The 254931-nt window shown below is 44.5% G+C and overlaps 1 protein-coding gene and 1 non-coding gene across 3 annotated transcripts; both read right to left on the bottom strand.

The window, feature by feature from the left end:
* Positions 1–29004: 29004 nt before the first annotated feature.
* DOCK11 (dedicator of cytokinesis 11) lies at positions 29005–219911 on the bottom strand. Of its 2 annotated transcripts, XM_045995226.1 has the most exons (54): positions 219613–219911; positions 172445–172561; positions 172270–172359; positions 171567–171649; positions 170221–170290; positions 169519–169614; positions 155715–155849; positions 152814–152991; positions 152293–152372; positions 150806–150889; positions 147255–147395; positions 145584–145796; positions 138882–139004; positions 136980–137062; positions 133919–134041; positions 133430–133506; positions 130712–130896; positions 130554–130619; positions 128495–128587; positions 126363–126486; positions 122907–123028; positions 122188–122274; positions 120260–120349; positions 114736–114854; positions 113150–113219; positions 112943–113068; positions 111977–112048; positions 111040–111186; positions 107462–107545; positions 106531–106642; positions 105990–106028; positions 104131–104309; positions 98516–98632; positions 96820–96895; positions 95651–95760; positions 93398–93509; positions 87560–87626; positions 85988–86035; positions 84299–84441; positions 82880–82995; positions 81641–81778; positions 76947–77129; positions 73563–73676; positions 71007–71222; positions 70861–70918; positions 60263–60369; positions 52187–52309; positions 48997–49110; positions 48217–48363; positions 40038–40248; positions 39533–39723; positions 38740–38840; positions 37025–37163; positions 29005–33105 (listed from the first exon to the last, which is right to left on the bottom strand). In XM_045995226.1, exons 1-54 carry the CDS (start codon positions 219712–219714, stop codon positions 32983–32985), a joined length of 6264 nt encoding a protein of 2087 aa, XP_045851182.1. In that variant the 5' UTR covers positions 219715–219911; the 3' UTR covers positions 29005–32982. The 2 variants fall into 2 exon arrangements, with proteins under 2 accessions (XP_045851182.1, XP_045851183.1); XM_045995227.1 differs by lacking the exon at positions 105990–106028.
* A 16791-nt stretch (positions 219912–236702) lies between these two features.
* On the bottom strand, positions 236703–236806 carry LOC123935683. Its single transcript, XR_006816967.1, has one exon. It is a non-coding gene; the product is annotated as a U6 spliceosomal RNA (small nuclear RNA).
* Between the last annotated feature and the right edge of the window lie 18125 nt (positions 236807–254931).

The raw sequence follows: 254931 nt of genomic DNA, 5'->3' as shown, positions 1-254931 counted from the left end.
TGCAATAAACACCTCTTATTTGGGCTTTGTGTAATCTGAGTCATGATGAGTCCACATCAAGTTTAGCTTTAATTCGTAATTCATTGAACCCCTGATGATTTGCGTGTGAGATTACCCATGTCTTTCTTTCCCCTTTGGCCCCGAGGTGGCTGGAATTCTGGACTCCCCCCTAGGTACCTCAGCCACTCCAGCTGGCTTTTTGGATCTTTACCCTTTTCACTAAGGCTTCCTCCTTTTTGTGAGTGGAGTTAGAAAAGGGTACAAGCAAGGAAATAGCTAGCGGATGGGGGTGGGGAAGAATGATGTTCCTCTTTCCAAAGTCAGGTCTCCTTCCAGGCAGTTAGAAACACTCTCCTGAATTGATAAAGGACAGACGCCAGCATATATACCAAGGGCTTAACTAAGACTTCTGGCCCCTTAAATAAAAATCTCACGAAGAGTCTTCTGCCTTTTATCAGGCCCAAACCGAATAGATACTCACCGCCACCACGGTGTGAAGAAAAAAAGGGAAACAGCAAATAGGGAATTTCCCTTCTTCTGACACTAAGCTATGGCTCCCTGCGAGGGTTGATTTGTCCTCCTCAGGGGACATTTGGCAATGTCTGGAGATATTTTTGGCTGTCCCCACTTGGGGTGGGGGTGGTGCTACTGGTATCTAGTGGGTAAAGGTCAAGGATACTGCTGAACTGGACAGCCCCCACCACCACCCCAGCAAAGAATTATCCAGCTCAAAATGACCATGGTGCCAAAGTCAAGAAACCCTGAGCTCGTGTACTCTGTTATATTTGTACTTGGCCCCTAACCATCCATTGTCCTCGTGCCCACCGAGAATTAGTGAGAGGTTGACGCTCTGAGTGTTTAACCTTGACACGTTCCTTTCCTGCATCTGGTGTGCGCGTGGCTTCCCCGCCCAACCACCCAGCCGCGCTGTCGCTTCTATCACAAAACACCTCTCAGGTCAATTCTCTGACCCTTCCTCGCCTCCACGGGTCTCTTCAGGTCCTTATGGCTTTGTCCTTATGGCTTTGCCCTTATAGTCGCAAGGGTCTGCACATCTCCCCTCCATGAGACGAATCTTCCCGATGTACAGATCTGATCGTTTCTGATCATTTCACTCCCTGCTTCTTAAGGGACACCCCCCCCCCCCAGAGGCCACAGGCGGTAGTCTTGCCATGTTTGCCTGCAGGCTTGCTTCTTCAGGGCGGCTTCCTCACATTTTTCACTGTCTCTTCATCAGCCGGGCTTACCCAGTCCCTCGGCAGCCCAGCACTCTCAGCCAACAGGCCAGCTTTAGGCTCCAAGTCCCTTGCAGGTGTGGAGGCCAAGAAAAACAAGGCTGTACCCATCTCGAGTCTAGCCCTGACGTAAGTGCAGCCATCTTGATGTTCCAGATTATCACAAAATACTTCTTGGATTCTGACCTACTCAGGTTAGCACTTTAAACAGTCCCTCTCTCCTTTAATGATTGATTTAAACCCCCGGACTCCGCTGCCTCTGTCTTTCATAACTCCCCTATACATTCCCCAACTGATCAATGTTGACCCGAGTAGGTAGGGACAACTCTACGCCCCTACTCAGCAGGAAGAAATTACAGAAGATGAGACCTTCCACCTTCAACAACCTTAAAGATTTAAGGGTCAAAATTGTTCAGGGGAAAATGTGGAGGCCGAGAAAATTAAGGCCATCCCACCTCAGGTTTAGCCTTAGCATAAGTACAGCCATCTTAGCTCCAGCAGCCATCTCAGACCCCTGTGCCCAAGGGCTGAACTTTCCCCCACCCTGCTTTAGTAACCCCCACCCTGCTTTGGTTCCAGGAATCCCCACCCTGCTTTAGTAACAGGAACCTATAAATACCCCTGCCTTAACTAAGCTCGGGGTCCAAGTCCCTACTCCACTGTGTCGGGTATACTTGGGCCCAAGCTTAAGCTTGTCAAATAAACCCTCGTGCAATTGCATCGGTGCTTGGCTCCTTGGTGGTCTCTCGGACGCGAAAACTCAGGCATAATAGCAGGCACTTTTGTTTGGCCCACATCGTGTTTAAATATATTTGGATTTAGATTCTAAACATGAAGGAAAAAATCAGGAGATTTTACATGACACCCCAGATTTTCAGCTTCTCTTAAGAAATCAGAAGCTCTGGGGATGCCTGGGTGGTGCCATCAGTTAAGCGTCTGCCTTCAGCTCAGCTCATGATCCCGGGGTCCTGGGATCGAGTCCCGCATCGGGTTCCTTGCTCAGTGGGGAGTCTGCTTCTCCCTCTGCCTGCCGCTCCCCCTGCTTGTGTGTACCCTCTCTCGCGCTCTCTTCCTCTGACAAATAAATAAATAGTATCTTAAAAGAAATAAAGATACCAGGAGTTCTGGTAACGTTGGACCTGTGTTCCATTGCACCAGCCGTCAGGAGGTGCCAATGAGGAGATGCTACCTTATCAACGGGACATGTGCTGTCTGTCAGCACAGGCCTTATGCTCCTTGGTCTGGCCTGCTTCCTTCCCTCACTACTTGCCTGACCCCGTTTGTCACCTCTGACGTTTTCTCTCTACAAACCTTCCCTCTTGCTGTTCTTTTTGCCCGGAAACCTCTTCCGTTCCTCAGCCTTGCATTTTGTAAGGTTCTTTAACCCCCCAATACAAAATTCTTTACGCTCGCTTCTCCGTGGTGCCCATAGCACTCGACAGAGTCCTCTACTGTAGCAATTAACAGAGAGGTTTGCGCATATGTCTAGAGCCACCGCTGGATTCTAGCTCCTGGAAGGCGGAGACACTGCCCAGGGTAACTCTAGGATTCTCACCTAGGAGGAGCTTTGGGGCAGTCATCTGATTGGAAGGGACAACTACCAGGGGGCTTGTCCTGAAACCGTGGGCGTACAGCGAGTGTGGACACACCTCTCTTCCTTAGATTCTGAGTTTGTTCGGGTGGCTTGAGCAAGCACGCTTCTGGCACCAGGGAGAACGCATAGTGGAATGTGACCCGGTCAATGTCAGTGACATATCGTGCTCTCGGGTCTGGGCTTCATTGTCTTGGAGGTTCTTGCTCTGCTGTAAGTGGTTTTCCTCTACAGGTTTAGTGATGCCAAGAGAGTGTTGTTTGCACAAGGGGCTCGTGACCGGATCCTCTGGGTTTCTCCTGAGGCCGAGAAGCGAGGTGCTGGGGTATCTGTCTGGGTCAATGTCCTGAAGCCAACTGACCTCTAGGTCTGCAAACTTCACAGTGGTTATTAAATTGAGTCTTGGATTCAACAAGACACTCGTGTGCCCGGAACTCTCCACCATCCTCCAAGGCCCGACCCTCACCCACCTTTCCAACCTCTTCTCCCGCTGCTCTGCCCAAGGCACATTCCTCCAGCCACACTGACCTTCTGGCCATTCCTCACAGGAGTCAAGTGCACTCCAGCCTCAAGGTCTTTGCCCTGCCCTGTTTCCTCTGCGAGTTGCTCCAGCCTCCCAGGATAGCCACACATCTTACTCTGTCGCGTCGTTTAGATGGCTCATCGAAGCCCGCTCTGACCACCATTTGAAAATGTTAAGCCCCACCTGTACTTGTCTGCTAGCCCCCTTCCTGGGTCATTCTGCCCCACTACCCCAGAATGTAAGCTTGGTGAGGGCAGGGAATGTTTTCTGGTTTGTTCCCAGCTCCATCCCCAGCACTCAGAACTGTACCAAACACACAGTTCATCCTCAATAAATGTATGAATGCTTACATCACACTGTGCCAGGTGCTGCGAGGGATACCAACCGACCAACGAAAGGCAGCAGTTCATGTGCTTGCCCTTGAGAAATTTCCAGTGGAAGCTGCGGGAAGGTATAGAAAACAACAGGGGAAATGCAGCAAACAAATAAACAAACAGAAATGCTCAGAGAAAGGCAAGAAGGACCAGTGTGGTCGGAACTGCTTTGGAAGACTTCTTAGAATAGATGGGAACTGAGCTAGACCTTGAAGGCTGATCAGAACTTGGGAGAGGCAGACATACAATGAAACAGAAAGAGAAAGAGAAATAAGTGAACAGCAGTCACTTTTATGGCTGGCTCTCCGAAGCAATAAGGAGCCACGGAAGATTCTACGAGCAAGGTGGTGACATAAAAGTGAGGCTGGGGAGATCTGGTTTTCTGAGATCGATGATCAAAACGTCCTTAATTCTTTCCTGGAGGCCGGAAGGCTGGGGGAAGACTAGTCCAGGTGTTGGCAGTCAGGGACAACGTCGACCTCCACCCAGCTTCCGGCTCCACCATCAGATCCCAAGGGCTTCGAGGCTGGTTCTTCCCTGGGCCCAGCTATTGGGGGGGGGGTTGCCACTCTATGAAAAGAGGGTGCCCTCGGGGCCTGGCACCCCTATTCTTTCCTGCACCTCTTGAAAGCAGTCTATACCCTGCCCAGTCGCTCCATGGCCTCACTCCCTTTGGGCTGCAAACTCTTCCGCTCTGGAATTGGCTCTGTTCCCCTTTCCAGCACTTGGGTCTCTGAAAGAGGAAGGGCTGCCATTTGCCCGCATCCAGGGCTCCTCCTTTGGCTTTTGGTTTGGTCTGGGGTGCTTTCGTTGACGCCACCTCCCCAGCATCTTAGCGGGGATCTCCCACAACCTTTTCACTGCACTCTCTCCCCACCGTGCCTGACCCCATGTAGGTCCTGTCCCCTCCCCTGGTCTAGTCTTCGCTCACTGTTGGCAGCGTTTCATGGCATTGTTACTGCCTCTTAGCCTCTTGGCTAGCATCAGTGTCTGACTGTCTGTCTGTCTGTCTGTCCGTGTCTCATCTGCTCAGCCTCCAGACTCCTCAGTTTAAAGATTCAAATGCCTCATTTGCATGTTAGTGCCCCACACCTTCTTGCGCTGAAAAGTCTCCATTGTTTGTTCACTTAAGCAGGTAGAGTAATTCACATTCAGCCTCGCCCTCATTCACGCAGCCTCTTTGAGGAGGAGGAGGCCATTTGCATAGCCGTGACTCCCACGGGAAATCCACACTCTAATTTGCACACACACCCCCACCCTGGGGTCGCTTTGCCTACCTGCCTGTTGGACAGTTCCCTAAACAAGCAAGGGATTGAGAGCCTCAGTCTGGAAAACACTGGGCTGGCAGGGGGGGGTGGGGGGAGGGGATACATGGGAGCAGCCAAACTCATTGCACCCTCGCCCCAAATTGTCCTATCTCTCCCAGATCCCCTCACCAGGATCGCCTTTTCTGACTGTACTAGTTAGAACCAGGCAACTACAGGACCGCAATCCGGCTTCGTCGCTGGCATCCCCAGGGCTGAGTGGGGGGCTGCGTGCGCTCTGTGCTCAGAACGGAAGGCCAGCCTCCCCATTTCTCAGTCACAGTAGCGAAGGCCAGTCATTTCACCTCTCTGCAGCCTCCGTTTCCAGGATGGCAACCCCCCCCCTTGCAAATTTGATGAGGTTCGCTTTGTGACACAATGTAGAGTTTATTTTTGTCAGTGTTCCACGAGTGTTCTAGGAAAATGGATATCGTTGGCTCTGGAACAATGTGGGGGTTAGGGACGCCATCCCTGTGTGCTGTTGGAAATCTGCAAAGAGCTTTTGACACCTCCGATGCTTAGCCTACTCTCCCCAAATAGTGTACTGTTGATGTGAGGCCTTACTGATAACATCAACAATCAATTAATACATGTTTTTATATGTTCTCTGTATTATATACCATCTTCTCACTATAAAGTAAGCTAGAGAAAAGAAAGTCTTATTGGGTGGGGGTGCTTGGGTGGCTCAGTCGGTTGGGTATCCGACTCTTGGGCTCAGCTCAGGTTTTGATCTCCCGGTAGTGAGTTCAAGTCCTTCGTTGGGTTCCACACTTGGTGTGGAAACTACTTTTAAAAAAAGAGATAGAAAGAAAGAAAGGAAGGAAGGAAGGGAGGAAGGAAGAAAAGAAAACCTTATTAGGAAAATCTTCAGGAAGAGAAAATGTATTTACAGTACTCTGCAGTATTAGTTGAAAAAAATCCATGTACAAATGGGTCTGCACAGGTCAAACCCATGTTGTTCAAGGGACCCCTACTCTCAAGTTATGAGCCCTCAATGCTGACTGTGGTGTGTTCTGTGTTCTGTGGTGTGGATCAAGTTTGTGGATCATGTTGGTCAAATTAATATTCTTGCTAATTTTATGGGGTGCCTGGGTGGCTCAGTGGGTTAAGCTTCTGCCTTCAGCTCAGGTCATGATCCCAGGGTCCTGGGATGGAGGCCTGCATTGGACTCTCTGCTCAGTGGGGTGCCTGCTTCCCCCTCCACCCCCCCGCCTACTTCTCTGCCTACTTGTGATTTCTCTCTGTCAAATAAATAAATAAAATCTTTAAAAAAATTTTTTCTTGCTAATTTTTTTTGTCTGTTGGACCTATCAATTACTGTAAGACATGTTAAAAATCTCCCGTCATGATACTGGATGGTAGATTTGTCAAATTTTTTTTTAAGATTTTATTTATGTATTTTAGAGAGAGATGGAGGGGGAGTGCAAGCAGACAGAGGGACAGAGGGAAAGGGAGAGAAAGAATCTCAAGCAGACTCCGCACTAGCCTGGAGCCCAGTGTGGGACTCGATGCCATGACCCTGAGACCGTAACCTGAGTGGAAATGAAGAGTCGGACACTCAACCTACTGAGCCACCCAGGCGCCCTGGATTTGTCAAATTCTGTGTAGACTTTAGTTGTAATACATTTGTGCTGGTTTTTACCATCTGATTTTGTGCCATTTATCCCATTTTTTTGTTTCTTTTTGTCCTTTCCTCTTCGACTTCTTTTCAATGTTGGGATCCTGGGATTCTTTTTCTCATTATAAGGAGGTGTTTTATCTTTTGTAAAATAGGCATAATAGTAGTGCCTACCACAGGGTTTATTGTAAGGATTAAACGATATGAAGAAACTCATGCTGAAGGTTAATCCAGTGCCTAACATATAGTAAGCACTAATAAATGGGAACTATTATTAGAAGTCCTAGTACTCTATCATCTTTAGGGTTCCCTTGTGTCTTACGGTTCCCCTTCTATTGTTCTCCTTTCTACTGACATGGTCCCATTTGTTCTCAGTCCTTTTTCTTTCATTTCTCCCTTACTGCCATTCAGTTTCCTGTTTCCTCTTACTCCTTCATCCCCAGGCGAGCTCCATGTGTAAGTGGCAATAGCAATGGTAAAGCCCCTTAAGGAAGAGAGTCAGCATGGAGGGGCTTGGTGGCCCAGCGAGGGCAGGGGCAAGACAGCAATGCCTTGTCTACTGAGTACCATTCCTCAAGGTGACAAAGATACCACCTAACATGAAGCCAGCCCTATGCGTCACTCTAGGTTGGCTCTGATGAAATCAGATCTGCTGTGATCATCGGTTTCTGTGAAGTGGGTACAAAGCCATCGAACTCGCCGCCTAGGGTCCAGCTGCATTCCTCAGTACAGCTGGAAACAGCTGGGTCCTCACGGTCCACTCTCAAGAAGGAGTCCTGCCGTGGGAGAGTGGGTGTCACCTCACTAGGAATTTGTATATGTACAAACCAGAACCTGGAAAGAGGAACCATTTCTGCTCAAACACATTGTGGTCGGAGGAAAATTTTGTCTTCATTGTTGTGACAGAGCTGCAACTAAATTTAGCAAACTGTGTATTTTTGTGTGTGTGTGTGTGCATACACGATGCTTGGAGAAAGCGACACACGATGTTTCCGAAAAGCAAAAACTCCCCAGACCAAAAATGAATTCCTCTTCTGATTTGGTATCTGATTGTCATGGCGATCCCTTAGTCCATTTACTTCAGAGTTTGCCTTTTTTTTTTTTCAGTGTCCTTTGGAGCATGACATTCTTTCAAGAGAGACTGTGTCACTGGAGGAACCTTGGCACTTGGTGGAGTTTTGGGTGTTTTTCTGTTCTCTGGTGGTTTCCACACTTGGATTGACATACACAGAGGTGTTGAACTTCCATATTACGAATGGGTCTCACTCAAAAATCTTTTTTTTTTTAAAGATTTTTATTTATTCATTTGAGACAGAGAGAGAGCAGGGGGAGGAGCAGAGGGAGACGGAGAAGCAGACTTCCTGCTGAGCGCAGAGCCCAATGGACGACGCTGGGCTGGATCCCAGGACGCTGAGATCATGAGCAGAGTCAAAGTCAGATGCTCAACTGGCTGAGCCACCCAGGTGCCCCTGAAGCTTCTTTAATACAAAAGTGCAATTGCAACTTTTGGTGTAGAGAAAATGCAATATATTTCTGGCTGTTAGTGTTGATAATCACAACATGCCTCTCTGTGATTCAGAAGTTCTGAAAAAACAAACGATGTGTTGGATCTGTCTTCCTGGAAACAGGAAACAGGAACAATTTAGTTTCTTGCAAGCCACAGAAAGGATATGGAGTAGCGGATGAGCTAAACATGCCGCAGATAGGGGTGCAAAGTGGGAAACGGAATGGAGATGAGAGGGAGACAGAGCTTTCCAATTTTAGTAGTCAGATAAATATTTGATTGAAGTGACTCTGAGTGGGTTTTACTTCCCTTAGCATGTTCCAGACCAGTGGAGCTCCAAATGTTTCATCTCAGGACCCCTTTAAACTCTTACAAATGATCCAGGACCCTAGGCTCTGTCTCAGACTTTACTTCCTGGGGAACAGAACCTGTACCAAGTGTCCAGCCCAAGTTCTACCACACTGTTGCTTAAAGTATTGAAGCAACTAGTTTCCTCAGTTACAGGTACAGTTGACCTTAAACAAACTACATTTAATAGCTTCTAGACACACGTGGGGGTTATTTCATGCTGGGAACTAGTTCTTTAAATCTCTTAAGGCATTTTTTGATCATAGGATTTTTTTTAAAGATTTTATTTATTTTTATTTATTTGATAGACAGAGATCACAAGTAGGCAGAGAAGCAGGCAGAGAGAGAGGAGCAAGCAGGCTCCCTGCCGAGCAGGGAGCCCGACGCGGGGCTTGATCCCAGGACCCTGGGACCATGACCTGAGCCGAAGGCAGAGGCTTTAACCCACTGAGCCACCCAGGCGCCCCTCGATCATAGGATTTATTAAAAAGAAGGTGTAATTGTGAGGGAAATGCAAATCAAAACTGCAACGAGATGTGGAGGGTTATTATTTTTAAAAACAACAGGAAATAAGTGTGGGTGAGGACGTGGAGAAGTTGGAACGCTCATGCATTGCCGGTGGAACGTGCAATGGGATGGCCGCTGCAGAACACAGTTTGGTGATGCCTCAAAAACTTAAACGTGGACTTACCGTATTGATGTTGTTTTGCAATGTTGGTGTGGTCTGGAGTCAATGGCTAAGAAAGAATTCTTGAGATGTCTTTGGTGCCGAAAAGTGATTTTATGAAAGCACGAGGACAGGACCCGTGGGCAGATGGGGCAGCTGCTGTGGGGTAGTGAGGGGTGGCAGATTCTATACTGGGGAGCTGGGGGAGGCGAGGAAAAAGGGGGTGTCCAAAAGGACTTTTGTATGCTAAAGAAGACTCACGGGATCCTGGAGGCCTGGCTGTTGTCAAGCTAGGGTTGTTTTTCCTTCCAGTAAAGCATTAACATTAGGACAGTTGGGAGTTACCGGGAGGACTATTAAACTCTGCCTTTCTCAGGTCCTCGTCAATGGACTGCAGGTGGTAAAGAAATTTAATTTTGTTTCCCTTCTGACTCGGTCTCCCACATCACTCATGGAGGGGAGAGTGATGTGAGGGCTCTGGGAAATTGAGTTATGGGTCTCTGGAAGTTAGGTTATGGATAAGAATGCTTTTTCTTTGTAAGTCGCTAAGTCATTGGTAAACAGATGGAGACGCAGGTCTTGCAAGACTGTGATCTGTGTCCGTTCCCCGTCTGTTTTTCCTTCCTTTAGCTTTAGGGAAGCCACGAGCCCTGGGGGAGTGTCACAGGCGACCCACCTGGGGGAGGCGGTGGGGAGGTGGGGGGTTTGCGGGGTGTCAGCCTGCGCTTTGTCCTCAGCTTGCCTTCTGCTCCCTCATCATGTGATCCAGCAAGTCCACTTCTAGGTATATATCCAAAAAAAATTCAAAGCAGTGACTTAAAACAAATATTTGTACACCCAGGTGCTGAACAGCATTATTCACAGTGGCTGAAACACGGAAGCAACCCAAGGGTCCATTGACGGATGAATGAATAAGCAAATTGCGGTATATATGTGGGATGGAATGGACTGGAATGTCCAGCAGTCTTAAAAAGAAAGGCAACTCCAGCACATGCTACGACAGCAGCGAACATGGAAGATACTGTGCTAACTGGAAGGAGCCAATAACAAAAGGACAGATACAGTATTATGTTACTCTTCTTCGATCAAGTATCTAGAAGACTCAGATTCACAGAGACAAAACATAGAATGGTGGCTGCCAGAGACTGGGGGAAGGGGGAACTGGGGAGTTATTGCTTCATATGCACAGTTTCAGTTTGCGATGATGAGATAGTTCTGTTGTTGGACAGTGGTGATGATTACACAACAGTGTAAATCTATTTAATGCCACTGACTTGTACACTTAAAATGGTTAAAATGGAAAGAAAAGGGAATGAAATGGTTAAAAAGGAAAATGTCATGTGTATTCTACCACAGTAAAAAATGTAAACAAGTTTTCTTTAAAAAGATTTTATTCAGGGGCGCACCTGGGTGGCTCAGTCGGTTAGGCATCTGCCGGGGTCCTGGGATGGAGGCTGGCATCGGGCTCCCTGCTCAGCAGGAAGTCTGTTGCGCCCTCTAATCCTCCCCCAACTCATGTGCTCTCTCTCTCTCTCTTTCTCAAATAAATAAATCTTTTTTTAAAGATGTTATTCATTTATTTGAGAGAGCTAGTGAGAGAGAGAGCATGAGCAGGGGAGATAGGAAGAAGCAGGCTTCTCGAGCAGTGTGCCTGATGTGGGGCTCAATCCCAGGACCCTGGGATCATGACCAGAGCAGAAGGCTGATGCTTAACTGACTGAGCCACCTGGATGCCCCCTAAACAAGTTTTAAAGTACAAATATGTCTGAAGTTTTGCAATACATGAGTAAAGGGGTTGCATTAAATAGTTAATGAATCATTCCTTTTTATTGCCAAATGATGGTTCTTTGTATGGATTCACCACCTGGAAAACATGAGGCTAAGTGAAAGAAGCCAAAGATCACATGTTGTCCAATTCTACTTACATGAGATGTCCAGAGGAGAAACGTCTAGAGAGAGAAAAACTAGTTGAATGGTTGCCTAGGGCTAGGCAGAGACATGGGAGGGAAAGAGACATGACAGCTAATGGTGTTAATGGGCCCAAGGGTTTGGGGGGCAGGTGATGACAATGTTTTAAATTGATCACGGTGATGATCATGTACAACAGATGTACTGAAAATCACTGAATTCAATTTAAATGAGTGAATTATATCTCAATAATACTGTTGTTAACAAAAAGGGTAGCGAAAACCAAAATAACAGAATGACTCTCTAGAGGAATGGCTTTGTTAATTGACGTCAGAAATTAAACCTCAGAAATTAAACGTTGATACCTCAGTGTGGGAAAGTTGATGGGTTTTCTTGTATTTCCCTTCCATCATTCAGTAAATATTTATTGAAAACTTTCTGTAGGCAGATAACACTATTGAAGGTACAGAGCAATCTACAAAAAAAAAATGTTGTTTTAAAATATGGTGTCTTGGAGTGCCTGGGTGGCTCAGTGGGTTGGGCCTCTGCCTTCGGCTCAGGTCATGATCTCAGGGTCCTGGGATCGAGTCCCATATTGGGCTCTCTGCTCAGCAGGGAGCCTGCTTCCCCCCTTCTCTCTCTCTGCCTGCCTCTCTGCCTACTTGTGATCTCTGTCAAATAAATAAATAAAATCTTAAAAGAAATAAAAATAAAAATAAAAAAAAATATGGTGTCTTCTGGGGGCGCCTAGACGGCTCAGTTGGTTAAGCATCTACCTTCTACTCGGGTCATGATCCCAGAATCCCGGAATTGAGCCCCATATTGGGCTCCCTGCTCAGTGCAGAGTCTGCTTCTCCCTCTCCCTCTAACACTCCCCCTGCTTGTGTGCTCTCTCTCTCTCTCTAATAAAGAAATAAAATTTTTAAAAAATATAGTGTCTGCATAGATCAATGGAACAAAGAGCCCAGTGGATTAATCTTTGACAAAGGAGGCAATAATAAACAATAGAAAAAGACAATCTTTTCAATAAATGGTGCAGGGAAAACTGGACAGCTACGTGGAAAACAATGAAACTGAACCACCATCTCACGCCATATACAAAACAAACTCAAAATGGATTTAAGACTTAAATATAAGACCTGAAACTATAAAACTCTTTTTTTTAAGATCTTATTTATTCATTTGAGAGAGAGAGAGAGAGAGTGAGTGAGGGAGAGCACAGCCTGGGAGAGAGCCAGAGGGAGAGGGAGAAGCTGAGTCCCCACTGAGCAGGGAACTCAATTCTGGGCGCAATGCCAGGACCTTAGGACTATGACCCAAGCTGAAGGCAGACCTCTAACCAACTGAGCCACCCAGGTGCCCAGAAACCATAAAACTAAAAGGAAACCTAGTCAGTAATCTCTTGGACATGAGCCTTAGCAGTATTTTTCTGGATTTGTCTCCTGAGGCAAGGAAAACAAAAGCAAAAATAAACTACTGGGACTCTATCAAGCTAAAAAGCTTCTACACAGCAAAAGAAACCATCAACAAAGTGAAAAGGCAACCTACTGAACGGGAGAAGATATTTGCAAATTATATATATACCTGATAAGGGATTAATATCTAAAATATTATAAAGAACTCAGGTAACTGAACACCAAAAAAAAAAAAAAAAAAAGCCCAAATAATCTGACTAAAAATGGGCGGAGAACCTGAACAGGCATTTTGCCAAAGAAGACAGCAGATGGGCAACAGACACATGAAAACATTCTCAACGTCACTGATCATCAGGGAAATACAAATCAAAACCACAATGAGATACTACTTCACACCTGTTGGGATGGTTAGTATTGGGTGCCTGGGAGGCTCAGTCGGTTGGCCATCTATCTGATTCTTCATTCCACTCAGGTCATGATCACAGGGTCATGGAATTGAGCTCCACACTGGGATCCATGCTGAGCTTAGAGCCTGCTTAAGCTTCTCTCTCTCCCTCTCCCTCTGGCTCTTCCTCCCTCTCCCTCTCTAAAAAACGAACAAACAAGAGTGGTTGGTATTGAGAAAGCAAGAAATAAGTGTTGACAAGGATGTGGAGAAAAGGAAACCCCTGTGCACTGTAGCTAGGAAATCAAATTGGTGCAACCACTGTGGAGAACGGTACGGAGGCTCCTCAAAAATTAAAAATAGAAATGCAACTATGACCCCATGATTCCATTAGCGGGTATTTGTCCAAAGGAAACAAAAATACTACTTTGGAAAGATACGTGCACCCCTATGTTTATTGCAGTGCTATTTACAATAGCCAAGATATAGAAGCAACCTAAGGGATAAAGAAGGGATAAAGAAGATGTGGTGTGTGTAGGTACACATACACACACACACACACACACACACACACACACACACACACATTGCAGTATTACACAGCCATAAAAAAAAGCATCGAGTCTCTCCATTTGCGACAACATGCCTGGACCTAGTGTACTATGGGAAATAAGTCAGACAGAAAAACACAAATACCGTATGATTTCACTTACATGTGGATTCTAAAAACCCAAACATGTGAGCAAAGAAACAAAAAGCAGAAATAGAGTCATAAATACAAACTGGGGGTTGTCAAAAGGGAGGGAGGTGAGGGGATGGGCGAAATAGGCCAAGGGGATTAAGACGTGCAGACTTCCGGTAATAAATAAATCTGTCATGGGGATGAAAAGTACAGCATAAGGAACACAGTCCATACAATAATAACTTTGTATGGTGACTACACTTACAGTGGCGAGCATTTTGTAATACATAGAACTGTCAAATCACTACGTTGGACACGGAAACGAATATAACATTGTATGTCAACTGTATTTCAATTAAAAAAATATGGCGTCTGCCTTTCAAAAGCTTGCTCCCTGAGTAAGGGGACAAGCAAGACATACATGAAATCTGATTAATCAAGGCAATGCCATGCTGGGGTTCTTTATTTTATTTATTTATTTATTTTAAAAGATTTTATTTATTTATTTGTCAGGAAGAGAGAGAGAAAGCACGCACAAGCCGGGGAGGGGCGGGCAGCAGGTAGAGGGAGAGGCAGGCTCCCTGCCAAGCAGGGAGCCAGATGCCGGACTCAATCCCAGGACCTTGGGATCATGATCTGAGTGGAAGGCAGACGTTTAACTGAGTGAGCCACCCAGGCGCCCCTATAATGTGGGTTCAATTATCAATTCATGTTCATGATTCCACTTGTCCCATACAACCAACCAAAGGTATTGTTGTCATACAATTAGTGATACTGAAAATAAGAGTATAGAGTGGTTAAGACCAAGGGCTCCGAAGCCAGAGCGTTTGGTGGAATTGTGGCTCTACCGCTTCCTAACTGGGTGACCCTGTGAGAGTTCCTGAAGTTCGCTGTGCCTCAGTTTTCTCTTTTGGAAAATGGGGATGATTATGAGAGTAACAGCACCTAGGTCAGATGGTTTTTGGGAGGATGAGATGTGTTCATGCATGTCAAGTGCTTAGAACAGGTCCTGGCATACAGTAATGCTACAGAAAAGTAGTCGTTTCTGCTGTTTCTGGAAAATGATGGGTAATCCCTTTGATGAGTATTTGTCATGAAAAACCTTAAACATACATTAAAAGATACTTAACACAGCTGTTGCTATCTTGCCTGAGATTTCAACAGCACCTATGGCAGGGTGTGATTCGGAAATGTCACAGTATTATTGGCTTGGGGTATCTAGAATGTTCAGTATCCTGATGAGCTTGGGTGGCTCAGCTGGTTAAGAATCCGTCTGACTCTTGATTTCGGCTCAGGTCATGATCTCAGGGTGATGAGATCGAGCCCCTCATTGGGCTCCCTGCTCAGAGTGGAGTCTGCCAGACATTCTCTCTCTCTCCCTGTCTCTGTGCCTCTCCCCCGACTCAAGCACTCTGTAAATAAATAAAATTTTTTAAAAAAATAAGAGACATTGGGGAGGGCACGTTTTGCATGGAGCACTGGGTGTTGTGCAAAAAGAATGAATACTGTTACGCAAAAAAAAAAAAAAAAAAAAGAGACATCAAAAAAATAGAATGTTCAGTATCCTGATTGGGCACAAATTAGGGATTCAGTAAGTACTAGATGGTAATGAAAAAATTTAGATTAAAATGTTAACAATTTTAGGTGATGAGGTTATATTATTTTAGCTCCTTTTCAATTTTTTTCCCAAACTGACTACTTTTGTTTTTATACTTTTATTCTTCATATTTCCTGCATACGGACAGGTATAGAGACAACGTGAGGAACACACACACACTCATTACTTAAGTTTAGTAAACTGTAACCCTAGGCCATGTTTGTCTGAGTTTCCTCTCTTTAAGAATTAAAACATTAAAAAGAAACAAAACATTATAAACACACCCCATGTGAACCCTTACCTTGAGTCTGTCCCACACCATGTCTCCCTAGAGGTACCATGTTCTTGAATATTTTTATACTACTACTACAGTGAGGATATTCATAAATATATAGAACTGTTCTGCATATTTTTTGAAGATTTTATTTATTTATTTGACAGAGAGAGATCACAAGTAGCCAGAGAAGTAGGCAGATGGGGGGAGGGGGAAGCAGGCACCCCGCGGAGCAGAGAGCCCAATGCAGACCTCGATCCCAGGACCCTGGGATCATGACCTGAGCTGAAGGCAGAGGCTTAACCCACTGAGCCCACCCAGGCGCCCCTGTTTGCATATTTTAAAACTATATAGAAATGGTAAGCTGTATCTAGATCATTCAAAAACTTGCCTTCTTCATTTAGCATGTTGTCTATGAGACTCATTTATGTTGAGATGTATAGCCTACTCTGCCTCATTCATTTCCCTTGTGTATGTGTGTTTCCACAGCTATTCTCCTGATGGAGGATGTATATATTGTTTCCATTTTTTTTTTTTTTTTGCTATTACAAATAAAATATCTGCTGTGAAAATTCTTGGGTATAAGGGCAGATTTCTCGAGGTGTCCGTCAAGAGGTAATACTTGCCTCTTACCAGCAGTGCCTGGAAATTTCCATTGCTTCACATCCTTGCCAAAGCTTCTTTGTTATGCTTTTGAAAGTTCTGCCAATTTGATAGGTGTGAAATGGCGTCTTACGTAAAGCATTTTAGAACGTCGTCTGACACCTAGTAGGGTCTCAGTAAGGTTGAGTTATTATTTTAATTAACATTTCCGTAATCAATGTGGACATTGGGCACCTTTCCATGCACTTGCTGGTCATTGAAGTTTCCTCTTTTGTGGAGTGCCTCTTTGTCTCCTTCCTCCATTGTTGTTGTTGTTGTTTTTTAACGAGGTTATTTGTCTTTTTCTTATTAATTTATAGGGTTTTTTAAAAAATATTTTCTAGCACTGATCCTTGCTTCTGTAGTCTGTGGAGTGTCTTTGCTTTCATTTACGGGGCCTTTTGTCATTCAGAGCTTTACTTTTTATTTTAATGTACTCCTATTTATCATATCCCTCTTTGGGTTATGCTTTTTATAGTTTATCTAGAAAATCCTTCCCAGTTAGCGGTTATGAATTCTCAAGGGAGCTCTATTTCTCTGCCCAGAGTCCAGGCCGGGGTAGGCAACCTTTCAGTAAGTCTCCTCTGCCAGTGGACTGCTGTTTTCCTAATTGCCAGTTCAGGGAGGGACAGCTAATTGAGGGTCTGGGATTTAGATAAGGTTCTTGGATCCAAGGCCTTGGCTTCCCTCTGTGTGTACATTCTACTGATTAGTGTTAGGTTCAGCTGAGAGCAACAGAGCTCCAAAATAATAGTGACATAAACAAGAGAAAAATGTGTCTCGTGGAACAGTCCAGAACAGTTAGGCTGTTGTGGAGTGTTTGTCCTTACCATGCTCTCGAGGCTCTTTATGCCCCCCCACCTTTTTTAAGATTTTATTTTTAAGTAATCTCTACACCCAACCTGGGGCTGGAACTCACAACCCTGAGATCAAGAGTGGCACGCTCCACCAACTGAACCATCCGGGCACCCCTTGTATCTTAGTTTTCCATTCTATGTGGCCTCTGTTTCTCAGGTCATCTCATGGTCCAAAATGGCTGCTCCATCTTTAGCCTTCACTTTCATATTCCAGCCAGCAGGAAAGAGTAAGAGGTTAATAAGGGACATTAGGGCGCCTGGGTGGTTCAGTCAGTTACATGTTGGACTCTGGATTTCGGCTCAGGTCATGGTCTCAGGGTCGTGGAATTGAGGTTCACAGTGGGCTCCATGCTGGGTGTGGAGCCTGCTTACGATTCTCTCTCTGCCTCTCCCCTCCCCTCTCCCTCGGAGAAGAAGAGGAAGAAGAAGAAGAAGAAGAAGAAGAGGAGGAGGAGGACGACGACAACGACGACAACGACGACGACGTCAAGGAGGAGGAGGAAGGGACATGGCAGGTGTCTTTTTTTTTTAATATATATTTTTAAAGATTTTATTTATTTATTTGACATACAGAGAAATCACAAGTAGGTAGAGAGGCAGCCAGAGAGAGTGAGAGGGAAGCAGGCTCCCTTCAGAGCAGAGAGCCAGACATGGGACTCGATCCCAGGACCCTGAGATCATGACCTGAGCCGAAGGCAGCGGCTTAAACCACTGAGCCACCCAGGCGCCCCTGGCAGGTGTCTTTTAAGGAAGATTCTCAGTAGCGTCCATATGACATTTGTCTTTATACCTCATTTGTCAGAACTTAGTCACAGTAGTGTTTATTCTGGGCAGCCATGTATCCAGCTGAATATTAGGAGTTCTGTTACTACGGATATGCAGGAAACTGGCTGTTGGGGGATAGCATTCTTGGCCACAGTGTTCAAATCTCAAGTCAGTAGATCACAGGTGACGTGTATGCCACTCTAGTTTTTGGTTCTCTTGTTCTTTCCGGCATCTTATTTTCTTGTATGCTCGCCTGTGCCTTTCAGCCATTTATCCAATGAATATTTACTAAGCACCTACTGCAGGCCAGAAACTGTTTTCAGACCTGGGGTTACAGCAGTGAACAAGACAAAGGCCCTGCCCTCACGAAGCTTGTGTTGAGGGAGACAGATTGTAAAAGAACCAGGAAATGCAATACTGTAATGTGGGAGAGGGTGGATTGGTATGGAGGAAAATGAAGCAGGTTATGGGGGAATGGAGAGGTCTGGGAGTGGGGTGAGCAGTTATTTCAGGGAAGGCCTCTGTGGTGAGGTGACATTTGAGTGAACCCTGCATGAAATGAGGAAGAAAGCTATGGGGTTATTTTGGCCAAGAGCATAGGTAAGAGCAAGTGCAAAGGCCCTGGGATGGAAGTGGACATGGAGTGCTCAAGAACCAACAAGGTGGCCTGTGTGATTGAAGCAAGTGCGACAGTGGAGATGGATAGCAGTGGTGTGCCAGGGGTAGCCAAGGACCAGATCAGCTAAGACTCTGTAGGTTTTTGTTTTTCCTGGAGGGAGAAGAGAAACCACTGGACCATTTAAACAGAAGCATGACATGATCTGCCTCATTTTTTAAAAAAACTTATTTATTTATTTTAGAGAGACACAGAAGGAGAGTAGAAGGAGGAAAAAGCAGGGGGAGAGGGAGAGAGGGAATCCCCAAGCAGACTCCCCACTGATCGCAGAGCCCAATGCGGGGCTGGATCCCACCACCCATGAGATCATGACCTGACCCAAAACTGAGAGTCGGATGCTCAAGAGACTGAGCCAGGCAGGTGCCTCTTCCTTATATTTTAAAGGGATCATTTTAGCTGTTGAGTTGAGAATAGACCCTAAGGTAGTAAATGGATGCATGGAGATAAGTTCGAAGACCACTGTGGATGGCCCGGCAGGGGAAGCACGTTATTTGAACTAGGATGGTAAGTAATGGATGGTGACGAGAAAAGGTGAGGTTATATTTTGAAGGCACATCAGGAATATTCACGGAAGGATTCCAAGCAAGGTGTGAGGGAAGGAGAGAGGCGGTAGCCCTGACTCCTGGGTTTCTGGCCTGAGCAACCGATTGAGGGGCGGTGCCATTTACTGAGATGGGAAACTGGGGTAAGAGCAGGTTTGGGGGATGGAAATCGAGGCTCGTTTCCACCAGGTTAAATAGGACATATGCCAGGGGAGAGGGCATTATATCACTGTGCACAGGACTTTTGAGTCTAGGGCAATCTGGGTTGAAGATACAAAATTGGGAGCCATCGGCACATACATGACCATGAGCCTGGATGAGATCACCGGGCAAGGCAGCAGGGAGATTGGTAGATTTGGCAACACGGAGGACAAGAACATTCTTTTCTGATTCTTCCTGGGTTTTTTTTTTCAGTGAAAGATTGTTTGCCAGTGGTGAGATGGTGAAGAGGACACTGGAGGTTTGAGGACAGGGGAGATGGTATAATGTCCATCTGTGATCTGATGTATATTTTTAATTAATTGATTGATTGATTTTTTGAGTCGGCTCCATGCCCAATGTGGGACTCCAACTCACGACCCCGAGATCAAGAGTCACATGTTCTATTGACTGAACCAGCCTAGTGTGCCTGTGATGTTGTATTTTATTTTATTGTGATGTTATTATTTTTTTAGGTTTCATTTATTGAGAGAGAGAGAGCGAGAGAGAGCATGAGCACGGGGCAGGAAGAGGGACAAGGAGGCTCCCCGCTGAGCAGGGGCTCGATCCCAGGACCCCAGGATCATGACCTGAGCCAAAGGCAGACGCTTAACCCACTGAGCCACCCAGGCGCCCCTGTGATGTTGTATTTTATAAAACATTTATAGGTGTTTATTGTGGGGAGGGGTTTTGCTTTATCCAATGGGCAGTTTGATGTCATAGCTCACTCTTGTGAGGAAAAATATCTTTTTTTTGAAAAGATTTTATTTATTTTTAGAGACAGAGATAGTGAAAGTGAGAGAGCTCGTTCATGAGCAGAGAAGGGGCAGAGATAGAGTGAGAGAGAATTTCTAACAGACTCTGCCCTGAGTGTGGAGCCCAATACAGGGTGCGATCCCAGGACCCTGAGATCATGACCTGAGCTCAAACTATGAGTTGGGTGCTTAACCGACTGAGCCACCCAGTCGACCCGAGGGCCATTTAAATTAAAAGACATGTAGCTACTTACAATCATCCTATCCAAAAGAAGCCAAAAAATGCTTTATCAAGAAACTAACTTACTAGGCAATGTAGGGGAAAAAAAAGAAAGGATTGAAAATCTGAAAATATTTCTTAAATTCCAACAAATGAATCAAACAAAATAACAAATTAGAATAAAGCCTTTCCCCTTATTGACAGAGGAGAAGTGACACCGAAGACTGATTTACTGAATGTTTCTTGCTCCCACCAAGACTTGGGGACCGTCACGCAGGCCGGGTGAACTCCCAGGATGTTGGGGCTCTGGTTGTGTTGCTGGAGGAGAACGTTGCTGCCCAATGCCACACCAAGACAGGGCAGAGGACTCGAAATGGAGGAACAAATGTTCAGAGGTCCTTAGCAGATTACCTGTGTCCTGGGCACGTGGAGATGGGTGGCTCCAAGCTAAAGCAGGTCTGAAGGTCCAGCCTGGAGACCACTAGAGAAAGAGGCCAGACGAGTCCAGCCAGCCCCTGAGGTTAGACAGAGCCAGCAGGCACCCAAGTTGTCTTTCCCTTTCCTTCCATAGTCCTTCACTGGGACTAGATTATAGAGGGCCATTTACTTCTCCTTTCCCAGGCCGTTGCAGGAGATGGGGGCATACATTAACATATCAAGTCTCCAGTGCCAGATGAAGGCAGAGGCAAACTAATCTGTAGCTTATGCTTCACACTGTGAGGAACTTAGAAAATATGAGGAGCATATGCGTTTCCATGTACCATAGCTGTTGAGGATCTTTCCTTGCAGACTTCAATTTTGCTGACTGTCCACGCCAGGAAGTAATATGGGCGGGTACCCAAACTAAAATGATGTAAACTTGGATGTTTATCAGCTGTTTGCCTTTCTTCCTCTGCAAACGGCCTATTCACATCCTTTACCCATTTTCCCGTTCGAAAATTCATTTTATTGATTTGTAAGAGCTCTTTTCATATTAAGGATATTTATCCTTAATGTAGCATATGTGTTACAAATATTTTACTCAGTCATTTTTTTTTCCTTTGACTTTACTTATGTTTGTAATTTAACTTTGATGTGATCGAATGTATTAGTTGCTTTTCCTTTTTGACTTCTGGGTTCTGAGTCTTCCCCAGCAAGATCTTCTCAACCTCAAGATGGTGTGCATGGTAATACAAGTTCAATTCTATTTATTTAAGAGTCTTGTTTTTCACATTTAAGTCTCTGATCAACTTGGAATTTATTTTTGAGTAAATGAAGGAATCCCTTAAATTTTGTGCAAATACTTGGCCAATTATTCCAACATTATTTATTGAATAAATAGAATCACCTGGTCCCTATTCTGTTCCTTTGATCTGTCCCTTCTTTTTTTTTTTTTTTTTTTTTACTTATTTGACAGAGAGAGACAGAGAGAGGGGACACAAGCAGAGGGAGTGGGAGAGGGAGAAGCAGACTCCTCGTCGAGCAGGGAGCCCCATGTGGGGCTCGATCTCAGGACCCCAGGGATCATGACCTGAGCTGAAGGCAGATGCTTAACAACTGAGCCGCCCAGGCGCCCCAATACCACCCTGTCTTGATTACTGTCACTTCATAGTAAGTCTGGAGGTCGGGTCATGTCAGTCCTCCAACTTTGTTCTGGAAATGCCCAGTTTTCGTTAGCTATATTATTCCTTTTGATGTCGGAGAGACCTTCCTCTTTTTTAGGGGGCATTCTCTTAGCTATTCTTACATCTTTATTCTTTCTGATCAACTTTAGGATGGTTTTGTCAAGATGAAAACAATCCTTTTGCAATTTTGATGAGGGGGTAGCATTGACTGAATTTACAGATATTTAGGGAAGAAGTCCCATCTTTATAATCGTAACAAGGTATGTTTCTCTATTGATTGAGGACTTGACCTTTTTTTTTCAGACTTCATTTATTTGTTTGACAGAGAGAGCACAGGCAGGGGGAGCTGGAGGCAGAGGGAGAAGCAGGATCCCTGCACCACGCAGGTGCCCCCAAGGACTTGATTTTTATATCCTTCGGGAGAGTGTCCTCTCGACCTACTGCTTTTCCTTCAGGGCTAATATCTTAAGAGGTCTTGGATGTTGTTTTATTAAGGGAATTAAACTGCTTGCTCGGTGGCAGCCACAGGAGAACTGGAACTGTTGGGAGGGTTGCTGGTAGCAAGAAAGGCTTCACTAGAAAGGGGAAGGAGTAGCTACAGAGAGTGGGAGGCAGACCTCAAGCGCAGCCAACCTGCAGACTGAGAGCAGGGTTACACCTGCAGGTCAGGTGCATGGCCATTGCTTGTGGCCTGGCAACTGAGAATAAGAACGGTCACTAGTAGGAAAGGGATCTCCCAGCAGATTGTCCCCATCCATTGTGCCCATCTTGGTGGGATGACCAGCTAGAGGGGCTTTGAGGACAAGCCATCTGGTGGCGCGGCCATCAAGGAGTCCAGTGAGACAGGGAAGTCTTTCTCAGACGGCGTTTCTCAACTCCTGCGCTACTGACATTAGGGGTTGGGGAGACTTTTGTTGTCTGCTGGGGCAGGGGGGCTGCCTGTGCAAAGCAGGCTTGCCCACTTCCTACTGTGAAAACTAAAAATGTCCCTAGACATTGCCAAATGTCCCCAGGGGAGCACAATGGCTCCCCATGAAGAACTCCTGCTCTAAGAGCTAAGCGACCGTGAAGCAAACTCATAGCCAAAGTGAGCACGTGAGGTCAGCCAGCAGGGGGCCAGTGGAGAAGGGGCCACAGGCCTCCTGGAAAGGGGAAGTGTGAGATACCCCACCCCCACTCCGCCACATCCTGGCAGAGGGGGTGGGATGGCGAGGTAGCCGACTTCCTAAGGATGGCCCAGCATCCACGCAGGAGGAAGAAGCAGAGACAGACTTGCTCACGGCCATGTGAAGGAAGAAATCCTCGCTGGGGAACACATGGCAGGGAGGAAACCCGAGGGCAGAAAGGTATCATCTCTGACAACTGTTTTGGATTCTGGGGTGGAGGAAGGGAAATTATGGTCATTTCCACTGCAAGAAGTGTACCTTGTGTAGACTTGGCTAAATGTCAGCGGATGGCGGGAGCCTGACGTGAGGAGAGTACCCAGCATCGGAGTAACGAGGTGCCCTCGAAGCAATAAAAGAACTGAGTGTGGGAGGACAGAGTCGAGGAGGGGATTGGGAGGCAGGGGCCAGCATGGGACTAAAATGCAAGGAAGGACCCCTGGCTGGCTCGGTAGTGTGGAGCCTGAGGCTCTTGATCTCAGCGTGAGTTCAAGCCCCACGCTGGGGTAGAGATGACTTTAAAAAATAAGTAAAATGCAGCAAGGAACCAGGAGAACTCAGCTCCAAGTCCCATCACCCAAAATGAGAATACAATAAGAATACAATAATTCTAATAAGGTTGGTTGGGTAAAGTTTCCCCTATAGGGTTTCTATGTTTCTATAGCTATAGAGAAATGAGTAGGAGATGCGGAAGGGGAATTCTAAGAACCTTTCTGATCTATTTCAAGAGAGCTGCAGAATAGGTTTTTTTTTTTTTTAAGATTTCATTTATTTATTAATTTAGAGAGCATGTGGTGGGGAGGGGCAGAGGGAAAGGGGGAAAGAACTCCAAGCAGACCCAACATGGGACTTGATGGCAAACCCGGAGATTGTGACCTGAGCCAAAATCAAGAGTTGGGACACTCAACTGACTTGAGTCCCTCCAGGTGCCCTGAGAACTGCCAAATAGTTATGTGTGAGTGCTGACAGCAGAAATCCAAATGAGAGCTATAAATTAAACTCAGTTGAAGGAGGCTGTGTGTTAGAGACCCGAGAGAGGGAACACGGAGGGAGCACATCGCACGAGTTCAATTTCAAGTCCAAAATCACTTTGGCATAGTTCTCATAGTGGAAGGTTGGAGGAGGTGTCCCGAAGCAGAGAGGCCCAATAGTTGTGGGGGCGTAAGGGACCACTACTCAGTGCTCGGATGTGTTTGGGACCTCTAAATAACCGGATTCTGTTCAGAAAGACAGATACGGGGCAAGGGTGATATTCCGCTAAGAGGTACCAATATGGCAGCCCTTGTTAACAGCCAGCACCTGTGTATTTTTGTCAGCGCTGTACCACAAAGGACATAAGGCCCCTGCATGAGGGCACAGATCTGCATCATATGGCAAGGTCTAGTGAGGCCGGAGGTGGTCTGTGGAATGTCAAGCGGTAAAAATGGCCTGACCTTGACCCATCCATTGTCCCTAGCCCACTTCCACTTAGAATGGAAGGATGGGTCTAGAGATATGGAAGGTGTGGTGGCTGGCAAAATTGTGCTATGCTTCGGGGTAGGTATAGTTCTGGCCAACGTGTACACGGGTATAACAATTACATAGATGTGCCAGACATCATTCTCTATGCTTTACGTGCTTCGTTGAATTTTCACGTGAGGAGGCGGGTGTAACTCGTCCCTCCATTTTAGAGATGAGAAAAGGAAGGCATAGAGGGGTTGAGGTGTCCAAGGTCCCACAGCTCAGAGAGCTGGGATTCTCACTCAGCCTCACTCATCCCTGGGGGCCATCATGGCGGTGGCAGCTCAAAGGGAAATGAGACAAACCACAAGAGAGTTAAACCAATGAGGAGAGCATTGGCATTTTCTCTCCTGAAGATTCTCCTTGGAGGGCTGGAGCTTGGATTGAGTTCTGTTCCCATAATAAAGGAAGAGGAGGTGGTGGTACTGGGGAGGGGGTCCTCATTTTCAGAAACAAAACGTTCTGTGTAAATATCCAAAATGATTCCCGTGATAAGCCAACTCTCACACGGGACTCGAACTGTATTCATCACTCCTGTAACTACTTGGGGCTGGTGGGGAAACGAAGTACAGCAAGGTTTCTCTCTGGAAGTTATTTGTTGTCATCGTACTGGTTCTGATGGGGATGACTTTGTCAACTCAGCCCTTCTTCCTCTTATCCTCCTTTTTCTTTTGTGCGTGTGTCTACATTTAGTTCAAGACAGGGAGGGAGGACATAGTGCTATTATCTGCCTCTAGAGGCGTCGTGGATCCTCACTATGCTATGGGAAAATCCTGAAATAATGCACTGCACCAGGACCATAGGACCTGGCCAGCTTTGCATAGAACGTAACTCCACATTTATGTTGGCTTTGTTTTTGTTTTGCCATATTAAATGCTCAAATCTGTCAGAGCCAGGCACTGTATTTCACGTTCCTCCAAAAGACACAGGACGTTTTCCCTTCGAGAACTGAGAGGACTCAGTCCAGGTATCGACAGGAAAAGACAACCCTTGGATTATCTGCTAGATCGTCCTATCCCATCTGCCTATCCACCCCCAGATTCCTGCCTTGATCATTCATATGCCTGGCTCCCAGTGGCTTACCAAACACACGTGTGATGAAATTCGGCTGATCTACCGTTCCCAGACTGCAGTGCAGCCCTGAGCTGCTCATATGATAACTTCCATCGGTTTTCTATCAAAGGTACATGCAGTCAGTGGGCAGAAGGAGTCCAGAGTCTTTAAGACTTGACCGTATGAGATTTACTGAAGTGGTAGTTATTCCAAAGACTACAGTACATAAAGAATGAGACTTAGAGATGAGAAATCAACTGAGGTTGGCTGAAACAGTTCTCTCCGGGGAATGAGGCAAATAGAGCATCCCTTTTCTGAACAATAACAAAAGGCTGATCAATTCTATTTCAGTCTCAGACCGAAGGATAAAGGAATCTAGGGAAAATGAGACGAAGAATGTTGCTTGATTTTATATGCACTATTTGCATGTTCCTTGTAGTAGCAATTGGTGTTAGTGGTCAGAGTTCATATAACAATTAAAATGAAGAAGTTAGTTTCTTAGCTTCCTGTTAAACACTCTCTTTTCTCCACACACACACACACACACACACACACATGCTAATTCCTACTCATCCTTCAAGGCCACGTTCATGCCCTGTCTCCTCCACAAAGTCTTTAAAAAATTTTTTTTTAATTCTATGCCCAACCTAGGGGCTTGAACTCACCACCCACTCAAGACTATGAGTCACGTGATCATGAGCCAGCAGCAAAGCTTTTTTTGTTCTACCTCTAGAAAGTGTTGACCTATTCAGGCACTTGTCCTTACCACTGATTTGCTATTATCTGATGTCTTCATATAATCTTTTTATCTGAGTCTTATCTCCCTCAACCACAATTCCTCGGAGGTCCGAGATATCTGCCCACATTGCCTTGCATATAAGGAAGGCTTCAGAAGTATCTGCTTATCTAAACTGGCTTTATTTATTCGAGATTCATCAAGCACTTGCTCCATGCCAGGAACTTTTTTGGTTCTGGGGCATCAGGTGAAAAAAATCAGACATAGGCTTCACCCTTCTGGAGCTTAACATTTTCAGTAAACAAGTGGGAGAGAGAAACGTTTTGGTGTCTCTCTGGAAAGTTGCAGGAAATTGGAGCAGATCAAATAGTTGAAAACAGCAGTTGAAAACACTGTGGACTGTGAGTCATGATCTACCTTGGCCTCATCCCTAATTTGATGGATATCTTAAGTACATTTCTTAATCATTTGTCATCGATTTCCTTGTATGTCGGAGGCCTCATATAGTTACTGGGAGAACTGGATCAGAAAGGATGCAAATCACGTTGGAGGGAACTTCCTCAATCTGATAAAAAGCATCTATGAAAAACCCATAGCAAACACCATACTTAAAAGTGAGAGACTGGGGGGGGCACCTGGCTGGCTGGCTCAGTCAGAAGAGCACGTGACTCTTGATCTCAGGGTCATGAGTTTGAGCCCCAAGTTTGGTGTATAAATTCTTTAAAAAGTAAACTAAAAAAAATGTCAAAGACTGAAAACTTTCAACCAAAGTTAGTGTGTGAACCAGACTAATGCCATCTTGAACAAATCTGCTTCAGTGACCTCTCTGTGACCTAAAGCCTGCTTGAGCAGTCCCTTTCTCCCACATTCTTTGTTTAACCATACCCTTAAGTACACCCTTGGGGAATGAGGTCCTTGCTAGGGCTCCTCCTGGGTGCTCCCCTAACATGGACTCCTTAGCCTACTCTAGGGAACTAGAGGTTATAAAAGGAGGTCTTATATGGGAAGGTAGGATTGCAGAGATCGAACCATAAGTCCTCTTAATATACCATTTCCTATCAGGCTGGATTTGTCAGCCTTTTTCTTCAGTCTTACGGCTCCTTTGGCATTTGGAAGTCACTTTGCATATACCTCCCCCCTTTCATGGAACAATCAGTAATAAGAAAAAGATGTCTGCTCTCCCCACTGCTATTCAGTATTTTACTAGAAGTTCTAGTCAGGTTGTAGGTAAGAAAATGAAATGAAAAGAATCAAGATTGGAAAGAAAGAAATAAAACTCTCTATTTTTAGATGACATGATGTTATATAGAAAGCCCGAAAGAATTCACACACACACAAAAAATATTAAAGCTAATAAATGAGTTCAGCAAGGTTTCAGAATACAAGGTCAAATTAAAAAAATCAGTTGTATTTCTATAAATTAGCAATGAACAATCTGAAAATGAAATAAAAAACAACTCCTTTTATAACATTGAAAAGAATAAAACTTAAGGAACAAAATTAACGAAATGTAAGACTTGTATACTGAAAACTTCAAAACATCATTGAAAGAAATGAAAGGCTTAATATTATTAAAATGGCAATACTGCCCAATTTCCCAAATTGTATTATAGATTCTCAGCAAATCCTACCAGAATCCCAGCTCCTCCTGCCCCCTTTTAAAAAAGATTTATTTATTTATTTATTTATTTGACAGAGAAATCACAAGTAGGCAGAGACGCAGGCAGAGAGAGACGGGGAAGCAGACTCCCTGCTGAGCAGAGAGCCAGATGCGGACCCCGATCCCAGGACCCTGAGACCATGACCTGAGCCAAAGGCAGCCTTTTTTTTTTTCCCCAAAAGAAATTGACAAGCTGCTCTGATCTTAAACTTCTTATGGAAATTCAAGGGCCCAGCATAACCAAAAATTCTTGAAAATGAACACAACTGGAAGACTCACACTCCCCAACTTAAAATCTTACTACAAAGCTATAGAAACCAAGACTGTGGTGCTGGAATAAGGATAGACCTATAATCGATGGAATAGAACTGAGGGCCCAGAGCAAATCCATGCATTTAGGGCCAATTGATTTTTTTTTAAATATTTTATTTATTTGACAGAGAGAAATCACAACTAGGGCCAATTGATTTTTGATAAGGCTGCCAAGACAGTTCAGTGGGGGAACAGAAGAGTCTTTTTAACAAACGGTGCAAGGACAACTAGGTAAACATACACAAAGGAATGAATTTGGGTCCCTATCTCGTACCATATACAAAAATTATCTTGAAATGGATCAAAGACCTGAAACTGAGTTAAAACTGTAAAACTTGAAGAAAACACAGGTGTACATCTCTAGGACCTTGAATCTCTATGACCTTCTTAGACAACATTGAAGCACAAGCAACCAAAGAAAACAGGTAAATTGGACTTTATCAAAATTAAAAACTTTAGTGCTTCAAAGAACACCATCACAAAAGTGGGAAGGCAGCCCCAAGAATTGGAGCTAACTGGAAATCCTAGATCTGATAAGGGACTTGCATCTAGAACATATATAAAGAGCTCTTATGACTCTACAATAAAAAGACAACCCAATTTAAAAAAATCAGTAAAGGATCTGAATAGACATATCTCCAGAGAAGACATCAAAACGGCTCATCAGCACACGAAAGAATGCTCATCATCATCAGCCATCAGAGAACTGCAAATGAAAACCAGAATGAGAGACCATTCACACCCATCAGGAAGGTGATAATCAAAGAAGCAGGTAATAGTAAGTGTTGTCGGCTCAGGTCATGATCTCAGGGTCCTGGGATCGAGTCCCGCATCGGGCTCTCTGCTCAGCAGGGGTCCTGCTTCCCTCTCTCTCTCTGCCTGCCTCTCTGCCTACTTGTGATCTCTTTCTGTCAAGTAAATAAATAAAATCTTAAAAAAAAAAAGAGAGAATAAGGTTAAACAGAGAGTTGCCATCTGGCCCAGTGATTCTCCTCTTTGGTATATGCCCAAGAAAACTGAAAGCCTGTCTCCCCAAAAACTTGTACCCAAGTGTTCACAGCATTCATCATAGCCCCCGAATGAAAATAATCCAGATGTCCATCAACTGATGAAAAGAAAAAATGTGGTGAATCCATACAGAGGAGTATTATACAGCTGTAAAAAAGGAACAAGAGACTGATCCGTGCTACAAAACAAAGGGACCTTGAAGACATGACAATGAAAGAAGCCAGTCACAAAAGGCCACATATTGTAGGATTCCATTTATATGAAATGTCCAGAATAGGCAAAGCCAGATACAGAAAGTAGATTCGTGGTTGTCAGGGGCTGGGGTGGGGGTGATTCATAGGCAATGGGGAGTGGCTGCTCAGATGTATGGGGTTTCTTTCTGGGGTGATAAAATATTCCAAAATTAATTGTGGTGATGGTTGCACAACTCTGAATATTCCAAAAACCACTGACTCATGCATTTTCAGTGAGTGACTTGTATGGCATGTGCATTAGAGCTCGGTAAAGAGGAATAATGGCCGGGGGAGAGGGGGTGGTGCGGAAAGCATCAGGTAGGTCTCCAAATGCCATACACAGAAGCAAAACACTTTGTTGAATTTAGTCACAACTTCAACCAGGAGTTGGATGAACATACATAAGCTTAGAGTGCAACCATTACGTGGTTGGGGAGTAGAAAAAAAGCCTTTATTGTAACTGGAACCAGATAAAAAAGTGCTCTTATTGGCCAACTCTGAGGATAGGGGAAGAGCCTTGTTACACAAACCCCTTCCCCATTCCCAACGAACTTTTATTCTATTCTTTTCCCTTTGTGTTTTGATAGCTGAAGTTGTGTACTTTTTGTGCAAGACCGAGACTGAAGATAGTCCGCCATTTTGTGGGTTGGAAACCTGAAATACTTATCTGATTATTAATATTTTGAAGAGTTGAGAAATTCCTATTTTTCCAGTACGTTGCTCGGATTCTCCATCTCAGATGCAATTAGTACTTATACAGAAAAAGCCTGGGTTGTTACACTGACCTATTTAGTTTTTCATTAACCAATGAGTCACCTCCAGTTCTATGATATGATGGTCAAGGTTCCAAGACGGTTGCTACCACTGCTGCTTTCTATTTCGTTTTTAAAAAGATGTTTACAATGTTTATATAGGCAGGCCGATCACATAAATATGATAATAATAAGAGTCCCGTCCATAGACATGATGCCACTGGCAACAGCTGGTTACTAGGAAAAGTTGCATCGATTTTTTTTGTCCCTCTGGGTTGTCACCGTAGGGATAAACATTAGCGATGGTGACTTGTTCCTGTTTTACAATATGGCCAAAGACTACCAAAACAGAAGCTTCCAGAGGGAATTGGATTCAGGCAGAACTGTGAAATGGTCGGTACAGCAGAAGTGCATTTTTGGATATGAATTAATTTGTGGAGGCTAAATCACTTCATGAAATCACTCAGTTCTATAAAGAGTGATACTTAACACATGCTGTGTTTCCAAACACGAGTTTCTGGCTTCCTCCAGTCTAGCCCGCCTCGTCCTCTACAGCTTGCTGCCCTTAGTCTAAAAGTTGGAGGCAGAAACCCAGGGAAATTGTGTCACGACCTGGAGATCCGAATGGCCACGGGTCACACAATTATCCTTAACATTCCCTTGTTTTCTCCTTAGTCATCAATAACTCAGGTCCAGTCTTTCCCCAGGATGGCTCCTGTACTGGTCGTTTCTTCTTCATGCTTGTTCTTATCTAGGGGTTTAGAGTCTCCTAGCTAGATTACTGCAAACTGGTTTCCGTATTTCCATCTCTCTCTGCCTCCAAAACATCCAACAGCAACGCAAAGGATTAAACACCTAAAAGTAACATTTAATCAAGTGGTCTGTCTAAAAACCTTTGCCTGCGTCCCCCGTGTTTACTGAGTAAAGTCCAAACATGATTAGTCTGGCATTCAAGGCCTTCCACAACCCAGGGCAAAGTTTGCATTCTATACTTCCATCGTCTACCACTCCCTTGGACAAAACTCATCTCCTCGCCATCCCCTGAGCTTCTGCTAATTCGTTTCATGTCTTTGCATGCCATCTTCCTCCTGCCTAGGCTACCTGCTCGTTTTTGAAAGCCTATTCAGAACTCCTTTTCATCCCCAAAACCATCCCTGAACACTACCCTCCAGTAACCTCTCAGTCCTTGGAGGTGATACGGCTTCTGGCCAGTGGCCTTCACCCGGCGATGCTCCCAGACAACTGTTCTTGACTCCTGTTGTTGATTCTCGTATTACATTTAATTCTGTGTCTATCATGCCTCCACTACGTGGCAAGCTCCTTGAGCGCAGTGGTCACTTACTAAACTTGAACAAAAATTACCCATGGTACGTAATGCTGTGCTGGGGGCCCTGGAGGGACTAGTTACTGACTAGGGAGCACTCCCGTTCTCCTGAGATGCTTCATTCTCAGGTGTGAGCATTCGCTCTAGGTGACGGCTCCTTCCCCGTACAAACCAAATCCAATCACTTTGAAGGTGAAAGGAACGCTACAGCCTTACTCCAAGGTATTAAGGAATTATAAACTGCTTCTGTGATACTTCGGAATCCCCTGTGAAAATACGAAATTAAAACTTCAATAAATAATGGCATGCTCCCCTAAAAAGCTTAAAGATGACATGTAAAGAAAAATGGCCAGCCAGGGGCATTATCTTTAAAGACTTCCTTGATCACAAAGCAGGAGAAAAGCCAAGGCTCCTTGCAATTCATTTAGATTTCACCGTCTTTTATTTATTTTTTTTTTTTTGATCCCTACGTGAAACTGGCTAAACTCTATAAGGAAATTATGTCTGGAACTTAGAGTTTACATCAAAGGTGGCCAAAATTATAGGGATAATTCAAGCTAAAAAAAAAAAAAAAAAAGCTCTTTACAGCTCGGTGGGTCCTGAATGATGCAGGGAGTCTGAGAGGTCTACATAGTTAGAAATGGAATCCCTAGCTGGCAAGTTGCCAGATCGGCGGTGGGTACGTATCTTGACCCCCCCCCCCAAAATGCTGCAACTGTCCAGTTCTATCAAAATACTTGCTAATCTTGTACACAGACAAAAAAAAAATAGTCCTTACAAAATGCCTCCCTGACTCTTCTACTTTGAAAGCTTTGAACTTGCATAGGATGTTCTGACTGTAAATTCTCAGCTTTGTGGATAGTCCTAGACGATGAAGCACTGGGGGCAAAGGCCACTTCCTAGGGCCAGCGAGGCCACACACAAATCCCTTGTCCTGGAAGGCACAGAGAGACCAACTTGGTCACCCAGCGTCACTGCATCAAAACTTGAAGGAACAGTAAATTTGGTATTTTCACGTGTAGCCATCCTGGTTCCTTGAGCCTCGTCTTGACTCTTGGCAGGCGGGAGTTCCAATTACCTCCCCAATTTGAAATGTCCATGTTTTACAGCAATTTTATCAATTTTTTTCTAAGGATCAGTGGGATCGTGAATTGAGCTTCCTGTCATGGAAAATGCTAAGTTCAAAGTATTATTTCCTTCACTTCTAATTACAAATAAGTTTAACCTTTTATTGTGTTCCATTATACAATTTTACACAGTACCATTATGATCTGAAGCAATAATTAAGCAAATTGAATTAATGGTTTTGAGCTCTACTTCTCCGTATATAGATTTACCTAAAAAAGTACAAACCAAGCACAGTGGTGCAATTTTCCAGGCACTTTCAAGTTGCTTAACTATTTACAAATACGTAAGCACCCTGTTTGAAAGCATGAAAATTTTGGTGTCAGGAAGAAACACTCCATGTCTATCAAATCTTTCCATTTTTAACATTTGCACAGCTCCGATTTTTCCTGAGAAAGGTCAGTCTCATTGTCACTTGGGATCTACATGTCCTCAGATTTCAGCAGTGTATCTTGGGGAACCATAACCTCGGTCGCTCGATGTACCGCTAATTGCACAAAATACATGGAACGTGTTGCTCATCCAGGGGGAATGGATCGTGTCTTCTTGTAATATCTAAAACAAAAGAGAAAAAAGTCTGCGTGTTTATCACAAAGCAAAACAGCCATGGTCAAAAAAGTATATGTATATGAAATTACAGGCAAATTTCAATTTGTCACTGACATGGAGCTATTTGAAATGACATAAAACAGAAGGAGCAAAGAATAACATTACCGACTTCAGTCTTCAAAGCTGTGTTACAAAGGCAGCGTAGCAAAAAAGCAGAGAAGATCTAGTTACTCATTAAGAAAAACAGAAGATTGTAAAATGCAAAATTCAAGAAAAAATGAGAGGCAATGCAATCTTTTGAATATATGTATTTTTAAAACCAATGATCATAACAAGAGCTCTAAACCGTGGCTCTCAGAATCACTGGTGGGGCTTTCCCAACACACAGATACCCATGCTGCTTCCCTGGAGACTTGGAAAATATTCTTAAATAAAGTCACAAGTGCCTATTTCTATTCTAATGGCACACGAGAACTATGTGAGCTGATTGACACAGAAGGCTTTTCACGGAAATGAAGAACTTCACACATATGAGATGTAAATTTTATATCCCATAAGCATATAAACATATATTCATATTGGTATAGATGTTTTTAAAACTTTCCATTTTCTGTGATCAAATATGCTTGATTAGATGGAAGGAAAGAAGAGGTGCCTGGCTGGCTCAGTCGGTAGAGTATGTGACTCTTGGTCTCGGGGTCGTGAGTTCAAGCCCCACGTTGGGTGTGGAGCCTACTTAAAAAAAAAAAGAAAGAAAGATGGAAGAAAAGAATACCATGCACATCACATCGCATCTCTTTACTGTATGATTCCAACTTAGGTCTCAAGCTTTCACTAGCTGGTTTTGAAGTTAGCTTTGAAACTTCAGTATTAAGCCCACAAACTGGTCTATGGTGACAGTAATGAGTCATATCATTTGTGTTGCTACAAAGTAGGTCTTAGAGAAAGGCTGTAATAGAGAAATTTCCTCTTAAAAAATCGTAACTCATGACACTAATCTGGAAGCGGAGCAGAGGTTTAAGAGATGACTAATTGTTTATCCACACCTGTCAGATATGACAAGAAAATATGGGACTCACTGTGTAGAAAACAAAACATACCAGCTCCTCCAGTGGCCACCACTAACTCTAATTAAGACATCTGCAATTCATAATTTGAAGATAATATAAATTCCCTTTTAATTTTTAAAGTCCCCTTCTTTTTTTTTTTTAAAGATTTTATTTATTTATTTGACAGAGAGAGAAGGATCACAAGTAGGCAGAGAGGCAGGCAGAGAGAGGGCGGGAAGCACGCTTCCCACTGAGCAGAGAGCCCAATGTGGGGCTTGATCCCAGGACCCTGAGATCCTGACCAGAGCCGAAGGCAGAGGCTTAACCCACTGAGCCACCCAGGTGCCCCTTTAAGTCCCCTTCTTAAAGTCAAAAGCTTGAAGAAGTTTTACAAAGGACTGTATCTTTCGATATACTATAACAGATTACACTGAAAAGGGTGAAGAATAAATTATATATATATATATATACACACACACACACACACACACATACAATAAACATATATATATACACACACACATAAGATATATCTTTTGTCAAGTAATCATTTATGGGGCACAACAGAATAATTTATATTACACTATCCAGTATATTTTATTTTGTATTATTTTATTTTCCTTTGGGAAAATAACGTATCTCCAAGTGTAGGATTGAAAAAAGGCTCTGTTTTGTGAAAATCTAATAGAAAACGCTGAATTATAAAAATTCACTATAAAGTCAATGGTTAGGGCACACCTAAACACAATGCATTATGACGGGACAGCTTACATAAACATAAACCAATAGAAACTTCAGATTTTTTCAGTAAAACAAGACGAAATCAGACAGGGAGACAAACCAAAAGAGACCCTTAACCATGGGAAACCAACAGAGGGTTGCTGGAGCGGGGGGGTGGGGAGCTGGGGTAAGTGGGTGACGGGCATTAAGGAGGGCCCATGATGGAATGAGCCCTGGGTGTGATAGAGCACTGAATCACTGACCTCTGCCTCTGAAACAAATCATGCACTCTGTGTTAATTAACTGAATGTAAATAAAATTGAATTTAAAAAAGAAACTAAGATTTTTTTAACAACATATAAGTTCAAGGGTCTACAACAGTAGACCCAATTCAACAGAAGAGCCACGGTTTAGGGAATCAAATGAGACAGACAGAAAATGGGACAGCAGATCTGCAAAACCCAGGCTTCGCAGGGGAAAGAACTGTATAAAATGGCTGCTCTACATATCCTGATCACTGTCACAACAGTAAATTAAACAAATTGTTCAGAGTTTAAGGCTAAGTCATGCAGTTGCCTGGAAACTAGGATAATTGCAACGTACTACACATTGGCTTAAAACATGTGTCCCTGTTGTATCTTTTGTGAAGGATTTTTTGCTGATTTTCTATAGAATATGAAGAGCGGAAATCCCCAACACTAGACAGCTCCTCGGAATTACGTCGTCCATTTGCCTCAGAGCAGTGATGGCACAGAAAGGTATATGCCCCCCTGCTACCCACGGGCTGAGCTTGAGACGCAGGGAATAAAGGAAGTGGCATGACTTCCTGCCTTCCCCGTCCTGACCACCTGGTTGCTTTGAGACCCAAAAAGATCTCTGAACACTGAACCACAGAGGGGCACCTTGGAACGGTTTTTACTCCCTCCTAAATGGGCTAATAGAAGTAAAGATGGCCAAAAGAAGAAATGGAACACTGATTCCAGACTCCTCGGGCCAACAAGATTCCCAGACATGGAGAACGGGCAGGAGGGGAGTGGGGGGTAAGCAGTCTCACTGAACAGATGGTATGGTGAAGGTCTGGCTGGCTAACTTCTTCATGCTGAGAAGATGACAATGGCTGGAAAATGAGACTCCTGGTCATTCAGCACAACCTTGTGCTAACTGTAACTCAATTTCCCACAGCGAGCAATCGCTGAAAGGCAGCTACCAAGACAGAGAAGGTTCTGGAACGAGATTTAACATGTGTTCTCTAAAGGGTTGTAATCATCCTTGTTTCTTTGAAGAAGACTTGCTTTCTTCAAAATTCAGAGTTTGAAGAGTTTCTGAAACAAATATTTATCTTGGTGGCTATTTCCATGAGTAAGGAAATGAAACTTCACAGGCTCAGTTGCTGAGGGACTAGATCATCGTGCTGGGACTTGTACAAACATGTTGAAGACACTAAAATACTTGAGTGACAACCCATGTACACAGTGGTCAGGACTCCAGCATCAAAATGAAGTTTCCCAGGATAACCCAGGAGTGCTCGCGTTTAAGACAAGCAGGGGTATAGAAGTCCTGGGTGGCGCGGGGGACGGAGGGCTGGCAGGCTCAGGTGTATGAAAGTTCTCACTGCTTCACTGTGACATAATGTGGCTGTAAGTGGTGAACAGGTCTTGGCTTCCGAATTTTTAGGTTGCAGTTAGCTGCATGGCCATGAACACTCCGTCACAGACGAAAACGCTAAGACATTTCTCAAATTTTGGAAGCCTCAGAGTATGTCACCTAAATGACAGTATCCGTAGTTTCTTTACGGCCAAGACGGAGATACTCCTAGGGGTTTGGCTCCCGTGCCAATCATCTCACTCCTTAGGGCCCTTCTTGAGAGACTCTTACCCCTGTTTCCAGTAGATCAATTCAGCGAGTTAACTTCTAACAGCACCGCGGCCCAAAGAACAAAATGGCTTATTACTGATAATTGCTTTAGCAATTGCTTCAGATAATCATTTTAAATTCGATTTGCATTATATCATTTAAATGACCGAAGATAATAGGAGTAAATCTGAAAACACAGACGGACTAATTTCAAGGTGATGCATCTCGAACGACTAGACTTTGCTAAGTACACCTGAGGGGCTCCAGGTCATGTTTTCGTTTTCAACTATGTTAATACTTGCCTGCTCGTGGATAATGTCAGACAATTCTTTCACCATGTCTCTGAAATTTGACTTGAGCCCTTCATGGTACTCAATTTGATCTTCTTTAATTAGCCGCTCATTTAGTTCAAGGGCAATGCTGCAAGCCTGTATGAATTTCCTGTGGACAAAGAGCAAAGATAAGGGTTTCATCGTTTATTCCTAGAAAGTCTCATTGACCATCAATTTGATATTCACTTTAACTGTGGCTTGCCTAGAGGGAAGACTGGAATCCTGTATTTTCTTACTGTGTCTTTGCTAATGCCATTTCCTAAGTCCGAAATTCCTTTCTCCTTTCTTTCCCACCTTTCCCCTCAGGTTTCTTGTCTCCTTTAAAACCTGGCTCGAAACAGTGACCTTCCAGAAAGACTATTTGCTCAGATGATATTAAATCATGATATTAAATCAGCTGATATTAAATCAGCTAAAATTGTACAAACATTGACTCACATCTGTAGGTAATGAGTCATGCATTCAAAAATAGTTTATTTGGGGACTACTATGTCTCCCGTACAGTGCTGGCTGTTATAGGTAGGAATTATCTGTCCTGGGCGGGGAGTAGGGACAAAGATGGGGGGCGGGGTGGAATGAGTGAAACTGGTGAAGGGGATTAAGAGGTACAGACTTCTTTTTATAAAATAAGTAAGTCCCAGGGATGAAAAATACAGCATCGGGAATATAGCCAATAATACTGTAATAACGTTGTATGGTGACAGATGGAGTGATCACACAGCGTGGCGTGCACTGCGTGATACGGGAATTGTCAGATCGGTCTGTTTAATGCCTGAAACTCACCACACTGTCAACTATACTTCAATATTATTTTAAAGTAATTTAAAGAATAATTTAAAAAAGCGAAAAGCCTTTGTCTGTCATTCACGCGTTTGTGTGTCATATCCATGATGAGAGCAAAGGTCTTAGGGGACAAAGTACCTCACTGCCCATTTGGTTTGTATCCCTGTCATAGCAACAAGTAGAATCTCTCTGCACGTGCCAGGCATTCATAAATACTGGTGAATGAGTGACTACTGGTCACTCTGTAATCCAGAATGGTTGATGACACGCAGACAGGAAAAGTAAATGAAATAAGTCGGGAGCAAACGAGTGGCTGAGTTATCATCTTTCCTCTTGGCCCATTTTACTCAATTGTCTCTCTTATTCCAAATGTAAGCTTTTCAAATATATTAAACAGACTGTTTTCTAATGCAAGACCATTCAGACATGCCCTAGCTTACTGGGATGCTCACTTGAGCCGCAGTACCATGTGGCCTTGGACCGGCAGAATCCCAGGAGGAAGTAAGAACACAGGACACGTACAAGCCTCTCCAACCCTGCCAGTTCAACTTTTGTTCCTGCCCTAAACGGTCTGAAATGCTGTAAGATGAAGTCAATCAGGCGGAGGAGGAAAGCACAGAATGAATGCAGGCTTGCTTTTGTGCCACAATATCTAAAGGGATAGAGGAAACTGGCAAGTTTCATCTCTCGGGACGCTGGGATGTCGTTAATGACCCGTAGTGAGAAAGACAGCGTGCGTTTCCTCGCTGCTTAAAGTACTATTAGGTCACCTAAATATTATAAAAGAGAATGGAGAATGTCCTTTTTTTGGGAGGGATGTTACTAGGTGAATATTTTGGTTTCTGTGAAGAACATAAGAATAAAAGGATAGAGGTCTAACGGGAAAAGGACACAGCACTTACCGAAACATGTCTTTCAACTCATTTACTTTCTTAGGTGGATACTTGGTAGCTTGACTATCATTTAAGAAAGCCCTTGCATATGCTAATGGACCAGCATTTACCTAAAACACGAAGGGAGAAAAATGAGAGAGTGGTTAGAATGTAATCAGAATGTAATTTCTGTCTTTCTCTCTCTTTTTTTTTTTCCATTTTATTTATTTTTTCAGCGTAACAGTATTCATTCTTTTTGCACAACACCCAGTGCTCCATGCAAAACGTGCCCTCCCCATTACCCACGTGTCTTTCTCTCTTAATTTATTTTTTTCAGATTTCATTTTTTTAAAATACTCTCTACTCCCAATAAGGGGCTCGAACTCACAACACTGAGATCAAAGAGATGCACGTTCCCCCGACTGAGCCAGCCAGGCACCCCTGCATTTCTCTTAAAAAAAACAAAACCCTAAATACATTAAAAACCTGAGGACCATATTTACTCTTCTTACTGGAAGTTTATTTGAAAAAAATGACTAAAGCCAGTTATCTGCAAAGACGCTATTCGAACAAGTTACTTAATGGCTTCAGTTCCGGAAACACAGAGCTTGGCTACCGTTGCAGGGCTTTACGCTAAAGTCTTCTGCCATAACATGAAACTGATGGACACTGAGCCTCCTTTCCTTCTGTTCACCGAGAACAATGCATGGGTTTTTGCACTAGCTAAAAGCAGAACAAACAATTGCAAGTCATGCTTGCTCAGTGCCCTCAGGAAAGCGAGAACATCGGGAACCACTTAGGACGCGTTCAGCAACGGACCTACCTGCACCGAGACACAGCCTTGCAATTTCAGCTGGAGCTGAATCATGTCGACGTCAGCAGAGGAGCAAAGTTTGTTCAGCTCTGCCGTTTTATCCTTGATTTCATCAGTAGCAACATCGATGGGCTTTAAATTGATCTGCTGTTCATAGCTGATAGGGATCCTCTTCTTCACATACGGGAAGGAGTTGGAAGCTGTTAAAAGGTTCACGCTGATTTGTTATCTCGGAAACAAATCCTCTGTTCCAACAGCCAAGTCAAAGGAAAAACTCCATTATGCTGAATTGTCCCCACTGTGCGCTCTCTAAGCACCCCAGAGCAATCAGTCACCCATTACATGAGGTGACAATGGTCTATAACATCGCCACTTTTGTGCAAGCTAGTGGGTGAGCAGCAGAACAGTGAAGGGTCACAACTACACTTCCCGCCCTCCTACTCGCCACCTGCTACTGGTGTGCATCACAAAGAACCAAGTCAAGCAAAATGTTATCACGCGAAGTCCTACTTACTGGTCAAGATTGTGCGGCGTTTGCACTGTTCTTCTATGCAACCTTGCTTTTTGCCGGATAACGTGTAAGGGGCTTCAAAAACAAATCTGCTGATATTATGGTTTCTTTCAAACTCGGTCTTTCTTTCCGTGAGTTCTTTGTCATCAAAGTAGGGCTTCACGTACGTGACTTGGATATGAGCATATTTTGGATCGAGCTCTTTGGCGTTTACCTGTAAAGTGAGAAAGTTCTGGCTTTTACTCGGTGGGAGGGAAAAGTGGGGACAGGTAAGCCACTAACTCCTTTGGTATCCACTGAGGAACATGGTCATGATTACAACTGAATACACCCCCGGAGGAGAGCTCTCTACTTTTTTCAAGGATCATTTCCTTCTGGTTATAAGAAATTACAGAAACCTATTTGGAAGTTATAGGAATGGGAGAAGAAAATAAAAATCGCAATCCTACCACTTGGCGAGTGCCATTAATCACATTTTCATATATTTCCTTCCAATCTTTTCTCCAGGCACCTATTATTTACAAAGCTGAGGTCACGCTAAACACTGTTTTGTAACCTGATTCTTTAAAAATATATTACAAAGTTAACTGTACATTTGAATTCTACCTTGATAAAAACAGATAATGGAGAGGATTCTGAGAAGGGGGTAGAGCACCAGAAATCTAGCTAAAGCTTGCAAGTTGTAGGGGAAGGCGTGGACAGAAAATTGCAGTCAATTTTAATTTCGGTCAATTTCAGCTCTTGGTCCATTTCAGCCTCTCCTTTCCTACTCCTCAGCCCCACGGCAGGCAGCTGGCACATGTTCCTGGAACAGCTTGCGTGAGCCAGAATGGGCAAGAAGAACCCCATCTCCTAAATCTTGGGGCCTGTGCTCCAACCACTGTTTCTCATCATAGAGGTAAAAGAGGTTGTGGCCATTTTTTTTTTAAATTAAAAAAAATTTATTTATTTATTAGACAGAGGGAGAAAGAGAGAGAGAGAGAACACAAGCAGCAGAGCAGCAGGCAGAGGGGGATGGAGAAGCAGGCTCCCTGCTGAGCAGAGAGCCCCACGTGGGGCTCCATCCCAGGACCCTGAGATCGTGCTGAGCCAAAGGCAGACACTTAACGGACTGGGCCACCAGGCGCTGCCCCTGTTGTGGCCATTTTTGTTATACTTGCCTGCCCTGGCTGAAGTGACTTCCAGGGTATTTAAAAGATCTCTCCACTTTATTTTTCTTTCTCCCCTCTTGGGAGCCAGACACTGAAGACAAGGACACTCAAAAGCAACAGCATATTGGAACAGCAAATTGGAAACTCACCACACACACCCGGGTAAGGTGCAGGTTCAGAAAAGACCTGAGAAGACCCTAAATTTACACCTCAGGCTGATCCATGGCACAGAGACAGTCTAGAATAATTAAAAACAAACCCAGAAAATCCTGGGAAAGGGGGAGATTCTGATTTCCAGAATGACCACCACATCAGACCCAAATGTCCAGTTTTCAACAACAACAACAAAAAAATCACAAGGCATGTGAAGAAACGGGAAAGCTTGGTACATTCAAAGGAGAAAAATAACCCAATGGAAATTTGCCCCCAAAAAAGACTAGATAGTAGACCTACTAGAAAAAGATTTAAAAACAACTGTCTTGATGATCAAAGAACTAAAGGGAGATGTGGAGAAAGTCAAGAAAGCGATGTACGGACAAATTCAGTATCAGTGAAGAGGGAAAAACCTAAAAAGAAACCAAACAAATTTTTGGAGCTGAAAAATATAAGTTAAATGAAAATTCACTAGAAGGATTCAAAGGTGGATTTGAGCAGACAGAGGTAATCGAGAACTGGAAGATACTACAATCATGGTGGGGACCCCTGGGTGGCTCAGTGGGTTAAGCCTCTGCCTTAGGCTCAGGTCATGATCCCAGGGTCCTGGGATCAAGTCACACATCGGGCTCCCCCTGCTCTGTGGGGAGCCTGCTTCTCTTTCTCCCTCTGCCTGCTATTCCCCCTGCTTGTGCTCTCTCTCTCTCTCTCTGTGGCAAATAAATACATAAAATCTTTTTTAAAAATCATGTGGAACATCACTCAGTGGACCAACACACACACTGTAGGATTCCCTGAAAGGAAAAGAGATGGAAAGGGGCAGAGGTAATATCTGAAGAAATACTGTGTGGAAACTTCCCAATGATTCCAAACATCCAAGAAGATCAAAAGATTCCAAGCAAGTAAGCTGAGGACACCCATACTGAACCACACTAAAATCAAAGTGTCAAAAGCCAAAGACAGAGAGAGAATTGTGAAAGCATCAAGAGAGAAGTGACTCATCACACGTAATAATTTTATTTTCTATATCATTTAAGGGACTAAATGTGTTAAAAATTATGAGCTTATTTTTTTGGACACACAATGTGCAAAGATGTAATTCTACGACATCAACAACTGAAATTGGTAGGGATGGGATTATTAAAGCAGCAGATTTTTTGTATGGAATTGAAGTTAAACGGGTATAAATTCAAATTAGAGTGTTATAACTTCAGGATGTTAAATATAATCCCCATGAAAGCCACAAATATAGAGTTGAGGAATACAGTCAAAAGGAAATGGGCAACAAATTTAACTATTTCACCACAAAAATTAAACAGGAGACAGTGATGCAAAAAATGAGAGACCAAATAGCTCTAAGGCACATAAGAAAACAAATAACAGAATGAGTGAAGTCTCTCCTTATCCGTAATTACTTGAAATGTAAGTGGATTAAAATGTAATCAAAAGAGATTTGTAGAATGGATTAAAAAATTATGATCCAACTATATGCAGTCTACAAGAGATTTATTTTAGATCCAAAGACACACAGGGGCTGAAAATGAAAAAGAGAAAAAGGGATTCCATGGACATAGTAACCAAAACAGAGCAGGGGTGAATATATTAATATTGAATGAAACAGACTTAAAGTTTTAAGAGTTCACAAGAGACAAAATGACATTGTATATTGATAAAAGGTCCAGTATAGCAAGAAGACAAAACAATCATAAACATTTATACACCTAGTAACAGACCATTAAAATAAACAAAGCAAAAATGGACAGAACTCAAAGAAGAAATAGTTTTGCAGTAACACTTGGAGACTTTAATAACCCACTCTCAAAACTAGATACTGCAAGCAGACAGAAGTAAGGAAGAAAATAGAGGACTTGGAGAACACAATATACCAATTACATCTCAAAAACATATACAGACTACTCTACCCAACAACAATATGCTTTCTTCTCGAGTGCACATGGGACATTTTCCAGGATAGATGGCATGTTAGGCCATAAATTAAGTCTCAAAAGATTTAAAAAGACAGATATCATACAAAGTATCTTCTCTAACCACAATGAGATAAAGTTAAAAATTAATAACAGAAGTAAAAATGGAGAATTATAAATCTGTGGAGACTAAACACTTAAACAATCAAAGATTCAAAGAAAAAAAATCAAAAAGGAAATTAGAACATCCTTAGAGATAAAGGAAAACTTATAGGACACAGCAAAAGCAGTGTTAAGTAGGAGATTTATAGTAATAAGCACAACATTAAAAAACGGGAAAGATCTCAATTCAACAACATAATTTTACAACTTAAGGAACTAGAAAGAGAGGAACTAAACCCAAAGCTAGCAGAAGGAAGGAAATAAAGATTAAGCAGAGGTAAATGAAATAGAGAATAGAAAAATAGAGAAAAGCAATGAAACCAAAGTTTGGTTCTTTGAGAAGTCAATGAAATTGACAACCTTTAACTAGAAAGACTAATAAAAAAAAAAGAACACTCAAAACTACTAAAATCAGAAATGAAAATTACATTACTACCAATTCTATAGAAATAAAAAGGATTACAGGAGAGTACTATGAGGACTGAATGCCAACAAATTAAATAGCCCAGATGAAATGAACAAATCCCTAGAAACACAAAGCCCACAAAGACTAAACCATGAAAAAAAAATAGAAAAATCTGAATAGCTCTATAGCTAGTAAGCAGACTGAATCAGTAATCAAAAATTTTCTGATGGGAGCCCCTGGGTGGGTTGGGCAACTGACTCTTGATTTCAGCTCAGGTCTTGATCTCAGGGTTGTGAGTTTGAGCCCCATGTCAGCTCCGTGCTGGGTATGGAGGCTACCTAAAAAAAATAAATTCTGGGGCACCTGCATAGCTCAGTCAGTTGAGTGTCTGACTCTTGATTTTGGCTCAGGTCATGATCTTGGGGTCATGGGACTGAGCCCCATGTCAGACTCCACGTTCAGTGTAGAGTGTGCTTGAGATTCTCTCCCTCTGTCCCGTCCCCTGTCTGCTCCCTTTCTCTCTCCAATAAATAAACAAACCAACAAACAAACAAATAAAATCTTAAAAAAAAATTTCTGATGAAGAAAAATCTCTGGACCTGATGTCTTCACTGGTGAAGTCTACACACACTTAAAGAAGAACTAACCTCAACCCTTCTCAAACTCTTCTGAAAAAACTGAAGAGGAGGGATCACACCCTGACTCATTCTATAATGTCAGCATTACTCTGAAATCAAAGCCAAAGATAGTACCAAAAAACCCCTATACCAATACCCTTTATGATGTAAAATCCTCAACGGAATACTGGCAAAGAGAATTCAGCAGCATGTTAAAAGAATTATATGCCATGACCAAGTAGGATTTATTCCTGGAATGCAAGGACGGTTCAACATATGCACATCAATCAAGGTAATACACCACATAAACAGAATAAAGGGGAAAAAAGCCCTACATAATCATCTCAATTGATGCAGCAAAAGCATTTGACAGAACTCAACATCTCTCATAATAAAAATACTCAATAAAGCAGAACAGAGGGAATTTCCACAGTCTAATCAAGGCCCCTAGGAGAAACCCACAGTGAACATTATACTCAATGCTGAAAGGCTGAAAACTTTTCCTCTAAGATCAGGAACAAAGCAAGGATGTCCACTTTTGCTGCTTCTTTCCAACACGGTGCTGTAAGCACCACTGAACTCTGCACATAAAAATGGTCAAATGAAGAAATGTTATGTGTATGTGTAACAAAAAACATATTTTAGTTATTATAGTTCTATATGGTCATTAGCATGACTTTTAAAAAAAAGACTTTATTTGAGAGAGAGTGTGAGTGAAGCACAAGCTGAAGGGGAGGCAGAGGGAGAGGGAGAAGCAGGCTCCCCGCTGAGCAGGGAGCCCGATGTGGGGCTTGATCCCAGGACTCTGGGATCACAACCCAAGCCGAAGGCAGACACTTAACTGACTGCGCCACCCAGGCGCCCCGCTCATTAACGTTACTTTAATGGATATATGGATAGACACAATTTATGGATCAGTCCCTTATCAACAAAGTCTTAGGTTGTTTCTCAACATTTTGCGATTGCAAACAATGCTCCAAGGGACATCCTTGCATCTAAAACTACGAGCATTATTTTCGGATATATTCCGCAGCATCAATTCCTAGAAGCAGCTTCCTTAAAAGATTTACATGGTAGCAAGGATTTTGATATACACGACACAACTATCCTACAGGAAAGCTTACCCATTTGTACAACCACAAGCAGTGACTGACATTGTAAGCGTGGGCACGCTTGATGACATTAGTCCTATCTTGGGTCCTCTGATCCTCCAAAGGGACCACAGGAAAGCAGAATGGTTCTCTTCCAGAGGCATAAACTACAGTGGTTATGGACCATTTCGTGAAAAGCTTAAATCCCATGTTAAGAAGCTACGCTGCCAGAGGCAAATCTCAGAGCTGTCCCTGCTGGACAGTCGTCTGTGGCCCCTAGATACCCTCCCCTCCATCAGTCTCCCCATTCACCTGACGCTATGCCCAGGCCCTTCTTTCAGTGTTTTCCCAGTTCGATGTCACTTGGGCCTTCACTGTTGGTGACTTTGTCAATGTTATTGCAACTGATGATAGCCCTTTTTCGTGTTTGGTGTGAAAAAAAAATGGAAACAAATGAAAAGACAACAAAAACCTCTCGGGGAGCAGTCTCTGTATCCTTTTTTTTTTTTTTTTCCCTCAGCAGATACAGGAGGACAGCCAGGGGACAGAAAGTTGCTTAGCATCTTTTAACTTCTCCAAACCCATTCTATTTGATCTTATGTGAAAATCTAAAAGCCTAGCTCCAGAAACCTCAACCTTCTTTTCTCTCCCAGTCACTAGCTAGATTTCTCTACAGAGAATAAACTGGGGACGCCTGGGTGGCTCAGTCAGTTAAGTGTCTGCCTTTGGCTCAGGTCATGATCCTGAGTCCTGAGATGGAGCCCCGGGTCCGGCTCCTTGTTCCGTGGGGAGTCTGTCTTTCCCACTCCCTCTGTGTGCTCCCATTCTCTCCAATCAATCGATCAATCTTAAAAAGAAAAAAAGAACAAACTGGTGGTTGCCAGAGGGGAGGGGAAGGGGGGGGATGCGCAAAATGGGTGAAGGAGAGGGGGAGTTACAGGCTTCCAGTTACGGAATGAATAGGTCACGGGAATAAAAGGCACAGCATGGGGAATACAGTTAATGACACTGTAATAGTGGTGACAGGCGGGAGTTGCGCTTAAGCATGGCATTTAGGCATAAACTTGTTGAATCACTATGTTGTGCACCTGAAACAAAAGTAACATTGCATGTCAACTAGACTCGGGGGAAAAAAGCTAAATCTTTCCTCAGGAGATGGTTGAGGTAATTATCCAGGCTAAGACAAAATACAGAAGGGAAATTAAAAATAGAGGTCAAGCCTTATTTTAACCTTATAGAAGTAAAACATGTATATGGTAAATCGTTCAAACCATACACAAGGGTATCCATGAAAAGTCACCAATTTCTTGCTGTGTAAGACCCTAGTCCCTATCCTCAGGGGTAGGCACAGTTAACAATTTTGTGTGTCTCATTCCAGAAATTTCCTAAGCATACACAAGTTATTGTGAACATCATTTTTTACACCAATGTGATCAGCCTAGCCATGATTTCCTGCACCTCACTTTTTTCCCTGCTCAAGAATATACCTTGACAGGTTTAAATCGACACTTCTAAATAAATCTATGTGAATTTTTTTTTAATGCACAGGTCACTATATCCATTTTGTGGGTAATACCATTTCTTTAGCCATATGGACATTTAGATTGCTTTCAGCTTGCTCTATAAACTTTGCAGCCGTGAACACCTTCAATCATACATCTTTCTGGTAGTGTATGCCTACAGGATAAAATTTTAAACACTCAGGGGCTCCTGGGTGCGTTAAGCACCTGACTCTTGATTTTGGTTCAGGTCATGATCTCAGGGTTGTGAGATCAAGGCCCGGGTTGGGCTCCATGCTGGGGGCGTGGAGCTGGCTTCAGAGTCTCTCTCCCTCTCCCTTTGTCCTCCTCCCTACCTTTAAAAAAAAAAAAACCTTTAAATGTGAAATTGTTGGGTCCAAAGAAACGTGTGTTTAAAATATTGGAAAATATTGCCAAACAGCTCTTCGAACTGTCTGTGCTCTTAAGCAGATTTTGTTCTTTGGCAAGGTACAAGAGTGTTTTTAATCTTCACTTGCACACATCAAGACAGAAATAAGGACTTTCAAAGTAGCAACTGCTTATGATGTCTGTCGTCAATGGAGAATGACTCACATATTGTGCGTAACATGTCAGCAGTCCAGCTGCCTGAGAGTGGTTTGTCCCTAGGGCAGGCTCACCGGGTTTTCAGAGGCAAAGTCAGGCAGAAAAACTGCGTGTTGTTCAGGAAGCCTGGCTTTCCATTAACTTCCCATTTATAGTAACAGTTGTGCGGCAATGAGCCCGAGACTATCTGGATACAGGAAGATAAAATCTTCCGTTGTCTTAACTGAACAAAACACCACAAAATAGTGACACTGATGAAGAAGGAAGTAGAGGGGCGGTGTCAAATGTTAATGAACGGGGGCGCCTGGGTGGCTCAGTGGGTTAAGCCTCTGCCTTCGGCTCCGGTCATGATCTCAGGATCCGGGGATCGAGCCCCGCATCGGGCTCTCTGCTCAGTGGGGAGCCTGCTTCTCTCTCTCTCTGCCTGCCTCTCTGCCTACCTGTGATCTCTGTCTGTCAAATAAATAAATAAAATCTTTAAAAAAAATGTTAATGAACGTGGAACCTACTGGCAGCTATAAAAGGAAAAAGCCAGCAACGTACCACGTTTGGAACTCACAAATAATGATTTCGAAATGCAGGGTATACGTTACCTTGTCAGAATCCTGAATTATTTTAACGTTCTCTGTGCCAAATTTTTCACCATAAAGTTTCACGAGTCTCAGGGAAATCTCCGAGAGGCCGGTGAGTTTTGGTTCTTTATAGATGTACTCCTTCCCATCTTCTTCTTCAAAGAAAGACTATTGTAGAGTAAAACACACAATCACTGATAGCCGGACCAAGCAGAGCAGTTAAAGACAGCGCACAACGTAACTGGCGATAATATATTTGAAATACGTTTTCAATAGCACTGAGAGCCACGTGGCATGTATTCATTCTTTTAATTTCGAATAACTAAGAGTGATCAAATTCGCCATCGCAGGGACATATTCTTGGCCTAAAGATTTCCCCACTAGGGTTTTTCTCATTCCCTGTCACACTTCCATGTTTATTTGAAAGCTTGCAGATATTAAATATAACAGATATTAATATAATTAATATATTTATATATAAATATATTATTTAATATTTAATATTATTATATTTACATATAATATACAATTAATATAATAGATATTAAATATAAACTTTGAGAAGTTCAACAGAAAATGAAACTGAGGGAAAAATTCAAATTTTCCATGTTGTACTCTGAACTAATGGATTCAGACATGGCAGCCAAAGTGAACTTTACACTCCCAGAGGCTTCTGGCTTCTGTGATCCACCCTCTACCTAGACAGACTCCAAGAACCAGTACCCGCTGCTGTAGCAATCCAGTAATTCAAAGGTGAATGTTTAAAAAGAAAAACAACTTCATGAGCGGAAGTATACTTACTTGGCCATAAAAGGCAACCCTGAAGAAAGTCCCTAAAAGTCTCTTTTTTGTATGCATAACCTCTAGAACTTTTGTGTAAGCTCCATGAAGAGTTCTATAAACTTGAGTAAGTTTCTGAAAAAGGAAAATATACAAATCAGCTTTGTCTTTTGGTTTATTACTAAATGGTTAAGACACATGCATGGGGTGGAGGGGGAGTTTTGGGGAAACAACACTATTTCCTGTTCAAAACGGTTTTGTTGGGGTCCCTGCCCCTTTGTCACAATTAGACAAAACTCTCCAACCATGTTAAGTCTAAGGACAGAGGGGCGTCTGGGTGGCTCAGTCATTTAAGCATCTGCCTTAGGCTCAGGTCATGATCTCAGGGTCATGGGATTGAGTCCTGCGTTGGGTTCCCTGCTCAGCGGGGAGTCTGCTTCTCCTTCTGCCCTCTGCCCCTCCCCCATCACTCATGGTCTCTCTCTCAAATAAATAAAAAAATCTTAAAATTTTTAAATTAAAATAAAAAATGCAGATATAAAAATAAGAGTATATGCCTCATTGAGGACTGGGTTTACACAAGCTTACAGAAGTTTTCAAAGAACATTTTCATCTGTACACCCAGAAAAAGGGAGCATGTTGTGCAAAGAACATTAAGAATGTGGCTCAGTGGGTTGGGCCGCTGCCTTCGGCTCGGGTTGTAATCTCAGGGTCCTGGGATCGAGTCCCGCATCGGGCTCTCTGCTCAGCGGGGGGCCTGCTTCCCTCTCTCTCTCTCTCTCTGCCTACTTGTGATCTCTTTCTGTCAAGTAAATAAAAAAAAAAGATTATTAAGAATGTAAAAAGACACCTATAGAATGGGGAAAAAATATTTGCCAATTACAGATCTGATAAGGGTTTACTATCAGAAAATATAAGAACTCTCAGGGGCACCTGGGTGGCTCAGTCGGTTGGGCATCCAACTCTTGATTTCCACTCGGGTCATGATCTCAGGGTCATGAGACTGAGCCCCCTGTCAGGCTCTGAGCTCAGAGGGGAATCTGCTTCTCCCTCTCCCTCTGCCCCTCCCTCCACTCGAACTCTTGCTCTCTCTCTCTCTCAATAAAAATCTTTTAAAAAAATCTTAACCAAAAATAACCCTCACAACTCAACAACAAAAAGGCCAACAACCCAATATAAAAGTAGGCGAAGGTCTTAAATAGACATTTCTCCAGAGAAGACATGCAAATTGTTAATAAGCACATAAAAAGATGCTCAAAATCATTGGTCGTAAGGAAATCCAAACCAAACACCACAATGGGATAACACTTCACATCCACTTCACAGCTCTAATGAAAAACCCGAAGTAACAAGTGTTGTTCAGAATGCGGAATATATGCGTCGCTGGCGGGAAGGTAAAAGGGAAAGCAGTTTGTTGGTTACTCAAAAGGTTAAACAAAGAATTATCCCACGAAACCTGGCAATTCCATTCCTAGGTATATACTCAAGATTAAGGAAAACATATGGCCACACAGAAACGAATGTCTGTAACAGCAACTATTTATTATAGCCAAAAGGCAAAAACAACGCAAATGTCTGCCACAGAATACACAGATAAACAAATTGTGGCATAGCCATGCGATGGAAAATCATTCTGCCATAAAAAGGAATGAAGTCCTGATCCACACTATGACTTGGATGACCTTTTAAGTATCATGGCAAATGAAAGAAGCCAGACACAAAAGGTCACATCTTCATTAATCCCTTTTGATGACACATCCAGAATAGGCAAATCCAAGAGAGACAGAAAGCAGATCAGTGATTACCAGGGAATGGCGGTGGGGTGGAGAGTGATTACTTAGTGGGTAGGGGGTGTTTTTCTGGGACCATGAGAATGTTTGGAAATTAGAGAGAGGTGGTGGGTTCTGAGCATCACAGATGCACTCGATGATCCTGAACTGTAAACTTTCAAATGGTTAAATGCATGTTCTGTGAATTTCACCTCAACAGAAAAGGGGAGCACAGAAACAGTTGAGCTCAACTGGAGGGAAATTTTCCTTATCTTTATGGCTACTATCTCTGACACTTTTCAGCCCATCCCATAAATATACAGAGAAAAATTACATACCGGTGTCCTAGAAACAATGTCTACATCTCATGTAGAATGTCAGGGGTTCTGCACAGACCTTTACAAGCCTCTAAGGAAATGGGAGTAGTGTCCCTACAGAAAATATCATTTCCTTCCATGTGTAGAGAAGATATATTTTTCTTTCTTCCCTATTAGTTGACCAAGCAGCAGAATGCTCCCTGGGTTTCTAGTAGCCTTATCTTCAAGCTAGTATGAAAGTAGGTACTATGGACATTTTACAAAGGTTCTTAGGATGTAATGCTTTGATGAAAGGAGCAATGTCATTTCTTTTCTTCTTTTTTAAAAGATTTTATTTCTTTATTTGAGAGAAAGAGAGAGAAAAGGAGAGCACAGAGGGAGAGTAAGAGGGGGAAGAAGGCTCCCCACCAAGCAGAGAGCCTGACATGGGGCTCGATCCCAGGACCCTGAGATCACGACCCGAGCCAAAGTCAGATGCTCAACTGACTGAGCCACCCAGGTGCCCCACTACTAGTCTTTATTAATTACCCTTTATCAACAGCTTTGGCGGGCAGACTAAACTGGAAAAACTCCTCATGGTAGGACTATTCCTAGTGTCTTAATTACATCCCCCAGGTCAGCTGTCAGAACCTTTAGTCTCCCCATCGAACTGAAAAGAACAGGCTAGGCTTATGCCTCTTCTCAGGGCAACAGGGAAATTCAGAAGCTTTTTTGAGTGAAGGTTTGGTGAAGACAACACTGAATTTTTTACGTCCTGAGGGGGAAGGGGGGGGGGACTGCTAGATTAAAATGTTTTAAGAACCACTTATATAATCGAAATTTAAACTTATATTCTGTATGTTTTACCCTTAATTTCCTTTGGCAAATCTCTATGAATGTAAAGTAGAATTCTCATTTTAGGATTTCACAGGATCTTGAAGGATAGGAACTTTCAAATTAGACAAATATTTCAAAACGACACAGTTAAGTATCTATATTCTATAATAAAATACAAATGCCGTAATATAATGAACCTTCTAGTTTTCAGAGGATGCATAGTAGAGGGATAGTGACATGACTACATGACTGTTTTTTTTCCCCCAAAACATAGTTGAGGCCAATGATTCACATGTTTAAATAACCTACCTCAAATTCACGACGTTTCTCATAGAGTGGAATGATCAACTTGGAAATCTCAGAAATTACTTCATAACGTTCTGCTTTCCATAAGCCATCCACGCACTGTTCCAGCAATTCCAGCAACACTTCCTGCATTAAGAGCAAAGCGCAATCAGAATTAGAGATGGTTTGAGGGCTCCGGGCCGATAAATTCCGAGCCATTTCAAGTACACACAGAACAAACAGAACATGCACCGAGGAGCAGGGCTTATGCAACTCTCCTTTTTAAATCAAATACTTGAAATACCTGAAATGGAAACCCTTCTCAAGAATCTGGAAAGTAATCCCTGACGATAGTGAAGCGTACCTATTTATTTCATTTACTCACACGGTGAAGATGTTAACTGGACTTAAAAGTGTCACCCATTAAGAAAGAGTATCTTTAAAAGGAGATGCATCATTTGTTCCAACTGGAGAATGAAGGAAGGTCTGATGGGATAAATCCCACTAAGCCTCTGAATGTTGTTTCTTTTTTATACTGAAGCTGTATTTACGCATAATATAACAGAGTCTTGAGAAGATCTGAGAGACTGTGGACTCTGAGAAACAAACTGAGGGTTTTTTTTGGGGGTGGGGGGTTGGTGAGCCTGGTGGTGGGTATTAACGGGGGCACGTATTGCATGGAGCACTGGGTGTGGTATATAAACAACGAATTTTGGAACACTGGGAAAAAATTAAATTAAATTAAATTTTTAAAAAAAGATTTGACAACTTTCAAGCTCTTGTGGGAGTGATATGAGTGTTTATGAAAATGAAGTGATTTTGGTAAAGAATGCTTGCTTCCTGACTGTTGGCCCTAAAATTGGGGGAGGATGAGATAGCTCAAGATAGAGATATCTGACCTTGCCAGAAAATAACAGTTGCAATAAATTATTTTATGACCATCTCATGTTCTCAACAATGAGAAGATGAAGCCCGTTACCCCGGCGAGCCAGAAGTCTTAACAAGTTTGTTTCTCTCTTGAAGAGATGAGACGCTCTTGAGATTTACAGAACTGAATGCTAAAATGGCTTTTTTTTTTAAGATTTTAATTTTATTTATTTGACAGACAGATCATAAGCAGGCAGAGAGGCAGGCAGAGAGAGGGGGGGAAGCAGGCTCCCTGCTGAGCAGAGAGCCCGATTTGGGCTCGATCTCCCAGGATCCTGAGATCATGACCTGAGCTGAAGGCAGAGGCTTAACCCACTGAGCCACCCAGGCGCCCCTAAAACGGCTCTTCTTGTATACCCTTTAGGCAATTCCGAACTCAGCTTCTTCCTAAACTGGTTCTTTCACTTGTGTTTTTCCTATTCAGCCAAGGGCAACACCCTGTGAACTCTTAGCTAGAAGACTTAAGATTCGTTTTGACTCCACCCCTGGAATGGGTTCAAGGGTGTCCTTAGAAAAGAGATGCTGTCGGGCTCTCTGCTCCGCGGGGAGCCTGCTTCCTCCTCTCTCTCTGCCTGCCTCTCTGCCTACTTGTGACCTCTCTCTCTGTCAACTAAATAAATAAAAATATATAAAAAAAAAAAAAGAAAAGAAAAGAGATGCTGAAGTCCTAACCCCCAGTTACCTCAGAATGTGACCTTATTTGGAAATAGGGTCACCGAGGATATAATTAATTATGGCACAATCACACTGGAGTAGGGTGGGCCTTTAATCCAATATGGCTGAGATCCTCCCAAGAAGACAGAGACTCAGGGGAGGACCCCATGTGACTACAGAGGCAGAGTCTGGAGTCGAAGAGCGCCAGAGACCAGGTAGGAAGAGGTGAGGAAAGACTGTCCCCAGAGTGTCAGAGGGGAACATGGCCCTGCTGACACCCTGATTTCAGACTTCTAGATGCTAGAGCTGTGAGACGATACATGTGGGTCCGTTATGGCAACCCTGGAGACCCAGCATGCTCTCTCTCCACTCATCCTCTCGTCAGCTCGTTGCCAACTTCTGCCAGTCTGACTTCTTTTTTTTTTTTTAAGATTTTATTTATTCATTTGACAGACAGAAATCACAAGTAGGCAGAGAGAGAGGAGGAAGCAGGCTCCCTGCTGAGCAGAGAACCCAATGTGGGGCTCGATCCCAGGACCCTGGGATCATGACCTGAGCCGAAGGCAGAGGCTTAACCCACTGAGCCACACAGGCGCCCTGCCAGTCTGACTTCTTAAATGCTTAAATCTGACCCTTCCTCTCTACTTCCACACACACTGCTCAGGTTTAGGACTGAATTATTTTTTTTGCTCACTGATCTTCCTGCCTCCAGCCTGCCACTTATAAATCTATCTGCTGTAGAGTTCTGATTCCAAAGGCAAACCAGACCACGTCCCTCTCCCCTTCTTAGAATTTCAAGATGGCTGCCACTTCATTCACACAGCAAAGGACACGATCTTTCATCTGGCACATGAGGCTTGCAATAGTCCAGCCGACGCTTCTATAATCTCATCATTCATGGTGCCCAGCCTTGTATTTTATGCTCCAAAAGCAAAGAGCTACCAGAAGTTTGGGGTACCACAGTGTGGCCCTCACTCTGTGCCTTTGTCCATGCTGGGCCTTACACCCTTTACTCCCCTTCTTAACCCCTTTAAGACGGCCTAGATATCACCTCTTCTGGGATCCTTCTCCTAATCAACACTAGATACCTTTTATCCTGCTCTGAGAATTCACTGGGTGGATATATATCCCTCTACTTGCCCATTATCTTTGTCTCTGAGTTTCCAAATGGGCTGTGACTTTTCAAGAGTAGTAACAATATCTTATTTATATTGCTTTCCTCAGTCATTAGTATAGTGGCATTGAATGCTGCTACTTGAAAAAATGTATATTAAGATTTACTAGCCAAATTAGAATTCCTAACAACAGCGAGAAGGAAGGACTTTGGGGGAATTAAAAATCTGTTACAAGGGCGCCTGGGTGGCTCAGTGGGTTAAGGCCTCTGCCTTCGGCTCAGGTCATGATCCCAGGGTCCTGGGATCGAGCCCCACATTGGGCTCTCTGCTCCGTGGGGAGCCTGCTTCCTCCTCTCTCTCTGCCTGCCTCTCTGCCTAGTTGTGATTTCCCTCTGTCAAATAAATAAAATATTAAAAAAAATCTGTTACAAACTAGTGAGTCACAGAAATGTAAAGCTGGCTTATAATAGGAAATAAAAATTCACTGTAATAGACAGAACAAAGCGGGAGATAAGAGAAAACTGTACCTCAGGCAATAGATACATAAAAAGCATTGGAGAAAACTCAACATCCCTTCATGATATTAAAAAAGAACTCTCAGCAAACAAGAGCTAGAAGGAACCTTCCTCAGTCTGATAAAGGGCACAAGGGAGAAGCCTACAGGCTGAACACTCTTCTCAGTTAAGTTTGAGAACGGGTCAAGATGTCCGTTCTCACCACTTGAATTCGACACGATGAAGACACTAACCAGTGCAACCAGGCAACCCAAAGAGAGAAAGGCATCTAGACTGGCGAATGTAAAAACGCCTGTGTGTGCAGAGGACATGAGTGCATATGCAGAAAAGCCTCAGGAATACACAAACCCCTAAAACAAATACCTGGATTTAGCAAGGCGGCAGATCAGAAGATGAACATACAAAAATCAACCGAATGGATATAGACTAGCAACAACAAACTGTGAAAGAAATCAAGCAATACTATTTACGGTGGCAGCAAAACATCAATCATCTACCAATAAATCCAGCAAAAGACTTCTGTCCTGAAAAATCACGAAACATCACTCTCCGTGGACTGATATATAATTGTAACAAAATGCCCCCAAAACTTCCAGCTGGCTATTTTGAGGAAATTAGAAAAGAGGATTCTGAATTTTATATGGAAATTCAAAGAATGCAGACTAGCCAAAATGACTTGGGGGAAAAAAAGCTGGAGGGCTAACACTATCAGATTTCAAGACTTATCAACTTAGAGCAATCAAGATGGTTGTGATATTCATATCAAGATGAACAAACAGGTCAGTGCTACAGAACGGAGTCCAGAAATAGGCTGCGCATACCTAAAGAACTGAAATTTGACCAAAGTGCCAAAGTAATTCAATCAGGCGAAAGGAAATTTTTTCATTTTCCCCCATATGGTGTGAACCATCTAAATATCTGCCTTTGACCTTGACCTCTATCTGCTTCCAGGCTCAAAAATGAATTCTAGATTACAGACCTAAATATAACATGTATAGAAAAAATTTATAGAAGAAAAGGTAAGGGAGTGCCTGGTTGGCTCCGTCTGAGGAGCATGTGACTCTTGATCTCGGGGCTATGGGTTTGAACCCCACGTTGAGTGTAGAGATGACTTAAAAATAAAATCTGAAAAAAAAAAAAAAAAAAAAAAAAAAAAAAAAAAAGGTAGGACAATACCTTTGCAGTCTTGAGGTAAGCAAAGATTTCTCAGACCAGACATAAAAAGAACAAACCACTAAAATGGTAAGTTGCACTTCATCAAAACCAAAACTTCTGGCACAATAAAAGACTCAATTAAGAAATGAATAAACAAATCAAAGATAAATCTGCAGCACATGTATCTGACAAAGAACTTAAAACCAGAACACATTTTTGGTTCACAATGGGGTGCCCAGGTGGCTCAGGAGGTTAAGGGTCCAACTCTTGACTTTAGCTCAGGTCTTAAATCTCAGGATCATGAGTTCAAGCCCTGCGTTGGGCTCCATGCCCAGCATGGAGACTACTTTAAAACAAAAAAAGGAAAATATAAATTAAAAATTCAATGAGATACCAACTTGAATGGCAATAATAAAAGAAAGATTAGCCACATCAGATGTTGGGGAAGATGGGGAGCAAATGAAACTCTCATCCTTTCCTGGTAAAAGTATAAAATGGTCCAACCACTTTCAGAAACTCTTGGCAATTTCTTATAAGATCAAATACACAATTTCCCTAGGATCCAGCAATTTTACTCCTAGGTATTTACCCAAGAATAATGAAAGTATAAGTCCATGAAAGGTCATAGATTAAGAATGCTGAGAGCAGACTTATACATAACATCCCTGAAATAGAAACAATCCAAAATTCATCAACAGGAGAATGGGTTCAGGAAAAAAAAAAATCAGTGATCAATACAATGGAATATTATGTAGTAAAGAAAAAGAACAAACTTTTGATATACTTAGCAACATCGATGTATCTCAAAAACGTCAGATTAAGCAAAAGAAGCCAGATGCAAAAGGGTATTTATTGAGTGGAATGAATGATTCCATTTTTATGACACTGATACGGGCAAAACTAATCTATGGTGATAGAAATTAGGTGGTAGAGAGGGGAGACTGACTGGAGATGGGCGTGAGAGAACTTTATGCAAGAATGGATATGTTCTATTTTTTGTTTCTCCTGATAAGTCACATGGATATATACAACTATCAAAATTCATCAAACTGTTTGCTTAGGAATGTGCCAATTACATCCTTAAAAACTACTGCAAATCACGGGATGCCTGGGTGGCTCAGTTGGTTAAGCATCTGCCTTCAGCTCAAGTCAAGATCCCAGAGCCCGGGGATCAAGTCCCACATTGGGCTCCTTGCTGAGCAAGGAGCCTGCTTCTCTTTCTCCCTCTGCCACTCTTGTGCTCTCTCTCTCTTCCTGACAAATAATAAAATCTTAAAAAAAAAAAAACTATTCCAAATCAAAGGTCAGATATGCAGTTTTAGAAACAAATTAAATTTCATTATTATTCGTTTAGTTCACATATGTAAATACAGGCACTAAATAGATAAGCATTTGTACTTTTCATTTCAATAAAGCTCGTAAATCAGTGTCAGTTATTTTTCCTTTGGCTCGAGCATGAGGAGGAAGCTTTCTTCCATAAGCTGAAACATACAAAGGCTTTTCTGAACACGATTCTATCTGTATACATCAAATAAAATGTATAAATTATTACTCAGAACACATGAGAGTTCCAGCAAATGTGTTTACATAGAAAACAGATTATAGTTCTTGACTAATAGGAAATATTGCTGTTCTCCTTGAAGGTAATTGACTCAGGCTCAAGGCTATTTCTATGAATAAGCTGAAGCTGTTATTTGGAAGACAAGAATGTAACTTCAGTTGGGCTCAACCATTTATCGTCCATAACTCCCCTGAGTTCTCCTACTGTCAGCCCATAAGAACTGGAGGGCTCTGGGAAATCATTTAAGTCTAAGACCCCCTACCCCGCAAAAAAGTGAATTAACTTCCCCAAGGCTTCACAGTCAAGCATTGAGCTGGAATTAAAACGCGAGTTTCTAGAGTATCTGTTACAATTGACTTAGCAAACATGTTGTAAATATCTACCCTTCTAGGTTATGGAGTAAAGTGTAACGTCACTGTCAAGTACGTCAGCCATGAAGCCTGACATTTCTGTAGTGCCTAATGAGCTATAGAGAGCTTTACATTTATTTTGAATTGACCAGGATGGTATTGTCCTTAGGTTACTGATGAGGCAAGAGACCCATATAGAAATAGTTAAAGCTTCTGAACATGTCATTTTAGCTACCTGAACTACAGCTAACTTGAGATCGTCTTGTATTTAAAAAAAAAAAAACAACCCAAAAACAATTCATTCAGTTTAATAAAGTATGTCTCTGTCACTTCAATCTGATTGCTTATGTTTCTTAATACAACTCTCAAAAATGTATTTCTATGGGACTATAACCCCTTAAATTTCTGGTTTTGTTCATTTTTTCATCTTCCCACTCTTTGCAAACTTCTTTGTGTTTCAGTCCTTGGTTCTCCAGTTTTCACTGGCTATGTTACGTCCCATCCTCACTCTGCTTCGGTTCTCAACAGATGACTTCCAGATGTGGCTGTCTGACCCTGATCTCTCTCCTCAGGTTTGGTTCTAAACTCCTAGAAGCCTGATGGTTACTTCCATCTTGATAACACTCCGACTCCAAATTCAACATACATCAAAGATGGAATTCATCATCTTCCCTGGAAAATCATCCACCTGTAGTTCTTCTGGAATATCCAAACCCAAAAGCTCAGAGCTACCTTTGACTCTTCCCCTTCCTGTTCTCCTCCCAGCAGGCCTTCCTCCTTTCTTCACGGAGCTTCCTGACTCAGTCAGCAGGTGGGTTTCAGCCCTGACTGCCTCACATCTAGACTCCTGGGCAGCCCTCTCTCTAGCCTCTATCTTCAATACGTCTCCCACATTACTGCCAAATTACCCTCTCCTCTTCCTTGTTTTCATCCCGCCATTGTTCTGTCCCCAAACCTTTGAGAGCAATTCAACGTTCTCCTGAATAAAGCCCAAACACCCAGTTTCTCAAAAATCTGACCTCAACTACTTCTCTTCTCTATGTGAACCCAACAGGGTTTAGCCAAAAGGATCCATTCTACTGCCCCAAAGCCTTATACCTTCCCACCTTGTAGCTTTTGTCCCTGCTAGTCTCCTCTCTGTTAGGCCACGTTCGTGGTGTCCTCTTTCTTCACCCCTCTCGAAGCATAGCTCACTGTTCTACATCAGCTCAAAGGCACTCTCTCACCTTTGACTTTACGTGGAACGCACTGTGTATATCATTCAAATGGCACGGTCCTGCTCCACCCCACCCCCCCCCATTCTGTGTAGGTGGATTAGCCATTCAGGTAGGCACTGAAGGTCAGTGAGGGTTTGGCCCTGGCTGATTATTTTATAGCACCTACATCACCAAGTCCAGGGCCTTGCTCATAAGCCAATAAATGTTTGTTGACCGACAACCAAAGCCGTTTGGTAGCCAAATGAAATTTACAGCCGAAATTTTCCATGTTTAAACAGACTCTTAGGCATACTCTGCTGAGCGGCTACATTGTGAGCTATATTTTTTTAAAGGAGGTTTTTCCAAAGTATGTTGACCCTGATCTGGTTACTGGGATGGCAGTTTGAAGATGATAAATATCGCCTCTCTAAAGCCAGACGATAGGATCCGTTCCAGAGTCACGGCTCCATCTTCCAAATAGGGACATCTTGGCCCCGGGAAGGTTTCATGTTTATAGTTCATCAGTACTTAGTTCCCTTCCAAATTAAGTTAGCTGTAATAATTTTTTAATATAAATTTCAAGAAGTTAAATTCCTATAACTGGCATTGCAGGCCCTGGGATCTTACTTCACTATAATGGACATCCATCATTCCAGCATCTTCTTTCATGGCTCCTTCTTCATCTATATTGGGAGTAATTTTCTTGAAGGCTGAACATCCATTAAGGAATAATTCTGTATGAAAAGAAAGCAGTGAAAGGAATTTATTTTTTTAAAAAGTGGTTTTTTTAAAATTTTATTTTTTTCAGTGTTCCAAGATTCATTGCTTATGTACCAATACCAGTGCTCCATGCAATCCGTGCCCTCCTTAATACCCACCACCAGGCTCACCCATACCCCTAGCCCCCTCCCTTCCAAAACCTTCAGTTTGTTTCTCACAGTCCACAGTCTCTTGTGGTTCGTCTCCCCCTCCAGTTTCCCCCAATTCACTTTTCCTTTCCTTCTCCCAATGTCCTCTGTGTTATTCCTTATGCTTCACAAGTCAGTGAAACCATATGATAATTGACTTTCTCTGCTTGACTTATTTCATTCAGCATAATCTCCTCCAGTCCCATCCATGGGAAAAAAAAAAAAGCATTTTGTAAATAACAGCCTTACAGGGACTGGTTACCTTTAAAAATGAACGTGGGGATTTTCGTACCGATGAAAGTCCTAAGTGCGATTTTCAGTCTGTAAAGAATTTTACAAATGGTTCCCATCTACTACACATGTTACCGGTCTTTCCCCCCAAAAAGCGAGCTCAGATTACCAACAAGTAAGAATCCTTTTGGGACTTGCCTCATCTTCAAGGCTAGTAGAGTCCATTTCCCAAGTGTCATCTAACACTTTGATCCTGTATATTTCTGGCTTGTCACCTAATCAAGGAGGCCATGTACTTTTCAGGTAACCAGAGAATGAATTTTCATAACCATTTCTAGCTCCTAATCTCACTGTAGAATTGGGAAAGGAAGTGGGTCGTTGGGGGAAGCCTAGCCCAGGACTTGTAAGAGAGGCAGAAAGAGAAAACATATAACAGGGCTAAAGCATCATCCTTGGAGAAAAGGGGCAGACCCTGGGAGAATCAGAGCTTTCAGAGTCCGATAGCTTCAGGTCTAGCACTAATTGTGCGACTCGAGCCCTGCTCATCTCCCGAGAACTGTAAAAAGTTTCATCAGCTGTAAAACAGAGATAACAGCGACTTTGTGAGAATTAAAGGAAATGCAAAGGGTTTAGAACAGAACCTAGCATGTAAGGAGTGCTGAATGCAAAGCTACCAATAAATAAATGGGGTTTTCCAAGATAGGACAATTGTTGCCAGCTGGTACAGTGAGTGAAGCTACAGCTGGACCCTAGAGAAGCAGCAAGTGAGCTCAGGCTGAGGACAGCTGCTGTAGGACTGTGGACCAAGTGGTTCCTGTCAAGTGAAGAGTGTAGGTACAGAGGGCAGGCCACATGGGTGCCTGCCACATTCTGGACAGGGTAACGTGTCCCAACAACTCCTGTCGTGGCTGCCTTTATTTACCCTTCCGTAGGTGGGCTGGAATTTAAGAGTTACAGAAAATCCAGCCTCCTTATAAAAGAATCTGCTAGTGGGTGAAAATTGGCTGGTCGCGAGGGAATAAAAATTGTTGGCAATCCATTGTTCTAAAACCTCTGGAACAGTGATGCTTAGAAGGCATGATCTACTCATGGCGGAAGCTCGGGAAAGCTCCCCAAGGTTAGAGGCTGGGGAAAAAAGAAGGAAGATTTAAGAGAGTCAGACTTCATATTTAGGAGATTTCTCAGAATTTTGGTTAAAAAAAAAATCATGTATCGGGGCTTCGATTTTGCCAACTCCTCTTGTCTACATGAAAGCTAACTAGACATACGCTGTCTGGTAAGATGCTTGCTGGAGCATGAGTTATCAAGGAAGCACCACGCATCTGAGAGAGAGAGAGAGAGAGACAGACAGACAGACAGACAGACAGATGGGGTTGGGGTGAGGAAAGATGGGGTTATTCTGAAGTCCTTTTTCAAGAATGAAGAAACACACTGGGGGCAATCAGTGGATTTCTGAGAGGGAAGGAAATGAAAATGAGATTTACTTGGACCCAACGGACTTTAGAGCCATTTTTTTTTCTTTTTCTTTTTTTTTTTATTTAAAGATTTTATTTATTTATTTAATTGACAGACACAGATCACAAGCCGGCAGAGAGACGGGAGGGGGAAAGCAGGCTCCCTGCCAAGCAGAGAGCCCGATGCGGGGCTTGATCCCAGGACCCTGGGATCATGACCCGAGCCGAAGGCAGAGGCTTTAACCCACTGAGCCACCCAGGCGCCCAAGGGCCATTTTTCTTTTTCAAAGAAATGAGGTAATAAAAGACACTTAAGATAGGGCATGACACATTCCGTTTCTACAGATAAGCGTGCCGAAAATGGTCTGTCATAGACTTCTAGAGTGTTCTATTCAAAGCGCTGGACCACAACAAGATAAGGAACCTGCACCAGAACATGAATCAATACATCATCTCCTTCTTCGACAAAGTCTACGGGGGGAAAATGTCCCCTGAATTAACTATGCTAAGTCACACAGCTGATTTACATTCAGGATAATACCCCTTATCTTGCTGAGGACCTGTAACTGGTCTGATTCAACCATTCTTCGGGTAGTGCATCAGGAGAACGTTTTGAAATTGAGAAAATGTCCCGTTTGAGCACCTCGGTGAAGTCAAGAGCCAGGCGGGATGGAAGAGGGCCCCCAAAACTGAGCAAAGCAATGGAGTGTAGTCCTTGACAGAGAAAAAAGCATCAATCCCTGAAGGCCTCTGGCCGCTAGGTCCGTAGGCAGGGAAAAAACTCCTGTCTGAGCTAAGTTTATTAAGGGATTCCCGAATCTAGGATTCTTCTAGAATGCTGCGATTTAGGGGAGGACAAAAGGAGGCACGTTCCTATACTGGAGATCTGATGAGGCTAAAGCATCGTGGGAGAGAGTCTCCCGGTATAAGTTGTAAGTAGGAGGAGGGCAAATTATGGGTTGGTTTTTTTTTTCCCTCAGAAACTGACAGGTCAACACTCACTTCGGAGCTTGTGGTCTGCTGCATCTGGTGACAAGACGGCTGTTACGGATTGCTAGCCTCCAAGTTCACTATCCTCGCTAAGTGTGTTTAGCTTGACTCCTATGCCTGACGTAACTCTACCCAGAGGAGACAATATCCCCTTGTTTCCTTAAGTTATTGGCACCCACCAAACTGTCCAGTGATCAGAGGACCCTTTTGGTTGTGAGGGTCTTTAAAATGTTGGAAAGATTTTCAGATGAAGCGAGTTGCTGAATCTAGAAGGGACCCGTGTCTACACCCCAACAGAGGGAGGCGCGTACTTCAGGAACATCACACAGCCCCGTATAGCATTGCAGAAGGTGATTTTCCAGAGTCTGCTATGGATCTTCCAGGGCATACGACCTGGGCTCCTGACCTTGCCCTTCACAGCTATCGCTGCTCTATTCCTGACTGTTGTCCCAGGGAAAGCAAGATGCAAACTGCCCAGGGACAGACCACTACCCTGAGCCCAAGTGATCCGGGGGGGGGGGGGGTGGTGGTAAAAAAAAGTGGGGAGGAGTTTGGAGGATGGGGAAGCAGTCGAACCCTTGATAAAGGAAGACTGCTGGTCAGAAGAAGGATAAGAGGTTGAAAGTCCTGAAAGGAGGGCAAAAGAGGGGAAAGGCTGTGATTGGCAAGGAATCAGTAAATAAAAAGCCTACAGGACTTAAGCTACCAGATTCAGGGTAGGAAGACTTAAGAAAGGCAACATTACCCTATAAGGAATGAAAAGAACAGATTCTATGGGAAAGGAAATTCCTTTTTCTGGGTTGTTGGGGGAGCCCTCTAGGATGGCAGCTTTGTTGAACCTTGGATGCCAAGTGGTGGTGGAAGAATGCAGAGACTTGACTCTTGTCCCCCCCCCCCCCGCCTCCCCGCACACACGGTGGCGGGGAGAACAGTTGTGCCTGCCCTCAGGAAGAGAAGAGGGAGAGGTACATGAGGTCTAGCTTAAAAGAAGGAGATCTAGGGGCACCTGGGTAGCTCAGTGGGTTAAGCCTCTGCCTTCAGCTCGGGTCATGATCTCAGGGTCCTGGGATCGAGTCCCACATCAGGCTCTCTGCTCAGCGGGGAGCCTGCTTCCCCCCCCTCTCTTTGCCTGCCTCTCTGCCTACTTGTGATCTCTGTCTGTCAAATAGATAAATCTTTGGGAAAAAAAAGAAGGAGGTTTAGAATAGTTGGGGGTTCTCATATAAAATAGAAGTAGGAACATTTAGACCTGGTTTTCTTTTATATCCGTGGGGGTCAGAGTAACCGACACCCAGTAATCATCACCACTTAGAGGTAGTTTAGGTAAAAGGAAGAGAATAATAATCCTTAAGGTCTCTCTGGTAGGAACAGCAAGAGCTTGGCTGACTGAGAGAAGTGGGGTGGGTGTGACAGGGAGAAAGGCACATCTCCTTCCCCTTTCCCTTCGGGTTCAGTGCTTGAAACACACACCAAAAAAGGATCTAGAAATGGCCGTTGCTGGTCTTCTGGTGGCAGCCCCAGGGGGGAAGGGGCCCAAGCCTTTGCTTGCTTAGGAAACCACCGAATGGGACAAATTAGGTTTTGTGTTTTTTTCCTTAAAAACTCTAAACAGGAGAACATCTGTCACCAATATGTGAGCTGGTCAGTAGTATTTCATTTCATCTAGATTAGAAGTGCTTTATAATGACTTCAAGAGAAATGGCATAGGAGAAAACAAAATTTTTGCAATCAATATTTCAAAGATTTGTTATTTTAAAAAAGACTTTATTTATTTGGCAGAGAGAGAGAGCGCAAGCAGGGGGAGCAGGGGAAGGAGAAGCAGATTCGTCACCGAGCAGGGACCTGATGCTGGACTCCATCCCAGAACCCTGAGATCAGGACCCAAGCCAAAGGCAGATGATTAACCAACTGAGCCACCCAGGCACCCGGCTATGTCAAAGATTTAAAATACATTCTAACTCTCCTTCCCTTTTGTTTTCATTATCAAAGGACACGTAACAGTAGAAAACAAAAGGCTGTAGAATTGCTCAATTATATTTTTGAACTAAGTCTGTCTTTAAGTGTTAATAAAACTTTTTTTTCTTTAGTTCTGCACTCAACTGTGCTTTTATTTGCCCAGTAAATACCCAGTTCTTACCTAGATCCTGAAGTTCTCAGACCGGATAACAGGTTAACGGATTAAGCTTCTAAGTTGTGTTTTCAATTAGCAGTCCACATTGCTATAAGTAGCATAGTTCAATCAGCTAAGCACCGAAAGAGGGTGTTCTGGATCATCGGAATGACCAGAGCCAAGGGTAGTGGGGAGCCCTGAGGATTTTACTACTCTGTCCCCATTTTGGAATAAGCTTTGCTAGTTTAACAAGTAGGATTTTCCAAGTTTAAAAATAGATAGCAGCTATAAATAAATAAGAATGTAAACTCTTCAATTTAACATTATGTTTTCTTTAAAATGCTAAATATTTTCCCCTACTTGAAGAGGGGCCCCTTGAGTTCTAGGAAGGGTAAACTAAAAAACCTCGAAGGGATTATGAAGTAAATATTTAAATGGGGGATGGGCAAAAATGGGTGAAGGGGCATGGGAGATACAGGCTCCCAGTTATGGAATGAGTAAGTCACAGGAATAAAAGGCACAGCGTGGGGAATATAGCCAAGGGTACTGTAATGTGGCGTTGTATGGGGACAGATGGGATCGTGGTGACCATAGCATAATGCAGAGGGTTAAATCACTATGCTGTACACCTGAAATTAGTTTGACATTGTGTGTCAACTATACTCCAATAAAAAAAAATGTTTTTAAGCACCATTTACACTTACTGAAACACGCCACACTGTTCGGTGTTCAGGCTAGCTGCCGCAAGCCAATGTCCAAAAAACCACAGCAATATTTCTATTTTTTGTTACTTACTATTTTGTCCAGTCTTATAGTTTTAAAGATTAAGGACTGATAATAGAGAGGAATAATCCTTGATTTCTGCTTGATTGTAGCATCTTTGGACTTGTGGAAACAAATTCTAGGGAAATATTTTAATATTTCTAACCATTTTCAGTAGACATAAAACTCTTATTGCGGATTTCTCTAATTAAAAAGAGGAGGTAATATTAACCTTACTTATCTGAAAAACACACCTAAGAGTGTATTAGTGTGTTTAGAGTTCTCCTACCAGTTTATTTGGAATTACAGGTGTACAATTTCAGTATTTATTTTGGCTGTAATTTCATGGGCAGACCAGAGATGTGGGAGAAAAAAAAAAACCCTCAAACAGGGCCTTCTTTCGATAAGTAAGATTTTTCCATTTTAAAACCACCTATGTACTAAAAAAGGAGAAAACCAGAGTATGCCAATTTCAAACACATGGACTGTTAAAAAAAATATTTTGGTATCAAACACAAAGTGTTCATTTAAAATATAAGTAAAATGAATTTCCATTTTAGTTATGACACCGTGCTTGGGAAGACTCAATTTAGAGAGAGGTTCTTCCGGGATGTCTGAGTGGCTTAGTCGGGTAAGCGTCGGCCTTTGGCTCAGGTCATGATCCCAGAGTCCTGGGATCGAGCCCCACATCGGGCTCCCTGCTCAGCGGGGAATCTGCTTCTCTCTCTGCTCATGCTCTCTGTCTCTCCCTGACAAATAAATAAAATCTTAAAAAGAAAGAAAGAGGGGTGCCTGGGTGGCTCAGTGGTTTAGGCCACTGCCTTCAGCTCGGGTCATGATCTCGGGGTCCTGGGATCGAGCCCCGCATCGGGCTCTCTGCTCGGCAGGGAGCCTGCTTCCTCCTCTCTCTCTCTGCCTGCCTCTCTGCCTGCTTGAAATCTCTATCTGTCAAATATATAAATAAAATCTTTAAAAAAAAAAAAAAAAGAAAGAAAGAAAGAGGTTCTCCCCACATGGGTGGTATTATATGAGGCAATCGAACTCTGAGCCTTAGATGTAAAATGAAAGCCATATAGTTAACTGTATGGATTCTGGAGTTAAAAAACAAAATAAAACACGACTGTGTTCTCACAGACCAAGGCAGAGTGATAGGACTCCCACAAGATGGTTTCATTTTACCCTCATGTAAAACCTAGCTCGAGCAGTTTCTACAGTAGTAGCCAGCAATATCGTTTCTGGAAAGGGAAGCTTTCAGGCAGAGTCTTGAATTAGACCTGCTAGATCCTGAAGCCCTTTAAGACCACTGACCCCCTTTCTGTTTCGCTCGCCCTGCTCCCGACCTCCCCTCCAGCTCTACTGACATAATTGATACATAACACTGTGTAAGTTTAAGGCGTGTGTGTTGATTTCACACGTGTATATTGCGAAACAATTACCACAGCAGTGTTAACACCACAGGTACTTACCATTTGGGGGGAGATGAGAATATTTAAGATCTACTCTCCCAGCAACTATCAAGTATATAAAACAGTTTCTTTAACTACGATCACTGTGCTGTGCATTAGATCTCCAGAACGTATTCATCTTATACCTGAAAGTTTCTACCCTCTGACCAATATCTTCCTATTTTCCCCACCCGCTCCCCTAGCCCCTGGCAACTACCATTTCACTCTCTGCTTCTATGAATTTAACTTTTTAGATGCTACGTGAAAGTAAGATCATACGGTGTTTGTCCTTCTCTTTCTGACTCATTCCACTTAGCAGAGCACCTTCAAGGTCCATTCATATTACCCAAATTGGCAGGACTTCCTTCTTCTTGTGGCTGAATAACATTCTATTGTGTGTATGTGCCACGTCTTTACCCATTCATATGGACCCATTTCATATGTTTTCATGTCACTAATTAGCATTTTTTCATTTCAGCACTTCTTGCAAGGCAGGTCTAGCAGCGATGAACTTGTTCAGCTTTTGTTTGCCTGGGAGTATCTTTATCCGTCCTTCATTTGTGAAGGACAACTTTGCTGGAAAGAGTACTCTTGATTGGCGGTTTTATTCTTTCAGTGCTCTGAGTAGATCACCCCACTCTCTCCTTGCCTGTAAGGTTCTGCTGCAAAATCCACTGATAGACTTATGGGGGATCCCTTGTAAGTTATAAACTTAGTTTCTCTTGCTGCGTTAGGATTCCTTGTCTTTTTTTTTTTAATATTTATTTATTTATTTGACAGGGAGAGAGAGAGACAGACAGACAATGAGGGAACACAAGCAGGGGAGTAGGAGAGGGAGAAACAGGCTTCCCACCAAGCAGGCAGCCCAATGCGGGGCTCGATCCCAGGACCCCGGGATCGTGACCTGAGCCGAAGGCAGAGGCTTAACCAACTGAGCCACCTAGGTGCCCTATGGATTCCTTGTCTTTTGACAGTTTTACTATAAACACGTCTTTAGAGAAGCTCTCTTTACGTAGAGTTTTTTGGGGATCTATAAACCTCGCCAACATGGGTGTCCAAATCTCTCCCTAGACTTGGGACATTCTCGGCCAATATTTCTTGAAATAAAAGCTTTCTGTCTCCTTCTTGGACTCTAAATTCACAGATGTTTCCTCTGATGCTGTCCCGAAGACCACCCACATAAGCTTCTTCACTCTTTCTCATTCTTTTGTCCTTTGTTCTTCTCTGATGAGATCGTTTTAAAGGTCCTGGCTTCTTCTTCTCTCTCTCTCTCTTTTTTTTTTAAAAGATCTATTTATTTTAGGGTGGAGGGGCAGAGAGAGAAGGAGAGAGAATCTCAAGCAAACAACCTACTGAGCACGGCGCCTGAGATCATGACCAGAGCCTACACCAAGAGTCGGATGCTTAACTAGCTGAGCCACCCGTGCACCCCATCGAAGGTCCTAGTTTCTATAAAACAGATTCGTTCTTCTGCTTGATCCATTCTGCCGGCAATGCTCTCTGTTGCATTTTTCACTTCATTCGTTGTATTCTTCAATGCCAGAATTTGTGTTTCCTTCGAAATTTCTGTTTAACTTCTTGTTTTGTTCTCGTATGGTTTTCCTGACATCATTGAGATGTCTTCCGGTTTTATTGTAGCTCATTAAGCTTCCTTAACACGGACGGCTGTTCTGAATTCTTGAGGAGGTAAACTGCAGAGCTGCAAGTCTTTGGCACGGGTTACTGGAAGATTGTTGGGATCCTTTGTTGGTGTCATGTTTCCTTTGTTTTTCCTGTTCTCTCGAGTCTTGCATCTGAAGTAGCAGTCATCTCCGACCACCTTTACTGGCTGACTCTGGGGGAGAAATAACTTCCATGGGGCTTTCCCCGACTTCCTGTGGATAGCCTTGCTTCATACTCCTTGCTCCCCTTTGTGGCAGATTTCTGAAGCTTGCATGCCTTCTCTCCCTTATGCAACACACCAGGCCGGGTGCTAACAGCTCCCTTTTGCTCTCTCAAGGCTGGTGCTGAGGCTCAAGTCCATGGTCCCCAAGGGGCCCACAGATTCTGGATGGCTTTCTGGTCATCTGTGAAAGCTGGCTCTTACCACCTATCAGGAGAATGCCCAGGGAGCCAGCTAGAGGATAAAGGAGCGTGTGGTTTAGATGTGCAGGGCGTGGAAAGTAACTGTGGGCTAGATGGGGCGATGGCGGGGGGAGAATCCATGAGCTAAGTGTCCCTCGTGCCTTGCTGGAGGGCTCTGGATGGAGCCTGCAATGCAGCCAGTAGGATTCCTGTCTTTTAAAAGCCATCTAGGAATCCTACCTGCACACTCCTTCCCTCTCCCCACCCCCAGTCATGTGGCTCATGAGCCAGGACTCCGGCGGGGCAAGAGAGAAATGGGCCTCTTTGGCGGGTCCTGTACTGCTGGGGAAGCCAGGTGCCCACTCATAGGCTCTCACTTTTTCCCACCGAAGAAATCATGGCTCTCTTGGCACTGAGCCGAGCCACATTGAGGAAGGTGGGACATGAGTCAAGTCAAACTGTTCCTCTTACCCTCCCCAAGGCATCTGAACTTGTATCTGTTTAGCTCCAAAGGCGTGCCAGAACTTCTCAACTGGACCCCTGGACATGCACCAAGGACCATCCTCTCTCATCTGTGGATGACTGTCTAAGGCAGCGTTCTCCAGGGGCTCTCAGACCGCAGCTGGGAGGGGCTAGGGCCCCTAGGGACCAAGGTTCGTCTGCCTGTTGCCTAAAGCTCAGGTGGGTGAGATTCCTCCCCAGGTCCCTTGGCACACACTGCTGGATCCCGCAGCTCCCAGAGGCACTTTTGTCCATGGACAGATGCCACATTGTTGGGGGAGGGGGGGTGTATACAAACAAGGGACATCTTATTTGGCCATCTTGCTGATGTGCTGACCCCATTCTAATACCAAAGTACTGGTACACTAAGGTAGCTACAGAGACATCATCTGTGGCAGGTTTTGGTGAATCTGAGACAGATGAGCGGAAAACATATGATCTCTATTAACCAGAGCTTCTCATGAGCCCTGAGAAGAATTTAATCAGTGGCAGTCTTCCAGGGAGACAATCTTGGAAAAATAAACATGGGGAATCAGGCCTGGCCCTGTACTATTTAACTTATTCTTGTGCTCTTAATGGAAGGCAAAATGAACAGTCTAGTTTTCTTTTGTAACAACCTCTGTTTAACACGGAATGGGGCTAACGGTGAACACAGTTTTGGGAGCTCAGTGACATCACATTCCTAGTCACAAGCTACGAGCATAAAAACTTGCGCACTAGTGGAAATCCTCCACTGTGTCTGAGAACAGAAATATCTTACTTTTTCTATGAAGAAACTCTGCAACCAAAGCTGCCACATGGACATAACACATTGCTGCCTGAAAGAGGAGAACAAAAAAAAAACGGTCAGCCTGCATTCCAGGGTTTTTGCAGGACTGTGCTCAGGACAAAGTCTTAGGTCCTCACCTCTGAAAAATCTCCATTTTTTATGTGGATCTTGGCCATGCTATCAAGCCAGGTTTTCCTGAGCTCCGGGGTGCTTGCATAGGACTTGGCTAAGCTATACTGGAGATCGATGAGCATTTCTGGATCTTTCTCGTGCTCCTTCATTTGAGCAGTGGCCATAAGAACGGTACGGATTCTCTTGGTCAAGTCTTTGACTTCTGCAGGAAAAGCAGTTGCCTGATTTCAAAACAAACAAAAAAGACATGTTCATTAACATTATTAATGTGCTCTAAGCCTTGGCATCCAATCCTGGGCATAACATGATTTATATTCCTTGGGACAGTTCTTGGTATTTGGTTCTTGGTATATTACATGTCTAAAGAGTATTTTATTTTACTTTACATTTTATTTTATTTTATTTTAAAGTAGGCTCCAAGCACAGGATGGAGCCCAACACAGGGCTTTACCCTGAGATCAAGACCTGGGCTGAGATCAAGAGCCAGACACTTAACCAACTGAGCCACCTAGGGGCCTCTGAAGAGCTTTAAATTAATTCTTTTTAAAGGCTCTACCCTTGATGGTAATATACTCACAATACATAAAAGCACGGCTTCTGGAGCCAGACTACCTGACTCTGAACTTTAGCTAGTCCTCTGTAAATCCCACGGCCATGAGAATTATTGGCCGTTATCGTGGAATTTTAGTTACAAGAGTAACTAAAAACGGACAGCTTACTATGGATCAGCCAACGGTCTAAGTGCCTTACATCTTTTATTTTTCCAGCAACCCTCTGAAGTAAGTACTGCTGTAATTCATTTAACCAATAGGAAAACAGAGGAACACCGCAGTTAAATAGTTCGGCCAAAGTGTCACAGCTGGTTAAGTGGCAGGGACAGGACTGACACCCAGACATTCTGGCCCCAGAGCTAATGATCTCAGCCACTCTTCCTTATGGACAAGCATACCTATCCCGTCCGCCGATTACCACATACACTCAGGTAGAATCCATGCTGCAAACATTTCCACTTCTCCAACTAAAAGGCTGTGAATCACAAGACATTCTCTAAAGAATTTACTAGCTTCTCTCGGGAGTGTTGTTTTGTTCTCCAAACCTACTAAGTTAGTTTCCTCTTTATCCTGGCCACTATTAAGAAAGTACTATCACTTCCTCTTAACCCCAGTGGACTGATCACAATTATCAGTAGGATTCAGCGAAGATGAGTGAGGGATAAGTGCAGGGGTTAGGGAGCTTTCCAAGGTGAATATAACCAAATGTGGAGGAAATAGTTCTTTTTTAAAAGTGCTTTCTTAATACCTTTAAAAATAATAATTATGGCTAATAAGGTTCCTTCTTTCTTTTTTCTTAACTTTTATTTAAGTTCAATTGGCCAACATACAGTACATCCTTAGTTTCACATTAACGCTCCTTCTTAAAGCCCAGTAGCCATTTCATTTACTGGGGTAAAGGCGAACCTTGATGACTTTATTGGTGATGACGGCCCTACGAAAATAAAACTAAGAAATGAGTCATGGCAAAGAGTTCTTATCAGGGTCAGCCACAGTGGACCTTGTTTACTTTGAAAAAGATGCTAATCCAATTTTTATATAACATAGAATGAAGAATGGTAATGACCAACAAAAATAAATTTCAGGGTGGAAGATCCTCAATGACAAAAATTGTTTCCACACTCGTGGGATTAGTTGGAGCGTACTCAGGGAACCAGTCAAACTGGCTGAAAAGCAAACTTTCCCAGCCTGAGAAGCACTGGAACTTTTTTTTTTCAGTCTAAGCAACATTCTTATGGGAATAATTTTTTTTTCTTTGGTACATAGATTCTACATGTCCCAAACATCAAGTATGCTGTGACTGGGAGCTTTTAAAATTTTTTTTCCTTCCCTTTTTTTTTTTTTTTACACAATCTTGTTAAATTATCCTGGAGGATGACCTTTCCCAAGAATGGGGATGATCCCTCTGGGAGGGAAAGCCTTCTACTGGCAAAAGATTCTTCTTCCTTTGAACACACGCATCACTGAAGATCAGGACCTGTTCTCCGTGCGACAAGACAAATGCATTTTTAACAATGTTGGAGGTTGTGCGTATATGGGTAAGAAAGAGGGATGGTGGTCAGGGTCTTGGGCTTGGCCTCAGCCACCTGGTATGTAAGAAGAACAGGGTTAGGCTAGGGTTTGCCTGTGTACCTAGGGCAAGCCGTAATCAGTAAACAGAGGATTCCTGAAACCCAGTGCACCGGTCCAAAATCTTAGATGATAATAAGTCTTTAAAAAAGAAGCGAGTTTAGAAATCAAGCTCAGAAAATAATTCTAATCCTACTAGCTATAATAACTATGTGTACACAGTATAGCCATTTCTCCAGCCAGCCAGATGATTTTGAAGATGCGCTATGTACCAGGCCGTGTTCTGGGTGCTGGAGAGACGGGGCCATACAAGGCAAAGCCCACGTCTTATACACTCGGCACTATCAAGAGTTGTGAATCCCATGAGAGCGTAACTAGAGCAGTATTAACTTTTCTGACTCGAAAGGTGGTTCTAGTTTACTCCTTGGAGTGAGAACATACCTTCATGGGTCTGTCACTGTTGGCAAAATTATTGATAATGAATAGAGACTCCTGAAATCGCGACCCTCCGCTTAGCGCCACATCGGCTATCAGCTGGCTCACGGCAATTATGATCTGTGGGAAGAAGCACACATGGTTTTTCGAATGTCTTTTGAAAAAATGCTGATTTCCATCATTGTGGAAGGCCATGAGCACACGTTTGAAATGTTCCTTTTTAAAACTGCCTCACTGGGCGCCCTGGTGGCTCAGTCAGTTAAGCATCTGCCTTCGGCTCAAGTCAGGATCCCAGGTTCCTGGGATTGAGCCCCACATCAGGCTCCTGCTTCCCCCTCCCCCTCCCCCACTTGTATTCTCGCTCTCTCTTAGTCAAATAAAATCTTTTAAATAAAATAAAATCTTTTAAAAAGAAAAAGAAAAGGGGCACTTGGGTGGCTCAGTCGGATAAGTGTCTGCCTTAGGCTCGGGTCATGATCCCGGAGTCCTGGGATTGAGACCCGCATCAGGCTCCCTGCTCTTCGGAGAGCCTGCTTCTCCCTCTCCCTCTCTCTCTCCCCCAGCTTGTGTTCCCTCTCTCGCTATCTCTCTCTCTGTCAAATAAATAAAGTCTTTTAAAAAAAGAAAAAGAAATAAAAATCCTACACCATTCCATCGTAATCTGTTTTCTTCATACACGAGGGGGTTGAATTCTAGAAGAAGAGCAACTTGTCCCAATGGCAAAGTTTATTCAGCCTTTTCTTGGTTAGATGCTAAGGACTGTTCACAACTCTTAGCACAGCTAGATCTAAAACGGTCTGCAAGATCATGAACTGAGACAACGGTGGTTAGGTCTCTGCTTCGACTCTGCCGGCTAGGTCGTTGCCATGGCAAAGCTGGGAAGAGATGACATTTTTCTTGGGTGGTTTCTCAGTGCCTTTCGCTAGTTGATTTCAGGGTGCTGGACTCCCAGTGGTGGCCCCTCAGCTCCCTTCCTGGTTTCTGACTCTGCTCTCTCCAGTTCTGATGGCAGGACACGTAAAGGCCTTAGGGGGTGGTCTGAAACTCGGGCTCCCCCTACATGATTCACATTCTGGTGCTGATGGCCGGGGGCTTTATCCCCGCTCGCGGGAAGCAGGGTTTGGTGGGAGCTGTGAGCACAGGCTCTAGAGTCCAACTGCCTTAGACTCAGCTTTTGGCTTTATCGATTATTCGCTGTGTGGCTTAGGGACAGTTATTTCACCCTCCCGTGCCTCACTGTTCTCATTCGTCATATGGGGAGGATAATAATACCTGCCTGATAGCACGGTTATGAGAATGAAAGAGAGCCTAATCACAAGACCAGTTAGCCCTTTTTTGAGCACTTAGTATGGGCCGGAGATGGTTTGAAGTCTTCACATTTGTTAATGTGTTTATATTTCAATAAATGACTTGAGAGAACGGATGCTCTGAGCCCGAAGAACAGACCTTACTGGGGAATTTCAGGCATACGGGCGTGTTTACCGCACAAGTGTTTTTTGGGGAAGGCGGTCTTTAAATGGCGCCTCATAAAAGCAAATAGCAAAAGTCCCAACAGGTAATGTTGGCTCTCATATCCCAAAGTAACTATGTGGCAGATTTTATAGAAAGCGTCTACCCCTATCAGATTTTCCCACTCCCGATGATTTTTCTAGAAAGCCGCTGATGGTTGCTTCCCCATTTCTTTTTTTTTTTTTTTTTAAGATTTTATTTATTTGACAGAGAGAGAGACATCGAGAGAGGGAACACAAGCAGGGGGAGTGAGAGAGGGAGAAGCAGGCTTCCTACTGAGCAGGGAGCCTGACGTGGGGGCCCGATCCCAGGACCCCGGGATCATGACCTGAGCCGAAGGCAGACGTTTAATGACTAAGCCACCCAGGTGCCCCTGCTTTCCCATTTCTAACCCAGTCTCCAACAAACAACTCCAATGGAACAGACTGTGGCAGGGAAGAAGTTGGAAATACGGCCAAGGATCTCCCAGAGGGCAAAGATGCCTAGTGAGTCAAGAAGGCCCACCTGTGGTTTGGCTCAGAGCAGTTTCATCCAACAAGCAAAAGAAACGTAGACAATGACAACTACCACGCGCTTAGTGTCCCTTACACACATGCTAGGCACGGTGCCCGGCACTACACACACTTTCTGTTGGACCCTCATGGTAACCTTGCAGGGTGGACCATGCCTGCCTCGTTTTACAGATGAGGCAGAGAGTTGAAGACACATTGAGTCCCTTGCCTAGGGCCACACAGTAAGTACGCAGCTGAACTGGGATTTAAACACAGGTGTGAGGGGTTGCGGGTGGCGGTGCCCAGGTGGCTCAGTCGGTGAGCGTCTGCCTTTGGCTCAGGTCATGCTCCTGGGGTCCTGGGACTGAGGCTCAGCGGGGAGCCTGCTTCTCCCTCTGCCCCTTCCCCTGCTCGGGCTTTCTCTCTCCACCACCCAATCAATAAATAAAATCTTTAAAAAAACTAAACCCAGGTAGGTCTGATTCCAAAGTTTAGGCTTGCCACAAACCTGGAGCTGTTTTTCAGTTTTCGCTAACTGGGCATGCTGGAACATGAAAAAACAAGCTAAATTACTTGTTACGGTAACAGCCAGTTGTCTAAGCAGCTGTGCCATCTAACAAAGATTTTGTCTGGTACTTAATCATTTCTTTTAATCCTCACAAAACCCCGATGACGTAGGCACAGATATTTGCCCCTAGTCTGCATGTGAGGAAGCTGAGGCGTTGACCATGGAAGCTGCTCAAAGTCACATGGTACGTGGTACTCCTGGAGCCTGAACTAGAGCCTGTGCTCTTGACCTCTACGCTCTAGAGCAGGGCTGTCCAACAGAAATAGGATGGGAGCCCCATAGGCAATTTTAAACTGTCCCATAGCCACATCAAAAAGTAAAAAGTCACGGGTGAAATTAACAAATTTCACTTAACCCAACTGTCCAAAATATCACTTCAACGTACAGTCAATATAAAATAATTGAGATAGTTTACTTTTTTTGTACTTGGTCTTCAAAAGCCAACGTGTGTTGTGTATTTACAACCCATCTCAATTTGACCCAGCCGAGTTTCAAGCGCTAACTGGCCCTATGTGGCTAAGGGCTATTGTATTGGACCGAGTATCTGAAGGTCTTGATACTTGATACTTTTTTAGAGGCTAAAGACTGAACAGAGGAAAGAATAGGAGTGGGCTGCCTGGGTGGCATCTGCCTTCGGCTCTGGTCATGATCCCAGGGTCCTGGATCAAGCCCACGTCGGGCTCCCTGCTCCTCCTTCTCCCTCTGCCCCTTACTCCCCACCCCCCAACTCAAGCTCCAACTTTCTTTCTCTCTCAAATAAACGAAGTCTTAAAAAAAAAAAAGAAAGAAAAAGAAAGAACAGGAGATTTGATTTTCACAGACCTGCAGATGTGTCCTCAAAAAGGTTTTCCTTTTGGTATACTCAAAGTTATTTCTCATCAGAAGGTACAAAAGTGCAGATGCTTCGTTCCTGGTTGAGCTGATCTTCGAGGTGCAGCACTTTAAAACCTCGTAGCAAAACGCAGCACACATGTTCACCCTTCCTTTGAAAAAGGCTGAAGGGAACTAAAGAACAGGAAAAACATAAGTATCTGAAAACCCAATCACAAAAATCAATCCATTATCACATGCCCATTATAGTCTCACTCAAAACTGTATTTTGACTGGGTGGCTCAGTCAGTTAAGCATCTGCCTTTGGCTCGGGTCATGATCCCGGGGTCATGGGATCAAGCCCCGCATCGGGCTTGTGCTTCTCCCTCTCCCTCTGCCTCCCCTCCCCAACCCCCGCTCATGCTCTCTCTCTCTCTCTCAAGCAAATAAATAAAATCTTTAAAAAAAAATAACAGGAGAATTCAAGTCCATACACAGGTCACTACAAAAATGTGTGATACTGATTATAAACGCAACAGATCCAAGAAGAGCTCACGATGCTCTGGAAAAGATGAGTAGGTTCTTGATAACAGATATTAAATTAATGAACGGCTGAGATGATGAATGATTGATGGGTGCCAGTTTGGGCTTTGAAAACAGGAAGGACCATCTGCATTGCTTACACTTTCGCATTATGTTTAAACTGTATTTGAACAGTTGCTTATAGTCTGAACTCCCAAACGCTGAGAAAATTATAGTGGGAATCTATCCATCAAATAAAGTTGATCTTTTAACAAGCAGACGCGCATGCATCTTCTACTCATAAATAGTGTTGAATAAACTGTATTTTGGCATTAGAAAGAGAGTGCAAAAGTGACACAAATCTTCCAAATTGCCAAGTAGCTGTTATTCTGAAAATGTATTCATTCTGCTTTGTGGAAGATCAACTGTCCATATAACAGGCGCGTTACAATCTCCCACGCCTCCATGGCAAGGCAAGCAAGTGGTAAGTTCCTTCAAGGGTACACAATGGAGTTTTTCAGGAAGTGTGAAGCTAGAGGGCCACCCTTTCAAAATCATTCCTTGGGAATCTTAAGTTTAAACCCATGTTACAGGAACTGCGCCCCCCTTCTTTAAAGTAATCTCTACACCCAGTGTGGGGCTCAAACTCATGACCTCAAGATCAAGAGTCACATGCTCCACTGAGCAAGCCAGCCAAGAGCCCCAGGAATCTACTCCTTTTATCATCTCAACACCAAATACAAATGCCATGCAGATAATGAATGTTTAATGAATGCTTTCTGATTGGCATCTGGGAAATCTCATCAACGGTCCTACCAGATGAGACTAAATCTTGCTGGGCAAGATACTCTAGTATGAAAATAAAGGTGTGAGGAAGGGCATGGGAATAGTGTGGTTAATCCGCCACACTTAACCTCTACCTCCACCATACTTCTCTGAGTGGACAATGGCCAAAATCATCAATGACCTCATTGTCAATCCCAATGGACTCCCTTCCCCCCATTCTTATTACACCACTCCATACCTCATAATACTGCTAAACTTTTTTCTCCGTTGGCTTCCATGATATCCCTCTTTTTTCCCTTTCTTCCCACTTCTGTGACTGCTCCCCTCTCATCTCCACAGATTTCTTTTCCAGCCCTTTCTAGGTTGTTTTTCTCTACTGTATTGCTCTTGACCTTTTTGTTGTTGTTGTTCTTCCTCTACATACTCTCCAGGGAAACTAAAACCACTCACAGCCTTCAGTTACCACTCATATGCTGATGATCTCCCTAGTTCACTATGCTCCAGTTAAACTGGGCCTTTCAGTTCCCAGAATTTTCAGTTCTTTCCCAACTCTGGGCCTTTGCATATGCATGCCCTTCTCCCTAGAGTGTTCTTCCTTGGGCTTTTCAAACAGTTGACCCCTTTTCATATTTCAGGTCTCATTTTAAAAGGGACAAACCTATTTAAGTAAGATATCTGTGGAGCACCTAGGTAGCTCAGTTGGTCAAACTCTTGATTTGGGCTCAGGTCATGATCTCAGGGTTGTGAGATCGAGGCTCATGTCTGGCTCCACACTGGGCATATAGTCTGCTTAAGATTCTCTCTCTCCCTCTTCCTCTGTCCTCCCCACCCCCGTACATGCATGTGCACTCTATAAAAAAATAAAATAAAGTAAGGTATCTCTTACAAATCCTTTTTCTCTATCTTAGCAACTTGGTTCCTTCCCAGGACTTATAATTACTATTTCATTTACTCGTTTATTTTCTTTCCCCCAACCCCACTAGACTAGAAGCTTAGCGAGGACAGAGACTATGTTTCTTTTGTATCCCCAGCACTGTATCTCTAGTACCTAGTATAGTGCCAGAGAGAGAAATGGAGTTCAATAAATACAGGATGGATGGATGGATGGATGGATGGATGGATGGGTGGATGGATGGATGGATGATGGATGGGTGGGTGGATGGATGGATGGATGATGGATGGATGGATGGATGGATAGGTGGGTAGATGGATAGATTGTGGGTGGGTGGGTGCACGGATGGGTGGGTGGATGGATGGATGGATGGTTGGATGGATGGATGGTGGATGGATGGATGATGGATGATGTGTGGATGGCTGGCTGGCTGGATGGGTGGATGGATAGATGGATGGGTGGCTGGGTAGATGGATGGATAGACAGATGCGTAGGTGGATGGATGGATGGATAGACAGATGCGTAGGTGGATGGATGGACGGATGGGTGGGTGGATGGATGGATGATGACTCCAAATCTAGTTTTCTAACCCAGATCTCTCTCTAGAGCAAAGACCTATATATCTAACAGCTAATCCTAACTGCTCTAACTGGATGTCCTAAAGGCACCTTAAATTCAACAGGTCCACAAAACAGAACTCATTAACTTTAATCATCTCTTACCTACCTTATTATAGTAAGTCTTTTTCCTGCCTTTATTTAGTATTGCCACCAATTCATCTTCCACACTCCTTTCAAGAGAGTTTTCCCCACCTGCACCAATCTGCTTTTAATACAAATCTAATTGTGTTGGTTCCATGCTCCCTGAGGGCTAAAAGATGAAGTCTAACTCCTAAGATAAGTACATAATCATCTGGTCTCCACTGACCTCTTCAGTCTCATCTCTCACTCAGTCCATACATACTATCTCTATTGCAATGGAGAAACTTTTGCTAAATTCGGACATTTCCCCTCCTCTTCCCCACCCTCAGTTCCCTGTATAGACTTGTTTTATTCTAGTGGCATTTGTGGAAATGCCTGCATATATGTGTGTATGTTTCCCTCTACTGGACAATAAACCCTTGGACTGTATCCCTGACACAGTGTCTAACACCAGTAAATTCCTACCTGAAAACTGGTCAGTGAATTATTTCTGAATTTCTTTCCCTTAGTTGCTTATAACATGCTTGTATTGAATTCAGTTCTCCAAATACTTCTTTATTCAAAAATTATATTAAGGAGGCATGCCTGGGTGGCTCAGTGGGTGAACTGCCCACCTTTGGCTCTCCTGGGATCGAGTCCCACATCAGGCTCCTTGCTCAGTCGGGAGCCTGCTTCTCCTGCTTCCTCTGCCGCTCCCCCCACTTGTGTTCTCTCTTGCTTGTTCTGCTCTTCCCTCTCCCAGATAAACAAATAATCTTTAAAAAAATTATATTGGGGTGCCTGGGTGGTTCAGTCAGTTAAGCGTCTGCCTTTGGCTCAGGTCATAATTCTGGGGTCCTGGGATTGAGCCCCACATCGGGCTCCCTGCTCAGTGGGGTGTCTGCCTCTCCATCTGCCCCTCTGCTCGTGCTCTCTCTCTCTCCAATAAATAAATAAAATCTTAATTTAAAAAAATCAAAATATTATATTAAGGAGTGGCCATTAAGAAACAACCTTCAACTCCACCCAAGTTCTGTATCGAGTAAATGCAATAAGCCAGCAGACAAATAGTGACGACAAAAAAGTTCTCCAGGCCCAGCCACTCCACTACACAAATCAATTAATTGAATTTCTTTGTCTTGTTGGAGTTTCATCCCAGTGTAGAGGCCCTGACTGTAGCTTTCCAAAACTGCAACTCCACCCTGGCTTATGATGCTCTTTATTACATTTAAAAGCCATCAAAAACAGACCAGGAATAAATTTTGGCCATCTGTTTGAATCCAATTTATTCCTAAAAGCCTGGGCTGAGGTTTGCGTCGAGATGAGGTAAGCAGCCTGCACATTTAGAGCCCGCAGACACAATTAGCTTTGAAAGGCAGAATTCATTCACCTGAACTCGTACTGAGTGCCTACTGTTCGCAGGCTATGATAGGAGACCCCGGGGTTAGACAACTGGTCTCTGCTTGCCAGGGGCTCATATAGGAGCACATGGATTAAGTTCTATAACCTTGGCATGAGAACACTTTGAGAAGAAGCAAACTAAAAAAAAACCCGGCAAAGCTGGTCATCTGAAAATGAGACTTTTCCTACGAGCCTGTGGGAAAGGGGAAGGAAAGGCGATGTGAAATAGAAAGCATGTTCAGACTTTATGGGGTTCTCATTGGGCTGTCTTCGTGTGTGTTGCCCTTCTACACCCGTACTTACAAAGGCCCTACTTCATAGCTTCGTGACCTGAGGTTCGGGGACGTCACTCCAGGGACCCACAGTGCCCTTTTTCCTGCCTGCCACGGAGGGAGCCCCATGAGCAGCTCAAAAGCTGTCCTTACCTTACTGATGAAGGCTCGCAGGGAGGCAAAAACATGTTTCAGCGACGCTTCGGACTGTCCATTTTTAAGGAATGCCAGATGAATATCAAATACTTTTCTCATTAATGGGTTGTGGCCGTCGTTATTTAAAAGTTGACTCTACAAAACATTAAAAAAAATAAATTTTGGGGGCGCTTGGGTGGCGCAGTTGGGGAAAGATCTGCCTTTGGCTCAGGTCATGATCTCAGGGCTGTGAGGTTGAGCCCTACATCGACTCCCTGCTGGGCGTGAAATCTGCTTAAGATTCTCTCTCTCTCCACCTCCCTCTGTCCCCTCCCCTGTTCTCTCTCTCTCAAAAAAAGTAAACCCGGAGGGCCAAAGCAAGAAGGAAGAAAATGACCGATTTTAACTCAGGGGGAAGCAAGCACGATTTTCTTTTTGAAAAAAAGAAAATTTTTTGAGTTTTTGAATTTTCCTGCTAATATTACATTATGGGACAGTTATGTCATTTTTACTCTTCAGAGCACTCTCCTATTATCTCATCTTACTCCCTCGACAACCTTACAAGATCATGGTTTTTACCTTCTTCTTTTAAAAATCCTCACGATGAAGGGGCATCTGGGTGGCTCAGTCGGTTAAGGAACTGCCTTTGGCTCAGGTCATGATCCTGGAGTCCCAGGATCAAGTCCGGCATGGGGATCCCCGCTCAGCGGGGGGTCTGCTTCTCCCTCTGACCCTGCCCCCTCTCACGCTCTCCCTCTCTTTCTCATTCTCTCTCTCAAATAAATAACATCTTTAAAAAAAAATCCTCACGCTGCTGATTTGTGTGGAGAAGCAAACATCTGAGAAAAAGCACTGAACGCCTGGCCAGGGAAGCTAGCCAGCCTGCCTTGGCATCGTCAAGCCTGATGGGTATCTGGGCAAACCAGTTCAATCCTAATTCGAGCTAAACATGACTGGATATATTAATAAAAGTGTGACAGAAAACGGGCTTTAAACACACACACACAAAATCAAACAACAGAAGTTCAGAGGTAGTCGGAAGCTTGAGGGCAAATGAGTCCAAACCCCTCCCTTCGTGGATGTGGCAAGGGAGTCTCTGTGAATCCCCAAAGGCCACGCAGTAGCCAAACGAAGTCTGTCATCCAAGTTTCCGGACTGTTCGTTCGGGGCTTTTTTACTATGCTGTGCTTCCTCCGACTAATTTGTGTACAATGTTTTCTTTAGGACACCACCTGAACTGTGACTTCTCATTTTTACCTTGAAGCACTGGGTGAAAAACGAGATGGTATCCAGCACCGTTAGGGAAACTTCAGTAGCAGTGTTGCCTTCGAGAAGTGCCTGATGGAAAATGTCTGCTTCGGTTGTTGCAGAGCCTAAGATTACAGGAAAAAAAGTTAATACTGACCAACGCAGAGAAGCACGTGACTGTTTCGAATGATTATTCGCCTCCCCCGCAAGACTCAGCGAGAGACAGACGAGCAAGAAGAAAGGAGGCTCTCAGTATACCGCAGACCTAATGAGCTTCGCTGTATTTATTCCTTAATCAAATATGATCCTGGCGGATCGATGCCACCCATTCTTACTTCAGCTCTGTTATCAACAGCCCTGCGACACGTAATTAGGTGTCTCCGCTTCTTTGGAGACAAGATCTCAGGGATGAACTCAGATGATGTGACTTGGGAACAAGGACGCTGATGTAACTGGGAATAACAGAGGAAATTAGGTGTGCAAAAATGAGAAATCGCAGACAGCCGGCGACGCCGCCTATGGTGGCGCCCCCTCCCGCCAGATGTTTCTAATCAGGCCGATGTTAGGGGACTTGTTTCTAGATCAGACGAAAAACAAAGCACCTCGGCCAACCGAAGGCAGCAGGTCCCTTATATTTTTACAAGGGACAGGAGCAAAGCCGAAGTCCGTAAAACTTGCATTTTTTTAAAGGTCTCGAGTCTATTATTAGCTCAGGGTCCATCTACCCAAGACATTTGTTTTTATTATTAGTCCTCATGACAAAGCCAGTTTGGCTGGCTTCCTTTTCAGCAATCTCCAGGGGACTATATGGAAATGAAAGATTTCTCTTTGACTTTTTATTAATATTTGCTCTTCAGAGGATCACTTCCACTTATAGAACCCTCTAGCCTTCCCCGCCTGGTCAACATTTCTCTCCTTGCCCTGTTCTCCTTGTCAATATTTCAACACATGTGTAATATGCCTTTGTCAAAATAGTATTTGCAATTCTCTCATTTCTGCTGTCAGCTCAGCAGGGCTAATCCCTTAAAATCATTGAATGAACAGATATTATATATGTTGAACAAATATTATAGATACTATTATATTCAGACGCCATTGTTTGCACTGAGGTTTAACAATAGGAACGAAGGCTAGCCAGTGTAAAATAATATGATGAGAATAGCAATTCAGTGGGGGAAAATCCGTTTCTTTAATACTGAACTAAGAGAAAAACCATGGTTACCTAAAAATCACTGGAAAATCCACACACAGTTTATTAGATATTCCTGACCGACAAAAGGACTGTTCATAAACACAGAGATACACAAATACATCCATAGATGTGTGGTCATTTCCGATTGTGTTGGTGATTTAAGCTAGAATTCCTTCAAGGTTCCATAGCATTATGTATATGTTTCGAATGGGTAGCCTACCCACATTTTCACTTACTGTGATTAAGTGTAAATGAACTTTCCAGGCTGCTAAGATGCTGAAGTCGGGCCTGCATAACTCCTGATCTGTTTCGAAGAGCTGGCATGGTCTGTGATTTTCGGTCTATTCCAAAGTGCTTGGACAGCCAGGCATCATGTATCCTAAAAATATTTTCGAGTTAGGAAATGGAGTACTCTAATACTATATCTCCATGTTATTTTTTTAATTTTTAAAAAGATTTTATTTATTTCTTTGACAGAGAGAGAGAGAGACAGCGAGAGAGGGAACACAAGCAGAGGAAGTGGGAGAGGGAAAAGCTGACTTCCTGCTGGGCAGAGAGCCCGCTGCAGGGCTCGATCCCAGAACCCTGGGATCATGACCTGAGCTGAAGGCAGAGGCTTCACCAACTGAGCCACGAAGGCGCCCCTCAATGTTATTTAAAAAAATAAAATAAAATAAAAATAAATGACGAGGTTTCCACATAAATAGCACACCGTGTTCAATATTCTATCTACTATCACTCAGCTTGAACAAGGCAGCACTGGAAATTGTATGGAGTTTTAATGGATATTTGAAAGAGCTTTTGCTATGAGAATGTAACTAAGGAATTTAGAAAGAGCTTCTTCCTTTCCTCCTTCTTAAAAAATCAGAATCGAGTGGCCAACACTCCATAAGGCTTGGTCTTTTCTCAAACGGCAAGGAAGGGCAGGAGTCACAGAAAATAGTCAGAGGGATACTCAGAGTGGAAATGAGGTAGGGAGAATTCCTGGGGTTAGATGTGCAAGAAGGAATGCCAATCTAATCTGTTTCTGGCCTGGCCTTAAACCTGGATCAGGCATGTCTGTTACTAGGATATGCCAACTTTTGCTTTCCTTCAGTTTTAAGAGTCCATTAAAAAAAAAAAAAGTACAGCGGGGTCTTATGGGAACCCAGGAAGAAAAAAGAGTTTGTCTATCCTCTAGTAAACAGAGTGGGAGAGCCAGGAGAATCACAGAGGTGAAGGCTCACAGTGGTAGTTACCGAGCTGGCTCAGAGCCACAGGGAAAGAGAGTGGAAATCGTCACTGGGATTACCCATTATTAGGATGTTCCTGACACTCAGCCATGAACTCCATCCAAAGTGTCTGTTTAGTTCTTGGAAGTGCCATGGAATTTCACTTTTATAAAAAGGACTCTATCTGAGCTGCTTAACTCTACCCCCTAAAAATAGATCTCATTGAAATAAGTGATCTTTTTCTTAGGGTCCCTCAAACGCGTCCTAAAGTATTTATTTCATCAAGACTTAGGTAGCAAAAAGAAGAGAACAGCTCACAGCGAATGCATGTCCCAGATGCTGTTGCAGACTTCTATTTACCTTAGCAACTGAAGTCAATATTGACAGGTTGCTGGTAAAAGTACAGACCTTACAGTTGTTCCCACTTTATGATTTCCTGCCTTCCCCTGGATCTTTTCTCACCTCTTTCAGAAAAGACAAGTGTCTGTTCTTGGATTAGAACAGGAACTCCGCGTAGCAGGCTAACTGCTACCCTTTGGAAAACTTAAAAATACATCCATTCACACAAGTTTAATTTACAGTGTGAGTTGAGACATGTTAAATGAAGCCCGGGTAACTTCATGTTAACGCAAAATGAAGAACCTAGGTTTTTACGTGGCACGATCAAGACTGCCATCTGTTGGAAGAGAAGGAAAAAAAAAAAGTGGGAATTACCTGGCTATGTTTCTTTTCCCCATGTATCTGAAGTGGAACAAACATACTCTGGGAAGAAAAACAACAGCACGTTAGCGAGATATTGTCACACTTTGCATTTTAATGAGCAATATTCAAAAACTCATGTGTTCCAAAGAATGGCCCATTTAAACCGTATTACGACAATATGTTTTGGTATTCAGATACATACACATAACTACTTGTGGGTTTGCCTTATTATATCTTTCTAGATTTATTTGCTACAACTACATCAGCAACAAAAAGCTCCATGTGTCTTCACCTACAATTCTAGTGACATTTAAAAAGCTTGTCAAGGCAAATGATGATTCTACATCGTGCTCTATAATATTTCATAGCAAAGATCTCTAGTTTTAGCCATTAATACCTAAAGAAAAAGTTTCTTGAGCCCTAAAAATTGGAGCAATTGCTATATTTTTATAATGGCATTAAATACACCTTCTATTATTCAAAAATCTCAAACACATCCGGAAGTTGGGAGGAGAGCATAATAAACTCCCATGCACTCAGCACCCACCTGCTTCAACGGTTATCAGCACAGGGCCATTCCTGTTCATCCTCTACTCTGAACAGGTGCCCTGCTCACCCTCCACTCTCCCTACCTCTTATAATTTTTTTTGAAGCAAACCCCCAACATCATATATTTTCATTAGTAAACATTTTGATATAGTTTTTAAAAATCGCAACCTCCGTTTTGTTTGCTGATGTTTTCTGCAAAACTTTGAAGACTTTATATGTGCACCAAGTATCCTCTTGTTGTTTTGAAAGACATGCACACAAAAACATCACATTGATGCATGCTCTTTATTTATTTATTTATTTATTTTTAAAGCAAGCTCTGCACCCAACGTGTGTCTTGAACTCATGTCCCTGAGATCAAGAGTTGCATGCTCTACTGACTGAGCCCGCCAGGAGCCCCTGGGTGTTATTTATCTAAAAATTCCTCAGATTTCATTCTAATTTTTCTTTTAGCTTTCAATAGGATATGCAGATAGCTTAGCTAACAATCTAGGACAACTTCCCAACTCCACCTTCCCAACTTCCCAAACAAGACTGGATTTTTCCCCAACTGCCTTGGAATGGAGAGGAATACATATAGATATGAATATATACATGTGAATATATATATATACACACACATGTATATATATATACACATATATATGCACATTTCTGATGCCGGTAGAATTACTCAGCTCTACAGAGGAGTACAAATTCTAAATTCCAGTCATTGAAGCTACTCCATTAAGCCAGCATCTGCTCCAAAAGAATGCTTTTGGACAGCTGATGCCACTTCTAGTTTTCTAGATCACAGAAAGATTGCTGCTGGGCTGAACGATGGTCTATTATTAGCTAATTCTGCTGATATCATAAGTATTCCATCTCCATGTTTTGTCCCATCTGTATGAAGAACCTGTGTGTTGGCCCTGATGCTACCAAAACAGTTGACTATTTCCTAAGTTATCAGTAAATAAGCTGTTGGGGGGAAAAACAGGTAATATTTTAACCCCCAAACAAAGAGAAAATTTATGAAAATAAGTTAGTATAACTTACTCGAGAAGGATGAGAATGTTTATGAGCTCCTGAGGAGAGACTTTATTCCAGTAAGTTAAGAGAGTATCTGAAAATGGAATAAACAAAGTGGCAGATCTTGAAATAAGCACAGTAAATAGCACAGTGCCCCCTAAAGTGTCAATAACCTAGCTTTGACAACCGTCAGTTTCCAGCCAGTATTTAATGATTATTTTTATTTAGTTTGTAAATATTCTTTTGGATGGCTGATACTAATCTTCGTATCATCCCTGAAGACAGAGGAAGGGAAAAGGACCAGGGGAGTTTTTAATGAACTTCCTAAACTTTTGCATAACACTGTGTGCTTAGGTGTATTTTTCCGAAAGGAGGGCCAAACACCTTTGCCTGCTACTCAAAGGGCTCTGTGAACCAAAAAGTTTGAGAAATTTAAACTTTAGAAGAAGAGATTTTTTTTTACCCTGTGCTTTTGCATTATAAACTCTGAAGTCCTGATATTATGTAAACACACACACACACACACACACACACACAGTTAAAAACAAAACAATAGGCTGAATGAAAATGGAGTTGCTTATGCTAAGCCTCCCACCACCAAACCTAGACAATTACAGTTCCCACTCTCCCAGGAATGGAATTGTAAACCAGTCAATTAGGAATCGTCTGATGGGCACTACTAAGGTAATCTGCCTGACAGAGCCCCAGCATCCCCTAGACAAAAGTGACTTTGCAATAACAAACCCACTTTGTTTCCCTGTATAACTTCCTTGCTCCAGCTCCCTTCTAACTCTAAAAGTCTTTCATTTTGTACAGCTTCTCAAGACTACTTTCTGTCTGCTAGATTGGATGCTACCTGACTCTAATCAATTTTTGCTCAAATACACTCTTACAAATATGCCTGCTTATCTTCTAACCGCATGTCCAGGCGCATGTATCGAACTATTCCAGATATAAAAATCCCTTAAATCTATCATGTATACTTCTCTTCTGACCTGCTTCTTTACTCCAACACAGTGATTCACCGAGATTAAAAAGAAAGAAAAAATACTGCTGCCACTTAACTCTCCATTCATTTTTCATTTACTTTTTAAAAGATTTTTATTTTTAAGTACTCTCTACGCCCAGAGTGCGGCTAGAACTCAGTTGCGAGATCCTGTCGCATGCTCTACCCACTGAGTCAGACAGGTGCCCCCTCCATTCCCTTTTTATGCTACTCAGATATAGCTCATGGTGTTCATAGCTCTTAAATGTAAAAATGTCATAGGCATCACAAGAGTGGTAAATGACAAAACTGCCAACCCAGCTACAACCCGGGCAAGATAAGGATGGAAGACTAGGCAATGTTGGCTAGGCAGAGAGGGGGAGAGAGGGAGGAATGCAGGGATTTTGACTTTACTTCCAACTGTTTCTAAGAACCACAAATGTTGATACTTTCTAAAACACTGATCCTCAAGAATAAAAATGCTAAAAATGGCGTCGTTAGTTTGCTTAAAAGGGGGGGGCAGGGACTTCCGGTCCCCCCCCTCCTGCCTTTGATTGCCGTGCTGCTCAGAGAAGCCCAGATCCCCCAGAAGCCACTGGGTTTCCGGCCTCTCGGCTTCCTGTCGAAGAGCGGTGTGTAGGCACCGTCCTCTCTCTCAACACACATCGGCTCTTCCCGCCAAAAGGCTGGTGCCTTCTTCCCACCCAAAAACTCCGGGACTTTCTGCCCACCCCTGAACCACGCCGGTGCCAGCCTTGTGCCCAGAGGCAGCTTCGCAGGTCTGTAAAAGAGGTAAAAGGCCTCATCCCAGCCACGGCTTAGCTCTAGTCAGCAGCTCCTCCGCCATTTTCTCAGCAACGGCGGTAGCGCTGTCAAGCCGCTGGCCTGTCTCTACCGTTTCCAAATCCCAAATCGGCGAGACATGATGCAGGCAGGGAACAATGGTGAAGGAGACAGGGGAGGTGGTAAGAAACCTTCAGAAAGAGAAAAATTACAGTTTAGTGTATGTGATGTGTCATCTGATGATTTTAAAAAAACCTGGCTAATGCTAAAAGAGCTCCATGACAAAGAGCTACGCCGTTTACAGGCAAAATTGGCCAGTTTGAGGAAAGAGCGACTGGCCGATGGAAGGTGGACGGGCTCCACAGCCAAAATTAAAGAGCTGACCGCGCAACAGAAAGTCCTCAGTAGAACCATCCATAACTTGCGAGATCAGTTAAATGCAAAAACATGTGAACGCTGTTCTCTGAATGAAAGCTACAGGAACAAACTACAGCAAGAATTTTATGATATCCAACAACAAAATCTTCACTTTATTGCTGAGCTTACTGAAGAAAGGAATAGGTTAAGAGAAGAAAATCAGAAGCTTTCTGCAGAACTAAAACGGAATCTGCAGCATTTGCCCCCTTCTTTTTCGAATAGCGATGATGAGGAATTCATTCCCTGTACTCAAAAGTCTGTGCCAGTTTTCTCCGTCAGGGAGCCCGCCCCAGGAACTCATGTGTATCTGCCTGTCAGATTGATAAAGCAATCAAACCCTGAAGAGATGAAAACTGGACGAAAGGAACGACCACGAAGTCCAAAGTTTTCGATTCCATTCTACAGTCAGGACCTCTTCGAGGACCGGGAGAACTCTCCTGAGCAGCCTTATCTTAATAGCAGTAAGCCTGGCACAGAGAGCAGTACCAATCATAAGTCACCTGCAGGGTTTCCTTTAACATCGACAGTTGGTCCTCAAAAGGGGCGTGGATTTCAAGATGTTTCAAACCACGAAGACCAGCTAGGCCAGCCGAAAAGGAAACAGATCTTCACCCAGAGGACCTCCACCCAAAGGACCTCCACACAGAAGTGTGAAACTCAGATTGACTTCTCTTGGAGCCTTTCCAGTACTTCTAGCACAGGAAACCCCGCTACTCAAGTCATATCTGAAACTTCAGAGGAAAATATGCCTGGTTATAATGGAAGTTCATTTCCCCCTTTTACACAAAGTAAGGAAAAGCCCCCTTTAAATGTATTTCCTCTTGACTATACTGTAAGATCTAGTGGGAAAAGAAAATCGAAGAGTGGTATAGCTCAGCACAACATTGGGTTTTCTATAAGAGATTGCAGCTACCCGACACCTTTCACTGAACAATCCACTGGGAAGAAGAATGTTAATGAGTCTATAGGTAAGGAGTATGACGCCAATAAGCCTCTCGGTGATACCCAAAGTTTCATCTCGGAGTCTACAATAAAGAGAAAAGCCAGGACACAGAGAGAAAAAGAAGGAAAGTAGCTTTGCCTCACCCTCTCAAGGAAAATGCTCTTCTTTTACAAGAGGACAGTCTTCCTGTCAATTCAGACTGTGTAACTGATTACCCCGACTCTGATTCCATTTCTCCAGAAATAATAAACAAGACAATAAGAAAAAAAAAAGGTTTGGCAAATGACTAAGACTTTGAAACAGTGACTTATTGCCAATTAATAAAATGTAGTCACAAAGAGAAAAGGAAATTCATTGTCTGGAATTCCTCTACTTCCACATATAAGTGTAAAGGTCTGCCATCTTTTTGTTGAAACTAAGTTGCTACTGTTTGTGAACCAATAAAGCCAAGAAAGGACCTGAAGAGTATGGACTTCTAAGGGTTCAACATTTAAATGCACACAGAGTGACTAAAATATTTACCAGGCAAGACAAAGTAACTAGAATACATCCACTGAGAAAGATCCGGAAGCAGATTTTTTTCAGAATAAAATGAATATGACTTTACACATACAAAAGATAAAGAGGAGACGTGACACGGACTGTATACTAGTTATAAAAATGTGCTTTTAAGAATCAAAAAGCAAGAGCAGAAGAGAGAAAAATCTAAGGAGCAGAAACCAAAAATTCACCAAGCAAGGTCAACATTTACAAGAGGAGCAGAACTATGACGTTCTCAAGAAACAAAGCAGTTATGGTCTTATCCATGACATTAAACAAGCTGCCAGAGGCTTAGCTCTGGTAATTACAGTATATGGCGTGAGAGTGGGCGTGTGTGTGTGCATGTGCACGCATGTGTGCATGTGTGTGCGCGTGCACGCTGCTGGAGTGGAGATAAGGAGAAAGTAGTCAGCAGTGCATGTCCCCCAACTCCTTTCCCTGCCCTCTCCGTTTTTCCTCCCTCTGCCCCCAACTCACTTTCCCTGGGCAGTGGTGGTATTCAACTACTTTTTTGTTTTTCTTATTTTTGTTTGTTTGTTTGTTTTCATGTGTCACTTAGGCCTTTTAAAAAAAACAAATTTATTGAGAGAATTCATGGGCCATAAAACCCATTCAAATAGTGCATAATACAGCAGTTTATAGTATTTTTAAAGAGTTGTAAAACCACCACCCCAGTTTTAGAATATTAGATATTTAGAATATCTAAATATTTTAGAATATTTTCATCACCCTAAAAGGAAACCCCATATACATTAGCAGTCACTTTCCACCTTGTTTGCTCACTTTTCCACCTTGCAGGAAGACAAAAACAGTGAGCTGTGGCTGTAGTTGTTAACTGATCCATTATCTCTCAGACTGAAATACCACTGGGGTTAAAAATGATCTCCCTTTATTTCTTTCTCAAAACAGGGAGGTACATCATATAGTCTTACTATAATCTTTGACTTTTACTCTAAATGATAGAGTCTTAGAACTTTAATATTATAGTTGTTTTTGACTTTTATTAATAAACTCTAGGATTTATTATTCATATCTAGCTTTTCTGAAGGTCTTTGATGGTTAACTACTAAATCATTTTATGTTTTTATATCCATTATTATTAAAAAAAGATTTAGAGTAATATTTAAAAATATTTAACAGAAATATTTAAAAATACTTGAATATAAAAATGTTTAAAATATTTAAATATAAAATATTTTAAAATATTTAAATATAGAAATGTTTACAAATAAAGCAAGTAAGTAAAATATAATGATTATGATAATCAGAACCCAGGTGCTTTCATGTTCTTCATTCCTGCATACTTTTTTTTTTAGTAAAAATACTGAGAAAAGGAAGAAAAGGGAGGGAGTTTTGTAAGTGAATGTGATATTTGGGAATAAGATAACCTGATTTTACTTACAGAGGACTTGCAGTTTATGAAAACCCTTCGGTTAGTCTATCATATAAAGAATTGTTAAAACTAATAAATAATACAACTGTACACCAAAGGGGGAAAAAATGGAGCCTGAAAAACAACGTAACACCACACAGTGCCACAGGCAGGCACTATGAAGATAACAGCGGCATTCCCGACCCTCTGAGAACACTTCCTGTCTTTTTGTTTGCTTTTGGTTTTCCAAATCCTGGGTCAAATAAAAGCTAAAGTTTTAAATGTGACTCCTGGTTATTATTTCCTTCTGTTTACTTTGGTCATTTAATGAGATATAAGCTCTACATGAAAAAAAAATATGTTTAGCACTTTTAAAACTACGGTTTCATTTTAGAAATCAATTTTTAAATTAACAATAGTGCAAAAAATCAAACCCAGATGACCCCAATAAACCCATTTTTTTAAAACATATTATTTATTTATTTGACAGACAGAGATCTCAAGTAGGTGGAGAGGCAGGCAGAGAGAGAAAGAGGAGGGAGCAGGCTCCCCACTGAGCAGAGATCCCGATGCGGGGCTCGATCCCAGGACCCTGAGATCATGACCTGAGCCGAAGGCAGAGGTTTAACCCACTGAGCCATCCAGGTGCCCCCAATAAACCCATTTTAAGTTAGAAACAGAGGGAATGTTTTAAGGTCAGAGTCTTCAACGATCTGTTTCTAATGTGCCCGTGTTTTACATACAGGGGACGATCAAATGTTCGTTGCATGAACCTGTAAGGGGGGATGTCTAGTAGAGACCACACTTAATATGCTGGCAACTCACCTTCGGAAATCATTTTCACTATATACAGGTAGCACATTAAGAGGCTTCTGATTTCATACTGGTCCAGTCGGTTATACTGGGATACGCTACTCCTGGTAGAACTTTGTCGAGTCTGTAATAGAAAGGGCTATTGTCAAACAATACTGGTACTAGAGATTCCCACAGCCTTTAACTCAATAACTATTTGTATGATTGGTCCTGCTTGGGAAAATTCTAAGCCTAAATCCAATTTTCTATCACACTTGGAAGGTAAATGAGCTGAATCTTTCTTTGTTGCTACTGCACAGAGTAGTATCACTAGAAATTACCTGGGGGTCTTCATCAAGATAACAGCCATGAACACTGTGTTTCATTCCCATGAGTTCTGTGTTTAAGTAGCAGTAAAAAAAATTAAATTACTGTATGTGGCTATTCCAGGAAAAATAGCTTTTACATGCAGGAGGAACTTAACTAAGGTATATGGAAGCACAGAAACATTTTAAGCTCTTTTCATTTCAATCTTTCAGAGTTTATAAATTAAAATCCAACCTACAAATCATGGGTCAGGAAATCTGTATTTTTTAAGAAGGGCTCATATGACAAGATAATTACATGATGAAGAATCCAGTAATACTTTAAAATCACAGCTTCTACAAACTAGTGACGTTCCTTTTGATGACTTTTGTTAAAATCTCAGTTGTTAACCATGACAAGATCTGACTTATTTGGGGACTTAAATGAATAGAATATTAATAAACTAAAGAATTTACCTTATTAAACACCAGTCCTTTCACAGTTGAGCTAAACTGAGCTGGAAATAGGCATTTACTAAACTAAGATTTACTAAGAACGAGCTTTCACTTAGAGCACACCTAGGTTCTGAATGTTTGCTAGCTGTGTGATTATTAAGTCATTTAACTTCTTTGTCTTTTATCTGCCTTACCTACGATAGTGTCTGTTGACAGAATTCTAAAAGCCGTAAAATAGGAACCTTTGTGAATGAATTACTATTTACCCCAAGGCTCAAAGAAGTATATTCCAGTGGTTCTCAAGGGGTGTTCCCCAATTAGCAGCATCAGCATCATCTGGGAACTTAGAGACACAAATTAGCAGGCCCCATCCCAGACTAAATTAGAAAGTCTGGAGGTGAGGCCCAGCCATCTGTTTCTATTAACCCCCAGGTGATTCTGAAGCACACTACGAATGCTGTGATATAAGAGAAACATTGTTAGAATCAGAAAATTCAGGTTCAGGTCTGGCCTGCCATAGCTGTGTGGTTGTCCTAAATCATAACCCCAGTTTTCATTTGTAAATTGAGTTGGAATTTATTATTTTTATGCACCCTTCTAACCCTAATTTTATATGATTCTGTGATCTTACACAGCAGCATGACATGGCTTTATTGGTCGAAATGAAGTTTCTTGGGGCACCTGGGTGGCTCAGATGGTTAAGCGTCTGCCTTCAGCTCAGGTCATGATCTCAGGGTGGTGAGACTGAGCCCCGCATTGGGCTTAAAGGGTCTTTCTCTCCCTCTCCCTCTGCCACTCCCCCACACCCACCACTTGCCCTTTCTCTGTCACAAAATAAAATAAAATGAGGTTTCTCTGTCTCAAGGCAGACATACTCAAATTTTAATGTTAGAGAATATATTCTGATTAAGTAATGATGCGACACTGAGACCATCGATTTGGAGGCCTAACTTTTTTTCTCCCAGGTTATTTACTCTATCACAAAAGAACAGAAGACTGAATTAACCCTGCCAAGAAGGGATTTACACAACAAGGTGCATTAGATATTTTAAACTTGAACCTTCCCTCTCTAGAACATGTTACAGTATACGAAGATTAAAGGAGGTATTCAAAGTTAGAATTCATCTTAAGGATGAATACCTTATCCTCCATAAACAGTTTTATTTATTTTTCTTAAAGATTTTATTTATTTATTGGACAGACAGAGATCACAAGTAGGCAGAGAGGCAGGCAGAGAAAGGAGGAAGCAGGCTCCCTGCTGAGCAGAGAGCCCGATGGAGGGCTCGACCCCAGGACTCTGGGATCATAACCTGAGCCGAAGGCAGAGCCTTCCAGAGCCACCCAGGCGCCCCCTCCATAAATAGTTTTAAATATTCAAGTAGCAGCTGCCATTAGAGGAAGGAACCAATGCAACATCCAAGAATTATGGGATGCTTTCTAGTAGAGAGACTTTTACTTATCTAAAAAGACAGCCAACTGTAGCCTAACATATCTCTAGGGTTACCCCACATACTTAGGTTCTTACATTTTCAACAGTCCCACTCTGATCTGGAAATCCTGTTGCTCCTTCTGGGAGGAGGGAACCTCTTGAGTCTTCCCTCTTGATTCCATGTCCATTTGGAAAAGCCCCATAAGCTGGAAAAAAAAGCCAAATCCCCATTAACAACAGGAAGAATGGTCAAAAAAAAAATTTTTTTTAAATAAGTACTGGGTTAATTTAGAGACAGATCTTAGGGAATAGATCTTAGTCATCTAAAACATGAAGATTCGGGGGGCACCTGGGTGGCTCAGTTGGTTGAGCAACGGCCTTCGGCTCAGGTCATGATCCTGGAGTCCCGGGATTAAGTCCTGCATCAGGATCCCTGCTCTGCGAGGAGTCTGCTTCTCCCTCCCTGCTCGGCGGGGAGTCTGCTTCTCCCTCCGACACTCTCTCCCATCTCATGCTCTCTCTCTCTCACTCTATCTCTCTCAAGCAAATAAAGTCTTCAAAAAAATTTTTTAAAAAAACATGAAGTTTCGGGGCATCCGGGTGGCTCAGTGGGTTAAGCCTCTGCCTTCGGCTCAGGTCATGATCTCAGGGTCCTGGGATCAAGCCCCATACTGGGCTCTCTGCTCAGCAGGGAACCTGCTCCCCCCACCCCCCGCCTGCCTCTCTGCCTGCTTGTGATCTCTCTCTGTGTCAAATAAATAAACAAAATCTTTAAAAAGAAAATAAAAAAAGAAAAGAAAACATGAAGTTTCTATTTTATATCAAAACACCATAAGAAGCCTAACAAAGGGTGACTTATTTTTTTAACCACTTGAAATACTTTACTATTTACGAAACAATAAGAGGCTAGAAGTAATAAACCAAAGCCACACAATTCAAGAGAGAGTTTTGTAGATAAGGAAACTTAGGCCCAAAAAAGGGAAGCGTCTTGTCTTAAGACTGGAGACAGGATCGGAAACCAGTGTTCTTCTCATTATCTTGTATTTTGTCAGTATACCAAAGCTACATTTTAAACAAGCTTCGATAAGGAAACGTAAGCAAAAAAAAAAAAAGGGGGGGTGCTGCAAGTGTGAGTCAGATTCAATTAAACTTTAGAAGAGCTCATGCTATGTATAGTTATTATGAAGTATTTCAAAAGTACAGAGAAGTACAGGGTGCGTTTCTACACAGCCATACAATGTATACTCTTTAAAGGACTTAATTACCAGTGTCTTTGTCACTGCTCAGACTCCCTCTACTTGTAGGTGAAGTGAAGCCACAGGCAAACTCATCCCGGGATGCCTGTAACACAAGGTGACATCGCAGTCATTTCAACGAATTTGTACATGAGCATGAGACATTGGAATGAACAGAATGGGAGGGTCCCCTAACTTTAAACAAAGCTCACTGTGAAAGTCCAGATCAGGAATCACTGTTGGTACTTCGGTGACATCTCTTTAAAGATGGGGCACTAGGATACTTTGCAAGCAAGACCTCTGACCGAGTAATAGAACCCGAGATGGCTGGCAGAAGCGGCAACCACCGCCCAGTAATCCCCCTGGGAACTAGGTGCAGTGCTCGAAGGAGAGGTGTGACCGGAAGCCCTAGACGAATTTGAGCTCCAGAAGAAAGAACAGATAAGTCAAATACTTTCAAAAATCACCATGGAATATTTTGGAGTGAGCATAAGCAGGAGTAACTGTGTTTGGGAAGAAAGACCAGCCTAAAACCCAGGTAGATAAGGCAGCCCCCACACTAAGCTGAGGTACTTAATCGGGAGCTATAGGCAATAAAGCCATCAGGAAGGCTTAAAAGCAGCTTTCTCAGGAACCCAAGGCAGGCCAGATGAATCGACTAGGGCATTTGATAGGGCTAATTGCCAAAGGCGAATGTAACGGACACAATCTCTCCCACCACCCAACAACATGACATGGCAACTGAACATGGGAAGGCCATCTTGGGCCATTCGGAACACGGAGTGGGGGCAGGGCAGGACTTCACAGTCCCTCTGGGCAGACTAGAAAGGGCACAGTTCTGTGCACCACATTTTAATTGGCCGACTGGTAAATTGGAGCATATCCAGACGAGCGTAACCAAGGTGGTCAAAGGGTTTGGGAAGGACAAAAGAGGAAGTGGAGGTAGGTATCTGGTCTGGAGCAAAATTTGGAAAGCACTTGTACAAGGGGTGTCATGTGGAGGTGGGAACAGATGTGTTCCAAGTCTCTCTAAGAAGGCCGAATGAGGACAAGCAGATAAGAAACCCTTATAGGTCTAATGTGAGAAGGAAAGTTTTAATTACTACAAAGGCGAAATGTTGTTTTGCCCAATGGGGGCCGGTTACCATCCGAGGTTCCTATTAACACTAAGATTCTAAAGGGAGAACAAAGCACAGACCAACTGTGCCGAGCGGAAAGCAACTCCGAAGAACTAAATGGAGGCTGTCCCAGGAAAGGAGAAGCAAAGGAATACAGTTTAACCCCTGGTGCCTTGCATTGTGGAAGTGAAGAATCCTTCATTCCATTTCCAAGTTGAATATCGGAAGGCAAATAATGGTAAATCTTAAAACACTGGGCGCAAAGGATTCCTGGTATTCTCTTGGACCTTGTTACTCAAAATGTGGTCCTTGGACCAGAAGCAGGCAAAAGTATGTTAGAAAAGCACAGTCTCAAACTCCACCACAGGCCTACTGAGTTAGAGTCTGTGTTTTAACAAAATCCCCTGGTGATTCGTATGCACACTGAAGTATGAAAAGCAGGGGCACCTGGGTGGCTCAGAAGCACTGCTGTAGGGAAAAAAAGTGTTAACTCTAAAAATGGAATGAAGAGCAATGCTTAAGATAGAGCCCATATAGCATATGACCCCAATTCTAAACGCAGTCAATAAAAGGGGATAAAACGCCCGGGGAAATACATTACTACTTACAGAATTAGGCAAGGCTGCACAAGAATACAAGGTATCTCGACCCGCTAACCGCTGTATATTTTCCAAGAGCAGTCCAACAAACGGGAGGTACAATTGTGCTATTTTGGCCTGCTGGTTCTGAAAAATAATTATCCAAAGCTCAGTAGGGATATAATAGGTCTATACCCCAAATAAAGCTAGCCCCATCTATCAGTTTCAAGACTCAAAGTGGGCTAATATCCACAACAAATTAGTGAACCATGAGGCTATTTATACTTACAAGTCTCAAAACTAATTACCAAGGAACCTTCTTGGTATTTGGACTTCTACACACTACAGAGTCAAATCACAATCCCTCAATGACTACATAAAGTAAAAGGCGAAAGCTCATTCTTTGAAAAATAGTGCTTGACCTAGAAAGCAGACAATATCGGTTCTGTTCTTTAACTCCAGTGAGGGCTGAGTTTTCACAAGCACAGGGATGGTATCTGCCTTGTTCACCACTTTAACCCCAGTGCCTGGGCAGAGAGGAGACGCTCAGTACACGTTAGCTGAATAAATCAATCAATGGGAGAAGCCCAAAAAATGGTGAATTACTGGGGTGCCTGGGATGGCTCTGTGGGCTGGGAGGCCGACTCTTGGTTTCCGCTCAGGTCAGCATCTCAGTCTTGGGATAGAGCCTTCAAAGGGCTCTGCACTCACCAGGGAGTCTGCTTCAGGATTCTCTCTCTCCCTCTGCCCCTTGCCCTCTTCTGTTGCTTGCTCTCAAACAAATCTTTTCTTAAAAATGGTGAGCTACTCTATTCCTTAAAGAAATATCTGTTGTTGTTGTTGTTTTAAAGATTTTATTTATTTATTTGACACAGAGAGAGAGGGAACACAGGCACGGGGCGGGGGGGGGGGGGCGGGGGGAGAGGGAGAAGCAGGCGAGGCGGGGCTCGATCCCAGGACCCAGGGATCATGACCTGAGCCAAAGGCAGATGGTTAACGACTGAGCCACCCAGGTGCCTCCTCTTTTGTTGTTTTGATCAAAGCAATTAAGATAATGTGATCTTGGCCCCGAGTCAACTGTAAGACTTGGAAGATAAATTTGTAAATAAATACATATCTCCCCTGGCCACTAGCAGTCTTAACACGGTATCTCTTATTTGAAAATGTATTTATTGCTTCTCTCAGCCCTAGACATTCCTCATCCCACACGTACACACACTCGAGTCAGCAAAACCAGTGGATGTAATGGCATAAAAGTTGCCCCTTCACATTTCATGACTCTGGGAGGTTTTTTCTGGAGACTTAGAGAAGGTCTCTAGGGCTTAATAGTCAACCTACAGAATACAGAAGATCAATAGTACCTCCTTGTTGCCTGAATTCGCATTTGTTATTTAGGCTGAACAATTTTTCATATTGTTCATTATTTCTGGGACTCTGCCCCAGATTGTGCTGAAGGGCACAGAGGTCTGAGAACCAACGATCGCCAGCTTCCCACCCAAGGCAGGAATGGCCCTTCCCTGCAACCCTGACAAATGGTTCATGTTCACACTCCAACCCTTCCCTGACTTCTGTTAGAAGGGTCCTTTAGCTGATTTACTCCTTGTAAGTTCTACCTGCGAGGTATAGCTCTGGCCTCTGGTACTACAAGAGCAAGGCCACGCCCCACTTTTACAGGGCAATTCTTCAAATAGTTAAAGATCGTTACTGGGAATCAGCTTCATTCATTCTCTGCAAGGCTAAACAGCCCTCATGACTTCCCTTTATTCTTCACATGGCTTTGGCTTCAAGGCTTTTCCCCATCATGGTCACCCTTTTTGGGCAATTCTCTAGTTTTCCAGTATCCCACTTTGGCTTTGATAGCCACGATGGTCTTGTGGCTAAGAACACGGATCTTGGATTTTATACATGTATGAATTCCCAATCTCCTGGTGCTGTTCCTTGACTGTGATCAAATCACTCAGCCACAGTTTACATTTCTCTTTCGTAAAGTGGGGATAATAATAATGATACTAATTCAGGTGAGGCATTTAATACAGCGTCTGACATGTAGCGAGTCCTCAGTCAATCTTAGCCGCTATTATTAATACTACAGCTTCCGGATGGGAGTCTACTTTCATTCCATAGTGATCACTAGGCAGGGAGATACTACAACTCTCTCAGTGGAACAGGGACACAGGAAAACATACAGTATAAAATATATTAAGCTTTGCCTGCACAAAAATCCGAAAACCACCTAGGAATCTATTACTAGAAGAGAGTTTAAAATAAGGCATTGTTCAGGGGCGCCTGGCTGGCTCAGCATGCAACTCTTGATCTTGGGGTTGTGAGTTCAAGCCCCACACTGGGTGTGGAGCCTACTTAAAAAACAAATAAATAGGGGCACCTGGGTGGCTCAGTGGCTTAAAGCCTCTGCCTTTGGCTCAGGTCATGATCCCGGGGTCCTAGGATCGAGCCCCACGTCGGGCTCTCTGCTCAGTGGGGAGCCTGCTTCCTCCTCTCTCTGTTGCCTCTCTGCCTGCTTGTGATCTCTGTCTGTCAAATAAATAAAATCTTTAAAAATAAATAAATATATAAAACAGAATGGGGTATATCCATATGATGGAATAATATGCAGATTTCTTAAAATGTGGTAGCTCTAATCTTCAGGATGTCTTGTTAATTTAAAAAATGCATAATGATTCTCATTATACACACACACATATATAAAATATATATGTATGTATATATATAGGCTTCTGCATGCACGACTTACATGGGGTTAAGAAATGGGAGAGAGGCATTTTTTTTTTTAAGATTTTTTTATTTATTTATTTGACAGAGAGAAATCACAAGCAGGCAGAGAGGCAGGCAGAGAGAGAGGCAGGGAAGCAGGCTCCCCGCTGAGCGGAGAACCCGATGTGGGGCTTGATCCCAGGACCCTGAGATCATGACCCGAGCCGAAGGCAGAGGCTTAACCCACTGAGCCACCCAGGCGCCCCGAGAGAGGCATTTTTTAACCACGTACATGGATTACTAAAAAGGGAGGTGAGGAGCGGGGGGAGGGGGATAATGGAAAAATCCCTGCCCACAGCCCAAGTCAAAACTGCAGTTCTTTCAGGGGTTAACATCACCTGCAGAGGGTACAGGCACAGATACACACTCAGTCACTGGACATTTTGGTCCCGGGTAGAGAAGAGGTCTCACAGTCTTAACAAGTTAGGAGATCTCCCAAAGCAGTTTACGAGCAGCACATAATAGGGATGAGTGACATCCCGATCATTTCATTAGAGGAGGGGCCAAAGAACAGCAACATAGTTGTGGGGGGGGCTATGACTAGGGTATCTCAGAAGCAGCATTTCCATAGGAAGCATTTTTTTCCTCGACTGTGTATTTGTCTGGGGTCACTTCAGGGGACCCACAAAAATTACAAGAGCCAAAAGCTTCCATCTCTATCCCTTACCTTGGCGCCACCATTCGTGGTGAACATGTTTGACTTAAACGTATTTGACAGATGACCCCTTACTCAGGCCATCTGGGAATTCTTTGGACCCAACAGAGAAAGGAATTCAAGCTTTGGTGAAGCAGGCCCATGAAGCAAAGTTCTAGCAGAGAGAATTGCATACCCACATAACAGCTGTTTAAAGTTTTTGAACAAAGAGAAAAGGGCTTCAGAAGTCACTGAAGAGGTAATGAGTTTGGCATTTCAGTCCTTCCCACACTCCCAAACCTCAACTACTCAAGTAGGCGCAGTGCTGAACCTTTACAGATAACAGAAGTTATGTGTGTGTGTGTGTGTGTGTGTGTGTGTGTGCGCGCATATATATACCATAACATCTCAGAATTTTAAAAAGGAAATGATGTCCACACGTGTGATAGAAAATATTTAAAAATCCACCTCTAGGTAAGACACTAGTGCAATCCCATTTTCCTGCACTTTCATCTGAAGAGGCAGAGGTAAATGACACAGCTTCCTGCTTCTGGAAGGGGAAGTTCATTTTGTGTTTGCCCATGAGTCCTTTGAAATCACGGCTAGAGACCTTTTCCTCCACATTGCCTAAGATCCTTTCCTGCACCTCTAGGCATAAGCAGCAGTTCACCAGAACCCAGTGGTAACTGGCAGTCATAAGCCCGGGTGGAACGGCTGACCTGTGAGATATCTTTTCATTCAGATGTATTATACCGGTTACCTTGCGTAACGTCAATATCGACATTCGCACAGAAAAAGAAAATAGCACGTAACAGAGTGATGGCAGTATGTTGTTACAGTTATATCGTGACAGAAACCAAACCAAAATTGTGGTAAGTAACAAATAACATCTTCACGCTGAGTTTCAATGTACTTTAGGAGAGAATCGCCTGAAGAAAACCAGCAAAATTTGTAAGTAACACAAACCCTTTGGAATCAAAGAACTATAAATGGAAGTAGCTGGCAGACGTCTTCTGTTTATCAAGGACAAACAGGAATGTTGAATAAAGGATAAGCTCTGGGGTGCCTGGGTGGCTCAGTGGGTTAAGCCTCTGCCTTCGGCTCAGGTCATGATCTCAGGGTCCTGGGATCGAGTCCCATGTCGGACTCTGCTCAGCGGGGAGCCTGCTTCCCCATCTCTCTCTCTCTGCCTGCCTCTCTGCCTACTTGTGATCTCTTTCTGTGTCAAATAAATAAATAAAATCTTAAAAGAGAAAAAAAAAGAATAAGCTCCATTTCCAAGTCAGCTTTGCAAAGTGATAACAATCCTACATGATGTCCTAGTTTTTATTTGTACCTGGATATACAAACCAAAGGACAAGTTATTAATTATGAAATGATACGATGTCCCCTTGAGCCCTGGGATTCTAGGTATGTAAGTTAGGTTATTGGAAATCCACGGAGTTTGCAATCAACTTTTTTAAGCCCAATGGAGTTTAATGGTAAGAAGATCTGAATATATATGTTAAAGGGGCCGCGGGCAGCAGCCGTAGCAATGGCCTTCACACACAATGTGCAATGTCCATAAGGTTTATAGCCACAGCCGCATTTTTTCAGTAAGAAGGAAATCTTCATATTAAGTCTTTCGTATTTGACCCAGTTAACCTGTCTTACTATTAATCACTTAATCAATACTGTAACTGATTTAGGAATATATATACGAGGACGTACACTAAGAAATATCTTTGAAAGAGATATTATGGCTACAACCACATACGATTTTTTTTAAAAGCCTAATTAGCTTATGTAACAACTCCTGCGGCAGTTACGCTGTTTTGTTTTGTTTTTTTAAAAATATTTTATTTATTTGATAGAGAGAAATCATAACTAGGCAGAGAGGCAGGCAGAGAGAGAGGAGGAAGCAGGCTCCCCACTGAGCAGAGAGCCCGATGTGGGGCTCGATCCCAGGACCCTGGGATCATGACCTGAGCCGAAGGCAGAGGCTTTAACCCACTGAGCCACCCAGGCGCCCCAGTTATGCTGTTCTTTACACACGACTTGAGCCACTGTTTTTCTTCAACAGTTAGCTGAACAGTATTTTGAAGACCTAATCATTGGATAGTGAAACAAACCTTATTTGTAAAAATAAGTTCGTCGATGCTCATATTATGTGCCTTACTGAACACGTCCACTTGAATGTCAAATCTTAGCCGAAATTTACTAACGTGACACTGTAACACTGATTAGACGGCATCCTTACCTTGTGCTGGTATCTAGTGTCAAATGCATGTTTTATCAAAAGATTCTTTATGACAGAGATAGCCGTGTATCTGATCTCATAATTGTCCTGAAGAGCAATGGAGGTTTCCCTCAGAAGCAAACCAACCAAGAAGTGATGCTTGCAATATTCATCTGACAAACTGTATTCAAGATTTGAATCTGCGGTACAATGAAATGTAAAACCCGTTTATAACAGTAATCAAAAATGACCTGATCATTAAAGTACATATTTATTATTTAGTAATATGTGCTTATGTTAGCAAGAGCTATAATTTTATTCTTAATGAATGTGGACAATTCTTTGGTCACGTAGAACAAGCATGCAACATTTTTACAACAGAAACACGCTCACAATTAGGGCTGTATGATAGCCTAAATGATCATTTTGGTCGTTAAGAGGGTCCCTAGACCTCTTTTTTCCTAGATTCTTTTTAACTCTCAAGAGTCTGAAGACTGAACCCAGAGTGAAACAATGCTATATGTGGCAATATCTTAACATGTCTTTTCATCTGAAGAGATTTTGCTACAGCTATGAACTGGACTGATTCTGTACAATACTTGAATGACTTATCTGTTTACACTCGTGAAGAGAGAAAGGGAAGACAAAGACAACTGAATCATTCTAAGGGTATGAACTACCGACTGTTCTAGTAAATGTCAAAGACTGGTCCGTATACAACGGGTACAGGAACAGTAAGAAAAACAGCTTCGTCTCACTTCCAATCCATCAGCAGGCAAACACAGATCTTTGCCTTCAGAAAATCACCCTCCAAACTATGTATTTCACTCGCTTTTAGACCTCAGTCCCTTTTCCCAGCTGCTAATATCCTGGTAGGGATCTGCCTTGGAACTACTCCCAAGGGATTGAGACCAAGTTTAGTCATTTCTACCATAGATTTCACAATCTTTATTTCTTCTCCTCTACCCTTGAATTTAATTAAGCCATAAAGCTAAAGGATACGTTTTCTATTTTTCAGGGGTTGGGGGGAGGAGGGCGCTCTTCAGCAGTTCCTATTACGCTACGTATTCAGTTAGGACATAATAAATGTTGTGAGTAGTCAGATTTAATCCTAGAAATCCTGAATATCTGTCGACCCCTTCTTTTCTCTGATGTCCTCGCGGCTACCGATAAATAACAGGGAAGCATCTGAACTCTACGTGCTCAGAATCAAATATGGGAATGGTTGAGCAGAGGTGTTTGGTTTTCTAAGTACTTTTTCTTTATTTTCACTGGCTCGAATTCAGTGATTAAGACCCCTACCCCCTGGAGACACAAGGCATCTGATTTTCTTGTCCTGGGGTCATCCTCTTTTGGGAATGCCAAGCACTTTCCACACACAGGGGCCACTCATGACTAACCCAGGGGGCTCTATCTGGGTAGATTCTGCAATGGCAGTTAAGTTTCATTTTGTTTTGTTTTGTTTTGACTTCATTGATTTGAATACATCCAATCAGGTCCTTTCATCCAGACCTTCAAAACTGCAGCCAAGCAATCATTAGACAGGGTCAGAGAGAAGGGAGGAAAGCCTGGGAGAGAGGACACACACTTAAAGAACAGATACATCCTCCGGGCCCCACAATGCCTTAAGCAGGAACTGGTTTTCAAGCAGATTCTTCTAGCAATCAATGTCTAAGCTTATTTTAGAAGGAAACAAAAAATACCGCCTCATACACCATCTCCTTGGTTTTCTGAGTCTGTTAGCCTAAAACCTGACTGTGGCCAGGGACGATATGAAAAGCAAACAAAGCCCCCCCCCACCCCCACCGTCCATCTTAGCCATTCATCAAATCGTTTTTAAAGACAGTGAACTACTGTAGAGTGAACCGAGTTAAACCTACCTACTGAAGTCAAACGGTCCACCGCAAATGAAAAAAAATCTAATTAATATATGAAAAGAAAAGGGACAAATAAAAAACATAGTAACATAAGAATAGTGCTGTACAACAAAGCATTCAATAAAACTAGCAATGGAGTTAACTGAAGGCATATCATACATTGAATACATACGACAAATTACAATTCCACTCTGCTTTTACGCTTCTCTGAGCTTTTCAGCGGAAATGCATTTCTATGTTTTTTTTTAATTTGATCTCATGTACGAGTTCAAACATTATCACAGAAAGTAACTGTACTACTATCTGACATCTCTGGTTAAGCAGCCACTGATGTAATTACCCCTGATTTCTCCGTGCTGTTACTACTACCACTGACACTACAAAGCAAGTGTGGGCTACCGTTAAGGAGCGTATCTTCGGACAGTTAATGACTCGGAGGTTACCTTTCAATTCATGGTTTACCTAGAAAACAGTACGCTACGCTAGCGCTAGCCCCCCAAGGAGGAAACCACCATTTCGAATGATGGAAAATGCAAACACGTACCTTGAACGCGCTGGAGTTTAGGTTTCGCGAATGCCATTGGCAAGTTCAGAGGAATGTAATGTTCGTGATTGCAAATCGTTTGCAGAAATTCAAACTTGTATTCAGCCAGGACCTAGATGAAAAGAAGCGACACAGGAACTCCCTTTTTTGTCAGCATTTACTATTTTAGTAATTAAATACAGGGCATTAATTTCCCAAATGGAAGTGTTCGGTGTTTTAAGCACACCTTGAGACGTGACCCACGCAGGAAAGAGTTAACACCAGCAGGCTCTCCTTTTAAAGCAAGCCTGCTGGCGAGGTTGGCTGCTGGCTGGCATTTGGGAAATTGGATTTTGAGACGCTCCCTACACGATAAGGCTGTGCCTCCTCTGCCAGCCTGCTCAGACTGTTTGTACAAACAATGTGATTTACTGTGAACACTTGCTTTCTTTCCCTTTCCTGCCTCTGGAATTTCCACCCATCTCCAGTATATGAACAGTCCTCAAGAAACAACCTAGACTACAGGTCTCTAATGGGCATCCCTGAAAAGCCATGTTGAACGTGTATGGCTGCATGTTCAGCATTTTCCCTGCTGGGCGGCCCCTCGGGAACCCTGCATGAGAACTGCCCAGGACTCCACTTGCTGTGTTTTTCCATTACTGTTCTAGCTGCGTATCCCTGCTGTATGTGTCCCTGTCACGAGTCTTTAGCCGTGACGAAGGCTGCCATAACTCTACATTGAGTCCTGTGGGTCTTTCTGGCGCACCACTGAACATGTGGGTGGTCTCGGGGACGCCCCCCCACACTACCCAACATCCCCAGCTCTGAGTGACAGCTGTACTCAGAGAACCTAAGCATAAACAGCAGCTCCAAATCCTCCAGGGACTAAGTCTTACCCTGGTCTTACACTCTGATGTCGGACGGCCGCTATGGGGATGTCCTTCTAACTTACCTTGGGATCTTTGGGGCTGAATCCAGATATGTAGTCATTTATCAGATTGAAAACAAATCCTCTATCCATTAGTGTCAGACAGCGCTACAGAAACCAAAAGAAAATGAACAGTGACATAATTCTGGAAGTCTGGCATGACGTTCTCACTTTTACAGATAACAGAATAACGGCTTTCGGAGTTTTACGGTAGGTGACCTTAAAGAAGGGAAAGGGCGAGTGATGTGTTGTTGGAATTGGGTCCCAAATGTGCAATGTTCACATGGAGACAGATGGATAAACATACATGTACATGTATGTATATACACACGCAAACACATATACATACACGTACATGTCATCTATTTAGCTACTCTGTCTCATTCTGGTCAATTCTAAAAGCTCAAAGAGAAGTGTATGGTGGTCAGTTCACTACTAAAAGTGGGGTTTGGGCTAGGGCAACATTTCAGACCCAAAGAGAAGGCTCTCCTGTGTTCTACGGAGTCTTGGCCCATTAATATAGCCCTCCTCTGTGACAGCCTTTCCCGATGTCCAGAGGTGCCCGTTGGTGTCCTCCTAGTTAAGCTTCTCATTCCTGGGCAAGTTCACAAGTCCAGGAAGGCTATGAACCAGTGTGTACCCGTCATCTCCCCATCCACCTGCTTCCAGATTCATCTCTAAGTCCAAGCCCTAATCGGGTCACCTTCCTTCCAGAGCTTTCATTACCTCCTTATTGCCTTTAATAAAACTTCCAACTCCTTAGCCTGGCATTCAAGGACACTCGCAGATGTTGTCCCAACCTACTTCGCCCGTTTCATTGCCCAGTACAGCTCGTGGGCTCATTATCTGCTCCGGAAGCACTGTGTGTTCCCACCTCGGCATCTGTGCTCAGGCCAGGCCTACCTAGTATTTCTAGCACTACTTCAGCTGAATCCTACCCATTACTCAATGTTCTGATGAAATCCCAGCTTCCTGAGCCATGTTGGCCCGCAAGTCCCTTGCTAAACATTTTCTTCGACGTTAGTTTGTTTTACTTATTAATTCCCTGTCTTTTTACCCAGATAGGACAATAGAAAGTCTCTCTTTCCCTTTATGTTCTCCACAGGATCTACACTGTCCCTGTGAAATACAAGGAACTCAATATTCGATCAACCAACTATTTGCATCTCATTTCTCACGGCGATTGAGACAGTGTTCTAGAGAAATACAAAGGTGAATATGACATGGTCTTTATACTCGTCCGATGGTAAAGACAAATAAATAATTAAAATATGGCGCAGTAAGAAGTACCACGGAAGTATGGAAAGCATGGCTGAACGACAGAAGGGATGCTCGACACGCCATGGGAAGGTGAGCGCAGAGCTGAGCCTCAAAGATGAATGGACTCTACCAGGCAGACAAGGGAAAGGGACTGAGGTTCTAGCCGGTTACCCTGACTGTGCTGTCCCCACTTCTTCCATCATTCCAGCAACAAACTTATCCTCGTAAGTTGCTGGTCTTTCCCCACGGCATACAGATCAAAATCGAAATTCCTTAGACTGACGTTCAAGGCCTTCCATCACCAGGCACCAGACGAACCTCCCAGCCCTACCTCTGTACATCCTAAATGCTCTGCACGCTGACCTTCTTGATCCTCCCTAAACAACTCCCAGACACGCATCTTTCCTCTTCTTTGCTCATGGGTCCTCTACCTGTAACACCAACTCTTGTCGCAGGGAACTTTTCTTCTTGGCTCTGCTCACAGTTCCTGCTCATAATCCCTCCTGTTCTGGTCTTCCTACTGTATCTTGTTTCTGCTTACAGCAAAATAATCACTCACACTGTAGGAGAAACGGGATTTCGGAGACAGACTTCCACCGCTGAATCTTCACAGGCAAATGCTTGTTGACTCGAGGAAGTCAACACTGCTATGACATCAACTATGTTCTAGCCCCTTTACATAGTAACCTTCAGGTTCCAGCTCCATGGAAGAAACGGAGACATTACATTTCAAATACTGTCTTCCCTAGTTTACTTTAAAAAGATGGGTGGATGTTTGGTTTTTGATACACACAAGTTTTTGTAATAGTGTTAATTTTTTATCTTAATTCTGGCAAAGAGGGCTCTTCTAACAGAAAACCATACTCTGGAATGCCTGGGTGGCTCAGTGGGTTAAGCTGCTGCCTTCGGCTCAGGTCATGATCTCAGGGTCCTGGGATCGAGCCCCACATCGGGCTCTCTGCTCAGTGGGGAGCCTGCTTCTCTCTCTCTCTCTCTCTGTCTGCCTCTCTGCCTACTTCTGATCTCTCTCTGTCAAATAAATAAATAAAATCTTAAAAAAAAAAAAGAAAACCATACTCTGGAGCTCGGAAACCTTGTGAATTTTGAATAGGTAAGACTAGAGTATATTAGACATTAAAAGTACTTGGATGGATCCTTGACCCTGAGGTTTTCACATATGGTTGAGAAGGGATAGAGAGCCAGGAGAAGAGGCAAAGGAGCAAGTGAAAACTGCGTGCATTACAAAGCCATGCCCCTTCTCTGCAACAAATCAAATGTCGTTGTCATCCACTTTATAGAACAGATGCATCCAAGCATTGCCCCTTATGTACAGATAACGACAAAATATAGCAACAATAAATGTGCAGTCCTTCATCAATATAGGAGCTTCCATCTCTCTCAAAATCATCTCATGGGCGGAGAGTAACAATTTTCTTTCATGTGGATTAACCACAGGGAGGCTGTGGTCACATCAGCAAACAGGTTGCTTCAGTTCCAGTGATGCAAATTCAAGGACCAGCAGGGGTCAGAGAAGTGATTTCAATGCATAAGGAGAGTCAGGGGCATGCTAAGGAGCGGTGGGGACTGTGGCAATGTAGAAAGTACATGCCCCATCTAAAGGTACTCAAATTAACATATTTGAAAAAACATCATGTGAAACAAGCAAAACATGCCTTCTGGCTAAGCCACCTGTGTGGGACCTCTGATTTAATTAATTAGCCATTTCAGTGGGGGGTTTAAAAAAATCAACCAGGCTGTTTATTTTTAAGATTATTTATTTATTTATTTGAGAGAGAGAGTGCGCACAAGCAGGAGGAGCGGCAGGCAGAGGGAGAGGAAAAAGCAGGCTCCCTCCTGAGTAGGGAGCCCGATGGGGAGCCTGATCCCAGGACCCTGGGATCATGACCTAAACCAAAGGCAGATGCTTAACAGACTGAGTCACCCAGGTGCCCAAACTGGGCTGTTTAACTGACGGACCCATTCAGTCAAAAATTTCCCCAGAGGCACCTGGGTGGCTGTCAGTTAAGCGTCTGCCTTCAGCTCAGGTCATGATCACAGGGTCAAGCCCCGAATCTGATTCTCTGCTCAGTGGGGAACCTGCTTCTCCCTCTCTCTCTTTCTATGCTTCCGCCACCCCCCACCCCCCGCCACTGCTTGTGCTCTGTCTCTCTCTCTCTCTGTCAAATAAATAAGTAAAATCTTTAAAAAAAACAAAAAGAAGCTTCTCCAGCGGGCTTACGCAGACCTAGCCAAGTCTCTAGAAAGTGGGCAATTTTTTCTTTGGCTTTAAAGACCATACTGGTGAAGAATTCCTTACCACGTTCTGGCTGCCTTTGACTCACCTTCAGGAAGCTAGCCAAACTATAATTGACATTTCGGGACTCATCAGGGATCTCGGCATAGCGGATAGTCACGTGGGGGATTATCGCGAGAAGCAACGAATGTAGGACATGATGATACGCCTCTGGAAATCTCTGGCCTCTGGGAAGCTTCAATGAAATAGGCATAGCAAAAAATCAGAGTCGCAAAAGGTCTAAATCGATTGCCATTCTTATTTTCAAACACATTCTAGACACACCCGTGTTTAACTGGAGTCTAACTCTTCTCCCAACTTAAAAATGCCATCGCTAGCTCAACGTACACTTCAGGTTATTATAGCAACTATCTGGGCCTCGAATAACAGAACTGACTGAAATCATCAACAAGCCAACCTCAGCATCACGTTCCTGAGATGTAGACACACCCCAGGCTTTCATTCCATTTTTTTATTTTCCTGACAACAGAGAACTCATTTATCCGTGCATCTCGATTTCGGTAAACCTGCCCTGTGAAAAATCTGATAAAAATGGCAAGTACGAGGTGAGTATCTTGCACGTCACAAATCTGAGCCCTAGAATTCCTGTAACTGAGAAAATGTTTCTCATGTTTAAGCTACAAGATGAGGGGAAAGCTTCAAAGCAAATGCATTTTAAGTGGCAAATAACTAAAGAGCGTACGTGGAAGAGTGTGTGAGGACTTTGAAAATGCATGAACTGTCAGACCTCAGATTTATGCAATTCATCTGATGGTGTGTGTGTGTGTGTGTGTGTGTGTGTGTTTTAAGGCAAAACTGAAAAAGCTAAGGGCGTGTGTGTGTGTGTGTGTGTGTGTTTTAAGGCAAAACTGAAAAAGCTAAGGGCTAAGCACCTTCCCGTGTAAGAGGATTTGCGTGTCGTTGCTACCAGTGAATAAAATGAGCCTTCTCTGCCCGTGTTAAATATTATTCTTGAGCCTACTTACCTTAATTTTGTTCTCTTCCAACAAGTATGTGGCCATAGACTTTGCAATAATTTCAAAAAAAAACCATGAGTACTAAAATAAACAAACAAATACATAAAATCAATGTTTAATAGTTATCCAAATCCTGAAGCTTAGCAAAGCTGGACAAATCAATATGGGTCTGATCTCTGAACTTTAACAGCATTTTAAGGTGATCACAATTCTACGACTGCAGTTCCACAAAATACCTCCAAAGCACGTTGCCGGAGACGTGATATTGTACTTCAGGGCCGGCTGCTGAGGTACAAAGAGCCTGTGGTGGGAATGTTGCCCTCCGTGGGGAGGCATTTTATCACTCACATTGTTTTGATTTGCTGATAGCAAACCAACTTTTAGTTTATTTTATGATTGCTTTTCAATTCCCTACAGACAATGAATCTTACTAGTGTCTGCACCCAGTGAGGAGCCCAGCCTTGCCCTTGGTACGTCACTGGGGCCAGCCCAAGGAGCACAGGTGTTTGTGTGAGTATATTTGCAGGGTAGAGAGAAGCCTCCGGCAGATATAGCCTCAGCTGTCTGCAACTGAAATTCCGTCATTCCCGGAAATAGTAAAACTCATGACAAAAATAAGAGCCACCACTTGAATGTGTGTGCCAGAAATGACGTGTTAAGTGCTTCATTTATATTTTAGAAATGAGGAACTCGATGCTTGGAGATGGTCCGGGTCACAGAACTATTAGCTGGCAGATTTTAACCCAGGTCTTTCTTTTACACAATTCTATTACACGTTCGACTGAGAACAGGGCGTGGGTAGGAAGGGTGAAGAGAACGAAGAAGATTCTGTGGAGCACATGAGAGAAAAGGATACCTGAGCAGAGTGGTAAGGAAAGGGGGTAAAGGACAAAAAGACCAGGACCCAAGTGGGAGGGTTTCAAGCGAGTATGTCTCTGGCTCCTTTTATTCCCCTGTTGTGTCCCGTTTCCTTACCTTCAGTAGTTTGTTTATTGCTAAAAAGTCGGCCGACTGTTTCAATATGGCGATCATGGTGGTAGCGAGGGTCTCATGTATCAGGTGCGCCTGAGGAGCGCTCGGTTTTTCAGGTCGGAAGCTATACTACAAATGAAGGAAAATGAACCGTCAGTCAAAATTCTCACAGAAAAGAAACGGCTCCCAAACAAAGTTTCTTCCACAAACCTTGATGAAGGATCTTAAGTAGTTATCCAAGCCTTCTTCATGGCACTTCGAAACGATATGTAAGAGAACCCTGAAAACACATTCGCAAAGGGCAGCATGTCAGGCTACGGTGAATTCCCACAGCTGGACCGTCTAGCCCTGAAAATACCCCCACAAGACCCGAAGCATTAAAAGTGAGAGGACCGCAGACAGCATAAGATGGCCTAACAAAGACTTCAGCATCTAACATGCTCAGGGCCTTGCAAAAACACTCCCCGGTTCAAAAGAAGGCTAGTATGTTTCCAGCCCAGATGTCTCTTCTCTGCTCTAAATCTCTGTGCACATTTCAAGTAGGAGCTTAGCTATGATGGGCCAACAGACCTCCGGGGGGGGGGGGGGGTGAAAAATGAAATCCCCTCCAGGGAGTAAAAGGAAAGGAAAGATACAGATAAAATGAAAGGCACAGCAACAGATGGGGAAAAGGAAGAGAGAGCTAGGATGGGTATAATGGCGTGACCTGCGATCAGCAGTAAATCTAAAATTCATCTACGAGACTAGCAGTGGTTCTCAAACTTGATCATGCATCAGAATCACCTGGAGGGCAGAAGGCTGGGAGGGAGAGAAATCCCTCTCCCAGAGGTTCTGATTTTGGAGATCTGGGGTGAAGTTCAAAGATGAACATTTTTCATCCACTCCCAGGTGATACTGATGCTGCTGGGGTAGGAGCCATATTTGAGAACCACGGGACAAGAGGAATGCTTCGTAAATTTTTGAGCAGACTGTCCCCAGCAGCAGAGCCGGGGTGTCGCATAAGGCCCAGTGGGAGAGGCCGTGGCAACAGCAGAAACAACAAAGCCAGAAACATCCCACACTGAGTTCTCAGTGCATTCAAGCATCCTACTTGAACTGCAAACTCAGCACATTTTGCCTTCTACTCTACCGTAGATCCTTGTTTGTTTCCATAAAAATTATAGTCCCTCACTGTTTTGAGTAAAACTTCATGGCTTAGGGTGACTCTGTCCAATATGAGAGCCACTAGGCACCTGTGGCTATTTAATTGAAATTCACAACAGTGAAAAATTCAGTTCCTCAGCTACACTAGCCCCATGTCAAGTACTCAATAGCTAAATGTGGCCAATGGCTACCATATTGGACAGCCCGAGTGTAGAACAACTCCACGATTGGAGAAAGTTCTATCGGACAACACCAGTCTAGGGCAATGGTTCTCGAACTCTGTTGCATTATGGAATCGCCTGGAAAACCTCAAAAATAAAAAAAAAAGATGCTGAGTTCCACCCCTAGATAATCTGATTTCGTTGGTATGAATGTGGTCTGGGCACAGACCTCTTCAAAAGCTCCCCAGGTGATTCTAACATGCAGCCAGTTTTAGAACCCCTGGTGGAGAAAAACACATTTTCTTCTATGGTTTCTGGTACCATCTATCCCTGGCGATACAAGTTCCCCAGTCTGAGAAGCATGAAACAAGAGAAAATGGATATTAGATATCTGACTTTTGGGTTCTTGTCTGGAAGATAAATTTATAGTGAAAAATGAAGAAACACAAAAAAACAAAAGTTGCATCTTTGTATTATAACACCAAAACTCACATGGTGCAGTTGATAGGAACGTCATCTTCATGGGTCATATTGGTGAGAACCCGGAAGAGTTGCATAAGAATTACAGGTAGAAACTGTATCATGACTTGGATCTCCATGGCATGCAAACACTAAAATAAGCCATTATTAGTTATGAAAACACATAGAAATACACTATAACTTGCAAATGTGAAGCAACAAAAAAATTAAGTAACGAGAAATACATTCACTCGAATATAAGCCCACTTCAATGGCAGCTTCCTAAGACAGGGAACTTGTGGGGGGGGGGGTGCCTGGATGGCTCAGTCGGTTAGGCATCTGCCTTCGGCTCGGGTCATGATCCCAGGGTCCTGGGATCGAACCCCGCATTGAGCTCCCTGCTCTGCGGAGAGCCTGCTCCCCCCTCTCCCTGTGCCTGCTGTTCCCCCAGCTTGTGCTATCTCTCTGTCAAATAAATAATAAATAAAATTTTAAAAAAACAGGGGACTTTGTTTTGTTGATTACTTTAACCATATCTCTATTTCAGCACTCAGATTTTGTTCATGTATTTCACATGAAACACTTCATCTACCAAAGATAGAAGGTGTAACTGGGATAAAGGGGTTTGGGAATAAAGACAACAGACTCCTGGTAAACCGGCACTCCACTGGAGTTGGGAAAGCAGATGTGTTTGAAGGTTCTGGAGACTGGCCTGCTGGCCCCCAGCATGGAGCACGTTCTACAGAACGTGGACCATCCGCTAATCTGCTGAGAAGGAAGTGAGATGCAGTAAAGAACACTCCCCCGTGTAACTAGCTTCGCACTGGCCCCATCCACAAACTGAGGTGGCCTTGCATTCAAAAATCCCCACAGTCCATTTCTTCCCAGGGCTAACACCCTGTCTCCAGCCACAGGTACACCAAGCACAGAGAGGCAACGTGTTCGTATGTTCAGAAATGATCCCGGCAGCAAACTCTATAAAATGTCTTTCTTCTTCCTTCCCTTCTCTCTACCCCTTCCTTCACTCAGACATTCACTCGATCATTTATTTAATCAACCAGCCAACCGGAAGGTGAAGACAAGTCTCACCCGGCACCTTCTACACCAGCTCAAGGTTCAGCGTGATGGGAAATGCAGAGACGGAGGAGACCGGTCTATTTCTCTTTTGCTCTGTGTCACCGTCCTTAGCCCCACCAAACCTTTTCAGAACACTAGCATCTGCACGCGAAGCATCTTGGCAGTGACCTCTTCCGTCTGGGCAGATTCTCTTTGGTCAGATGCACTAGGCAAGAGATCGAGCTCAAGGAACCCGTGGGCTATCCTCTGAGCTTTTCCTTCCTTCCACCCCCGTCTCTTCTAGCTTTACTGCCATCCATCACCCCTCTTAACCTATTACCAAAATAGTCTTATCATTTCATAGTGGGTTTCTTAACTCTCCACACATCCAGCTCTCATTTCCAGATTCACCTCCCCTCAATTTGGTTCTATCAGACCACCTCTTCCCAAAATGCCTGTGATGCTTCCCCATTACCTAGGGCAGTGGCTCTCAACGAGGGGCCACTTGCCCCCCGGCCCCATGGGAAATTCCTCAATGTCCACAGACATTTGGGGTTGTCACAACTGCAAGTGCTACTGACACCTAGTGGATGGAGGCCAGGGATGCAGCTAAATGTCCTAGCACAGGACAGCCACCGACCAAATGGAAATGAACCCATCCAAAATGTCAGCAGGGCCAAGGCTGAGAAACTCTGGCCTAAGGTCCAAGATTACTTAAGACCCAACCTAGATTTCCAGCCTTAACACTCCTCATTCTTCACGAGGCCAGACTGGTGCCTTGACTGCTCTGGGAGTATATCCTACGCATGCCCACCTTTGTGCATTTGTTCGGTTTTTAACCACATCCTAACTATCCTTCCAAGTAAGTGGAAACCCCTAATTCGGTGAGGCCACTCATTTCAGTCGTTCGACAAAGGCATACTAAATGACCCTCCAAGGGCCAAGCACATCAAAAACACCCAGATCCCCCCATCAAGGAGTTTAGAGACTCTGGGGGGAAAGACCTAGAACTAAACCTATAACGCCAATGGTCAACAGTACAATAGTGGCATGTATGAATGCACGAAGGAAGAAGCAATGGAGTCTTCATGCGGGCAGGGGATGTCCAATGAGGCTGCAGAGAGGAGGCAGGTGAAAGGTGAAGTGGATGGGGCGCCTGGGTGGCTCAGCCAGTTAAGCGCCTGCCTTTGGCTCGGGTCATGATATCCAGGTGCAGGGATCTAGCCCCGCATCGGGCACCCTACTCAGTGGGGAGTCTTCTTCTCTCTCTCTCTCCTACTGCCCCTCTCCACTGCTTGTTCTCTCTCTGTCTCAAATAAATAAGAATTAAAAAGTGGGCTAATATCAGGTAGAAAAGAGAGGTGGGCATTCAAGGCAAAACTGATCCAGTATCACTCCTTGGTAATTTACTCTCGACGCAACAACTAGAGTGTTCTTTCTAGAGTGTTACAGACCAAATGAACCACCACAAACAAAAGGCTGCCAAGGGCTTCCCATGCCTACGTGTACCCCGCCTCCCCCTCTAAGCTCATCTCATGCCGCCTCCCCCAACACAAGCTGCTCACCGCGTTCCAGCTCTACGCATCTTTTCTTCTTTTCCATCCTTCCAACGCCATCGCAAGGTGTTTAGGCCTGCTGTGATATTCTGTCCTCCTTTGCCACAGCTTTAACCCCTATGCTTATCTTCTTCTCATCAATTTCTTTTTGGCTTCATCCATCATGTCCTCAGACGGCCCTCCCCGACAACTCCATCTAGAATGCACTGCTCTCATGTTGGATCCCATTCATCCATTCTATTTTCTCCGCAACATACATCTTGATCTCAAATTACTCATTTATACCCTCTCTACCCCCAACTAGAGCAGGGATGTGGTCTGAACTGCTTTTCCATCCTATTCCTAGTGCCCACTGCACTAGCTGGCCCCGACGAGGTGCTCAGTTAAATCTTTGGCGAATGACTGAATCAACAAATAAAATACAGAACCAAAGCGTTACAATAAAGGTGGGAGGCATCTAGTCTCGGGGACTCCTCAGTTCCCTGGACCCTTAGCACTATGACCTGGATCATGCATTTGCTGCCTATCACATATTGCCCCAGACTCTCACTGGTACCACTCGCTTATATTGTCATTCCACTTATACGTGTCCTGTCTCTCTGACTGGTTTTAAGAGCCCCATGGGCAATGACCCGAAGTTATTCTTCTCTGCAAGCCTCGCAACTCGTGGGAAGCTATCACATACACAATGAAAGCTCAACAAGTACAGGGCCAGTGAATTGGCAAAAGAATGTCATTTACGGAACTAGGAGTCAAGAGACATATGCCACAGGCTCAGCTTGGCTCTGCTCCTAACCAGGTGAGCGACCACAGGCAAGTCCCCTCTACTTGGGCTTCAGTCTCCTCATTTGTAAAAAACAAAAAAAAAAACAAAAAAAACCTCAAGACTCCCACTCAGGACTAACGGTCCCTTACAGGAACTGGGCACTTTCTGTAATCGTGCGGCATTTCACTGGCTGCCACTAGAGGGCGAGCAAAGGTCACATAAATATCAGAAATTTCCACACCCTAATTTCCACACAAATATGAGTACATTTTTTTCTCCATTTCAAGACTACCAGTACATTTGAAAATGATGCTCTACTCTATTCCATTCCATTGAACTTTACAAAGTTTCCCCACTGGAAGAAAAGCCAAAGAACTCAGCGGCTAAGCATACATACGTAAAGAAGGCATTCTAGACATTACCCAAGGAAAGGATTTGAAAGGTAGAGGACGATCAGATTTCTTAATGATGATTAAGAATAATGCCACCATTTATCAACTATCCCCCGGCTTCTACCCTTCCAACAGTTTATGCTCAATCTGGTAGGCAGGATAAGACTTAAAAAAAAAAAAACAACCCAAATCCCATCATGGGGCTCCTTTGTTCATCACCTGGCAGGACTTCGGCAGGACTTCCCATCTCATGGGCTCATCTCATCGAAGGTAGAATTCAAACGCCTCATCGTGGCTTATGAGGCCTGACTTGGCTAGCTCCTCAGCTACCTTTCCAATCTGAGGGTCTCTCCCTCTGTGTGCCAGCCCCACGTTCTGGAATTCCCACCATCCCTTGAACACGCCGAGCTAGCTCCTGGGGGGCAGGTGGAGCTTTGCACTTGCTATTCCCAGCGCCCCCCCCCCCCAGAAGTCCACCTAGCTGGCACCCTCGTTTCCCTTAGGTCTCTGGTAAATGTCACTTTACCAGAGACCTTCTCTGACACTTTATGGAGAAGACAGACCCCTTCTCACTCTTTCTTTCTCTTTGATATGTTTGAGTTTCCTTTGTGGCCTTTATTACCACCTGAATGAATGTATATATTCATGTATTCATTTGTTGATTGTCCATCCCCCTCCACCAGAAAGTAAGCCCCCTGACAACAGGGAGAGTGTTTGTTTTCTTCGGTTACATTCCGAACACTTAGAATGATGCTTGGCCCATCGAAAGCGCTCAAGAGATCGGTGCAGACTCCAGGATTACCGCACTACATAGTAGATGCCCTAGCTCACGTAAGTCTCAAAACCACCCTACAGGTTGGCGTTACCGGTTCTCCCTATGTGACAGATGAAGAAACGAAGGCTTGGAATAGCTCGGTCACTTGGCCAAGCCCAGTCCCCGAGCTAATGACAGGTCTAGGACACAAACTCGGCGAATGATTCCACCATCCATCCATGCTATCTCATCTCACGCTACCTCTCTGAAAGAAACGCATGTTTTTGTTTCCTGAGAATAGCATTAAGTAGTAACCTATGTCCAAAGGGAAATCCTGTAGAGACTTCACTTAAAATTTTTATTTTAAATAAATTATTATTTTTATTTCATTTTTAATAATTTAAATAAATTATTATTTTAAATAAATTCCTCAGGCTTGCGATGGCTGACCTACCAAAGGTAGGTCTACCAAAAGGAGAGTGGCCGTCAGCTAGGCCCCGTGATGTGCAATTCGGTCCTACCACGTTAGGGAATAAAGGGGAGCCTTGGGTTCTCGATACACTGGATAAAATGTGGTGTTCCTTAAGGCTCACCCCCACACAACATGCAGAAACGAGGGTTTTCTGTCTAAAAGCGTTGGCCCTTTTAATATTCTTTCACCCACAGACCCAGGAATTGTCATTTTATTCCAAGCAAAGGGGACTCCATTTCAATCCTGACCCTTTTCCCCACAGCACCCTTCCTGGACAGTCAGCAGGAAGAGAAAAGACCTGAAAAAATCCATTTACGGAACTGAAATAAACATCCTCATGAGATTTTCACAAATATGTCGACAGATTCTGGTTACAAAATCTCTTGCTAAGGGAGCAACTCTGAGGTCTGCTCGTAAGTAGGCACTTGAAAGAACAGCACACGGAAAGTATTCTCTTGAGGGTATGGTAAGGGCTTAGTTTGATTCCCCCTCCCCCCATCTAAAGGTGGCAACAAGAAAGACACTAAAAACAAACCTTTTCACAGAAAGCTTTTCATTTACCTTTAAATATTTAATGAGCTCCCCTGGAACCTCTTTCGAGCCTGACTGAATCAGCTGGCAATGATGGAAGAATTTGTGCACATGGAGATCCTGCAAAACAGATGGACGCAGCCATATGAAATGTGATTCCTTACCTCGGACATGGGCTCTCTAGCGCCCCCTCCGCCCACATCTTTCAAACCTACCCATCCGGGTCTTGCCGGCCCAGACAGGGCAGCTGCAGCTACAAATGTCTGTGTCCATGACCCTTAGTCCCCTGGACCATCACACACACGATGCAGCAAAACCAGGAAAAGGGAGCATGTGCCTAAGCATCCCGGGTAAGCTACAATTTTTGTGCAATTAGTCAAACCTCCGTTTCATTCCGTTTTTTAATGTGGGTGCAGCCTCTGAAGTTGGCCTGCTTCTACATTTTTAATGAAATGAGTAGGAAAAGCGGTCTGGAGCCGCAGGGAGCTACCAGACAGGTCGCAGGCACTCAATGCTCAATTTACCACAGCACTTGGCCGGCGAGCATCCGGCTGTCCTATATGGGATCTATATGTTATATGCGGGCTCTGTGGACAGCGTGTACCGTATCTGGAACTGGGAGAATAAGATTTGGATTTTGACCTGCTTCCTCTAATTAGCATCTGTGCGACCTTGGGTCAGTCATCTAACCTGAGTTTTGGTTTCTCCATCCATGAAACAATGAAGTGTGTGTGTGGGGGGCGGGGAAATGGCGTCAAGATGGACCTCGTAAAGGCCACACCAAGGAACGTGGACTGCATCTTGCCCATCGGTGATATTTTGAATGGTGCCTGAGCCTTCTAACAGATACCTGATTCTAACTGCGTGCCTGGTAAGGCTAAGAGCAAACTGTACTAGTCATCCATGACCCACTGACTGCAAATTTCTGGGTTCGACTCCAGTCTAACAGTGAGAAAAACATCAGACAAACTCCAACACAAGGGCAGCCTACCAACTGTCACTAACATGAACATGAGCAAGGTCATCAGAAACAATGAATGTCTGAGAACTTGTCATAGCCAAGGGGAGCCTCAGAAGATGGGACAACTACATGTCATACGCTATCCTGGATAGAATTGTGGAACACAAAAAGGTCATTAATAGGTAAAAACTAAGGCAATCTGAGTAAATACAAACCTTAGTCATTGGTTACGTATCACTACTGGCTCATTAATTGTAACAAACATGCCATACTAATGAATATAAGAGGTTAATAGCAGGGAAACTAAGTGGGGCACCTGGGTGGCTCAGCTAGTTGAGTGTCTGCCTTCGGCTCAGGTCATGATCCCAGGAGCCTGGGATGGAGTCCTGCATTGGGCTCTCTGCTCCCTCTTCCCTCTGCCCCTTCCCCTGCTTGTGCTATCTCTCTCTCTCTCAAATAAATAAATAAAATCTTTCAAAAAAGTAACAGGGAGTGCTCGCTTCGGCAGCACATATACTAAAAAAAGTAACAGGGAAACGAGGTAAAGGGTATATGGGAATTCCCTGTACCATCCTGTTTTTCTGTAAAGCCTAAACTGTCCCAAAAACCAAAATTTATTTTTTTAAAGAGGTGATAAGGGCCTCCACAATCCTTTCAGATTTTTGTGAGGCTTGAATCCATTAAAGGGAATAAACAGATTTGGGGATTTGAAAGGGATTGTAAAATTTGAGTTATGACTATTAAGAATGATGTTATTACTAATGAGAAAGTCGTCGAGGCCACAATTTCTCTAAGGTCGCAGGAATCAAATACAGTCTATTCTAAAACAAGAAACAGATTCAGGGGCGCCCGCCTGGCACAGTCAGAAGAGCATGTGACACTCAACCTTCGGGTCGTGAGTTCGAGCCCCACGCTGGGTGCAGAGATTCCTCAAAAAACAAACTAAAAAAAAAAAATCAAATATCAAAATTGACAAAATTAACATGACGAAACTTGCCTGAGTATAAATCGTAGACTCTAAGTGGCTTTTAATCTTCAACAAAGGCTTTGCACCATCTACCCACTTAATATCCACATTAGATTGCTGTGAACAGAAAATAGATAAGTTTCCATAACATACCTATGGATAGGTGAGCGACACATGACACCTTCATGCATTTCAACTTTTTCCTTTTTTTTTTGAACCCCCGAGACAAATGCATTTGTTTCACACATAGGGAATTATTGGAAATGATAACCTGCCTTGAGAGTAAACGGATCCTAAATTATTTTGAATTTCCAATCCTTTGCAGGCTGATACTTTTAAAAATCACAATAAAAATGAATTACTAAATAAATGTACTTCTAAAGATGATGTCCAAAATCCAAGCCCCAGCTTTTAAAACTGTCCTCAGAACCAACAGACATGAGGGGTGCCTGGTTGGCTCTGTCAGAAGAGCATGTAGACTCTGGGTCTCAGGGTCATGAGTTCGAGCCCCATGCTAGGTGGAGGGATTCCTTAAAAACAAAATCTTTAAAAAAAAAAGAAGGCATCAACAGACATGAGGTACCTTGGTCACACTGCTCTCAAAGTTTTCAAACGCTCCTTTTCCATACTTACCTTTCTTGTGGACCAGTCCGCAGACCGGACTCTGCGAAGCTATCCGCTAGAATACGGAAGTCTACTTTTAAAATATTTCATGGCAATGCCTTCAGCAAAGGCAGTGATTTTCCTACCCTTCTTGATTCTGCATCATTTAGATGCAAGTAGCCCGGAGGAAGATTGGCGGACACTGGCAGCTGCTGCTCAAATGTAATGATTCTCCCATCCTTCAGCAAAGGTACCCAGGCAAAGCCAACTGCCAAGACAATAATCAAGATGAGATGAGAGATGAGAGATGAAACTGCAAATGCAATTAGCTACCTGAATCTCTGACTGCTGGGGAGCAGGGCAGGGTGGCGATGTTTCCGGGGGTCTATATATGGGAGTCCACGTGGTGGGTATCTGAACCCTGGAGAAAGAACAATGCACTTGGATGGCTTCCTGATCCCACCCTGGCCACTACCGTGTTCTCTACTCAACTTCCTGGACTATAAATTGGGAATGACACGTAGTCTTCCCACTTCCTAGTTACTGGGAGACCTCAGAGAGAGAATATAAGAGAACACCTGAAAAATTTTTCAAGTGCATCGGTACCACTATCTTTACCCTTTGGGGAATAACTCATGGTAGAGTTATTTTTTGAAAAGAGTCAGAGCTCTCACATCCATCCTTAGTGAGAGCACAGCATCCCGGGTCTGGGACAATCTCAGCCAGCAATCAGTGTGTTGCGCATTTTCTTTCAGCAACCCAACCCTGAGGGATTATGGAAAATCAAGGTCACAAGTCAAGGTCAGGTTTTCCTGACGACAGAAGGCAGAGGGGTAAGTAGCAGAATTCAGATGGGGTACAGCATTAAGACTTGAATCCACGGAGCGATTTCCCCCATCTCTGTATTTCCCAACAGTTCTGCTCAAAAGAGCTTCTTGGATTTCTATTAGAAAACTCATCACGTTCTAGCTAAAAAAGCCCGAGCCATCTGTATTCCTTAGCTGGAGCAGGGTCATTATTTCCATTATAGAGCCTACTACTCTGGGCTTCAAGGGTTTATAACTCAGCTGTAAAAAAGCTTGCTCGGGACCAAGTTTTGGCACATGCGCGAGGGTGTTGGCTGGAGGGCCCTTTTTGAAAGCCGCTGCCTTCTGATTCTTTAAAATTCTTTGCGTGAGTGTGTGTGTTTATACTGTGAACACAGAAGTCAACACAAATCTGGTTAGAATGTTTTCATTTGGCAAATGCTTTAATTCTTCAAAGAAGACAAATATGTTGCTTTCTCTAAGGAGACTGAATGGTTTTCTCAGACTCCGAAAGGTGCCTGAAGGCCATCTTTACTAGTGTAACTTCAGAAATGGTTTACCCAGGGCTCTTCTCTTCTAAGGAGCAGACGAAAGTTAACACGAGCACATTCGGAGCTGTTCGGAAGGACTCTGGGAGGGTAGTTAACTGAAAAAATCAGACACGTGACCAAAGGTTTCCAGTCCAGAAAAAGAGGAAAAATCTCTTTCTTGTTCTTGGGTGAAATTTTTCCCCATAGACATTTTTATTGAGCTAGAATCCAGATACCATACAACTTGTCTATTTCAAGCATCCTCATCAACGGTTTGTAGCATTTTCACAAAGCCGGGCATCCATGACTGCTACCTAATTCCAGAACTCTCCCATCACAGCCACAAAAGAACCTCCACACCCCTCAGAAGTCACTCCCTATTTCCCCTTTCCCCCAGTCCCCGGCAACCGCCAGTCTACTTTTGGTCTCTGTGGAATTGCTTGGGCAACATTCTTGCACCGTGAATTAATCAGAGCATGGCCAAGGGTGACTCTTGGTCAAAACTCAGAGCCCTTGGAAGCTGGAAAGGTACGGTGTCAAGCACATGCCTTCTGGCTCAGGGATGTGAAGCCACTTACGGGTGGACAGTTCTACATGATAAGGGGCCCACGAAATTAACGTCCCGTGTGCTACCGAGCCCTTGGCCCACTTCGGTCTAGGACTTAAATAAGGAAAGAGTAATTTGTCTTTTAGGACGTGCACTGTCTTGGGTTCCTATTGTTCTGCCCAATTTCTTCTCAACTCTCGAGGTCCCTTGCCCTGATCAAACTGCAGTTCCCGTGGAGACAGAACAGGACCACGTGAGTCGTAAGGGCAACTTCCTAATACTTCAGTCTGGCTGCAAGGTGGGCATCACTCTGATGTCTCACCAGCACCCCGAACACAATGGTAGTCCCAAACCTAGGATTCCCCGTCACCCCGTGATTCTGCTACTTGCAAATTCCTTCTTTCCAGTGTTGATGCTTCAGCGCTAACTCCGAATTCTCTCTCTAGTTGCCAACCATTTACCAGAAGCAATATATTCTTCTTCTGCAATCCCTTTCTCTCCATTCCCCAGCTGCTGCCGAGGGCGGCCCCCTTTCCTCCTGGACCTCTGAAGTAGCCCCTGACGTCTCTTCCTTCTTTCTTGCTCCAACTCCCTCCGCCATCACATCGCTGCCCGATGGGACTTCCTGCAGAAGAGGTCTTACCAGCGTTTACAGCCCTTCGATATTTCCATGCTGGTGACAGAATAGTCAAATCCACAGCCTGGCATTCAAGGCTTTCCATGATCTGCTGCCTCCTCTTCAACCTGACATCCTGTTGATTCCTCTCCCAGTACCCCCGAGCTCTGGTCCTACTGAACTTACGCGTGGTTCCCTGTCCATATCCCTCAATACTCGGCCTCTGGACAAGCTCTTCTGTTGTTCTGGAATCTACCTTCCTGCCATCACTGCATTCTCAAACTCTACCCTGCCCCTTTAAAGCTTCACCCAAATACCACCTCCTCCTGGAAGCCTTCCTAGACTCCCAGCCACTAGTCTCTCCAACCAGTCGAAGTAGTAACTCACTCTTCGCTGAAAGTACACAGCACCGCTTTTTCGGTAGCTACTACTTCCTGTCCTGTCCTATCACTGTACATAGATCTCATTTCCTCTGCTAGACCACAGGTTCACTGAAGACAAGCTCTGTGTTGGGGTCTCCATTGTATTCTCCTTAGTACCTATTGTAATGCCTTGCACACAATAAATACACAGACGTATTTGGTGAATGAATGAATGAATGACCGAATTTCCAGGCTAGCTTAGATCTGAATCCCGGGCCTGCCGACATTTATTTAGTGGCAGTGGCATACTCCATGTTTGTAGGGCCTCTGTGTTCGCCTAAGGACGCTTCCCACTGATTTATCTAAAGCTTTGCTGGATGGGACCAGGACTGACCCTTCACTACCAGCGTTGACTCAAATTCATTAAATCTGTTCTGCTCTCACTAGAACCAGGTGGGTCCCCAATCTCCCTCTGGCTCAAATATATCCCTGGGCTCTGGGCTTACTTCCCACTTCCTTAGCGAGCCAAACTGGAAAGTTCTGGCTGCTGAGCCATTCTACTTAAAAGAAATGAAGCTCAAATGAACCTATAATTCATCTTTCACCGATGAACTTTTTAACTTGGAAACGTACTTTTTGGTGAGGGGAAAAAGTGGTTTGTAGCTCGAGGAAAAGAGGTTACGTTCTAGACAATTCCACCTCAAATAGCCATAGAAAGAGACAGTGAAAGAGTACACGTACCCGGAGTTTCCACTGTGTCCTGCTTTTTGGTGGTTCCCTTTGTGTTAATTTCACAACTCACATGGTAAAAAGTAAAAAGCAAATGATGTTTTTGATGCAGGTGAATGGGAAGCTCAATTTTAATCTGAAATGACAGCAAAATCACACATCACATTTTGTTTTGTTTTCGTTGTTAAGCTGGACAGTCAGACCTTTAGTTCAATTTCATCATACTTTTCCAATGACATGTTTTTTTCTAAACAGCAAGCCAAGTCATCAAATAATAGTTATCATTTAAATGTACTCTAAAGGCTTTTCCAGTCAGTTTCAATTTGACAATAGCCTCCTGGGTAGTGAGGGCTGATTTATGGCTTGTGCTGGAGAGTCCAAAGGATTCTCCTGGATGCAACTTTGCAGCAGATTTTCTAAAACACTGGATCGAAACCACAGCCTCACAGCCCAGGGAGAGTATGTGAACTCAATCTGAGTTAGTGAACGCAATCGATCTAAAATGTGTACTGAATTTGAAAGGCTCCTTTTCTCTGAATTGTTGTCGTCCTTTGCGTAGGGAAAAAAAGAATTAAGCTTTGCAAATATACATGCAAAAACTCACTATGGTATTATGGTATCCACCAATTACAGTTCACATACGTAGCCTTTGAAGGCTTTGCGTTTGCAAGATAACTCTTGAATAAAAAAATAAAAATCATCACCCTTGGCACACGACTTCAATCCTAGAAACTGATACTTTAATACAAGCATCTCAAGTGATTTTCCAATCAGGACCCCACCAAATGACTTTCCAGCCCCCCCAGAAGTATACAAAAGACAGATCGCAAATTTAATTGATCAGATGCGTGTTCGTACACCTGCCCGAGACACATGCAACCTCTTGCGACCTCTCGCTCTGTCTTGGTCAATATAGACCGAGTGTCTGAAAAGCCTGTTTCTTTCAGGCCCCCCCAAAAAATAATGTGGATTGCTTGCTACATGATCAAGTCTTCTGGAGTAACGGGTGTCCATGAGGGAGGGGGACATATTAAAACAGCTTGGTGCTGGACATCTGGCCTCATCATCATTCACGCAAAGCAGTGTTTTGGTGTAAGACTAATTTCGATTGTAGGTGTATTTCACCATGAACACGCCTATTCACGGCAGCCAGACCATCTGGGTGCCTAACGCTCTACTGCACAGAAATGTGGGCATCCTCCCTCCCCGGAGGATAAAGCCGCAAGGCACCGCTCTGCTCCTCCCCGCCCCCACCACACAAAGAGCGCTGCATGGAGAAAGGGAGGTGGCCTAAAGCTGGACTACAACCCCCCCCCCACCATGACAGCAGGTGGATCTGGGGAAAAACCGTGACAGCAGGGGGGATGGTTTCAGACAAAGAGCCCTGAGAAGCAGAAAGAGCCAAGCTTCCAGCCTGGGATACATAGCCAGGTTCGCGGAGACACGTGGGAATCAAAAGCGGTCTGCAGATTTGGACAAGTCAGGGACACACCGACTGGAAGAGGCTGTGCCAGAGACACTAAGAGAGACAATGGCAAGTACAGAGAGACAAGAGATGGAGAAGGAAAGAGAGGCAGAGGCAGGGGCAGAGAGGTAGACTGGGGTGGACGGGGGCATGGAGCTTGACAGGCCATCCCACTCCTCTTTGTCTACACCACACTGAGGCATCAGAGCGGCCGGCGGGGTTCTGGCGGCCCTCCCCCGCTGCTGCGTCTCTCAAAGCATTTCACTTCCACAGTGGCTGTGCCCCCAGCCCCATGCAAAACCACAGGAAGAAAGATGTAGAAGGGCATTCAGAACGTCTCGTCTGAATTTCTTCTTCAAAAGCTGAGGAAATGGGAGACTCGGAAAAGGAGGAACTGACTTGCTCAAGGTCACGGAGCCAGCTGTCCAAGTGAGGCTAGAATCCTAGCTCTGGTCTCCTGTTTCTTCCCTACATGTTTAGGTCTCACCAGAGCCCCTTCCATTGGTGGGCGAATTCCCCCTTCATCGAAGGGCGTCAAGCCCTTTGCCTTGGTGTGACACCTTCTATCTTCACAGGACAAAACATTCAGGAACCGCAAGGGCAGAGAAAATGACGCAGATGAAGAGAAAAAGAAGAGTCACCCCTGTGCTTTATGAACATCAGAAAAATGCGTTCTCACCTCATCATAGAACTCTGGATTCTGGTTGTGATGCGAGACAACAGCATAAGCATTTGTGGTAAAAACAGACCCTGCGGGTTTTCCATAAATACACTGCAAAAGAAGGAAATGGAGTCACCCATCTCAGCGAAGGCCTTTAAATGTAACACAACGGAACCACATACAGTTACAGGTATTTATGAATCCACGGCCATGGCCAAGCCCACCCTGCTCTCACCGTGAGCTTGGAAATTCCGAATCATTTACAGTCACTCCAGCTACCACCCCAGACACCCCTGAACTTGGCCGCATGGATGCTTCCAAATTTCTGGTCCTCAAGAAAACGCACTTCCCCATTAGCTGACAGCAAGAAGTCAAACGTGGCTACTCATTTGGGAGCGGAACACTCTGAAACCAGATCTGGAAAGCTGACTTGTCTCGTGCCATTTGCCTTTCTTCCTAGGAGAAGCTCCCCAGCAAGCAGTTAGCAGCATTTGCTGGACGCTCTGAGCGGCGGGCAAGGTAAGGAGCTAAACCACACATACACACCAGCAGATACATTCCTAGTCTAAAGGCATGAAAAACTAAATGTCCACCCAGGTACAGACAAGCTTACTGCTGGCTCACTTTACGAGCCACGTTTTAAAAGTCACTGGCTTTCTGTGAGACCCATAAATTAAGGCGAGGCTTTCTATGGTTCCACGGAAAGATCCATTTGCGTTTCTGGTGTGAGTTTTGCATTTCTAGAGGCCCGATAAGCTTAAGGATAAATATGGAGTACTAATTGCCTCACCCTGTCACTTCAGAGCCAGACTCTAGGCCAGCTAAGAAATGAAATTCAGAACTACCTGTGAATGCATTGCCAATTCTCCTGAAATACAGTTCTAGAGGCAATTTGCGGGAACTGTGGAGGGGTAAGCTAAGACTCTTTAAGGGTATGAAAGGACATTGCATGGGGGGAAAAGGAAGAGTCATTCTCATGTCCAGTGAGGGGGAAATCAGAGAAAATGCACCTAATTTGAGCCAGCTAATTCTTAACTAAGGTTTCTCGGTAGAAACAAACAAAACAAAACAAAAAACAAACAAAAAAACCAAAAAACCAAAAACAACGAAACACCCCTTTTCAGAGCTGGGGGTTATTAAACATCCAGTCAATGGCTTAGTTAAGGGTTTCCAGGCTTTTTCCCCAGGAGATCTAAGTGGAGGACTAGCCGCCATCTGTCTGATTTAGGCTCAAGCTAGAGAAGTAGGGGGCCAGCCAAACCAATCGTGACAGCTAAATGTTCTTGGAACTTTTCTTTCAGCCCTCTGATTAATATGCTCAAGAGCGAAAAGATAGAGGCCTGGTGACGTGAGAGGTATTTAAGGATTGTTCCATCAGAGAACACTAAGATTCTACTTGGCCTCCACCACGAATCCAAGTTTGGAGGCACCAGCGGAGAAGTCCTGTCTCAGATCAAAGCAGTCATGCTGTGCTTCTGATAGCTCGAAGCCTGTTCAGGTTTCAAGGAGAAAGGAGTTTACAGTCCCCTGATGATACCATTAGAAACTATCAGGTCACAGCAGAAAATGACCTTGTGATGGCACATCAGAGCCGTGCAAAATCAAAGAGGTGCAAAAGCAACATGCTGGTCTATGAAGCTTACCCATGTTTAAAGCTACACAAGCTCCTACCTCGTTTGGATATTTTTAAAATATTTTATCCTTACAGTTAATGTGTCAGAGTAGAAAAGGCAATAGCACCATCATCTTTTGAGTACATTTTCTCTGTGGAGCTTAAAGAAATTAAACTTAGCCTATAAAACCACCAAGTACCAAAATCTTTATCTTCTTCTTTTTTTAAGATTTTATTTATTTATTTGAGAGAGGGCATGTGTGTGCGCACAATCAGGGGGCGGTTCAGAGGGAGAGCGAGAAGCCACTCCCCGCTGAGCAGGGAGCCCGATGCGGAGCTCGATCCTGGGACCCTGGGATCATGACCTGAGCCGAAGGCAGACACCCAACCCACTGAGTCACCTAGGCGCCCCCCAAACTTTATCTTTACACTAAAAGCGTATGCTTTTCGAGATCATAAACAAACCTTTAGAGCGCTAGCGTCGCTTTCATCTGAATCCCGGAATTCCACACACACCGCAATGTTCCTTGCCTAAAAATGATTAATCACTCAAAATGAGTCCTAAAACCAGAAAATTATGAATTGCATTTTATATCCCAAAATGTACAGTTTATACTGCTTACCTTGGCAAATGTTTTCTGGCTATCGTATTTTAATTGCAAGGGATATACATACAGATGGTTTTTGTAAACAGTAAATGGATAACAGTATTTTGTCATTTCTGGAACAAACTCTTCGACCTCCACAGTAATATTTTGACAATTCTTTTCGAAAGGCTTCAGGGGCACGTATGAAGAAGTAATACAATCTATGCCAGAAGAAAGAAAACAGGCAAAGATAATACAATTTAGTAATCACAAACACATTCCTGCCTTTATAAAAATATACACAGACCGCGTTCTCAAAGAGTGATTTCACAAACAGAATTCTTAGTGATTGACAAGAAGTCATACAACCACTTTAAGCACCCAGAAGGACAAGATGGCGTAGCCTGGTCCTGATTTGAGTGGGACCATCCAAGCCAGACACGATTGCTGGTTCGTTCTCAATGTAGAGTGATTTGCCAAATATAACACATCATAATTTTTACAAATTTAAACTCTGCAGAGAAATCCATTACATTTTTTCCTCCTGTGGCTGCAATTTAGCTTTCACTGCAAATTTTTATTGGTATCAGGGAACTAACAGTGAATGTATGCCTCCAATTAGCTCATGGATAGTCACTCTGCAAAAAGTTAACTTGGTGCAGGTGCAATTTTCACCAAGAAATAAGGGAGGCCTTTGGAAATGACAGATCTTAGGATGTGTTGCCAATAATAAATTCAACACTCCGGAAGGTGAAAAGCACGGAGGCTCGGGAAAGTGTGGCTGCTGAGGTTATCCAAGCAGCCCTGGGACTAGAGGTGCTTTGTATACTGAAGGAGCTCTAACATTGCTTGTCCCTGCTGCATTGCGATATTGATGGAGCAGGAAGACCCAGGAAGGGTCACACCTGAGGACACAGTGTTTTCTGCTGGGTTCGGGTTTCTCTAATTATTACAGTGATACTTACAGTGGACTATCTGGAGACAAGTGATGGGTCCACTGTCCAGACAGAACTACTGATAGTATTTTGACATATTTTCTTCTCATCTCCTTTCGACGTCTATTTTATGTAATAATACACAAATTCTACTGTATATATGGAACTTGATCCTGGGTTGGGTTTTGGGTTTTTTTTGTATTTTGTTTGGCATCTGATCTAACGTTTTCTTCTATGGACTCGAGATCAACATCATTCATGAAAAGCTGCGTGAAGTTTCCTGGTGTACCATCACGCCTTAACCACACCAATGGTGCTGGATTCTTAGGTTGTTTCCAATCTCTCTCCAAAATAAACGACGTGAAAAAGAACACCTTTGTGCATAAACTCCTGTCTATGTTCCAAATTATTTCTTTAGGGAAAAAAATAATCCATTGTACTCTTAGGTGTTTTGGAGTGTGAATTGGGTGCCACGCCTCTGCTTATGAGCCTTTAGTGACCTCTTATGGCGTATAGACTAAGATCCAACCCTTTAAAGAGTTACTGTGGTCTATCCAATTTCCTGCAGAACCTCTCCTGCTTCATTCCCATCTTCATTGCTCCCACCACACACCACATTGGCTTCCTTTCTGCTCCTATGAACCAAGCTTGCTCCCGCCTCATGTTCTTTCCATATGCAACGCCCTCCATCTGGAACATACCGTCCCCAACCACCATATACTATCTCCTTCTCACTCTTCAGTTTCTGAGCCAGACCAAGACCTCCCTTGGTCACTCCAATCACTGACTCAAATCGCTCATTTGTTTTCTTATTTACTGCCTGTCACTCCTAGATGTTAATCTCCCTTACTGCAAAGTTTATTCAGTAAATGAATGGATAGAGAGAGGCTCAGAATCAAAATGCCTTAGTTCTAGACATCTGTGAACATCGATTACCACATCATGTTGTTACTAATGACAGGTGATGGTGCCTGGCTAAAACCTGGCCAGCATTAGGACAGTTGCACTTTAAACATTTTTGTAAATGCGACAGAGGAGAAAAGCATTTTGCTACTTTAATTTGCATTAGTGGCATTATTACAGAGATTTGAACATTTTTCACGTTTTTATTAGCCACTCCATTTTATTTCCTGCAAAGTGTCTTTTCTGTCTTCTGCCCATTCTTCTTCTGAGATCTTAGATCCTTGTCTTTAGAGAGGAACAGAAACTCTCTTCCTTTGGGATTCCTTGATGGGATTTACCCAAGGCAAAAAGCAGGAGAAACTGACTAGGGAACAGCCACAATAGGATATGTGATTATCCTATATGGGATATATGAAACAGCATCTGAGAAAATCAACTTAACACCCTTCCTAATTTGTAACTATTCACTACATTGGATTGAATAGTGCTGGATTGAATAGTGTTCCCCCCAAAAAATTCATGGCCACCAGAACTTCAGAATATGACTGTATTTGGAAACAGGGTCTTTACAGGGCCACCCAGCTGGCTCAGTTGGAAACAGGGTCTTTGCAGATGTGATGGGTTAAGATGACATCATACTACATTAGGGTGGGCCCTAAATCCAGTGACTAGGGAGTCTGCCTTAGAGCACCGAGAGCGAACGCAGCCCTGCTAACGTCCTGATCTTGACTTCCAGCTTCCAGAACCGGGAGAGAATGAATCTGTCATCTTAAGCCACCCAGTTTGTAGGATTTTCTTACGGCAGCCCTAGGCACTTAAAACACCGTGTAAACCTCAAGAAATATATTGAAAAGATTAAAAACCCGAGATTCAAATGTAGCCCTTTGAGGTTTATTTGTAACATGTGAATTCTTACTTGATAAATCCACAGGAACACATTCTACTGTGACATTGAGCTGCCCAGGAATAATCTGCAATTTGGTCTTCTCTGGCCTGGGTGTAAAATAAGAAATATATATTATTTTAAGATTTTTATTTATTTATTTATTTGACAAACAGAGATCACAAGAGGCAGAGAGGCAGGCAGAGAAAGAGGAGGAAGCAGGCTCCCTGCCAAGCAAAGAGCCCAATGCGGGACTCGATCCCAGGACGCTGGGATCATGACCTGAGCCAAAGACAGAGGCTTTAATGCACTGAGCCACCCAGGCGCCCCAATAAGAAATATTTTATACTTAAAAGTTTATGATTACTGAACGCACTGGTCACCCTATACACAAACTTCCAAATGCTTCCAAATCCAAAAATGATCCAAAGCATTCAGTTTCCCCCACATATGACTCGCATTCATCATATCAAGAAACTGTAATTCATCCATTTTATCAATGTACTACAGTAGCACACTTACTTCTTGTATTCTGAGAGCAACTTGAGAATGTCTTCATTTGAAAGCTTGCTACTGTCCTGTTTATACAAAGGAGAAAATCTCCCATCCAGATCCAGAGAACCTTGAGTATCTTTGAAAATGGGTCTAAAACAGCAAGAGAAATTTTTTTTTTAATTCTCAAGTGTTGACAAATTAAGACGAACTTACTGCTGGTATGCATTCACCGTGGTATGACCCCTTTGGAAAACTCGTTGGGTAATTTCTTGGGAAATGCAGCACACACCCACCCTCTGACCCTGCAAGTCCACTCCCAGGCATATTTCCACAGGACACCTAAATGTTCACCACAGACTTATTGTTACGTCCCCGAAAGGAAACAGCCTGGATATTCATCAACGAATGAATGGATACACAGTTGTGTATTCATACAGTGGAATACTACTCAGAGTGAAGGGCAGATATGTTACACGAATATGGATGAAGCTCAAAGCCAAACTGAGCACAAGAAACCAAATGCAAAAGTACATACAGCAGGATTCCCTATGTAGGAAGGTCTAGAATAGAAAAGAGTCATCTGTAGTGGTACCCATCAGCGTGGTGGCTGACTGATGGGAGTGAGATGGCTGCCTGGACAGGGGAAGGAGGAAACTTTCTGAAGTGTCAGACACTCTCCAGATCTTGGTTGGCATGGTAGTCACGTGACTGGAAACGCTTGTGAGAATCCACCGAGCTAGATATATACAACGTACGCATTTGAATCAAAGGTAAAGTGTGTCTTCAAGTTGATGACCATTAAGTTGAATCCTTAGGGTCAATTTATACAAAGTTTATAAGATATACGTAGAGTTTCCAAATACAAGTGTGGATGATTCCTTACCCCTCTTCCCCCTCCCATTTTTTAAAAAAAGATTCTATTTATTCGATGGAGAGAGGGCACAAGTAGGCAGAGCGGAAGGCGGAGGGAGAGGGAGAAGCAGGCTCTCCGCTGAGCAGGGAGCCCCACGTGGGGCTCGATCCCAGAATCCCGGGACCATGACCTGAGCCAAAGACAGACACTTTAACTGATTGAGCCACCCAGGCATCCCCCACCAACTCCCATTTTCAGGCAGCTTCTTACTGCTAAAATGGGCAGTAATGCCCAAGCCCCCAACACACTGGGAGCAGCTCTAGCCAAAAACGTAATTCCCCCGGTCAAGCCTCCTAAGATGTGCTTCTAGGCATTAACTATGGTTCCTACTTCTAAGCATACCTCCTTTATTTTCAGTAAACAGGGGTTTAGCACACATCTTTAAAATACCCCAGGCAAGCCTTTAGAGTGAGTTCTTGCTGCTGCTGACAGCCGAAACAATGCAGGAGGGAAAAGGGAGCACAATTCCTCATCAGAACAGAATGTCTACGTTCAAAGCTTTTTGAATTAATATCTACATTACTTTTTAAACTCATTTTTCTACTGACCAAACAGCATCGAACAGCCACAACAGTGGGCCGCGCGCTACCGTGGTCTGGCGTGGGCGGAGGTCACGTGCTGTGGGTTCAGATCCTGGCTTGGCCATGTGCTCCGTGAAGTTGGGCAAAGTTTTTTTTTTTTTTACTAGTTCCACGGCTGAATTTCCTCCTCTCCTAGGCAGGAATAACAGTCCTCACCTCTCAAGAAGGTACACGTTAAAGCACTTAGACCACCGCCTTGTACAGGGCTCCCAGATAACTCTGAATAATCCCAAGAGCAGCGACAGACTTCTCAGGCCAGAGCACCACTAAGGACATGTCTGTCCACAAGCCACACTTCACCCCTGCCAGTGCCTAAACAGACCAACCTCTGTGACTCTTTGCCATTCACCCAACCTTGGTTATCTTCTTCTCTCTCTCTTTTTTTTTTTTGAAACTAGCCCACAAAATGAGGACAGGTATGCTTTTCAGCTACCAACACACAGTATGTTCTGAAAGCTTCCCCCAAATGAAATGATTGGAAACAGTAACATTAGAGTTAATTAGCTTAGACTCTCCTCCCCTTATGCTACTCCCCAACACCCACCGAACACAGTGGATTGAATTACTCAGAACATGGTGCCCTTCCCCCAGAAGTTTCAGCGAGCTGTACAGGCTATACCACTCACAAGCCAGTGAACCTGGACTTCAAAGGGGTGGGGAACAAGAAAGACATTTTAAGTCATCACTACATGTAGACTTGCAAGAACTTGGGGGGGGGGATATAACCTACCATAAGAGATGAACTAGAGATAACACCCTTCCACATACACTACCCGTGATGGGTTTCCCGCATTTGTCATCAGAAACCAAGTCTATTCACGAATGACCCGCTTGCACTTAACAACCGCATTCTTTTGCCTTCTCATTTTTAGTACGGTTTCCAGAAATATTCTAGGATAGCTTTTCGAAGCATAAACTTAGCCAGCTTTGAAAGAGTGGACACGCTGTATATAATTCGCTACAATCTCGGGTTTTCTGGGGAGGACAAAAAAATTCCATTACTGTAGCAAATAAACTCTGCTTTAAAATGCAATAAAATTAAGTGGTGGTCAGATCGGGAACGGAGGCCAAAGCAAATTTCCCTGAAGCACCACAGATGAAGAAATGGAAGGTTCCTTGAGGCACGGCAAATTGCAAGAAAAAGGATTCTCATATCCCGTGGCAGAGTTCACGTCTGTGCCCTCCCACCTAAGTTCCCACGTGGAAAGCCAAACCACAAAGTGCCAGTATTAGGAGGAGGGGCGTGTGGGAGGTGATTGGGTCAGGAGGGTGGAGCTCTCGTGAATGGGATTAGTGCCCTTAGAAGAGGCCAGCTGGATGAACATAAAGGAGAAGCCAGCTGTCTGCAACCTCAAAGAGGCTCCTCGCTATCACCTGGTCATGCTGGCACCCGGACCTCACACTCCCACCCCCAGAGAGAAATGTCTGCTGCTAGAGCCACTTGGTCCCTGAGAGGACCCGGCCACATCCCCAAGTGTCCAGGGATAGACCTGGGTTGTCAGAGACCGCCCGCTAAACGCTGCCAGCAAGGATGACAGCCGTGAACTTTACAGATGAATGCGAACAGAAAGGTCAGGATTATATTTGTACAAACCTGGCAGCCCAAGCAAAGGGCATTCTGTATTGTCCAAGGCGGCTACACACTTGCTTTGCTGTCCTGTGCACCTTCTGGGCCGTCTAGGGGCAGAAATAAGAAGACACGCTAGTGTGTGTTTGAACAACCAGAGACTCACAGCACACAGTAATTTCCCCCACTTACCGATGTAAAACATCCCAGTCCGGCAAAAGAGAAAAAGAAAGAGCTCCCAATAAAAACACAACACACGGCAGCTACCCACTTTCCACTAGAGTTTTCTTTCTTTCCTTTTTTTAAATTTAATTGGATTTTATTTTAATTTTTGGCAGAGAGAGAGCACAAGCAGGGGGAACAAGCAGGCAGAGGGAGAGGGAGAAGCAGGCCTCCCGCTGAGCAGGGAGCCCGATGTAGGTCTCAATCCTAGGATCATGAGGTCATGACCCGAGGCGAAGGCAGACACCTAACCGACTGAGCCATCCACGCACCCCAAGACCAGAGTTTGGTGGGGTTTTTTTTTTTAAGCGTTTTGTGTTTCCTCATTAACAGAGCCTTCATCAGGATATCCAAAGATGGATGAAAAGAGGTGTAGGGCACATTTGGTACCAAAGACCTCTACTGAGAAATTTTTGAGCATATTTAATGCGTATTTCCTTTCACACATGAGCAGGCAGACACTCATTATTCTTGGGAGAAGTTTGTTCTGAATACAGTTGACCTTTTTACTCCCAAGATAAAAAGCTAAGTGACCAAGAGTCAATGCAATTAGTTTGGTTGGGCAAGGAGCTGCTGTTTGCAAGGCGCTGGGAGCTGACAGAAGATTAACAGCCCATAGAGCCAAAATCAGCCTCGAAATGCTGGCTGGATGCTCGTCCCCAGGGATGCAGAATGCTAGAAGCTCTTATCTACGTCGTTGAGACTTTTCTCTCCCACACAAATTAGTCACATGTCCCCTCGGCATCTTCCGCTCAGTAAACACTATTTGGACACACAACCAGATACCACATATACCGGATCGACTCTTCGTAAATACGCAGTAGCTGCAGTGCCGCTAATGAAGGAGGCCACGCACGCTTTCGCTCTCTGGGCCTCCGCTTTCTCATTTGTAAAACAAGAGGAAAGGACCAAGTCACTCATTTGCAGGAGTCTGGATTTCACGATCCAAAAATCTGGACAATTACAAGGGTCGCTGACTTTTCACGTTGCTATCCGAAGACATTCCAACAGTTAAAACAGTCGCTACCGGGGCGTCTGGGTGGCTCAGTGGGTTAAAGCCTCTGCCTTCGGCTCAGGTCATAATCCCAGGGTCCTGGGATCGAGCCCCACATTGGGCTCTCTGCTCCGCGGGGAGCCTGCTTCCGTCTGCCTGCCTCTCTGCCTGCTTGTGATCTCTATCTGTCAAACAAATAAATAAATAAAAATCTTAAAAAAAAAAAAACAGTGGCTACCATTTCATATGCCAACATTCCGTGAAAGACACAAAGGCGTAATGTTCAAAAAGGTAGGAAGAACAAAAATCTCAGAATAAAGGACTTAGCTCCATGAATCGCTCGCTCTCTTGTCTTTCGTGTGCTTATCACAGACAGGGCTGGACCTCCCAGCTCTGACATTCTAGGGCTGAATGGAAGGGCTGGAAATAAAGAGTAAGCTATTGCCAAGGATATGGTGTCAATGAGCAGATGTCGCCTAAAAGCCTTTTGCTCTTACTTTGATAAGCAAGCAGAAATCAGACTGTCATGTAAACAGAACATAAATGAAAAGGGGGGGGACTCATATTCAAGCTGTAGCACGCATACTCACGTGGCACACCGTATTTCGAGAACAAGGCTCCCTGGAGGGGTCGTTAACAGTACCATTTAAAATATCAGCAAAAGGCAAATTTTACATTAAGCTGAAATGTTCACAAACGAGCACTGTCACTACCTTTGCTGGGTCCGAATTTTTGATGTAGGGGTCCGCGCAGTGTGCGATGTTTCCCTGGAGCACCTTTTCAATTCTTGCAACCAGAAAAATTTCAGGATGTGGATTCGTCACTGAGAAAATTCCCTGAGGGAGAAAAAATTACTCCCATTAGACATGTTTATGTGACTTCATGCATACCATTGGGTGGTCGATGATTCCTAGTCCTGTGCTTAGCATCAAAGGGTGACCTCTAACACAGGGTCATGTCTAGGACCCTGAAAATAGACAGCCTTTCCTTTCACACGGCTCCTAAAGCTTCTTTCAAAACCGACCTGCTCTGGTCATCAACTTCACATCTATTTGTCCCTGAGGTACAGCTGTCGCCATTACCACTTGGCCTCTCGTGTTCGGCCGTATTCGCAAGGTGCCTTTTCATACCTAATTAATACGACACGTATTGTTCGGCTTCATGGGCTCGTGCTGAAATAGTGCGCATTTCTCAAGTGGAACTGAATGTGCATTTTCAAACGTCGCTGCATGTTAACTCCAGAGCAATTCACCTGCAATTAATACTAATTATAGCTAAGAGGAAGCAAACGCTTTACCGCACTTAAAGAGCACCTGCGCTTTTCAGGTGAGGGCAGAGAGTCCAAAAGTTAGTTTTTTCCTATACAGTCCACTTAAGGGTTGTGAATGTAGATGCAGCCGGAGTTACAGACACTTTCTGGGCATGCGCGTGACGCCACCCCGTCATCCACTGTCCAGCTCCTCCCAAGGAGACTATTTGCCAAAGAGCCGGTTAGTTGATTAGGTCTGTTGTTTAAAGGAGCACCACACAAATGAATTCGAAGGGAAAAACCCATTCCTGGGATTTGACCAAGTATTATTTTTCTACCTGGTGTATTACCAACTGTGTTCAGATCGTGTGTTCCAGTTTTCAGAATATTTCACACATATTATCTTACCTGCTCTGGAACAAGCACTCCACGGCTTCCGGGAACAATGAGAAAACCCTATGTGAGACCCCAAGTCATCCCCTCCTCCGCCAGAATCCATATATATAAGGATCTGGATTATATATATATAATATATAGTATATATTATTTATATATATATACTATTTTATATACTGTATTTTATAGATAGATAGATAGATATGGATACATATACATATATATATATCACTTGGAATGGCCGATTCACCTTTGAATTCCCAAGCAGCGAGCAGGGAAGGAAGTGGTTAAAAACTGCTCGGGAGTTAACAGGTCCTGGGTTCAAACCTCTGGCTCCGCCATGTAGGGGTGGAAGCAAATCCCCATCCTGTGTCTACACCTCAGGTTTCTCACCGAAGAAATGGGGATGATGAGAGTAACAGCTACTCCAAAGACTTCCTGTATGGATTCCTTGTGCTGCACGCTAGGAACACTCAGTTATTACTTGAGTGGCCCGAAACACTCACAAGGCCACGGAACCCGATTCCTGGTACTCCCAGGAGCATGCCACTTGGGTGGGGAGATGCGCCTGGCAGCCAGCCCCTGCTGACATTGTCACCTAACTGTCCTAGACGGTTTTGTGCATTATCTTCCTTGATCTTCAGGAAAAAACCCTCGAATGCAGGCACTTAGAATATACCCATTTCACAGATGAAGAAACCAAGGGCTTACAGAAGTTTATGCTGCAAGCAGACAAGGAGCTAGTGGCCAGGGCTTCCAGACTATACATCCAGCCCACGCTATGCTGCCTCTGAGCCCCGAGGCCTGTGCAGCCGACATCTCACACGATGAGGACAGATGAGAGCAGCAATACTGATTTTTGCTACAGCTAATGTTCACTCATTTTGAAAACTCTGACAATGGCTAAGAGCAAGGTGCTTTCACTTGGACATCTGTAATCACCATTACTGCGCTCTATTGCCGGTCACGTCATGCTGAACAAACATGGCAGCCTAGCGCCGTGCCTGGCCCTTTCCGGGAACTGCGCACTTTGTCAGAGCCTTATAGCTGCCCCTGCATGCAGGTACTATCGTTTCCTCCTGTTCACAGATAAGAATGCTGAGGCATAGAAGCATTCATTTTTTGAAATGACCAGGGATTCCAGGATAAGGAGGACGCTGTCAGCACTGTTCTGCCTTTTGTTGCAGTCAGCTTCTAGCACTCTCCCTGTCCCCAGAACACAGAAGGGTAGCCAGAGAGCACCCGGGAATCCCCACGTGGCCCGGGAGTCTGGTCCTTGCAGACAAGGCCTCTGGGCCAGCCATCCTTTTCCACCTAGGAGCATGGATGCGGCTGCCCCCAACCTCAGGGTAATTCTTACCCCCTTGACTGCCCCTCTCCCTCTAAAGAAGGGGTGAGGCCCCCTCGTCCCAATCCCCAACACTTACAGAGCCCACAGCATGGCAGGGCTTTGCGGGGAAGATGTTGTACCCCTTCACCAGGCTAATAACAGCTGCCCCCAGGGGGGAGCCCACAGAGTCACAAGGAGGCAGGCCTCCAAGAGTCAGCATCTCCCCGACAAGCCCAACCCAAAGTCAATCAGGTCTGACCTTGGGAGACATGGGGGAGCTGAGCTCTATCAAGGCATCTGGGAAGAAAATGCCAGGCAGCTGAGAATAAGGGTCACAAGGGGGGCAAAATTACTTGATGGATCCAATTCCCTCCTTTCCGGGGACCACCCCACTGTTCTCAGGAAGCCACTGGAGAGAAAGACTCCAGTGAACAGATGGGGAGGGCCTAGGATGGCCCCCACACAACCACCATCCACCAAACTCTTACTATAGATTATGCTGCTGTTCGAGCCGCCTTGCTGCAAGGGCTGCAGCCACCAAGACAGCCCTTTCTGGGAACTCTGGGGAACTTGGCCTTCTCCTCCTCTCTTGGGTAACACAGAAGCAGTATACCACAGGGGTAAACACCTGGCTTTGAAACCTGCTAGACCTACTTTCAGGTCCTGTTCCTTATCTAAGTTCTGTGACCCCGGGACAAGCTACTGGACGGCTCTGGGCCTTCATTTCCTCATCTGTATAATGGGTATGGTAATAGTACCCACCTACTTTGCGACACTGTTATGAAAATAAGTGCCTTGATAAAGAAGTTAGGGAAATACAGTGGCACGTAAGAGGTGTTGAACTTGGGGTGCCTGGATATCTCATTGGTTAAGCATCTGCCTTCAGTTTGGGTCATGATCCCGGGGTCCTGGGATCGAGCCCCATATCAGGTTCCCTGCTCTATGGGGAGCCTGCTTCTCCTTCTGCCCATCCCCTACTCATGTACTCTCCCCCTCTGCTCTCTCTCGCTCTCAAATAAATAAATAAAACCTTTTTTTAAAAAAGTGCTGGGGTGCCTGGGTGGCTCAGTGGTTTAATCTGCGGCTTTCGGCTGAGGTCATGATCTCAGGGTCCTGGGATCGAGTCCCGCATCGGGCTCTCTGCTCAGTGGGGAGCCTGCTTCTCTCACTCTCTCTGCCTGCCTCTCTGCCTACTTGTGATCTCTCTCTGTCAAATAAATAAATAAAAATCTTTAAAAAAAAAAGTGCTAAACTCATCGTCATTGCTGAGAATAGGTAAGCTGGGATTCGGGTTCAGATCCACCTACATTCAGTCTTTCTCCAGAACAGCACTGCTTCCTCCCCCTAAATGGGAAGAAGTTGAGGAAAAAAATTTCTCCAGGGCCACCTGGGTGGCTCAGTGGGTTAAGCCTCTGCTTTTGGCTCAGGTCATGATCTCAGGGTCCTGGGATTGAGCCCCACACTGAGCTCTCTGCTCGGCAGGGAGCCTGCTTCCTCCTCTCTCTCTCTCTGCCTGCCTCTCTGCCTGCTTGTGATCTCTCTCTGTCAAATGAATTAATCTTAAAAAGAAAAAAAAACCTCTCCAAAATAAAATGTTCAACTAGTTGAAGTAAATGCCCACTTCCCGGTTTTATCAGTTGGTCTGAAAAGATTGCAAGATGATAAAGTCATCTGAGGCCACTGTCCCTCGGGTCACCTTCCCACCTCTCCTCCATTCTTTTCAGGCTTCTCCCAAGCCCCACATCTTCTGCGTGGCCCTCTAAGTTAACTCCCGCCTCCCCATCCCCCCTTGTGTTCCGAATACCTCCACTATCACTGCACAATAGGCTGCAGTACGGAATTACATTCTGCTGGCCATTGTTGACTGGGGTCTTCGAAACAGACCTAGGTTCCAATCCCGCCTTCCCCGCATTCAGCTGTGTAATGGTGGACGGCTTCCTTCACCTCCTGATCTGCCCTTCCCGCCCCTCCAAAACAGCCACAAGTACACTGTTTCACAAAACTATGACGATTACATGAAATGTCAATGGAAAATTCCAGCATACTGGAGATACTGAAAAAACTGTTGATTTTCTTCCTGACCTAGATTACAAGTGGGATGAAGCCCATGCTCACAACTTAAACTCCATGCCTTGAACATACAGCTAAGTACACTGAAGAAATAAAGTAAACACATCATTGGCTTAAAGGGGCTTATTTGGGGGGTGCCTGGGTGGCTCAGCGGGTTAAAGCCTCTGCCTTCGGCTCAGGTCATGATCTCAGGGTCCTGGGATGGAGCCCCGCATCGGGGTCTCTGCTCAGCAGGAAGCCTGCTTCCTTCTCTCTCTCTGCCTGCCTCTGCCTGCTTGTGACTCTGTCTGTCAAATAAATAAATAAAATCTTTGAAAAAAAAAAAGGGGGGGGGGCTTATTTGATATAGTAGGGACTCCTGGGTGGCTCAGTCAGTTAAGCATCTGCCTTTGGCTCAGGTCATGATCCCAGGGTCCTGGGGTCGAGCCCCTCATCAGGCTCCCTGTTCAGCAGGGAGTCTGCTTCCCCCTCTGCCTGCTGCTCCCCCTGCATATGCTCTCTCTCTCTCTCTCCCTCTGACAAATAAATAAGTAAATAAAATTAAAAAAAAAAAAGCGACAAAAAGCTACCACAGATCCAGAGCCCAAGGAGGGAAGTAACTGCACATGCAAAGTCTTCCCCCACCATTTAGCAATCTGTACCAATGAGCATAATCCTGAAACCAAAAAACCCCAATGCTTGGTATTTATTCTAAGGAGATAATTCAACAGGAGAGCTAACGAGCATACACAAGGATGTCCAATGTAGTGTAATTTACAATATCCCAAAATGACAAATATCCCAATGAGTTAGTTCATGGAATACGACATTAGCCTTTCTGAATGTGAGCGATCCAGAGATACTGATCCAGAGATACTGATAACAGGATACACATGATATGAAACAAATAAAGCAGGTATAAAATGGCATGAACAGGATCTACTTTGTATAAGAACATACATAAGATTTATGCGTTTATATATACACAGATATCTGGAAAGAGGTTGGCCAAAATGTTGACACTTCTTGTCTATGGGGCACGGCGACTTTTTCTTCTTTATGCTTTTCATCTTGTTCAAATCTTCTACATCGTAATACATTTAGCTTTAAATTCAGAAAAAAAAAAAAAAGAGCCACCTTTTCATGGGGGGGGGGATAAATCTTACATCATGAACTGCTTTGTTCTTGTGCCTCTTTCCAGTTTCAATTCTGTCACAGTCTAGTTTCCCTTTAGTTGCAGAACTGGAGAAGGAAGACTGCCAATTCTGTTCTGCCTAACCTCTCATGGCCTGCAGGGAGGTCAGAGGTCAAAATGCAAGGGAAGCATCAGGCTCCTTCTAAAGGGGCCTCTTTGCACTGGACAGGACGGAGAGCGCGGCATTGCGTATGTGACGGAAGCAGTCGCCTCCCACTGCTTTTCAACCAGAACTCTCGGATAAAGAGCCTTTATGCTCCATTAAAACTACCTATTCATGGCGGGGGGGTGGTCAGCATGAACACTGCCCGCTCGCAAATGAAGATCCCCAAATTCCGGACAACTTGGCCACTGGGAAGAACGATATTCTGGAGGAATTTGACCGTCAATGCAAGACGTTTTGCTGTGGGTGGGGGGAGGGGTAGTCTGGCAGGCCAGGAATTTGAGGGACACAGATCTAACGGCACCTCAGCCAGGGGTGTAGCCAGACACACGGAACCCCCATCCTGTACTCAAATCTGGCAAAGATACAGCCTCCAATCTGTGACAGGTCACAAGACTTGCCCTGACGGGGTGAAGTTTCCTTCAGACGGGCACCTTCCCTTCCCTGCCTGATTTCCTTCTCTTCCTGGCACTCACTCGGAACTCCATTCTCTGGTCAGCAGCCAGGCTTCGGCTAAAGTTCTGCAAGGGGTGGCTTTTTGCTCTGGTCCTAAGGAAAAACCCAATGGTGTTTTAACAAATATCTAGAACTAAAGATGGCCCACCAAGACAAAAGCCAAAACCCAAACTGGCCCCCTACTCCCAAAGGAGCTGGGAATTCGGGAAGGGGGGCAGGCTACGGCAGGGTCCACTTTTTTCTTCCAAGAAACAAGCCTTCCAGGCGTCCCCTGCCTTGCTCACAAGTACATGCAAGAGTTGCGGGTGTGCGTCTCTGTCTGTGTGACCTACATTCAGCTTACAGAACACTTCCTCTGAGACTCACATCACGGTCCCACTGAAAATGTTCCTTTGCTGAGGCATAGCTAGCCTATGGGGTTTCCATTCCGTCCCTGCCGCTTCGGTCCCCAGAAAAACCCCTAGCAACAGACCTTACGGGAGATGGGATGTCTGGGAAAACATCGGTCTGAGCGGGTGAAATGACCCATGGGTGTGTTTCAGTTTCTTCTCCAGGAGGCTACGAGAGGACTCTTTACCTGCTTTATGTAGCGTAAATGAGACTCAGCAATTCCGTGAATGAAAGACTCCGGGGAGGAGCTTTTCAGGCTTCCATCACCGGCCAGCTGGGCGGAGGGGCCCCACAGCATCTCGCGGACAGATGGGGGATTCAGGTCTACGTGGAAGTCGGCTGAAATCTTGCAATTGTTCCTTACATCAAATAAGGCAAGATTGATAAAGAAGGGTTCAACCTGGGAACAAAAACAATGACATTTGGAAGTGAAGACTTTTCGGTGGGGGTGGGGAGGGGGAGGGATGCAAAATGACAAAACGATATCCAGATTCCACGAGGCTCTGAACGACTGCTGTTCCTTTCTGAGTTCAACATTCGGCTAAAATTGCATTAGGGCTCGCTTGCATATAAGACAGAGTGCTCTGAAGTAACAGCCTATCAAATGTTAACTTCTGCCGGGTATAGGTAATTTTGCAAGTTACACTTTCTTTAAATGAGGAGAAATCAGAAGCCACATTTAAAGGACATCAATTGTTCTCTGAATAACATGTAATTCTCTACGGGTTTACTGAAATCGCCGAAAAACAATGCCAATATTATCGAATAAAAATGAATGTTCCCTTTTGTTATGTTACAGCTTACTAGATTGGACCTTTAATAAGAGCGAATATCAGTCAACATCAAATTACTTGACAAAAGCTTTGCCCCATCAGCGGTTTCGGAAGACACAATTCCTCCCTACAGACAGCATTTGAAGGCTGGTCACAAAGAGAAATTTTGTGCCAAATGGTGTAAAGATTAACCCTTTATACACAGGAAGTCTGCTAGTGCATTTTAGCTGCTCTGGAAGAAAATAAGTCATTACTGCGGGTATTTGTCAAAAGTAAAACCAGAACGAAAAAAGAAAGAACACAGGGGCGCCTGGGTGGCTCAGTCATTAAGCATCTGCCTTTGGCTTAGGTCATGGTCCCAGGGTCCTGAGATGGAGCCCTGCATCGAGCCCCACATCGGGGTCCCAGCTCTGCTGGAAGCCTGCTTCTCCCTCCTCCCTCTCCCCCTGCTTGTGTTCCCTCTCTCACTGTGTCTCTCTCTGTCAAATAAATAGAAAAAATCTTGGAAAGAAAGGGAGGAAGGAAGAAAGGAAGGAAGGAAGGTAGATGGATGAATGAATCCAGGCTCTTTGGCAATTTTTACATTTATAGTTTCAAGTGTTTCTGAGTAACTCAAATGATCCACGACAGCTCAAGGTTGGAATTTGCTGTGAAGAACAAAATGAATTCCGTCCTCTAGGAGGACGGAGGGCAGCTGACTGCACAGCCTGTGTGTCCCCGCCTGGTTTGGGGGTTCCTTACTCATTGCGATAAGCCAACCTCACAGAAGAAGTCACGTTCTCTGGCAGAATTCCCAACTTGGAGGACTATCCAGGTTCGGGGAACATGTCCTTTTAGAATGTCAAGAGCCGACACTATCTGCATTTTAAATTGGTTAATATGGTCATGAATCCTCTCAGGATGAAGACACATTCGTATCTTGGCAAAAGAAAGGCACGTATGAAATGCCTCCATGTCAAATTTATCACAGTACATAGCTATGGAATTTTCATCCCGTAAATTACTTCCAGTGATTAAAAAAAAAAAAAAAAGCAAAGTGTTTCCTTAATGCACTGGTTTAAGGTGGAAGGAAAAGTCATACATACATTTGTAGGTGGTCCTTTTACGTTGTCTCCAACTTGACCCAAGATATTGAAAGTTAAATCATGGCAATTCACCAGGAAACGTTTATTGCACTTTTCCTCAAATGGCTTTATATCAGGTTCAATTCCTGAAAAGTCCAACCTCTACAAAACAGATGATAATAAATCATTTCAAAAAAACAGGACTCATATTAATATAGATCTATAAGTAAAAACTGCAGAATCCTACGGTTTCTCTACCCACTCTTTGTCTGAACCCTTTTTTTCATTCAATAGGTTTTTCTAGAGCTCTCATACCAAAGTTCAAACACTGACAGAGAAATCCTAGAGGGAAATGATAAGACTCTGCTCTAAAGCACAGGAAGAGTCACAAGTCTGTATGTACCCTGGCCTACAAAGCCTTATATGACAGAAGTCCCTACCCCCCTCGGCTCCTCTGACCTCATCTCCCACAACCGCTGCCTCCCCTCCACCCCCACTCTCTGTTCCAGCCACACTGGCCTCCTCAGTTCTTTCTCCAGCATACTAAGTACACTCCCACCTCAGGGCCTTTGCATTTGCGGTCTGGCAGACAGACGCATGGCTCACTCCCTCATTTCATTCACGTCTCCTTATCAACTGGCATTTCCACAGAGACCTTCCTTAACTCCCTAAGGGGACTGCACACTTTGACAGTCTATACTCCCTTTCCTTGATTTAAGTCTTCTGACATGACTTTTTCATATGTCCTTAGTTGTTATCAGTCTTCCCCACAAAATACATATTCCAGTATGGCGGAGATGGTGTCTTCTGTGAGGTCTACGGGAGGCAAAATGGCCATGAATGGAGACAATAGAGGCATGAAGAATAACATGATGGTCTCTAACTTAGACAATTCGACTGTGGTGTCACGAACTCGGTTGCGAGGTAACATAGAATGGCAGATATGGGGGAGGAGGAGTGGAGAGGGTGAGCTTCATTTGCGAGGTGTCCAGTTTGAGGTGGACTATGTGGCTGGGAAAATCTGGGTTGGGGATCTGAATTAGGGAGTCAGTGGCAGCTAGACCCTGGGGACCACCTACATTTCAATGATGTACTGAGGGGGACACGTCTGCTTCGAAAAGGGATAAACACTGAGCTCAGCTTCTAACAGAGCTGGGGTATGCCCTGACTGCCCCAGAGATGTATTTGTATAATTATTAGTATTTCAAAAAAGGGTTTTTTTAAGTTTTAAAAACGGATATTAGGAGTCAAGGATTCCTCTCAGCCGGGGAGGAATCTGTCCCTCCTCAAAGAAACTTCGAGAATCCTCCTCCTCAGCTCACACAGTTCAGGCAATCTGAGTTCCTCCATTCCTTCTGGGTAGCTGAACACATTTTAAGTTCTGCTCACAAATGGGAGGAAAAGCATACATTGTGGGAACACTTACTACACTTTAAGACCCGCGACGAGGGAGGCGGGAAATGATTGGGTGAATCCGAATAGAATATACGGCCAATATGGAAAACTCAAGCCGAGAAACACAAGAATTTTTCTCAACTGCCTAAGTAATCCGCGTCAAAACAGGTACTGTGCCGGAAGAGCCTTGGATAATTACGCCGTTCTGACCTAGCCTGCGCTGCTGACAAAATCCTCCTTACAGGCGCCTAAGTACAATATTCGTACCTGAACACGCCATCGCCCCCCACCTCCAGAGTCTATTTATCTGTAAACCGAATACAAATGTGTGGGACTAGACAGCTCCCTCTTCAGCTGGCAGAGGCCAGTCATTGCCATGGAGATCAATTCTAATTTCCGCCCATTTATCTGCTCTCCCTTCTATCTCATTCGGACAGTGGAATGTGAAGAGAAATGGAACTAAACCACCCCAGCCCCCAAATCCTTTCCCTTCTGAGGCCCGTGAGTCCCAATGCTGGGACGCCGGGCTTTCCCCAGGAGTCCCGAGCCGGAGCCATCTCCTTTGGTCAGCTGGTGTTTCCTGATTCTCGAAGGTCCGTGGTAGCAAGATCTCTCTCTAAACATCGTTCTGTGGTCAAAAGAGAAAGCTGATATCCTAGGAGGGCACCTCACCTAGAAAAGACGCTCAACGCATACAGCACGAATTTCTCTGCCAGGGCAGTGCCTTCCAGAATCAACATTACATTCAACCATTCCGTGCTTTAAAGTTTCATCAGAGCTCTGAATTCCTCACTGGCTGTCGTAGCTCTCTGATAAGTGATGCTATGTTTGAGTTCAGTTCCATGACCACAAAAACACTGTACCACAAATTTTTTAAAGACACTGGATTGAGTTTCAACCACAGTCAATCGGCTTCTTTGTATACAGTGAAAGAGCCTGACATGTCCAATTAGAGTCCAATCACGGAGGGGTTTGGGGGTGGGGGGGTGCGGGGGTTGGTTCTATAAAAGGCTCAGACTTCTCAGACTTGCCTGGAACAGGCAACTTTCTGAATGAGTGTCTTAGAACTAATGCTCTCAAGACCAGCTGTACTTTTTTTTTTTTTAAATCACCTAACTTATAAAAACAGTATCATACTGCTATGGAAAAAAGTAGGACATGAAACTTTGTTAAAAATATTTTCCCCCAAATAATTTTATTTTCTTGTGTGGTATTTTTATTAAGGAAAAATGTCTGCATTATATATAGACTATATACTTTTCCCATTTCAAAAAAAAAAAACTTAATTAGAAAACCACTGGAAGCAGAAAGAAACGATAAAATCAGTCTTCCCCCAATTACATTTTTACAATCTATTTTCACTGAGAAAAAAAAAACTATTAATGCATGTATAATGCACGCTTTTCTATTTCCAAAAAAAAAAAAAAAAGACTCCAAATTTTCATTACAAATCTCATGGAGGAAAAAAGTGAAAAAAATTTCACCTTTCCCCAAATAATTTCATTTTTCTCGTGAAACATGCTCAGAAAAACAGGCATAAGGCATAAGACTTACATACAGTTGAATTTCTCCATTTAAACAAATTAGTAATTCAATCAGAAAATACAGAATTAAATATGAACCACATTGATCTTAGCACAAAGAGGGCCTCACTCTCCCGAAAGAGGGTGAGACACACAAATGAACGTAAGCCTGCACTTCCCGGCACCACTTTCCACTGAAAGTGGGACTGAGCCGGACACGAACATTAACCCAGTTCCGAGGCCTCCCTCAGAAGTAGAAAATAAACCACACCCCTCCTGTGACTGGGTCTTCTCCATACTGCAGATGTCCGCTGCTACTAGACTGTGCTGGTACTTAACGGGTTAAAAGAGCAGGAACCATCTTTAAATGTTCTCTTGTTTATTTCTTTACAGGAGACCAGGTGACAAGAGATACAGGGAATGGAGGGGAAAAAACAAAACAAAACAATGTGTATTCAGTCCTAAACCATTTGCACCTGTGCCGGTCTCTTGCCTGACGTCAGTTAAGCTACCTGTTCGAAGTGAACACGACAAATAGAAAGCAACAGGTATTGCCCAGCGCTACAGAAATCAGCGATTTCCACATTTCTCAGAGGTTGTTTATCTAAATAAGCGACAATTCTCTGGTTATTTAAAGAGATGTGTCATTAATACCTGGACCTCCGAATCAAAAGAAAAGAGATTCTGTCTTCCGTCTCCTCTACTGAGTTTGTTCAGCTGTTCAGTTTCTCTGCCATACTAAAATTAAAAACAGACACACCAAGCATTACTTCGTTTCCTTCAAAAGAGTCCTAAATAACATTTAAATAACTAGCTCGTGCAGGGCGCCTGGCCGGCTTAGTCAGCAGAGCATGTGACTCTTAATCTCAGGGTTGTGAGTTCAAGTCCCACCCTGGGTGTGAAAATTACTTAAAAATAAAAGGTATCTCATCTGGAAAACTACCATTGGACAGATCTTCAGAAATACACTATTCCCCCTCTCCATTTACTTGAGATGGATAAAAAATGACGCTTGCTAGGTGAGAGTCACTATCACTAGGACCCATGATAAGCTACAGACCAGGTTCTTAACACTTTCTATGTGTCTCTCCTAACAACAAGAATATTGCTTGGGCCATAGTAGTACAAGAAAGAATCCAAGAGATTTGAATGCAAAAGAAAAATAAATGACAAAACACTGTGTCTTCCATCACTAGGGTGCCAGTCATGAGATATTATACATAATTCTAATTCCATCGCTTTAGGAAAAACACAGTGGGCTGTACAGCCTGGAACAGGAATGTCGAAGACTCAGAAAGGATACGTTAACATGTACTAAATCACACAAAACCTAGATCGCGGGATGGTGAATGTGTTCCTAAGTTTTGGAAAACAACCGTGAAGTGTAATTTTTTGGTTAAGAGAAGGATAAATTTAAAGTAAAAAAAAAATTTTTTTTACTTTATTTAAAGTAGAAAAAAATAACTTCTAAGCTTGTGTAACTTAGTAGTCTAGGAAGAAGAACAAAGTAAAAAAATATAAATAGGTTTAATGAGCTATTTAAACGAATAAATGAGTTATAACCTATTCTACTATAGTATGGAGTCCACATAGTAAAATATATAAACTACTAACATAGGTATGATAATGGCCTCTACGCTTTCTAAATTAGCTCATTTCAAACTCCAAAGAGCAGAGTAGCAGTAATTAACACAAACGATGTCCGATCACCAAAATCTTTATCTGATGAAATTATTCATATATGTATTTGTATGGATTTACATATAGACAGACTATGTGATTTTCATATGAAGTTAACATATGCAAATCATTAGATTGAATATCCTATTTGATTTATATCAGTATCCCCTTGAACAAAGAATATTTATCTTATGAATGACATATAGTAATTATGCTGCGTAAGAAGGAACATCAGTAACGTCACAAAAATATAGAAGTACCTCCCAGTATCTAGAGAAAAAAAATAATAAGGTCCACCTCTAAGAGCATAACTTTTCTCTTACCATCTCTACCTGTTTCACTAATTTTCTGTGGTTTTTAACTTCGAAATGACATTGCCAAATGGACTCCAGTGTTTAAACTTTAAGAGCCAATCCTGCAGTTGTCTCAGCTGAAAACAAGTTTGCATAAGAAAGACATACCTTCATCAGCTCTGGATGCATGCTCCTTTCCAAACTGGCCATGATGTTCTCGGCTTTTCCTTGGCTGCTAGTTTCATCTTCTGCAGATTCATTAAAAGCAGATGTTCCAAACTATGCAGACCATTACTAATCACCTAAGAGGAACAGACTAACTATCTCTCCCACCCCATCCTCTCCTGCTAGATTTACTGCAAAGAATTCTGATTATGAAAGCACAGGGAAAACCTTAATGGACTTTTGACAATCTGCCATGAATTCCCTATCCATTTTAGTCTGGTTATATTTCATGTGTCAGAACCCTAGGCAGCATCAACTCTTACCAAAAAAAAAATAATAATAATAATAATAATAATAATAAAAGAAAATCTATCAACCTCCATAGTTATTTCTAATGAGGAAGTAGGTTCAACCTCCAAGATTAAGAGTTCTGGACCCACCCTATGCAAAGGACATTCCCACGGATTAAAGATAAGAGCTTTTAAGAGCTTTACCTCAATAATGAACCATTTAAAAATTCTGACCTTGGGTTGTTTCTACCGGCTCCTTTTTCTCTTGCACTAAACTGTCAGTATTGATCTGAATAATCTTCTTCAAAGTTAGCAACCATTCCTCCATTTCCTGCTCGGTTTCAGCAGCTAGATAATGGCTATACTTATCCAGCATCTTCAGTTCAAATGCATGACGGCGCATTTTGGGGCACTAGAGGAAAAAAAAGAAAAAGCGTGTGTTCGGTTAGTCTAGTTAGCCTTTCCATATTAGACTCCACTCGTTTATTTATTTTTACCTCGGCTCAGCACATACGTACATGAGAGTCAGTACTCTCATGGAAGAATTGCTTCTTTCAACAAGAAAGAGAAACTTCCAGACGATGAAGGACCCTGTCAAACATACCTTTTATATTCCCCCTCACTACTGGGCAAAGTGGTCTGTGCACAAAGTTGGCATGAGGTACTACCCGCTGACCAAGTATTACCAGGTAAGGCCCTTTCCCATCCTCCATATCTAGAGAATCCCACTGCCACTGTAAAAATCAGCAAACGTTTGCAACTATTTCTGCCCTGCTGCAAGTTTGTCTTGCATATTTATAGATTTCCAAACTCAGCCCTTGAAAAGAAGCTCCAATGGGATTTGAAATAAACCTGGTATTTGTTTCGTATCGCACCATAAAACGCACTACCGATACCAAGTTCACGGTCCCCTGTGTGATGTGAAGCACATCAGATTAGCATAAAAAAGGACTAGAGCTGGTTCACGTGAAGTGGCAGCTCTCGGTAAAAAACACGGACATGATCTGTGCCCAACGCTAGTGCAGAAGGAAAACAAAAGCCTCCTCCTTTGCTCAAACATGATGACGTCCTCTCTTGTACTACCACCTTGTCTGTTGTGCCAAAAGAAATGACACACCCTCCCCGCTCCCAAACACCTCAGCATTAATTTCAAGAAAGGCTTGCGAATCCGTAACTTCCCGCTACGCGGCCATCATTCAAGAAGGAACCAAAGAAGTGCCCCCTTCTCATCTTCAAAGTAGGTAAAGGATGAAATTAAATGGCTGTAGTAAGTCCTCAAGATCCATAGATTTGAAAATATTTGGGAGGAGGAATCAGAAATAGATGGAGAAAGCAGAGGCTGGGAACACTAGAAAGGAAGGGCAATCTGGACTAGAGCTACTTGAGAAAAACTGGGAATCGTGTGCCTTCTTTCTTCCAGTACGCTAAGAAGGCTGTTTTATATATATGTATTTATTTATAGAAATACTTGTATATTTTTTATATTTTACATATAAATTTTTATGTTTCGTATATATTTATATATATTTATACATTATATTTATATAATAAATAATTTATAGTATACATTTATATATATACATGTACCTTTTAGTCACATAGATCTTTTTTAAGTGTTTTTTATTTTTATTATTTTTTTAAGACTTTATTTATTCATTTGACAGAGAGAGAGATCACAAGTAGGCAGAGAGGCAGGCAGAGAGAGAGGAGGAAGCAGGCTCCCCGCTGAGCAGAGAGCCCGATATGGGGCTCGATCCCAGGACCCTGAGATCATGACCTGAGCCGAAGGCAGAGGCTTAACCCACTGAGCCACCCAGGTGCCCCTTAAGTGTTTTTTATTTGATCCACACGACAATCTCATTTGAGTGGGATTAATAATAAGTGGGATTCCGTAGGATTAAAAATAAGATTCAGGCAGGACAAGGGCCCTGAACCAGCACCTCCCACCTCCCCCACAGCTAGGCATTCCTTCAAGTCAGCCCCCACCCAGGCTCTGTAGTAATGGCTCCATCTCTCAGCCAATCAACTTCTTATTTAGATCATCTCTCTGCCCTACCTCCCACTGTCTCTGTCCACGCCCCCTCACTAATTCACATCCGCGAATATTTATCCAGCCGCTCCTGGGTGCACAACACTGCCAGTTATTACAGGGGGACATGGACAAGAGTAAGACATGGCCCCCAGAATCCCTGAAGGAATATGCAGAATGAACCACAAATTGGAGTATGATTTCGGGTCTAGGACCAAGGAAAAAGCAAAGTGGTGCACAGGGGAGGCGGGGCTCCCTTCCTTGCGGTGGTCATGAGGGTTAAGAGAGAAACAGAAAACATCTCATGGTCTAAGAGCCATCTGAATGGAGTCTTGAAAGATAAGGTTGAAAAGGGAACAGAAGGAGAAAGTGTGCGCCAAGCAGAGGAACAAGTGGAAGAAAAGCAAATACCCGTGGAGCGGTTAGAGCACAGTGTTTTTGAGGTTTGGGGACATACGGTTAGAAGGGAGGCTGAGGGCAGGTCATGGCAAGAGCTTTAGCTCTCCCTCTGTGAGACGATACATCAAGAGCCAAAAAAGTTTTAAGGAGACAAGTGAAGGACCCCATCTCTGTCTTCCGAGGATGGACTACAGCAAGACAACAAAGCAGAGGGCAGGAAGGCAAGCCTCTAGGCGGAAGAGGACAAAGAAAGAACCAGAAGGGCAGTACGAGTGGAAACAAGATAAGAGATCAAGAAGCACTTTGGAGGAGCGCCTGGGTGGCTCAGTGGGTTAAGCGTCTGCCTTTGGCTCAGGTCATGATCTCAGGGTCCTGGGAAGGAGCCAGCTATAGGGCTCTGTGCTCAGCAGGGAGTCTGCTCCCCACCCCCACTCTCTCTGCCTGCCTCTCTGCCTACTTGTGATCTCTGTCTGTTAAATAAATAAAAAAAAAAGCACTTTGGAGTCAGCTTCCAAAGGCCTGAGAAAACACTTGAATTCTCACACAGAGTGAGAATAGGGCAGTGAAGAGGATTCTAAGTTTCCTAGTATAAATGTTTTGGTGGATGGAGATGCCATTGACCATGACAGAAAAATGCGAAGGTTCTTAACAGTTGATCAATAACTCCCTTCAAGAAAGATAAGAAAAGGCGACTTCGATAGCCCTACCTGAACAACGTCAATGCAGGCGTCCAAGTAGATACAACCTTTAGACTCTTTGGAATTCTTTTCGTCTTTGTAGGAGTTGAGAATGTATGAACCGTCAGGAAGCTGAGTCAAGTAAAAATACCGTCTCTTGAATACCTACGGGGAAAGATCGGCAATGATACATTTGTCTGAACATTTAAACAACTTCTTTGCACAAAAAACCTTCAAGGGCTTGCCCTAGCCATTATATCTGGACAATCTCCGCACACCTCTGAGAGGTCATTAGGAATTACAATTAGCTTCACTTTTTTTAAGACGAAAAGTTTGAAGTCAAGTGATTTCCCCTCAGTTAATCTACAGAAGACGACATTTTTAACACTTTGAAGTTGAGAAAGCATTTCTGTATCCGAACCACGGTCCGTTTCACGATGGCGTCCTTTTCCCATTTAACTGCAAAACCATGACTGGATTCTTAGCGTTTCATTCACATCACCGCGACTCCAAGTATAACTAGAAAAATGTTTTAAACATTTGAAAAAAAGGAAAACTATACAGCTAAAAATCAAATTAAAAGTCTCTCTCTCTATATATATATATACTCATACCCCCCAACATATATACTCACCTCACCTATCTTGTCCCACAGCCGCACTTCTGGAACTCCAGCTAATAACGCACTCCCCGGGAAACACTGAGAGTCACTGGTTGCCTCCCCGTTGTCACTGAGTACCCCAAATGCTGAGATTTGAGTCAATAAGCCCACCGGGCTTGTGCCTCCATTTGAAATCGGGCATTCACAACAGTTAAGGAGGAGCCTGTGGCTAAGGCTCACAGCGAAACCCACAGGAAGGGGGGAAAGGAGGAAGACAGTTGGATTCATTCATGCTAGCCATCTAAGGTCCCCTAGAAAGTCTCAGATTGATCAAAGACACTAAAAGGGGGATCTGGAGCTCTCTGATGAGCCTATGTTTCTCTTAATAAGCCACAGACCGGGGGGCTCCTGGGTGGCTCAGTCGGTTAAGCATCTGCCTTCAGCTCAGGTCATGATCCTGGAATCGAGCCCCGTGTCGGGCTCCCTGCTCAGCGAGGAGTCTGCTTCTCCCTCTGCCTCTCCCTCCCTGCCCCTGCTCATGCTCTCTCTCTCTCTCAAATAAAAAAGTAAAATCTTGGAGGAAAAAAACAAGCCACAGACTGCAGACTGTGTCAAGCATCTGTTATAGTAAAATACCCCTAGATAATGGATCTAAAATCATTTCAGGGTGGGAATGGAAAAGGACCAGGACACAGGCTCTGGGTGATGACTGGGCAAGCACGTTCCTACACATCTTGTCTTATAGAAGTTGGCTTTAAGATTGAAGCTTACCACTTTCAATCACCCATCTGAGTATCCAGTATGATCTCAGACTATTTTAAGAACTTCAGTTAGGGAAAGGATACTATTCGTCAAGTTCATTCTTGAAAATGACTTAATTGCTGGCAAAGAAGCTGAAATAGCGACAATCTATTTTTCCCATAGCATGAATAAGCAAAATGTATCACACGTTAAGCATTTCTTTTTAGGAAAACCAGGAAAGAGAAAGAATATGCTTGTAGGTATTTTCGACTTGTTGAAATATCACCGATTTTGGAATGAAAGACAAAAATATACCAGCGTGAGGAACACCCCAACAGGTTAGACCGGTAAATGCTACAGCTCCTGTTTCAGGGAGTGGTCGTGTGGGTTTGTACGGTACCAACAGAAAGGAGTCCAAACAGAAAAGATTGCTTTGTTTTGGGATGTCAACTGAGTCAATACTCCTACGCGGGTACAGAAAATGCGTGTGGTCCCACGAGATGAGAATACATACTCCTCGTTATTGATTCACCCACATTTAAGTTTCCCGGAGCTGTAACTAAAGAAATCTAGATTCATGTACAAGGAAAGTGTTAATCATAGTGCTGAGTGCACACACACACACACACACACAAATGCACAAAAACATACACACAGTTGACTCTTGGACAGCATGGGTTTGAACTGCTCAAGTCCACTTACGCATGGATTTTTTAAAAAATACATTTGGGCGCCTGGGTGGCTCAGCGGATTGATGCCTCTGCCTTTGGCTCGGTTCGTTAACCCCGGGATCCTGGAATAGAGCCCCATATAGGGCTCTCTGCTCAGCGGGGAGCCTGCTTCCCTTCCTCTCTCTCTGCCTGCCTCTCTGCCTGCTTGGGATCTCTGTCTGTCAAATAAATAAATAAAATCTTTAAAAAAATACATTTTTATAGTACTGTAACCATATTTTCTCCTTCTTACTTATGACTTTTTTAAAGACTTTTGTTTATTTGAGAGAGAGAGAGCATGGGCAGGGCGGGGAAGGGTGAGGGGAGCAGAGGGAGAGGGAGAATCAGACTCCCTGCAGAGCAGTGAGCCCAAGGATGGGCTCGATCCCAGTACCGAGATCATGACCTGAGCCAAAGGCAGATGCCTAACGGACTGAGCCACCCAGGTGCCCCTCCTTATGGCTTTCTTAATAACATTTTCTTTTCTGTGGCTTACCTTATTGCAAGAATCATAGTACATCACATATACAACATACAAAATATGTGTTAAGTGGCTGTTTTAATGTTATCCATAAGACTTCCAGTCAACAGGTTATTAGCAGTTAAGTTTGGGGGGACGTCAGAACTTATATACGTATTTTCAGCTGCACAGGGAGTCAGTGCCCCTAAACCCCCACATTGTTCAAAGATCAACCATATACATTTGCTTGTTTTTGTGACAGTGGTTCACGTGTTATTTAAATGATGAGACCAGATGGCCTAAAATTACATACTGTGCGCAAACACACAAAACTCCCCCTTTTGAAAGTTATTACAGTAATTGTGCAGGGCAAAAATTCAGATACATTTTCCAGGCAAAAATTACAACCAATTTGAATCTGACCTGGGACCAAATCTAAAATTCAAGCCGGAGCCACTTGCCGAGCCCAGAGCCAGCAACAAAGAGAGTAGCAGAAGAACGCGCAACACGGAGCAAAACATTTGTGACGCAGAGCCCAATTTGAGTCTGTGAAATTTTTTTCCTGTACAGCTGCCTCACCAAGCAAAGATGTTCCGTGACAGCCGCCACTTCCAATATTAGCAAAGAACATCATTACAATAGAGAGGGAAAGGGATCTGAAATGACAGTAAATCGCTTCCTGTAACATTGCAATTATGTCAAAATGGGACGCTGAGGTGGGTAGCTCATGAATCTGGGGCAGAAAGCAGATGCTGAAAGTCACACGATCTGGATTCCTGTCCAGCACTGCCGCCCACCAGCAGGGAAGCTGTCTTCAAGACCCTGCTTCTCCGTTCCCTCACTAGTAAAATGGGATTGGGCCAGACGATCTGTGAGATCCTTTTTTTCATGATCTACAAAGAATTGTACTAAAATTGAACAGATAACATGACAGCCTTCCAGGCTAAGGGGCACCCTCCCCAAACAACTTCTTCCAGGCTTGAAACACCATTTGTTCAGGTAAGGACTTTTAAATCATTTCCATAGAAATCAGACTCAGCCCCTACGACAGAACTGTAAGTTCGCTTCTCAGTCTAATGGTCTAGGATATTCACTGGGTTCCATCTTCTGGGAAGCTGCAAATACTGACTACATAGAACCGCGGTAATTACTCCGCATCATACCTCTCATCTCGAAGGCCTCGAGTCCTTCGTAATCAACAGCTAATTCTTCTAATGTCACCGGAGTTAAGTATCATTAAGTATCATTTTACTTAACAGCAAACTGAGAGACCAAGAGCTCACTCAAGTTCACACAGGAAAGTCAAGGACAGAATGAGAATCAGAATTCGATGAGGAAGAAAAAGAGAATCCTGCCCAAACGTTCCAATGGCTTCCTACCTAAAACCACAAAGCCTCACCATAGCCTAAGACGGTGTACCTGTGTGGCCTCAGCTTACCTCTTGGACTTTCTTTCTTTCTTTCTTCTTTTAAGATTTTATTTATTGAGGGGCGCCTGGGTGGCTCAGTGGTTTAAGCCGCTGCCTTCAGCTCAGGTCATGATCTCAGGGTTCTGGGATCGAGTCCCACATCGGGCTCTCTGCTCGGCAGGGAGCCTGCTTCCCTCTTTCTCTCTCTGACTGCCTCTCTGCCTACTTGTGATCTCTCTCTGTCAAAATAAATAAATAAAATCTTTAAAAAAAAAAAAAAGATTTTATTTATTGATTTGAGAGTGAGAGAGAGCACAAGCAGGGGGAGCAGCAAGCAGAAGGAAAGGGAGAGGCAGACTCCATGATGAGCAGGGAGCCCAATATGGGGCTCGATCCCAGGACTTTGGGATCATGACCTGAGCCAAAGGCTGATGCTTAACCAACTGAGCCACCCAGGTGCCTCTCTTGGACTTGATTTCTTATCATCCTAGTCCAGCTACCCTGGCTTACCAGCTGCTCTGCAAACACCCCAAGAAAGCGGCTATGGGAGACTTTCTGTTTCCTTGGCCTGGAATCCTCTTCCTCCACGTATGGACGATGGTTCACTCTCTTAGTGCTCTCAGATCTTTGCGGAAATCTCACCTCTTCTGAGAGGGCTTCTGTGACCACCCTGCCCTCCCTCCCAGCACACTATCATATCTTTTTCATATGGTGTTCACTATCCAAATATAACTCAACCATCTATTTATTTGCTGTCTGTCTCTTTTAAGACTGTCAAGGTCCTTGTCTCACCCAATACCATATCCCCAGTCCCTACAATAGCGCCTGGACTCAGTAAAATTTGGCAAGATAAATGATGTCTGGACGAATAATTCATTCTTCAGTTCAAATTCCCCAGTGGTTCCAACCAATAGAATGGGATTTCTCTGTAATGTCCATATTCCTCCTCCTCCTCCTCCCCTTTATTATTTTTCCTAGATGGCGGACACAGCTGAAAACTCCCCCACCTGACTCGATGAGAAGCATGGACCCTGATGAGTGGCCTACTCAGACCACCCAGAAGAATAAAACTGAGAGGGAGCGAAAGGAGGTCATTCTCAGGGATCAGGTCCTGCCAAGTCTCCTTAAAACCCTGAGCTGCCTGGATGACAACCTTTTAAATATTGACCACATGACCCCTTCTGGAGCAAGAACAAAGGCTTTCTGTCACTCAGCTGAATCAAAGTTGGAAGGCGGGCAAGTTTGAGCACCAAGTAGCCGCAAATTAGGAGAGCCTTTTATCATCTGATAGAACAAATCTCAAGAGGGTTCACTTATGTGTGTTACCAAGAGGGTAAGTATTCACTGCTAAGTTACACGAACCGTGGGCCCCGGGAAAGAACGCTCTGCGGGATTTCACAGAAGTAGGCAGGCAAAGTAGGTGGGCCGGGGGCAAGGAAGGATGGGGCAGGAGAAATTTACTTGACTCACGTCTCAGAGCAGAAAATAAGAGGCAGCAAGGGAAAGGAGAAAGAGAACAAGAGACGTTCTGGGTCTCAGAGCTGTTCCAAGCAAATATGAAAGAAATAATAGAGAAGAAAGCCCCGGGTCTTATCAGAAAAGCAAGTTGCAGTTAATTATACCAGAATGTCAAGAACGTCATCCTGCTGAAGAACCCCTACCAGTGCGTTGGCAACCTAATCTATCACTCATCTCTCTTCACCATATCGTTTTACAGTCTTACCAAGTTTTAATAAATCACACAGGTTTACTTTCTGGGAAATTGGTTAAAAAGCAAATAGTTTGTTTTTTTTTTTTGTTTTTTGTTTTTTTCCATTTTATTTTTTCAGCGTAACAGTATTCATTCTTTTTGCACAACACCCAGTGCTCCATGCAAAGCAAATAGCTTTTTTATCTTTTCTTTTCTTTTTTTTTTTTTTTTTTGAGAGAGAGCATGGCAGAGGGGGCGGGGGACAGGGAGAGAACCCTAAGCAGGCTCCACACCCAGCATGGAGCCCAATGTGGGGAGCCCAATGCAGGGCTCAACCTCATGACCATGAGATCATGACCTGAGCCGAAACCCAGAGTTGGATACTTCACCGACCGAGCCACTTGGCTGTCCCTCAAAGAGCTTTTCTTAAATAACTCCACCATATGTGGGCACTGGAGATTTTTAAATTATTTAGTTTGGAGCAAATTCTAGAAGGAAAGGTCTACAATCCGCCTTTCTCATTATGACAGACGATCTTCTCAGCTAGCTTTATCTCAGCACATCATGGCTCTGCTCAAATTTTCAGTGACCCGCCCTCACCCACGTGGCAGGGCTCACATGACCAATCCCACCTTCGAGGCGCTCCCACAATCCTACAAATAATATAAGATAATACAAATGGCTGACATCCGTGGAGTGGTTACTAATACCGTCCAGTCCCTGGCTTTCCTCACACCATACCATTTAATCCTCATAATGACCTCATATGGTGATGACTATTGTCATCTCCGTGTGATAGAGGAGAAACTGAGGTGCAGGGAGATAAGGATGGACCAAACAAAATTTCTTCTCCTATGACTACCCAACTTCATCTACACACCTCCCGCCCCGTACATACCTGCTTCTAACACAAACCTCCTGATTTTCTCCCGTGGAGGCCCTACCTCCTTCAAGAAGCCTTCTCTGACCTCAGATCACAGTGACCTGGACTCATTACAGCACTTGGTCTCAAACCACCTTTAAACAGTATACTAGTTTTTTAAGTAAACTATACGCCCAACATAGGGTTCGAACTCACAGCCACGCAATGGCGAGTCACATGCTCTACCGACTCAGCCAGCCAGGTGCCCCTAAACCATTTTTATTTTGTGTCCCATCTCCCCAAAGAGGTTTTAAGTTCTACATGGGAAACTTCTCCCTACCCTTTGCAATACTAACACCTTGAGTTAATAAGATACTCAGTACATATTTGGTGATGAATTCATTGATTCCTCATAGCGTCTGGCACTAGAGGGCATCCTCTAATAAATGGTTTTCAACAGTCACCAATGAATGAGGAAAAACTCAACATAAAAAACAAGTCAGGGGGTCTGGCTGGCTCAGTTGGTGAAGCGCCCAACTCTTGATCTCAGCTCAGGTCTTGATCTCGGGGTCATGAGTTCAAGCCCTGTGTTGGGCTACACGGTGGGCATGGGGTCCACTTAAATAAAAAAAACAGATAAAAAATAAAAACAAATTCATGAGAAATCCCTTATCCTTAAAATGACTATAATCTGTTTGTTAGCTGGGAGAGACAGTCTGGTAGACTTGAGAACACAATGCACTAACCAAAAAACAACATTTAAAAAATTTCTCTTCCTTTTGTTCCAATAAACATAATGACCTTGGCCTCCCCAGCAATTATTTTAATACTGTATGTGCTTTCCTAGGTAAAATTCCTTGATTTGTTGTTCTCCCAACACAGAAGGGAAAAAAACCCTCCCGTAACAGTCAAAAGAATAAGTGAGGACTGTTTGACTCTGGGTATATATAACAAGTGGGAGGGGGCAGGCGAAGCGAGTCATACATCAAGCAGTTGAACTTACAACCCCGATAACATACCAAGACACTTCAACGTTTAATTGCTGGGAATGGGGAGGAGGAAGCTAGAGGAATGTGACCCAATGGAGCCAAGAAGAGGCATAAAGGTGGGTGTCCCAGGGGTTGGCCAAGAATCTGCAACAGACTTTTTTTTTTTTAAATGAAAAACCACCCTCAAGATCAGACTTTTCCTTATTCCATAGATCATTATATCCCTTAGGAAAACTAGCTCTAAGCTCCAGGGGAAGGTCAAATCCAATATCTTAGCTATGTCATTTGCATTCAATTTCTTCACCGAGGTGGGAAAAGAGTCAAAGAAAAAAAGCAGAGCTTCCCAGCAGCTACTTGAGAGATAATGAAAATGGACAGGTTTCTGTCAAGATGGGTGTTTCGGTCTAAGGGATCATTTATTCTCTAGGAGATCTTAAACTTGCTCTCTAAAACTTTCCCAGGAATTGCAGACCAGCAAAGGGATGGGTTCTCATTAACTAGAAAAGTACAAATGGGGGAAATTAATCACCTATGACAAGGCTTGCCCTGTTCTAACACGAACACCGAGAACAAAGCAAATCATAAGCTCGGGGTACGACAGTCACTGCGGACAGACGATGGGACAAGGGCTGCACGACGCCAGCATCTCCTCGGCAAGAGGAAGTGTCCAGCCACTGAAAAGCGTGACTTGGTCATTAATGCACATCATTGCCAGCTCTCCCGGAGCCTGGGTTCCTCACGACCAATTTCCCAGCCAACCACGGAGAGGCTTGGCCAGCACCTCCGGGGATATCGTGATGATGGCAGAAAATGATGCAGGCTTATCTCTTAAACACTGACCGGAGTTGGTGGAAAGGCATGTATGGGCAAAAGTGCGAATTTTTATTCCGCAAACGTGGGCGCTTGTCATCTTCCCGTATGAAGAAATCAACTTAGCCCCTTCACCCTAGAGCCCATCACTATCAACTTGAATGTTCCTGCAAAACTGTCTGGCAGCTAGCGAGGGAGGATTCGCTTTCTAAAGCAGCCTATACGTGAATTACTGTGGCTACATTATTTATGTCACATTACAGATCACGTGTTTGCTTTCTCCAAAGACTTGATGAAGTAGGAGTCTTCTGTTTCCCTTTTAGCTATTGGCCTTGGCTCAGTGTTTTCTAACCCTCTTTCCTTCGCTTTTTTTTTCTTTCCACCTTCTCTGGTAACTCCATTTCTCCCTTCCATGACATTTAGACTCCCTTATTTCTGACAGTCAAAGAATCCAGGAGAGGGACTTGGCCTTGTTTACAAAGACAGTTAAGGGGCGCCTTGGGTGGCTCAGTTAGGTAAGTGTCTGTCTTTGGCTCAGGTCATGATCCCGGAGTCCCGGGATCGAGCCCCACATTGTCGCTGGGCTCCCTGCTCAGTGGGGAGTTTGCTTCACCCTCTCCCTCGGTCCCCTCTCCCTACTCCTTCTCTGTAGTGCTCTCTCATTCTCTCTCCAATAAATAAATAAAATCTTGAAAAAAAAAAAGACAGTTGAGTTGTTGTCCATCATTTCAAGTTTTCCAAAGGACTGATTCTACATTTTTTCCTTTAAATCCAGAAGTTTTTTTAAACAAATAAAGACCCCGAAAGTGACATCTCACTCTAAGAAGGTTCCAGCTACCCTACCTTAATCCCTGTCAACCCCAGGGGGATCCACAGGCCCATGTCAAGCCACAGCACACCGAAGAGGCACAGAAGAAACAGAAGGGAAGGCACATGGCTCCCGTAGGCTGTTATGTGCTACTGAGTCATGAGAAATACCGAGATCCTTCTGTTGTAGCTTCCTGGTTAGTCTACTGTGAGCCTGAGGGCCTATCAAAGCTTGAATTTTTCTGACAGCAAAGGTTCTTGGCTCTCCACTCAGCCAGCTCTAGGCCTGTGGTGCTCACTGTTCAAGCTACCTACGCTTCTCACCAGCGTGGGCTGGACATCCTAATAGGCAGGGGACCCTAAACATACCAAGGGGATAATTGCCCCCGGTATCAGGGAAATGACTCAGATAATGACAGCATGCCCGACTCACCTTCCCGTTCACTTACGAGACTCATTAATATTCTTCACATCAAAGGCTACCATCACAGAAACAAATATAGAAGGGATTTTCCTCTCAGAACATCTCATGAACAGTCAGCCCTCTGCCTCAGTTCATCTGTCTCTGCCCTTGCCGACTCTCCAAGGGCAGGGTCAGCTGCGCCCCCTACCGTTAGATTTAGACTCTCTCCTGCATCCGGGCCAGGACAGGCCTGACGCAGGAAGAACATGTCTGATCCCCCCACCTGAGGGGGCAAGCTCAAGGCCCCCAGGGTGCCCCAGTTCAGAGGCCTGGACTTCCGTCTTGGCCCTCACTCCAAGTTCTCGAGGCTGGCCAAACAAAATGCACATCCAACACCCACCCCCACCCCACCCCCATCCCACCCCCATCCCGCCAGGGCCCTTCTCCCTACAGTCACAGGCCCTCTGTTTACACAGAGATGGCACCGTAAACTCGGCGAGTGTCAACCAACTTCCACGAGGCTGAACTCAATAATAGTTAAAACACAAATTCTTAGGGAGACAAACCATCACTCTTAATCTCACAAAACTAACTGAGGGTTGCCGGGGGCAAGGGGGTAGGGAGAGGGTGGTTGGGTGATGGACATTGGGGAGGGCATGTGCTATGGTGAGAGCTGTGAAGTGTGTAAACCTGGTGATTCACAGACCGGTACCCCTGGGCCTAATAATACATTATATGTTTATAAAAAAATTTAAAAATTAAAAAAAAAAAACAATTCTTAGAGGAAAACAAAAACCTCTTGGCAAAACCCCTCATACACCTTTCACTGAGTCTGGCTGAACCTTCTTCCTCTCTTGCCCATCCCAGCTGTGATTAACCCTGAAACAGAATACTACCGCTCTGGCTTAGGACGTGAAACGGGAAGAATAGCGGACGTATATCCAGCTCCCAGAAATCCAAAATGGAGAAGATCTGGGATAAATGAAATCCATGACCAGGCACAATTCCCAAATCTCGTTATGGCCTTTTTCACATTATTCCTCCTCGTTTTGTTTTTTTAAGAGCAGTGTAGCACACAGGATCACTTTGATTTATCCTTCTTTTCCTTTCTTTGCCCACTGTTTGGTAGAAGTTTTAAAAAGAAAAGAAAGTAAGTGGTTTTATGCTATTTGAACTGTATCTCACTAAAAAAAAAAAAAGGAAGAAGAGGCCAAAACGTGAACAGCTGGGGATGAAAGGAGGCAACAACGCAAAGAGCCTAGCTCACAGCGGAAGAGCGACAATAAGCTGGAGGCAGGTGGCAGCTGTCCCCTTCAGCTGGGCCATGTGGTCACCAAGTTGCCTCAGACCCCACCACCCGCTTCATGAATTTATGGCTCCTGCCTGGCCCCCGTGAGTGGTGCTGTTTGCAACCTCCGGGATAGACAACACATCAGCTAAACGATCAATCTTTCGCTACTTGACTGAATTCGTTTTCTATCGTCATTGGAACAAATTGCCACAAACTCAGTGGCTTCAAACAAAATGTATTCTCTGCCGGTTCTACAGAGCAGAAGTCTGATGTGGGTCTCTCTGGGTGAAAATCCAGGTTGTAGCAGAGCTGTGTCCCTTCCTAGAATCTCTAGGGGAGAAGCCATTTCCTTGCCTTTTCCAGCTTCCGGAGGCTGCCCGTATTTCCTGGCCAGTGGCTCCTTCTGCCATCTTCAAAGCCAGCAACAAAGCATCTCTCTCTGACCCTGCTTCTGTCCTCCCGCCTCCTTCCCTGACTCTCCTCTTTTGCCTCCTCCTTCCACTGACAGGGACCCTTGAAATTACACTGAGCCCACCTGGAAAACCCAGGCTCCTCTCCCAATGTGCTGATTAGCCATCTGAACTCCCCTTGGTCGTATAAGGGAACATTTACAGGTGCTGGGCATTAGGACATGGCCATCTTTGAGGGGACAATTATCTGTGTTTCACAAACTATGGAGGCAAATGGAAAGCATGTACTTTTTACAGGCAACTGTGTTTTGACTTATAATAAATGGACTCCTAAAAAGTTGTATGCAAAGCAAATTCTATTTTAAAGGCATTAGAGGAATTCGCTATTGAAAAGAATCCCATGGTGAATTGTTTTCTGAAGGTATTAATTCCCCAATGTCTTGTTCTATGAATCCAGGTTTCCATACATTATATTCATGTTGGGCTACAGTAAGTATGGAGAAAACATTTTAATATTTTGAGTATGCTGAGAGTGGAGTCAAAACCCATGGAACCGGGGTGCCTGGGTGGCTCAGTCGTTAAGCACCTGCCTTCAGCTCAGGTCATGAGCCCAGGGTCCTGGGATCTAGCCTCACATCAGGCTCCTGCCCAGCAGGAAGCCTGCTTCTGCTTCTCCCACTCCCCCTGCTTGTCTTCCCTCTCTTGCTGTCTCTCTCTCTGTCAAATAAATAAATAAAATCTTTAAAAAAAAAAACCCCATAGAACCATTTTCTGGCAATCTGCACCATATTATGCTCTTTTGCACAAGCATTTCTGAACCTGAGAATTTTTTCCCTAATATTTTATGTATTTATTTATCTGAGAGAGAGAATGAGCACAAGCAGCGGGAGGAGGAAGGGCAAAGGGAGACGCAGATTCTCCACTGAGCAGGGAGCCCTACAGGGGACTCAATCCCCAGACCGTGGGATCCTGACCGGAACCAAAGGCAGACATTTAACCGACTGAGCCACCCAGGCGCCCTGCTGAACCTGGTAATTCTGATTGGACATATATTATAATAAAGCCTTGAGTCTCACTCACTCAGCTAGTTGGCCTTGACTGTGTGCCAGGGAAGAGCACTGACTCGGGCATCAGCCTGGCTAGGTTCAGATCCCATGTCTGAATCTGGGGCTGTGTGACCTTGGGTGAACCATTCATTTCTTTGTGCCTCACTTCCCACATCTTAAACCAAGAATACAAATAGGACCTCTCTATCCTAGGGCTGCCACAAGGACTAAATGAGATAGACTACAAAACACCCAGTATGGTGCCTGGCACATACACATGAGGTCCTCGACGAATGGATTTATCACCATCGGCTAAAGCCCATGGTTAAGTGCAGGAGACACGCAGAAAGCATCCTACAACTTGGATTCATTATTCTCAGGACTTGGAAATGAAAGCGAGAACCGGACATAGCCACTCAATGGAAAGCAGCGGGCCAAATATTAAATTAAGATAAAATTGGAGTCTTCACTTGGTAGACACCCATGGTTTCTGCTCGCAGGCTATGTGAGAGACAGAATGGCCTCCGTACTTACCAGCAGTGTGAATCACCCTCAGCAAACCACATGACCTTGTACTGAGTATTTGCAAGAACAGTTATATTTGGTACGAGACAATACTTTGGCTTTCTGCTCAGAACCTTCCAAGTAGCTCATTAGTTTCACCTTCGGATTTTAATGGCTCTTCACAGCCTCTGGAACAAGAGTCAGCTTCATGCCTGAGGCATTCGAGATCCCCCCAACTCCCCTGCCCCCAGTTCTACCTTTATCTCCTATAAACCCCATATGCAGATATTTTGGCCAAACTACACAACTCTGTAATTCTCGGACAACACCAAGGTACCACTTTGTCTAGTAGGAAATTTGGTATGTTCCTTATCTCATCTGGAGACCACTGGCATTCAGGGACCCTCATCTTAGACATCCATAGATCTCCCTTCGTGACCAGCACAGAATACGTGCCTAATCAATATTTGCCAAATTAATGGGCTACCCGATCCTTCTATTCAGTATATCCGTCTCCACATAGGAACCTGTGATGCCCTTTTGTTTCAATGTCATCACCTTCATTCAGCTGACAGCCTCCTTCCTGAATTTTTTTTTTATTTTTAATGGAAGCGTCGTTGAATGACAGCCTCCTTTGTAAACTTCCTGATTCTGAATAATTACATTTCTTTAAAAAGTTGCACTTCTAAATTTATCCTGAGGTGGCAGAGTTTTTAAATTCTATACATCTGTGAGAAAATCATCTCAATAGAGAAATTTTTTTTTTTTTGGCTAGGGCTCACTGTAAACATTTTTTTTTAAGATTTTTAAAATTTATTTGAGGGAAGAGAGAGAGAGAGTGAGCAGGAGGCGGGGGCAGCGGGGGGGTGGAGAGGCAGAGGGAGAGGGAGAGGGAGAAGCAGAGTCCCCACTGAGCAGGGAGCCGGACACGGGACTCGATCCCAGGACACCGGGATCATGACCTGAGCGGAAGGCAGGCACCCAACCAACTAAGCCACCCACATGCCCCTGTAAACATTTTTTTAAAGAAACGTGTTTTCCACACAGGTTACTCATGACAATATCCTTAAAATGATGAAATAATACAATGACTACTTCTTACCTTCATGGTAACCGTGATGGTGCTATTTACATTGGCTTTATGCAACCAGCCTTGTTTTATGACGCCACCCTTCTGAGAACAGAGTGAAGAGGAATCCTGAAATAGGGCAAAAACCGTCAGTGAAACAGCCGGCATCTAATCAAACTTTTGGGGGGACAAGAACAAGGCCCTTCCCCACTTTCTAATTAAAGCACAACCTCCCCACCCCAAAAAGATGCCTGATGAAACTTGAAATCTTTAACTAGAGAAAGAAAGGCTCTGTGCCATGCACACAGCAGGTGCTCAATATTAAGAAATCTCAGGAGCTGTCTTCTGGGAGTCTTCTGCATGAAGTAAACAGTCAAACTGCACCTCAAAATGGCACAGACATCCAGGCCATCTGTCCCAAGAGGGATCTATCACGCAGGGGGTTCTAGATGAATCACCCTGCCACATGCCCAGTGCAGAGAAAACAAGCCCCATGAGCATCTCCCACAGGTGGGAAAACATGTTCATATAAAAAGCACAGCCCACTTCACTTGATTTTCCCTAAACTCCACTTGGAAATGCAACAATTTAAAAAAAAATTTTTTTAAACACTCATTAGTTTGAAAGTCAGCCACCAAACACTTGAGAACAATTCTGTCCCTCAGCTTTTCTCAAGGAGTTCTGTGCCGGCAGAAGCGACCTTGAGGACACCACTGCAGTGGCCCCGACTTTTACCTCATCTTTCTCACAGTCCTCGTCAATCTCAAATACGTGACAGGGAATCTTTTCTGGTCGCAGAGATTTGCTGAAAATGCAAGAGAATTACCTCAGATACTGAAGAGAACAGACAAAAAAATAAAATAAAATAAAAGCAAGATGAACAGACAGACTTCTCTCTTTTACAACCAAGGAAACGCCAAGACGTGAGGAGGACAAATTCTTTTCGCCTTTCCAAACTCAGTTTCCTCTCTGAGTAACTTACGTTACCTTTTATGTGAGGACTCCTATGTGTGCGGCCTGTGGCGAAGCTACAGCTAAGCCAAATACTAAGTCAGCCCAGAACTGCCAGAGAATGTGGCCGGAGTTGTTAGTGGTGGCAGAAGCTTATCTTTCCCCAGAAGAAAAAGCAACACAGTGTAATTCTGGCTCTTCCATCCATTTGCTGTATGAACTTGGACTGGTCATCCATCTTGGGATTCAATTTTAAAGGATGTCTTTAGGCCTGTTTTCTCTTCTAGGGAACTGTTTTTGAAAACTACAAGAGGCGACACAATGTCTTATTTCTTGAAAACATTTCCCAGATGATAGATGGCCTATGAGGTTAGTAGTACTACAGATGAGGAAACAGAGAACAGGGAGGCTCAAAGAGATTGAGTGACTGGCCCAAGGTCATCCAGCTAGTAAGTAAGCGGCTGGATGTGGTTGTAGTAAGTGATAGTATATGGTTGTTGAACCTCAACAAATAAGACTGGAATTGGCTCCTGGGCCAGTGTGCTCTCAGCAGTCAGTCAACTCAACTGAAAGAAACGTGCTTTTGTCAAGGGATGTCTGGGGTTGTCAAACTGAACCAAGTACCTTCTAGTATTTTCTTTGTTTTTTAAGATTTTATTTATTTATTTGGGAGAGAGAGAAAGAGAGAGCATGAGCAGGGGTAGGGGGAGAGGGACAAGCAGACTCCCCATCGAGCAGGGAGCCCGACACAGGGCTCAATCCCAGGACCCCGAGATCATGACCTAAGCTGAAGTCAGATGCGTAATCATTTGAGCCACCCAAGTGCCCCACGTCTAGCATTTTCCTGGACACCACTGGAAAGTGCTCACTACATTATCCAGAATTAAAAGATTTTATGGTCAATATAGCTGCATCAAAGCCAAAAAGCGAACACATACATTTTGGAAAGAATTTCAATGCGTAAAGTGAAAACATATTCAATTGGCCAAAATACATTTACCAAACAAGCCAGTCACTTTAAGGCCTTGCTTTATTATAAATTATCTCTGAGAAGCTTCATAAATGGTTAGAAAAAGGTAAAATGTTGAGTAACTCTCCCCTCAAAGGCTTCCCCTGAATTCTACACTTACCATGGCAACATTCGAAAGTCTCCAGAGAAGTCTTCATACTTGTAGTTTACCACATGCCAATCTGTGCTATAGGTTTTAATACACTGAAAGAAAATGGGAATTTTTAATCTGAAACATCAAACAAGCATACGTCTATCCAGTTTGTAAAAGTCTGGTAAAGGAAGGTGACAGACTTTGTAAAAATCATTTGGAAAATACTTGTACTGGGATCATCCTTTGGGGATTAACATGGTCTCCCTAAACCAACTGGGAGCAAAAAATCCCAATGCAGGGGCTCCTGGGTGGCTCAGTGGGTTAAAGCCTCTGCCTTCGGCTCAGGTCATGATCCCAGTGTCCTGGGATCGAGCCCCGCATCGGGCTCTCTGCTCCGCAGGGAGCCTGCTTCCTCCTCTCTCTCTGCCTGCCTCTCTGCCTAGTTGTAATTTCTCTCTGTCAAATAAATGAAATATTTTTTTTTAAAAAACCAATGCATACATACTTTAGAACACTCTGACTCCAAATTCAGAGAAGATTCAAATTCAAAAGAGAGAAACTAAGAACCCCATGCTGTTTGTCACAGCGGTGAAGCTCTCTCCTCTCTGCCCCATCATCTAGACTTGTCACGGAGGTCTGCTAAGTTAGTCATTTTATTTCCTGTTTATGCTAAAGGAAGAACATTTTTTTGACTTTAATAATGTCCCTCTGTGGCCTCTGAGGGTCTTACCTCTTTGACAAACAAGCTTTGGGCCCTTTTCTCAGCATCTTCTGGTACAGTGGACTGCACTGTTCTGCGCTGACGACTTATCACCGAGATCTAGAAGACAAGGAACATTCTTGCCGTTAAGAACCAGCCTGGAAAGCATGAGCATTTTCCTTGAAAGCAGTGTTTGTGAACTCACAGAGATATCCTCCATTGGAAACATAAGCAGGTCTCTGAGGGGGTCGCTGTAAATCTGGGTTTTCCTTTGGGTGATAACATTCTCGTAGTCCAAGGGCTCAACAATTTTGGTCTTTTCCTTAATGAGAGACAAAACCAAAGTTAATATGGTCAGACTCACGAGGCATAAATTCCTGTCCATGTGTGAAGACAGAAGGGACTACTGACGGCAGTGAGCACTTCCGACGCTTTCAAGAGAAACATCCTCATTAAACGAAAAGCACAGACGCCAAACACATATGGACACACACGCAGCTCCCTCCGCTAAAGCCCAGGGGGTCTGGAGAGCTAGCCCTGTACCCTGCTTTGCCATGTGCCCTGCAAAAATGTAAGGTAAAACAAAGAGTGGTCTGTCTGGAAGCCTGTTGGTTGATTTTTAGGGAACTGGCTCTGTTCACTGGGTAACCGAAGAGGACAAAGTACGGACATTTGTGTGCCCGGTGCAGGCCGGGCCTGGCCGAGCGTGGCTAATTGGAGGTGCCCGAGCCTCCGGACAGGCGTGAAACGGTGGGGTCCTAGGTGACAAAGTCAGAGGATCCCTGCCAGACTTCCGGGGAACTTGGCCACTGAGAGGAGGGCCCCAGCCTGAGGCTAAGGTTACAAGGAGCAGGGTCGGTGTCAGGAGAAACTGTGCCAAGCGCTTTCTCTGTATTTTCTCATGTAAGCCTCGTAACCACCCTAGGAAATAGGCTTGATCTGGGGCGCCTGGCTGGCTCAGTCCATAGAGCGAGCATGAGTGAAAGAATGAATAAAAAAAACAGAAACAGCCTTAATCTTTGTCACCACTGGACAGATGAGGAAACTCTGCACTTAACACTACGTAACTTGTCTGCCTCTCGAGCTACAACTCAAACCAAGGTCTGTGACTACAAAGGCTCTGTTCTTTCTACCTCACGCAGCCTCTCCTCCCACTCAGAGAAACACAAAGATAGGAGTATGCAAGACATTGAACTTGGAAGAGGATCCCACCACCTACCTTCCTATCATTTTTTTCTTTCACTGAACTTAGCACCATGGAATATAAGACCTACTTTACCGCTCTGCTTATCTGATGGCAGAGATGTCCCTTTATTTGGTCACGGTTCTAACTCCAGCCCTGGCAAGGGCACTTGGCACACGGTGGGCATCCCCCTGTTAATTGTTGGATAAACCCTGAGATATTTAGATTCATCGGAGCTACGTCCCAATACACTATTCCAAACCAAGGTGGGTGTATATTAATGCTTCCTGATAACAGTGTTTTACTAACTCAAATTAAAAATTACTCAAAATTTTTACTGAAAAACAACAGAAAGTAAACCTGAATACAACATACACTGAAACTTAGTATCATAATGGAATCGGGATTGTTTTTGCGTACAAGTATTTGAGGCAGTCTCCAGTATGGCATATCCACACAATCCTTTGAAAACAGGGTTTTTAAAAAGTTTTTATTTAAATTCCAGTTAGGCAACATACAGCGTAATATTAGTTTCAGGTGTACAATACAGTGGTTCAACACCCATACAACACCTGGTACTCAGCACAAGTGATGCCCTCCTTAGTCCCTGTTCCCTATTTTCCCCATACCCTGACCCCTCTCCCCTCCTTGTGTTCCCTAGAGTTAAGGGTCTGAGTCTTGCCTTGTGTGTCTCTCTTTTTTCCCCCTTGGCTCGACTGATTTGTTTCTTAAATTCCGCATGTGAGTGGAATCATATGGTATTTGTCTTTCTCTGACTTATTTCACTTAGCATAATACACTCTAGGCCCATGTGTATCATTGCAAATGGCAAGATTTCATTCTTTTTGATGGCCAAGTAATATTTCATTGTGTACGTTCATCCCCATCTTCTTTATCCATTCATCTGTCGATGGACCTTGGACCGCTTCCATAATTCAGCTATTGGAGATAATTCTGCCATAAATGAGAAGTTTTTATACATGGTTCACAATTAAGTCACTGCTATATCCCTCCCAGTGCCATATCCAAAGAGCATTTCAGAGTTTCCTCTCTAAGATTACTTAGATTAAACCACTCTGACCAATAAACATCAGTATTCAACAAATCTAAAAGACCCTAAAAAAAAGTAAGGAAGTTCCTCATGAAATTAAAAATGGAACTGCCATCTGATCTAGCAATCCCACTTCTGGGTATATAGCCGAAGGAAACAAAATCAGTATCTCAAAGAGGTATCTGCATTCCCATGTTTCTAGCAATATTATTCACAAGAGCCAAGATAGAGAAAAAACTTAAGTGTCTCTCAACAGATAATGCATAAAGAAAATGTGGTATATACATATATTGAAATATTGGGGGACCTGGGTGGCTCAATGGGTTAAAGCCTCTGCCTTCGGCTCAGGTCATGGTCCCAGGGTCCTGGGATGGAGCCCCGCGTCGGGCTCTCTGCTCAGCGGGGAGCCTGTTTCCCTTCCTCTCTCTCTGCCTGCCTCTCTGCCTACTTGTGATCTCTGTCTGTCAAATAAATAAAATCTTCAGAAAAAAAAAAGAAATATTATTCAGCCATTAGAAAGAACATCTTGCCATTTGCAACAACATGGATGGACCTGAAGGGCATTATAAGTCCAATAAGCCAGACAGAGAAAGACAAAAACCTCAGGGTATCATGGATAAAGATCTCTCTCTCTTGTTCTCTCACACAAGTAAACACACACACAGCCAGAGGAATATTACTCAGCCATTAAAGAATGAAATCTTGCCACTTGCCACAACACATATGCGTCTAGAGTGTATGATGCTGAGTGAAATAAGTCAGAGAAAGACAAATACCGTATGGTTTCACTTCTACGTACAATCTAAAAAACAAAACAAAAACAAATTCCTAAATACTGAGAACAAACTGGTGGTGGCCAGAGGGGAGGAAGGTAGGGGGATGGGTAAAAGCAGATGAAGGGGATTAAGAAGTACAAACTTCCAGTTATGAAATAAGTCAAAATATAGTAGATACAATATATATTTTATATATATTATAAAATGTAAAATAAGTCGATTACAGCACAGGCAACAGAGTCAATGTTACTATAATAAGTTTGTTTATAACAGATGGTAACTACACTTACCACGGCGAGCACTTCATCATGTGTATAAATGTCAAAACACTATGTTGTACACCTCAAACTAATATGTGGTGTGTCAACTGTACTTCAATTTAAAATAATTTAAAAATTTAAGGGGCGCCTGGGTGGCTCAGTGGGTTAAGCCTCTGCCTCCGGCTCAGGTCATGATCTCAGGGTCCTGGGATCAAGCCCTACATCGGGCTCTCTGCTCAGCAGGGAGCCTGCTTCCTCCTCTCCCTCTGCCTGCCTCTCTGCCTACTTGTGATCTCTCTCTCTGTCAAATAAATAAATAAAATCTTTAAAAAAAAATCTTTAAAAAAATTTAAAAATTTAAGAAAATTTTTAAAAACCTCCCATTGGGGTAGAGCCAGAAAGGAAGACAAAGACTTGATAATCAATCGTTGAAGCAGAAGATAGGTGATGAGTACCTGGGTTTTCATGTACTCTAAACACACAACACACACACACACACACACACACACACACACACAAATACTGTATGGTATCATTTATACATGAAATCTAAAAAAAGTAGAGCAGCGCTTGCTGGGGCTGGGAGATGAGGGAAATGGGGAACGATTGGTCAAAAGGTACAAACTTCAGTTACCAGATGAGTAAGTTCCGGAGAGCTAATGCAGAACATGATGACTACAGTTACTAATTCTGTATTGTGTACTTGAAATTTACTAAGACAATAGCGCTTAAGCATCCTCATCAAAAAAATAAAGTATGCACGGTGATAAATGTGTTCATTAACTTGACTGTGGTAGTCATTTCACGGTGTATACATATATTAAATTATCACAGTGTACATTTTAAATATGTACAACTTTCTTTTTCAACTATACCTCAATAAACCTGGGGGAGAGGGGGAAGATCCTAAGGAAGATACACTTCAAGTCTTAAATTTGAATTTGTAGATCCACAAGATCAAATCCAACTGATCATCCCCTATCATGTCTGTGAATACAAAATGAGTTGAAACAGAAGAAACAATTCCTATTCGGGGAACTCAGAGGTTTCCTGATAGTAAAATTTGAGCCCCTTGTCCTACATCTATCATGTATTCATGGACCCAAGTGCAAGGAAACTGGCTGCCTCTTCCTGTCTAACATTCTGAGTCTCTGATAGATCGCTCAGAGAAATGAGTAAAGCCCATCTGAGAAGGCAAGCGTTAAGCACTGAAAACAATTTCCAAGTCTTGCTTTTGGTGCCAACTATCCTCTTAATACAGATGGCAAAAACAGCCCTCAAATTTCAATGTTTAACCTGTTGAGTTAGCATCTGTTAATCTCTCTCTACAATAATTTCACAAATACCTGCTCCAAGTAACTTTGAAAAAGAAAAAAAACATCTGCCTTTAGCTTCCTAAAATGGCTGTCAAATTAAGCTGGAAAAGCCTATGTCCAAATGAATCACTTGTTTAAACATACGGCAGAATATAAGCCTTCCAAAAAACAAACTCTCAGCTCTCCCTATGTTTTGAAAGCCCTGTATTCATGTTCTAGAAAACAAGGTTTCACTTTTCATTTATAACTGACTAAACTAATGGTGCCTGGGTGGCTCAGTGGGTTAAGCCTCTGCCTTCAGCTCAGGTCATGGTCCCAGAGTCCTGGGATCGAGGCCCGTATCGGGCTCTCTGCCCAGCGGGAAGTCGGCTTCCCCCTCCCTCTTTGCCTGCCTCTCTGCCTACTTGTGATCTCTCTCTCTCTCCCTCTGTGTGTGTCAAATAAATAAATAAAATCTAAAAAAAAAAAAAAAGACTGACTAAACTAAGCATTCTGCAGGCACCTGGGTGGCTCAGTCGGTTAAGCATCTGCCTTTGGCTCAGGTCACGATCCCAGAGTCCTGGGACTGAGCCCCACACTGTGCTTCGAGTTCGCTTCCCGCTCTCCCTCCACCTGCCACTCCCCGTCCTTGTGTGCGCGCGCTCTCTCTCTCTCTCTCTCAAATACATAAATAAAAATCTTGAAAAAAAATAATCAACTAAGCGCTCTGGGTCTTCACTCTTCCTTTGTCAGGGGCAGCTCAATTGCAGAAAAAGTTGGGGTGGCTGTTCCAAGTCCCACAAAACTTACCCTAATGGCAGATCTAGGCCTGTTAAGTCCGGCTTCATCTGTTTCAGGAGGAAAAAGAGGAAGGACTAACCCTCCCCCAACCCAGTCGCCTCCACTCCCAGTCCTCACAGGCCTTAAAAGCACAATTCAAACTGAAGTAGAGGAAAAGGGCTATATTAGGAGTCAGCACCCCAACAACCAAAACCCTAAGTTTCTCTTCCAGTAGAATTCACTGGTAACTCTCTTGGCGTCAGAGACAAGGAAAACCTTTGACACTCAGAATCATCACGATTTCATGGTGGCTCTGCCCTGTGGTCCAGAGTATGTCTCTTGTCTAACTTTGCTATTCAACTTTACCACTGGACTACGAGACTCACAGGGTTTCCCTTAAAAAAGCTTCCCTCACACATAAAAAGGGTCTCTCTCCCAGGTTTGCCATTTTTCCCTCCTGCCACTTTGTGTCCCGACTGGCCGAAGAAGGTGCTTTCTCCTCAGTAAAGAACTCTGTGATGGGGCGCCTGGATGGCTCAGTGGGTTAAAGCCTCTGCCTTCTGCTCAGGTCATGATCCTGGGGTCCTGGGATCGAGCCCCAAATAGGGCTCTCTGCTCGGCAGGGAGCCTATTTTCTCCTCTCTCTCTCTGCCTGCCTCTCTGCCTACTTGTGATCTTTGTCTGTCAAATAAATAAATGAAATCTTAAAAAAAAAACAACTCTGTGATAACAAACGGTACTTCATAAACATTCAAATAATAGGAAGGTCCCACTGGGTTACCTCTGTGTGGCTCCGTAGCAGCGTACAGTAAAAGGCAAAAGCTTTTCTACAATCTGGAGAAAAGCAAGCATATGTTTCTGCCTTCTCCCCATAAGTAGTGACAGGAAAACCGTCAACCTAAATTTGGAACCTACTCGGTTTTTACCATAAAGAAAAAAAAAAAGCCCCCAAACGGTCTGTCTTTGAATGTTCTTGTTCATGGATTCGGAGGCTCTCTTGAAGTAACTTGCTAGTGATTTATTATTAATTTTTTTATCTTATCGTTTCACTTGAAGATCACTTTGCGGCCTTCAGGAAACATTTCCTTTTTTTTTTTTCTAAAGATTTTATTTATTTATTTGACAGAGAGAGAGATCACAAGTAGGCAGAGAGGCAGGCAGAGAGAGAGGAAGGGAAGCAGGTTCCCCCCTGAGCAGAGAGCCCGACGTGGGGCTGGATCCCAGGACCCTGGGATCACGACCTGGGCCGAAGGCAGAGGCTTTAACCCACTGAGCCACCCAGGTGCCCCAGGAAACACTTTCAATACGCATGCTACCTTGTGTCTTACTATAACCTGCCAAGTAGACAAGGCAAATGCCATCATTTCAACTTTCTAATGAAGAAACAGGCTCAGAGGCCTGATGAAGTTCAGCTGTCCACCATCTAGTAGGAGAACCGGGATTCGAATCCAGGTAATCCAACTCCTGATTCTCTTTTAGCAGTGTTTTCCAAACTCAGCTTATTCACACACAATCCTCAAGACTTTGCCGTACCTTCTGCACTCACATACTTCGTATTTTTCTTCCAGTCAAATCTGTTCTTCATTCAAATGTATTTATTGAAACAATAAGCTATATGTCACTTCCCCACAAAGGAAAATAAATCAGTATTTTTCTAAACCTTTTTTTTAAAAGATTTTATTTATTTATTTATTTGAGAGAGAGAGAGAACAGGAGAAGGGCGAGGGGCAGAGGGAGAAGCAGACTCCCCGCTGAGCAGGGAGACTGATGCGGGGCTCAATTCCAGGACTCTGGGACTCTGGGATGCTTGACCCACTGGGCCACCCAGGCGCCCTAATGGATAATTTTCCAATCCTTAATAAAATATTTTTTCTGTTTTTTTTTTAAAGGAAACTCTACCCCCAAAGTGGGGCTCAAACCCACGACCCCGAGATCGAGTCACATTCTCCACCAACTGAGCCACCATTTATTGGTGCCTCACCAAGAAAATAAAATTTAAAATATCAATCTTTGTACTATGGTGTGGGACACAGGAAACTCTTCCAGGCTTACTCAGGACCAAATCTAAATAGACTTGTAAACCCTAAACCTGTAAAGAAATGAAGAGTGAAGAAATGAAAGGGAAAAAGAGATGACGCTTTGATTTCTAACAGAGAGAGAAAGGAAAGGCTGAAAAAGGAAATTCATCAGTACAGATCCAGTTACGGTCTACTTCTTGGTCCAAAGAGAAGAAACAATGGATCCTAACTGGGAATCACTGACAGCATCGAATATTTAGATTTTATGATTTTGTGGTGTTTTCTCCACATCTGCTATCCAAGAGGACTGATCTTTCATCATCTTAGCTGTATATATATTTTTATAAAACCACGCTTGTAATTCTAAAATATGTAAATATGTATGCACATGTATATATTCAACCACCCAACCACTGGTGTATTTTTTTGTAACTGAAGTGTAATTAATATACAATGTTCTATTAGTTTCAGGTGTACAACATAGTGATTCAACAATGCTATACATGACGCAGAGTAGTCACCATCTGTCACCGCATAATGTTGCTATAATATTATGGATGATATCCCCTATTCTGTACCTTTGATCACCAAGACTTATTTATTCCATAACTGGGAGTATGTACTCTTAACCTTTACTATTTCACCCAGCTCTCCCTTCCTCCCCTCTGGCAACCACCAGTCTGTCCTCTGTAAATACAACCACCCTTGTATTCAAAAGCTCACATTACTAGCAAGCCTATTTATATTATCATTAGAAACTTAACGACGTAATTTCAACTGCATTTAAAAAGCAATAATGATCCCATGATATTTCTCTGCAACGATGAGGAATCAGCCTGGGTGCTTTCTGCTTAGATATGACATCAAAGGTCATTAGTTTACTGGTAAATCTTTTACTTTAGAAACTAGTTCTCCTGAAGAATTCTAAGAATGTCTCTTCTGCAAGTCTAAAAGTGAACACTGGCTTCACAGAATTCCTCCTATAGCACACTGGGAGGGAGACCAGAAAGTCCGGGGCAAGCTTCGCCGTGGAGCCCAGCACTCTTTCAAAAACCTCTACCACCACGACCGCCCCCCTCTCCGAGGTAAGTTTCAGTGCAAGAGGGAGCATGGCAACAAGTGGTTTAGGAAACAGAACGACAGCCCAAAAGTCAGAAGCCCATTTCCACAGCATTGTGTTCGGACTACTGCTGCAATGGCATTGGACCATATTCTTTTTGAAAATAACAACAATCTTCGGAAAGAAGTAACATCCTCAAAGAGAGGGGGGTTACTCAATGAATCTCTCCTTCCCAGCGTTCCTCCCAGCTCCAGAACCCCTCTCCCAGACCGCAGGCTCCCCTTTGGTTACAGACACCTGGAGCTGAGGGCGGACGGCTTGCTCCGCAGTTATCTTACAATCCCACTTGACACTCAAAATGGCCACCGGGGCCGAGCCACTTCCGGCAACGCAGGAAACCGAGTGAGTGTGTGCTCTGTGGCACACTTCTTGAGTCCCTGCTGAGGTCCAGGCCCCGTGCCAGCACCTGGTGATGCAGAAATGAAAGAGAACCAGCCCCTGTCTTTGACAAGTTCACGGTTTAATGGGGGAGGGAGGTAAAACCCAAAACATTCAAGCTGATCCCAGACGCTATTGTAACTTTAACCCCACCCTGGCTTCTGTGCCCCCCTCACACCCTCTGACAGCCACATCTTTCCAACAAAGGGACCACGCAAGTGTTTTTGCACACTCACGGGCATAAACCTATACATTCACATTCGTGTCAATCAGAAAAATCTCCCTGTGTGGGTATATGCGGTCTCTGACCGTTTCATCTTGTCTTCTGCTTTTGTTGATAAAACTCTGGAACAGCAGAGAGTAGGTGACTGTCAACAGTAGCCATACGAGGATGAAGAGAAGTGACAGGTGAGCCACGATGGCAGACTAGGGATTTCGGGAGGGCCCCACAAGGCACAGAACAAAGGAACCCTATCTGTAAGAAACATGTTTATAAGGCTCAAATAAAGAGTATTTGACTTTTTTATGACCTTGTCTTCTCTAAATCCCTTGGTTACCTTTCACCAGTTCTTTTCTTCCCCTCTTTCCCAAAGGAACTCCCAAGTACCAAAGAAGCTTTGAATTAATAGAATCTGACAACTATGCTGGGGGAGGCATGGCCATCTTTCCAGTTAGCACAACCCAACTTGGCAAAACAGACACGAACATATTTTCATAAAGATTGTTTTTCAGGGCCAATCTTGGCGCAAAAAATCCACATACAAATTGCCTTCAAGACACCAACCTTTCTCAAAGCCAACAGCAAAGGGGAAAATGTTACTTTTCATGAGCCCATCGCGTCAGGCTTATTCCTAATCCACACCTTGGCTTATGGGATTCCAACCTCCAACCTCCCTCACCTACAGCCCTGACGGTCTTTAGCTACCACTGGTGGCATTTACTCACAGATACCACGGAACTGCTTTGTGGGTGCTTTGCACAGGTTTCTCCTCAGTGAGATCATCAACTCCTAGAAGGGGGAACTGTGCCTTATACTTTCTCTACCACTTACACTGAGCACGACCATATACCAAGTTCAACATTTTATATCTTATTATCTCACTGGATTCTTTCCAAAACCCTGCCAAGGGGAGGGTCTTTTATGATGCCCATTTTACAGATGAGGGAATTGGGGCTCAGGTAGGTCCCATGTCACACAGTAGTGAAATAGGATTCAAACTTATTATCCAATGGATAATAAGACCAGAACCAGTCTTTTTTTTTTTTTAAGATTTTATTTATTTACCTATTTGACAGAGAGAGAGAGAGAGCACACACAGGGGGAGAGGGAGAGGAAGAGGGAGAAACGGGTTCCCTGCTTAGCAGGGAGCCCATGTGGGGCTCCATCCCAGAACCCTGGGATCACAACCTGAGTCAGAGGCAGACGCTTAAGCGACTGAGCCACCCAGGCACCCCCAGAACCAGTCTTAACCATGACACACATAAACCGATGTGCACTGAACTTAACAAATACAAGACATTCCCCCCACCACGTTTCCCTTCCTCGGACGGACTCTGCATTTTAGGATTTGCTAAAGCTTACTCAAACTATGCTATCATTTTTACCAAAGTGAGATCTTGCCTTCTCATTGCCCGGATGATGCCGAGCATGACTGGCTTGGAGAGCTGGCAATGTAATTGGATAAGGAGTTTTGCATTTCTGAGCTGTTGCTTCCAATTTCGGAGGAGGAATTAGTACCTCAGGTCTTTTACTTTGGGGAAAGGAGTTGGCAGGTTCAACTTCAAGTGAATAAGAATCAAATTACAAAAAAAAAAAAAAAAAAAAAAACCAACCAAGAACAACAACAGTAAAACACTGTCAAGGGACCATATCTAATTCATCTGAGTATCCTCCACAGAACCTAGGAGACAGCCGTGAGAACTACAAAGCCAGAAGTTTCTGCGCTTCGCGCGAGGGATAACCAGCTGAATAATACAGAGACTGATCTGACGTGTATGCCTTCCAAGCCAAAATGGCAGCACACAGGGAAAACTACCACTTTCAGGATGAATTTTCAGATCTCAGCTTTAAATTTAGGAACAACTTGCTACTAAGTGAGATTTTAAAGGTATTTAAACTAACACAGAAAACACTGAGGAAAAATAAAACTCATTTTCTCTCCTCTTTAGAGTTTGTGTCTAGGGAGGAAACCTTTTAATTTTTTGGTACTTTTTTAAAGACAATGTTTAAGTAAGCTCGACATCCAACACAGGGCTCGAACTTACAACCCAGGATCAGGTTCCACGTGCTCTATCCACTGAGCCAGCCAGGCACCCCAGGGAGGAAACCTTTTTAAATGTCAACGTCCTTCCCTTTTCCAAGTCTATTTAGCTATTCATGTAAACTCAGGAACTATTTTTATATTTTTTCAATGACAAAATAAACAGGTCTGTATATATACTATGATTAGTTCACTTCGTTAACAAGTGTTTTTCATTACAGCCAACTCAACTATTATGCAAATCATCGAGATTATCGGCAAATGAATAAACAGAATTTTATTGCACTCCATCTCCCCTCCTCCGGTACCTTCAGTACCTTCATTTTATCTTATCCCGTAATTATAACTTGACTCAACTGGCTGGCTGACAGTTGGGAAAACTGATTTGCATTCAATCACTCCTGACTTTTTGTGTTCTCTTTGTGCTAATAAGCATGTAAATGACTCAAAGAGAAGACAAAAAAGGGTAAAAATGAAGAGAAAGGCTTGAATAAATTGACAGAATGGCAAAGTACCTTTTTAAAACCAGAAGAATATTTTGTTTCTGTTCTTTAGCAAACTACTGTTGACACAAAGAAAAAAAAATGTGCCTTCATTGTACATAGTGGCTTTCCAACAAATGAGTTTAATGAGTCCACATAGATACCAAATTATTGCAGAAAAATCATTAATGCAAGGAGAAATTAGACTATCCTCATTCTGTGCCCATCAAATAATATTCAATAAAAATACACAAACTTAAAAATAATATATACGGGGCACCTGGGGGGCATAGTCTGTTAAGTGTCGGACTCCTGGTTTCCACTCAGGTCGTGATCTCAGGGTCCTGAGATCAAGCCCCACTGGGGGCTCCACACTTAGTAGGAAGTCTGCTTGAGATGTTCTCTCCCTCTGCCCCTCCCCCTGCTCCGTGTGCGTGCTCGCTCCCTAGCTCTCTAAAATACAGAGAAGCTTAAAAAAAAAAAAAAAAAAAAGTCCCGTTTGCGTCATTTAACACAGCAATGCAAGCCTATTTCATTACAAAATCTCTGGAATCTATAAAGCAGCTGCACGACACTTTTGACTCTGGACCCGACCATTAGTCTATCCAGCCCATTAATTTGCTCCTGACAATGAAGCAAGGAAAACCGGGAGACCCCCATTCTGAAAATCAACCTTGAAAAGGGGCAAAAGTGCATCTTCCTCCAAATATTTTCATCTTTCATAATAGGTCCTATTGGATCTATCTGCTAACTGAAATTCTCTCTGCCTTCTTGAACCTACCAGTATTTTCCATCTATACTATACTATTCTATATCTATACTTCATGAGAGAATATATTCTGAAAGCTATTTCAAGTAAACGAAATGATAGCTCCTTTGATTTTTCTGAAGGTTTACATCTTTAAAAAGTCAGGAGACACCTCATTGCTTGGCGTAATATTCCAGTATATGGCAACCCGATTCATGTTTATTCTATCTACCTGCTTGGATAAAACAGGGGCACCTTCCTTAGTTATGTTCTGTCTTTTGGTGAGGTGAGGAAGGAGTCTACAGATGATTCCCAAAGCCCTATCAGGCACACTGTCCTCAGTGTGCGGTCTACAATCACTCCCGTGTTGCTTTAGCCGAGTGTAATCAGTACAGCTCCCAAAGCTTGGGTTCCCTCAACTCCTGGGACAGGGTATTAGGCCAACACCAGCATCCCTTGGGTAAACATCCCTTGGCTTTTCAAGCTTTCTTACACATCTTCTTCTAAAACAAACAAACAAAACACCTGCCTGCCCTATCCATGATCTTTGCTTCCTTCTTTAAACCAATTCCCTCCCTATGACAAACGCTCTGTCCCCAGAGATAACATTTACAGTAAGAATCACAGGGGTTGACCTCTAGGAAAGGTTTTCTGAGGGTCTTAAGTAAATAACCTTGAGGGAATAAAAACAAATTCTAGAACTGATTGTGATAAAGGTTGCACATATCTGTGAATAAACCAATGGCCTTGGAAACATACACTTCTTTTTTGCCACTGCTGCTATCTTTTTTAATTTTGTTGGTGTTTTTTCCTACGCCTATTATAAATAGTTGTGCGCCGTCATATGCATGGAAGAGTTATTTCGTGTAAAATTTGTGTCCCACATTTTCACGTCACATCATTGCCTGGGCATTTTCCACATTTCTAAAATTACTGAAAAATATAATTTTCATAACCGCAAAATATTCAGTCCTGGGTATTCACTGCATCACTCATGTAATTATTCACCCATTGTGGGGCATTTACATTTTTTAAAAATTTGTTTATTGATAGTTCTTTTCCTTTTTTTTTTGAGTAGTTGACACACAATGTTATGTTAGTTTCAGGTGTACAACATAGTGATTTGACAAAGTTTATACATTATGTTCCGCTCACTACAGGCATAGCTCCCATCTGTCACCATACAACGCTACGACAATATCTTTGACTACATTCCCTATATTGTGCCGTTTAGTCCTGTGCCTCCCATAACTGGAAGCTTGTTATCTCCCACTCCCCTTCACCCATTTTTGCCTGACCCCCTACCCTGAAATACACACTCTAATGGTGAGTTGTATGGTATGTGAATTATATCTCAACCAAGTCATTAAGAAAGCTAAAAGAGAGGGGTGCCTGGCTCGCTCGGTCAGTAGAACAAGAGGCTCTTGATCTCGGGGGTGTGAGTTCGAGTCCCACGTGGGGCATGGAGTCTACTTTAAAAAAAAATAAAAAGAAAGCTAAAAGAGGAAAAAATAACATATCCGGTTTCACTTCTTTATACCTAAAAAATCCCTCCAGTATTTACCAAGAGATGAGCTCCCAGAACACAAGCACCAAGCAGCTCCTCACTAGAATGGGTAGTAGATTCCACTGACTGGCCTGTTACAAAAGTGAGGCTTCCTGCCTCATCCCTCCCTGAGGGCTCTTCCGGAACTCTCTTTTTTTTTTTTTAAAGATTGTATTTATTTGTCAGAGAGACGGAGCACAAGCATGGTGAGCGGCAGGCAGAGGGAGAAGCAGGCTCCCTGCTGAGCAGAGAGCCCGACGCCGGACTCGACCCCAGGACCCCTAAGATCATGACCTGAGCCGAAGGCAGACACCCAACCGACTGAGCCACCCAGGTGTCTCTCTTCCGGAACTCTTCTAAAAAGAAATACAAGAGACACAGCGGGCTACAAATCAGAAAACAGACACTGGCAAGATGGCGGCCCTGTCCTTCAGGAACTCTTGGGCTTGGGGGCAAGAGAGACACTCTAAAATATAATGAGGTAAGGGCTAGCATGGGTGCCACAGGGTGCTGTGGGGATCCAGGTAAGGGAGAGATGAGTTCCACTGGGGAGGGAAGCTCAAAGAGGAGGCGGCCTGGGTGCTCAGCCTCCAGCCCTGAATAAAAATGCCCATGGCAGACAAGATGAATACAGGCCCTACAGGCAAAGGAGAGGGGGTAAGTAAAGGCACGGAGGAATAAAAGCCTGGGTTCAGCGAGTCAGGGGACCGACAGAATGAGGAGAGATGGCAGAGATGAGCTGGAAAGGCACATTTTTGAAGCACCATGTGCACGAAGGCAATGAGTTGGACTGTTTGCTGGTGTAGGTGAGGGGAGCCAGCAGAGGCTCCGAAGCAGGGGAACGACACAAACAGATGTTTTACTCATATTTATGCGCTGAAAGCCAGAAGGTCAGCGCTAATGGAAATTACTCCATAAAATGACAGCATAGGCTGAAAATTTGCCCCATTGTCTACATTTTCCAGGAGCAATACACTGAATTATGGAAAACTACTCATTAGAGTTGTGTACGAAACTACGGAGGAAAAATAAAACTGAGGGATCTGTTTATGCGAAGAGACCTTCTTTTAAAAAGAGAGAGCAATACTTAACGTCTTCCTCCTGTGACAGAGAAGAAATCAGCCTGAACATTTCATTTTGGGGGAAAAAAAAATCAGCTGCCAGTCTGCACTCAGTTTGTTTCCAACACCTCTGCAACGGCTAATCGGATCCAAAACAGTTCAACTTCAGATGAAATTTAAGTTGGATTGCAGTATTTTCTTTGTTTAAAGGCCTACAACAGCTCACCCAGTCTGCTGTTTAGCAAGCAGTCAAACTGTTTAGCAGCGAGTCTTCTGAGACCGGCCTCCACACCCAGCCCCCAGCCAGGGTGGGCGAGGGTCCCAATAGGGCCCTATTACCCCAGTTCTGCTAACCCTTCCCCTCTGCAAGTTTTCCTCCCAACCCCATCCCCTGACTCCATGAAGCTGCCCATCTCTCTAGGCACGGATGGCCACTCCCTCCTACCTGGAACTACCCAGGTCCTCCAACCTCCTCAAACCCACGACTAACACCTGTACTTCCTTCCCCACTAGTCCCATCTCAAGGCACTAAGGGGCAGTTCCTGTCCCCTTCCCCTTCTGTCTCTCTTCCCACTAGAATTAAAGCTCTGTGTTTAGTCTTTGTCTTTTTTTTTTTTTTAAGATTGTATTTATTTGAGAGAGAGTGAGAGGGGAGAGGTCAGAGGGAGAAGCAGACTCCCCGTGGAGCTGGGAGCCCGATGCCGGACTCGATCCTGGCACTCCAGGATTATGACCTGAGCCGAAGGCAGTTGCTTAACCAACTGAGCCACCCAGGGGCCCTTTAGTCTTTGTCTTAATGGCTGTGTCAAGTCTATCTTGAATGGTTCAAGGAACAAACCACAAATCTGTTGGCCCCATCCCTTAGACCCTCTGCCTTAAGGTTTTCTGCCTCTTCCACGGGTTGCAGATGACGACCGAAATCCGCAAAGCACTCACTAAAATACACACGCGTCTCAGCTGCTATCCAAAGGAGTCCCGCTACGGAACACTCAAACACCGTGAATCATCCCTCTGGACTTTCTCTTTCGGTCAAGTCACAGCATCGTGGAGGGTACTTTCCCAAAACCAGACACACCCACCCGAAGAAACACGGGGTCCGGAGGGAGAATATCGTTTCGGTTAGGCATTCGAAAATTGAACCTGGAAGTCAATGATGACTCAAGTCAAAGGCCATTTGTGCTGGTGACAGTGTCCCCGCTGCTGAACTAATCGCTGCTAAACGATCTCTCTCTCTCTCTCCGTCCCTCCCGCCCGCGAGCTCCGATTCATTCCTCTGTGGAGCTGAGTGTGCCCACAGGCAGGTGGATTTTCAGGCTTCTCCCCCCACCCCGCCCCAAAACGAATCCAAAGTACACACGTGCCCTGTCACATGTGCCCAGAAGCGCTAGCAAGAAGCACTCCCCCACCCTCTTAACCAAGTGCCCCCCATTCGGCACTGCCAGCCCTCAGCCCATGCAAATGCTGCCAGGGAGCCTTTAGCCTTAGACCAGCCTCGTCTCCACAGACCTCCACCTACAGCAGGCGGCAGAACCACCGTCATAATGAGGAAACTAGGTCCTTCCCAGGAAACATCCTCTCGACCTTCTTCCCCAGTACATTCTTCAGCTAAACTAGCATAACCCTTGCCCACCCTCTCAATATGGCGGCACATTCCTGCCTTGGTTTCATCTTCAATTTAGCCTGGCACCCATGGCCAACAGCCGCCTCACTAACCCCCTGATCATTCAGAAGAAAATGTCCAGGGCCACTCTCCAGCCCCGGATCAGACCCCCTGCCTCTTTTTCTTTGCTGTTGCTGGAGAAAATCCTGACTGAAGCTTGGGCGGGGGGGGGGGGGGGGGGGGGGGGGGGGCGGGGGGGGGGGCGGGGGAGGCGGCTTCATTTATAAGGATACAGATCCTACTCAGCCTCACAATCAAGGCTTTCTGTGAGTTCCTGTGCCCTCTACAAGGACAGGCAGGACACTTGAGGTTTCGCAAAGGGAAAATCCCCTTGCTCACACAGCGGCGTCTGGATTGATTTGCATGGCCCAATGCAAGGGCTCTAGGACGGAAGCCGATGTCCCCACACTGATGTGGGAATATCACATTTATTTGGCAAACAATGCCTACTTGGGTGCCACGTTCTCCTTTCCTACACGGGCTCCTAATCTGGGGTCTTACGTGATCCCTGAACGGGATAGGGAAACTCTGAAATTCTACGGAAAACGGTGTAGATACTTTTTTTTCTAGGAAAAGGCTCCAAGGGTTTTCCAGAATCTCAAAGGAGTGTGTAACCCAAGAAAGGCTGCCTCCGTTTTATTGAAAACTTGTTGGTTTATGTCATTATAAAGCAACGCATGTTCACTGAAGAATTTTCCATCCAAAAATACAAAACAGAAAATAAAAGTCACTTGGAATCCCACCATTCACAGACGGCCGCCGTCACTATTTTGATGCCCCTCTATCTCTTTGCTGTATTTTTCTCCTTCCAAATTGGAATTCTACTCCTCTTGATTTCTGATAGCTACAGTTTTCCAAATAACATAAGAGAAATCCCAGAGTATAGAGAATTGGTAATTAGGGTCCAAAAATCCCACTGATTTCCAAGACACAGCCACCCATAAACCGTTTACTGGGCACCTGCTCTGTGTACAACATACTACCCCAAAAGTCAGAGGTAAATCCTTATCTGAGTTTCTCACACAAGGTGTTAAAAATTCTGGGGATTTCAATAGGCAATGTGAAGCTCTAGCCTTACAGAGGGAACCCTTTATTTATTTATTTATGTTTATTTATTTAGAGATGGGGGGGCAGAGGGAGAGAAAGAACCTTAAGCAGGCTCCACGCCCAGCAGGGGGCTCAATCTCACAACCCTGAGATCCTGACCTAAGCTAAAATCAAGAGTCAGAGGCTTAACTGACTGAGCCACTCAGGCGCCCTGGAGAAGGATGATTTAAAGTGACAGGACCTGTATCATGGGGGGGGGGGGGGGGGGGGGGGGGGGGGGCGACAAGGCAGGCTGGCAACAAGGATGTAATTAAAGAATTGATGAAATGCAATAAACCATTCAAAATCAGGTGTTTTTGTGTTGTTGTTTTTAACGATAGTTTTCCCTTACAGCCAAAATGCGGACTCTCATCTAATGATAAAAAGACATCCACAATGAAAATAAATACGCGTTAGGTGGGACTGCAGAGGAAAGTCCGGGGATCATCATGACTCATGAACTCATTCTGAGAACCGTTCCCTGTGTTTTGAGCGGTGAGGGAGTGTGGCCTCCAATGCTGGTGACTTTTCAAAGGCCACCACTGTTTGCATGTGGCCTTCTGCTGTGTTTAAGGGGTAGGATCAGTGTAATTACTTCCCCGCCACTGCTTACATTCTTTCCAAGAAGATAATTCTGGCAAAACAGGATTATTGCTTCTCTCTTTAATCTATAGGCAGAAGATGGGCCCAGGGAAAGAATTCTTGCCCTTAAAGTCTATGTTCTCTCCAATGCCATTTTCATCCTGCATTTAAATAATATGCCATTTTTGCACGGGAAACCAAATCAATCTCTTGGCAGAATTCAAAGCAGCACCCAGTGAAATGCCTAAAAGCTTTCTGTCTCAGTCACCCCCTCCTCCTTGCTAAACCACCAGGCTTTTTCCTCTTTCCTGTGACCATCGGAGGCTTCAATCCTTGTCTAGGCGGGTGAGTTTCCTAGAACTCTGGAACACGCTGGTTTTGCATGGTAGAAGCCGCAGCCTCAAGCCAGGTCAAAGGCTGGCCTTTGCTACCGTGTAAATATGACCCAGAAGCAGCCACTTCCAAGCCTACAATGTGGTCACCGAGCAAATGGGCAGAGGAAGGCTCTGGCAAAAGCTCGGCATCTTCCAATCCCTGGGGGACCTGAGGCCAGAGCTCCCTTTGCAAGGCGCTGGGGGCGGTCAGTGGACAGACCCGGCTGAGAGCAAGAGATTAGAACCCTCACCGTTTCTTGTCTAAGGAGGCCTTGAAAGGATGTCTAAACATGACGCCGCTCTGGGGCTCACTGTGGAGCAGGAGGAAAGAGCAAGGACTTTGAAGGCCTTTCTGTATGCTTTTCATAAAACCGTGGCCGGCAGCCAGACCTGCTGACCCGAGGTCCCTGCGGCCTGGCCAGCAGCTGCTCCCATGATGTGGTCACAGCCGGGGAGGCACCGCGCTGCTGCGGAGGGATGCTTTCCTCTACCGAGAGGCCTTTCTGATGTCTTTTCTGTTTGTGTACTGCTTAAGGCCCTGAGATTTCGCTGGGGAAGAACGGGAGGTGTTATTGAACCGCCTTTACAGAAAGTGGCCAAAAGTGACTGTCATCTGTGCTGACAAGGAGAGAGTAAATACAGTCAAAGAAAAACATGAAAAATGTAGGTAATCTGAGTGGTGGAATTACGGGCCATTTTTTTTTCTTACTTTTTCTTTTCTGTTTCTCCCCCCATTTTTCCAGCACAGACAAGTATTGCTGTTTATAATCCAAAAGCATATAATCAATTCTATGCGTTGGGGTTTTTTTTCTCCCCCACTATGGTGAAACAGACATGATCCAACATTGACCACTTGAACTGTCTTTAGGTGTACACTTCTGTGGCTTCGAGGACATTCATGTTATTGTGCAAATATCACCACTGTCCATCCCTGGGTCTTTTGCATTATCCCAAACAGAAACTCCGCATGCATTAAACACAAACCCCTCCCTCCCCCCCTCCCCCAAGCCCCCAATCGCTGGTAACAGCTAATCTGCCTTCTGTCTCTTTGAATTTGCCTGTTCTGGATACCCCCTATCCACAGAGCCGAACACTACTTGTCCTCTTGTGTCTGGCTTGTTTCACTTAGCATGACGCTTTCAAGGCTCATCGTGTTGTAGCATGTGTCCAAAGTGCATTCCTTCAAAGGCTGAATAATATTCCATTATACATATACACCAGGTTGTGGGTCTCTGTGGATGGACATCTGGGTTGTTTCTGTCTTTTGACTATTGTGGAGAATGCTGCTGGGAACCTGGGGATGCAAGTACCCGTAGGAGTTCCTGCTTTCATTTCTTTTGGGTATATACCTAGAAGGGGAATTGCCGAATCATATGGTAATTCTAAATTTAAGTTTTTGAGGAACTTGCCAAGCTGTGTTCCACAACGGCCACAACATTTTCCATTCCCACCGGCGGGGCACTGGGGTTCTAAGTTCTCCACATCTTCTCTAACATCTATTAGGTGTTAGTTTTCATTTTTTCATTAAAGGTTTTATTTATTTACTTGACAGAGAGAGAGAGAGCTCAAGCAGGTAGAGTGGCAGGCAGAGGGAGAGGGAGAGGCAGGCTTCCTGTTGAGCAAGGATCCAGATGCTGGGCTCGATCCTAGGACCCTGGGATCATGACCTAAACCGAAGGCAAGCCACTTAACCAACTAAGATGCCCCAATTTTTATTATTTTTTGAAGATTTATTTATTTTAGAGAGAGCAAGCAAATGGGGCGGGGGTGGGGGGCAGAGGGAGAGGGAGACAAGCAGACTTCGTGCTGAGCAGGGAGCCCGACACAGGGCTCAATCCCAGGACCCCGAGATCATGACCTGAGCCAAAATCGAGAGACGGATGCCAAACTGACTGAGCCACCCAGGTGCCCCCTTGTGTTTTGTTGTTTTTAGATAACAGCCATCCTGATGGGTGTGAGGTGGTAACTGGCTGTGGTTTTGATTTGCATTCACCCAATGCTTAGTGAGGCTGAGCGTCTTTTCCTATGCTTATTGGCCATTTGCCACATCTTCTTTGGAGAAATGTTTATTCAAGTTCTCTGAGGCTTTTTAAATCATACATTCCGAGTATTAATCCTTTATCAGATATATGTTTTGCAAAAGCAAATTTGTGTCCTCTGGTACACAAAAGCTTTTCATCAACTTTATTTTTTTTAATTAAGGATTTGTATTTATTTATTTGACAGAGAGAGAGAGAGAGAGAGAGATCACAAGTAGGCAGAGAGGCAGGCAGAGAAAGAGAGAGAGAGAGAGAGAGGAAGGGAAGCAGGCTCCCCGCCGAGCAGAGAGCCCGATGTGGGGCTCGATCCCAGGACCCTGAGATCATGACCTGAGCTGAAGGCAGAAGCTTAACCCACTGAGCCACCCAGGCGCCCCCATCAACTTTATTTTTTAAAGGCTGTACAGATAAAATTTTTAGGGAGCAGGCAGGCAGCCTAAAGTATAGATAAAAGGAAGGGAATCCTTATACCTCTTTTGAGACATCCCTGGGTGGATACAGGAACAAGAACTAAGATCTTCTCAACAAGGTTAACAACTCATAACTCCTCCCCCAACATGGCTTCCCCCTGGGCAGCTAAAGCTAGAGGCACTGATAGGCTAGGGAGTCACAGAAAGGGAACTCAGGCCGGGTGTGGTAGATGAGCCCAGGGTGAGGCAGGCGGGAGAGTGGGGGGCAGCAGAATCCTGCAAACTTTAAAGGTTCCCCACTTCCACCCATAAGCTATCTTCCTGCTAGCTGGTTCTGGACAACATATACTCAAACTTCCAAACTTCTCACCCAGAAACGAAATGCAGGGTTGGTACTACTGCATGGAATGGAACATGTAAGTCATCGTTGTGAAAAGGGACATCCAAGATCAGCTCCATCCTGCAGAATCAAACTCTCCGGAAGTGATTCCCAGCATCTGTCAGTGGCACACATGACCCTTCCTGGGTCTCTGCCCTTGGGTTCTTTGCCCCCTCCCCTCTCCCGTCCACTCCGACCTGCAAACTAGGGCCTCTAAACAGCTATTGGTCACGCAGTAATTTATTTTTGCAAGTATTCTGAAGTATAATCAATTTCTACAGGCAACGGGAAGAAGCAACACATCCTCATTTTCTTCTAGAATGGCCCTGAAACCATCCTCAAACCCCCTGAAATAGCAGTGCTTCAGTGGTTCCTGCGAATAAATTAAATTTCAGGACCGTTCTGAGGCTGAACCGCTGAGTATCTTCAGACTAAAGGTTAGAAACCCTGTGTGGGTCCTGCCTATAAATTGCTATTTCCTGCTCTACAAAGTAAGTATTTGCTATCAAAACCGATTTCAACTCTCAATCCCTGATCTAGATCACTCCTTTTTTCCTAGGCAGACTAATATCTCAAACTTTTCCTTTAACTAGGAAACATACTTCAAACCTCAGGGCAGGGGAGAGCATGAAATGAGTAGTGCACCTGCATTTATCTAGCAAAGAATCAAGTCCAAAGGGTATCTGGAAGGAGGCCTTCACCTAGACCTTCCAAAAGAGTTGGCTGAGAAATTTGTGTTAGGGGCACCTGTCTGGCTCAGCCGGTACAGCGGGCGACTCTTGGTCTCAGGGTTGAGTTGGGCATAGAGATTACTAAAAAAATAATCAGGGGCACCTGGGTGGCTCAGTTGGTTGAGCATCCGACTCTCGGTTTCAGCTCAGGTCATGATGGTCTTGGGGCCATGGGATTGTGGGATCATGGAATCGAGCCCTGCATCCGGGCCCACGCTCAGCACAGAATCTACTTGAGTTTCTCTCCCTCTGCTCCCGCTACCCTGAGCATGAGCACTCTCTCACTCTCTCTCAAATAAATAAATCTTTAGGGGCGCCTGGGTGGCTCAGTGGGTTAAAGCCTCTGCCTTCGGCTCAGGTCATGATTTCAGGGTCCTGGGATGGAGCCCCACTTCGGGCTCTCTGCTCAGCAGGGAGCCTGCTTTTCCCTCTCTCTCTCTGCCTGCCTCTCTGCCTACTTGTGATCTCTGTCAAATAAATAAATAAAATATTTTTTAAAATAAATAAATAAATCTTTAAAAAATAAAATAGAGGGGCGCCTGGGTGGCTCAGTGGGTTAAAGCCTCTGCCTTCGGCTCAGGTCATGATCTCAGGGTTCTGGGATTGAGCCCCGCATCAGGCTCTCTGCTCAGCGGGGAACCTGCTTCCTCCTCTCTCTCTCTGCCTGCCTCTCCACCTGCTTGTGATCTCTGTCTGTCAAATAAATAAATAAAATCTTTTAAAAAAAAATAAAATAGAATGAAATGAAAGAAATAAGAATAATAAAAGAAACTTACGTTCAATAACTTTTATTCTTAGGACATCCCTTTTTGTACTTAAATCATCAAGGAACTAAAACCCTCGACCTCTTTAGCATATGCTCATAGGCTCTACCTAGAAAGCCATTTCATCAAGGGGGTGGTAGGAGGAAAGGTAAGAGTGGGGAAGGAAAAGTAGCTCTTCTCTGCCACAATTCTCGTGCTTATTGCAAGTCTGCTAAGCTCCAAGCGCTGTGCTAAATCCCCTGCTCGTGTCACACCTCATTTAATTCTCACAAGAATCCTATGAGGCAGAAAATGCTATCGCTACTCAGATTTTACCAGGGAGAAAACCGAGACCAAAAGAGGTTGGGCAATTTGCCCAAGTGGGTGACAGAGTCAACACAGTAGGCTGAATCCTAAGTTGCCCCTTAAGATTCCTTCCCACAGTCTACTTGCCCGGTAAAATCCCCTCCCCTTGAATGTAAGTGGAACATAGGAAGATGATGAGGTAGTACTCCCTTGAGTATGTGAATAACAAATTGATGCCAAGTCAATCAAAAGGGAGATAGTCCTGGGTGGGCCTGGCCCAATCAGGTGACCCACCCACCCAAGGGACCGGGCCCTTCCTGGAAAGGGTAAGTCACCTGCTGTTTTGTTTTTTTTTAAGGTTCATTTATCTATTTTTAAAGAGAGAGAGTGGGGAGAGGGGAAGAGGAAGAGGAAGGAGGGGAAGAGGGAGAGAAACAGGGGAGTGGGGAGCCAAGTGGGGCTCAATCTCACAACCCTGAGATCATGACCGTAGTCAAAAACCAAGAGTCGGATGCTCAACGGACTGAGTCACCCAGGCACCCCAACCTGCTGGCTTTTTAGAAGCAGACTGACACGGTGAGAAAGGCTCACACAGCCAGGACCTGAAGGTGCGAGCTGACAGCCACTCCCACTTGTAGCTGACAGCCAGCAAGAAAACAGGACCAATCAGTCCTACAACCACAAGGAACCAAGCTGTGCCAGCCTGAAGGAGCTGGGAAAAGGGCCCTGAGCTTCCAGATGACAATACAGCCCTGCCAACAGCTGCGAGACTCCAGCTGAGCCCTGCCCATACTTCTGACCCAGAGAAATTATGAAACAAAGTTCTTCTAAGCTGCTAAATGTGTGGCAATGAGCCGAGCAGCAACAGAAAAGGAATACAGTCAGGGGGCATCTAGGGGGCACCACGGTTAAGTGTCAGATGCTTGATTTCAGCTCAGGCCGTGATTTCAGGATTGTGAGATCGAGCCCCGTGTCGGCTCAGTGCTCAGTGGGGACTTTGCTTAGGATTCTCACTCTCCCTCTGCCCCCCACCCAGCCTGCTCTCTCTTAAAAAACCATACCTAGTATAGTCAGGATTCCAGGCAGCACTGTCTAACTTGGGCATACACGCTCTTCACCACCCCTGGGGTTCTTTGGTGGCAGTTTCACAAATTCCTAACCATTTTTAAATGGAGACATACATTTCATTGAACAGGAACGGTTATGATCTTTCTCGGGCTTTGGAAATGTCGTTCTCACTCTAGTATACAGAAGGTGTTTTGCAATTCACGAACAGAACTACAAATGCAATGTACTCCACTGCAAGACGGTGAGAGGTATGTCGTGAAAACGTAAGCTGGGTGGAAAATATAAGATTGTATTTCCTAAAAACACCTTGTTTGAAGCAGGCTTGGCTTTTGCAAGGGCTCCGGGCTGGGCTGCTTACAAATATTTTCCTTTTGACTTACGCAGCATGAGCTGTAAGACCTGTCTGGTGCCTCCAAGATCTGGTGCCTCCAAGGAGATGACAACACATTACCTCTTTTAAGAGGGCCCAACTGAAACATCACCAAATAGGAGAAGCCAGTGAATTCTTTGCTGGAGTGAAAGCCTTTTTTTTTTTTTTTTTTTTTTAAAGAGCGAGTGCATGCACGCCATTGCTGGGAGGGAGAATCCCAAGCCGGCTCCACCCGAGGTGCAGAACCCAACACGGGGCTCAATCTCAGGACCCTGAGATCACGACCCAGCCGACATCAAGAGTCGGAAGCTCAGCTGAGCCACCCAGGTGCCCTGGAGTGAAATCCATTTAAAAGGAAATCAAAAAATCAAAGGCTGGTGGCTTCTCAGAGGGCATCAGTCAACAACGCATGTTCCATGGTTTCTCTCTGACACACACACATGCACACACAACACACGGGAGGCGGATGCAAATTAGATAACTAATAATGGCTGAGAGTTAGCTAGTGCCCAGTGTTTACCGTGACCCATCTCATTAGGTGTCACACTTCCCTTAGGAAATAGGCATTATTACCACCTGCACGCCCGTTTGATAGACAAACTGAGACTTAGAAAGGTTAAGTAACTTTTCCAACAGTCCACAAGGAGAAGGTGACACTTCCGCCCAGATGCTGACACCCGAGGGCAGGCGCTCAGTCGCTCCGCAGTATTTACTGCACCTTCTGCTCTTCTCCAACAGGGTAGTCTTCCCGTCCTTCCCAGGACCTAGCAACACGCCTTCTAGCAACACGCCTTCACACTCGGAACGCTCGATAAATGTTTGCTGATAATAATAAAGAATGAGGACAGTGCCTGAGGAAACCAGGTAAGGCTTCCAGACCGTTCGTTGTTGGGAGATGGGCGATTGGGGGCAGAGAGAGGATAGGGAGGCAGGGGCTGAAGGCAGCCCCCCACCTCTGTGGGTGCCAGTCTAAAAGTAAGTGAATTGGGTCCTAATACTTAGAACTCCAAGTACATATTGGTCAACCATACACAGGAAGATTTGATTCTCGCCCTAAGATCACAAAAAGAAAAAAGAAAACTAACCCAGTTTTCCAGAGTTTATTTCTTCCTTTTGGAAAAGTTTCTGCTACACATCTGGAAGTGATTTTCTAACACACCAGTTCCAATGAGTCATCTACAATATTAAGCAATGATTCCATAGGGTGAACCCTGATCATATTTTTCCATTAAGTGGCATCCACTGAGGTCAATGAAAGGCAAAGGCTGACCCAGGCTTGGAGAACCGCACCCTCCATGGCCCCGTTTTATCTTGTCAAGAACATGGGTTTTAAGAGGTGCAGGAATGCGATCTATCTCCCAGCACTAATGCAAGACTCCTTCTACTACACTGTTTCCTTCCACCGGTCATTTGCAGAAGATGGATCCAAAGGCTGCTTGCAGGGGGTCAGGGCGGTGGTGGGGAGGGGGGAGTGTCAGGGGAGTGGGGCAGGGGAGGGCTCCCTGGACAAAAGAATATGACAACCTATGGTACCCAGAGTACAGCAAGAGCTCAAGACCCTGAACGAGGCCAGCAAACATTTCCCCAAGGAGTATTCTAGAAAGGACTGCCAATTCACCCCTTGCTCTTTGGGCCAAATCCTAATATACGGACTCCAACCATCAACTTTCCAACCCACATCATATTGGTTTCCTAATATTTAAAGCTTCTAGTACTGATGTTTACAAGTATAATTCAAGTCCATTCCCCAAGCATCTTCCTTTTTTTTTTTTTTAAAGATTTTATTTATTTTATTTGACAGAGAGAGAGTGAGAGCGCGCACGCAAGCTGGGGAGCAGCAGGAAGAGGCAGAGGGAGAAGCAGACTCCCCACACTGAGCAGGGAGCCTGCTGCCGGACTCGATCCCAGGACCCTGGAATCAAAACCTGCGCCAAGGCAGACACCCAGTCCACTGAGCCACCCAGCTCCCCAACCCCACACCCCGCCCCCAAGCGTCTTCTGACACTTGGATTTCTTTCAGGTTACACTGAAGGAATGAGTCATGTTCTTCCAGAGATGAAGGAGCCACTTACAAAGGCTATTTTAAATCTTTCAGGTGACAAGGGTATTATTCCCAGAAACAATCCCTGAGTGGCTTCCCCGGCACTGAAGGAGTTAAAGCGACTTCCCAGAGCGCTGCTACTCTCCCAGGCACCAAAACAGTTTGATTTTAAACAATAAGGCAGCTCCGAAAAAAACCTGAACCATTAAATCCTACCTTCCAAAAGGTGTAAATGAGTGGGTGCTCATTTGCATGACAAAAGGATTCTTCGCCTTGCCAAAGGATTCCAATCAAGTTTATTCAAAAATCAGATTCCCCTAATGTATGCTAAATGATTTGATTTGCACGTGGGCTTAGGCGCAAACACAGCTGTACCAAAGCCTGAATTTCTTTAGCAGGTACGGCTTCCCCGGGCCTGATTTCGGCTTCCAGGACCCATGGGGTGGGGGGTGCGGTGCGCGGCCACCAGGATCACCCAGTGAGGAGCCAGACCTGTTCAATTTCTGACTCATCATCCCCCATTCTAACGCCACAATGGCTTCGCTTTTACCTAGCACTTTTCATCCCCAGCCTTCAAAGGGTTCAATCCGCCTTGGCAAGCCTTCCCAATCCTGCCAAACCAGCTGGCGAGAGAGCTGGGAAAACAGCCTTCCGACCTAGCAGGGATGGGGGCCAGAAAATGAGGACCCCTGACGGGCAGGAGAAATGAGTGGTCCACTTAGAAGCACAAGAGAACTGCACCGAAGTTTCCTTTTCACAAAAGGAAAAACACCATGCTTTATGCATCTTACTTTTTTTTTTTTTTTTTTTTTTTAAATAGACAGGTTTTTCCCCCGCCAGGAGCAGGTTTAGGCTCAGAGCAAAACTGAGCAGAAAGTACAGAGAGCTCCGTTCCCGCGTACCCCCCGCCCCCACACACACAAAGAAGAGCAGCTCTTCGGTGATCACCGATCCCACACCACACAGGTACATCGGTTACAGCCGAGGAGCCCACACTCGTCCGTCATCCATCATCGTCACCACCCAGAGCCCACGCTTCAAATCAGAGTTCACTCTTGGTGTTGTCCATTCTATGGGTTTGAACAAATACCCAAGGGCACGTATCGCCCATGACAGTGTCACACGTTAATAGTCCCAGGACCTCAGAAACCCTCTGCGCTCTGCCCAGTCGGGCCTCCCACTCCCCTCCTTTTTAAGTGACGAAGAACTACTCCAAACCCAGCTGAAATACAACGGATCGATTTTTCTCTATCAGTTTTACATCATGATCCGAGTTGGGGGGCGGAGGCCGGGAAGGAAGTGAGGGACAGAAAAGGGAGCAGGGAGAAGAAAGAAGAAGAGAAGCCTCGAGAAAGAAAGGAACTTAAGGATGGGCGTGCGGATGGAAGAAGAAAGGCATACTGTGTACCCCGGGAAAAAGGCCCGGTTCACCAAGCTGCACACCATAATCTAATTATCCTAAATGTCAGAGGCAAGACCTTCCCTTTCAGAGCTCCTGATTTCTCCGTCATTCTCCCATCCGTGTGTTCTCAAAGCCACAAGAAGCCTACCATTACTCTGAAATAAAAGAAAAGAGATACGGCATGGGCAAAAGCAGGAAAATTGCACCCAGAAATCTCTGCAGTATCCGTGCATATCGCCTATTAATTAGCTTTCCTTGAAATGTAAGTCCCTCTAGTGATTGGTATTATTAATGGCAGCAAAGGCTGACTGCGATTATCAGTGACCTGAGGCACATTTCCCAAGCAAGGAGCTTGAGAGGAATTTAAATTTACATTGAAGGAAATTGAAGGTAGGCATTTCTGCCTCTCAAAGTTTATTTAAAAAATAGTAAACAGGGGTGCCTAGGTGGCTGAGTTGGTGAAGCGTCTGCCTTCAGCTCAGGTCACAAGGATCAAGCCCCACCTCAGGCTCCCTGCTCAGCAGGGAGCCTGCTTCTCCCCCTCCCTCTGCCTGCTGCTCTGCCTACTTGGGCTCTCTCTCTCTCTCTCTCTCTCTCTCTCAAATAAATAAAATCTTTAAAAACAAATAGGAAACATTATACAGATCTATGTAGTCACACGGGCATATATATCGTGTGTGTTTACGTGTATACACACATACACCTTTTGAAACTTCACTTTGTAGAGAATGCATTGTGATCAAAAACTGAGGAATAATTCGGTAGGTGGAAATGGAAAGCAAATGGGAACTGAAGTCTCTAATTTCTAGACCATCCTCAATGTACTGATTCAACAGAGCGAGCATGTGAGGTGTACAAAACAGTGGGCAAGGGGCGCCTGGGTGGCTCAGTGAGTTAAGCCTCTACCTTGGGCTCAGGTCATGGTCTCGGGGTCCTGGGATCAAGTCCCACATTGGGCTTTCTGTTCGGCAGGGAGCCTGCTTCCTCCTCTCTCTGTCTCTCTGCCTACTTGTGATCTCTGTCTGTCAAATAAATAAATAAAATCTTTAAAACAAACAAACAAAAAAACAACAGTGGGCAAGGAAAAGCAGGATTAGTGGAGAAGTTATCTTAATAACAATGGCATCATGCTAATTATCCAAATATTACATGTCATATATATATTTATACATGACACATAAATACAGCAAGGTAAGTATGGAACCGGTCTGGAATTCTACATTTTCTGATTATAAAATACATGCTTCACACAAAATAAATGAACATTTACGGAACAGAAAGCAAAGCAAGAATAAAACTTATAATCCCACCAGCCAGAGATACATACTGTTCATATTCTTAAATTTTTTAACGATTTTATTTATTTATGTGAGAGAGAGAGAGCACAAGCAGGGGGAACAGCAGGCAGAGGGAGAAGCAGGCTCCCCGCTGAGCAGGGAGCCCAATGCGGGGCTTGATCCCAGGATCCCGGGATCATGACCTGAGCCAGAGTCACCCTGGTGCCCCCGTACTATTCATATTCTATATACACCCATACATTATAAATACACACAGCCCATCCCACACACCTTCGAAGAATGTTTTCTTTGAATCTAACAACATTTATTCAGCGCTTGCTATGTTCCAGGCCTTGTTCTGTGGGCTTTATTGTGGTATTTTACTGGATCCTTAACAACAACCTGCTGAGGTCAGAACTATCATCTCCATTTTACAGATGAGGAAACTGAGGGCACAGAGGGATTCAGTAACTACCTTCACACATATCACATGTGCTCTCTGACAAAAATCCAATCGTGCGTTTCCATAACCTAAACTTCTCTCCACGTCGATATTACAGCTAGATGTCATTTTGATGACTGCATGGTTTTCTGGTGTATGGGTGGACCTTTGCGCAATCCCCTACTTTGCACATGGAGGGTGTTCAAACATGGGGGTGGGTTGTTTTGTTTTGCTGTTAGAAACAACTCCACAGGCCCACTGCGGGTGGACACCATGATCTACATTTGAGCAAGGAGCGCAAGGAAGTTCCACCCAGTTAAACTGGGGACCCAGGGCAACAAAGATTGTCGGGGACTCGGGACTCGCGGGCCCTGCTGGAGCTCTGGCCGGTATGCATGAAGGCATTTACATTCTCAAAGGCAGGAGAAGCTGTGAGCCATAGCTCTGGGGCAGAATGAAACCATCTCCCCAGAGCTGGAGACAACTAGTGTGGTAGGATGAAAAAATGCCCCCACCCCCACCCCCAAAATCTGTCCCCACCCCCTTCCCTGGAACCTGCAAATGTTACCTTTATGGCAAAAAGGTCCTTACACAAGTCAAGGGTCTCAAGGTGAGGGGATCATTCTGGATTAATGGGTTGGGCCCCAAACTCCATCACAAATGACCTTATAGGGAAGAGGCAGAAGGAGCTCTGACACAGGTGAAGAGAAGGCAATGTGGTCACAGAGGCAGAGCCTGGAGTGATGGAGCCACAAGCCAAGGAACGCTGAAAGCTCCCAGAGCTAGGAGAGGCAAGGGACTGATGCAATCCTTCCCTAAGTTCTCTGGACGGAGCACTGCCCAGGGATAGCGATTTCAGGCTTCTGGTCTTCAGAATTGCGAGAAAATAAATGTGTTGTTTGAAGCCACCCAGTTTGTGGTAACTTGTTACGGCAGTCCCGGGAAATCGATACAACTAGCCACAGGCGATCAGCCTGCAGAAGGAGCAATGTGCTCCAAATGGGGGAGGGGAGGGAAGAAGGCCATTTGACCTCAACCCTGCAGGAAAGATGGGATTCCCTTGAGCAGGGAAGGGACTGGAAGGGCATTCCAGGAAGAAGAGTCAGCATGTGCAAAGGCCCTGGAGGGGAGAGATGGGGCAAGTGTGCTTGGGGAGCAGCAGTGGCCCAGCGTGGCCCGCATCCAGACCACAGGAAGGGATGTGGCGGGAGAAGAGAATTCAAGGGTGGGCCAGGCCTTACTGGTGGACAGGAAAGGGCGTGAAAGCCCCACTAGGAAATCTGGGTGCTTGCTTAGAGTAATGTAGAACCAATGCAGGTAGACTTAGTATTTTTCTGGGTTTGAGGATTCTGTTATTTTCCCTCATTCTCCCGAGAGGCAGCAGAATGGTGGTAGCTTTCTGGTTATTTCAAGACAAGAACTGTGTTGCTTACTGTCCAGATGATCCACTCGGATTTGTTATCTCACTAGGGACATGTGGACAAAATCCTGTTTAAATGGTTCCTCCAGGGAGGGAGCAAGAAACATGACGATGGGATGGACTTCCTCAGTTCCATCTGGTGTCAAAGTGGGGGGATGTTCCTGCCCCCCCACCAGGAAACCCACTCTGAAATGTACCAAATAACCCCAACAGAGCACAATCCTCCATTAAATTAAGCTACAGGAACTTCTGTCATGCTTCACTTTTGGAAGGTCTACTAAGCCAAAGGCCACTCTTTCCCAACTAAACCCAGCAGAAAAAAAACAAAGTGACGTAAACTGGGCTCTGTATCTGTAATTATATCATTTCTTTTCTTTCTTTTTTTTAATTATCTCATTTCCTAAACTCTTCATTCTTAGTCCATAATTCTGCAGCGAGAACCTCCACTTCGTTTAGTTGGAACTAAATCCAAAGCCAGGACATTTGGGGGGACAACCTTGCCAGATGTGTAGCTCCACGACATTTCCTTGGCATCCAGGCCACTGGATTTCCAGAAAAGGCACCCGGCCATCACTAGCTCAGGCCTCTGGAATTTTCCATCCTTGGCGAAAGAAAAGGTTAAAAAAAATAAACATGGCTCTGTCCCCTGGAGAACACTTTGTGGCCAAACGCTGAGGAGAAGGGGAAGGAAGAGGTGAGAAAAAGAGAGAGAAAGAGGAGAAAAGGAGAGTGGGAGCGTGCCCACCACAGAAGCATGGCGGAAGGGAACAGCCAAGGGCTGGCTACGGGAGAGCTCTGGTGCTCGGGCTGGACCAGGGAGCCAGATACACAGATTTTCCCAGATGGTGGCAGTGCAGGGAGGGGAACACCACCAAGAGTAGCACTTGAAGAAAATCACAGGAAGGGGAGGACAGTTAGAAGGTGGCAGAAGGTGGGAAGGGGAAGAAAGCAACGTGGTAGGGAGAGGACAGAGTCAAGAGAAAGGAAGTCGGGCCCAGAGGGGGCCAGCCTCAGAGAAAATCTCAAGGCTAAGAGGGGCAGCTGCCATTGTTACCATTCCCGTCTAGGAGGGTTTGCTGCCTTGACAAACGTGGGTCTGGCCCAGGGGTGGGCTTTCACTCCTCTTCCACCTGAGGACAGTGGAAGTGAGGGCAGGTTGACCCGGATCACCGGGCCCTCCAGCCTTGACTCCCAAAAGAAATGTGGCCTCTACACGGTTCCGGCAGTCCCAAGTCTCTAGCTTCCATATCCCTCAGAGACCAGCACCCCGAGTATCCACTACATTCCTTCACTAACTGATGGGGGGTCCTGAATGATGCAAGTTCACGGTGTATATTGCCTCTATCCCCTGAACCAATGTCCACTCACCCCTGTGGGCTCTGAGAAAACCAGTCCATTTACCTAGAACAACTTCTAAAGGGTCTGAGTTCTTCCTATCAGAATCTAAAAAGAGACTGCTACCCTTGTTAAATAGTGTTAATATCTTAATCTCTGGTCTCCTAGTCTATTATAATGGGGAAAACAAAACAAACAAACCAAAAAAACCTCCTTTCAGTCTGAACTTTTTTGTATCCTTTAGTTTCCTCAGATTAAGTCCTTGTCTTGCCTTCCTCCATCCCCCCACCCCGACCTTCCTCTAAGTAGATTTAATCCTTTAACAAGAAATCAGTGGAAATAGATTCTCTGCTTCAGTTCAAGCAACCATTCTAAAAACACTTCCCTTGAGATTTTGGCACGCACTGAAGGAAAGTATCTATCTTTTCTCTCAGCTAAGGCAGTTACCTTCCACCGCTCAGCACACCTCTCTCTCTCTCTCTCTCTCTCTCTAGCTCCCTCTCCAACAACACTTGGTTTCTAGTTCCTTCTGGTATATACCACAGCTCCACAGTTCCAGAGTTCTAAGGCATCCCTTAGAACAGAAACCCCTGAAACAGAAAGCCATAAATCAAGAACATAATACGAAATAAAACAGAATAAAATAAAGTGAGCCAGGCTGAAGGGAAAGAGCCTATCATCTGGAGAAGACACCAATTTCCAGAGGAGACTTCAACAGGACTCCAGTTAACAATTTTTCCATCTTTTATAGATTGGTATAGATTGGTTGTACATGAACACATCAGAAACCATTTTTAAGCTAATTCCTTGAGAACATCTGAATGTTTTCAGTGAGCTGGCTGATAAGGAGAATTGGAACTGTTTTCCTACCGAGGGGGGGAAGAAAGGAAAAAACGTAGCTGAAGAAAGAGAAGACGGTTAATGCAACTTTTGTCTCTATAGATTATATAAACAAAATCTTGGGGTGGGGGAGTCCCCCAACCTTTTACACAATTGTCAATGCACTACAGTCAGGTCACTTAGCCAATGTGTCTGAGAAAAGCTAGGCTGGGCCTCGGAGAAATATAGCCGTGGCCAATTAGAATCGATGTAAAAATAGAAAATGCAATCCACATCTATGCTATAGCACTCCTTCAGTGCAGGAAAGCTCTCTGCCTCCACTCATCGGGGATATTACACTTGCCAGGGTGAGGAGAGCTGGTGCCCACATGATCAGCCAGTGAGTGAGTTTTTGTGGTGTGTCTCTAAGATGGCAGCGACTGGACTGGGTGAAGAGCGGAAGTTTCAATTTATCTCTCGATTGAAATCATGAAACCAAAAGGAGATCAGAGAGATTTTTCCAGTCCCTCTCGCTGTTTCTCCGGCCATGTGTTTTAGAAACCTGTTTTTGGAAAAGGGTCCTACAGTTACCTTGGAAATGCAGGCAGGCCATGCCTGGTCTAACTTGACCTTCAGGATGAGGGAAGTGTCTCTCACACAGCACACATGAAAGGTATCTTGGGGCTAGTCAACCGAAGAGTTATCCTCTCATGATGCGAAACCATCTCTTTCTCTTTTAAACATACACACACACCCGTGAGTGTGTGCACGCATGCGCGCGCGCACGCACACACACACACACACACACACACACACACATATACACCTCACTACTCTTTTCTTTAGCTGGGGGTGGAAAATTCCATAGGCCTAAACTGGCTAAGTGCCTGCTAAGTGTCTGGCCAGCTTGTATCCTGAAACACCTCAAGTCTGAGAGCAGTGCCCACTTACAAGAACTCCAGACTGAGGGAGTTTTGTGTGGGAAAAATTTTTTTAATTATGAAGAATTTAAGAAAACATCCAAATTGAAATTGCAGACTGCAGACCTGTATGGCTTTCTTTCAGCCAAAAGTCTCAAAAGGGACTGTACTTCCTCATTTGAATTCTGTGAAGACTTCCGTACCTGGCTACCAGTTTACCAGCCCATCGGATCCCTGGTCCTCCTCCACCCTGTCAAGTATCCATGTGCTGAACCCAACCCCGGGATCCCACCACTCTTCAACCTCCAGCAATGCCTGTGTGGTAGGAAGCATGGTTTCCACAGAGGTCCGCCATCTTAATCCCTGGAACCCGTTTCTACATTACTTTCCATGGCAAAGGGGACTCTGCAGATGTGATTAAGAATTTTGAGATGGGGGGGCGCCTGGGTGGCTCAGTGGATTAAGCCGCTGCCTTCGGCTCAGGTCATGATCTCAGGGTCCTGGGATCGAGCCCCGCATCGGGCTCTCTGCTCCGCAGGGAGCCTGCTTCCTCCTCTCTCTGCCTGCCTGTCTGTCTACTTGTGATCTCTCTCTCTGTCAAATAAATAAATAAAATCTTTAAAAAAAAAAAAAAGAATTTTGAGATGGGGAAATTATCCAGGCTTACCCAGGCAGGACCAGTGTAACCATAAGGGTGCTTCTAAGTGAAGGAGGGAGGTGGGAGAGTCAGAATCAGAGAAGGGGGTGTGATGACAGGAGCAGTGTCAGAGTAACATGACGTAAAAAAGACTTGACCGGCCATTGTTGGCTGGAACATGGAGGAAGGGGCCATGAGCCAAAGAATGCAGGCAGCCTCCAGAAGCTGGAAAAGGCAAGGTAATGGATTCTCCCCCAGAGCCTCTGGAGGAAGTGAGGCCCTGCTGACACCTTGGCGTTAGCCTAGTGAAACCCACTCTGGACTTCTGACCTCCAGACTGTGAGAATAAATTTATGTTTGAGACACTGAATTTGTGGCAATGTCACAGCAGCCATAGGAAACGAATCAGGCCATGTGTCTAGTCCAGCCCTCAGTAGAGCCACTGGCTGGGCCTCCTCATCCTGGGCACTCTGTGTTCCCCGAATTCTCTAAGCAGGCGCTCACCCCTCCAGCCCACTAATCCTACTGTGCTGAGCTCAAGCTGGGTTTTTATTGTTGGTGGTGTTGTTGTTTTAAAGATTTTATTTACTGGGGCGCCTGGGTGGCTCAGTGGGTTAAGCCGCTGCCTTCGGCTCAGGTCATGATCTCAGGGTCCTGTGATCGAGTCCCACATCGGGCTCTCTGCTCAGCAGGGAGCCTGCTTCTCTCTCTCTCTCTCTCTCTCTCTCTCTCTCTCTGCCTACTTGTGATCTCTCTCTGCCAAATAAATGAATAAAATCTTTAAAAAAAAAAGATTTTATTTATTTATTCGAGAGGGAGAGAGAGAAAGAGCACAAGCTGGGGGAGGGGTAGAGGGAGAAGCAAACATCCCACTGAGCAGGGAACCTGACGTGGGGCTCCATCCCAGGACCCTGGGATCACGACCTGAGCTGAAGGCAGATGCTTAACCGACTGAGCCACCCAGGCGCCCCAAGCTCAAGCTGCTTTACGGTCCCAGTGAGGGTAGGGCAGCCCTCCTCCTCAGGGTGAGCAAGAAGACCAAATTCACTTCTGGAGGAAATGGGCAACTGGCTGGAAAGCCAAGGCAGGGGTCTTAGATTCAGGGGATGGGGTAAGACATGACTGGGACAGTGACATAAGGGGACGAGGAAGAAGATAAAACCTGGTGACCAGAGATGAATTTTAAATACAGGGCAGGCCCAGCAGCCTAGAGGACTTTGAGGCCCAAGACCTGAGCTCTGCATTCAGTATCCTCTGATGTTACCTCCTTACGCCCAAGCTGGTCTCTGAGCCTGGGACGGTGCTGAGGCAGCAGTGGACATCAGAGTAGCTCCAGAAACAGGAGGGAAGGAGGAAAGAAGGAGGCAGGGAAGAGAGAGCAGGGCTTCCATTAGAGAACCGAAGTCAGGAGCCTTACAGAATTCTCTTCTGGCTCTCCCAGTGCCTGAATGCTCATTTGCAGGGGGCAGGCAGAAGCAAAATTCCTCCACAGACAATCACGGTGGCCCCCTGGTAGTGGAGAAGCCCCCTCCCCTAGGGTCAGGTTAGCCAGAAGAACCTTCTTTGCTCCACAAGCCACAGGGCACGATGGAAAGCCTCTGCTGGCCAGAGGGAGAGCTCCTGGTCCCCTAGGAGCTTTTAAATAATGTTGTCGTTCCATTTTTGCAACAGCTAATTCAGTGGCCTCCTGGCCTGAAGTTATTTCTTGGTGAGAAGTCAGGCACATCACAGATGACATTCCCTCCTTCGGGTCTCTAGGAAACCAGTCACTGCGGTGAAGCGTGAGGAACTTGTTAACTTAGGAAAATAAACTGGTTATGCCCACAGGACTCTTCTACGCACCCCGCGAGTACCGACACGGGGTCCTGCTAGGCGCAAAGCTGGAGCCCGGCAGTTTCTCAAGTGGGTAAACCAAGCTACTGATATCAAAGGCCTGGAGAGACATATAGATGCTATTTTTGGGGCAGCACCACCCTGCACCAAAAAAAGAAAAAATCATAAAAACAGTTCTGTGACTCCGATCCGAGGTACCTCGGCAGAGCCAGTGTTCTGGAGAATTTTTTTTCCCATATACTTATTCAAATAGCAGAGAAAGGAAGAACGGCCAATTGCAAACAGTTCTCAAAATCCTTAGGCTTACTTTGGCAAGGAAAAGTCTATACGGATCCTGCCCACATTTCTGAATCGCAGCCCCACCCCTCTTTTTTTGTTTTGTTTTGGTTTTGTCCTCACCTCCTACTTTCCCACTTTGGAGACCCAAGCTCGCTCAGAAATAAACACAGTTTCCCAAGGAGAAGGAGGAGGCGATCATGGCCAAAACCACACAAAGAGAGCTTCCTCCTCCTGATCTGCTGGAGACTCTAGGCCAGAAGCTAGTGCTCCTTTACGTGATGACACCAAAGGAGACAAGATGCCTGGAGTTCATTACCTGCTCTGGGATTTGGTCAAGATGGCCGCCCATCCTTGCCTAGGTCTCTCTTTCCCCATTTCTGCACAGCGGGGGCGGAGGGGGGCAACATGGTGCATGTTCAATGGTGACCTGTGACAACACGCCAGGTCATAGGTCTAACAACATTTTTTTAACCCTTCGTAAGCCTGGGGGTCATCTAAAAACCATTTCCAACAATTGCATTTCCCCAGCCTCCTGCCACACCTCACAGAAACACTTCCCACTGACTCGGAGGCTTGGAAGACCGCTTGACTTCTCCGTTAAATCTCACCCGGTAAAACAGTTCAGTCGGGAGGGAAAGCTGATTCTTAAGTATCAGAATAGCCTCGAACGTTTCTCAGCAGCTTGAAGCATGTATGATCTGACCTAGGCTGTCAAGAACTGCAAAAATACAACTTCCTGGGAATGAGGAACTCCACGGGCAATGAAAATCAGGTGGAGAACAACTGCAGGAAATCATTAATAGCAAATTTAGGCCTGATTGCGCGAGGTCGGGCGCGGACAATAGATAATCCACATGTCCCTGGAACAGCTGCCACATTTTCCGTCCTATCGGCCATGCTGGAAACCCGTACGCACTATTCCTGATAGAACCTATCCTGCTAGCACAAAACCAGGATAACTGAATATAAAACACACTCATTTCTTAGGAGACATTTAGGCTTTAAGAGTTTTCCACTAAAATACATGTTTCCAAAATAGACCTTTAAAAAGGCACTTGAATTTGAACTTCAATATTCACTTAAAAAAAAAGAAGAAGAAAAGTGACGATTAATGAATGAAAGGGATGTCAATAAAGTTTTGGGAGGGAAAGGAAAGAGCACTGGAGTTCTGTTTTTCCACACGGAGCTCCTTTAACCCCTCCTTTCGCGTCAACCACTCTGAACAGACTGTCCTGTCCTAGAGGTCAGTGCTTTCGCAAAAGGCCTCGCACCCAAGTTCCCCGGACCAGAGGGGCTTCTCCACGGGGCAGGAGCCAGGGTGTTCCTCCCCACCAGAGGACCAGCCTTTCCACTCACTCATCAGACCTGGCTGAAGGCAAGGATGGCCAAAGATCCAAAGCCCTAGCTTGCACCTGCCAGTTTCTTCTTCTAGGAAGGGGGTGTGCATCCCTTCCGCCCGTTTTCTTTCGTCTGGTGACCTAGGCTACATACCCAAAAGACTTCTTGCCCACCAGAAAGCCTGGGAATATTCATGAGAGCCAAGGGCACTTGGCAGAGTCGCATGCCAAGTCCCCTGTTGTGCGCTTAGCAAGCCACGCCTTCTTTAAGCCTCTCCACCCGCCTACAGGAGGGGTTATCAAGACCCTAGAAGGTTAAATAACTGACCCAAGGTCACCCAGTAAGAAGCCGAGCCGAACTCTGAACCTGGGTCGCGTCGTTCCAGATCCCAGTTGACTGACGTCGCGCTGTTCTCATAAACCCTAGCTTCCAGGCTTGGAAGTTCAAGGAGACTTGGCCCCGGTGACCGCTTGGAGCCTCCAGGGTGGGACCCAGCAAGAATCCAGGAGGCATCCGGCTATAAAGCAACAGGCCAATGTTACGTGTGAGCGCCCGCCCCCCACCACAACCCACATTCCGGACAAAAGCTAAAAGGAGAGCAAGAGATCTAAACCCCAAAGAGATGTGGATCATAAAATTGCCACTGGATTTACAGAAAAGGGGAAACAGCTCTACCTCCTTCTCCTTCCCGTGGTTTCCAGCCTTCCTTTCTGTGTTGACAACAACAACAACAAAATACTAAGAATTCTTCAACAGGCCTTACTCATGATTCTGTATCTCAGAAGAAAGTAACACCCAGGTAGGTAAATGACTCCTTTGAACGGTAAAGATCACCAAAAAAGAACGTGGGGCGGGGAAGGAAGGCAGAGATGACGTCATCAACTGAAGGCAGAAGACAGAATAGCTAGGCTCCTGCCAACTTCTGTCTTCTCCATTTGGGTCATTTGCATACGTCTAATCTCCCTTCCGGACCTGTGAGTCCCTTCAGGGCAGGAAACAGCCCATGCAGCCCCTCTTCTCCCCAGCTCAACTCTGGGAGGGGGAGCTGCCCAGGGGGTGACCTGACTTCCCATTTCTGTTCTAACTGGAAGTCTGGGGCTAGCCTCCAGACCACTCCTCCACGCCCCGCCTCCCACTTCCCTAATCACCCCCAAAGGTGCAAACCTCTTTAATCAGCTAATCTGGCCTACAATCTCATCTCAGCCCTCCCCTCCCCCTTCCTCCCCTTCCTGATCCCATTTGGAACACTTCTCTGCCCTCAAGAACCCTAGTCTTGGGGCGCCTGGCTGGCTCAGTTGGTAGAGCATGTGACTCTTGATGTCGGGGTTATGAGTTCAAGCCCCACGTTGGGAGTAGAGTTTACTTAAAACGAAGCATTAAAAAAAAGGAACCCTAGCCTTTGCCAGAACACAACACTACGTGCTCAGCCATTCCCTAGAATGTTCTCTCCACATTAAGCCTGACTTAACCGAAAGCTGGTTTTATCCTGACAGCCCTCTCGGGATGAGATTGCTCGTCTTCTTTTCCTCTCCTCTATCACCAAACACACTTTGCCTCCGATTCACCCCGGCTCAGAAACCTCAGCGAAACCTCAGCGCCATCTTGACTCCACCTCCTCTCCTCTTTCCCTCCCACTTCTTCCTCCCTCTCTTCTCCCCCTTCAAGAATCCCCGATTCTATCACTGAAACACCTCTTACATCCTCCCCCTAATCTCCTTTCTCACTGCCTCAGGTAAGCCTTTCTTATCTCTCTCTCCAGAACTATGTAACTATGTGTTAACTAGCCACCTGGCCTCCAGTCACCCAACACCTTGTCCAGCCTACAGAAGTGCTGCCAGTGGATTTTCCGCTGAGTACCTGCCGCATTCCAGGCACTGTGTGAGGCCCTGGGCATAGAGATGAATGCACAGCCCCTAACTTCTTGGCTAATATCTAGAAAGGGCAAGAAACACTGCCCCCTCCCCGATCTGTGATAGGCCCTTCTAGAATACCTTTGTTTCACCAGCTCCCTCTTTTTTTTAAAACCTTTATGAATCACTTATACATCAGACACTTTCCATACACTACCTTCTTTCATCTTCCTAAGAACCACACAAGGTGGGTACTATCTTACCCCACTTCACAGATGAGGAAAATAAGATCTGGTTACTGGCCTCGTTTCACAAGGTGAGCAAGCAGGTGACCAAGGCCACATTCAGGCCCAGGTCTGACTCTTGAGCCTGGGCTCTTGCCTCCCATGTTTTAAGTAGGACAGTGAAATTCTGGAGAAGAGCCCAAACAGGATGACCATGATGGTGAAGAATTTTGAAACCAAGTCATATGAAAAAGAGAGGAAAGAAATGAAGTCTCTTTGGTTTTTGCAAAAAATGGCATGGTGCTAGGGGGTCTGGGGGGCTCAGGCGGTTAAGTGTCAGAATCTTGATCTCGGCTCAGGTCCTGATCTCAGGGTCCTGGGATGGAGCCTGTGTCAGGCTTGTGCTGGGTGTAGAACCTGCTTGAGATGCTCTCTCTCCTCGCCCTCGGCCCCTCCCCCCCACCCACAAAATGACATGGTGGATGTCTCCAAATGTTTGAAAGGTTGTCATGTGAAAGAGGAAGCAAACATATTCTGTGTGGCTCCAAACAGCAGAGCTAGGCCTGGCAGAGGCAGAACTTAATGGAGTAAATTTCAGTTCAAGAGCCTTTTCTAGCATATCCCTATACCCCTCCTAACAGGCAAGGAGCATTTAAGGAGAAGCCAAGACTTCATTTGTCAGGGGTATATGTAGGGGGCAAGTCTGCCATGTGCCAGTGGTCTAGATCAGCGTTTCTGGGCCCTTGAGAATCACCTTGAGTAGTTTTTAAAACACACGATGCCTGGCCCCACCCGAGACTTACCGAAACAGAGTCTTGGGGTTGAGACCGTTATTGCAAGAATTACAAACCAGGAAATACGTCTGTAAGAAGGTTCACTCAAATCCCCCAAAGAAGAAATACAAATGGCTAAATCCACACATGAGAAGCTGTTGGAGAGTAACCGAAGAAGTGCAAACTGGAATGGTGCTGTACCATCTACCTACCTCCTCTCAGACTGCAAAGACTAAAAAATATTAATAACCAGTGTTGGCATGGGAGAGGGGACATGAACATGTGCGTATTCTGATAAACAATGAATGCCAACAACTTTCTGCAGAGCGATTTGACAGTGTGTTCCAGGGGACTCTTTTTTTCTTTCAATTAAGTAATCTATTTATTTTTAAATTCCAGTATAATTAACATACAGCGTTATATTAGTTTCAGGTGTACAACCCAGTGATTCAACAGTTCCATACATGACTCAGGGCTCATCACGGTAAGTATACTCTGACTCCTCACCCCCCCACCTCCCCTCAAGAGATTTTACTTATTTATTGGACAGAGATAGAGAGAGAGCACAAGCAGAAGCAGCAGCAGGCAGAAGGAGAGAGAGCAGCAGACTCCCCACTGAACGGGGAACCCAATGCGGGGCTTGATCCCAGGACCCCAGGATCATGACCTAAATCGAAGGCAGATGCTCAATGGACTAAGCCACCCAGGCATCCCATCAGAGGGCTTTTTAATGCTAAAAATGTGTCTAATGTTGCAGCAAGCAACTCCATTGCTGGAAATTGCCCCTGAAGGGACAATCTAGCAAGCTTGGAAACGCCTGCTCAAAGATGTTCATCTGTTAATGTTTTATACCCGTGCTGTCTGAAAGAACTTGCTTTAATGATGGGCACGTTCTCTCTCTGCGCTGTCCTATTTGGCAGCCCCAAAGCCACATGTGACTACTGTGTATTTGAACAGTGGCAAGTGCAAAGGAGCCAATTTTTTAAGTTAATGTAAATGTAAATGGCCACAGGTGTCTAGGAGCTAGCACGACTCACGTCTCTAACACCACAAAACTAGAAACTACCAAACTATCGTACAACGAAGTATGATTACCTACCGTACACGCACAGTGGACGTTTTGGCCATCATTAAACATGATTATGTACATTTACATTAACTGAAGTGAAGAAACAAATGTTCATAGGATGTTAATAAGTGAAAAAATTATTTCAAAGTGTATATTTTTTCGTCTTCTTTCATAGATAGATAAAAACACACATAGAGATCAAAGAGTCTCAACCCACACACGTTAGAATTTTAACAGTCTCCCTGCATAATGAGATGATTATTCTTGCTTGGTTTTCTGCCTTTTCTACAACAAACATGCATTTACTATGTAACAAAGCAATAAACGTTTAAAAAAGAAAGCTTAACAAGGGTTAGTCTGACCCAGAGATTTCTTGTGCACGTATGTCTTAGGAAATAAATTCTGCTATTTGGTGCTTCAAAGAGGGTTCACAACAAACTCCGCCCGGGGCTTTTGGACAGATCCTCCAGGGGTGACTTGCCCTGGGGGCCCCCTAACCTGGAGCAGCCCAGGGGAGCAGGGAGCCTCCTTCTTGTTTAGGCACGAACACTTGGGGTTACCGTCCTGCAGCTCATTCAGCCAGAGCCTAGCTAGGTCCGAGAACCGGAAACGCTTGGTCAAGAAGCCCATGGCCATGGGCTTTATTCCACGTTGTTGTTTGGTCCTATATTAAGGAACCGCCCACAACTTGCCCTGGGTGGAGGGAGCAGGACAGCAGATTCGTTTCCAGGCCTTCCTTACATGCGAACCTAACACGCATTCCAAGCAAAGGTAGTTTGTGTGCGGTGGGTTGGGGGGCAGTCAGCAGCTGAGGCCACTCTCAGCCATCCTCGGCTTTTGGAGAGTTTTTCTCTACGAGGGTTATTAGATGACATCCAGCAGGTGCAGGCCAAGGACATATCCTGCCTCCAGGAGCTAAAGCCCGGAACATCTAGCAACTCTTTCCAGATCCTTCTGCGCCCAAGGAATTGAGGGTAAGTTCCGTAGCAGTAGGCAAGCAGTATTTAAACACCTACCAGGCGATTTTTCCCAGGCTAGAACGTGACAGGTTTACCAAACGACTTTGTGTCTCCCACCCCCCACCCCGGCACAAACAGCTATAGCCTGAATTGTGACAAAAACACCATTTCAACTCTGCATTTTAAATGTGTGTATATGTAAACACTTCTCTCTTAATCACACACTCTCGGGTTATAATATTCTCCCCAAACCTCTCCTGGGAAATCTCTGCGCATGGTTAATTCTATCATTATCCTTTTCCCTCGGTTAAAACTGACCTTCACATAAATGCCAAACCTAAAGGAAAATGCAGCAACCAGTCTCTTTGCCTGCCTGTTTCATTATTTAGTGAATAGAGGCGTGGGCGTACTAGTAACTGAATGAAAGTGTGAATCCATGCCTACATGCTTTTATACAGCCCAGGACCTGAGAGTTCTTCAAACAGGGAGCAAAAAGGAATGATGGTAGCCGCATGCCAACAAGGGTATAATTGTAAAAATAGTAATAATAAAATTAAAAATTTTTTTAAATAAAAAAAAAAACAAACAAAACCAACACCCATCTAAGTGGGAAATACTGTGTATTTGCCGTATATGCTCAGTCTGGAGGGTTTTCCAAGTTCTAGTGGGAAAGCCACCGGAGGACGGCGTGACCTGCTGTGGGAATGGCTCCCTCGTGAAATCCCACGAATACAGGCGTAACTCCTTCCATTGCACTTCGCTTCACCCTGCTTTGCTGATAATTGCGTGTTTTACAAAGTGGAGATGTGTTGCAAACTGCCTCGAGCAAGTCTATCGGCACCATCTCTCCAAAAACACCTGCTCACTTCACATCTGTGTCGTTTTGGTTACACCTTGCAAGAGTTCAGACCTTGTCGTTGTTACGGCACTTGCTACGGTGATCTGTGATTGGTGACTATGACTCACTGAAAGCTCCGATGATGGCTGGCATTTTTTTTTTAGCACCGCAGTTATTTTTTTAATTAAGTCATCTAGGTTTTTGAGACGCAGTGCTGTTGTACACTTAACAGACTACAGTATAGTGTAAACGTAACTTTTTGATGCACGGGTCAAGCAAAAATTTCATCTGGTTCACTGTATCATGACAGCCACTCTCCGGCGGTGGTCTGGAACAGAACCCACAGACCTCTGAGGTATTCCTGTGTATGAGTCCGTATCGAAGCCCTAATGCGAGTGTCGCGGGTTTATAGCAGCAAGTGTAAATCCTACTTCAGCTGTCCCTAATAAACACTTTGGGGCTTAAATCAGAAAAAAATCAGAAGTTATGGCGGCAGCTGCAACACGGTCCACTTGCATTCCAGACACCCATGGCTTTACTAACTCTGGTGACTGGCTCTTTGTGTCAGAAAAACAGGAGCCAAAGAAAGAGCCAGTTAGGAGAATCTACCCCATTAAAGGCTGCTTCCTTATTTCTTCACTGATCGAATTGCTTGCAAACAGCATGCACCAAGATGCGAATAATCTAGGTGTCCTATTGACAAACACATACAAAGACCCAACCAGGGCTGCAACTAGTAAGAACAAATGAAGAAAATGGCACCTGCATTCACATATAACTAGAGGGCACCTACCATTTTTCCTGAATGTGGGAGAAATGCTCAATAGACATTCACGGGTTTGGATTCCTAGAATCTGTCCCCCATGTCACCCCTCATCAGCTCCCCAAATCTCCATGTGGATCACACACCAGAGTAGTAAATAAATACCATTCCGGTGCCTTGCCTGGTAAACATCTGTGCACTCAGTCCCAAGTAAACCAGGCTGGCAGCAGCTTCCAGAAAAATCTGCTCCCACTAACAGTTTTTCCAGCTTTGCCACGGAGCCAGCAGTAAAGAAGAGGTAGCTGTATCTGTGTTACACAAAATTCTTTTAAAAGCCTAAAAGCCTGGGGCACTTGCGTGGCTCAGTCTGTTAGGCGCCCTGATTCTTGATTTCTGCTCAGGTAGTGATTTCAGGGTCATGGGCTAGAGCCGTACTCAGTGGGGAATCTGCTGGAGATTCTCTCTCTCTCCCTCTACCTCTGGCCCTCCCTGCCATTCTCTCTCTCTCTCTCTCTAATAAATAGATAAATCTTAAAAAAAAAAAAAAAGCAAGAATGTTAATATTAACATTTTGCTGCTGAGGGTAGCAGGTTGAAGGCTGGTCAAATCCCAGTGGAGGTTTGCCGGGGCCCATTTCTTCTCTTGAGACCATCTGTCCACATCACAGGCTCCCTTCACACCATGCAGTAGAGGGCCAGCCACCCGGCTCAAACAAGACTTTTTTCTTCCCATATTTAGGAAAGCGTCTCCTGAGTGAGGCAGACTGCATCACTTGTTAGCAATCACCCAAGATGAGAGCCGGGTATAAATGCCCTACACACGGCTTGCCTTCCTCTCTAAACTGGCTGTTACGACAGCCGAGGTTCCAATCTGACCCTAACAGGACCTCATTCTAAAATCAGTGAGACATACAATAAGCCAAGTCCATTAAAACAACATTAAAGGTCTGGTTTTAGCTCTGCTAAACAGCAGGATTAAACTTTCAAGGGTCCAGCCACGATAGAGAGATTTCTTTAAAGTCACTTGGCTTTGCACAGTTGTAGCTATTAGGGATCAGATCTTTATCTCAAAGGTACACATTTTACCTTTGATCCTCCTCCAGAACTCCCACTAATGTCAACTTTCTCCACGGTTGGGATCAAGCCCCTGGCCTCCCTTTAATGTTGGCTTTATCGCAGATTCTACAAGATCAACAGAAAAATCACAAGGAAAAGCTGTGAAGTTCCCTTCCAATGATAAGTTGTTGGAACAAAAAGAGCCCACACGTAAATGGTGAAATTTAAATACAGCAGAGGAGACGCTGTAAGGTAGAGGGAAAGGAGACACGAGAAGGAAACGCAACAACGAAAACCCAAAGTAACAAAACAAACACTAATTAACCACTCTGATGGCTTATTTAGGGTTTGCTCTCTAGTCCAGGAAATTGGCAACGAGTGTCTTGAAAACAGAAGGGGCGAGTGCCCGTTAGCACCCGTCCGATTTCCTCCTGAGCCAGACAATCCGGAGGGGGCTGAGGGTGCGATGGAGGGCTCCCAGGGGGTCAACGCGCTTTCAAATCCCCATTCCCCAGCCCTGCCGCCTCGGAAGCACCCCGGGGCTCTGACACCCCCCACCCCCGCCGTCCTCCATCCCTGGGCCGGCACACACCATCATCCCCCAAATACTGCCCCATCTCCTCGCCTCTGGAGCGCTCTTGGGTCCCAGGGGACACCCTCGCCCTGTGGCAGCCGACCCCGCGCGCACTCGCGCCGGAACCCCGTTGTTTGCAATTCCCTCCCTCCGCGGCAGCAGCAGCAGCACCCGATCGCCACCCATCACCACCCTCTCCCCAGTAGCGGGAGGAAGTCGCTCTGCTTCCTCTGTTCTCACCGCCCGCCCGAGCCTGGGAGCCCGGGGCTTTTTGGGTGGGGTTCTTTTTTTGTGTGTACACAATGTGTGTGTGTATGTGTGTGTGTGCGCGCGCGCGCACGCGAGTGTGTGTGTGCAAAACGCTCATCGCATCCTTCCGCCGCGGCTCAGGTGTCCGCAGGAGGGAAATCGGGATCTCGTCGCGCCCTGGTCCCTAGCTCTTTGTGCGGGCTCCAGGGCAGAGCGAGGTCCGCTCCCCAGCTCACACCCCCACCCCTCCCGGGGCCCGGGCCGGGGTTCCGAGCGCCCGCCTCCCGCGCAGCCTGCCGAGCCCCCGAACGCCCGTCGGAGTCCCGCCGGGCGCACACCTCCGCCGCACCGGGCGGCCGCCGCGCTGTCAGCGGGCGCCCAGGACTCGGACCCCCGCCGCGGCGGCTAGTGCGCAAACTTACTGAAGCAGAGAAAGCGCCCGGGGCGCCGCGGGCGGCCGCCGCCAGCGCCGTTCCGGTCCCCGTGCCCGTGCCCGCGCGCAGAAAGCCACCCCGTCGCTCCCGCCCGGAGCGCGTCCCCCCGGGACGCCCGGTGCCCCGGCCACTCACCAGCACCACGGAGCCCCGCACGGCCTCCGACACGCTCTGCCGGAGCTCGGCCGCCGTGCCGGGCTTGCTGAGCCGCTTGGTGAATTTGCGCACTTCGGCCATGGCAGCGGCGGACGGCTGGCGGCGGGCGCACTCACTGCCCCGGGCCGGGGCGGCCACGGCCGCGGCTGCTCCCTCTGTTTACCCGCCCGCCGACCGGCCACATCGCAGCTCGGCGGCGGCGCGGCTCCCGCGGCTCCTCCCTCCCGTCCGCGGCTCCTCCCTCGTTCCCTCCTTCCCTCCGCGGCTGGCCCGCGCGCTCCCCGTCCTGCCCCACGGCGGGGCCGCTCCCTCCCCTGGAGAGCCTGGGCTCGGCTCGCCGCTAGCCCCAGGAGGAGGGTGTGTCCGGCGAGGAAGGGTGTGTGCCGGGGGGGGGGGAGGGCGAACCGGAGGGGGGGGGGGCGAGGGTCACGAGGGAAGAGGGGGGAAGTGGCAACCGCTCGGGCTCCGCCCGCAGCTGATGTTGCTGGTGCAGCCGCATCCGGGAGGGGAGATGGGGCTGCTTCGCTTTTCGCGCGCGCGCGTGTGTGTGTGTGTGTATGGGGGTGGTGCAATGAAATATCTCCAAGTGTGGGGCGTGTTCCACCCCAGTGCCCCTATCCCGCCCCAGCGGCTGCAGCGCCTGCAGGAGAGCCGGGGGACTCTTGCCTCGCCCCACCCCGCCAGCCCCCAGGGCCGCGGCGGCTAGGGACCGGGAAAGAACGTGGAGCGGCCGCCTATTGTGTGCTCTGCCGGGGAGGGGTCGCGCCGCGGTCGGTGGAGAGCGGGTATTTTGCCCGAGCGGCTCGCCGGGGTCCTCCCCCCGCCCACACCGCTTTCTTGCCCAGAGGGTCCTGCGGCCGGGCGCGACCCGGGCAGGCAGCAGGCTTGGGGAGTTGGAAACTTGCTGCGGCCGAACCCACTCCCCCACCCCACCCCACCCCCACGAGAGCGGGGGAGAACTGGGTGGCGGGGTCTGAGCCTGTGGCAGGTTGTCTAGTTCAGCAGCGGCTGTGCGCTGGGGGTGGGGTGGAGTTGGTATCTGGAAGGCCCTGCAGGTCTTCTAGAAGCTTTCACATGAGTCCAGCTATCGCCTCTCCATCTCCTACTCCTTTCCTTATCCTCTTCACTTTCCGTGAAATTATTCTCCAAGAATCAAAGAACGTCTTCTAACCGGCTGTAAAACAAACATGCTTAAGACAGAAGTAAGAATGGGAATCTTGAAGTACTGGAGACCCTAAGAAAGCTCCCTGAGTGTAAAGTGAGATGCCCCGCTGACATTGGCAGTTTTCTGTCTGGTTACTTCATTTGTTGAGAGCTTGAAAAAAACGACTAACAATTTCTGGTGAACCAGGCAGCCTTTCTAAGAAGGTTCCTACCACTGCCTTGGGGCACTTTCCCTAACTTCAGAGACCTAGCAGTGACACCTACATAAAGGACTTTGTTACGAAAACAAGGACGTGGATGATGGTTTCCAGGAACCTGGGAAGGGTCCAGTCTCCTAGCAGCAAATCTACTTCAGGAGCCATCCCATTAGTCCCTATAAAGCACAGAGAGAGGGTCCGAGAGGGCTTGGTACCGGGAGTCCTATAAAGGCAGAGGCTTTATGTCACCATTCTGGGCTTTGCACATCATATGGATATAGGAGGTGTTCACGGTTGAATGTACCTAGATCAGCGCAAAATCACACCCTGTGTTCCGTGGATGGCTGTGTGGCCCACATTGTTGGTTACTCGCAGAACAGCCGTAACTCTTTCTCCTTGCTGGGAGAGCCCAGGTTTGCTTTGGGTATAGGGCAGAGTTGAAGGGCTTGGAGAAGGCAGGCCCAGCTCCCGACGAATTAGGACTGGTTTTAAAAAATCATATTAATGGGGCGCCTGGGTGGCTCAGTGGGTTAAGCCGCTGCCTTCAGCTCAGGTCACGATCTCAGGGTCCTGGGATCGAGTCCCGCATCGGGTTCTCTGCTCAGCAGGGAGCCTGCTTCCCTCTCTCTCTCTGCCTGCCTCTCTGTCTACTTGTGATCTCTCTCTGTCAAATAAATAAAATAAAAAAAAATCATATTAAGGGGCACCTGGGTGACTCAGTTGGTCAGGCATCGGCCTTTGGCTCTGGTGGTGGTCCCGGGGTCCTGGGATCCAGCCCTGGTTTGGGCTCCCTTCTCAGCAGGGAGCCTGCTTCTCCCTCTCCCTCTGCCTCTCCCCCCCTGCTCTTGCTCTCTCCCTCCCTCCCCCCCCCCTCCCTCTCCCTCTCTGTCTCAAATAAATAAATAAAGTCTTTTTTAAAAATCATGTGAGTCTCACTTTCCTTTACTAGGAGGAGGGTCTTTTTTTTTTTTTAAGATTTTATTTATTTATTTGACAGATCACAAGTAGACAGAGAGGCAGGCAGAGAGAGAGAGGGAAGCAGGCTCTGCTCAGCAGAGAGCCCGATGCGGGACTCGATCCCAGGACCCTGAGATCACGACCTGAGCCGAAGGCAGTGGCTTAACCCACTGAGCCACCCAGGCGCCCTAGGAGGAGGGTCTTGACTCCCACTCAGTTTCGGCCAGTGGAATATAGAAGAGCAGTGTGAAAGGAAGCCTCCTGAGAAAGCGTTCCCCCCTTGATAAAAAGAGACGGGCAGGGAGACCTCTGTCCCCTTTTCCTTCTGAGAGGGGTGTTTTCTTGCCATGCATCTGCTCTTGGCAGCCATTTTATAACCATGAGGGAAGGCCAAGATTATCGTGGAGAAGCCAACCCAGAATCTGGATGGCATTGACCTTTTGAACCCACCCCAATACCTCCTGCCTCAGATTTCCTTTTTACGTGATAAAAGTAAACCCTTTAGGTTTATGAAACTTTTAGTGGAAATTGTTAACTTTCAGCCAAAAGCGTCTTTACTCCCACAGACTATGTCGTAGCCACTGAAAGTGCCAGAAGTAGAGAACCATAGGTACAAGGCCCGGAGAAGGGAGCCCGCTCAGTGCATTCAAAGGAGGAAAGAAAAAAACGCCAGGGTGGCCAGAACCCAGAAGGCAAGGGGAGTGGATGAGAGGTGGCCTGACAAGCCGACCAACCGTTTCTCCAGGACCTCCCCAGCCGTCAGGGGCAATTGTCACTCTGATGGTGCGCAAACACCATCTGGTCATCTTGTGGGGTCCACACTCGTCCCTGAAGCCATAGGTTTCACTTTTCCCGTTAGTTCTGTTCAGTTACATAAACACGCAGCCTTGTGCTATGTACAGAGGGAGAATGAAAGATACAGTCAAAAAGAATGGAAGTTTTTATTTTTTTTATTTTATTTTTAACACATTTTATTTTATTTTTAACATTTGGCTCATTTATTGTCACTGGACTCGAACATTTTTGTCTGTAGCTCAAGAGCCTCAGCTGAGGGAAATACATGAAATATATGAAAGCAAGGTGGGGGGCCTACAAAATCTTGGGTAATGGTTTTTTGTTGTTGTTTTTGTTGTTGAAATTCGAGTTAGCTAACATATAGTGTAGGGTTGGTTTCAGGAGTAGAATTGAGTGATTCATCCCTTACATAGGATACCCTGCGCTCGTTCAGACAAGAATGTACTTATGATACAAAGTGGTATGTAATAAAGACCATGCTTGAGGTAAAGAGGCGGCTGAGGTCACACCCAAGAAGGGTCTATGGAAGGCTCCTTGGAGGAGGAGGTGTTTGAGCCGGACCTGGAGGATGAGAAGGGTCTGGACATGAATATTCACACAGTAAAGGGAAATTGTAGAGGCCATCCTACAGCTTCCAATAAGACAAAGAGGTGACCTCTTTTCCGCATTTATTAAATATCTGCAATTTCAGGGCAGCTGGGTCGCTCAGTTGGTTAAACGTCAGCGTCCGGCTCAGGTCACGATCCCAGCATTCTCTGCGGGGCGTCTGCTTCTTCCTCTCCCTCTGCTTCTCCTCCGTCCGCTCCCCGACCCTCACCTGTATTCCCTCTCTCTCGAACAAATAAATAAAATCTTTTTTTTTAATTTTTAAGATTTTTATTTATTTATTTGACAGAGAGAGATGACAAGTAGGCAGAGAGGCAGGCTGAGCGAGAGGAGGAAGCAGGCTCCCGACCAAGCAGAGAGCCCGATGTGGGACTCGATCCCAGGACCCTGAGATCATGACCTGAGCTGAAGGCAGAGGCTTAACCCACTGAGCCACCCAGGCGCCCAAATCTTTTAAAAAATTAAAAACTTTTGTGCATCAAAGGGCATCATCAAGAAGGTAAAGAAAAAACCTACAGAATAGGGGAAATATTTGCAAATTATATATCCAATAAGAGTTTAGTATCCAGAATATACAAAGAACTCTTATAATTCTACAAGAAAAAGACAAGCCAATTAGAAAATGGGCAAAGGACTCGAATAGACATTTCTACAAAGAAAATAACAAGTGCTGGGCGGGACATGCAGAAATGGAATCCTCATACATTGCTAGTGGAAACAGAAAATGGTGCAGAGGCTATGGGGAAAACCATATGGCAATTCCTAAAAAAAAAAATTAAACATATAGGAACACCTGACTAGTATGATCTGTAGAGAACGTGACTCTTGATTGCAGGGTCATGACCTTGAGCCCCACACTGGGTGTGGAGTTTACTTAAAGGAAAAAAACACACATAGAATTACCATATGATCAAGCAACTCCAATCCTAGGTATATATCCAAGAGAAATAAAAGAATATATCCATATAGATTCTTGTCCATGAATGTTGAGCGCAGTATTATTTGCAATAGCAGAAATGGAAAAAACCCGCATGTCCATCGGTAGATGAACAGATTAAAAAAATTATGGTAGAGTCATAGAATGAAATATTATCAGCTGTAAGAAAGAATGAATTACTGATACATATTACACCTTGGATGAGCAATGAAAACACTGTGCTAAATGAAAGAAGTCAGACACAAAAGATCAAATATTGTATAGTCCTTTCTCTTTTACGATTTTTATGACAGAGAACACGCGCAGAGAGGAGAGGCAGAGGGAGAGGGAGAAGCAGGCTTCCCACTGAGCAGGGAGCCTGATGCTGCGCTCAATCCCTGGACCCCAAGATCATGACCTGAGCCGAAGGCAGATGCTTCACCGACTGAGTCCCTGTATGATTTTTTTATATGAAATACCCAGAAAAGGCAAATCCATAGAGCTAGAAAGCAGTGGTTGCCAGGGGGTGTTGGATGGGGAAATGGGGAGTAATTACTTAACAGGTATGAGGTGTTCTTCTGGGATGATGAAAAAGTTTCGCAACTAGAGAGAGGCGGTGATGAATGTACTGAATTGCACATTTTTAAATGATTAACCACAGAGTATTATTCAACCTTAAAAAAAAAAAAAGAAGGAAATCCTGTCACATGCTATAGTATGGATGAACCTTGACATATTATGCTCAGTGAAATAAGCCAGTCACAAAAAAAGAAAACAACTACTGTATGACTTCATTTATCTGAGACATCTAGAGTGGTCAAGATTATGGGAATAAAAAGTAGAAGGGCGGTTGTCAGGGGCTGTGAGGCGAGGAGGAAGAAATAGAGAGTTGTTCAATGGGTATAGAGTTTCAGTTTTGCTAGATAAAGAAGTTTCTAGAAATCTGTTTCACAACAATGAGAATATAGTTAATACTATTGAACAGTACACTTAAAAATGGTTAAGAGGATGAATTTTATATTATGTGCTTTTTATCACAATTGATTTTTTTTTAAGTACACTCCATGCCCAATGTGGGGCTTGAACCCAATGACCTTGAGGTCCAGAGTCAGAATTAATTTTTTAATTTAAAAAATGGTTAACTGTATGTTATATGGATTTCAGGTAAATTAAAAAAATAGCACAGCAAAAAGACATGAGGATAAGTTATACAATTTTTTTTTGCTTTTATGTATGTTGTATATAACATTTTCTGTAATTAAAAATAGAGAAATTGAGGGGTGCCTGTGTGGCTCAGTCGGTTAAGCACTGACCCTTGATTTTAGCTCAGGTCATGATCTCAGGGTCATGAGACAGGGCCCTGGGATTCTCTCTCTCCCTCTCCCTCTGGCCTTCCTCTCGGGCGCACACACGCTGTCTTTCTCTCAAATAAATAAATGAAATCTTAAGAAAAAAAATAGAGAAACTGTGCTCCTTAAAACTGTAGCAACACTATACATGTTGTCTGTTTTCAGAAATTTCCTTAGTCTGAAAGTCGAAACTTAATCATAGCCTGATAAACTGCTTCTGTGTGCGGGTTCGGAGGGTGTACAAAGGCCAAAAAAATAAATAAATAAATAAAAAGACGGACAAGGAAGCCAGAGAATGTTGGGAATCATGATGTCTAAGGGACCACGTTCATAGAGTTGTTATAACGTGACCTTTCTGCCTTTTCAAATGGTTTGCTGTGCCCAGAAACTTCCGGATCTTCATAGATCACCAGGAGAAGGAAAACACATTCGTCAGGACATTAATGCATAAGCAATATTGACCAACTAAAGATCTTACTGAACCGTATAGTCCTCCCCAGTGAGTGCCGTTTCTGTGACATTCAGAAATACTTATTAAATACATGCACAGCCACGGCTGGCGGACCAAGCAACTCTAGAGAACGCCGATGACATCCTGATTTGTGTGAATGGCACCCCCCTTGGAGATACGCAGGGACAGTCTGTTCAGCCGGATCCAAGTGGCCTTGCACTGTATAAACTCATTCACCTGACTCCCCAGGGATACCAGGGTTGAGAGAGAAGTTATGAGCAAACAAAGAAAATAAACCCAAACCAGAGTCCTCTGGGGCTCAGAGGGTCTGAATCTCACCAAGGCAGAGTTATAGTAATTACAACTGAATGTGAACAACGAGAGTCTTTGATTTCTCCAAACTCAGAAGCTGAATTATCTAGAGCGAAATAGTAATGATTTCTGAAGCAGCTGAATTAAAGACTACCTACATGTTGTGAAACAGGGGGTTGTGTTCCTCCCTTTTCTCCAGTGAATCTATTCAAAATGGTTCCTTCAGATTAAGCTACAATTGAAACAAAATATAAGGGCACCTGGGTGGCTCAGTGGGTTAAAGCCTTTGCCTTTGGCTCAGGTCATGATCCCAGGGTCCTGGGATCGAGGCCCACATCGGGTTCTCTGCTCAGCAGGGAGCCTGCTCTCCCCACTTCCTTCTGCCTACTTGTAATCTCTGTCTGTCAAATAAATAAATAAAATCTTTAAAAGTATATATATAGTGGGGGAGTGGGTAAATGTATTTGCATATATATTCATATATATATAAAGCAAGTGTGCTTTATTGCTTACAATGATAGTTCAATGAAGTTGAATGTGTCTCTGTATGTACAATATATATTTATATACTGTATATGTATTTATATAAACACACACAGGGGTGCCTGGGTGGCTCAGTGGGTTAGGCCTCTGCCTTCGGTTCGGGTCATGATCTCAGGGTCCTGGGATAGAGTCCCACATGGGGCTCTCTGCTCGGCGGGGAGCCTGCTTCCTCCCCTCTCTCTCTCTCTGCCTACTTGTGATCTCTCTCTGTCAAATAAATAAATTCTTAAAACACACACACACACACACACACACACACACACACACACAGATATATGTGTGTCAATGCTGGCATGCCTGAAGGCATATATCATTTAAAATCTCCCACTAGCCAAGGGGCACCTGGCTGGCTCAGTCGGTAGAGCATGGGATTCATATCTCAGGGTTGTAAGTTTGAGCCTGATGTTGGGTGTGGAGACTACTTAAAAATAAAATCTTTAAGAAACACAAATCAAAAAAGAGTCTTTAAAAAATCTTCTACTAACCACAATCAAAAAGTAAAAAGAAAAGGGGGGGGCAACTGGGTGGCTCAGTCCATTTGTGTCCAGCTCTTGATTTCGGCTCAGGTCATGATCTCGTGGGTCGTGGGGTGGAGCCCTGAGCGCAGGGAGTCTGGGATTCTTTCCCTCTGTCCCTATCCTCACTCTCACTCTCTTTTTCCCAAATAAATGAATAAATCTTTTAAAAGAGTTAAAAAAAAAAAAAAGGGAGTGGGGAGCACCTGGGTGGCTCAGCCGTTCAGGTCATGATTCTTGCGTCCTGGAATCGAACTCTGTGTTGGGTTCCCGGCTCAGTGGGGAGCCTGCTTCTCCCCATCCCTCTGCCCCCAACTCTCCCACTCATGTGTGCTCTCTCTCTCTATCTCAAATAAATAAAATCTTTAAAAAAAAAAAAGCGAATGATCTCCTTGCTTGTAACCTTGGCTCCTTCATTTTGGTCACAACAACTCAGCCCGCATGGCCCTGTTACAGCTGACCCTGGAACAATGTGAAGGTCAAGGCTGCTGAGCCCCGCAAAGTTGAAAATCCACATAGAACTTTGACTCCCCTACAACTTAACTACCAATAGTTCCCGTTGACCACAGGAACATTCAGTTAACCTTGTGTATGTGATATGTATTATACACTGTCTTCTTATGAATAAAGCAAGCAAGAAAATGTTAAGAAAGTCATAAGGAAGGGACAATACATTTACAGTACTGTACTGTGTTTACTGGAAAAAAAACCTGTGTATAAGGGAACTTGTGCACTTCAAACCCGTGTTGTTGGAGGGTCAACTGTAATACGAAAGTCAAATTATAACAGCTCTGCTCAGAAGTTCGTTTTTTTTTAAAGATTTTTTTTTAAATGTATTTATTTAAGAGAGAGAGAAAACAGAGGAAGAGTGAGAAGGAGAAGCAGACTCCCCACTGGGCCAGGAGCCCAATATGGGACTCAATCCCAGGACCCTGAGATCATGACCCGAGCTGAGGCAGACACCCAACCGACTGAGCCACCCAGAGGCCCCAAAGCTAAAGTTCTTAAAACAGTTTGTGCCGTCCAGCAACCTCTCGGCCCTCGTCTGTACTCTCCCCCTGGGCAGCTCACACCAAGCTTACCGGCTTCCGGGCCTTTTCTCAGACACACCCGGCAAGCTTCAGCCTTAAGGCATTTGCACTTGCTGTCTCCTCTGTCTGGAGTGCTGTTGCCCCAGACACCCAGGTGGCTCCTTCTTTGCCCTCCGTTCAGCTTTGTTCAAATGTCACCTTCGCAGGGACACCTTCCCTGAACATCCTATTTAAAACTGCAACCTACACCCACCCCCCAGACTCATTTTTTTCTCTTCCCTGTTTTATTTTCTTCCAAAGCACTTATTAACTAATTATTTTGTTTAGTGTTTGCCTCTCCCCCAGTAGATTATAAGCTCTATGCAAGCAATTTTTTGCCTGTTTTATTCATCACTGTATCCATAGCACTTAGAACAGTGTTTGACATGTGATAGGTGCCCAACAAATATTTGTGGAATGGCTAACTAATAAAATTCCTATCCAGCAGACCTTACTTATAATATGAAGAAAATATGCAATAAAAAGACACAAATGTGGGGCACCTGGGTGGCTCAGTGGGTTGAGCCGCTGCCTTCGGCTCGGGTCATGATCTCAGGGTCCTGGGATCGAGTCCCGCATCGGGCTCTCTGCTCAGCGGGGGGCCTGCTTCCCTCTCTCTCTCTGCCTGCCTCTCTGCCTACTTGTGATCTCTCTCTCTGTCAAGTGAATAAATAAAATCGTTAAAAAAAAAAGACACAAATGTGAGACTCTTTTTTTTTAAGATTTATTTTTGTTTATTTATTGGCACAGAGAGAGAGAGAGAGATCACAAGTAGGCACAGAAGCAGGCAGAGGGGGAGGGGGAAGCAGGCTCCCCACTGAGCAGAGACCCCACCCCCGATGCAGGACTCAATCCCAGGACCCTAGGACCATGACCTAAGCCAAAGGCAGAGGCTTAATCCACTGAGCCACCCAGGTGCCCCACAAATGTGAGACTCTTAACTATAGAAAACAGACTGAGGGTTGCTGGAGGGGTGGTGAGTGGGGGGCTGGGGTAACGGGGTGATGGGCGTGAAGGAGAGCATGTGATGGAATGAGCCGTAGGTGTTTTAGGCAACTGACAAATTACTAAATTTTACCCGTGAAATTAATAACACACTGCATGTGAACTAAGTTGAATTTAAATAAAACAAAACAAAACGAAGACACAAATGCACTGTCCTTGTTTTGTTTTGTTTTTTTTAAGATTTTTTTCAGATTTATTTATTTATTTTAGGGGAGGGGAGGTGCAGAGGGAGAGGGAGAGAGACACTCAAGCAGACTCTGCACTGAGCGTGGAGCCTAGTGTGGGGCTCAGTGCAGGGCTTAATCCCACAACCCTGAGGTCAGGACCTTAGTTAAAACCAACAGCCAGGCGTTCCACCAACAGTACTACCCAGGTGCCCCTTAAGATTTTATTTTTAAGTAATCTCTACACCCAACGTGGGGCTCAAACTTACAACCCCAAGACCAAGAGTCAAGCCCTCCACTGACTGAGCTAGCCAGGCACCCCGTACTATTCTTGTGTTTAAACAAAACTTACAATTTCTTTTTTAATTTAAACAATATTTAACATTGGTTCTTGTATGTCAGATTTCATTTTAAAAATCTTAAAAATAGAAACGTCTGAGCTTAGGGGCACCTGGGTGGCTCAGTGGGTTTAAGCGACTGCCTTTGGCTTAGGTCATGATCCCAGGGTCCCGGGATCAAATCCTGCATCAGCAGGGAGCCTGCTTCTCCCTCTGACCCTCCCCTTCTTGTGCTTGCTCTCTGTCTCTCATTCTCTGTCAAATAAATCAATAAAATCCTTTTTTTTTTAAATAAAATCTTTTAAAAAAAGAAATATCTGAGCTTAATATATTTTGTTCTTAATAAAATAAAAATAGGGGCACCTGACTGGCTCAGTTTGTAGAGCATATGACTTTTGATCTGGAGTTATGAGTTTGAACCCCATGTTTTAAATTACTTTAAAAAATAATAAAATCTTTAAAAGTGTATTTATTTTTTTATTTGAGAGAGAGAGAGAGAGAGAGAGTGAGCGAGGAGGGAGAGGGGCAGAGGGAGAGAGATAATCCCAAAGTGGACTCCCTGAGTGTGGAGCCCAATGTGGGGCTTGATCCCAGGACCTCGAGATCATGACCTGAGCTGAAATCAGTTGACTGAGCCACCCACCCAGGTCCCCTGGGTTTTTTAAAAACAAAGAAATAAAATAATAATAATTTAATCTTCTAAATGTGCTATCTTTGGCATTTTGGCATCTTATAAAATTTCTAAAGCATGTGAATCAAATCGTAATCCTTTCTTGCAGCAATTAATTTGCCAGAAAATGTTTCTGTTGTTTGGTTGTCTGCTTGAATTCAAATGGGTATTATATCTTGAGCTCCTGGTGGAATCTCAGCCACACACAGTAATTTTTTTTTAAGATATTATTTATTTATTTGACAGATAGAGATCACAAGTAGGGAGAGAGGCAGGCAGAGAGAGAGAGAGAGGAGGAAGCAGGCTCCCTGCCAAGCAGAGAGCCTGATGCGGGGCTCGATCCCAGGACCCTGGGATCATGACCTGAGCGAAAGGCAGAGGCTTTAACCCACTGAGCCACCCAGGTGCCCCCCCCCCACAGTAATTTTAAGAGTGTCCCTTGTTCACATACGTGTGGGAAGTGCTGTTTGGTCTACTGTAGAAACTTCCAGGGGCATCTCGATGGCTCAGTCAGTTAAGACTCTGACTTCAGCTCAGGTCATGATCCCGGGGCCCTGGGATTGAGACCCAAGTCCAGCTCCCTGCTCAGCGGGGAGTCTGCTTCTCCCTCTCCCTCTGCTCATTCCCCTGCTTGTGCTCTCTCATTCACTGACTCTCTCAAATAAATAAAATCTTTTAAAATAAATAAATAAATAAATAAAGTTTTAAAAAAGAAAAGATAGAAACTACTCCATCTCCTTGGTCCTTTACCTAATTTTCTGGATGTCCTCCAGGTTGGTGGCTTTACATGGTCGTGTGCTCTTCTCCAGATTTTTTTTTAGTTTTCAAAAAATTTTAAGTAGTCTCCATACCGAAGACAGGGCTCCAACTCACGACCCTGAGAGCAAGAGTTTCAGGCTCCATAGACTGAGTCAGAGAAGCGCCCCGTTCTGATTTGTTAATGTAAGAAAGCCTGAATCTCTCCACACCAAGTGTTCTGCCATTGTATTGTTTTTCCACGAGTAGTTAGGGAGAAATTTTCAATTTTCCCCTCTGAGAGGATTTATTTTTTGTATCTAGTCCTTCATGGTTATTGACTTTGGCTTCATATTTCTCTGGAAATGGCTAAAAATGTCAACAGTCAGTGTATTTTTGACTTCTTGTCCTCCTCAGAGTAGTACGTGTGAAAAGCTTTCTGGAATTTTCTTTTTTTTAAACACTTTTCTAAGAAGTTTGTTTGTTTGTTTAAGTAATCTCTACACCCAACATGGGGCTTAAACTCAGAACCCCGAGATCAAGAGTCATACACTTCACCGACTGAAGCAGCCAGGCGTCTCCGGAAATTTTCTTTTTCTGCAACTTAAAATGGTAGTTCATTTGAAATTTTGAGGTTGGGATCATTCTAAATGTTAAATTCTTTCCTCGTACCCTCCTTGCACAAGCTAAAAAATCACACAGATATATAATATACATACCTATCATTATATATGTGTACATATATTTGTATATATTTGTTCTCTGTGGCAGATTTTGAATATCTTAACTAGCATTGTCAGTGATTAAGATATATTCCATTATGCATATTTATTGCTGTGGTCTGAATGTTTGTGTCCCCCAAAATTCCTATGTTGAAATCCTAATGTTCAATGTGATGGTATTAGAATGTGGGGATTTGGGGGGGTGATTAGGTCATGAGAGTGGAGCCCTCACAGATGAGATTAGTGCTCTTATTTCCTTTTTTTTTTTCTTTTTAAGATTGTATTTATTTCTTTGAGAGAGACAGACGGAGACAGTGAGAGAGAGCACAAGCAGGGGGAGTGGCAGGCAGAGGGAGAAGCAGGCTCCCCACTGAGCAGGAAGCCCGATGCGAGACTTGATGCCAGGACCCTGGGACCATGACCTGAGCCAAAGGCAGGCACTTAACCCACTGAACCACCCAGGAGTCCCAGGATTAGTGTTCTTCTAAAAAGAGACCCCCACAGAGCTCCCTAGCCCCTTCCTCCCTGTGAGGACACAATGAGTAGTCTGCCACCCAGGAGAGGGCCCTCACCCGCCCGTGCTGACTGGCACCTTGATCTTGGACTTCCAGCCCCCAAAAGTGTGAGCAACGAATTTCTGTTGTTCATGAGCCATCCAGTCTGTGTGTTCTTTTTTTTTTTTAAAGATAATTGAGTTGGGTTTTTTTCTTTTAATTTTATTTATTTATTTGACAGAGAGAGAGATCACAAGTAGGCAGAGAGGCAGGCAGAGAGAGAGGAGGACACAGGCTCCCCGCAGAGCAGAGAGCCCAATGCGGGGCTCGATCCCAGGACCCTGAGATCATGACCTGAGCCGGAGGCAGAGGCTTAACCCACTGAGCCACCCAGGCGCCCTGTGGTATTTTTTGTAAAAAAGATTTTATTTATTTATTTGACAGAGAGAGAGAGAGATCACAAGTAGACAGAGACGCAGGCAGGCTCCCTGCTTAGCAGAGAGCCGGATGCGGGGCTCTATCCCAGGACCCTGGGACCATGACCTGATCCAAAGGCAGAGACTTAACCCACTGAGCCACCCAGACGCCCCTAGCCTGTGGTATTTTGTTATCATCGCCCAAGTGGATTAAGGCACACGCGCGCACACGCACACACATGCACAAACACACATCTATTCATACACACGTGGATATATATGTGTATATTCTGTTTGTATATACATAGAGCTGCTGTAGCTACTTTCCATGCAAGGGTGTCTACTTTTGCTCCATGCACACTTGTCCGGAAACCATGTGGAGCATCTCCCCTCCGTTTCATTGTCGATTTCTAAAATGAATGGGCTCCCTCTGCTTCCCCTTCCCTTGCCGCTCGTTCCGTAGCTGCCTGCCGCCTGGACCTCATCCTGCTCGACACAGTCTGGCCTGCGAAGGGTCATCACCCTATTCAATAAACTCTCCCCAGTCCTCACTGCCTGGAGCTGCATCATTTCTTGTTCTCTCCCTCTTTTTTTTTTTTTTTTTAAGATTTTATTCATTTATTTGACAGAGAGAGAGATCACAAGTAGGCAGAGAGAGAGGAGGAAGCAGGCTCCCTGCTGAGCAAAGAGCCCGACTTGGGGCTCGATCCCAGGACCCTGAGATCATGACCTGAGCCGAAGGCAGACGCTTAACCCACTGAGCCACCCAGGTGCCCCCTGTTCTCTCCCTCTTGACTCTCTTCTCCATTAAAGGCTCCTATGAAAAAAGGAAAAAAAAAAAGACTGGTATGGCCTGCTCCCTGCAACACGAGAGGGTGAGGCCCGAGGCCCACGTCCAGCTTTGCCGCTCCCTGTTCGCAGGCCCTCTGGCTGCTCACATCCCAATGCGTGTTTCTTAGCTGGATGTCCCGCTGTGTCTTTAAGTCGAACATGCCAGAAATACAGCTCCTTATCTTCGACAAAGCCAGCTTCCCTAGCTTCTCATCTTCTGTCAATGACATCACCACCAGCCATGAAACCTGAGTCATCTTTGACTCCTTTCTTGACTTCACACCCACACTCACCTAGTCTTGTCGATTCTTTAAAAAAGAAATGGTTTGAACTTATGAAATATTTCAAACACATAGAAAGGAGCAGAAAATAAACACCTGTTTAACCACAGCTCAGACGTGACAAATCCTAATGTTTTGCCACACAGGTTTCAGAGTTTTTCTGTTTTCCTTAAATCTTTTGTTCTGCGGGACCCCTGGCTGGCTCCTTCGGAAGAGCGTCTGACTCTTGATCTCAGAGTTGTGAGTTTGAGCACTGCGTTGGGTGTAGAGAGGACTAAAATAAATAAAGTTAAAATAAATAAAATTTTTGTTCCAGTTTAAAAAAAAAAAATATATATATATATATAACGGTTTTGTTTCTTTAAGTTATCTCTATACCTAAGGCAGGGCTTGAACCCGTAGCCCTGAGATCAAGAGTCACGTGTTCCTCCAACTGAGTCAGCCAGGCGCCCCTGTTTCAGTTTTATTGAGCTGTAATTGACATACATCTCTGGATAAATTTAGGGTATAGGGCACAATGACTGGAGGTACGTATTTTGCAAAACGATTACCACGATAAGTTTAATTAATATCCATCTCACCATATAGTTATGAAAAAAAATTCCGAGTTTCTCAAGAAATAAAACAATGTTAATACAAAATGTCCTCTGTCCCTTTCCTCAGTCCTATTCTCCGCTCCCTTAGAGTAACCACTATCTAAATTCTATGTCCAACTTCCACACAAGGTTTGCTACTCTCACTACATATGCATTTATCTAGTAACAATCTATACTATTGTTTTGTGTATTTAAAAATTTTACAGAAATGGCATATTGTACCCAATGTCCTACAGATTGCTGTTGTAATTCAACAAAATGATTTAAAATTTTTTTAAAATTTAAATTAAATTTCATTAACATATAGTGTATTATTAGTTTCAAAGGTAGAATTTAATGATTCATCATTTGCACATAACATCAAGTGCTCTCCTTAATGCCCATCCCCCAGGAACCCCCATCCCCACCCATCTCCCCTCCAGCAACCCTCAATTTGTTTCCTGGAGTTAAGAATCTCTTGGGGTTCCTGGGTGGCTCAGTGGGTTTAGCGTCTGCCTTGAGCTCAGGTATGATCCCAGGGTCTTGGGATCAGGGCCCCACATCGGGCTCCCTGATCAGAGGGGAGCCTGCTTCTCCCTCTCCCTCTGTTGCTTCCCCTGCGTGGGCTCTTGCTCTTTCTGTCAAATAAATATCTTTCAAAAAAAAAATCTCTGGGGCACCCGGGTGGCTCAGTGGGTTAAGCTTCTGCCTTCGGCTCAGGTCATGATCTTGGGGTCCTGGGATTGAACCCCACATCGGGCTTTCTGCTCAGCAGGGAACCTGTTTCCCCCCCTCTCTCTGTCTGCCTCTCTGCCTGCTTGTGCTCTCTCTCTCTCTCTCTCTGTCAAATAAATAAATAAATAAATAAAATATTTAAAAAAAAATCTCTTATGGTTTGTCTCCTGCTCTGTTTTTATTTTTTCTTCCCTTCCCCTATGTTCATCTGCTTTTTCATCTATTTTTTATTTTATTTATTTACTTGAGAGAGAGAGAGAAAAAGAGAGAGCACACAAGCAGGGGGAGCAGCCAAGGGAGAGGGAGAAGCTGACTCCCCACTAAGCAGGGACCCCAATGCAGGGCTCCATTCCAGGACCCTGAGATCATGACCTGAGCCGAAGGCAGTCGCTTAACCGACTGAGCCACCCAGGCATCCCTGATCTGTTTTGTTTTTTAAATTGCACTTATGACTGAAATCATATAGTATTTGTCTTTCTCTGATGGAATTATTTCACTTAGCATAATACTTTCTAGTTTTATCCACATTGTTGCAAATGACAAGATTTCATTTTTTTCAATGGCTGAGTAATATTCCCTTGCATACATATACCACACCTTCTTTACCCATTCATCTATCAATGGACGTTTGGGACCCTAATGTTTATAGCAGCAATGCCCACAATAGCCAAAATATGGAAAGAGCCCAAGTGTCAATCAACATAGTGATTTTTGAGTGTTGTTCATATTAATACATGCATATATAGCTCATTCCTTTGAACTGTTGTGATTCCATTGTATGAATATGCTACAATTTATTTACCTATTCTACTGACTCACAGGTTTGTTTCATTTTTCACCATCGCTAATTATACTGGGGTGACTTTTTTTGAAAATAGGGAACGCGGTGCACTTGGCTGGCTCAGTCAATGAAGCCTGCGACTCTTGATCTGGGGGATGTGAGTTTGAGCCCCACACTGGATACAGAAATTACTTAAAAGTGAAATCTTTAGGAGCTTCTGAGTGGCTTAGTTGATTAAGCATTTGCCTTCCACTCAGGTCATTGTGTCGGGGTCCTGGGATTGAGCCCCGCATCGGGCTCCCTGTTCAGCAGGGAGTCTGCTTCTCCCTCTCCCTCAGCCCCTCTCCCTGTCCATGCACTCTTTCTCTCTCTCAGAGAAATAAAAAAAAATCTTTAAACAACAACAAAAATAAAAATTAAAAAACAAATAAATAAAATTGTTAAAAATAAAATATGGGACATTTCATGAATTTCTGTGCCATCCCTGCATGAGGCCATGCTAATCTTCTCTGTGTCGTTCCAATTTCAGTGTATGTATTACCCAAGTGAGCAGTGGAACAACCATTCTAGACATGTTTCCTTGTGTGCCCATGTAAGAGTTTCTCTGGAGTTGGTATAGCCGGAAGTAGCCTCACCTTTCCCATGAACTAGCAGTTTATGAAAATTCCTAATCATTGTTATGATTAGACTTCCTTCTAAAAGCATTCACATTCTATTCTCATGCTGAAGTATTTCATTATTCTGGGATTTATTTTTGTCCATGGTGCGTGGTAGTGATCTAACGTTATCAATGTCTTCCATTTGGACAACCAGTTTTTCCAGAACCATTTAATAAGCAGTCCATCCTCTCTCCTCTTATTTATAGAGTCACCTCAGTCATGTAGCAAGTCTCCATATATGAGTGCGTCTGTCCTTGTTTCTCTGCTCCATTCCATTGAGACTCTTATCTGTCCCTGTGCCAATACCACAATGTCTTGTTGCTATGTTTTCTTAAATTTTTTTTTAAAGATTTTATTTATTTATCTGACAGATGGAGATCACAAGTAGGCAGAGAGGCAGGCAGGGGTTCGGGGGAAGCAGGCTCCCCGCTGAGCAGGGAGCCTGATGCAGGGCTTGATCCCAGGACCCTGAGATCATGACCTGAGCTAAAGGCAGAGGCCTAACCCACTGAGCAACCCAGGCGCCCCCATTGCTGTATCTTTATAACAAGTCACCGTATCTGGTAAGGAAAATTCACTCTTATTGTTCTTAAGAATGTGGGAGTCTTTGACTCTTTTCTGAAGAGGGAGAGCGGGGAAGCAGCCTCTTCACTGAGCGGAGAGCCTGATGCGGGGCTAGATCCCAGGGCCCTGGGACCATGACCTGAGCCGAAGGCAGAGGCTTTAACCCACTGAGCCCCCCAGGCGCCCCTAGTTAGTTGTTTAATAGCTTTTGTCCTATTATGAATATTTTTTTCTATTTTATTTTTTGATTAGTCCTCCTTAGTGTATAGAATCCTCTTGAATTTATATATATGTACACACACACACACACACACACACACACACACACATATATATATATATATTTTTTTTTTGTCTTAAGTAAGCTCTAAGCCTAACGTGGGGCTTGAACTCATGACCCTGAGTCACACATTCCACTGACTAAGCCAGCCAGGCACCTCTGCTAGTAACTGTTTAGAAGAAAGTCTACTTATTATCATCCCATTCCATGCACATTAAAGGGCAAAAATAAATAAGCAAAAAAACCCATTAAAATCCAGAAGATGGTCTAAGTGAATATTTATCTGATCTCTAGAAGGGGAAGATTGTTCTATGTATGGGGGCAGGGAAGCAGGAGATTGATCATGTAAACCTCTGCAAATAAAAAGATTATGAATTAAAAGATTAACAATAAGCCAGGCACAAGAATAATGTCCTCATTGCACGATGATCTGATGCTCTCTCTGGTAATGAACACAGAAAGACCCTAACAGAGAAATGACGTGCGCAAGACGGATCTGTTCGCTAAGGGGGAGATAAATATAATGAAGGACTGAAAAGTTGTTCAGCCCCACTAAAAATCCCAGGAAGGTAAATTAAAACAATAATTAAATGTCATTTCTTGCCTATCAAATTAGCAAACATTTTTTTGAAGTGAGACTGTCAGAAACTTTTACTCGTTGCCCGTGCGGCTTTTCAGTAAAGCAACATGGGTGTTTGAAATACTCATTCATGGGGCGCCTGGATGGCTCAGTGGGTTAAGCCTCTGCCTTCAGCTCACGTCATGATCTCAGGGTCCTGGGATCGAGTCCTGCATCGGGCTCTCTGCTTGGCAGGGAGCCTGCTTTCTCCTCTCTCTCTCTGCCTGCCTCTCTGCCTACCTCTCTGCCTACCTGTGATCTCTCTCTGTCAAATAAATAAATAAAATCTTAAAAAAAAAAAGAAAGAAATACTCATTCATGGCTGCCCATCACCTTTTCAACAGTTTCAACATTTCTGTTAGGGTTGCCAGATTTAGCAAATACAAATCTAGGACACCTGGTTAACTTTGCACTTCAGATAAACAACAAATAATTCATTTTTTATTAACATATAACGTAGTACTTGTTTCAGGGGTACAGGTCTGTGAGTCATCAGGCTTACACAAATCTCAGCACTCACCATAGCAGACACCTGGTTAACTTTGCACTTCAGATAAACAACAAATAATTCATTTTTTATTAACATATAATGTATTATTTGTTTCAGGGGTACAGGTCTGTGAGTCATCAGGCTTACACAAACCACAGCACTCACCATAGCGCATACCCTTCCCAGTGTCCATCACCCAGTCACCCCATCCGTCCCCCCACCCCAGCGGCCCTCAGTTTATTTCCTGAGATTAAGAGTCTCTAACGGTTTGTCTCCCTCTCCAGTTTCCTCTTGTTTCATTTCTCCCTCCCTTCCCCCATGATCCGCTGTCTTGTTTCTCAAATTCCTCATACTAGTGAGATCATATGATAATTGTCTTTCTCTGATTGACTTCATTTCGCTCAGCATGACACCCTCCAGTCCCATCCACGTCGAACAACAAATCATTTTGAAGTGTAATGATGTCCCATCCATGTTCGGGATAGACTTGTATTTAGTATTATTCATCGTTTTTCTGAAATTTGAACTTAACCAGCATTTTATCTGGCAACTTCCATTTTTATATTTGTGGAAATTCCAAGTCTATATAAGCCCTTTCTCAGATTCTCAGTGTGTCTTGCCGCTAGCCTGTAAGCCGGTGACCTCAGCTTCGCTTTCAGGAGACTGAGATTTGACGGTGAGGGTGGTAATTAAACCAGACTCTGCATGGAGCTTCTCTTTTTGCTGACATGGATGATGAAAGGAGAGATTCTGCTTTTTTCTGGGGCTGGCGACAGTGTAGGGCAGTGGGGTTTTTTATAGTGAGGTTCAAAGCCGCCGTATATGTACAACTCTGGGATACGCCACTTACTTAGGCTGTGATCTGTTGCATCAAGCTTGTTCGCTGACCTGGTTTGGGGCATCTTTTCTGGCAGTTTAGATCTGGTTATTCAGTCCTGCCAACAATTTTGCGAAAAACTCAATATCCTTCGGTAATTTCCTTTTCGGCTTGACCTTCTAGAGTCAGCACCTATTGCTCCTGATTTCAAGAATCCTGACTGATCGGGGCCACCTGGCTGGTTCAGTCGGTGGAGCTTGTGACTCTTGATTTCGGGGGTGTGGGTTCGAGCCCCACCATGTAGAGATTCGTTACAAATAAAATCTTAAAGGGGCGCCTGGGTAGCTGAGTTGTTAAGCGTCTGCCCTGGGCTCAGGTCATGATTCCAGGGTCCTGGGGTTGAGCCCCGAATAGGTCTCCCTGCTCAGCGGGGAGTCTGGCTCCCCCTCTCCCACTCCCTCTGCTCGTGTTCCTTTCCTTACTGTGTCTCTGTCAATTAAATAAATGAAAATCTTTAAATGTGCATGTTGAGTCCCCATTCTAGGACATTTACTTAAGTGTACGCTCTGTACTGTGGATGAAAATTTGTGCACAAAGGTGTTCATCTAAGGGTTATTTAGAAAACAATCTAACTCAAACATCTAGTTCTAGAAACAGGGACTCGGTGCAATCATTAAACGGAATCGTTAGAGGAATATTTAAGGACATGGAAAATGCTATACTATTAACTGACAAAATCAAGATAAAAATGTACATATGTCTTATGATCTCTAGTGTGTAAAAACCAACCAAAAAAGGCAGGAAAAGAAGCTGGAAGAAAATACACCCAAATGGGGTTGCTCTGGGTTATCAGCTTACTTTTTTCCTGCTTTTTAAAAATACTTTTCGATTTGTTACAGCGTGAGTAGGAATTATTCTTGTAGGAGCGCCTGTTGGGGTCAGTGGGGGGAGCGTGGGACTCTTGATCTCAGGATTTAGAGCTGGAGCCCCACGTTGGGTGTAGCGATTACTTAAAAATAAAAATCTTTTTTTTTTAAAGATTTTATTTATTTATTTGACAGACAGAGATCACAAGTAGGCAGAGAGGCAGGCAGAGAGAGAGGAGGAAGCAGGTTCCCTGCAGAGCAGAGAGCCTGATGCGGGACTCAATCCCAGGACCCTGGGATCATGACCTGAGCCGAAGGCGGATGCTTAACAACTGAGCCACCTAGGCGCCCCACAACAGGACTTCTGGAAAAATACCCCAAGTGCCTTAGAGAAATATCTCACTTGGCTTCTCATTGTTTGCTTTTCGCTTGCTTAGTAGCCCCGGACTCCCTTCTGTCATCCATTTTTGGAAATCCCTCCTATATGAGGCAGAAAAATGTAGCGAGGCAGATCTCAATGTTATAATATGGCTAACAACGTGAACAAAATGCATCTTCTTGGAGTGTACATTTTTATTAGATGATGAGTAACTTTAAATGATATTTAAAAAAATTCTTTTGCGATCTCATTTTTAAGTCATCTCTATACCCATCATGGAGCTAGAACTCACAATCCCAAGGTCAAGAGACACATGCTCCACTGAGCCAGCCAGGTGTCCCAAATGGCATTTTTATATATTACAACGAACTTGGATATTTCATGTTTTATCCACATATTTCAAGTGGATAAATCACAATTTGCATGGATTTTTAAAGTAAAACCCAACTTCAGTGAAATTTTATGCTTACAGCACTCATATACCTCTACTTCGGAATATTTCTGTAGAAAAATGTGGCAAGTACAGAAGCGTATACTTCTGCTTCTCTCTTAGGTAGGCATCCAATTTCTCCCCATATCTGAGCCATATGGTTTCTTCACAGAACATCTCTGTCTGACTGTGTAGTCAGTCCAGGGGTCGGAGGGGGGCAGTAACTGAGAATAAGGCTCATTTCATTTAACAACTTGGCATTTATGTGGAGTCAAGAAGTTGTGATATGTGTGTGTGTATGTGTGTATATAGAATATATATACACATATATAACAATAATACATGCTATTATATATATTCAATTATACATATATATATTGGAATATTATTCAGCCATGCAAAATGAAGAACTCTTGGGCGCCTGGGTGGCTCAGTCGGTTAAGCATCTGGGATCGAGGCTCACGTCGGCTCAGTGGGGAGTCTGCTTCTCCCTCTGCCTCTCTCTCTCATGAATAAATAAATACAATCTTTAAAAAAATGAAGAAATCCTACCATTTGTGACACAGGTAAACCTTGAGGGCACTATTCTATGTGAAATAAGTCAGACAAAGAAAGACAAATACAGTACGAGCTTGTATGGGAAACCTAAAACAAAACAAAACAAACTCCAAACTCATAGGGGCTCCTGGCTGGCTCAGTTCAGTGGAGCCTGCGCCCCTTGATCTCAGGGTTGTGAGTTCAAGCCCCCCTCTCACAGAAAACCCAGACTCATAGAAAAGGAGGTCAGATGACAAATGCAGAATAGGGAATATAGTTAATAATATTGCAGTAGGGATGCCTGGGTGGCTCAGTCAGTTAAATGGACGATGCTCGATTTCAGCTCAGGTCACTGTCTTGAGGTCATGAGACCGAGCCCTGTATCTGACTTCGTGTGAGCAAGGAATCTGCTTAACATTCTCTCTCTCTGTCTTCCTCTACCCCCTCACCCTGCTTGTACTCTCTTTCTCTAAAATAAATAAATAAATCTTAAGATAATAATAATATTATAGTGGGGCGCCTGGGTGGCTCAGTGGTTTAAGCCGCTGCCTTCGGCTTAGGTCATGATCTCAGGGTCCTGGGATCGAGTCCCACGTCAGGCTCTCTGCTCTGAAGGGAGCCTGCTTCCCTCTCACTCTCTCTGCCTGCCTCTCTGCCTACTTGTGATCTCTGTCTGTCAAATAAATAAATAAAATCTTTAAAAAAATAATAATAATATTATAGTAATGTCGTATGGTAACAGATAGTGACTGCAATTATCGTGGTGAGCACATAAGTAATACATAGAACTGTTGAATCAATATACTGTGCTACTGAAACTAAACATACGATTTTGGGCTAATTATCCTCCAGTTAAAAAAAGAGATCAGGGCTACCTGACTGGCTCAGTGGGTGGAGACATGACTCTTGATCTTGGAGTTGCGAGTTTAAGCCCCACACTGGGCACAGAGCTTACTTTAGAAAAAAAGAAAGAGAGATAGATCAGATTTGTAATTACAGGTGGGGGCAAGAGTGAGGAGGAATTGAAGGAAGGTGGTCAAAATGTACAAACGTCCAGTTATGAAATAAGTAAGTACTAGGGACAGAATGTAACGGCGTGATGACCATGGTTAGCACTGTTGTGTGATAGAGAAATTCTTAAGGGACTGAATCCTATGAGTTCTCATCACAAGGAGGATTTTCCCCCTTTTTCCTTTTCTTCATTCTTTAAGATTCTTTTTTAATTTATTTTTATTTTTTTTTAAAGATTTTATTTTTATTTACCTGGCAGACAGAGATCAGAAGTCGGCAGAGAGGGAGGCAGAGAGAGAGGCAGAGAGAGAGAGGAGGAAGCAGGCTCCCTGCCGAGCAGAGAGCCCGATGCGGGGCTCCATCCCAGGACCCCGGGACCATGACCTGAGCCGAAGGCAGAGGCCTCAACCCACTGAGCCACCCAGGTGCCCCTCTTTTTTTATTTTTAAGTAATCTCTACACCGAACATGGCGCTCAAACTTACAACACCAAGATCAAGGGTCACACACTCTACCGACCGAGCCAGCCAGCCTCCCCTCTGTTCTTTTTATTGTGACTGTGAGAAGATGGATGCTAGCTCAACCTACTGTGGCACGCATCTCACAGTATGTGTAAATGAAGCCATCACGCCCTATGCCCTAAATTTATACAGTGACATATGTCAATTATTTTTTCTTTCTTCCTTTTTATTTTTTAAAGTAAGCTCTATACCTGAGGTGCCTGGGTGGCTCAGTCGGTTGGGCATCTGACTCTTGATTTCGGCTCACATTGTGATCTCGGGGTCGTGGGATCGAGCCCCACATTGGGCTCAGCGTGGAGTCGGCTTGTCCCTCTCCCTCTGCTCCTTACCCCTCCTCAAATAAATAATAAATCAATAATATCTTTTAAAAACAATAAAGAAATAAAGAAAGTAAGCTCTATGTCTAACATAGGCCTTGAACTCACGACCTGGAGATCAAGAGTTCTGTGCTCTAGTGACAGAGCCGGTCAGGGGCTCCGACGATTTTTTCAATAAAACTGGAGAAAAAGATTCATTCAACACAACTAAGTAAATGGGTAATAATGATTTGTTTTCCTCCCTCAAAGCTTGCACAAAGAGGTTTTTTCCCTTGCCTACATGGTTTATGTCCTCAAGTTCTTGTGCGAGACTGGGTAACAATGTTGTCTCTATTCAACTTTACTCGATATATGCCAGAAATCAAGTGTCATCCCAGAGGACTTTCTTATCAAGGCTTTCCAGATATATTCTATGATTGCAGAATCAGACCTAAATTCCAGCTTGTAGGTTCCTCTTCTAGAATCTCTTAAGCAAACCTTTGTCCTTTTGTAATATTTTCCTCCAAACCTTCACAGTGACCTTTGTTCCCTGAAGTGATTGCAGGGGATTTCGGGCTGAACTGTGAAAAACACTGAGATTTTAGGAGTGGAGGGTCGTGTAGAAACGCCAGTGGAACACACAGTGAGCCATTCATTTGTCCATTATTTTAACAATATTTATTAAGTATCTACTATATATCCAACAGTAAAAAGGAATTTTATTTTGCTAAGTTGTTCTTAAAAAAAGGGAAAAAAGAAGGCATCCCTTATGTATTAGGCACTGTTCTAGTTGCTGTGGATTCATTGATGAGCCAAACCTAACACCATCCCGACCCTCAAGGAGCTCTTATCCAGTGCAAGAGGTAGGTCTGAATTAAGTAAGCCACAATGCATGAATAATTATAACCAGAATAACATAAAGAGGCCTTCACAGCCCTCTCGGCTCTTCTCTGGCGTATGAACCAGAGTGCCTGGGATGTGGGATGATGATTCTTGTCTCTATCTTCTCCCTACAATAGAATTAGACATCTGCGTCCTTTGCTGTGCAACGTCACAGCACACCACACCCGGTAGTGTAAGTGGAATACAGTTCCCCATTCCATTGACTTTGACCTTAGTCCTATGTCTTATCTTGACCACAGACTCCATTTGGCCCGTATTCAATGTTCTGAGCCGAGGCTGTAAGAAGTGTTGTATTTTTGTATTTTGGCTTTTGTGTTCTTGCATTTGGGCTTCCTTCTCACAAGAGAGCAAGACTGGTCGTAAGTATCTGAGAAGTGTGGTGCGGCTTCTGCAGCAAAAGCAGCCAGCCTGTCAGTTCATGAATATTTATTGAATACCTACTATATGCCAGGCACTGGGCTAGGGCCCGGGATTAAGGGGTTAGCAAAACCTGACCATGTTCTCATGACAATCACACACTACCTCTTCCTCTTGTTTGGCTGACATATGCTTTTTTCTCATTCTTTCTGTTTCTTTCCTCCTTAAGGTGGAGCCAGCAAAATGGACCAAAGGACATGCCTGAAATCTCCATGTTGTTTGGTCTGGTCTTGAGTTTCCCCCTCCTGCCAATCCCCCAAGATTTTTTTAGCCTTTCTTGGGGCTCCTAAAACGGAGATATTACTATCAAATTTTCATTTCCAATGGCATGGAAAATCTGTCTCCTTTGGAAATGAAGGGTTTCCTTGCGGAGCCAGAAAAGATTGGAAACTAACCATATTTTAAAATTACTTTCCAGTAACTGAGTGCTTTCAAGATGTTTCGTAGATGGAAGCAGAGTGTGCCTAGGGCCTGGCTAGAAGCCCTCCCACCTTTGTTCTGTGAGCAGGAGACTTTTCATTGCTCCCCAAGCTTTGATAGAACTGATAGGGTCTCTGCTTGAAAGATACAAACTCGTTCAAAAGTTACAGCAGGGGCGCCTGGGGGAGGGAGGGAGGGGGCTCAGTCAGTTGAGCATCTGACTCTTGGTTTCGGCTCAGGTCGGGATCTTGGGCGGATCATGGGATCGAGCCCCATGTCAGGCTCTGCGCTCAGCGCAGTCTCCTTGTCCCTCTCCCTCTGCTCCTCCCCCTGCTTGTTCTCACTCTCTCTCTAAAAATAAATGAAAATATTTTTTAAAAGTTACAGCAAAAAGGGGCACCTGGGTGGCTCAGTTGGTTAAGTGGCTGTCTTTGGCTCAGGTCATGGTCCCAGGATCCTGGGATCCAGCCCCGCATCAGGCTCCCTGCTCAGTGGGGAGCCTGCTTCCCCCTCTCCCTCCGCCTGCTGCCCTGCCTACTTGTGATCTCTCTCTCTCTCTGTCAAATAAATAAATAAAACCTTAAAAAAAAAGAAAGGGGGTATTAGTTTCAGACCTGGTTCGAATCTCAACCCTTCCACTTAATAACCAGGTGATGTTTTGTAAGCTGCCTAACTTCTCTGAGCATCGGTTTCCTGATACCAACCTACATGGAACCTCTCTTGAAGTACTATTTCTAGGATTGAGATAATGCTCGCCATGGTGCCTGACCCATGGTAAGTGCTCAGTGATTGGTAACTGTCTCCACTGAGAATTCATATATGTTGTCTGTGGTCAGAGAGATCTAAGGGGCATGGCCAGGATTTGCAACCACATCTGTTATTTTAAGCTTTGATATTGAGAAACCATTCCAAAATTAGAGAAAAGTTGCAAAAATAAGAATGGTACAGAAAATTCCTATTACTATCTTTACAGCTCATTGGTACTTGTTCTCTTTCTGTGTGTTCATACTCTTCTGACCCATTTGAGAAGTTACGTAATGTACGACCTATTACCCCTAAATATTTCAGTGTTTATTTCATAATTTAGGGATATTCTCGGAGGGCCTGGATGGCACTGTCAGTTAAGCTTCCCACTCTTGGTTTCAGCTGAGTTCGTGATCTCAGGATTATGAGATCAAGCCACGAGTCCGGCTCTGTACTTCGCTCAGAGTCTGCTTGAGGAGATTCCCTCTCCCTCTCCCCTTGCACGTGCTCTCTCATTCTCAAATAAATAAATCTTTTTTAGAAAAAAGAATGGGGATATTCTTTTCCTTGACCACAGTAACGAACTTCATTGAATTTAATATCGATACAATTTTATGTAATCTGTCATCATGTTCCGATTTTGTCAACTGACCCAGCGATGTTCTTTATAACGTTACCCACCCTCCGCGATAGGCTCCAGTCTAGGATCAGGTACGCATATAATGGTGTTGTCTCTTCAATCTCCTTTAATCTGGAAACACTTCCACAGGCTTTGCTTTTATAACATTGACATTTTTTAAAGGTTTTTTTTTTTTTAATTGTCTAAATAATCTCTACCCCGTACGCGGGGCTCAAACCCGTGACCCTGAGATCAGGAGTCGCATGGTCTACCAACTGGGCCAACCAGGCGCCACACAACACAGGCATTTTTGAAGAATACCATTCTCGTGCCCCTCTTCCCCCCCCCTTCAACAGAACATTCCTTATTTGGGGTTTGGTTGAAGTTTCCTCACTATTAATTCAGGTCATCACCTGGCATCACCTGGTCCCAGCTGGAATCTAATGACGGTGATGCTGGGTCCTACTCAGGGTCTCAGGTCTGGAGACACGTGGCCATCTGCACCACACAGGTGGTGGTAATTTCGATCACTCGGGGAAGGTGTGGTTCCATTTCTTCCCTGTATAATTATTGTTTTACTGTGCAGTGAACAAGCGCTTTGTGGGGTAATGCTTTATGACCATGCAAATATCCTACTCCTAATCAAAAGCCATTGATGACCCTTGTCTGATATTTAATGTGCTGGTTGCAAAATGCTGATTTTCCAACTCCCACATGCCTTCGCTTCACCAGCTGCATTCACAGTAAATGAGAGCCCTCTCTCCTAGTCTATTTTGTTTAGTTAGTTATTCAGTTCCGTTTCTTATTGGTACAGACTCATGGCGTTCTATTTTTCCAATGTTTCATAATTTATTACTGTACTGAATTATTTTGATTCTCAGTTTGTCACAGATTTGGCCGACGGCCCTGTCAAGCTGGTTCCTGTCCTTGTGGCATACCCCAGTCATTTATTTTGAGCACTTCCTTAATTTCTGGCATAACAGTGTGTTCCCGGCTTATCTTGTGCCTACCTTGCCCGGTCCCGAAATCAGCCATTTCTCCAGGAGCTCTGTGAGTCCAGTTTGTGACTCTTTCTTTTCTTTTTCTTTCTTTCTTATTTATTTACTTGACAGACAGAGATCACAGGTAGGCAGAGAGGCAGGCAGAGAGAGAAGGGGAAGCAGGCTCCCCGCTGAGCAGAGAGCCCGATGTGGGGCTCGATCCCAGGACCCTAGGATCACGACCTGAGCCGAAGGTAGAGGCTTTAACCCACTGAGGCACCCAGGCGCCCCCTTTTTTATTTTATTTACTTATTTTTTTAAAAGATTTTACTTATTTATTTGACAGACAGATCACAAGTAGGGAGAGAGGCAGGCAGAGAGAGAGGAGGAAGCAGGCTCCATCCTGAGCAGAGAGCCCGATGCGGGGCTCGACCCCAGGACTCTGGGATCATGACCTGAGCCGAAGGCAGAGGCTCAACCCACTGAGCCACCCAGGCGCCCCTTTATTTATTTTTTTAAAAAAAATATTTTATTTCTTCAGTTGAGAGAGAGAGAGAAGAAGAAAGAGAACGCACAAGCAGGGGGAGAGGCAGAGGGAGAGGGAGAAGCAGGCTCCTCGATGAGCAGAGAGCCCCATGCAGGGCTCAATCCCAGGACCCCAGGATCATGACCCGAGCTGAAGGAAGACGCTTAACCGACTGAGCCACCCAGGCGCCCCCGTTTATGGCTCTTTCCATCACACCACAATGGGGTCTGCCCTGCCAACACCATGTTTGTGAGATTTTTATGGGAAGGTGCCTTTCGAGGGGCCAACATAATTAATTTCTGGGGAGTGATGGGAGGCAAGGTTGATTAGAAAGTTGTCTAGAGAGCTGAGATTTCTTGTGGCAAGCAAACGGAAATCACTGAAAGTTCCTGATCAGAAGTCTCAATTGGAAATCCCAGGAAGAAAAATGTGAAGGGCTGGTTTGGTGAAGATCGACGTTTGTGGCTGGGGATAGACTGTTTGGACATGGCATTGTCAATCAAGTATATTCTTTTTTTCTCCCCCTCTCAAGAGTTTTATTTTCTCGCCCTCTCAAGAGCCCCAACGTGAGGGCTCAAACTCACAGCCCTGAGATCAAGAGACACACGCAGCCCTGGCTGAGCCAGCCACGTGCCCTGACAATCAGGTATATTCTTGGTTTCCTCAAATGGAATAAAAAGAACATTCTGTAAAACACCTCTCTCATAATTTCCTTGTGTAATCTAGTAGCACAACAGCTAAAATAAAGGAAACCAACAGAAATCCCTGTTTTGTTTTTGTCTGTGTAACATCACTGAATCACTTTTTTGTGTGGTGGGTGGGATGTTGCGAGGGGGGTCAGGACTAAACGCAAAGAATACAGGCAACCGTTTGGAGTCTCATCTCCTTTCTCTGGCTACCCTCTAGTGGACATGAAGTGAAATGACACAATGGCTTGAAGACTAAACAACCAGCTAGGTGAGCTGGGTGTTGTGGTCACCAGCTAGACCTGCAAGGACTTGAAGTACCATTGTGTCCAATCCCTTCTTTCGCAGATAGGGAAACTGAGGTCTGGGAGGGAGGAAGCTACTTGCTCAGTCATAAAGCTAAGGCAGAGTCAGAATATACTCTGTTTCCTCGTATCCACCATCATTTTAAAGAAATCCTTGAAACTTTTCCGTTTAAAAAACAAAACAAAACGCAACTTAGTCCGGTTGAAAGCAGAAGAACTGATTTAAATGTTGTAGTACCTTGTCATCCAATATATGTTTTTCAGAAATCCCATTTGACTTATTTAATTTCCTTTAAGGAGGCTCCACGCCCAGCACGGGGCTCGAACTCACGACCCCGAGATCAAGACCTGAGCTGAAATCAAGGGTTGGACTCTTAACCGAGTGAGCCACCCAGGCGCCCCCAGAAATTTAGTTTTAGGAATGGAGGGGCAATTACTAGTTATTCCAACATACTGTATATCCCATCCCATTCCAATTTTTTTCTTTTTTAATAACAGCTTTATTAAGATACATTTCATAGATCATAAGATTCATACCATAATAATTTGATAGCTACCACCATTTCTTTAACAAACACATAGACAAGTTTCTTTAACAGTTGAAAACCATTGGTTCTCTTTTTCTCCTTGAATATATACAGTAGTCCCCCTCAACTGTGTTTCAGTTACCTGCGGTCGACACTGTCCAGAAGCAGATGTTGCTCTATCTGACACGTTGTCAGAAGGTCACTAGTAGCCTAAAGTTACATCACCATGCTGATGTCATTCCCACCTCTGCGTCTCATCACGTAGGCATTTTCTCATCTCCCCTCATCACAAGAAGGGTTGAGAGAGGCCGCATGCACATAACTTTCATTACAGTTTATTCCTATAATTGTGTAGTTCATTAATTATTATTCTTAATCCCTTACTGAGCCTTATTAATAAATTATACTTTATCAAAGGTATGTTTGTATAGGAAAAAATAGTGTATATACTGGGTTCATTACTATCTGCATTATCAGGCATCCAGTGGGGACCTTGGGACATATCCCCCACGGATAAGGGGGGATGGACTGTACTTCCTTTCCCTTCCTCTTTGTGTCCTAATGCCATGCATCTTTATTCTTGAAAGTGTTTGTATTGATCATCCCGTCGTACTTCCGTGCAGCACAGACAGATACACACGTTAAACTTGTATTTTTCATTTCCTGTGACTGTAGTGCTCTAAATGCTTAACACCGCTCTTGAAGCGAGTTAGTCTTACAGTTTTGTTGCCGCACACTTGATCAGTTTTAGCCAGTAACTATTAAACATGAGAAGTAAATTTTTTTTGAAAGATTTTACTTATTTACTGGAGAGAGAGGCAGGCAGAGGGAGAGGGAGAAGCAGGCTCCCTGCTGAGCAGCAAGACTGACTCAGGGATGGATCCCAGGACCCTGGGATCATGACCTGAGTCGAAGGTAGACGCTTAACCGACTGAGCCACCCAGGCCCCCGAGAAGTAAATTTTTATTGGAAGTACAGCTCTAAATGAGGTGTATGGGACGATATTTAAATTAGTTCATATTTCTGTGGATGACTCTTCTTTACAATTTTTTTAAAGATTTTATTTATTTATTTGACAGAGAGAGATCCCAAGTAGATGGAGAGACAGGTAGAGAGAGAGAGAGAGAGGGAAGCAGGCTCCCTGCTGAGCAGAGAGCCCGATGCTGGACTCGATCCCAGGACCCTGGTATCATGACCTGAACCGAAGGCAGATGCTCAACCCACTGAGCCACCCAGGCACCCCTGCGGATCACTTTTTCTTACTGTTAAAAGGAGACGGGGTTCAGCCTCAATTTTATTCCTATTTTTCTTTCCTTTTATAGATATAAGCATTGAGGAACCTTATTCACAATTTTCAGTAGGTGACAATTTTGCTAGAACTATGCCACTCAGTTCTTTGAACCCTTTCCAAGTATATATAAAGAACGCAGTGATGTATTATCAAAGCTAGTTTTGCAAAGGAAGCTCCACACCCCATGTGGGCTTGAACTCACAGCCCCGAGATCAAGAGTCTCAGGCCCTACCGACTGAGCCCGGTGGGACTGAGCCCCAGACGAGGAATTCCTTCAATTTTCCATGAGCAAAGCATCAGAAACCACCAGACTGGTCCCCGGCACCAGTATTTGGAATCGTCCTTCTGTTTGTCTGTAGGGAGCTTTTTCTGCCCTGGGGCCAGTCCCTGCAGTAAGTCTTGGGTTGGAGGAGAAGCAGGATTTTCTCTTGTCTGTCAAGGGGAGAGACAGGTGCTCCGGAAAGGAGAGTCTTCATGCTGCCTCTTCCTCAGACAGAGGGATTTTAGGAACTCCGAGAACATATGAAGGTGGAGGCATGTGTCCTTCCCAGCAGCTGCAACCCAGGAGTTCCAAGATTTTACGGCTTCCTGGAATGGCTTGGCGAATTTGTAAAGAAGCAGATTCTGGGGCTGGTTCCTTGTGATGCTGAATCTGGAGCCCCCCCCCCCCCCCCCCCCCCCCGACCGCCGCCTTCCCAAACGGTGCGCCTTGTCTGGGCTTGACACTCGCTAGAGTTCAAGAGGCAGAGGACAGTTTGCTCCTGAGCTGCAGGCATGCAGAGATACCCAACCACTTGGGGTCCTTTTCGCTTAGCTCAGGGTCAAGGGCAGGGCTCTGCATGAGGCTCAGGTAGCTGCCTAGTGGGCTCCATGAGGGCCACGTTAAGTCCCAGGGGAATGAACAAACCAACAGCAATTCATGCATGCTGGCCGCTGGCAAAATCCTTCCCTAAACAGCCCGTCCTCCACCCTCCCCACACCCTGCTCCTTGGACACCCCGCTCTTTGGTCGCCGGGCAGGTGGCAGCTTCTCTGAGGTTAGTCATGCACCATGATGGGTCCCCAGGCCAACGGTAGGCTGTGTGTCTCTCGGGAATGGCTGGGACGGCATTAGGCTGGTGTCGGCTTGCTGTGCCTGTGTGAGCCAGTCATTAAAGCTGCAAGCCATGTGTTCAAGAGTCCTAGTTACGATGTACATTGCAAAAAAGAAAAAGAAAAAAAAATTTAATTGCAGCAAAATAAAACTATAATAAAGACGAAGGTAAAAAAAAGTACTCAGGACATGTCCCTTCCTAATTTTTTCCTCATTTTTGCTCTTGTGATTATTTCCATCAATCACCTCTGTATGGTGGAAATGCCACAGAAAAGTGCTCTGCCGGTGCCTCTGCTCCTTGCGCGTTGGGGTTGGGTCGCTGGTAGACAGAAAGGGGCTCCAGTGAGCATATTTACACAACAAAAATGGCAAATGCTAAAAAAAAAAAAAAAAAGGCAAATGCTGTGAATCAGGGCTCGCTTTTAGAGCGCCATCCGCCATCCGTTCAAGCCCTTCTCTGCAGGCCCACCCCTGGTTGTTGGCCTTGGGCAAATCGGTGGCCTTGCCTGTCTGCCTCTTAGCATTTACCAAATTGAGTTAGTTCCTTGAACTTCCATTCCTAGCTCAGGGATTTTTTTTTTTTAAAAGATTTTATTTATTTATTTGACAGACAGAGATCACAAGTAGGCAGAGAGGCAGGCAGAGAGAGAGAGGAGGAAGCAGGGTCCCCGCTGAGCAGAGAGCCCGATGCGGGGCTCGATCCCAGGACGCTGGGATCATGACCTGAGCCGAAGGCAGAGACTTTAACCCACTGTGCCACCCAGGCGCCCTTAGCTCAGGGATTTTTAAACTTGAGGCTCCAAACAATCTTCTAGAAAGTTTTCCAAAATAGATTCCTGACCCTCCTCCCCCCTCCCCCCATTTCTGACTCAGTGTGACCCAGGAGTCTGCATGTTTAACAAGCCCCCAGGTGCTTCCAAGGAGAGGAAGGTGAACCAACCAGACAGACCACAATTTGAGAACATCAGAGCAATGGGAGAGGAACTGGAAAAAGGAGAAACAAAATGTCCTGTTTTTGACATGAATGCATGAGAGCGAAAAGCTTTCATGTACTTGTTTATATTTTGTAAGCTTAAAATAAACCCTTTCTCTAATGGAGATGCATGAGAGCTTAGCTGACCCAACTCTGCTCTAATGGTTTATTCCTTTCATTTAGTGAATGCTCATGTCAAGGTAAAAATCGAACCAATGTAGTCACATGTAATTTCCAATCTCTCTTCTATTATTCCAACCTTTTCCACATTGTACTGTGCAATGCAGCAGACACAATTCAGATGGAACATTTGTGGAGCACCTCGTATTTATAAGGCCTCGGGATGAATTTTCATATGCACCTACGGGGCAGTCCGTAATAATTAACAAGGAAGAGGAATGATTCACTTGTTTTCTGTGTTTATTTCAACTTGATTCCCAGAGGGTTTTAAGGCTTTCCACCACCTTCCAGTCCCATTGCCCCCTGTGCCTGTCTCCACTGGTGCAGCCTCTGCAGTCTGCACCCCACAGGCCTCATAGTTTGGGGTTCACTCTTACCACACATGGAGCTTCATTAAGACCAAGTGTACCTTTCTTTTTTGCCTCATCCAAAACTCACCTTTCTGAAGACTCTCCTGATTATGGACTCTGACCTACCTAAGTGAGATTTGATTTAAGTTCTCTGTGGCCATTATTTTAATTACTCATAGCCAACATTTTTTTTAAAGATTTTATTTATTTATTTGACAGACAGAAATCACAAGTAGGCAGAGAGGCAGGCAGAGAGAGAGGAAGGGAAGCGGGCTCCCCACTGAGCAGAGAGCCTGACGGCGGGGCTCGATCCCAGGACCCCGGGATCATGACCTGAGCCAAAGGCGGAGGCTTAACTCACTGAGCCACCCAGGCGCCCCACTCATAGCCAACATTTTAAGAAAATCGGTTTCATTCTGGTTCTGCTTTTAGTAAAGCACTGTTTTGCTAAACACTTTATTTTGTAAATAACAGGTCAGTTTCGCGCTTCACTAAAATAGATGAGAATTTCGTTTTGGGGTTCAGTTCATTCCTGTATTTTGGCTCCTTCTGTTTGGTCTGGTCCCAGGAGAAGCAAAGTACTGCCATTTGCTGTGATATTCCTCCCCACTCCCCTCGCCAACTGGGGATGGTGAAAATCTAAGCCCTTGTTCTTCTAGGAGTTTGAAGTCACGCTTTTGGTTTTCTCATCCAGATAATGAATACTGTACACTAATGCTGAGTACCAGGTGGGGAAGCAGTATTCATTGATCCTGCTGATGCATGTGTTTGGGGAAAAAACATTAGCGAAAATGCTTCTCGGTATACTGATGTGAAGCACAACCAGTTGTAAATAAAAATTTGAGGGCTAGGGCGCCTGGGTGGCTCAGTGGTTTAAAGCCTCTGCCTTCAGCTCAGGTCATGATCCCAGGGCCCTGGGATTGAGACCCACATCGGGCTCTCTGCTCCATTGGGATCCCGCTTCCTCGTCTCTGTCTGCCTGCCTCTCCACCTGCTTGTGATCTCTGTCTGTCAAATAAGTAAAATCTTCAAAAAAATTGTTAAAAAAAAAAGAAATTCAAGGGCTAGAACCCAGGTCATTGATTACGTCATTCTGGTGCCACAGATCAGAAGAACATAAAGACATTAAGAACAAAAACAACTGAATAAACAAAAAGCAGAACCAGACCCTGATGGCTGCCAGAGGGGAGCGCTG

This window comes from Meles meles, chromosome X, assembly GCF_922984935.1.
Source record: "Meles meles chromosome X, mMelMel3.1 paternal haplotype, whole genome shotgun sequence".
Taxonomy (NCBI): Eukaryota; Metazoa; Chordata; class Mammalia; order Carnivora; family Mustelidae; genus Meles; species Meles meles.
The sequence above is the reverse complement of the archived record's forward strand: the minus strand, read 5'-3'. Positions and strand labels throughout refer to the sequence as shown.

What these genes read in the sequence shown, in the direction of transcription:
- DOCK11 (XM_045995226.1), bottom strand. Translation starts at nt 219,714, where the DNA reads ATGGCCGAAGTGCGCAAATTCACCAAGCGGCTCAGCAAGCCCGGCACG. An exon ending in ATCCAGAGTTCTATGATGAG is followed by an intron (nt 126,487 to 128,494) that starts GTGAGAACGCAT and finishes CTGTCATTTCAG; the next exon opens with ATTAAAATTGAGCTTCCCAT. An exon ending in ACAGTGACAGACCCATGAAG is followed by an intron (nt 71,223 to 73,562) that starts GTATGTTCTCAC and finishes TTTTGAAATCAG; the next exon opens with GCAACTGCTTTTCCTGCAGA.